Genomic DNA, 288,358 nt, shown 5'->3' on the forward strand with positions numbered 1-288,358 from the left:
AGGATGGACTGGTTGGATCTTCTTGTAGTCCAGGAGACTCTCAAGAGTCTTCTCCAACACCATAGTTCAAAAGCATCAATTCTTCCGCGCTCAGCTTTCTTCACTGTCCAACTCTTACATCCATACATGAATACTGGAAAAACCATAGCCTTGACTAGATGGACCTTTGTTGGCAAAGTAATGTCTCTGCTTTTAAATATGCTATCTAGGTTGGTCATAACTTTCCTTCCAAGGAGTAAGCGTCTTTTAATTTCATGGCTGCAATCACCATCTGCAGTGATTTTGGAGCCCCCAAAAATAAAGTCTGACACTGTTTCCCCATCTATTTGCCATGAAGTGATGGGACCAGACGCCATGATCTTAGTTTTCTGAATGTTGAGCTTTAAGCCAACTTTTTCACTCTCCTCTTTCACTTTCACCAAGAGACTCTTTAGTTCTTCTTCACTTTCTGCCATAAGGGTGGTATCATCTGCATACCTGAGGTTATTGATATTTCTCCCGTCAATCTTGATTCCAGCTTGTGCTTCATCCAGCCTAGCGTTTCTCATGGTGTACTCTGCATATAAGTTAAATAAGCAGGGTGACAATATACAGCCTTGACGTACTCCTTTTCCCATTTGGAACCAGTCTGTTGTTCCATGTCCAGTTCTAACTGTTGCTTCCTGACCTGCATACAGGTTTCTCAAGAGACAGGTCAGATGGTCTGGTATTCCCATCTCTTGAAGAATTTTCCACGGTTTATAGTGATCCACACAAGTCAAAGGCTTTGGCATAGTCAATAAAGCAGAAACAGATGTTTTTCTGGAACTCTCTTGCTTTTTCGATGATCCAGCAGATATTGGCAATTTGATCTCTGGTTTCTCTGCGTTTTCTAAAGCCAGCTTGAACATCTGGAAGTTCACGGTTCACGTATTGCTGAAGCCTGGCTTGGAGAATTTTGAGCATTACTTTACTAGCGTGTAAGATGAGTGCAATTGTGCGGTAGTTTGAGCATTCTTTGGCATTGCCTTTCTTCATCAGGGAAATGCAAGTCAAAGCCACAGTGAAGTATCACCTCACACCTCTTAGGATGGCTCTTATCAAAAAAATTTCTTTCCTTTTTAAGGATGGATAATATTCCATTGTATATATATGCTATTTGCAACCTTTAAGAGTTCATGTTAATCACTGGCTAGAATTGTTGAAAGACTGTAGATGGACTGGTTTTCAAAACGGAAAACATTAGTTTTTCCTGCACAGCAAACAATCCCCAAATCTCAATGGTTTACAACAACAAATATTCATTTTGCTCACTGCCAGGTGTGCAGGTCTGCTAGGGCAGCTCTGAGTCACATTGTGGGGTCTGGTTCAAATCAGCAATATATATATGTCTTTCATTCTTTGTGGACCAGCAATCCCTGGCACAGGTGATTTTCATGGTGAATGGTAGGAGCACCCGAGGAGTGACTGGATGTATAAGGCCTCTTGTATGTTTTACATGCCTGCATCTCCCCCATATCTTCTGCTGCCTTCCTCCAATTGGCCAGAGCTGCCACGTGGCCACACCACTGTCAATGCTGGGAAGACATAGAATCTGCCAGCTCCCATGGGGATCCTGTAATGTCACACAGAAAAAGACGTGGATATATTATTCCAGTGTAGGAGAGTGGAGAATTAGTAGCAATAATCCAAGCTATAACAGAGTTGATTATGGAAAATAAGAATTGATGCTTTTGAACTGTGGTGCTGGAGAAGACTCTTGAGAACCCCTTGGACTGCAAGGAGATCAAACCAGTCAATCCTAGAGGAAATCAACCCTGAATATTCATCGGAAGGACTGACGCTGAAGCTGAAACTCTAATACTTTGGCCACCTGATGCGAAGAGCTGACTCACTGGGAAAGATGCTGATGCTGGGAAAGATTGAGGGCAGGAGGAGAAGGGGGTGACAGAAAATGAGATGGTTGGATAGCATCACTGACTCAAAAGACATGAGTTTGAGCAAACTCCAGGAGATAGTGGTGCTGCAATCCATGGGGTTGCAGAGTCGGACACAACTTAGCAACTGAACAGTAACAACAAAACTTGATAATGATTCCCAGTAAATTTCGAATGGGATTACTTAATGGGTGGTTCTGGAGTACTTAAAAAAAGAGAATGGCACCTATAAGGATTCAGTACAACTTCATTAAGAGTAAATCAGGTCAATGTAATTTCAGATCTTTTTTCTTCTTTAGATTTGCTTTACAACCAAATCCAGGGAATGTGGCAGTTTTACTTAATTTAGATTTTAGAAACGCATTCTAAACTTTTTTCCTGCTATGTTCACCATACTGTACAATACACCCCTATGGCCTACATTCTATCCCTATGCGATACACGCTAATCCTTAGGCTGTTCAATACATCCTTATACACAATAGTTTGCACCTCCCTCTCCCCTGTCCCGATAGTCCCCTCCCGCATAACCACTAGTTTGTTCTCTGAATCTGTGAATCTGCTTCTCTTTTGTTATACTCACTAGTTTGTTGTACTTTTTAGATTCTACACATATGTGATATCATACAGTATTTGTCTTTCTCTTTCTGACTCATTTCACTTAGCATAATACCCTTGAAGTCTATCCACATTACTGCAAATGGCAAAATTTTCTTTCTTGTTTATGGTGAAGTAGTACCCTGTTGTGTACATGTACCACATTTATTTATTTATCTGTTAATGGACACTTAATTTGCTTCCATATCTTGGTTATTGTAAGTAATGTTGCTTTGAACATTGAGGTGTATGTATCTTTTCAAATTAGTGTTTTCATTTTTTTCCAGATAAATACCCAGGAGTGGGATTGTTGGATCATATGATACTTCTATTTTCAGCTTTTTGAGAAACAGCCATAGCGTTTTCCATGGGGGCTGCACTAATTTACATCGCCACCAACACTGTAGGAGCGTTTCCTTTTCTCCACATCCTCACCGATATTTGTTATTTGTGTTCTTTTTGATGATAGCATTCTGACAGGTGTGAGGTGATATCTTGTTGTGGTTTGCATTTCCCTGCTGATTAGTAATGTTGAATATCTTTTCAGGCGCTTGTTGGCCGTCTGAATTTCCTCTTTGGAAATTCCTCTTCAGCCTACTTTTTAAACGAGTAGTTTGGTTTTCTTTATGTTAAATTGTATTATCTATTTATCTATGTTGGGTATTAATCCTTTATCAGTCATATCACTTGCAAGTATCTTCTTCCATTCAGTAGGTTGTATTTTTATTTTGTCAATGGTCTACTATGCAGAAGCTTTTAAGTTTAATTTTGTCTCGCTTATTTATTTTTGCTTTTATTTCCTTTACTTTAGGAAATAGATCCAAAAAATATTTCTGCAGTTTGTGTCAAAGAGTGTTCTGCATGTTTTCTTCTAGAAGTTTTATAGTATCTGGTCTTATATTTAGGTCTTTAATCCATCTTGAGCTTATTTTTGTATGTGATGTTAGAGAACATTCTAATTTCATCCTTTTATAAGTTGCTATCTAGTTTTCCCAGCACCACTTATTGAAATACTTATCTTTTTTATCGTATATTTTTGCTTTTGTTGTTGTAGATTTATTGACCATAAGTGCATGTGTTTTTCTCTGGGCTCTGTATCCTGTTCTATTGATCTATGTGTCTGGTTTTTTATGCCAGTACCATACTCTTTTGATTACTGTAGCTTTGTAGTATAGTCTAAAGTCAGGGAATGTGACTCCTCCAGCTCTGTTCTTCTTTCTCAAGATTGTTTTGGCTGTTTTGGGTCTTTTGAGTTTCCATACAAATTTTAAAATTACTTATTGTAGTTCTGTGAAAAATGCCATTGGTATTTTGATAGGGATTGCATTAAATCTGTAGATTGCTTTGGGTAGTGTAATTTTAACAATACTGACTCTTTCAGTTGAAGAACATCTTTCCATTGGTTTGTGTTGTCTTCACTTGGCAGATATATTTTATTTGAGTTTTAGAAAAGCATTCTAAATTTTTTCCATAATATCCTTGAAGTTAATATCCTTGAAGTTATAACAGTATTGTTATATAACAATATAAACAGATGTTTACACGACTGCTGTTAAATACTTTTTGACTGATGAATCATGTGTCATTCTGAGAGGGAATCTTTTATAGCATGGCACAGAGATAAAGCTGTGTTTGGGCCTCCATTTTATATCAGTGATATGTGTGAAGATAGACATGGGAGTGAAGCAAGCACAGAATGGAATTACAGATAAAAACCAAAAGCTTAAAATTTAACAGAAATAAATGCCAACTATTCTACTTATACATTTTTTAAAACAGCAGAGAGGCAAAAATCAGCTACAGGATGAGGAACACAGGGAATAAAGAAACTTTAAAACTCTCCTGGGGATCATAAAGGAGGACTTGACTAAAGGGAAAATATAACTAATTCTTACATAGGAAGAGTCAGTGTTATAATGCTGTCAATACTCCCACAGTTGATATATATTTTAATAAATGAGTCTAACTCATTCATATTTGAATTACTGATATGTTTGGAATTCTTTCTTCTGGCTCTTTTAATTTGGGGGAGAGCATGTGGGAACTTCCAGGATACTGGCAAGCTTCTATTTATGGACCTGGGTGGTGCTGTATAAAGGGGAAACTCCTCTGTGTTACTCCTTTATGCTCATACCACTGCCAACACTTTGTTTCACTTCTGACACCAGATGTGTGAATTTTCCACACATCAAGTAGTTCTCTGATGCCAACTGGTTGTCCTACAATTTAACTTAATTCTGATACCATCAACTTGAAGATAGCTTCAGATCTTACACAGGAAGGGCTCATTCCCACAAGACATGCTCCTCCCCGCTGCCATTTTTAGATGCCAATCACAAGTCTCAGGTTATTATCTGTACTGGTTATAAATCAGGTTTCTGTGACTCCCTCTTGCATTCAGTACTTTGCTAGAAGGTTCGCAGAACTCAGGGAAATTCTTAGGTTTATTGGTTTATTATATAATGAAGGACACAGATGAGCAGCCAGATGAAGAGATACACGAGGTGAGATCTGGAAGGGTCCCAAGTGCAGGAGTTTCTGTCCCTGTGTAGTTGGGATATACCACCCTCTAAGCATTTGGATTTGTTCACCAACCCAGAAGTTCTCTGATCCTTACACTTTGGGGATTTTTATGGAGGCTTTATCATGTAGGCATAAACTCAGTCTCCGGCTCCTCTCCTCTTCCTGGATGATGGTGCAGTAGACCTAATAGTTCCAAGCTTCTAATCATGTCTTGGCCTTTCTGGTGACCAGCCCCCACTCAGGAGCCCACTAAGAGTTGCTTCATTAGAACAAAACACATCCGTATCACCCAGAAAATTCCAAGGGATTAAGTTCTGTCAGGAACTGAGGTCAAAGGCCATATGTTACTCTTAGCACTTAGGAAATTACAAGGGTTTAGTAGCTCTGTGCCAGAAACAGGGGCAAAGACCAACATAAATATCTTCTATTTTACATGATACCAGGCATTTGCTTTATAATTATGCATTATGCTTTACATTTGTTTTATGCCTTCCTAATCACAATCTCCCCCTTCCTCTCCCCACATGGAGCCTTCATCCAAACTCTTATAGTAATCAATTTCTAGCACTTAGTTTATATATCTGAATGATTTAGTTTAGTTTTACCTATTTTTGAACTTAATATGAATGGAATGAAATAGTACGTATTTTTAACATCTGCCTTTTTTTTGCTCCAAACTGTTTTTAATATTCATACATTTAAATATAATACAATGTATTTTCTGTCGTACTGTTGCTTATTTTGATGTGTCTAGCTTTTGAATCGGAGAAGGCAATGGCATCCCACTCCAGTACTCTTGCCTGAAAAATCCCATGGACGGAGGAGCCTGGTAGGCTTCAGTCCATTGGGTCGTGAAGAGTTGGACATGACTGAGCGACTTCACTTTCACTTTTCACTTAAATGTATTGGAGAAGGAAATGGCAACCCACTCCAATGTTCTTGCCTGGAGAATCCCAGGGATGGAGGAGCCCAGTAGGCTGCTGTCTCTGGGGTCGCATAGAGTCGGACACGACTGAAGTGACGCAGCAGCAGCAGCAGCAGAAGCAGCAGCTTTTGAGTATTAAGAATATTGCTACCATGAGCCTTCTTGTATATGTGTTTTGGTGCACATGTGCTCGAGTTTCTCTTGTACACGTAACTGGGAGTAAAAATGCTGAGTCACAGAGTATGAGACTCTTCACCTTTAGTAGATAGTAGCAAGCAGTTTTTCGAAGTGATTATAGTAATGTATACTACTCCTAGAAGTGTTCAAGCATTCTGTCCATCCACATCATTTCCAACTCTTGGTATTGTCAGGCTTTTAGAATTTAGCCAGTGGATTAGGTATGATTATAAAGTTGTCACATGCGTACTTAATGTACATTATTCTCAAAAAGTCTCAAATTAATAAGTGTATATATATATATTTCCCCCCACCCAGGACAGGAGAAGGATGTTAACATACTTCTTTTTCTCACTGCTCCCCTGGTGCTTCTACAGCCTTACACATATCTACCTATGTTATCTTCTAGAATTTTAGACTTAATTATTTTAAAAAATAATATTTTTATAAGTAAAACTTATTATATAGTTTACTTTTGTCTGTGTATTATTACTTCTTCCATCCCTTTACTTCTTTCTGGATTCACTTTCCTTCTTAATGGAGAGTATTCTCTGTGAGAGTCTGTGGGTGGTGAACTTTCTGAGTATATTAAAATGTCTTTATTTCATGAAAATAGTACCTAATAAGATGTCCTTTCATATCACTGGAAAAAAGATGGATTATTTACTCAACAATGGCTTAAAATTAGATCGCTACATCATTCTTTTTTTAAATTTATTTTTATTTATTTAGTTTTTGGTTGCGTCGGGTCTTCATTGCTTTACATGGAGTTTCTCTAGTTGTGGCAAATGGGGTCTCCTTTTATTGTGGTGCGTGGGCTTCTCATTGTGGTGGCTTCTCTTATTGCGGAGCACAGGCTCTAGGGTGCTTGGGCTTCAGTAGTTGCGGCACAGGGGCTCAGTCGTTGTGGCTCGCAGGTCCTAGAACGTGGGCTCGGCAGTTGTGGTACATGGACTTAGTTGCTCGGCAGCATGTGGAATCTTCCTGGACCAAGGATGGAACTGGTTTCCCCTGCATTGGCAGGTAGATTCTCATCCACTGCGCCACGAGGGAATTCCCTTACATCACTCTTTATAGTGAAAAAATGTTCAGATGTATCTAAGATTTACATGTGCCAAAAGGATAAGATCAATCTGGCTTCAACATTACCCACTGGTCAATCATTGCATTATTAAATGTGGGACATGCAGTCATTGAGTATCTCCTAATTTGATCCAATTAGATACAGAGCACTTTCTAAGAAGTATTCCTGTCCTTCACAAATTGAGCCTAAATCCAGTCAAGTTTTAGATCTACCAGAGAAATACAGGAGATGGTGCTACATATTTAGCAATACCTCAAGGACATAGTCAATCAAGACCAAGGGTGGGAAATTCTAAAGTCTACCACAAATTGCCCACGTTATTAAAAATTAACTGGCTCACACACACAACATACACACACACACACGGAGGAAACTACTGTGGATTAAAAGAGACAAGATGTAATAGCAAAATTTGAGGTATGACTTTATATGGATCCTGCATTGAACAAACCAACTGTGAAAGACATTTTTGCCACAATCAGGAAGACTTGAACATGGACTGAGGATTAGACGATATTGAGGAATTATTATAAATTTCATTGGGTTGTAACATGGTTTTGTGGTCTTTTAAAAAGTCTTTGTCTCTTAGAGACAAACACTGAAGTATTTAGAGATGAAATGATATAATGTCTGGGATCTATTTTAAAATAATTCATTAAAAATGTATGGAATCTAGAAAGATGGTACTGATAAACCTCTCTGCAGGGCAGCAATGAAGACGCAGACAGAGAGAACAGACTTGTGGACACAAAGCGGGAAGGAGTGGGTGGGACAAATTGAGAGAATAGCACTGAAACATATACATTACCATATGTAAAATTAGATGGCCAGTGGAAATTTGCTGTATGATGCAGGGAGCTCCAAGTCGGTGCTCTGTGACAACCTAGAGGGGTGGGATGGGGTAGGAAGTGGGAGGAAGGTTCAAGAGAGAGGCAACATATATATACCTATGGCTGATTCATGTTGATGTATGGCAAAACCCAACCCAATACTGTAAAGCAATTATCCTCCAATTAAAAATAAATTAATTAAAAAAAGAAAAAATTGGAGGAATGCATGAAAAAAGAATAATGGAAATTGATCATTTGGTGTAAGGAGGTGTTCAACTTTTGTGTGTGTTTGGAATTTTTCATAATGAAAAACTGAAAATAAAGACAACCTTTATAAAGCATCTGTCTCTGCTTCTAAGAAGCACTCAAACCTGTTAGCTATAATCACAATAACCGCACACATAGAATGCTAGACAATATTCTACCAATTTTTACTAAGTTTATAAAATACAATTGAAGTTGATAATATTGATGTGATTTCTGTTAACATATATTTTAACTGGGTGGAACAGACTGGATTAACAAAGAGTTCTGACTACCAACTTAATATATTTACTTAATGTCTCAAATACTGCATATAAATAAGTTCTTGGACTGTGATTAAGAGACTTAAAAAAATAAAATTCTTAAGTTAGCAGTTTAGGTTTCCTTGGCTTGGTATTTCTAGACAACAGTTTATTCCTGGTATTTCCTGCTTAAACAATTTCTGCCTTTTTCTCATTAATATTCTCATACTTTCAAAACTCAGCATAAAGTAAGTTAATAGGAATTATCTTTTCAAATTACTGTTATGAGATAAGAAGCAAAATGTCTGGTGTGATAAATGGATTTGAGATCTAATTTTTTCATTCTTTCAGGCCCATTTCACACATAATCTTTCAACATACAATTAACCTAATTAACTCCTGATTAGTCCCTAATAGATTGGGAGGGTTCATTATGTTTTGAGGACCATTCACTAAAAACAAGGCAAAAAGAAACCTGTGTTCTTCCTCCTCATGTGTAGATCCTACAACAAGATAAGGATAAAGAATCCATGTTGAGAGAACTCTATGGTCCAAGTATCCCAGAAGTAGTCTCTGGAAATTCTTTGCAGCCAAAGATGGAGAAGCTCTATACAGTCAGCAAAAACAAGACTGGGAGCTGAGTGTGGCTCAGATCATGAACTCCTTATTGCCAAATTCAGACTTAAATTGAAGAAAGTAGGGAAAACCACTAGACCATTTAGGTATGACCTAAATCAAATCCCTTACGATTATACAGTGGAAGTGAGAAATAGATTAAAGGGACTGGATCTGATAGACAGAGTGCCTGATGAAGTATGGATGGAGGTTCATAACACTGTACAGGAGACAGGGATCAAGACCATCCCCAAGAAAAAGAAATGCAAAAAGCAAAATGGCTGTCAGAGGAGACCTTACAAATAGCTGTGAAAAGAAGAGAAGGGAAAAGCAAAGGAGAAAAGGAAAGATATACCCATTCGAATGCAGAGTTCCAAAGAATAACAAGGAGAGATAAGAAAGCTTCTCACTGATCAGTGCAAAGAAATAGAGGATAACAATACAATGGGAAAGACTAGAGGTCTCTTCAAGAAAATTAGAGATACCAAGGGAACATTTCCTGCAAAGATGGGCTCAATAAAGGACAGAAATGGTATGGACCTAACAGAAGCAGAAGATACTAAGAAGAGGTGGCAAGAATATACAGAAGAAGTATACGAAAAAAGATCTTCATGACCCAGATAATCACGATGGTGTGATCACTCACCTAGAGGCAGACATCCTGGAATGTGAAGTCAAGTGGGCCTTAGGAAGAATCACTACGAACAAAGCTAGTGGAGGTGATGGAATTCCAGTTGAGCTGTTTCAAATCCTAAAAGATGATGCTTCGAAAGTGCTGCACTCAATATGTCAGCAAATTTGGAAAACGTAGCAGTGGCCACAGGACTGGAAAAGGTCAGTTTTCATTCCAATCCCAAAGAAAGGCAATGCCAAAGAATGCTCAAATTACTGCACAATTGCATTCATCTCACACGCTAGTAAGGTAGTGTTCAAAATTCTCCAAGCCAGGCTTCAGCAATACGTGAACCATGAACTTCCAGATGTTCAAGCTGGTTTTAGAAAAGGCAGAGGAACCAGAGATCAAATTGCCAACATCCGCTGGATCATCGAAAAAGCAAGAGAGTTCCAGAAAAGCATCTATTTCTGCTTTATTGACTATGCCAAAGCCTTTGACTGTGTGGATCACAATAAACTGTGGAAAATTCTTCAAGAGATGGGAATACCAGACCACCTGACCTGCCTCTTGAGAAACCTGTATGCAGGACAAGAAGCAACAGTTAGAACTGGACATGGAACAACAGATGGTTCCAAATAGGGAAAAGAGTACATCAAGGCTGTATATGGTCACCCTGCTTATTTAACTTATATGCAGAGTACATCATGAGAAATGCTGGACTGGATGAAGCACAAGCAAGAATCAAGACTGCCAGGAGAAATATCAATAACCTCAGATATGCAGATGCCACCACCCTTATGGCAGAAAGTGAAGAAGAACTAAAGAGCCTCTTGATGAAAGTGAAAGAGGAGAGTGAGAAAGTTGGCTTAAAGCTCAACATTCAGAAAACTAAGATCATGGCATCCGGTCCCATCACTTATGGAAAATAGATGGGGAAACAGTGGAAACAGTGGCAGAGTTTATTTTCTTGGGCTCCAAAATCACTGCAGATGGTGATTGCAGCCATGAAATTAAAAGATGCTTACTCCTTGCAAGGAAAGTTATGGCCAACCTAGACAGCATATTAAAAAGCAGAGACATTACTTTGCCAACAAAGGTCCATCTAGTCAAGGCTATGGTTTTTCCAGTGGTCATATATGGATGTGAGAGTTGGGCTATAAAGAATGCTGAGCACCGAAGAATTGATGCTTTTGAACTATGGTGTTGGAGATGACTCTTGAGCGTCCCTTGGACTGCAAGAAGATCCAATCAGCCCATCCTAAAGGAAATCAGTCCTGTATATTCATTGGAAGGACTGATGTTGAAACTGAAACTCCAATACTTTGGCCACCTGATGCGAAGAGCTGACTCATTGGAAAAGACTCTGATGCTGGGAAAGACTGAAAGTGGGAGGAGAAGGGGACAACAGAGGATGAGATAGTTGGATGGCATCACTGACTCAGTGGACATGAATTTGGGTGGGCTCATGGAATTGGTGATGGACAGGGAGGCCTGGTGTGCTGCAGTCCTTGGGGTCGCAGAGAGTCGGACACGATTGAGCGATTGAACTGAACTGAACTGAGCGACCTTTGAGATGTTCAGGGTAATCATTAGCTTTCAACTTTTTGAGTCCAAAGCCTTCTAGTACCCTTTGATAGTTTGAGAAGATAATATTGCAAGGAAGTGGCAAACGCTTTTCAAGATCACTGTGGCCTTCAAGGTCAGACAAAGCAGAGTGTTTGTCAGGCTTCTCACATGCTGTGTATGTGTGCTCAGTTGTGTCCGACTCTCCGTGACCCCCTGGACTGTAGTCCGTCAGGCTTCTCTGTCCATGGGATTCTCCAGGCAAGAGTACTGGAGTGCATTGCCATTTCCTTTTCCAGGGGATCTTCCCAACCCAGGGATCAAACCCCTATCTGCTGCATTGACAGAAGGATTCTTTACTACTGCGCCATCTGAGAAGTTGTCATATATATGCTAATAAACCCTGTTTTTCAATTGATGACTCAATATGGCCCTGTCTGGGTTAAGGACTAGGGGTTGAAGAGAACTGATTCAGGTCTAGAGAATTGACATTCAGGTCTTAATAAATAACAAGAATTTTTAGTTCCTGGGGACAGGGTTTGGGGAAGGAAGGGTAAAGAAAAGAGACTGAGCGGTAAGGAAAAGAAGGAGTTAGCTAATTGGCATAAGGCCTTGAATGTAGGGAGTCCATCCAGTGAAATATCTGGTGGCACAGTAGCCAAAATGACCTTTAGGAAAGGGAAATCTAATACAAAATTTCAAGCAGTTTGTGTTCTTCAGTGTAAACACATTTGGTTTCCCCGTAAACATTGATGTACAAGCAGAAACCTTTATGATCAGACTATGTTTATTTTTTGTAGGAGAAAGGTGAAGATAATCAAAGAAACAAGTTTGGTTTCCTACCGGCCTGGGTTTAGCATAGAATAATGTGACGTTCATTAACTCAAGCATGTCATCAGAAGAAAGAAATTAGAGCTAGAGGTGACCATGAAAACCCAAGCTTCTGAGAATTTGTAAAAATTTGTGGTGAGAGCTTAGACTTTTTAAAGTCGTGGCATGGGCGTTTGAGCAAACCTTCTCCAGCTCTTAACAGGCAGGGCTACCTCGACTGATAATGAACCATACAATCCTATTACAACTCATCCTAAAACAACATTGCCCAAACTTCAAGGAAGTCATGTCTAGTTTCTAATGTCGCAATGAAAGCACTATTCCTTTCATCAGTCCCCTTCAGCCTGTTCCCATTTGAAGCCACATCCAGCCTCTGAACCCTGACACGGAATTAAATCTCAGAGACAGAGTGGTGGGTGAAGTAGAAAAGAATAGTTTTATTGCTTTGCCAGGCAAAGGGGGCCAACAGCAGGCTCAGGTCCTCAAAACTATGTGTCCCCACCTAGATAGTGAGAAGTTTTATAGTATTAGTTCCCAGAGCAAGTGATCTGCTCCTGGACATTCTTCTGATTGGTTGGTGGTGAGGTAAGTCGGAGTCAGCATCTTCAAACCTTCCACTTCCAACTGGTCTGGGATTTACATGCTTGTGGGCAGCATACCATTGTTAACCTTTAACTTCTCCCATCTGGTGGGGGTTTCAGTATCTACAAAATAGCTGAAAGATATTGGTGTGTGTATCCTTTGATGGAGAACCAGGACCTGGCCCCAAACTACAGTGTTGTTTCTCTTGACTGTTCCTCCTTTGTCTCCCATTCTCTCTCTTTCCTGATTAGCAACTGTTTGAACCTGCCTGTTGGAACTCAGGGAAGGTCATGGAAGCTGAATGAAAAATCAGAGAACTGGGGGCACAGGAAGGCTTCTGTGTCCAGGAGCCCCACAAGGTACTGCTTGGTATCACTTTGAGCAATTCAATTTGCGACTTCGAGCAAATCAGTTGTATTTGATTACAATTAATAGTTGTAATCATTTCAGTCTGTCTTTGAGAGAGAGTAGTTCAATCTCCATAAGCATTTTAGTTGAACTTCTCTGACTCAATTCTGTTACGATGTATTTCTTGTGTAAGGCTGTGTTTTAAACAAATATTATCTAAGTTCAACATTTCTAACCATTACCACTGACATCAAGAGGGTTGAATGTGCCCTGGATTTGATCATCTCAGAGATGCAGAGGACTCTAGACCAGGAGTAAAAACTTCCGTGTTTGCGTCTCAGATTTGCTGCTTAACTCACAGTGTGACCTTGAGCCTTGATTTCCTTATCTGCAAAACAGGGTTGCAGACCTTCACTGCTTACCTCATAAGCAAGAAGAGATAATTTATACCAATGATATTTTTATATCATAAAAATAGATAAATTAGAAGTGATAGTTTAGAAGCGATAATTTACATCAATGATATTTTTCAGCATATAGAATTATGTAAATAAAGGTGAATAACTGAGCTGATGATATTTAGATAATAAAGACAAATGTATTTCCTTTGCTAAGGACTATTTGGCCTAGCAATGTACCTGAGAAAAGAATTACTGAACCCTGAATGTTCTTTCTTGCTCAGTGGGTGATCTGACGATAGTCTAAACAAACACAAAATTGGGAATTCCTTTAAGCCTTTCTGGTTGTTAATTTTCCTTCAACCATTCAAGCAGGCCAAGGACCCAACTAACTTCTAGTTTCTCTCCTGTGAACAAACTGCAGGGAGAACTTCAGCTGAACTTACTTTAAGGGTTACTACCCTGAGGCTCTTGATGTTTTGCTGGACTTCCTCTGTAAGCCAAGAATCAGATCTTTAGAGAGGACCAGGCTCAAGTAAATAGCCTCAGGGCTGTAGTGCTTCAACTGAGGAAGAGAAACACCTTCCCGAATAGCTTCTCTGGCTTTCCTACTGCTTCACACCCCTTCAGCTGCTCTTCTCAGCTGTCATCACTTCGGTTCAATTCTCTTCCTTGCTCCTGGGAAGGAGACTGAAGAACCTCCAGGTCTCACCCATGAATGTTTTTCAGACTTAGTAACTGGAGCAGATCTTTTTATGGTAGGGGTGAGAAAGTTACTATTGTAACACGGGAAAAATAGAAACTAATTAGGACACAGAGAATACTTGATATAGATTATCATGATGGATAATCATTGTTATCTGGTTATACATTTATCCAAACCCAGAGAATGCATTATAGCTTAAGGCAAACTAGGGCCTTTGGTTGATGAGGGCGTGTCAGTGTAGGTTCAGGAGTTGTAACAAATGCACTACTCAGGCCGGGATGTTGATTGGGGTGGAGGGTGGCAATGCATGCATAAGGCCAGAGGGCATATGGGAAATCCCTGTACTTTCAATTTTGCTATGAATCTAAAACTGTTCTAAAAATTAAAAGTTTTTACAAAAGAATGCAACAAACTATAATAATGTATACAAAGATTAAAAAGCAGAGACATTACTTTGCCAACAAAAGTACATCTAGTCAAAACTATGGTTTTTCCAGTAGTCATGTAAGGACATGAGAGTTGGGCTATAAAGAAAGCTGAGCACCGAAGAAATGATGCTTTTGAACTGTGGTGTTGGAGAAGACTCTCAAGAGTCCCTTGGACCGCAAGGAGATCCAACCAGTCCATCCTAAAGGAAATCAGTCCTGAATATTCATTGGAAGGACTGATGCTGAAACTGAAACTCCAATACTTTGGCCACCTGATGTGAAAAACTGACTCATTGGAAAAGGCCCTGATGCTGGGAAGGATTGAAGGCATGAGAAGGGGATGACAGAGGATGAGATAGTTGGATGGCATCACTGACTCGATGGACATGAGTTTGAGTAAGCTCTGGGAGTTGGTGATGGACAGGGAAGCCTGGCGTGTTGCAGTCCATGGGATCGCAAAGAGTCTGACACGACTGAGCGACTGAACTGCACTGATACAAAAATACTTTTAACGCTAGTATCAATACATCCTTTCACAATCTAAACCTTAAAGTTCTTGATACATCACACACATACACAAACAGAAGCAAAGTAATTACAGAGCAAGCTCCTTACCCACTTGTCAAGGCAATCACTGGTTCTGCGTGAATGGCTGAGTCTGGGGGCCACATGCTGGCTCTCAGCTCCACTTTGGTCTCCCAGTTTCTTATTCTTGGACCACCAATAGTTATCACCAGGCAGTTATGGCCATGCATTCCCTGAGAACTGAGCTCTACTCTTTGCTGCTTCTTAATTTTTTTCTTAGTTGTGTCATTTCCTTGGGTTTACCTTTTTCTCCTTTTCTTTCAGTCCTAAGAAGAGCAAGTATGACCGATTTATACATTTCTTTATTGTTATTGTCTAAATATCATCAGCCCAATTAGTAATCACACACTCCATCTGTTACACAAAGCAAGTTGATCAAGGAGCAATGGATTGCATTCCAGTTACCCCAAAAACGTATGGCTGGGAAAATGAACAGTTGGGACTACTTATAAGGCTTTTTAAAAATAATAACTTTTTCTTTTTATAAAATAATAAATGTTCAGGATAGAACATGGCAACATATATGAATAGTCCTAAAACCCTTTTGTTGGCGATGTCTGATGGTGCATTTGGTTGTACGAATGTTGTCTGAACCTAGAGCATCTTCCCCGTTACATGGTGCCCATGGGGGAAAAATGCACAAAAGAAACAAGGCCAGGGAGGGCCTCCTTACCACTAGGAGGTTTTCTGGATCTAAGTCTGATACTAGACTTGTGCTGGATCACATGGAATGCTCCTTTTTCTGAAAATAATTGGGCTCAAATGGCTTTGAACCAAAGCAGACTATAAACTGCTTCATCTGGGGCCTCCAGTCCTGAGCCCAAGGAGAGTGACAGCTGCCCTTATGGGAGCCAAAGGGAGAGAGGAGTCAGGACAGGGGCCACTTAGGCCCTGGGCTCGCTCTGCCCTGGTGGGCAGTATCCTTGGGTCTAGCGGTCGGTGGGGACTGCGTGGCATCCCACCCCAGCCACCAGTTGTTGTTTAGTTGCTCACATGTCTGATTCTTCTGCAACCACAGGGACTGTCACCTGCCAGGCTCCTCTGTCCATGGGATTCTCCAGGCAAGAATACTGGAATGGGTTGCCATTTCCTTCTCCAGGGGATCTTCCCAACCCAGGGATTCTGCATTGGCAGGCAGATTCTTTACTACTGAGCCACCAGGGAAGCCCCAGCCACCTATGCTGCCCCAGAAAACAAGGCCCGTAAGAGACCTGAGATCTGATGGATACAGAGCCCTCTTGACCTCTTGGGGGTGGTGACAGGAGAAAGGGGAGGGGTGGGGAGAGAAGAGAAGAGGATGTTTTCCCCCAAGACACCTTCACCTTTGACCCAACAACCCCACTCCAGGGATTGTATCTAAGGAAATGGTCAAGTACATGTGAAAGCCTTGGCTATAATAAGAATGGCCATTACAGCATTACTCATGGTATTTAAAGTAATTCAGATGTTAAGTGTTAAATAAATTATGAAAACTAAATTATGAGACTCTTAAAGGCAGACTCTACATATCAAAGTTAGGGTCCCTGATCTTATCAAAGCCATTTTCAAGTTCAGCTCATAGCTCAAGAATACTTATTTTTCTAAATTTCACAGGATTAATCCATTTCCCCCACAAGGAAAACATCAGAAAAAAGACTAGTGAAATGCCTTTCACAGATCCAAAGAGCAGTGAAAAACCCAAAAATAATACTGACATTTGGAGCTTGACAGGACTTTAGAGATCATTTGGTCCAGTACCTCTCACTGTGCGGATGATATAAAATGGAGTCCCTGTTGAGGGGACCTGACTGACTTGAGATGGAGTCAGGATCAGATTTCTTGTCTCAGGTGCCCCCCACCCTTGGGTGCCTTCTTCTGCCCCTCTGAGGCATTTACATTCTGGGAGGGGTTTGGATCAGACCTTTCCAGTTGGTGTAACCTCTGATTAAATTTGGCATTCAAATAGAGTTGCTCAATTCAGCAAATAGAAATAAGGACACCCAGTAAAATTCGAATATCAGATAAACAACAAAAGTATGCATAGGACATACTTATACTAAAAAACTTTTGTGTTTAATACTTTTGTTGTTTATCTGATATTCGAATTTTACTGGGTGTCCTTATTTCTATTTGCTGAATTGAGCAACTCTATTTGAATGCCAAATTTAATCAGAGGTTACACCAACTGGAAAGGTCTGATCCAAACCCCTCCCAGAATGTAAATGCCTCAGAGGGGCAGAAGAAGGCACCCAAGGGTGGGGGGCACCTGAGACAAGAAATCTGATCCTGACTCCATCTCAAGTCAGTCAGGTCCCCTCAACAGGGACTCCATTTTATATCATCTACACAATATACACAGAGTCAGACATGACTGAAGTGACTTAGCAGCAGCACACAGTATATACTGGGCTTCCCTTGTGGCTCAGCTGGTAAAGAACCCCTCTGCAATGTGGGAGACCTGGGTTCAATCCCTGGGTTGGGAAGATCCCCTGGAGAAGGGAAAGGTTATCCACTCCAGTATTCTGGCCTGGAGAACTCCATGGACTGTATAGACCATGGGTCCACAAAGAGTCAGACATGACTGAGCGACTTTTGCTTTCACTTTCACATATATACTAAAAATGGATTTGTTTATATGTATATATATATATATATATATATAAACATATATGTTATATGTAGGCTTCCCAGGTGACACTAGTGGTAAAGAACCCAGCTGCCAATGCAGGAAATGTAAGAGACATGGGTTCGATCCCTGGGTGGGGAAGAGCCCCTGGAGAAGGCATGGCAACCCACTCCAGTATTCTTGCCTGGAGAATCCCATGGATAGAAGAGACTGGAGGGCTACAGTCCATGGGGTTGCAAAGAATCAGACATGACTGAAACTACTTAGCATGCACACATATACATTTGGTGTATATATATATATGTATGCTAAAAATTATCTAACATTCAAATTTTACGGCTATTTATTTTTAAAAACTGGATATGTTTTTATTTGCTAAATCTGGCAACCCCACATGCAAAAAGAGATAGGAGTGAAAGGTTGTTAGCATAAGAAAGGATGAGCCATTTCAATTTCCTGGTTTTTACAGGTGAAAAAACTGGTAAACAAAGAGAAGCTGTGACTTTTTCAAGGTTCTGAAGCTGTCGGACCAAGTTCAGATCAGAAATCAGAGTGATGATTTCCAACCTGTGACTCTTTTAAGAATGAAATTCCACGAGATGGTCTCCTGTTCAGTCAGTCCCCCTCCACATGTCTCCTAGGCTACAGCCTCACAGTGAGGACTTTCCAGGTTGCCAACACAACTTGTCCAGCACAGCATGCTGGGAAGATCTTTTAGAACAGTGATTCTCAGATTCCAGCCTGCATCAGAATCCCCAGGAGGGTTTCACAGATTGCTGGCTCCCACCTCCAGAGTTTCTGATGCTGGAGGTCTGGGGTGGCCCTAGACTTTGCATTTCCAATATTTTTATAGGTGATGCTGATGCTCTGGGAACCACAGTGGAGAATCACTTCTTATTCTACAGGAGTTCCTTGGTTAAACAAGAAAAGATAAAATCCTTATGTTGGGTAACCGTGTATGTCAGTTATTTAAAATCTTATCCTGTGTGTTATGAACGACACTGTTTTTAGGGGCAAAACTGATTTAAAGTGATTTGCTGAGCTGATACCAGTACGACTGGACTAGGGCAATGAATTACATGATTATGAGACAAATTTAGCTGGCAAGGGGAAGAGGGAGTAGGGAACAATAATTAGTTTCAGGAATGAGGAACCACGTGAACAACTTGAAAATGCACTGTAGTCAAAATGTTCTGTGACTATTTCATACCTTTTGTTTTTTCCCCCCAAACTTAGCTATCCAATTAGGTGACTAATTGCAGCTGAATGAGACGTTTTGTTGAGATCATTAGGGCCCAGATGCAAAATTTTGAGGCCTTTGTTCAGTAACTTTTGTGGGAACTGAGCGCCCTATTTCCACTTGTCCAAGCTGCAGTGTCCAGTATGGTTTCTTGTTGCCCCTTCCTCCTCCTCACCCACCATGGGGACTTCTGGACTGTCCCCTGAACGATAACCTCACTGTCACACCTCTCTTGGATGCTGGAAGAAACCATCAAACTGAAGTTTCCAGATCTCCCCTTCTCATCCTTGTCCTCCTCCAGTTGGCCCACTGCAGCCCTGAGCTCCAAGGCTGAGAAGTCAAATCCATGGTTAGCATCTTCTTACCTTGTCTCTCTGCATTTAGTAAGGCATATATGCCATGATTATTTGACCTTGTGCCAAATGACATAGCTCAATTCTAAAATTACTAGAAAATGCTATTTTTAAAAATCATATTGTATTTTTGGGGGGCTGTGCTGGATCCTAGTTGCATGGGCCCTTGGGCTCTCTAGTGGTAGGCTCAGGCTTAATTGCCCCAGGGCATGTGGGATCTTAGTTTCCCAACCAGAGATTGAACCTGTGTCCTCTGCACTAGAAGCCAGATTCTTAGCTACTGGACTACCAGAGAAATCAGCCCCACCCACCCCAAATGGTATTGTGTCTTGAAACTGAGGGGTCTGCTAGATACATTGTCATGGGAAGAGTAGTCTTTCTGGGAAACTCAGGTAGCCATGGTGGAATTCCATGGATGAAGTTTCACTGGAAATTGTCCATGGCAACAAATAAAGAGCAAAGGGGGAACAAGTCACACCAGCCGGTGGCTGAGCTGGAGAATGGTATCCTCAAGGATTACTGGTCCCAAAAGTACATCCCCAGCTCACCTGAAGGCAGAGGCCCACGGTCCCTTGAAGCTGGGAGCTAAAAACAAAGGGAAATAGTTCCCTAAATTAACTGCAGCCCAACAGCTCTCCCAGGTAACAAGAATGGCACCTTACCTTTGCGGAAATGGCATTAAAAGCACATTTCAGATTTCAGCTGGACATTAAGAAAACAGAAATTAGAATGAACTCCTTTAGGGATAGACGTGTGGTAGACAATTTATTATAGGGTTCTGATTTCCTCTCTACCTCTCAAATATCATGCCTGTGACTCCCAGCAGGGAACTTGGTGGAGGTCAGGGATAAAGGCTCGTGGGATAGCCTGATAAATAAGACCACAGTGAAAAACAGCATTGGTGTGCTGGATTACAGCAGTGACATGTGAGGCAGGCGTGTCCCTCAGACTTTCTCGCTGCCATGTTGCCATGTTTCAGAGGCTTCAGGGAGCTGAGTGAATACGGTCTTGGGGAGGGGCTGGGCCAAGGCATGCTATTCAGAAGGCCACTGTCAATCATTGGTCAAGTTGATCCGCAACTCAGCAGAAAGGCTGGGCAACCAGTCACATGGTTCAGTTCAGTTCAGTTCAGTTTAGTCACTCAGTCGTGTCCGACTCTTTCCGACCCCATGAACGGCAGCATGCCAGGCCTCCCTGTCCATTACCAGCTCCTGGAGTCCACCCTGAATCCACTGATTCAGTGATGCCATCCAGCCATCTCATCCTCTGTCATCCCCTTGTCCTCCTGCCTTCAATCTTTCCTAGCATCAGGGTCTTTTCAAATGAGCCAGCTCTTTGCATCAGGTGGCCAAAGTATTGGAGTTTCAGCTTCAGCATCAGTCCTTCCAATGAACAGCCAGGACTAATCTCCTTTAGGATGGACTGGCTGGATCTCCTTGCAGTCCAAGAGACTCTCAAGAGTCTTCTCCAACACCACAGTTCAAAAGCATCAATTCTTCGGTGCTCAGCTTTCTTTATAGTCATGTGGTAATGGGATTTTATTTTTTTCTGAGTTCAGACATTGAGGAAATCAAATCGCTTACCCAAGACCCAGCAGCTCTAAGTGTCACACTCAGACCTGAACTGAGGTCTCTCTACCCGTCTCATCTGTGGTCCATGCCAGCCCATTCTCATGTAGGAAGAGTAGTTTAATGCAGAAGAAAAAGACAAAAGAAGGGAGTTAATCCTTGTGTTCACAATTAATGAAAAAGATCAGAATACAGTCCTTCCAATGGTAATTGGTCTGAGGATCCTATGGATAGAGGAGGTGAATGAGAGAGCACAAGAGGGAGGAAACAGGGTGGCCTAGAGCACAAAGACACAGGGTAGGAAGGCAACGGGAAGAAGTGATGACTGAAAATTGCAGCAAATGTGTGTGTGTGTGTGTGGACAGGCACTCTTCTAAGTGCTTTACCTATAAAGGTATTTATAGTTCAAAATCCTATGAGGTAGGTAGGTGGTCAGATATTAGATAGGTGGTCAATTTTTAATACTTTTTTCATTTTACAAATGAGGAACCCAAAGCACAGAGAAGCTAATTAGCTTGTCCAAGGTCACATTGTTTAGCCACACTGCCAGTTAGTAGTAGAGCTTGTATTTGAACCTATAGAGTTTGGGTCCACCCTCTGTGCACCTACCTCTGTGCTACTCCAGCCCCCTCAATGAGTAAGTCAGCTCTGAGAATACCATGGACATGGAAAGAATATAAACTGTCACGATGTCTAGGTGAAAATAGTCCAGGTGGGACTGGTTGTCAAAGAGGATCAGTGCAGGCTGAGCTCAGCTGATGGAGGAGCAGAGTGATGCCTCCCTTAATCAAGGCTTGGAGCCAGTGTGTCTGAGTAGGAGTGTGGATTTGGACCCTGCGCTGGCCTCTCGTGAGCTTGGTCATCTTGGACAAATCACATAGGATCTTTAGACTTGGATTCTTTAAGTGAGGGATCCAGTAAAACCCTTATGATATTAGGCAAGTAGTAATTAAACAGTATTGCCTTGTTGCTACCCCTAGGGATATTTAATGGTGTTTCACAGAAAGTGTCTTGGAATTGAGTAACGGGGATCAAATTTTGGATCCCTCTCCAATCCAGGAACTTCTTCTCCCCAAGAGAGATTTCAAACATCCATTCCATTACCACCATGTGCCGAAAATGCTGGCCCTGCAGAGAGGAAAAACCAGCAAAGAATACAGAGACCCAAATCATCCATATTAGACAATCAGAGAGGCACTGCTTTGTTTATTAAGGGAGCAGGCAGCCAGCATCTCCTGGAAGGTACTGGTGGGAACAGTCTTTATAGAAACTGTTTGATGAAGTTTAAGTGGAAGTCTACTCACATGTTCTGGTGGGAAAGTTACTACTGAGGGCTTAGCCTAAAGCATGAAATAGGCATCTCAATATATCTGTTGAGCAGACGTGGATAACAGTTGTCTCAGATTGGCCCAACAGGACATGGTCTTGGCCGCACTGATTAAGGCCTAGCTCTTGTGATAAAGAGCTACAGGATGATATCGGGACTCATGGTTCCCTTCATAGTCCTTTTGTAAGTAGCCACACCAAAATCTGTATATCAGTTCATCTATAAGTCTATGCTCTTCATAAAGTATGCTAGTCCCTTTGATGTCAAGCCTCAAGTTAAAGAAACCAGCCTGGAATGTTGAGTGTAGCTATCTGGACTTGGTGAACCCTATTACATGCACAGTTTTGTGCCTGGAGTAGATAAAACAGGCAATTGGCACCCTTAAAAAATTCTTTATTGGTAAGATTCATTTATACATATCTACGGGTACCTTAGGTATATATTCCTATACATACCTTAGGTCTATTGTTGCTATTGTTGTTGCTAAGTTGATCCAGTCATGTCCGACTCTGTGCGACCCCAAAGTCGGCAGCCCATCAGGCTCCTCTATCCCTGGGAGTCTCCAGGCAAGAATACTGGAGTGAGTTGCCATTTCCTGCTCCAGCCTTAGGTCTATAGATGATTGTTTTTGACTTGATGGAGATTACAAAGGGAAATTGGACAGACAAACAAACCATAGTTGATCACACATCTGCATAATCATTAATGGCTTGCTAGGGTGATCAAAACCTTCAAGGACTTTCTGTCAAAGAAGTGTGGGTGGAAGACTATGAGCTGATAAGAAAGGAGGGATTCAGGTTTGGAGAATGGGATACGAATCCATTGAGGACACATATCCTGAATTCCAGCCGAGAAGGAGATATTGGGTTGGCTCAAAAGTTTCATTCTGGTTTTTCTGTAACATCTTATGGAAAAACCTGAATGAAACTTTTGGGCCAACCTAATAGAATAAAATGTGCACCTAGTGTCATCCAGGTAAGAAGAGGATGTCATTGGCCGAAATAGTTAGAACATGCGGTTGAGCCATGTGGTCAGGTAGTATACTGAAAAGTATCCTCCAGCAGGATCAGGAATAATCTGTCCCTCAAACAGAGGAGGAAGATGGGTTTCCTGCCAGGGCTATGATGTGCAGGAGAATGACACACATTTCCTGGGTGAAAGGAGGATAAGTCAAAAAAGGAGCAGAGAAGAACTCACAGAAGTTTCTGCAGTAGAATGGAGCAGTCATCTTGGGGCAGATGATGTGTCCCTGGCTATGGGAAAGCATAGTGCTGAGACCAGATGATGTCACAGAAAAAGACAGCCAAGTGCACGTGTGTCGTGGGCTCCTGCTGGATGCTTCAAACGTGGGACACTGGGTTTTTATACTGGAGCACCAGCACCCAGCCAGCAAGCCAGATCATGAGAGCCAAGATGGACATACACATAGATGAGGAAGAAAAGACAAGACAATGCGGGCTCAAATCCAGTGAGTGGTGCTCAGAGGATGAGGCCAAAGGAAGCCAGCAGGACAAGAGGCAAGAGGAAGCAGTACATGCATGACTTGGCTTTTAAAGAAGGGACAGGAAAATGGGCAAAGAAAAGAATGCCATTCTGCTTGACCTTTCAGTTCTCCAAAACCAGTGGGTCTCAAACCTGAACATGCATCAGAATCACCTGGAGGACTTGTATTAACAAGGTGTATTACAACTGTGTTAAAACACAGATTCCTGGGCTCCAAACCCAGAATTTCCAAGTTAGTAGACTGGGAATGGGACCTGAGAATTTGCATTTCTAGCCTTTTCCCAGATGACAATGATGTTGCTGGTCTGAGGGCCATGCTTTGAAGACCATGGATCTGAAACAATGGTGAGGAAGAGTTTGGCGTTTTGTTTTGCAAACTTGGTACATCAGTGCCCTTCAGAAAAACCAGAATTAGGCTTGGTTAGGATCAGGAACAAGAAAAGCTTACACCAGTGTGGTCCTGGGGAGGAAGTCCCAAACTAACTCAGTTAGCAGAAAGAAGAGGACAAGACAGGTCCTCTGCTGGGTCAACCAGGGAGACCAGACAGACACAGAGGGTCTGCTTGTGCACCTGGAGTCAAGGAACATTTGAGAAAGGGTCTCTGAGACCAAAGATTTCTTCCATTGCCTTATCAATAGCTGTCTGAAATATTAGTGTTATGGTTCCATCTAAAGCAACAAGACCTCTGGGCATTACTTCTGAACTTGCAAAGAATTCAACCAGAGTAAAGTCTATAAATCTTTGTCCAGCTCCAACTCTGCCTTGCTCTGGTGAACTCTGTCCTCCTCCAGCTCACAGTCTCCCCTCAGGACCCGGCACTGTTACCATCTGAGCTCCTGACACCCGAGGGCCTTTGAGGCTGAGATTCCGTCTTCTCCTATTTATCGCACCTCCCACACCTGAGGATCACTGATTTACACATAATACATTCTTATAAATCAGTTCAGTTGAGTTGCTCAGTTGTGTCAGACTCTTTGCGACCCCATGGACTGCAGCATGCCAGGCCTCCCTGCCCATCACCAACTCCCAGAGCTTACTCAAACTCATGTCCATTGAGTCAGTGATGCCATCCAACCATCTCATCCTCTGTCATCCCCTTTTCCTCTTGCCTTCAATCTTTTCCAGCATCAGGGTCTTTTCCAATGAGTCAGTTCTTCGCATCAGGTGGCCAAAGTATTGGAGTTTCAGCTTCAGCATCAGTCCTTCCAATGAATGTTCAGGACTGATTTCCTTTAGAATGGACTTGTTGGATCTCCTTGCTGTCCGAGAGACTCTGAAGAATCTTCTCCAACACCACAGTTCAAAAGCATCAATTTTTCGGTGCTCCACTTTCTTTATAGTCCAACTCTCACATCCATACATGACTACTGGAAAAACCATAGCCTTGACTAGACACACCTTTTTGGCAAAGTTCTTATAAATAGTTAACAGTTATTCAATATGAATAGGGCTTTCCTTGTGCCTCAGACAGTAGAGAATCTGCCTGCCATGCAATAGACTTGGGTCTGATACCTGGATTGGGAAGATGCCCTGGAGAAGAGAATGGCTACCCACTCCAGTATTCTTGCCTGGATAATCCTATGGACAGAGGAGCTTGGCAGGCTACAGTCCATAGGGTCGCAGAATTAGACATGACTGAGCAACTAAGCATGAGCAATATGAATAATTAATAGTTTTCAAATCAAATACACAGGGAATGCTTTCATAAGACGATCTGATTTTAAGCTGTTATTTATTTTTATTTTTATAGTATTTTTTTGAAGCATAGTTGATTTACAGTGTTGTGTTGTTTTCAGCTATACAGCAAAGTGATTCAGTTATACATATATATATATTCTTTTTCAGGTTCTTTTCCATTATAGTTTATTACAAGATATCGAATATAGTTCCCTGTGCTATATAGTAGGTCCTTATTGTTTATCTATTTCATGTATAGTAGTGTGTATCTGTTAACCCCAAATTCCTAATTTATCCCTACCTCCCTTCACCTTTGGTAACCATAAAGTTGTTTTCTATGTCTGTAAGTCTGTTTCTGTTTTGTAAATAAGTTCTGAATTCTTTCTTTTAAGCACACATACCTGCAGCAGTTTCATGTGTAGCAAGTTGAATTTGATGTTGCCATTGGCTTCTGGGCCCACTTCGGACAGTGAGAACCTGGGGAGCCTTTGCCTCTCTCAGGTTATTTGACTCCCCATCAGTCAGCTGGAGAAACCTACGTGGCTTTTCTCATAGGATTGCCCGAGAAGAGGCTCAAGTGAGATGGATGAGAAGTGCTTTGAAGCTTTTAGGAAAGGTACCAATACAAGGGGCCTAATTAGATGTGGCTTCTCTCCATTGTTCCCTCTGGTGTAAATGCTTGGTTGTTGAACTCTGACCTAGTCACTGGATGACAAATGCAAATGCATAAGACAAAGACACTCCTACCCTGTCCTTGAGAAAGGAGATCAACTCACTTTGAAGCTCTTCAGGGAAACAGTCTGTATGCGAATTGAGAGCAGGTTGCAGATCCCTTGATACCTGATGATAAACGTAATAGACCCTTATCAAAGGGGGAGCAGAGGTTATGCAACATTGAATCGTCATCCAACAGTAGCACTTGCTGTGAGGATCCTTTTGGAACGAAGCAAATCATCATTTACTCTCAAGAGATTTAACATGCCACTCTAGCTAAACAACATCTTTATTGTGTTACAGCTGTGCAGCTGAGTTTTCAGACCGAAGTATAGGACCTTATATTCAGTTCAGTTCAGTTCAGTCACTCAGTCATGTCCGACTCTTTGCGACCCCATGGACTGCAGTACTTCAGGCTTCCCTATCCATCACCAACTCCCGGAGTTTACTCAAAGTCATGTCCATTGAGTTGGTGATGCCATCCAACCATCTTACCCTCTGTCGTCCCCTTCTCCTTTGAACTTCAATCTTTCCCAGCATCAGGGTCTTTTCCAATGAATCAGTTCTTCATATCAGGTGGCCAAAATATTGGAGTTTCAGCTTCAGCATCAGTCCTTCCAATGAATGTTCAGGACTGATTTCCTTTAGGATGGGCTGGTTGGATCTCCTTGCTTAATTTTATTCAGTTTTGCCCTTCAGAAAATATAAACAAATATGGGCTCAGTGCAAGGAAAGCTAAATTTCATGGTGACAGTTTAGGGACCAGAGCGGGCTGAAGCAAAGGCCCTGAGAAATGTCTCTGGAATTCTTTCTCCAGGTGGGGATGGTGCAGATGCTTTCACGTGGATGCTCTTAGATATTCAAAATGTCCAACAGTTTGTAGAAACCCAGATCCATCACCAACTGTGTAATCCTATTTCCCAGCCCAGAATTCCTACTAAGGTAGAAAATGAGGTTAAGGTTTCCATTCAGGTCCTATGGTCACCCCTTCCTTTATGCTCAATGCCCATAAACCATGCCTTTCATCATCTGAATTGACATAAAACTCAGCCTGTTTCCAGTCTTCCTGCACCTTGTCCCTCCTTGCACATCCTCAGAAGCTATAGCTGCGGCCGATCCATCTCCTTCATGGGTCCTTTCATTTCCCCAGGAGGCAGCCCACCTAGGCTGGGAGGCTTGAGGTGCCTGGCCCAGTTCATCACTTTTCAGATATGCTCTTCACTCATCTCTGACTGCCTGGCCTCACACATGTTTGTTCTGCCCTCTGCAGTCCAAGGCTTGTTCTCTTTGATGGAGAAAGCTGAAGTGCATGGGGAAGGATTAAGAGTCTATTTGCTCAACATCACTCCTGGCACATCATTTTTAGTTTCAGACAGCTTAGGGAAACAATTCTGCAGTATCCCTCCCTGATACTTGTTTTCTGCAGGGAAACCAGAATTATGTCAGATTCTCAGAAAACCTGTGACGTTGATGAAGGTTATCTGTAGCCTCACTCCATCTTCTGTATTAGCTCCCACTTCCCCCGCACTGGGGCAACTCCATCTGGTACCTAGCCTCTGTGGGTTTTCTGTCCTACCTGTGGGGATCCTGCCTGGCACACACTCAAGCTAAAATAACAGAAGGGTCTTTGGTAACTGAGCTAGAGGTGACGTAGAAAACAGACATTCTCTTTAGCATTATAATGTCCAGGAAATAAATTGGCAGGGGGCTGACCTTGGCAGAATGGAAGATCTGACTGCTTACCTGTAATCTCTCCCTGAGGTTAGATCATGATGCGGGTCTGTCACCTCTCCCCGCCCCTCTTCATCTCTCCCCACTGCTGAACTCTGCTTGGTAGTGTTAATGGATGAAACTGAATGATTGACAGCTGACACTGGCAACCTAGCCCAAGAGGACATGGGGCTCCAGAGTGGACTGGGGATGGATGGGGACAATGGGAGGAACAAAGGTATTAAAAATGACTCAGAGGCTGAGGGAAACAAGGTACAACAGAACCAAGGAGGATTCCAGGACCAGATGTTTCTCTGCTCCCAACAAGGGGATGGCCATTTGGGGAATCTGAGAATCTAGAGAAAAGACTGAATTGATTGAACAGTCTGGCAGGTCAGTTGGACAGAAGGGATAATCCACTCCCTAAATTCCACTGTTCGGGAAAGGCTGTGGAAATGAAATGAGGAATGAAGGACTGCTCATACATACATTCTTCTAGGATCCTGACTATGCTTGGCTGGCTCAGAATAGGGTTCCTTGCTGATGGATGCCTCATCCTCACTCCCATGGCCCCACATTGCTCCTGTGATAAGTAGCATAGAGCTAGCAGCACACCTGGGTTGCATTCTTGCCCTGGCAGGCTGTCAGCTCATTTTTACTAAGGTGCCAACTGATTAGTACGGTGCTATCTGTGAGAACTAATTGCATTTTGTAATATTAAGTTCACAAGTATGAACCCTGTGCTGTACACACTGCACTGTGGTTGGTACTGGGGCTACAGCACTGAATAAAACAGTACTTGTCTTCATGGGTCTCATATTTAGTTGGGAGTCAGATATTGAGCACTTGATCACAGGAATAATGAGAGTAAGATATACTATGGAAGAGAAGCACTGGGCACTTAGCCTTTTCAGGGGGACTTCCCCTAACCCTGAGGGGCCAGGAAGACTTCCTTCATGGAGTGACCTTTCATATGAGTTCTGAAAATGGGTAGGACTGGGTAAGTGCAGAGAGGCAAGGACGTAGAATGTCTAGAAAGAAATGAGTGTGTATATGATTACTCTGAGGTAGGGGGAAACAGGCTCAGTAGTTATGTATCTGCCTGCAATGCAGGAGACCTGGGTTCAATCCCTGGGTTGGGAAGATCCCCTGGAGAAGGGAAAGGCTACCCACTCCAGTATTCTGACCTGGAGAATTCCATGGACAGAGGTGCCTGGCAGGCTAGAGTCCATGGGGTCGCAAAAGAGTTGGACACAACTTAGTGACTATACAACTGTATAACAAAGGGGGAAACAGAAATTTCCATGAGTGGAGTGCAGTGACTCCATGGGGAGGCTGGGGAGGTGGGCAGCTGCCAGGTCACATAGGACTTTGCAGACCATTTCAACATTTGAGGATTTTATTCTAAGAGCAATGAGAAGCCAATTAAAGGCTTTAAATGGAGGGGTGAAATGATTAGATTTGCAGTTTAAAAATGCAAATGGATAGATTATGGTAAATAGACTGAAAAGGGTCAAGAGAACATGTAGTGAGGCCAGCTCAGTTCAGTTCAGTCGCTCAGTCATGTCTGACTCTTTGCGACCCCATGAACCACAGCACACCAGGCCTCCCTGTCCATCACTAACTCCCTAAGTCCACCCAAACCTATGTCCATCGAGTCGGTGATACCATTCAGCCATCTCATCCTCTGTCGTCCCATTCTCCTCCTGCCCTCAATCTTTCCCAGCATCGGGGTCTTTTCCAATGAGTCAGCTCTTCGCATGAGGTGGCCAAAGTATTGGAGTTTCAGCTTCAACATCAGTCCTTCCAGTGAACACCCAGGACTGATCTCCTTTAGGATGGACTGGTTGGATCTCCTTACAGTCCAAGGGACTCTCAAGAGTCTTCTCCAACACCACAGTTCAAAAGTATCAATTCTTCGGTGCTTGGCTTTTTTCACCATGCACTCTCACATCCATACATGACCACTGGAAAAACCATAGCCTTGACTAGACGGACTTTTGTTGGCAAAGTAATGTCTCTGCTTTTTAATATGCTATCTAGGTTGGTCATAACTTTCCTTCCAAGGAGTAAGCATCTTTTAATTTCATGTGATCTGCAGTGATTTTGGAGTCCAAAAATATAAAGTCTGACACTGTTTCCACTGTTTCCCCATCTATTTCCCATGAAGTGATGGGACCAGATGCCATGATCTTAGTTTTCTGAATGTTGAACTTTAAGCCAACTTTCTCACTCTCCTCTTTCACTTTCATCAAGAGGCTCTTTAGTTCTTCTTCACTTTCTGCCATAAGGGTGGTGGCATCTGCATATCTGAGGTTATTGGTGTTTTTCCCAGAAATCTTGACTCCAGTTTGTGTTTCTTCCAGCCCAGCATTTCTCATGATGTACTCTGCATATAAGTTAAATAAGCAGGGTGACAATATACAGCCTTGACGTACTCCTTTTCCTATTTGGAACCAGTCTGTTGTTCCATGTCCAGTTCTAACTGTTGCTTCCTGACCTGCATACAGGTTTCTCAAGAGACAGGTCAGATGGTCTGGTATTCCCATCTCTTTCAGAATTGTCCACAGTTTATTGTGATCCACACAGTCAAAGGCTTTGGCATAGTCAATAAAGCAGAAATAGATGTTTTTCTGGAACTCTCTTGCTTTTTCAATGATCCAGCAGATGTTGGCAATTTGATCTCTGGTTCCTCTGCCTTTTCTAAAACCAGCTTGAACATCTGGAAGTTCACAGTTCACGTATTGCTGAAGCCTGGCTTGGAGAATTTTGAGCATTACTTTACTAACGTGTGAAATGAGTGCAATTGTGCGATAGTTAGAGCATTCTTTGGCATTGCCTTTCTTTGGGATTGGAATGAAAACTCACCTTTTCCAGTCCTGTGGCCACTGCTGAGTTTTCCATATTTGCTGGCATATTGAGTGCAGCACTTTCATATTCCTCTTTTCTAACTATTTAATTTCTATGCCTTTTCCCAAGTTCAAGGTCAGCTTGCATCTCCTGAACAAAACTTCCCCTGAAAGTGAAAGTCACTCAGTCGTGTCTGACTCCAGGCCAGAATACTGGAGTGGGTAGCCTTTCCCTTCTGCAGGGGATCTTCCTAACCCAGGGATTGAACCCAGGTCTCCTGCATTGCCGGCAGATTCTTACCAGCTGATTCACCAGGGAAGCCCAAGAATACTGGAGTGGGTAGCCTATCCCTTCTCCAGCGGATCTTCTGGACCCAAGAACTGAACCAGGGTCTCCTGTATTGCAGGTGGATTCTTTACCAACTGAGCTATCAAGGAAGCCATCGCCTGAACAAAAGTTTCCCCTGAACTCCAGCCTCAAATCACCTCTCCCTCTTTCAAATTCTAGCACTTTTGTTGAGACCTTACTTGTCACTTGGCTCCTACTGCCTTGTGACCTTATCTTTCTGCTGTGTCAAACCGTTTAGCTTTTCTACTGACTTCCAAGTGCCTGCAGCGTGAAACCATGAGCAAAGATCACTTTATTTTCACCCGTGTGTCTAGAATTTACTATGTACATAGCAAGCGTCCAGGAAACACCTGCGGGATGAATGAGCAACTAACTACAGCTCTTTTCAAGGTATGGCAGGCATTTTACTAAACACAGAAGATCACTGTCACATGTTTTGACTCCAAGCAAGTCTTTTTTGCTTTGTTTTCTCATCGTGCTGCTTCAGAATATTCCTGATACATTCATATCCAAGCAGCATTTGGAGCCCATTTGTTCTTTTTTTTTACTAACCATCTCCCTTTCAGCGATGGCAGCTCTAGGACAGCACCGTTTTTCCTGCACTCAGCCCCTATGGTCCACAGATCAGAGTGGCCCACTTTCCTTGCTTCTCCTCTCAGATACCCAGGTTCCAGGATCCGTTCTTTGCTTGAGGAGTTTCTGAATGGCGTGGAGTAAAGAAAAGTGAAATGGGACAGGGTATCCACTTTAGACTTTGGCTTCCCCATAGAGAAGTGACAACAGTGACCAGCACTCATGTGGTTTCTTGTGGTTCACAAAGACTTTGCATATCAGTAACTTCGTGTGACCCCCATAACCACACTGTGACGTACACCCAGAAACGTTTTGCATGGGAGGAAGTGGGGAAATTTCTAGGCTGGGTAGTGGATTCCTTCCTCTGCTGTGAGGAATATCACAACAGGCCTCTGAGTGCCTTGAGAAGAATTAAATTTAAATGTAATAGGATGGCTGACAGCCTAATAATCATGTTCCTCACTTGTTCTTAAGGAAAATCAGAGAATATTCTATAATAAAATCTATCCAGGGGAAAATAAGTTTTATCACTCATGCCTTCTTGAGGTCTCAAATAACCTAACCTAAGGCATAAGCGCCTAGACTTGGAGGGGGCTGTGGTGCTGCTAGGAAGGTGGGTGGGGAACAAAGGCTGCATAGAAAATAAATGCTAATTTAGAAACATATAGCGGAAAGTATAAATTTAAGAGGTTCTCCTGTAACTTTTGATAGTTTAATGTTTTTCTTTCCTGCCTTTCTCTTTGCATATAAATAATATATTAATATTATACATAAATTTATAATCGTATTTTTACAGCCTGCTCTTTTTTTTTCTTGATTCAGTATGAATATTATTCCACACTGTTAAAAAAATTCCTTCAAAATATCACATATATTGGCTGAACAGTATTCCAGAATGAAGCATATCATAATTTATTTAACAATTTTCCAATTGTGTGATATTTATGTTGTTGCTGAGGTTTCTCTATTATAGATAAAACTGCAATTATCCTTATGCTTAAATCTTTGCCGTATCTCTAATCATTTTCTTTGAATAGATCTCTAGAAGTGAAAAATCTAGGTCAAAGCTCAACAACATTTGAAGGCTCTTGGTACATACACAGTCAAAACCTCTTGAAAGAACTGTCTACGTTTGATGTATCCATCCTTTTGTTCTTTTCCTCTTGGCCCACTGAAATCTGGCTTTTGCCCCATCAGCCTTTCTGAAATGGCTCTCATGTAGTTCACCAGTGACTTCTTGCTTGATATGCATGTTTTCCAGTCTCATCTTTCTTTTGATTTTTCTATAGCATTTTTACTGGCAGCCACTCTCTCTCCTCAAACTGTGCCTTCTGCGTCTTTTTCTTTCTGGTTTCTCTATCACATCTTTCTAGGCTCAGGAGTGATTTTTGCTATAACAGAAAACCCAACTAACAGAATCTGAGATAAATAAGCACACAAAAAAGATGAAGCGCAACTGCTGAAACCAGCTTAGTAGCTCAAAGATGCTGGGACCAACATCCCTGAGATTCTCTTGGCCTTCTTCCCATGCTTGTTGCCTCAGGATCACAATGCAACTGCTGTAGCATCAGGTATCACATCTATATTCGGGGCAGGAAGAATGTGGCAACTTTTGTCTCTTTGCAACCTTTTAATTCAGGAAGGGAGTTCTCTTTAGCAGAGTACTTGCTATGTTTCATCAGCCAGATCTGGGACACCTATTGGTCCTTAAATCAATCATGATTCGTCCTCTGGAGGTCTGGGAAAGGATTAAGCTCCTGAGATCAAGAGATCTCAACCTCCTATCTGAACAAATCAGTGTTGTTTTAGTAGGAAAAATGGGGACAGAAAGGCAGAGAATGGCTTTGCATAGTCAATAGAGAAAGTTGCTGCATTGGTGATTTAGAGTCTCTCCTCAACCCTCTGTCCATTTGACTTGCTTTCTGAGAACCTGAAACTCAGATACAGATTCTTTCCTACCCACATTGTGATGACAAGTTCAAATCCTGTCTCTCCAATCCAGAGTCCAGCTACCCTCCTGGGTTTTCTCCTAAGATTCCTTAGGCTGTAGTGTTCCCTGCAGGTGCATTCAGAACCCACCATCAGAAACTCACATCACCCTCTGACTTCTCCCAAACTTGCCCCAACATTAGTCCAAGAGCTTTACAAATGTGTTTTAATGTCTGAGCTTTAAATGAACTTTGCATGCTTGCCTTGTAGTCCTCCTCTGCCTGCGCAGAGTGGGTGGGAGTGGGGACTAAGCTCCTTTGAGAATTTTTAGGACACTGAGGAATCGTTTATCTTAGTGTCTTAGCTTGGGATCCCCAAAGCAGATTCCAAGACAAAAATTTATGTCACTACTTTATTAGGAGGGGCTTCCCAGGTTGCGCTAGTGGTAAAATATCCACCTGCCAATACAGGAGACTCGAGACTGGAGTTTGATCCCTGAGTGGGGAAGCTCCCTTGGAGAAGGAAGTGGCAACCCTCTCCAGTATTCTTGCCTGGAACATTCCATGGACAGAGGAGCCTGGCGGGCTACCATCCATGGGGCTGCATTGAGTCGGACATGACTGAGCAAATGAGCACACTTTATTAGGAAATGCAGTCCTGCCTAGGAAGCTGGAATTGGGGAAAAGAGAGCAGGGCAGAGAGGGAAGGAGAGAAAATAAACAGAATCCTCAGGACCCAGCTGCCACTCATGTTCAAGTGCAACTGATGGCCTAATCTTGTCTCTTCTGAGAGGCCACATGACCTGTTGCATCTCGAATGATCTGTTTTGGGGAGAAAGTGAAGAGAATTTATCTGCTGCTTCCCAGAACCCACTGGAGAAAATTTCACCCGAGCGCCTGAACTCCTCTGTCCATTATACACAAAGGCACCCAGTGGGTCTTGTGGCATCTCACACATCAGAGGAAACAGATGAGCCTCAGGGCAGGAGGTGAGTGAGGAGCTCTCGGGGTCCCTGAGCAAGGACAGTCCCTGATGTGGCCAGCCAAAATAGGATGAGATCACAAGGACCTGAGGTGGTGGCCAAGGAGCGTGTGATACAGTGGATGAGCACTCCCATTTTACAGATGAGAAAGCCATAACCCAGCGAGGGGAGAAGCCTTGCCCGATGTATACGGCCAGTGAGTGGGAGAAGCTGCACACCAGACTCTCAAGCCAGTGCTCTTTTACCATGCCCTGGGTCACTGAATGATTTGGGGGGGCTCCTCTTCCTCTTGACAACTCAGTTCAGTTCAGTCGCTCAGTCATGTCTGACTCTTTGCGACCCCGTGAATTGCAGCATGCCAAGCCTCTCTGTCCATCGCCAACTTCCAGGGTCTACCCAAACCCATGTCCATCGAGTCAGTGATGCCATCCAACCATCTCATCCTCTGTCGTCCCCTTCTCCTCCTGCCCCCAATCCTACCCAGCATTAGGGGCTTTTCCAATGAGTCAACTCTTCGCATGAGGTGGCCAAATTATTGGAGTTTCAGCTTCAACATCAGTCCTTCCAATGAACACCCAGGATTGATCTCCTTTAGGATGGATTGATTGGATCTCCTTGCAGTCCAAGGGACTCTCAAGAGTCTTCTCCAACACCACAGTTCAAAAGTATCAATTCTGCGGCACTCAGCTTTCTTCACCATCCAACTCTCACATCCATACATGACCACTGGAAAAACCATAGCCTTGACTAGACGGACTTTTGTTGGCAAAGTAATATCTCTGCTTTTAAATATGCTATCTAGGTTGGCCATAACCTTCCTTCCAAGGAGTAAGCATCTTTTAATTTCATGGCTGCAATCACCATCAAAGCTCTGATCCTTCTGAATTGAATTTCCCAAGTGACTCTGGCACCAGCTCCATCCATCACAGACCGTGCACACATTGTAATTGGAACTTTTTTTTTTTCGGTCAGCCCGTTGTCTTTATAGTTAAGAGAAAGCAACCCTATAAAAGCTAAGTGGAAGTCTATTATGATCAGCCACATCTGTCCATATCAGGCAGGGGTTTTGTTCATCTTAGCCAAAATTGAAGAGCAGCTGTGTTTATTTAATAAACTCCTGAGAATAATTGTAAACCGAGACTGGTGTACCAAAACTTAGAAGAGTGTTTTATAGCTTCATATGTTTTTTAATATTGCAGAGTGCCTCCTGTCCCTTTCTGTAATTGACAGGTTACAAATCAGGCATAACTATAATATAATCATAAATAGATTTTCTTCCAGAACACAAAAACAAACTGAGGAGCAGGTATTAATCATTCATAAATCCACAGTTTGCTTTTTACAACACTGTCAAGCAATTCTCCAACTCTCAGTGGACACTGACTGAATGTCCTGCCTGCAACCCAATGTCCACACTGTCTTCCTGGAGATAGCCCCAGATCCCACATGTTAAGGGCTCAGTCCCACGAAACTGTATCCCCTTCAGATGCCAATCACAAGTCTAGGTTGTTCCCTGTGCTTATGACAGAACAGCTATAGATCAGAAGTCCCCATGACTCCCTCATCAGGTTTGGTTTCTTTGCTAGAGCTAGGGTGGCTCACAGAATTTAGAGAAACATTCACTTACATTTACTAGTTTATTAAGGGCTTCCCTGGTGGCTCAGCGGTAAAGAACTCGCCTGCCAATGCAGGAGACGTGGGTTCCATCCCTGGGTCAGGAAGATCCCTTAGAGAAGGAAATGGCAACCCACTCCAGTATTCTTGCCTGGAGAGTCCCACGGACAGAGGAGCCTGACAGGCTACAGTCCATGGAGTCACAAAGAGTCGGACATGGCTGAGCAACTGAACAACAACAACAATTAGTTTATTAGAAAGGATATGGAGTAATAGCCAGATGAAGAGGTATACAGGGCAAGATGGGGAGGGCTCCCGAGCTCAGGAACTTCTGTCCCATAGAACTGGGCTGTGCCGCCCTCCTGGCATGTGCGAGTGGTCACCTACCAAGCAGCTCATCTAATCTCATCATTCAGGAGGTTTTTTTTTTTAGTTGGGAGATAATTGTTTTACAATGTTCTGTTGGGTTCTATGAGTTTTTATAGAGCTTAATTTACAGCCATTCCCTCTGTCCATACCCAGAGGCTGTGGCTGGGCCTAAAAGTTCTAGTCCTCTAATCACTTGGTCTTTCTGGTGACCATCCCCATCCTGACGTTATGCAGTGGCCTCACCTTAAGTCCCCTCATTAGCATGTACTCAGGTGTGATGAAAGGGGCTCCTCATGAAGAACAAAAGACACTCCTGTCACTCAGGAAATTCCTAGGGTTTGAGGAGCTTCTTGCCGGGATTGAAGGACAAAGATCAACCATTTCTTATTATCCCACAATAAATGAGTCATATTTTTAGTTTACAGAGAAAGATGGTCGTTTACTACCTCTTTTGAAACCCTGGGCCTCCCTGAGAACTGTTACTCTGTCGTCCCAGTCTTTTCAGGCTGCTGTAACAATCCCGGAGACTGGGTGGCTTACAGGCAGCAGAAGTGTTTACCTCACATCCTGGAGGTCGGGAAGTCCAAGATCAAAGCGCTGGCAGAGTTAGTGTCTGGTGGGAGATGCTTCCTGATGTAGAGATGGCTGTCTTCTCACCGTGTCTGCATAGGGTGGAATGAATGAAGGGGCTCTCTGGGGATTCTTTTATAAGGGCATGAATACCGCTCCTGAGAGCACCACCCTCATGACCTAATCACCTCCCAAAGCCCCCCGCCTCCCAATACCATCACTTTGGGAGATTAGGCTTCAGTTTACGAATTTGGGGTGGGGGGGTACACAAACATTCAGTCTATAGCATCTGTGAAATGATTTCTTGAGGTTGAATGCCTCCTAGGAAATGATGCTTAAGTAATTCACTCACTCTTCAAGAATTCAAGCACAATCCCAATAACTGACAGGCAACAATTAACTGACACATCAGAACTTCTGTGAAAACAAAGGCACTAGTTTACAGCATGCAAGCACACATTCCTGATACATTCACTAATCTTCGCTTTCCTTCCTGGTGAACATATATCCTGGCCATGAGATACGCTTTATGTGGACTCAGTTTGTGCTGCAAATTCTGTTTACAAAATAATGGTACTTCCTGAGAGATTTAGGTTGCTGTATTCTTGACTTAGTTAAATAGAATGTATATTCTGGTCTTTGATAGTTGACTGATTACCCTGGAGAAATAACTGGAACTCATTATGCTTTCACTGAAGACTTGTGTGTCTGTGTGTGTTATTTATATTAAAAATATTAAAAACACATTTGTGTGTAATCTACTCAGCTGCAATTTTCTCTCTCCATGAAAATTACTCACATAAGCTGGGCTGCTCATTGTATCTGTCATTACTAGTAAAATTCCTGATCCCTAGGACAGAGGCTGGCTTAGATGAGTGCTGGGATCATAGAAACTACAGTCTCTTCTTGCCTATACATTTTATAATGGTCTCCATAGAGCCAAAGACAATTTCTGGTGAAGCAAAAATGATTTCAGCACTTAAGAAAAAACTTCCTAAGTGTCCCTTGAGATTTTTTCATTCAACCTCAAAACCACTGGGGTGCATTTGCAGTTGTAGTTGTGCGTAGCTCATTCTGACATTGGGAGATTGGGATTCATGGGCTAGAGATCCAATTCCACATTTACTGAGTGCTTACAGAGGTGGTGTGTGGCTTCCCCCCACCATATTTGTCAAGTCCACATTCAGGTTCAGAAAAACTGGGGTGATGATAATACCAATCTGGAGGTGGGGAGAGGAAGAAGGGCAGGAAGAGAACAAAGAGACTGAGCTTTAAAAGTTAGACAACTCTGAGTCTTTGTCCTGTGGGTTATAACTATAAGAGTTTAAATATAGAACACTAATCTAAGCATGTAGTAAGCACTCAATAATTGATTGAGGCAAATGTTAGATCAGTTGTCTTGTAGATTCCTGGGTGCTAGGACCTTACTAGCTTGGCATAATATCTGTTAGGAATCTAGCACAATAGAGTATGCCTAATGAAGACTTAAGGGATCAAAGGTTGAAGTTCACGGGCCATTCTAGGGCTGGCAAGCTCAATCAGGCACAGGTGATGAGTTTTCTGTTCTTATGGGTGTGAGCTACTCATCAAACCATGGGTCACTTTGATAAGCATGAGTCACTGTTGATAATGAGGATAAAACTCAAGATAAGGAGCAAGATTAGGAGATAAATGCCAATATATTATAATACTAGTGGATTGTTTGAGAGGAACAGGATGTTTTAACAGGTTGCTGCTGCTGCTGCTAAGTCGCTTCAGTCGTGTCCGACTCTGTGCGACCCTATAGATGGCAGCCCACCAGGCTCCGCCGTCCCTAGGATTCTCCAGAAAAGAATACTGGAGTGGGTTGCCATTTCCTTCTCCAGTGCATGAAAGGGAAAAGTGAAAGTGAAGTCGCTCAGTCGTGTCCGACTCTTAGCGACCCCATGGACTGTTAACAGGTTAAGAGATGAATAAAAACGATTTGGAGAAGTGAAATGAGGTGAAGCAGAAGAGTCAACTCTCTGTGAGTTCAAATTTCTACATAGAGCAGAGGTGGGGGAAGGAAAGTAGTAAATCTAAAACATGTTTTGGTTATGACCCATAATTAAGAAAACCATTTAATGCTGTGAGTGTGTATGCTCACACTCACATCGTCATCCTCATACAACATATATATCTGAAATTAAAATAGCATCAAGTGATGCTCTTATCACAGTGAACTCTGAAGTTTTCTATTCTATTTCATTGTTTCAAAAATGCTGGCAAGATCTGCTGAATTGATTTCACAGCTCATAATTATTGGGGTTATGGCGTATAGTTTGAAAAGCACATGACTGGGTGAAGTAAGGACAGAGCAGGGAATGCGCAGTTAGAATTTCAGTGAGGTCTTATCGCAGGCTGAAAGAAGAGAATGCTGGGATGGTCCAAGCCAGTGAAGAAACTTCTGGGAAGTTAGCAGGCTGAGAGTTCAGCCCTGCCTGTGGGAATCAGGCCAGCATCAAGTTTTGCCCAAATCATCTGATACCTCATACCTGGACTGACTTGCCTTGAAGGCACTGCAGGATTTCCGTGAAACCACTAAGATAGGGCACATGTAGGGGATATTGGTGGCCAGTATCACTGAGTGATGCTCAGTTCAGTTCAGTCACTCAGTCGAGTCTGATTCCTTGTGACCCCATGGACTGCAGCACGCCAGGCTTCCCTGTCCATCACCAAATGCTGGAACTTGCTCAAACTCCTGTCTATTGAGTCGGTGGTGCCATCCAACCATCTCGTTCTCTGTCATCCTCTTCTCCTCCCACCTTCAATCTTTCCAGCATCAGGGTCTTTTCCAATGAGTCAGCTCTTTGCATCAGGTGGCCAAAGTATTGGAGTTTCAGCTTCAACATCAGTCCTTCCAATGAACACCCAGGACTGATTTCCTTTAGGATGGACTGGTTGGATCTCCTTGCAGTCCCAGGGACCTCAAGAGTCTTCTCCAGCACCACAGTTCAAAAGCATCAATTCTTCGGCACTCAGCTTTCTTTATAGTCCAACTTTCACATCCATACACGACTACCGGCAAAACCATAGCTTTGAAGAGATGGACCTTTGTTGGCAAAGTAATGTCTCTGCTTTTTAATATGCTATCTAGGTTGGTCATAACTTTCGTTCCAAGGAGTAAGCGTCTTTTAATTTCATGGCTGCGGTCACCATCTGCAGTGATTTTGGAGCCCCCAAAATAAAGTCTCTCACTGTTTCCCCATCTATTCACTATGAAGTGACAGGACCAGATGCCATGATCTTAGTTTTCTGAATGTTGAGCTTTAAGCCAACTTTTTCACTCTCCTCTTTCACTTTCATCAAGAGGCTCTTTAGTTCTTCTTCACTTTTTGCCATAAGGGTGGCGTCATCTGCATATCTGAGGTTATTGATATTTTTCCCAGCAATCTTGATCCCAGCTTGTGCTTCCTCCAGTCTGGCATTTCTCATGATGTACTCTGCATATAAGTTAAATAAGCAGGGTGACAATATACAGCCTTGATGAACTCCTTTCCCAATTTGGAACTAGTCTGTTGTTCCATGCCCAGTTCTAACTGTTGCTTCTTGACATGCATACAGATTTCACGGGAGGCAGGTAAGGTGGTCTGGTATTCCCATCATTTGAAGAATTTTCCACAGTTTGTTGTCTGTGGAACAAACTAAAGTCAAAGGCTTTAGTGTAGTAAATGAAGCAGAAGTAGATGTTTTTCTGGAATTCTCTTGCTTTTTCTGTGATCCAACGGATGTTGAGTGATGCTGCTGCTGCTGCTAAGTTGCTTCAGTCGTGTCTGACTCTGTGCGACCCCATCGACAGCAGCCCACCAGGCTCCACCATCCCTGGGATTCTCCAGGCAAGAGTTGAGTGATGCTGGGGACCAGAAATTGGTGGGAAGTGCTGGCCTGCTGTATTGTTACAACCTCTGCAGACCTTACAGATGAGGTAATTTACGTTGTAGAGACGCAACTCTTCCCAATTTAAAATACCAGCTTTCCATGACACTTATAATTAAGGCCAAAATTTTTGCTATGGGCCACACAGCCTTAATGATTTGTGCTCTGACCCTCTCTCTGACTGCTCTTCCTTCCACCCGCCCTACTGTGCAGCCTGTGATCATTTCAAATGCTCTTGCTGTTTCCTTGGCCTTCCCTGATACTGTTTCCTCTGCTTGAGCCAATTTGCTTGTTCCACACACAACCCAGTTTTTGCTGCCCCATGAATCCTTTCTTGACCCCACCCCCCACACATATTGGAATGAAACTAGATCTGCCAGTTAGAACTTCCATACCAGGAAATTCAATTATTTGTGTAAGCATGTATCTAATATATGTCTCCCCACTAGCCTATGAGCTCCATGAAAGCAAGAACAGCATCTGATTTAAAAAAAAAAAAAAAAAAACAGTTAAAACAATAAATTTAAATTAAATGTCTTACTAGAGATCGGCACTCAATTTCTTAAAAATATCTCAGGCTTCCCTAGTGGTTTAGTGGTTAGGAGTCATGGGTTCCATTCTTGGCCAAGAGGATTCCACATGCTGCAAGGCAGCTAAACCCATGCACCACAGCTACTGAGCCTCTGCTCTAGAGTCCATGCTCAGCAACAAGAGAAGCCACCACAATGATAAGCCTGTACAGTGCAACTAGAGAGTAGCCCCAGCTTGCTGCAACTAGAGAAAGCCTGTGAGCAGCAACAAAGACCCAGAGCAGCCAAAAATAAATAGACAAAGAAAATATCTCTTAAATCTATGCTTACATTACTTTTTTCATTATATTTATTTTTTCTTTCTTTTTTCCCCAAGACTTCTGAAATATTTATCAATTTTATTGCTCCTCTTAAATAACCAGGTTTTGGTTTTATTTATTTTTTTTCTTCTATTTCTAGCCACTGAACTACCTACTGTATTAACTCTAGTAGTTTTATATAAAAACATAGCTAGAGGCCTAAGGTTATTCATTGGACAGTTACAGCATCTACAATAAAGACTGTTTTGTATCTTTCTTTTGAAAAGTTGTATTTACTATTTCATTTTCATGTCTTATTGCTTTATTTTAGCCACTTAATCAATGTTAACAACATTGATGATAGCACACATCTCTATCTTGTTCCTGAATTTGGTGGAAATGGCTTTAGTATTTTTCTATTTTTTATACTGTTTGCTGTGCTATTTTGAGTAGTTCATGTTTATTTTTTCTTGAGAGACCTTACTGGCCCTTACTGGTTGAATGAAAACCAGAAGTGTCCTGGGAGCCATTTCAAGACAGGAGTGATTAACTATGTCGAATGCTGGATGGATCAAGTAAGACAAAGCCTGAGAATTGGTCGTTAGATTTAAAATCATGGAGGTCACTGATGCCCATGACAAGAGTAGTTTCCATACAGTAGTAACTAGAATTGGTTAAAGAAAGAACAGAAGAGAAAAATTAGAGACACCAAGCAGAGATAAGTTTTGTTTTGCCAAGATTTGTTATAGAAGAAGGAAGAGATTTGGGAGAGCTGCCAAAGGAACAGAATCAAAAGAGTTTTTGTTTTGTATTGTTATTTTCAAGATTCAAGACATTAAACCCTATGGGGAAGCCACTGCTTATGACCTCTTTATGAGGACAAACTAATGATCAAAGAGTATGCTTAGTCGTAAGTTGTGTCCAACTCTTTGCGACCCCATGGACTCTAACCCACCAGGCTCCTCTGTCCATGGAATTTTCCAGGCAAGAATACTGGAGTGGGTTACCACTTCCTTCTCCAATGATCGCAGATAGAGGGAAGGATTTATAAAGTCATGTCCTTAAGTGAGAGGATGGGTCTTGCATGTAAATGGGAGGTGACTTCAGCTAGATCAGAGACAGCTTATTTACAATAAGATGAGAGAAGGCAGAATAGGACAGATAGGGACAGACCTTGGTGAGTGGGTCATTGCAGTCTCCTATTACTTCTTTTTCTCAGTGTATTTAGAGATTTTCTGGGTGATTCTAATGAACATGTAGGTTTGGAGTCACTGGCCTATAGTTAAAACCAAGGAAACCAAAGGGCCTGTTGCTCTTCTTCTCTAACTCTATGCTTGTGTCTCATTTTTCTGCTGGTGAGAAAAGAGCATTTTCAGAGCATCCTCGGGTGATGGTGAAGAGTGAGTTGCCTCAATTTGTCAACCTTAGGTCCCACACTGTGAGAACAGCCCTAGGCCTGTCTCACTTTCCTAACTGTACAAATTGTACATATGAGAATAGGGAGGAGTTAGATAGACAGATAGATACATAGACACACAGGTAGATAGAATGAATATAGGTCAGATCTCTCCCAAAACAGAGCACCCCAAGAGGGAGTAGGACACCTGGCCCAGCACAGGTTGACTTATATGTCCCTGCTACTGGGACTCCACCTTCTAGAAGTCATAGTCCAGTCCGTTCCTTAAACATGACCAGTCCATACCACCAGGAGAGAGGCCTCAAAGTCATGAATCCTGATGCCAAATTCTCCTTGGAATAGAAAGAGTCGGGTGGGGAAAAATTGTTTAATAAATCTAAATTGCCTCCCCTCCTCCACCTAGGCCGAAGTCAAAAATGGGTGACACAAAAGATTGATTTAGCTAGCACAATTGTTGTGTCCCTTTGGGGATAACAAAAATACCATAGACTGAGTAGCTGATGCAAACATTTATTTCTCACAGTTCTGGAGGCTGGGAATTCCAAGGTCAGGGTGCTGGCAGATTTGGCATCTAGTGAGAGCCAGCTTCCTGGTTCTTAGATCATTGTCTTCAACCTGTGCCCTTTTATAAGGGCACTAATCCCATAGTTGAGGCTTCCATCCTCATGACCTAATCACCTCCCAAAGTCCCCAGATACCATCATACTGGGAATTAGGTTTCAACATATGAATTTTGAGGAGACACAAGCATTCATTCTATAGCCACAATAATTTTAAAAAAATCATATCTATCCACCCTAAGCAAGGTGGGCATGGCATTTTCCTGATTAAGGCAGCAACTCCCTACTTGTATCCTCCAGGACCACTGCAGACATTAGCACCCTGGCCTAGCCACCAAGGTACAACTTGCATATCCAGTCATAGACAGTGGGAAAAGGTTGGTATATTTTTTCTCCCAGGAAGAAAGAAGTTCAAAATAACCTGGTGGCTTTCCCAACCCCTAAGCTCTGTGTGGTTATTTTCTGCTGATTCACCCCTACTTAGGCCAGCTGTTTCTTTAGGTGTCTTCTCTTGAAGGTGAAAATAAGGAACAACCTGTTTTCTGGTAGCATCCACAGGAGGATGACAGCATGTGATATCAATGTGATGGATATCAGTGTGAGGGAGCCTAGTTCCTATTCATTCTTCTGGCATTGTGCAGTAATGGACTCCGATATTAAAATGCATATTTCACACCCTTGTCCCCCGATTTGGAGGCTGGCCATTCACTATGCATGAGCCATTCACTCATGCTCATCACATAGAGAAAATTACATTTTCCCAGTTGCCAAATGAAAGAGATAAATTATCTCACGTGGATAAGAACACTGCTTCCACAGCAGTTCCACAGACCCAAGACACTGATCTAAAGCACCCAGGAGGGAGATTGAGATTTCCTGAGGTCTTCCTGGTCAGACGAGGTGGAATATTTGCCCTTCCAGCTTTTTTGGATAAAATGAGCATCCTTGAACCCTCTTATTCTTCCTTCCTAGGAAATATGTTATAAAATGAATAAATCAACACAGAGCATTTCAGATTTATGCCTACCCACTGAATTGATAACACTTATTTGTAATGAAAATTAAAGAAGCAAAATGTTAAAATGTTCTCTTTGGGGAAGATACACTAGAATGTCTCACCACTGATGTACACATATCTGCTTCTTGTACACTCTCTCCTTATCCCAGTTTATTCTTTTAGGTTCATGAGGATCAGATCACTGCTGTCTCTAATTTAGAATCTACTCCTACACCTATTGGTGGCAGCAGTGGTAAAGAATCTGCCTGTTGATGCAGGAGACGCAGGAGACACAGGTTCGCTCCCTGGGTCAGGAAGATCCTCTGGAGAAGGAAATGACAACCCACTCCAGTATTCTTGCCTGGAAAATTCCACGGACAGAAGAGCCTTGTGGACTACAGTCCATAGGGTCCTAAACAGTTGGACACAACTAAGCGCACACACTTAAACCTATTACCTACACACATATAATTAATAGCAATTGTAACTGCACAGCAATTACAGCTACCATTTATTATCCTTCACACGGACATCACTATTCTAACCACTTAATGCATTTTTCTAATGTAATCTCAATTTAAATTTTTTGTTTTTGCCCATGTTACAATTAGCACACTTATATGATTCACGCATTAATTCTTTCAACAGTTATCCAGCGCCTATTACACACCTGGAATTGTACGAGGCCCTGGAGGCTGAGCCGGGCCTGAAGCAGAACCAGAGAACATGGCAGACCCTCCGGAGTGTCGAAGTGAGGTTCTCGCACTGATTGCTTTGGAAGTTGGGAGAAGGGAGGGCTCATGGGCAGCTAAAGCCACTAGTGACCTCATTATGCAATATTTAGGTTATCATATTTTTCTCTGCCTAGAAAAGCGGCTTCTCAATCATCCCACTGCGGTGCACGCGTTAAGCGACGCCCCTCATCAGTGTGGACCACTTTGGATTTGCCTGAAGGCACCACCTAAACACTAATTATTATAGTTTATGGGTCTAGTGGCTTCTGCTTTCCTTTTCTCTGGCTTCCTGAGTGTTGCTTCCCTTCTGTTAGTTTTATCCCCGCCGTGCAAAGGAGCACAGATTCACAGCCCGGGCGCCAGGCTCTGGTGCACGTGCGCTCGGTGCCCCCTCAACCTTCGGCGGGGTCCCCTCTCCCGCGCCACCCAGTCCGGGCTGGCCCCTTCTCCTCCCGGGCGCCCCCGCCTCCGGCCGCTGCATCGGAGCCGGGCGGACCCGGCAGAGAGGCCAGGGTTTTGGCCGAGCGCAGAAGCACTCCGCTTCCCGCCGCCTATCCCTCGCGGGCAGAGCTCAAGGGGGTCCCCTCCCCCGGGCAGGAGTGAGGAGGAGCTCCAAAGGTGATGGAGGACTCTGAGGAGCGTTCGCCCAGGCAGGAAGGGCAGGCTCCCTCGGGGACCTGGGTTCGATTCAGAGAACCCGGGTCCCCGGCCCCCCAGGTGAGGTTGCCTCCGAGAGGGCTGGGTCGGAGAAAGCCGGTCTACACTGCACTCGCTCTGCCCCAGAACAGCGCGGCGGAAAGGCCCAGGGGCTTGCGGGAGGAGGGAGCCGGGCGCGCGGGTGGAGGCAGCCGCCCCCTGCCGCCCAAGGCCGGGCTCCCCCGCGCGGCTGCCGCCGCAGCAGGTGGGGGCCCGGCGGGCCGGGGGCGGGGCCCGGCTCGGGGCGGAGCCGCGGCGGAGAGCTCCAGGCGGCGAGGACCCGGGCCGGGGCCAGAGAGGCAGCCGGAGCCGGAGCCGCGCGTCGGGCTGTCCCGGCGCCCGCGGGAGCTCGCCGCGCGCCGGGGCTGGGACCCGCCGAGCAGAGCGCGCCGGCGCCGCGGCCGCAGACAAAGGCGCCGCTCGCTCCCGGGCCGCTGCGCTCTCGGGCTCTGCCTTGGGTAAGTGGCTCCCCCCTGCGCCTGCTTTCTTCTCCCGGCTGCCTGCTCCTCTCGGAGTTCCACGGGCTCCCGAGGAGCCGGAGAGAAAGGAAGAAATGACACTTCCCCGCTCTCTCTGCAGCCCTCATTACACCTTTAAAAAAAATTCCTGAACAAAAACCCTAGCCGATTTCACACTCGCGAGTTTCCGAGCGGTGGGACGTCTCCCGTGGGATCGGCGCGGCCGCCCTCTGTAACCCCTTGCTCCGCGGACTGAGCGCGCGGGTGTAGACCCTGGATCGGCAGTTTGGACGTGAAAATGGACGGCTGGGCTCCCCCGGGGCGGAGGGGCGGGGGCTGTAGGGGAGGAGGTCGTGGGGACCGGTTGCCGCGAGGGGACCCCCATCTCCAAAGACTGCTCGGCGCGTTCTGGGGCGCCGAGGGGCGGTTCGCACTGCAAGTTCAGATTTGGGTCTCGGCTATGGGGTCTGCCCCAGTCCCCTCGCACCCTCCTTTCCAGCCTTCTCCCTGTCTTGTTCAGGGTTAATATAGCGCCCCCTACGCCCCACCCCACCGAGGCGCCCACTCTGCCCCTTCGCGGCCCCAGGGCGGGGGCTCCGGACGCCTGGGAGGAAGGAAGCCCAGCCGCGTTCCCGGCTGGGGGAACCCCAAACGCGTATCTGCGGCGGGAGGACGGGCGGCTGCCGGCTGAGAAAGAGGTTTGACATCACAGCGTGGTCCCCGGCCGGCTCCCCCAGCCTCTTCCTGGGCTGCCCTCCGTCAGAAAAGGAATCCCGGCTGCCTTTTATTTTGCTTTTGTTCTGCCAGCAACTCTCCGGGATCCGGGGAGAAGCCGGGGTGGGCCGATACCCCCGGGAGGGGGACCTTGGCGGAGGCTCCAGGTGCAAGCCCAAAGTGACAATTGGAGGCGGCAGCTGTCTCCCACCCCCGAGTGGGGAAGAGATCCCGATCACTAATCAATGCTCGGGAGCAGGCAGTGGGTCGGCCGCCCGCCTAAGAGTGGGCTGTCCGCCGCGGCCGCGCGCCGTCACGCGCCGCTCTCGCACTCTCGGAAACGCTTCCTCGAGACGCGCATCGCCATTCACGGATCTGTGTCTGGGACTTCATTAACGTCACCTCTGCCCGGGTTCGCTGAGGAGCGAGCGTCTGCTTCTATTCAATTTAATAGCCGTTTATAGGGGCCTACTGTGTGCAAGGCAGCAGCCCTACGATTATCCTAAAAGGTACTTAATGGAGCACCTACTGTGTGCAAAGCAGGTGTGTTACGAACTTTTCAGTTTAGCGGAGTTTATTGAGTACTTGCTGTATTCATGGTACCGATGCTCTGACCGTATCTTAATAGATATTGACTGAGCATATACAGCGTACAAGGTCGTTTCTGTTTGTTTCTGAAGGGCTGTTCAGTGTATCTTTGGGGGCGGGGGACACGTGGAGGCAAGAAAACCAAAATATGTCATCGAACCCTTCAATTCCTTTAGTAACCTGCCTGTAACTTTCCCGGACTGCTTGCTGTGTGGTGTAGGAAGAGCTGGTCTGGTACACTCCAGCTTGAGGCGTTTATCAGACGAGAGCAGGGCAGAATAATGAAAAGACTACTCTGGGACCTTTTTCCAACTCACTTTCCTCACTTTAAAAAGGAGGGAGGAGGCAGTTCCCTTTGTGCAAAGCAGGGTGCTAGTTATTGCAGGGAATCAAAGGTTAATAAGGCAAAGCATTGAGACTTAGAGGGGGGAAAGCCTATTGTGGGGACAGAAAGACAGACAAAAGACAATCAAACCGGGAAGCATGTGGGGTGGGGCATGAAGATAGGGCCAGCATGGACCCGCCAGCGGCTGGCTCCAAACCAGCGACCGTGTTGAGAGTGGCTTTAAAATTCTATCTTTGTGGTGGCTGGGGACATAGAGGCAGAATCAAATGGTCTGAGGGTCCTACGTACTAAGAGATGAGATGAGTCTGTTACTCTGATGCAATCCTGAGACACACTGGAATATCCAGATTGGCAAGAAAACCATGGGTCCTCAGCCCCTTGGCATATAGTTGTTGTATATAGGCTGTTATCAGGAAAATGTAGACTAGTAGGTTTGATGTAGTCTAGTAGGAGTTCTTGTGATAAACACATAAACGGACTGCTTGGGCAGCATACGTGAAAAGCTAGGAGCAAATTCTTCCTAGAATTTAATGTCAAAAACAAAATTCTATGCTCATGGCATTGTGACTTTCCTTTTATCAGACAGTGAGAAATTGCTCTGTGTCTAGTATGGTTGTCCTTTTAACTTCAGTTCAGTTCAGTTATGTTGCTCAGTCGTGTCCGACTCTGCGAACCCATGGACTGCAGCATGCCAAGCTTCCCTGCCCATCACCATCTCCCGGAGCTTTCTCAAACTCATGTCCATTGAGTCGGTGATGCCATCCAACTATCTCATCCTCTGTCATCCCCTTCTCCTCCTGCCTTCAGTCTTTCCCAGCATCAAGGTCTTTTCCAGTGAGTCAGTTCTTCGCATCAGGTGGCCTAAGTCTTTTCAACTTGGCCTCCAGCAGTTCCTGGTAACTGCTTTCCCCTAGCTTCTTGGTAGAATGATCTTTTCCTTCCCAAATCATTTCCAATCGCCCTTGAAAAAAAATTAAAAAAAAAAAAACTACAAGTGTATTAATTTTTTGTTATGAACTTGAAATCCCCCTTCAGATCTTTTCTGGAAGTAGCCCCATTATGAAAGATACCTAGGAAAATATAGTAAGTGCTAGCTGAATGACTTGGAGGCCCTGTACTTATAAGAGGAGGGAGGGGAAAAAAGGTCAAAATCAATCTATTTTCAGGGCAAGAATGAGACACAGACATAGAGCACAGACTTGTGGACATGGGAGCAGGGGAAGGAGAGGGTGGGATGAACTGAGAGAGTAGCACTGAAACATATACACTACCATATGTAAAACAGGTAGTGGGAAGTCGCTGTAGAACACTGGGAGCTTGACACGGTGCTCTGTGACAACCTAGAGGGGAGGGGTGGGGTGGGGTGGGGTGGGGTGGGGTGGGGTGGGAGGTTCATGAGGGAGAGGACATATGTATACTTATGACTGATTCGTATTGTCCTATGGCAGAAACCAATGCAACATTGTAAAGCAATTATCCTCTAATTTAAAAAAAAAGTCAAGATCAGGAATTACAGGGAAAATATAAACTGGCCTTGAAAGACAGAATGTGATTTAGATAGGCAAAGAAGATGAACAAAGACCTCCCTTCTAAATTGAGGGAAAGGATGTTAGCCTCAGTGTGATGGAAAACAAACCTTCTTTCGAGCACTCTAGAAATCTGATAGCTCTTCATCTGGAAGAGTTTCGAAGCGCTGCCCGATCTTAGCTCTGTGCCCAGTGCTTTGTGAGGTGTCAGGTGGGGGCTGCACCCAGCACAGCCTGGCATTCACTGTAATTCCCTCGGCTGGTGGCTGGTGAGAACCCTTGTCTCCAGTTCCAGCTACAGGGAGCACTGCATCCCTACCATTCTTTCAAACATTCCTAGGGTTTTTTTCACCTGAGCCGAACTTGATTGTAATCTTCTTCAGAGCCAAGAATGTGACTTGGTCTTTTCTCTGCATCCTTCCCTCCCTGGAGGCTCGGGCATAGTCTACAGGGCAGGTGACTTTTATTCCAGAACCCTGGATTGTCCATTCCTTCCCCCCTGGAGGCTCGGGCGTAGTCTGCAGGGCAGGTGACTTTTATTCCAGAACCCTGGATTGTCCATTCCTTCCCCCTTTCCCTATTTCCTCAGGGCCTGACCTTTCTCCCTCTCTACCACTTTCAGCTCCTTAGAGCCTTTCACTGTATGAAAACTCAGGGCAAAACCAACCTGTCATCAACCCCTTTCTCTTGACTAGGAGTGTAGGTCACTCTTCTCTCTTCCAGGAATCCTTGCACTTTAACCTCATTATGGAACGAAAGGCTTTATCCACCATGAGATTTCAGGCATAGACAGGTGGGTATTGGAGGTACTTGGGGAGGCGAAGTGCCTTTCCTGGTGCTTCTGAAATGCTGCTGCTACCACCTCCTCATGTAGCCAGTCTTGGCAAAGGTCCTTGCGGTCCCACAATCCACAAAAGTCTGGAGCCTTCGTAGCTTGGTGGCCAGCGTGGCGGCCGAGGTCAGAGAACAGCCCTGCGTGTGCTTCACTCGCTCTGTTCTTTGAAGGTTAATCCTTTTCCAGACAGGATTCTTTCTTCCTTCCCTACACGTGCCATTATTCTAAAGCTGGATTCTCAACCCGAACACTCTTGGTGCTGTGAGCTGGGACATTCGTTGTGGGGCCTGTCCTGTGCATTGTAGAATGTTTAGCAGCAGCCTTGGCCTCTACCCACTAGATGCCAGTAGCACCCCACGTCCCCTCCCCAAGTTGTACAATGAAAAGTGTCTCCAGTTATTATCAGATGTCCCCCGGGGAGCAGAATCACCCCCTATTGTGAACAGCTGTTCTGAGGGGTACTGGTTACTCTGTACGGTGCTATGTAACCATTCCCACTTTTCTGGAAGAGGCCTCCTTTATTGTAACTTGGTTTTCAAGATAGGTGACTTGGTAAATATAATGTGTGTATGTGCTAAGTTACTTCAGTCATGTCGGACTCTTTGTGACCCTATGGACTGTAGCCCACCAGGCTCCTCTGCCCGTGGGATTCTCCAGGCAAGAATACTGGAGTTTGTTGCCATGCCCTCCTCCATGGGATCTTCCTGATGCAGGGATCAAACCTGGGTCTCTTATACCCCCTGCATCAGCAGGCCAGTTCTTTAACCATTAGAGCCACCTGGGAGGCCCATGAGTGTGTAATGTACATTGTGGCATTTTCAATGTGAATAATTTCGTAAATCAGAATAAACATCCTTTGCAGGTCACATATCCTAATCTGGTCATCAGTCTTTTCAGACAAAGCAACAACAACCCCCTCCCCACCCCAAACAAAAACACCTCTCAGCTTCTTCCCCTAGCATGTGTTTGATTTATATAGCAGAAATGCAGGTAGTAGAACCACTGTTGGCAACTACAATTGCTCACAGGGTCATCCCAGCCCACTGCTCGGACAGTGGCTGCTGGGTGGTAGTGGAGGTGGGAAGCGGTGGGATAGGATGCTGATGTAAACTGAGGAGTCCTGTTTACGAAAGACAACAACCACGTGTGTGCTCGAGCCCTTCACTGGCCCTGGATGGGGCTCTGAGGTTTCAGTTTCATCCGCTTCAGGTGAAGCTTCCTCTGGGCATCGTTGATGGCAGTGGCTGCAGAAACAGGACCGTAGAGGCTTGCTGCTACTCGTGACTGTCAAGAGCTAAGAGAAGCTTCTCAAAGACTTGACTTCAGGAGAGCACAGGGATCAAAACAGTATGGTTGAGCACAGGGTAGCCAGTACTTCTGTTACTATCTGCCTTCAAAAGTAGAACTTCCACAGCGTTAGCAGCAACCGCATCTTTGTAGGATGGAAGAAGGGGCATGGCTAGTTCAAGTTTAGCAGCAAGATTCTTGAGTTCTGTCTAGTGGATGGAAGTAACTTAATGGACCTTGTAAGTGATATTAGTCTGGTGCCCAAGTTATTGCTTCCCAGCAAAAGTGACTGAAACTCTTTTTTGGGGGTCACTATAATCATATTTGAAAAGTTTACAGAAAGATTTGGATTCAGGCTTATACTTTGGACCACTCCAGCGTGGGGTGAGACTTTTCCTTTCATTGAAACAGGCCAGATAGGAAATACCTTTTGGGGGCAAGGTGGGAAAAAAACTCGAGTACTTAAAAACTTAATAAAACAAACAAATAAAATCCCTCTATATTTCAGGCTTTTCATTCACCTACAGTCTTTTTCCTTAATCTAAAACTGACCTATTTTCAAGGAGGAAGAGAAAGTGTTATGATTTGTATCTAAATGTGCCTGGCTATGCATGAAACTGATCTGCCAATATTGCCATTGTCTACATTTAACAAAAATAAAGACTCTATTAGAAAATTTGATGTAGGAGGGATTCTTTTAAAAATTAGTAGTTTTTCTATTTTTATTTGAAGTGATTCAAGTTTTATAAAACTTTTCAAGAGTCAAGATCAGTTTGGAGATTTGGGGTCAAATTTACACATTATCTAAGAACGTAGACCTGCAAGGGATCTTGGGGGTCAGTGACCAGCTCTGCTTGCACCACTGTGTAAATGGGGAAACTGAGGCTGAGAGAAGTCAGGTGGTTTGCCAAGGTCACACAGAGGTCAGGGCCATGGGTGGGCAAGGAGTCAAGAGTTTGTCCCATTCTCTGGGACACTCAGTACCACTGGGGAAATAACTTGAGTACTTAAAAACTTAATAAAACAAACAAATAAAACCCCTCTATATTTCAGGCTTTCCATCTTTCCAGGTAAATGTTGGTGGAGGAACAGCCAGGAAGGAAAAGTGTTTGATAACTTGTCTAATTTCCATGTCACCTAATCCTGATAGAACTAATCATTGATTCAGACTGATTACATCTGTGCCAAAGGTGTGTGTGTGTTCAGGTCGCACTGAATAAAAACTGAAACAGTTGGATTAGTGGAACGAGATTGTTTTATAAAACTTCCTGTGTACAGCACAGTGACTATAGTTAGCAATGCTGTATTATATGTTCGAAAGTCGCTAATAGAGTAGATCTTTAATGTTCTCATCACAAGAAAAAAATTGTAGCTTTGCATGGTGATGACTTATTGTGGTGAACATTCCTGGTATATATACAAATATTGGATCATTGTTTTACGTCTGAAACTAATACAATGTTACATGTCAGTTACATCTCAATAAAATTTTTGAAAAAAAAATTTAACTTTCTTTAATGTTGTTTTATATTGTCTTTACAGTAAATAGAATGAAACATTTATTTCCCTAAGGATTCATTATGGAAAGTAGCAAGGTGAATGGAAACGATCCTTCTACCGGTGATAGACTGAGCTGATCATATTGTGCTGTGTTTATTTTTAGTGTTTTTTCCTCAGCTCATTTTTAAACACTGTTGAGATGATGCTGTGTCGTGTTGTGGTAAGTTGCTTCTGTTGCGTCCAACTCTGTGAACCGTAGCCCGCCAGGCTCCTCTGTCCATGGGATTCTCCAAGCAGGAATACTGGAATGGGTTGTCATTTCCTCCTCCAGGGAATCTTCCAGACCCAGGGATCCAACCTGCATCTCTTAAGTCTCTTACATTGGCAGGCGAGGTCTTTACCACTAGTGCCACCTGGGAAGCCCATGCATGTAACTTTAATTTTTTATCTTGCTTTTTCTCAGCTAATATTGTAGGTATGAGAAATTGTATAAGCAATTTCCATGTTATTACAAACGCTTTGTAAACATATTTTTAATGACCATGTAATTCAGTACTTTGGAACCCTGTTAACTTATTATAATATTTTGTTATTAGTGGGCATTATTTTCTCCCAATTCTGATCACTGTGTCATGGCAGTGAGTAGTTTTGCACTTATACTTTTCTATAATTTGGGTTGTTTTCTTAGTAAATATTTCCAGATAGTGAAATTAGTCAGCCAGGGGAAAGCACCATGTTAATACCTTGCTTTCCGGAACTGGAAATGATTTCACCACAGCATTGACAACGTAGGGTCTTTTATTTTTTTCAACTATTTATTTAAGGTGAAAAATATGTTGGTTTCATTTGCATTTTGGTTACCAACATGGCTAAACATTTCTCTGTAAGGATTGTTCCTGTTTGTATTTTTTGTTAATTATCTATTTTTCTATTTGGGTTTAGTGCTTTAAAAAACAAAAATGATCTGCTTGTAGAAAACCCATTTTTTAAGAGGAAAACAATAAACCTCTGATTGCATGGATATTTTATGAAGGGTTCCATCTAACCCTAATGTTCCACAGTTGCAATACTTCAAGGGCTGCATTTCAGGCTGAACTCTTTTTGTCATAGTGATGGAGCTGCCTGTTCCATTCTGAAGCAAGCTCAGGTGGACAGGGAGCTCCATCCTCTTGTCCAGCCAACAGGCAGTGAGCACTTATTCAGTGCTTCCCAGGCATTAATTCTCAATCCTTACTTTGTGAAGTGGGTACTGCTTTACTATATCCATTTAGATATGAGGAGAGTGATGCACAGAGAGGTAAAATAACCATGGTCCCATATACCTTTTAAAGGGTTCTGATCACCAATTCCAGCATACATGGGGTTTTCCCTACATGTCTGATGAATTCTCTGTGACACCAGCTGGGTGTCCTGCGGTTCAACTTGATTCTAACACTCTCTACCTGAGATAGCATCAGATCTGACGGGTTATGGGCTCAGTCCCACAAGACTGCCCTCCCGTTCCAGTCTCAAGCCAGGTTGTCACCTGTGTCTCTGACAAAAGTGAAAAGTGCTAGTCACTTAGTCGTGTCCGACTGTTTGCGACACCATGGACTGTAGCCCACCAGGCTCCTCAGTCCATGGAATTCTCCAGGCAAGAATACTGGAGTGGGTTGCCATTTCCTTCTCCAGGGGAATCTTCCCAACCCAGGGATCAAACCCGGGTCTCCCATATTGCAGGCAGACCCGTTACTGTCTGAGCCACCAGGGAAGTTAAATCAGAGGGTCTCATGACTCCCTCCTCGAGTTCAATTAATTTGCTAGCATGGTCGCAGACTTAGGAAAAGCCATTTACTCTCTAGATTACTGGTCTATTATGAAGGGTATTAAAGTATGCAAATCAATACCCAGATGAAGAGATAGCCAGGGTGAGGGCCTGAACGTAGGAGGTTCTGTCCTCGTGGAGTTTGGGGCCCAACATGGTGGCATGTGGAAGCATTCTTGTTCTCCAACCTGGAAGCTCTCCAAACCTTTTGGATTTTTATGGAGGCTTCATTACAAAGGCATTATTGGTCAAATCACTGGCCACTGGCGGTTGATTCAATCTCCAGCTCCTCGCCCCAACCTGGAAATCAGGGGGTGGGACTGAAAGTTCCATCTCTTTTTCCATGGTTGTTCTCCTTAATGACCAGCCCCCATCCCTAGGTACTTTGCAAAACCGCCTCATGAATACAAACCCAGGTGTGCTGGAATGGGGTTTATTATGAATACAGAGACACCCATTTCACCTTTCTGGCTCTGAAGCAATTTCAGAATCTGAGGACAAAGGACAATATTGTAACAAAAGATATTCCCATTGCATATATGGCTCAGGAAATTCCAAGGGTTTGGGGAGCTATGAGCCAGGAACCATTGATATGAAGACCATATATATGGAAAACATATTTTGTTCATCTGAACAGGCAGATACATGTTCCTTATAAATCACAATATTGAATCTATTTATTTTTGGCTGTGCTGGGTCTTTCTTGCTGTGTGTCGACTTTTTCTAGTTGCCATGCATGGACTTCTTATTGCTTCTCTTGTTGAAGAGCACAGGCTGTGGGGCGTGCGGGCTCAATAGCTGTGGTACATGGGCTTAGTTGCCTCATGGCATATGGAATCTTCCTGGACCAGGGATCGAACCTGTGTCCCCTGCATTGGCAGGCAGATTCTAAACCACTGTACCACCAGGGAAGTCCACAACACTACAACTTTCAACCACTGTTGTCCAACCTCTGAGTCTTGCCCAAAGTGACCTGCCTCCATTAGTCTTTGAAGAAGCTAGGCTTAGGAAAATTAGCAACTTTTTCTGAACTCCACTGCCTATTACTGGGAGAACTTTGTGGTGTAAGGTAATTTTGCTACTTTAAACGTCTTCTTAACTTTAATGTCTCTTAGCCTCTCTTCTGCTTCTCCACCCTTTTTATATCTCCTAGCTACATCTGGTGGTTCTTCTGACCTATCTTCTAAGTCTCACCATGTCTCTTCAGCTGGGTCTAATCTGCAGTTAAATCCATCTGTTGCATTCTTAATTTCAGTTACTGAATTTCAGTTCTAGAATTTTTAGCTCTTTTTCAGACCTTTAATGTTACTTTATATAGTCCTGGTTCCTTGTTCTGAAATTTTTAAGCCCAACTTCTATCACCATGAACATAGTTAAGTACTGTATCGTTGTCTTACACTCTGTGTCTGGTAATTTTTCCATCTGGGATGTGTCTGTTTCTTCTGTTTGGTGTTTGTCCTAATTCTCACGTTGGTTCGTATTTATGTCATCGTGTCTCCTCGTGTGCCTTGTTATCTTTGAATGTGTGTTAGATGTGGTTTTGAAAAAAAAATATTTGTATCAATACCATATTTCATCAATTAAATACATTTTTTTCACATTTTAATCTCTGAAATTCAGATGTAATTTACAGTTGATCAGGATGTACGTTTGTAGTTGGTAGTATTTTCCCCTTTTTCATTGGCTCATACCTAAAAAAAATTAGAGCATCATATAATTAGTGGTACTGAAGGTTGATGAAATGAAATAATCTGAGGCTTTGAATGATGATAAACATGACAAGAGTTCTAGAGAGCCTTTTAAATAACCTCTGCAGGCTTTCCGGGTACCAGAAATCCCAGATCAATTTGGGCACTTGAGATTTTCTAGGCCATTCAGATGACTGGGAGTTTACTTTTTGTTTTCTCTTACTTGTAGGGCTTAGTCGTTGAGGTCCCAACCATAGGCGTGAAGTGGCTTATCAGGCTTTAACCTTGCGGATGCCCTGGGTCCCTGACCCTGTGAGGCTGTGAAGGTGATGCTCAGCTTTCCAGCTTTTTCTTCCTGCTTGACAGATTCCCCCCGACTCGGTAAGAGTGGCTTCTAAGACCTAGGGCCACATCACAGGCTCTTATTCCAGATCTGAAGCCTGAGTCCCCCTCTCTCTTGTAAGCTCTTTGATACTTTTGTGTGCTGTGTGCTCAGACGCTCAATCGTGTCCAACTCTTTGTGGCCCATAGACTGTAGCCCGCCAGGCTCCTCAGTCCGTGGTATTCTCCAGGCAAGAATACTAGGGTGGGCTGCCATGTCCTTCTTCAGGGGATCTTTCTGACCCAAGGATCAAATCCCAGTCTCTTACATCCCCTGTATTGGCAGGTGGATTCTTTACCACAGCGCCACCTGGGAAGCTTCTAGGAATAATTAAGCATTTCATCTGGGTTTCTTTGTTGTGGTCACTGGGAGGGTTGAGTCTAATTATGCAGTTTATCACTGTTGGAAGGAGGCAGTAGTGAATCTCATCTATCTTAGAGACTGACAGAAGAGCATGGAATACCAGCTGCTCTTCGCTAGCTCATGGTTAGGGTACTTCCTCCATCCACTCCTGGTATGTCATCCGGTTTGTAAGTGGAAAGTGGAGGTTGGGATGAATACATTTCCACAAACTGGATATAGCTAAACATAGATACACTTCCCTATATAAAAGAGATGAATTCCGCAGGCTTTTCTTAACAAGGTGGGTGACTTGGCAGAGAAAGTGGTTCTAGGAGTTGCTTCTGGACCCCCATCAGTCATCAGTCTCCATCCGGCTTCTTCCTTCTCATTCATACTGTCCTGCAGAGAGATGGGGAGTTAGGACCAAGGACCCCGAGGAGGGAGCAAGACGCTTTGTGTTCCAGCAACTGTTAGGAAGTAAAGCAAAACACTAGACCATATTTGAGCTAGGTGAGGTTTCTTCCCTTCAGCGTGGGCCCCAGCATTTTCATTTGGAGAGCGGAATTTCTCACCCATGGCCGAGGCTATTCCTTGGGGAAGCTGACCTGTTGTGTCCACAAGGCTCAAGGTGGCCTTTCCAGAGGACTCTTCTTAAATCTTATTTTTCAAAAGAAGCTCTGTGTTCCTTTCTGGCTTTTCAAAGGCATATGGTTACTTACGGTTTCTCAAAATCAGCTGCCAATTGTATTTTCCCCCGTCTCAATCCAACTCTCATAGATGTTTTCCCAGCAGCTTTCATGAAGCCAGAGAAATTTGCCATGAGAAAAATGTCTGTATTGAGTTTGAAAAGGTTGGGCGAAGGGGCACAGAATGGCAGGAAGCCCTCCCTCCCACCAGACCAGAGCCTCCATTGGCTTTTTTGAAGGGGGAGGGCTCTTGTGTTTATTTTGGGCTCTTATTTTTTTTTTCTCCCTGAAAACCTTACAACTGTCATCTCAGAAAATTGCTTCTGCCCAGGGGACTGCAGGTCAGGAGAGTAGTCATTAGGTGTAGTGATGAAAGGTATGTTATCAGGGATCTGTCTTTCTAGAAAGGCTTGTCTGCAGGGGGGAGGAGTAGGGTATCCCCACCACCTGTTTGGAGACCACCTCTTATCTTTTGTGTATTCCATGATGATTTATTCAGCTTATTTGGATTTTCACTTATTTTTACAATATTTCACACATAGGAAAGATTACATATAACTATTGTAACATATTGCATATAACTATGCATATTGCTAGAGATGGAAATCCTCCAATTAGCTTTTAATAACTGTCCTTAGGGACTTCCCTAGTGATCCAGTGGCTCAGACTCTGCACTCCCAATGCAGGGGGCTTGGGTTGGATCCCTGGTTAGGGAACGAGCTCCCACATGTTGCAACTAAGAGTTTGCATGCTGCAACTAAGACCCAGAGCAGCCAAACAGATAAACTGATAAATACACAAATATTTTTTAAAAGATAATTAAAAGCATAACTGTCCTTAAGCACCAAGTCTGTCATTCCACTCTTAAGTAATTCTAGATTGTAACTGATCCCTTTGGAAGAAATGATAAATGACTTAATTAATTTTGAAGAAGCAAATTTTCTATTCTCCCAGAAAACGTGCCCCCCATGATTATTTTTGGAGGCAGAACTACTAGAAAACCCCACCAACCATAAGAACTTATGAACCAAGACGTCTGAAAACTTTTCAGCCTGAAAGGAAGTGAATTAATTCCTCCAGCATGATTCATTTTAGGTACAAGACAGCTTCCTTTATTTACCAGTAACTTAGACTCTTAAGCTGATTTTTCTAAAGAGGTATGATTATTTTGACATCAAGGCCATATTCTATATTTCTAACATCAGATTTTCCATTTATTTGAAGCTGAGGTTTTTCCCAGCCATTTTGAGACTGTTTTTTCTGCTAATAAGAGATAATATGCTGTGATTTCAATAACATGTGTCAGAACCACAGGGAGTTCAGACAGAGTCAGCTGAGCAAATTTCTGTACTTGTCATAGAGAACTGGATACTGCCTTCAGAATGTGCCTGTGATAGTATGCGTGCGTGCTAAGTCGCTTCAGTCGTGTCCGACTCTTTGTGACCCTATGGACTGTAGCCTGCCAGTCTCCTCTGTCCGTGGGATTCTCCAGGCAAGAACACTGGAGTGGGTTGCCCTGCCCTTCTCCAGGGGATCTTCCTGACATAGGGATCGAACTCACATCTCTTATGTCTCCAGCATTGGCAGGTGGATTCTTTACCACTAGCGCCACCTGGGAAGCCCCGGTAGTGATAGTACCTTTTATCAAACTTTTTACCAAATAGTCAGAACTTTTTAGAAGACTCAGAACAATAAAGTGTGATAGCTCTTTCAACAGAAATAAAAGGGACAGAGAAATTCAGAAATCTGCAATGATTTTATTGGTAAGAAGAGAATAAGGAAGATGATTGCAATAACCACTTAGAAGAGGAGATGAGAAGCATGTAACAATGGAGAACCACAGTGACTGTTTTGAGCTTTCCGGAAAGAAGGAGCGAAAATGAAAAATGTCTTGACCAGTTACTCTAATAACCCACCCATCTGCTATGTAACAAAGCCAGTGAAATACGAGCCATCAAATGGACAGGGAGAACTGTAGGGTCTACAGAGTAAAGAGAGAGAGAGAATTTTCTTTTTCTACACTGTGAGAATTTGTCTAGTAAATAGTTCTGGGCATGTCATAGCTTAAAATAACTGTAAAAATTTTCCTATACTTTACCGTTTTCTTGAGCTGAGTGGAAATTAAAGACAAATAAAAGGCTTAGATCCTTAACTAATTTTGTTAGGTCTCTAGATGAAGGACAATAAGGAGTAGGAGTCCAGCAGGAAAATGCTCATAGTTTAATATTTTAGTTAAAAGCTTGATGTCTTGTTTCTAAATTTTTGTGCATGCTTTCATTCTTCAGGAGTCATTCACTGAATTTGTTAATCCTGAAAACCCCCTTTTTATGAGAAGTCTTTGAACCTGAAATGCATTTAAAGAACAAGAGGAGGTTAAAAAAATCCTTTGACTTCTCTCTCTGATTTATTCAGAAACAGATCCCCAGAACCAAAGATCGACGTATAGGTCCTTTAGCAGCTGAATTTTATTTCACCAACAAACAAAACTGTTTTGCTCTGTACTCCTGAGTTGAGGATTTAGCAACTAAACCACCACTGCCACCACAATATATTAAATAACCTTCTCATCTTCTCTTCCACCTTTCCTATTGGTAAGAAATAATAAGAGCATTATTATTTAATTATCACAACTAGAAGCTATGTCAGATTTCAGTAATCTAAAACTATATTGCCTTAAACTGAGATTATTTGAAATAAGATCTTTCCTGTCCAGTAATGGATACCTAGAAAAGGAGGTGGATAGCTATAGACGCAGGGAGCAGAATCAGGAACGTATACATACATAGTTGTGATTATGGGCTAATCATAAGCTTTGTTTCTGGAAGGACACGTGAGACAATGTGAGTAGTGGCAAAGTAAGAACTAACTGGTTACACAGGTGTTGTTTGGTTGCTCAGTCATGTCCGACTGTTTGCAACCCCATGGACTGAAGCACGCCAGGCTTCCCTGTCCTTCACTATCTCCCGGAGCTTGCTCAAACTTATGTCCATTGAGTAGGTGATGCCATCCAACCATCTCATCCTCTGTCGTCCCCTTCTCCTCCTGCCTTCAATCTTTCCCAGCATCAGAGTCTTTTCTAGTGAGTCGGCTCTTTGCATCACGTGGCCAAAGCATTGAACTTCAGCTTCAGCATCAGTCCTTCCCATGAATATTCAGGACTGACTTCCTTTAGGATGGACTGGTTGGATCTCCTTGCGGTCCAAGGGACTCTCAAGAGTCTTCTCCAACACCACACTTCAAAAGCATAAATTCTTTGGTGCTCAGCAAGGTGACAGTATACAGCCTTGACATACTTCTTTCCCAATTTAGAGTCAGCCCATTGTTCCATGTCCAGTTCTAACTGTTGCTTCTTGACCTGCATACAGGTTTCACAGGAAGCAGGTAAGATGGTCAGTATTCCCATCTCTTGAAGAATTTTCCACAGTTTGTTGTGATCCACACAGTCAAAGGCTTGAGCGTAGCCAGTGAAGCAGAAGTAGAGGTGAGGGAAGGAATTTTTAAATTTTATACTTTTCCATACTATTTAATTTTTAGCATGAACCTATATTTTTATTTAACAAGTAAATATGGGGGAAAATTAAGAAAGTAGAAAAAAGAAAAGAAGCCACTGTGTATGAGATCCTGCAGCTCTGAATTTAACCTCTGGATTCCTTTCTCAGTGGAAATTCTGGCTTTTATGAGTCATCAGACCCAAATCTATATCGACTCAGTTATGTCATCCTCCATGGTTTTGTGTAACTTATCTTATGGAGTATTTTTTCAGTCCCTCTCATGCCTGTGTTTCCTTGAGCCTCACAGTGGCACTGTCCAGTATTTTGGACTGGCATTATATGATTCCCATTCTACAGGTGAAAAGACTAAAGCTTAAGAAAGATAGGTGACTTATCAGAGGTGACATGTTCACTACCGGCGAAGCTCAGAACTAGAAGTCAAGTTCAGTGTTCCTTTAACCCTGTAGAAAGAACTTGGCCATTTATTTTGAACATTAAAAAAATAGTCCAAGCCGTCTCCTCTCTGGTTTCATGCCATGGCATCTATTTCACTCTGTCTTATATCATGGTTAGATGTGTGATTGTTTTCCTCATTAATTTTTATCACCCTAGGCTGTCTCTCTTCTTTCTCTAGCCTTTCTGTGTCTGGTCCATTTCATGCATATATTAGTTCTTAATCTTTGTTTTATGGAATTGGATACTCAAGGTACTTTCTCCTACATAATAATCCATTTTTAGGAAAACAAAATAGTAAAAGCCATTTCCACAAGACTAGTATCATTGTCCATAAGAGAATTCAAGCCACATAATGTTTGAGCTGGAAGAAAACATCTTTGTGAGTATTTATTTTCTTGTTTTAGAAATGAGGAACCTGAAGATCAAATAAGTGGCTCAAGATCACACAGGGAGTGAGAGGTGACTTGGTATCAGAGGACGGTTCTCTTTCAGCCCAGCCCAGCTCCTGCTGCAGCAGTCATTACGGACACTCACTCTTCTGGTCATCAGGCATTTAGATGAATGGTCAATGCTGGCAAAAGATAGGTCATGCTTAAAGCAGTAACCGTGAAGTGGTAACCTCAAAAAAAAAAAAAAGGGAAATGTTGAGCCGATTTTTCCATGTTTTAGTGAATGATTTTGCAGTTTACTTCCTTTTAAAGCAAACTTGGCATATACATGCCAGCATTTCCACAAAAGGATTGGGAGTAGGAATCTTTTAGATGATAGGTAATCCCACCTTGAGCATTTGCAATAGAGTCAAATCACCCTCGCTTATGGGCACATCTAGGTGCATAGCATCAAAGTTGTGAACGAGGAATTAATAGTGTTTTCTATCTTACTTGTTGGCTTTTTAAAATGCGAGCCATTCCTGGCTTGGTGAATAAGCCACCTGTTCTCCTCTTAAATGAGGAGTGACGAGTCCTTCAGTTCCTAAATTCACCGCTGGGTACCTGAGTGCTCAAAAGTGATTCCCAGTTTTCAGATGTGCTGAGAAGGGAGCTGGAAAGACTTTTTTTTTTTCTCTTTTGTCTGAAGCTATGCAGAGGAGAAACAGAAGGATAAATTCCAAATAGGGCGACAGTGTCAAAAGGACTGGAGGAGCCCTGGGCGTCAGATTCACTAACGAGACAGAATGCCATTTTATGAAATACGTTCTTTTTTGTGCCACCTCCTATTGGATTCATACAGTCCTCAAAGGCACCAGCTCCAGTAGGCATAGTTGTAAAAGACATCAGGGGAACAGACATCTTTAAAAATTCAATTCAGTTCAACAAATATTTATGGTGGGTGCTGTAGGAGAGTTACAGTAAAAATAGCAGAAGACCGGTCCAGCTTTTCTGGAGATTGGAGTCTGTGGTGTGCTCTCCAAATTTGTCTGCATGTTGGAATCATCTAGGGATCCTCAAAAATCACTGAGGTCTGTGTCCAGTCCACCACCCCCGATTGAGCTTGTGATCCAGCTGGTTTGGGATATGACCTATGGTTTGGAATAGTTGAAAAGAATTCTTAAAGTGCAGTCAAATTTGGGAATTAGTGGTCTGTGGAGTGGGTCTCAGCCTTGACTGACTATATTAGAACCACCTGGACTATATATGTATGTCTGTACATATGTGTGTGTGTGTATGTATGCATATATATATGTATGCATGTGTATATAACCATAAGCATATGCACACACGTGTATACAAATGCATGTGTGTATAAGCATGTTTATGCATGTACATGTACCCACATGCATAATATACATACAGGGCTTCCCTGGTGGCTCAGATGGTAAAGAATCTGCCTACAAAGCAGGAGACCCAGGTTTGATCCCTGGGCCGGGAAGATCCCCTGGAGACGGGAATGGCTACCCACTCCTGTATTCCTGCCTGGAGAATCCCAGGGACAGAGGAGCCTGGTGGGCTACAGCCAATGGGGTTGCAAACAGTTGAACACAACTGGGTGACTAGCACTTTGTTAGCCTTTCTACATACATGCCCAGGCTCCAGCTCTTGAGATTCTGATTTACATGGTTTGGGTTGGAGTCCAGACATCCAGATTGTTTAAAACCATGGTTCACCAAATTGCTGACGCCTGGTTCTGACTCCAGACACTCTGGTTTAATTGGCTTGGGGTCTTGTCTTGGCATCAGAATCTTTTCAACCCCCCTCCCCCTGCCATGTGATTCTAATATTCAGTCAAGGTTGCAATCTACTGGGTTAGTGAGCAAGACCTGGCTACTTTGTGAATAGTAGGTTCTCAAGACAAATGGTTCATTCTGAAATGAAAACTAGATAGAAGAATTTGTAAGAAAAATCGGTGCTGAAAAATTGTACATTCCTTGTTCTTCGGGCCTTTCTGCAGGCCTGAATATGTGATGTAGTTAGTGATTTGGGGGGAGAGTGGGGTGTCAAAAACCTCATCAATTCAGCTCACAACCATAGCCTTTGTTGTGGCTGCCAGTGAAACTTCCAGCTGAAACTGACAGCCAAGATCTTCCTAATTGCTCTATTCCATTATATCTGCTTGTGACGGGCGGGGCGATTTGCCTGCCACACTCCTGATGTGTCCCACGTTGTGTTTAAAGAAAAACGACTAGAAACTGGCTTCTGTGAGATCTCGGTGCTCCAGCCCTGGATTCAGCCTGAGGTGAACTCTGTCCCGGGCAGCCAGCCTCGGCAAGGGCCCTCCCGGCCCACCCTGCCCGGGGTGAGGGAGAGCTCCCTGGGGCTCGGAGCACAGAGTTGCCTGGTTTCCTTTGTTCCCTAGGTGATTCTTGGTTAGTCCAGGGGGTACTGGGAGGGGAAGTATTTCCGCATCTGGCCCCAGTGAACGCAGCTGCTTTCAGCAGTGGAGAGGCTCCACCATCCTGGAAAGGGGGAAACTGCCAGGCAGGGAGTTCACCGCAGCTGTTTACAGGGCAAAATCTGAACGCTCCCTCCTGTTGGTCTTTGAAGGTTCTAGGGCACTGATGCTGAAACTCGAGTGGATCAGAATCCCCTGGAGCTGTGTTAAACTACAGATCACTGGGGCAGCCCCCAGATTTTCTGGTTCGGTCGGACAGGCTTGGGGCCGAGAACTTGCATGTGTGATACAGGAGGAAGGACCCAGATGGCACCTGTGTGGTTTAGCAAAAGGACATTACTTGATTGCTGCAAATTTACTAATGGTCACAAGATCAACTGAAATGATCTCCAACTATGAGATTGATAGGTTAATTGATTTTTTAAAATTATGACTATGTGCTAGCTGCTGTGCAAGCCTTGTTGCTACAAGGAAGAGGAAGATGTGGCTCCTCACTGAGCAGCTCGTCTTGGGGGGTGGGTGATGCAGCAGTAAAGGGACAAGCACAGTACTGACTGCTTAGTGGAGGGAGTGCCTGGGCATCATTGAGACATACATGGGCAGGAGGAGTGTGGCTCAGGGTTGGCTTCCAGGAGTAGGTGATTCTGGGGTGGGATCCTGGGGGATGACTAGGGGTCTGCCAGGTGAAGAAGGTGGGGCAGTGTTCCAGGGGCAGCGTGAGCAAAGATGAGCGGGAAGATGAGCAGGCCTGGCGTAGGGAGCCCTACGTGGTTTAGGGTGATTGATGGGGAGACAGAGCTTAGTCTGGACAAGCAGGCAGGGGCCGGATCCCAGGGGTGCCTGTCTTCCACATGGAAGAGTCTGGGCTGATCCAAAAGCCAGGACGGTCATTGAGGGGTTTTAAGTAGGTGAGTAACACCATCAGCTTCCCCTGAGAGTTGGAAAACGGGCCGCAGGTAGCAAGCGCCTGCAGAAGGCACGGGAGACTATCATGGGAGTCCCCCTGGGAAGTATTGAGGCCACAGGAGACGTGACCTTTATATCACCTGTCCTTGCATCACCCTCTGCCTCTGCTCAGTATTTCAGACACTCAAAGTCATTTCCAGTGGGTATATTGGCTGACTTCTTGAGTGTCTGTTGTGTGTGCTTTTAGAGTGGAACCAGGCAATCAGTCTTGTGCTTCCTCTATAGACATGCTGTGTTTCAAGGAAAATTAAGTTAAAATGAACATCAAGGGCAACCCTGGAACAGGTGAGCCCCACGTGAAGGGCCTGTGTGGAAGGGATTGGACATTTCCAACTGTTTAGTCTGGATGAGGTCGGGGAGGGATGGTCTCTTCGTATTGTCTGTCAGGTGTGTGTCTGAGTTTTTCCTTTTTGGTTCTAACTAGGAGTCACTCTTCCCTCTCTTGCTCCTACCTTGAGAACAGATTCCAAATCCGAGTCTTAGTCCAGCCACCTGCGGGCAGCTGTCTTCCCCCACCTCCCCGCCCTTTGATTTGGGGACTTACCCAGGGCAGTCTCCTAAATTCCTAGAACCCTGGAGATGGCTTGAGTGCTGGGCATCATGGAGGAACAGGGATGTTCAAAGCAGATAAGACCCATGCATGCCCACCGCAGTAGTTAAGGAATTGTTCATGAAGGAAATCTCAAAGAGGGCTGCAGTGAGCTAGTGCTTGGGTAGAGAGCAAGTTCTCATCTGTCCCTGACCCATCTTAAAAAAAAAAAAAATCAACACTGGTGGATTCTGCTTGTGGTCCTTCATACTTCATCTGGTAATGAAAATTTGATTTGTGGTTTCCTCTCATAGGGCTCTTCAACTCAGCATAATTGATCCATCTCCAACAAGTGGCTCTTGAGGAAATCAATTCCTACAGGTCTTGTCAGGACCCAGAGAGCCTTCCAGGGATGTTGGAGGCTCCTTCTCGAGGAAATCAATTCCTACAGGTCTTGTCAGGACCCAGAGAGCCTTCCAGGGATGTTGGAGGCTCCTTCTCCTCTTTGACCCCTTCCTCCTACAGGTTGTGGGGTTTCACCATCGGCTGAGCGAAGGGCTCTCTCAGAAGCTGTGAGTGGGCTGTGGCTGGGGGAGGCAGGGACCCCTTAAGCAGACTGGTGACCCGCGTCAGTGAGCAGTCTGTGCTCCGAGGTAATGGCATCAAGATTTACAGGTCATCGATGCCAAGGTGGCTTTGCTGCTTCACACCAACACGGTAGATGTGAGACATGACTGCAGAATGAATTGCAGGCAGCCTGCCTCAGATTGCGTGAGTAAGAGCAGAAAGGACTGGCGTGACCCTGGGGTGGTGTTTGCTTTGGTCACTGGATGCTGTCCAAAGAGGCACAACCTGAATGCCTCAGTGAGGGCTGCCCCAGGCTTTTTGCTTGTGACATGTCCAACTGGGGTTCTCTTGCTAGAGGGCTGCTAAAAAGGTTTGCTGAATGTCCAAGTGGATTTTCCTTGACTTTTGGCTAGTTAAGGCAGAGCTGCTTTTATCCTGATTCCATCTGCTGTTTGTCTTTGAAGGAAACTCACCATATAGTGGGTGCCATCTTGGAAGTCTGTACTTACGCCGTTTGAAGGGGCTGTGCTTTCTCTCTCTGTTTCATGGTGTTTACTGTCGGCCCTGCTCAATGGACCTCAGTGCGTGCTAAGTCGATTCAGTCATGTCTGACTCTTTGCCACCCTATGGCCCATAGCCCTCCAGGCTCCTCTGTCCATGGGATTCTCCAGGCGAGAATACTAGAGTGGGTTGCCATGTGCTTCTCCAAGGGATTTTCCTGGCTCAAGGATTGAACCCACATCTCTTATGTCTCCTGCATTGGCAGGCAGGTTCTTTACCACTAGTGCCACCTGGGAAACCCCAGTGGACCAGCACTGGAATACAAATTGTTTAATTCTCTAATGACATTGAATGTGCTAGTCAGATGCTTAATAAATCTTCAAGTCAGGAACTTAAACATATTACTGAACTTCTTTCCTATCACCCTCTTGCTTTCCATCACACAGCAGCTGTTGTCTAACTGTATGCTTGATCTAGGTGCCTGAGTTCCTTTTGGCTCCGAGTCGCAAAGAGTCGGACACGACTGAACGACTTCACTTCACTTCACTTCACAACTTGTTATCGAAACGCGTGTGCTTTTATTCTGCTCATGGGGCCTTTTGCCTTATACTGGCCCAGTAGGAATGCTTGATGCATTTATTCCTCCTTCACTCTGTGAGTAATAAGGGTCATAGTTTGCATATTCACTCTGGGTCTTCTCAATGTGCCAAGATGCACTAGTGTTTTTACTTAAAAAGTGAGGAAACAGGATGTATTAATTATCTGTTGCTGTTCAACAAATGATTCCACAATTCGAAAGCTGAAAATGGCAAGCATTTATTATCTTATGGTTGTTATGGGTCCGGAATTTGGAAGTGGCTTGGCTGAGTGCGTCTAGTTTAGGGTCTCTGGTGAAGTTGTAGTCAAGATGTTGGCTGGGGTCACAGACATCTGAAGACTTGCCCTGGGTGGGAGAAGGAGGAGTCAAGTTCACGTGTGGCTGTTGGCTAGAGGCCTCAGTTCCTCCCTTTGAACGTACTTTAAACCACATGAAGTAGGGCTACTGGGTCTGACCAAAGGGATGAGCAGAGATGACTGAGTCCATTCTCTGCTAAGAGCTCACTTCTTCAGGTGGGTGACTTGGAGCCTGTTCTAGAGAACTCCCGTGAGCTGTTGAGGGTGAAAAGTGGTTTGGGTACCCAGTTACAGAATTTAGAGTTACTCTGACAACAAGTTATTGACGAGGAGACATATCAGTACAGTCACTGCAGGCAAGTGCTTCTGTATATTCCTGGGAATATGAAGCTCAGTTTTCATTTAAGTCTTTACTTTTGGGGTGGGATTGCCACCTGGTGGTGACACCCTTAAATTGCAGGGTTTTTTGAGACATGCACCCTGGTGGCTCAGATGGTAAAGAATCTGACTGCCCTACAGGAGACCCAGGTTCTATCTCTGGGTTGGGAAGATCCCCTGGAGAAGGGAATGGCTACCCACTGCAGTATTCTTGCCTGGAGAATTCAATGTACAGAGGAGCCTGGTGGGCTAGTCCATGGGGTCGCAAAGAGTCAAACCCAACTGAGTGACTGACACTTTCATTTTATATCTTTTAAAATATTTTCAATTTGAAAAGATAGTTATGAAATGACAGCTGGGAGAAAATTCGCATCATACCTTTCAAAGCTCATTTAACAAACTCTACCTCACTTGGTTACAACAAAAATTCTGTAGAGTAAATAGAACAGGTGTTATCATCTCTACGTTATAGAAGGGAAACAGGCAGTAGAGACTGAAACATTGCCCCAGACTCGGAGTAAGTCAGTAGAGCAAGAGTAAGGGCTGGAACTTAGACCTCCAAATCTACACCAGCAGAGCTGGTGGCAGATGCTTCTGAAGAGGGTTTATTAAGTAAAGTGGGAAGAAGGGGCACATGAAAGACATTTCAGTTCCCAAGACTGCTGCTGAATACAAGATTTCAGCTGTTTGCTTCACAGAAGGGTTTGCAGTTCTCTGTCTACATGGCTGATGATGTCTTTTATGTCAGTATTGCTCAGTGTTCTTTTTTTGTGGTAGAATGAAGAGACCTTGCTGTTTCTGTTCTACTGCAATCCTAACAAACCTACCCTGTAGGCTTCCCTGGTGGTGCAGTGGTAAAGACTCTGCTGGCTAATGCAGGAGATGCAAGAGATGAAGTTTTGATCCCTGGGTAGGGAAGATCCCCTGGAGAAGGAATGGCAACCCACTGCAGTATTCTTGCCTGGAAAATTCCATGGGCAAAGGAGCCTGGTGGGGTATAGTCCATGGGGTCGCAAAGAACTGGACACGACTGAGCACACAGCACAACAAACCCACCCCAAAACTTGATGTCTTCACACAAGAGTGACTTATTGTTATTTCTCATGATTGTGTGATTTGGGCAGCGCTTGGCTGGGTGATGATTCTGCTTCATGTGGCATCGAATGGGACGAGTACGTTTAGCTGCTCTCAGCTGCTGACTGGGTTGGGTTGGGCCAGAAGGTCCAAGAAGGCTTCCCTCACGTGCCTCACACCTTGTGATCTTCCGTTGGGATCCCTCTCCATGTCTGGCTTAGGCTTCCTCACAACATGGTTGTCTCAGGGTAGCCGGACTTCTTACGGAGAAGCTGGCTCCTGAGGGAGCGAGCAGCAGTTGACGGTTCTCTTGAGACCCAGGCTCCAGAGTCCCAGAGTGAGCATCATTTCCATCACCCTCTGCTGGTCAGAGTTAGTCACAAGGCAAAGCCAGACTCACAGGGAGGAGAAATGGACTCCACTTCTTGGTGTACAGGGTGGCATGCACCACAATGATGGGAGGAGATGCTGGTGGCCAAATTAGGCCTCTGTCTACCACAATAACATTCATGTGTCCACTTGCTAAGGAAAACTCACCATCTGTAGGCACAAAGAAAAACTGTCTGTTAAATCCACCAGGTGTGCATAAGGCATTTGTGAAAATTCAGGAATGACAAATTCAGCCCAATGTGAAGGTAAGGTGAAGGAACAGCCCTAGGACACGGGTCCTCTCTCTGTCTGGCAGACAAGGCTTTCAGAGGGGCTCCTTTCTGGGACTGCAGGTGGCTCCAGGCATCATGGCCTTGGTCTTAAAGATTACTTTATGTTTCAATGCTATTCTCTCAAATCATCCCACCCTCGCCTTCTCCCACAGAGTCCAAAAGTCTGTTCTAGCACTGAAACATGTACATTACCATATGTGAAATAGATCGCCAGTCCAGGTTTGATGCATGAGACAGAGTGCTCAGGGCTGGTGCAGTGGGATGACCATGAGGGATGGGATGGGGAGGGAGGTGGGAGGGGAGTTCACAATGGGGAACACATGTACACCCATGGCTGATTCATGTCAATGTATGGCAAAAACCACTACAATATTGTAAAGTAATTAGCCTCCAATTAAAATAAATTAATTTAAAAAAATAATAGAAAAAAAAGATTATGCGTCTAACTCAAACTCAGTTCAGATAGATATTTATGAATAGAGGAAAAAGCTTGAAAATATGGCCTTAAAAGTTGGCTTGTTAGATGGTAGGAAAATATGAACTCTTCATGTCATGATAATGGTATGTCCAAAGCCTTTTATTTGGATTTGAATTATGGTTCAAATTCAAATATGCTCAAATATGTACTTCTCCAATTGTTTATGTCTAGAAAATGATCCCTCTCTTTCAGTGTCTTTCTGTCCATCCACCCAACCACATTCTTACTTCCTGAGCAAGCTTTTTTGTTAGCTCTTAACTGCATTGAGAGAATAGGATACTGGAGTTCAAACGGGCAATTAACAGAATTCCCAGCTGGAGCTTCTATTGTTCTGTGTGGTTGTCCTCTCACCTGCAAATTTGCATTGCCAATGTATTTGTAGAGCTCTTTATTTTTATCAGAGAGCTTTCAGATGCATTATTACATTTTAATTTTCATGGCAATACCCTAAGATAACACTGAGTAAGATTGCTCCCTTGCAGAAAGAAGGAAATAGAAGTCCAATGATGTTAACACATTATTGATTGGGTGGGGGTGGAGGGGATTTTTGCAGAAACTAATGCCTGTGGCTGATGATTTGTTATGTAAGTGCATATTGAAACACTCCAGTCAATAACGTTTGGGTAACAAAAAATGTACTAATACTTCTCTGGTCAATATACTGGTACGAATTTGGTCAAGAAGCGGCCAAGCCAGACTTATGTCCCCTTTTTCAGTGTTTCCTCCTTTATTCCACATACCCAGTTTATAATCTGTCTACCCTGATGCCCAGGGCATGGTGACCAGTCATGACGAAAGAGGAATTCTTGAACTAAAACATTTGTTAGGAGCTTCACAATAGCCTTGGTCATAAAGTTAAGATGCAAACATATGCATCTTTACGTTGAATTTCAATTAGTGATGTAAAAACTTGCTTTTCGCAGCCAGTGAAAGGGCCAGCAGGAATGTGTTAGCCAGCCCTGATGATGGTTTTCTCTTTGGAGGGGGTTTGAGCTCATTCATTCCCTCACGGACCTGAGCATCACATAGGACAGGAATAAGGGCAGGGTGCTCATCAGGGGCTGAAGCGCTTCCACAGTGCCCACTCGGATCTTCACTGCCCAGGTGGTGGACAGGTGAGGGCCCATTGGCAACCCTGTGGAGCCACCAGCCAGCTCAGAGCCCCACATGCAGATTCAAGAGGAAACTTTCTCGATAGCAACGAATGGGCTTTTCTGGTGTGCTAAAATTAGAGCTGAAAGATAAACATAGGTATATCACTGGAGTGGAATAATAATGTTATGCCATATGTGAAAAGGCTAGTGTGGGTTAGTGATCCTATTGTCCTTTGAGTTGTTCAAGACTATGTTATGAGCTGTGCAGAGATGGGGGGACCATGCATTCTGGTTGACCAGCGATAGTCTCAGTATAGTTTCTTATCCTCACGTAATCATTATGTAGTTATGTTTCCTTTTACTCTCAAAGCTGTTCTGTTTGGGTGATAATTAAATAGCCCCCTGAAGCATGAAGCTCAGCACTGAGTAGGCGCCCAGGGAAGATCGGTCCCTTTCCTTGACAAACCAGTAACATGTGCAGGGAAGTGACCACACAGTGTATATTTTGTGCTTTTTATTTTATTTTTAATTATTTTTTATTGGAGTATAGTTGCTTTACAGTGTTGTGCTAGCTTCTGCTGTACAGCAAAGTGAATCAGCTGTGTATACATATATCCCTTCTTTTTTGAATTTCCTTCCAATTTAGGTCCCCACAGAGCATTGAGTATTTCCCTGTGCTATGCGGTCGGTTCTCATGTGTTATCTATTTTATGTGTGTGTGTGCACACAGTCATGTCCAGCTCTTTGCGACCCCCTGGGCTGTAGCCCACTAGACGCCCCTGTCCATGGAATTCTCCAGGCAAGGATACTGGAGTGGGTTGCCATTTCCTACTCCAGGGGATCTTCCCGACCCAGGGATGGAACCCACGTCTCTTGTGTCTCCTGCATTGGCAGGTGGATTCTTTACCGCTGGCACCACCTGGGAATAGTATCAATAGAGTATGTTTGTCAATCCCAATCTCCCAATTCATCCTACCCACCCCCCACATCCCACCCCTAGCTTTGTTTTGTGCTTTTAACGAACCTGTTCTTCTTGATGCTAGAAGTTGAAATAAGGGCTTTTTTCTTGATTGACATCTTATTCTTTAAAGTGAAAACGCTTATTGGCACAGTAATAGGCTTGACCTCTGCCAGCTTTGGATTTGGTTGAGCATATAGGAAAAGGTGTCTCTGGTTCTTCATAGAGGAATCAGTTATATCCTCATAATAATATCCTCCATTGTATCGGTAACTTAGTAAATTGTTTCTCATGCGTGACTGTATCTCACAGCAGCCCTCTTCAGTGGAACTAGAGTTATAGAGAGAATCCCACAACTTATTAATAATACCACAAAAACTGGAACCAAGGCTTTTCCCACCTTTTGATTCTACATCCTTGTCTTAATCCCACCTTTTGTGGAGGCTCCCAACAGCTATATTTGGCCATGTTGGCTTAAGATGTTTCTCTTAACACCCAGTAAAACTGAAGACCAGTGAAATGGGTGAAGTTGTAACATTCTGACCTAGGTGACAGCACAGAATGTGGTTACTCTGGAACATGCATCGTTGCTAGTTTACTCATCTCGTGTGGCCAAGGGGCACCCTCATTAAACACGCCTTCTATTTGTTTAGTGCTTTTATGGTTTGCAAGGCAGTTTTCTTGCCCTGTTTGCAGCATCTGTTTGATGCATCAGAAGCATAAAGCACAGGTGAGAGGTCTTACGGTCATCATTTTTCCCTAACAGAGGAGAAAGGAGGCTCAGAAAGATCAGGTGGATCACTCAAGGTGGCACAGCAAGTAAAAGGCAGCGCTTGGCTCCGAGCTCATGTGCTTCTGACAGTTGACCCCCTCCTGGCCCTGCATTCCTGATTTCATGGAGATTTTTGAGCATGTGGTTAAACTCTGGAGAGATGGTTTGACTTTCATATGATTTGCGTGCTCTTGGTACGTCCTCTGGTTGCATGCAGTTTGCAATAGATTGGTGAAAAGCACCTGAGATTTAAGATCAGACTTACTTAAGCTGAAATCTCAGCCTCCTTACTTACTAGCTATATAAACTTGAGCAGATATTTTATCAGTTTTTCTCAGCAAAGGGCCCTTCATTTGTGAAATAAGACTAAATAAGCTTCCTGGGTCATTGTAATGATAAGCAAGGGTAGGACTCCCAGTGTGAGCTCCATAAAAGATATGTTACTTTGTTTAACTATCTAACGATAACAATGACATCTGTATTCATTCCTCTAAAATTGATCTGTAGAATCAGACAATCTCAATCAAAACCTTAGCTGGCTCATTTGAAGAAACTGATAGGCCAATCTAAATTTATATGAAAACGCTAAGCAATAGTGAAAAAGAAGGACAAAGCTGGAGGACTCCATTTGATTCAAGATTTACTATAAAGCTATAGTATCAAAGATAGTGTAATTCTGACATAGGAAAAACATATAGATCAATGAAGCAGAACAGAGTCTAGAAATAGACTCACATATCTACAATTAATTCATTTTTTTTACAAAGAGGCAAAGTCGTCAAAAACGGCTGTTTAACAGATGGTGTTGGAAAAAATGGGTGTGTGTGCGTGTGCTTAGCTACTCAGTTGTGTCTGACTCTTTGTGACCCTTTGGACTGTAGTCCGCCAGGCTCCTCTGTCCATGAGATTTCCCAGGCAAGAATAGTGGAGTGGGTTGCCATTTCCTTCTCCAGGGGATCTTCCCCACCCAGGGATCAAACCGTGTCTCCTGTGTATCCTGCCTTGCAGCTGGATCCTTTACCCACTGAGCCATTGGGGAAGCCCAGAAAAAAATGGGTATCTGTCTCTAAATAAAATGAACCTTGACCCCCCCACTCCACTGTACACATTGAAACTAATGTTAGATCATAGACTTAATGTGAAAGCTAGACATAAAACTTCAAGAAGACAATGCAGGAGATTAAGAATTGTGATTAGTCAGAGACTGAGACACAAGAAACATTAACTATAAAAGGGAAAAAAGGATATATCGGACTTCATCAAAATTGGCTATTTTTGTTCCTGAAGAAATATTATTAATAAAATGAACAGACTATCTTATGACTGGGAAGAACTATTTACAACACGTATAAATAAGTGCGTGCATGCTTAGTCGTTCCATCATGTCTGACTCTTTGCGACCTCTGGCCATGGGCTTTTCCAGGTAAGGATACTGCAGAGAGTTGCCATTTCCTTTTCCAGGGGATATTCCTGGCCCAGGGCGTCAAACCCATGTTTCCTGCATTGCCTGCATTAGCAGGCAATCACTGCGCCACCTAGGAAGCCCATATAAATAAGACTTAGTTAAAGTGTAATAAACAACTCCTACAAGTCAATAATAAGGAGACAAATAACCCAATGAAAAACATGCGTGAAAGTCTTGAACAGAAGAAGATATGCAAAACACAGTGAAGAGCTTGCATCATTTGTCATAAGGGAAATGCAAATTAAATGAGATGCTATTCATGATTGCTAGAATAACAAAAATCAGAAAAGCTGGGAATATCAAATGTTGGGAAGAAAATGGAGCAACTAAGATGTTTGTACAATACTGCTGGATGTGTTAAATTACATAGTCAACTTGGAGAACTGTTTGTAAGTTCTTATAAAGTCAAAATACATCTATGGCCCAACTATTTCACTCTTATCAATAGATCTTTACACAGGAGAAATGAAAACATATGTCTATAAAAAGACTTATATGAGAATGTTTGTAGTAGCTTTATTCATAATAGTCCCAAACTGGAATCAACCCGAGAACTCATCAACAGGGAATGAATGAATAAATTGTGTTATGATCATGGAAAAGGGAATAATACTCAGCAATAAGAAAGAGTGAAATACTGATACACACAACAGAATCTCAAAAACAAAATTGTGAGTGGAGGGAAAAGCCAGGAAAAAAAGACTACTTCCTAAATTATTGGTGTGAAGTTCAGGAACAGGTAAAACTAATAATCTGTGATAGAAATTAGAACAGTGTTTGCCTTTATCAGGAGTGGGTGGGAATTGACTGGAAGGGGCTCAGAGGAAATTTTCTAAGGGGACAGAAACATTCTGTTTCTTGCTTGGGGTGATGGTTATATAGGTGGACATAGTCATGACAACTTGTTATATACTTAAGAGCTGTATAAATTCTATCTAAACATTTAAGAACAATAATGCTATCTGAAATTGAATATGCTAATGATTTAAAGAGTAGCAAGTGCTTTTATTTCCATGATTTAAACTTTCTACTTCTATTAATGTGGCCTGAGATTGCATATACTTTTTTCTTTTTAAGCAGCAACTTCATTATACTCTTGCCATTTATGGAATTTGTGGCTAATGAAAACTGCCAAGTCTCTCTTTCTTTTATGCATGAATCACTACCAAGCAGTGCTCCTTTCTGAAATGCCTTTTTTGTTTATCTAAGTGGATCTACAGGTAGCCCTTGAAGGAGTAAATAGAACTTAGATAAACAAAGGAGATATTTCAGAAGATGGAGTAATGCTGTAAATCATAACGATAACTTAAAATGAGGTCGTGCTGACTGCTGGGCACTCTCTGGGGCTTTACACACATTTGTCAATTTAACTCTAAGAACAACTCTGTGGGAGAAAGTGAAAGTGTTAGTCCCTCAGTCATGTCCAACTCTGTGTGACCCCAAGGACTGTAGCCCGCCAGGCACCTCTGTCCGTGGAATTATCCAGGCAAGAATACTGGAGTGGGTAGCCATTCCCTTCTCCCGACCCGAGGACTGAACCTGAGTCTCCTGCATTGCAGGTGGATTCATTACTGTCTGAGCTGCCAGGGAAGCCCCTCTCTGGGAGAAATGTTACTATTATGCCCATTTCATGGGATGAGGTGATCTGAGACACAGTGGGAATAAACAACTTCTGGTCCAAGGTCTCGTGATCAGTAAGGGATGGAGCTGGAATTCACATCCTGGTAGCTCTGATGCCCCAAACTCTGCTCTTAGCTCCTGGGCTAAGAGCACTCTGCCTGACCCCTGGTTTGAATTCCTTACATGACTCTTGTGGGAGAACCTGTCTGTGAAGGAGCAGCTGAACACAGTGAGGGAAAATGTCCCTTGCCACCTCCAGACCTTATTCCAAGCCCAGCCTTCGAAGTCTTACTCCACACACCCAAGTTCAAAGAATTCCTTAAATACCATCAATTAGCCCTGAAGGTGCATGCTGCTTTCTACATATCTAACCAAATAGACATCAATTACATAAAGTCAGATCGGGACACACTGCCGGGTAGCACTCGTGCCTGAAAGGAAGAAAGTCTTGGCAGTTATCATTAGCCACAAATTCCATAAACGGCAAGAGTGTGATGACGCTGCTTACAAAAACATTAAAGTGAAATCAAACTCAAGCCACGTTAATAGAAATAGAATGGCAAAGAGTTGGACACAACTGAGCAACTGAGCATGCACACACATCCATGGAATAATAGCCCCAAAGCACTCGTCCCAGTTTAGAGTAAATCTTAACATGTTCAATTTCAGATGTCATTACTATTACATTTTAACATTTAGGTATATTTTACACAGGTATTAAGTGTTAGTTTAATGACTGTGCTAAGTCACTTCAATTGTGTCCGACTCTTTGCGACTCTATGGACTGTAGCCTTCTAGGCACCTCTGTCCATGGGGTTTTCCAGGCAAGAATACTGGAGTGGGTTGCCATGCTCTTCTCCAGGGGATCTTCCTGACCCACGGATCATTAAGCCCAGTTTAATGACTATGTCCATCCGTATAACCATCACCACAATCAAGATGCAGGGTATTCCTGTTACCCCCAAAAGTTTCCTCATTTCCACCTCTAAGTCAATTCCCACTCATCCTCAAAAAAGCGTATTTTGATCCAGGGAGCAGAGGTCTTCTGGACCAGATTGGAATGTTTGTGTACTAATATTTACCAAGCACTTTGTATGGTCACAGACCCAGAGGAAGCATCCCTTGGAAAGGGCTGTCATAGGCTGAAAACAGCTTGTTGCAGAGGCGGATTTGATCTTACCAGCTGGGAACACTGCTGTCCACAACTCACAGCCAGTCTTGGAGGACACTCACCTGTGCTAAATCATGACTCTGTCCTGCTCATTTTCCTTCTAGACCAGTGGTCCCAGGGAGTCCTGCTAGATGAAAGCATAGGTTTCTGGGTTTTCATGCCAAAAGAAGCATTGAATTACCTAGAAAATTCCAGGTGGTGAGATACAAGTCTTATTTAGACCTTTTAATGATCTGCTTTCTTAATAGGCTATGTCGAATTGGCCTTAAACTCAGTCAGAAAGAAGACATGAGAATGTGTTGGGCCCGAAGGCACCCACAGGACACAGGGTGATGTGTTTGGGAGAGATGTGTAGGCAGGGCTCCCCAACCTCCAGGCCATAGCCCAGTGCAGGACCGGTTCAGGTCCGTGTCTGTTAGGAACTGGGCTTCACAGCAGAATGTGAGAGGCTGGCGAGTGAGTGAAGCTTCATCTGTATTTACAGCCACTCCCCATCACTTGCATTACCGCCTGAACTCCGCCTCCTGTCTGACCAGCAGTGACATTAGATTCTCATAAGGGTGCAAGCCTACTGTGAACTGTGAGTGCAAGGGATCTGATCTAGGTAGCACGCTCCTTATGAGAATCAACCCTAAATCACCCTCCGCCACCCTGATTTGTGGAAAAATTTTCTTCCACGAAACTGATCCCTGGGTGCCAAAAAGGTTGGGGCCTGCTGGCCTAGTGTGTATGCTTGATAAAGAAGGCATACGTCAGTTTTCCTTGGGAATTCATCATAGGTCAGCTCTGTGTATACACTTAGTTTCTCTGGGCTGCAAAGTCCTCAACTGAGAATTGGGATTAATGTGGTGTCTCTATCTCAAGATTATAGGTAAAGGGTAAGTGAGATATGAAGTCGTTATAGGTCTGAAAAATGGATGAAAGCAGTGTGACATTGGGGAGCCTGGTCTGTCAAAGCCATCACTATGGCTCCTTGAAGCCGCTGAGCTAATGGAAAACCAAAACAATACAATAGTTGGGCTTGGGGCTGTAAAACAACTTTTTCAGCCCCTGTGTATTTGAAAATTCACCCTTAGTCATCCATCTTTTAAGACTCCCTCCCCTCACAGCCAAAACCCTGAGAAGTGTTAGACTCTGAAACTTGATCTAAATCAAGTCAACTGACTTTAATATTAAATATCTACTGGATGCCAAGCACTGTGAAGGTTATAAAAATGAGTAAGAAATAGCCCCTGCGTTCCAGGAATTTACAACTTGGTCAGATCCCTTACACGAGGAGAAGAATCTCAAGGGAATCGTGCCCCTCTGTTTTATTCACTAACTAACACTACTGGTCTTCTTACTGGTTCATCTTGATTTGTCCGAGTCTCTGCTTTTTCACACATTAAACGATTCCTGAGTTTCCTTTCTACAATGAAGAATGGCCTAGCCAAGAAAAAAAAATCCTTTCCTGGACTTCTAAGACAGGACCAAAAAAAAAAATTACCCTTATTTTTTGAAAGAGACATAAATAAACTACGGTTGCTGTGTTCTCAATTTATGGATGGTCTTTGTGTTAAAAGTTTATGCACACCTTTATCTTCATCATTCATGCCCTGAGCTCTCTTCTTTTTTTTTTTTAACTAAATGCCCCACTTTATTTGGATTCCACCAGCTTTTCCATTAATGTCCTCTCTTGTTCCAGCAGCCAGTCTAGAGTAAGGCATCACACTTAGTTGTTATGTCTTTCCAGTCTCCCCTGGTCTGTGATAACTTTTCCATCATCTCATGTTTGTTCATGACCTTGGCAGTCTTGAGGGGACTGGTTCAGTAGCCTGTCCCCCAGTCTGGGTTTATCTGACGTTCTTCTCATGATCAGTCTAGGGTTATAGGTTTTTGGAAAGAACACTACAGAGGTGAAGTGACCTTCTTGTCACATCATTTTGAGGTGCAGGACATTCACAGAGAGCACTGATGATGTTAATCTTGATTGAGGAGGTGTTTCCCATGGTTTCTTCTGCCATAGAAAGCTACTCTTTTCCCCTTTGTATACGCTCTTCTTTGGAAGTGGGCCATTCAGTCTAGCACACTGTAAGAGTTACCTCCTGCAGCAGAGTATCTACACATATTATTTGGGTGAATTTTTTGTTTGTTTTTTAAAAAAATTTTGGAGTATAAGTTGCTTTATAATGTTGTATTAGTTTCCACTGTGCAGCAAAGTGAATCAGCTATATGTATACATATATCACTTCATGGCAAATAGATGGGGAAACAATGAAAACAGTGACAGACTTTATTTTCTTGGGCTCCAAAATCACTGCAGATAGTGATGGCAGCCATGAAATTAAAAGACGCTTGCTCCTTGGAAGAAAAGCTATGACAAACCTAGACAGCATATTAAAAAGCAGAGACATTACTTTGCCAACAAAGGTCTAGTCAAAGCTATGGTTTTTCCAGTAGTCATATATGGATGTGAGAGTTGGACCGTAAAGAAGGCTGAGCATCAAAGAATTGATGCTTTTGAACTGTGGTGTTGGAGAAGACTCTTGAGAGTCCCTTGGACAGCAAGGAGATCAAACCTGTCAATTCTAAAGGAAATCAACCCTGAATATTCATTGGAAGGATTGATGCTGAAGCTACAATACTTTGGCCACCTGATGCAAAGAGCTGACTCATTTGAAAAGACCATGATGCTGGGAAAGATTGAGGGCAAGAGAAGAAGGGGGCAACAGAGGATGAGAGAGTTGGATGGTATCATCGACTTGATGGACATGAGTTTGAGTAAACTCCGGGAGTTGGTGACAGACAGGGAGGCCTGGCGTGCTGCAGTCCATGGGGTCGCAAAGAGTTGGACACAACTGAGGTACTGAACAACAACAACAATACGTATATCCCCTCTTTTTTGGATTTCCTTCCCATTTTGGTCGCCACAGAACACTGAATAGAGTTTCCTGTGCAATATAGCAGGTTCTTATTAGTTATCTATTTTACATAGTTATCAATAATGTATATGTATCAGTCCCAGTCTCCCTATTGGGTGAAGGTTTGTTGGACAGAATTAATATTCAGCCTCTCTACCACAGTACGATCCAACCTTGTACTACATTTCATCCTTGCTCTGTGCTTTAAGAACATGAGCTAATTAATCCTAATTAGCCATTATAGCAGAGTCTCGCTAATTCTCATTTCACTGATCTGTACATAGAACAATTTTTCTAAGAACCCATCTGTCTTCACTTCTAAGCCGAGATGTATGTCAAGGAAGTCTGTGTCTATGAGTGTGTTTCTAAAGGGCTTATCTACAGAGTCTCAGCATGAATAACTCTCTGCAGATATTTTACTTGTTATTTTCTGCTTTCCTGTGAAGCATTATCCTAAGTCATTTCAAAAAATATACTCATGAAAATAGTCTTGGATTTTAATCTATTTATTATATTACAAACTCAAAATGGAGCACCTTTTTCTAAGGAGTGCAAAGCCGATTATGACATTAATTATATAATATCTTCACTCTCAACAAAACCCAGTCTCTTTATGACTTGGTTTCTAATAGAACACAGTTTGGTTTAGGATGAATCTGTCTTGGATTCTGTCCAGTAGAAGGTATTGTATTTGGTACTTAAATATATCACCTTGTATATTATAATTATTTTCTATATATATGCATCTGTGTGTTTCCTCAATCATACCCTGAATGTTTTAAAGGTGTATTCTGTGACTTATAGCTTTGTCTCCTGTAGTAACTGGCTTCTGGCCTTTGTAGTCGATGTTGTTGAGTGTCTACCCCACACCCATTTATGCCTTGCCTTCTACCCAATAGAATCCCAGTTTATTCAGGTACCCTCTCCCCATCCTCAACCAGGCATCTGAGGAGTAACTGACCAATCCTTGGCTCCAAGAGTGGATCTGATTTGTTTAAGGGCATTCATCTTTCTGGCTTGTGATCAGCTTAGGATGTACACATGACCCCAAATAGGCTGTGAGAGAGCTTGCTGGGAGCTTCTGATAAAAATTTCCTCCAACTGAAAAAAAAAAGCTACAGGGGGATGTGAGTTGGTCCCTCTGCCTATGGACATCTGTGTTTGTAACTATGAAGATCAGATCTGTGGGAGCCTCCTCCCTGCTCCAGTGGGAGCACGAAGCCGGAAGAATCTCAAGCAAAGGCTGGGGTCTGTGCCATGCTGTGGCTTTAGGTTTTGTGAAACAACAAATGTGCTTACTGTTTAAACCACTTTGAGATAAGTTTATCATTACTTGCAGCCAAAGGCATCCTGAATAATATATAATAATGTATCCTAAATACATCGTGTATTTATGGATCATGCAGAATTATCCATAGATATTTTTTCCTGATTGATTTTAATGACACAGGTCCTCTTTGGAAAAGGAGATTATGATTGAACAAGAAACATTAGTTCACTTTGGGAAAGTCATTTCATACCAGTTAGAAATTTTTAAAGAATATGTAGTTTTTGTTCCTAATCGGTTTTTTTTTTTCATAAACTTTTTCATTACATGATAGTTCAAACTTGACACTGTTCATGTTTGATGCTATGAAATAAAATAGTTGCGGTGGAGTGGACCCATCTGTTCTGTGCTAGTGTGCCTGTAGCGTGGAGCTGGCATTGTGAAGTAATCTCGATTCGTCACCTCCTCTGAAATCCCTGCAGCTCTCTCCTCCAAAAGTTGTTTGCTCTCAGTCCCTTCTGCCCTTCCACGTGGCATCCCTTCTCTCCCTTTCTTCAGGCCACCCTCTTGTGGGCAGATGTCCACAGAGCTGTTGTCCTGGAGGCAGGGTTACTTTCAGCCTCTCTGTCTTTGGAGTAGGACACACCCTTCGCTAGTGTCTACCCTTGGGCTTCCCCCATGATTTCTTGGAGATCCTGTTTGCTCTTTCATGGCATTAACTTTTATTCATCAAGGCTCTGCAAGTTGACACCTATAGGAATTCAGGTCAGTTCAGTCACTCAGTTGTGTCCGATTCTTTGCGACCCCATGGACTGCAGCACGCCAGGCTTCCCTGTCCATCACCAACACCAAGTTGGGGTTTGCTCAAACTCATGTCCATTGAGTCGGTGATGCCATCCAACCATCTCATCCTCTGTCTTCCCCTTCTCCTCCTGCCTTCAATCTTTCCCAGCCTCAGGGTCTTTTCCTGGAATTCAAGCCCAGGACTATTGTTTCTCACCTTTTTCTATAGTTACTTGGTCACCAGGCACTTCTCCACTCTACTCATCTTCCTTGGTCTTGCCTGCTGCCTCCACAGCAGTTCACTGTGAGGGGTTTACGAGGAAATTTCTCTCCATCTCCATGGACACACCAAGTTTGTTTTCCCTCCATCCTCAGGAAAAGAGCCATTTTGGTATCTTAAACCTTAGCCCAGTAAGTAAATTTCTTTTTTGTCTCCAACCAGCAAGCCGAGTATTTCCCAACTGGTATGATTCAGCTCTAGCCCCTGTGTTTTTATACCGTGTTTCTTACATTATCTTCCTTGGAATATAGTCCCTTAAGATGCTCTGTAGAAAAATGGTTCCATAGACTAAGTAACTTAAAAAATACCACAGACCTTCTCAGTGAGTTCACATAGATTATGAAAGAAAGCATTAGTCACTCAGTCGTGTCCAACTCTTTGAAACCCCATGGACTGTAGCCCACCAGGCTCCTCTGTCCATGGGATTCTCCAGGCAAGAATGCTGGAGTGGGTAGCCATTCCCTTCTCCAGGGGATCTTTCCGACCCAGGGAACAAACCCAAGTCTCCTGCATTGCAGGCAGATTCTTGACCATCTGAGCCAGCAGGGAGCCCTGGTCCCATACAGTATAGTTCCCAATGATCCTGTATAAAGACTAAAAACAACTGCTGAACTTATATGACCGTAACACCCCTCAACCTCTTCTTCCCTTGGTACATCCCCTCCCCAGTTTATTGAGCAGCCTGTGGACCCCACTGAGTATAACTTAGAATTCCCTGAACCCATTTGAACTCTGCCACCTCCAAGCCCCAGCTCTGGGGCTTCCTTACCCGGAACATGCTCCCTCCTGATCTCTGCTGTAGGATGCCCCCACCCTACCCCCAGAGGCTGGTGCATAGGAGTGTCTGTGTGATAGCTTACTCTCAAATACTTCCATATAAAAGTTGCAGCAGGAGTGTGGACACAATTTAACTCCAGTCCACCTGCCTGGGCTAAGTGCGTAATATTCAAGATACCCTAATCAGGAACCAGCATTCTAGAAATAGTTACCCGGCATCCCAAGCATACCTGGTGTCTATACTTGGGGGCTAATTAGCATAGGATATTTGAGAAATGATTCTTCATGGGGATACTGAACGGTGTTCAAGATTGGTGATCGGTTGGAAAGATTGTCGAGGTCATGCCTCCTGCATGAGGAAGGTTGAATCCTCGGGCCCAGGAGTTGGGTACCCTGAGGGTCCTGAGATCCTTGCTTCATGGAGGACCCCAGCTGCCTGTGTTTGAAACAGCCTCCTGAGAAACAAAGTGCTGGCCTCATGAGGTGTCAGAGGGCCAAGCTGGGGCCTTTCCTGAGCTGTCGGCACCATCCATGTGGCTGTGTTTTCAGTCTGGCTAAGAAATGTTAACCGGTCAGCTGAATTTCACCAAAGACTTGCTTCAGTTGTATCGTACTAGCTGTTAGAGAGGTGGTGGAGAGGGGCCCTTCAGTTCAGTTCAGTTCAGTCACTCAGTCATGTCCGACTCTTTGCGACCCCATGGACTGCAGCACGCCAGGCTTCCCTGTCCTTCACCATCTCCTGAAGCTTGCTCAAACTCACGTCCATCGAGTCGGTATGCCGTCTACTGAGTTACCAGAAGAGTCTTGCAGACAGTTTGGGCAATCAACAGAGGGGTCAGTCCCCACAGGTGACAGCAAGCTCAGACCCACCCCTCACCCCTCTGGTGCTGGTATTGGACGTGACGCTGAGCCAGGCAAGGAGTCATCAGCCGCCCCAAGCTTTGCAGTTAATGGACTGTTGTTTCCTACGTCTCCTTTGTCCCCCTTAGTAAATGCAGCTGCATCAGGGACCTCTAAGCCCGGACACCGACATCTCCTCCTCTCTGTGACCACAAAGAGGAGACCTTTGCACTAGACAGCCACCCACTAGTTCCTGCAGGTGCCCTGCCCTCCACGTCTTCCTGCTCCACCCCGCAGCATCCTGAGGGTTCTGGTAGGAGCCCGCACCAGCAGATGGCACACTGTCACGCCTCCCAGAACCCAGTCTTCCACCCCCAGGCTCTTGTGTTTAGTCTTATCTTTGCTGTGCCTCAGAGTCCATACCGGGAATATGGGTATAATAATAGGATCCCCTTCGTAGGCCTGTTGCAGGGAAACTAGCTCATACATGCACAGGTCCTGGAGCACTCACTGCCCGGCTCACGGGACACTGTGCCTGATCACTGTTCCTTCCCCTCCCTCCCTTGCTTCCTTCCTTCCCCTCGCTCTCACTTCTTCTCTCTCTCCCCTTTTCTCCCTCACCCCACTTGCCTTTCCTTCCTTTCTTTTCTTTCTTCCTTCCTCCTTTCCTTCTTTCTTTCTTTATTCTTGATTATTAAAACTTTTTCTTAACACTTGCACTTGTTACACTGGTGAGGAATGAATGAGCTGTATTCCTCCATGGAAGTTTGGATCAGACTTCTATTAAACATCTATCTATGAAACAAGATAGATGTCACCAAGACCTTGTACTAACGTTCAGTTCTTTACTCAGAAATGAGTCCTTTCGGTCGGCCCTTACTTAAGCTTATTTGCTCTTGCTTTGCGTGGAGTTCTAATAAGCTTGATTTACTTTCCAGCTTCATAGAAGATTAGAAAAGGCACATTAGAAAGAATTTGTGGCTGGCGTCCTCAAAGCAGCAAGAAGCGACTGCTGAAAGTGAAGGAAGAGGCATATACATATAAAATCAGACAAAAGAACTTCTAAATTCTGGAATCTTTGGGGGTAGAAACAAACCCAGAATAGCCCCATACCTCAGTAGTTCTTGAATAGTGTTATTGTTTTAAAAGCCCACTGGAATGGTTGATGCTTGTAATGATGACCCTGAATGATTGAGATGATTCAATGATTTTTAGCATGCTTTGTTTAAAGAGGCTGGAAAGTATGTGACAAACTTTAGAACTTCCAGCAAAGGGGTAAATGTTCGTTTTGATGCTGAGAGTGATAAATCATCATTTTATTTGTTAAGGCGATTTGTAACATACCCAGGGCCCTGATCATGCTGGATAAATGAGGCATCACTTTACATGGTTATGGCTGTTGATGTTTGTAAAATATCCCCTAATTCATAAGATACAAGCTCAGTTACTCTATTAGAGAAACAATCCCCAAATCTGACTCCTGCCAGATCTGCAGGAGTTTTATAGACACACGTGAGAACACACAGAGGGTGGAGGATAATAGATCTGAGGAAGAGACTGAAGCCTGTAAATAAAGCAGCCCTTTCCTAATTTCTATTTTTAACTTCTGCTTTCTGTCTTGCCCTAGAAGGCCTTATCCACTGTTATGTTTTGCTAAGTTGGGAACAGATATATTTTAGAGGTACCAGGGAAAGGCCTGTGGAATATTTTGCTTTGGCTGCGAAGACTTTCCTGGTCACCAAGTTTTGCCTTGGCCTTTTGGGAGCAGCTTGTCTCAAGGATAGAGGGCCCAGAGTGGGGGCTTTGCCCTACCAGTGACTCAGACCTGACCCAGTCTGGGTTAAGTACTCGGGTTAAATAGGTAAGGGATTTGAAGGTCTGTGACAGATGATATGGGAAGAGACAGAGTTTGAAATTGCTGAACACGCTCCCCATTAAGGAGGAGGATGGTAATTACTTTCTGACATTATTACCATGGCCATTACCTTGTATGGAGCTCTTACTACATGCCAGACACCATGCACAAATCAACGCTTCAGCTCAGCTGCTCTCAACCCCATAAGGTCGGCACTTTCTAGAATGAGGAGACTGAGGCTCAGGGAGGCTTAGTGACTTAGCTAAAGTCACACAGCCAAGAAGAGAAGGAACCAAAGTTGAGACCCAGATCTGTCTGCCTCTGGACAGATGGCAGGACTAGGTTTTTAACCACGAGGTGAGCACCTGGGGACACCCCCTTCCCCCAGGACCAGCCCAACCTTGGTCTTGGTGTACAGAGAGGAGCCAAGAGAGGGCTCCTGGGAGGATGCATATATATATATATATATATATGCACCAGATTTTTGAAAGTCTTGAGTGTCAGACAGAGGGGTTGGAATTTTATATATTAGGGATCCAGTCAAGTTTCCTGAGCAGGGATGTCACCTGATGGAATAGTGCTCCAGTGAGATTAGCTCAGCAGTATTTGTTCCCATTCAAATCCATGCCTGCTCCTGGAGAAAGCTTGCAGCCATTTCAGAAATGCTGCCCTGTTGGTGGCCTGGTATGAATCACTATGATAGACGTTAGTGCTGTCCTCCACGGAGAAGGCAATGGCATCCCACTCCAGTACTCTTGCCTGGAAAATCCCATGGACGGAGGAGCCTGGTAGGCTACAGTCCATGGGGTCGCTAAGAGTCGGACACGACTGAGCGACTTCACTTTCACTTTTCACTTTCATGCACTGGAGAAGGAAACGGCAACCCACTCCAGTATTCTTGCCTGGAGAATCCCAGGGACGACGGAGCCTGGTGGGCTGCCGTCTATGGGGTCGCACAGAGTCGGACACGACTGAAGCGACTTAGCAGCAGCAGCAGCAGCAGCTGTCCTCCAAGAAGTTCTAGTTCTGTTTTCTGGGACCGTAGCAGGTTTATGCTTTCCTGCTTCATAGTTAGGTGTGGCTGAGTAACTTGCCGAGACCTGTGCTGGGGTCGGTGAGCTTCCTCTGGAAGGAGCAGATAGTGAATATGTATTTTCAGCTCCTGGGTCCTGCAGTCACTGCCATGCCTGCTCAGCTCTGCTCTCATGGTGCGGAAGCAGAGGGTGTGCACAGCAGCAGGTGTTCCAGTGAAACTTGATGGACAAGAACACACAGCTGGCCCAAGGGCTGTAGTTTGCAGCCCCTGAACCAATGCAATATGAGTGAGAAAAGCTCTGACTGGGGCATGTGACGACCACAGAAGCACACGTGGAAGTGAAGCCTCTGCCAGTCTGGGACCCTAAGTGAGCACATGGCTTGAATGAGACATAAACTTGGCAGTGTGAAGCCATGGAGATTTTGGTGGTTTCTTACTGTAGCATAACCTGTGTCTGTGATGAGTGATAACGGCATCATCCCGGCGTACACAGTGTCACCATCATCCATCAACATCCCCCTCCTAGTCCTCACTGTCACAGCTAGTGTGCAAGCCCTTCCTAGGGGACTTTTCCAACTTGGTTTCAGTAATTCCTTCCCACGTGCCACCTTTCACAGAAACAAGAAAGGGAAGTTCAGAGAGGTGAAATAACTTGCCTGCCAGCTCACAAATGGTTAAGTGTGGGAACTGGGGTTTGAGCCTAGCTCTTCTAATTCTAAATTCTTAACTTCTGTGTATCCCGCCTCGGGTTCAGGTCTTTGGATTATGATTTTTTTTTCTTTTATCCCTTCACCTCTTTGATCACTGCTCTTGGCAATGTGTCCTGTTTTGCCATGACCCGCAGTGGCTCTGGCAGCAGGCAGAGAGGGAAGAAAGACCCTTGCTTCCAGAAAAGTGCTGGTCTGAGCAGTGGAGGAGGTAGATGGAAGTAACCGGAGGGATGGATCAGGTGGGCAGCTCAGACGCCCCCAGGAGGAGGACCGCTTTGAGGACTGGCAGATCTGGGCAATGGCTCTCGGTCCTGTATTTCCAGTATTTCTGTCAGCCATCTTCCAGGCATGCTGTCCTCTTTCCTTGCTCAGCCATGTTCTTGTCTTTCTTTGAAGCAATAAAAAAAAAAAATTTATATTCCGAAATGGTCTTGAGAAATTGTGTTACTCCCCTTCCTGGCCTGACAAAGCTCTGAACAAGCTATCAAGCTCTGACTGCCATCTTTGATGGTTTGGCAGATAATTTTCCAATCTGGTGGTACAAAGCAAAGGCCTAGCTCTATTTGATCAAGTAATAAGAAGCCACGTAATGAGTTCTTATAACTTCTGAAGAGCTACCACCGAAGATACTATCCGTTTTGTTATTCAATATTTCTTATTTAAAGTCTCACTTAATTAAATTTCTCTATTTAGTGTCATGGAAAATTTTCTCTCGTTAAAATGATCCCTTGTCCTAATCACCAGTGAGCATTACATAAGCGATTATGTTTCCCTTTTTACCTTGGCTGTTGGGAAGCAGGATTTATTTGGTACTCGGAGATAATACCCGTTTGGACTCAGGATCAGAGTAGATTATCTACCCACTCCCCCCTCCTCCTTCACCTCTGGGTTCAGATCTCTGTTTCTGACTTTAAGTTTTAAATTGCGTACAATGCTGTTGTAGGTTACTGAAAATCCTTCTTGGAAGTAGATGAGATTTAAGTTATGACGAAGACTTCACGCGCCCATATTGTGGCAAGTCAGAGAGTGAAACTGAGAGCCACTGATGGCCTCATCCTAGGAGGAGGTCCTCGTTGTGTATCATCTAAGACTGTGCTCAATCAGAACTTGAGATCGGGCAGGTTCACTTCCTGTTCCACAATGATAACTCCTGGGCAAAGGGCCTTTGCTGGGGTCACGCTGCCAGGAACAGCCCTCCTCCCACCTTGCAGTTTAGTTTTAGTTTCCCTCTAGTGCCCACTGTTGGCAGAAACTGACAGGGCGCCTGCTCTCAAAGGAGCCTCGTGGATCGCATTTTGCTGAGTCTCACCCCGCACCACTGAACAAAGAACTGACAGGTGGTTCAGAGCTGAGATAAGTGCTTCGAAACAGATGCGCCCTCTCTGCCGCCACTTCTTTATTTAAGTGATGAGATCAAGCACATGGTGTGCAGGGTGGCGAATGGCACTCTTGACCCTCTCCTAGGCTTCAGTCACAGCAAAAGAGGTAGCCAATCAAGTTCCCTCCTCCCCTCTCTGCTCTCAGTAGTAACTAAGCATTCTGAGGCCTCATATGTCTCCCCCGCTCCCAGTTCTTGCCTAGTGCCAAGGACAGTGCTTACAGGGGACACCCATTTTACGCTTGAGATATTTAATTATTGGATTATTAACATATACAAGTCACCAAGTATTCAATAACCACAGACTGTATCCAGCCCAGGGCCAGGGAAGCAGACCATGCATGAGGCATGGCCTGGCTGTGAATGAGCTTATAGTCTTGTTATAAAGTGAGATAAACCCAGTAAGCACAGAGCTGGTTTTTTACCTTTATGATGACAAGAATACTGGAGTGGGTTGCCATTTCCTTCCCCAGGGGATCTTCCCAACCTAGGAATTGAACCTAGGTCTTCTGCATGGCAGGTGGAGTCTTTACTGTCTCTGAGCTACCAGGGAAGCCCCAGTGAAAACTCTCAAGTTTTAGTAGGTTCTGGTGGAGTTTGAGTCCAGGGAAGGGATAGACATCCTCATTGCCTGGAGCAGGAGGTTTTCAAGAGAATCTGGTTTCTTGCCCATCTCTCGTGTACTCACCTGGAGACACAATTACTCCAAAGACATGTGTGTTGGGAGAAGCTATTGATTCTTCCGCCTCTGTCATCTGGCTTCGCTGACATTATGCTTTTCCTCAGCATCATCATCCCACAGTGAGCCCAATAGTGTGCAACTTACTACGTTAAAAAAATGAATGTTTGAGACACCAAGAGAACGTTCGGCATAGTTACCTGTTCATGGCTGCAGAAAATCTGTCTCAGAGGAATTCCCTCGGGAGCAGCCCTGGATGCATGGTCACAAAGCTCCACCAAATGAGTGAGCAGAGAGGACCTTTGGCTGGAAGGCATCTCGGAGCTTCTTATCCGGGTGTTACCTTGCGGACGTCACCCCAGAGAGAGCTGACAGCTGGGGCAGTGTTTCCTGGCCTCAAGGGAAGACTTCAGGGGCTTATTTAATGAAGCACCACTTGATCTTCAAGGTCTGCAGAGAAGGGTACAGTGGCCCAGAGGAGACAGTCGCATTCCTTCAGTGGCCCCTGTCCACGTCAGCACGACGTGGGGACGGGCACTGGATGAAACGACTGAGGAAGACTCTGATGCTGGATTCCTTTGAGATGATCACACTGTTGACACTACTTTGCCCGACTTGCTTGTGCAGGAATGGGGCTGTGTTCTTCACACAGAGCCCTCAGGCACACTCCCCTCTTTTTCATTTAGATTTTTACATATTGAAGTATGTTGCATAGGGTAAAGCTTGTGAACCTTACACGTACAGCTTGATGGATTTTTTTTCCATGTGTATACACTATGCAAGCAGATAAGACTATAGACTATTTCTAGTTCCCTAAAATTCTTCATGCCCCCACTCCCAGGCAGTTCTCTCCACTAAATATTAGCTTTGTCTGGCTTTGAATCTCATGTAAATGGAATCATGGAAAATATAACCAGTTATGTCTTTTTCTTTTGCTTAAGTACTGTACAATTCTAACTTTTTTACTATTAGGAAAAGTAGAAGCAATTCAGAGAAGTGGCGTGGCTTGAGCAAGGTTTGATACCTGCAGTCCTGTACTGTTTACCATTGCACAGCTTTTTACCCTGCAACCGTCCATCCATCTGTCCTTCTACCCATCCTTGCAAACTCATGTTGAAAGATGGCTCTGTGTCAGGGATGGTTCCAGGTGCTGGATATGTAGATATGAGTAAGATCACCCTGCCTTCAAAGATCTCCCAGTGTAATGGGAGTGAAATATTTTGGGAGGATAATTAAGGTGTAGAGGGTGTAGAAGTCTGTACAAGGAGCTGTGTCTTTATGTGGAAGCCTGGAGGAGAATGGAGAGGAGGAGGTAGACAAGGAAGAGGCCGTGACTATGACTGGAGGACTCAGGGAGGAGGAAATGACATTGGAACACAATTTCATCTTTCTTGGTTTCTTATCAACAGGGCTGCAAAATTTAAGAAGACAGGTAGGCTTGGGGTCGTCTTCTGTGTATTGCTTAAAGGACCTTGCATTCTTGGAGCTAACAGGTATTCATGACCCCAAATCTCCAAACATTACAGCATGTCTTCTCTAAGAGTGTGTGTAGCACACCTAGAACTTTCTAACTAGGCAGAGAGCAGAAAGCAGCGGCTTACTTCCTTGATTTGATTAGACACCTGGAAAGATCAATGGTAAACAACAGTGAGAGTTTTAGCAGAGTTCCTGGAGTGGAACTTTCTAGCTCGGGTAAACGTAGGGCCCTGTATGAATTTCTGGAAATTATGTACATCAGCTTGCTTCTCTAGATAGGTAGGAACTTTTTCAAGATCTCTCCCTTCTGTCAGAACAGAAGAATACACATTGTGGCAGATGTCATCAGGTGACCCTCAATGAGTATAACCCCTTTATAATATCCTGTATAACCGCCTCCTCCTGAGCATGATGGAACCTATTTCTTGGCTGCTAACCAACAGAATATGGCAAAGATGACTGGGGGGGTGTCATTCTCTTAATTAGGCTACATCATGTGGGAAAGATGATAGGATCTCAGTCTCATAATTATGTTATATAAGACTCTGCCTTAGCAGACTAGAGAGGGAGTCTCCTGTTGGCCTTGAAAAAGTGTACAGCCAGATTGTGAGAAAGTCTGTGCAGAGGGCCACGTGGCAGGCAACTGAAGGTGGCCTCAAGGACCTGAATGGCCTCCAGACAGCTGCTGATAAGAAGCTGGGGCTCTAAGGCTGAGAGCTGCAAGGAAATGAATTCTGCTAACAACATGAATGAGCTTGGATTCTTCCCCAGTCAAGCCTCCAGATGAGAATGCAGCCCATTCAATACCTTGAGACCGGAGCAGAGCAGAGGCCTGACCCACAGAAACTGTGAGATGATAAACATGTGTTACTTTAAGCTGCTAACTTTGTTACACTGTTAAGCTGTAATTTGTTACATGGCAATAGATAACTAATACACATACTTATCTGCAAGCATTGGTTGTATCAAAATAACCCCTCAGTGACACATGGCTCTGCAGAAACTCTGAGTTCTGCATGCTGTAAAGAGGATGTAGAAGTGGCCAATGAATTCCTTTAAGGATTGCTATTTATAATAACATTTTACTTTCACACTGTTGTGGGCTTTGACTTCTCTAAGAAGGGCATTATATAGGACATAAGTTTAGTTGTTCTGAGAGAGACCCAATATCAATCAGCCCCTTTTCTAACATTTGTAGGGTCTGGGCAAGAATGCAAATGGATGACATACCATATGTCTGAAGAATGAAAAGTTATAAATCACTGTTACATGTAATATATTCTATGTTGACGAATATGTATTGTAATAACAATATATGTGTAAAGCTCTTTATATCACTGAAGAATGGCAAAATATTAAAGATAATGAAATGTAATTATTTATTTGCATTCTTGTCTATTCAGCTGATGGAAAATATTTGAACAGAGTAACAAAATGTTTAATTCATATATTATTGTATATTCCATAGAATATATTATCTTGCTTCACTTCAGGAAAAGGTCACTAATTATTTTGTCTAACATAGTGGATGTTCAATTGACAGTAAGACTCTAAAGGATTAAAAAACAGATTGTGTGCCAAATTTGAATGCTCTATTTTCCTCAAAATATAAGTTTACAGTAGTCAAAAATTTAAAATCTAAGTGAAAGTTTTCAAATAGTTTTTTCCAAAGTATCCACAAATCTATTAAAACTAAAAAGTAAACATACCAGTTATAAATTATAAAAAAACTTATTTATTTAAAAACATCTGAATTTTCAGTTTCTTAAACATTTAGTTTAAGATCTTATTAAATATTCTTTTAAAAAGGAAACCACTTGTAATTGTAGCTTTTAAAGTTCGCCTAGGGGCCAATGGAAAGAATCAGGGTCATATTTCATGTATATTATTTCTAGACCCAGATTATTATTGCAAACTATCGCTCCACTTTCCATATGCAACTCTTGTTGCATACCGATCCAGTGGTACTGATGAAATCAAGAACTAGAAGATGAAGAGAAGCAAAAAAAACAACAAAAAAAACCCCAAACCCACAGATATTCTGGCCTGGGAAACAATACTTCTTCATTATGCAGAAATCTGTTGCACTGATGCTCTGTGAAGAAAGATTTGATGAGTTAATCCCCCCGTGCTGGCACTGATCAAATTCTCCATCCTCTGCGGCTGCATCTGTCCCCAATCCTGGCGGTGGCGAAGTCCCCAATCTTTCACAGCATTTGGACACAGTGGCCTTTTGTTTCACGGACTAAGGCAAGAAATGTGGAGAAATGTTTCCCTGGGGCTTGAATGAGGTTCATCATGCAAGCGGATGCTTCGGGTGCTGATCGTGCTGTGTCAGCACTGGGTCCCAAGTGACTGGAGCACACACGTGTTATTTCCTAAGTGTGTGTGTGTGTGTGTGTGTGAGAGAGAGAGAGAGACAGAGAGAGAGAGAGAGACCTATTGCTTTCAGAAGTGTGGGTACCCATGCACACATCCTTCTTGTTTTAGTCCAAGGGGGTGTTTGCTGCCCCAAATATTAGTTTTTTAATCAGTATAACACTTGCCTTCCTTCTCACATTAGTTTGCAAGCATAATAGTCTTGAACCTCTAAGACTCTGGCCACCTTATGTGAAGAGTTGACTCACTGTAAACACCTTGATGCTGGGAAAGACTGAAGGCAAAAGGAGGAAAGTGAAATCGCTTAGTCGTGTCCAACTCTTTGTGACCCCATGGACTGTAGCCTACCAGGCTCCTCAGTCCATGGAATTTTCCAGGCAAGAGTACTGGAGTGGGTTGCCATTTCCTTCTCCAGAAGGCAAAAGGAGAGGGGGTGGCAAAGGATGAGATGGTTAGATAGCATCACTGACTCGATGAACATGAATCTGGGCAAACTCCAGGAGATAGTGAAGGACAGGGGAGCCTGGCATGGGTAGTCCATGGGGTCGCGTGAGTCAGACACAACTTAGCAAGTGAACAACAACAAATAATAGTCCTCGATGGGATGGCAGCTCAACAACTTCACAGTCTCAGGACCCAGGCTCTTTCTCTCTGGCTGTTCCCTTTTCCCTGTGTTGTTGCCCTCATCAACATGGCTCAAGATGGTTCCCACCATATTTCTAATTCAGCCAGAAGGAAGAAAAAGACGAGAAGCAGCGCTTGTCCCTCTTTTTAAGAGTCTGACCCTGAAGGTGCACACACCAATTCTGCACACATCCCACTGTCCACAGACGACTGAGAAATGTGGTCTTCCATTGGGTGTTCTCATGTCCAGCTAAAAATTTGTCTTCTGTGAGAGAAGGGGAGAACACAGTTTGGGTGACAGCCAGTAAGCTCTGTCACAAGTATGTATTTTTTTATGTAAGTTTGGAAGGATGATCATTTAGAATCACAGATACAAGGTTGCCCAAGTTCAGTTGTATTTCACAAAACAACAGACTTCTAGGAAAGAGCTTTGGATGTTTTTAAGCACATTGCAGGCTGCAGGCTGCCTGAAATGTTAAGCTGAGTGGGTGGAAAACTGAACTAGGTTCAGATCCACAACCAGCCACAAACAACTCAAGTGACCTTGATCCATTTACATCTGTTGGCCCCAGTTTGCTTTTCAGTAAAAGGAGGGCTTTGTATTAGACTACTGGTTTACGAACCAGGTACCATGGAACCTTAGAGGTCCTCAGAGTCACTTCAGATGCTAGGGATTGGCTCTGAACCTTTCTTCCTTATGTATTAATTCTAATTAATTTAATTTCCTGTGTATTAATTTTTATTGGTTGTGTGATAAAGCAAAAAGGGAAGAGAGCTTCTATTGCCAAATTGAAAGCTTGAAAATGCCTGCACACTGGGGTGCCTAGTGGATATAGTAGGATATAGGGGTCGGACTCAGTGGATATGAATTTGAGCAAACTCAGGGAGATAGTGAAGAACAGGGAAGCCTGGCGTGCTGCAGTTCGTGGGGTCACAGAGAGTCAGACATGACTTGGCAGCTGAACAACCGAGGGGTCTGACTGCCTGCACTTCAACCTCAGCTTTGCCAGTTACTCTTTGTGGTGCCTTACGCTGAGGTTTTCCCCTTTCCTGAGTTGCAAGTATTGTTTCCTCATCTATAAAATATCATTACTATTATTTACCCCTTGGGACTGTCTTAAAGCTTAAATGAGGTAATACATCTGAGAGGGCTTGCTTTAGAGGATCTGGAGTAACAGATGTGTTTAATAAGTGGGAACCATTGTTATCATTGTCGCTATCACCATCCTCATCTCTAAGGCTTCAGCTTTGCGCTCTAAAGCTTTGTGTTTCTGTGAATTGACGCGCATGACGAAGGACCTTGCTATGAAATGAATGGCTACCCACGGGTTTTTCTCTTTACACCTGGAGTTTTGCAGGTTTTCTCTAAATGAGGCACACTCAAATTAGCCCATCCTGGGTAAAACAATTTAAGTAAGATGTAGAGTTCTGTAATTTCAGAGGCAATATTTAAATGATTTTTTCAACAGAGAAAATAATTTCAGTCTTATAATTCAAGGAGAAAATGAATCAAGTCCACACATGGCAGAAAATGAAATGCAGAGTTTCTAGCACTTTAAATAGTTAACCAGAAGGATAAGCAGGAAAATCCCATGATATGAGTTTTTGTCAATCTTGACTTTCTAGGGATTAAAGCTGCTTTTGAGTTTAGACACCTGCTTATTCCAGTTTGTTAAACCCTTGACAAACTCCAGTGTGTTCCACTCAGCAGTTCCACGTGAGGGGGTCACATTATAGTCTCCACATTACAGAGCCAATGAAGCAACAGCACAGAACCATGTGATCCTGGAGCTGAGACTTGGAGGTCACTGATTGCAACCATCCTTGTGGGCCAATTGTTGTATCCAGAGCCAAGTGTAAGAAGTGTAATGGGTCTTTGGATCCACCCACTCATCTTATGGTGGCTCAGATGGTAAAGAATCTGCCTGCAATGCAGGAGACCTGGGTTCGATTCCTGGGTGGGGAAGATCCCCTGGAGAAGGGAACGGCAACCCACTCCAGTATTGTTGCCTGGAGAATTCCATGGACAGAGAAGACTGGCGAACTACAGTCCATGGGGTCACAAAGAGTCGGATACAACTAAGCAACTAACACTTCAACTTCAAAAGATTTAACAGGAATGTGCGAGAGAGGATTTTAAATCTTAAGATAAGTGCCGTGTGGTGTTTAGTCACTCAGTCATGTCCACTCTTTGCAACCCCATGGACTGTAGCCCACCAGGCTCCTCTGTCCATGGGGATTCTCCAGGCAAGAATACTAAAGTGGGTTGCTATGCCCTGCTCCAGGGGACCTTCCCAACCCAGGAATCAAACCCGGGTCTCCTGCATTGCAGGCAGATTCTTTACCATCTGAGCCACCAGGGAGCCAAGGTTGGGGACGGTTAAAGCTTTACTCTGACTTATAACCATAAGGCCTTTGACTACACCCCAGCCATCTTGTTTTCTAGCTCTGTAACGATTCTTGTTTTTAGAACCTATAAATCTGAGCACTGAAGTGATGCTCAGAGTTTATGCAATGCCAGAGTCTTCTTCATATCATCTTTGACAGATTGTTACTGTTCCTTCCTGACTGTGTCCCCATGACGAGGAGCTCATGGCTTTGTGAGGAGGCAGGCACTCCTTTGGAGGAAAGAGCCAACTTACTTAAAAATTTTTCTTTTGCCCTGAAACTTGCTTTTCTGGTATATGTGTATTGTATGTGTATGTATATATCTGACAGCCTTTTTTACCTTCCAGATCAACCCTGTATAAAATTGATCCCTTTGCAGGTGGGTCTTTAAAATATATGAAGCCAACCCACTTCCATCTCCAGCCTTCATATGCTCTCAGCATCCCTCATATGTCATGATGCCCTTAACCACCTGGTCATTCCCTCCGGGCTTCCTTGGTTTTGATGAAAGTGTGTTTGTTAAAGTGAATGAACCAAGTCAGTTATCATAGCCTGTGCCAACTCCCACTCTTCTTTTTCTGTTTTTCCCTGTTTCACTTTATTTAAAAAAAAATTTTTATTTGTTTATTTGGCTGTGCTGGGTCTTAGTTACAGCATGCAGGATCTTCAGTTGTGGCATGCAAACTCTTTGTTGGGGCATTTGGAGATCTAGTTCCCTGACCAGGGGTTGAACCCCAGCTCCTTACATTGGGAGCATGGAGTCTTAGCCACTGGACTACCAGGGAAGTCCCTCCCCACTTCACTTTAGAAGCTGTATGTGATACCCCTCATAATGGCTTGATTAATGTTGGAGAAAATAAGAGGAGGAATATATATGGGCCCTTAAGTTCTATTTCTCTGCATATATTTCTGTACCAAGATGGGCTCTAAAAATAGTTTTGTCATAATGATTCAGATGTAAATCTGAGGTCTGCCAAGTCTCTCAGACCTTTCCCAGTGATCATTCCTGTATTTCAGGCTTTTATAATAAACCTGGGGGGTAAGTGCTGCATCTTTTATTTATTTACTACATTTTCCTTGGCTTTGAGAATACCTGTGCTTGTATTTTCAATTACCTCTAAAATGTATTAAGGTACTTTAAAAACCTATCTTTAGAAATGTTAGAGATCACTAGCATTTAGGCACCGTCTACAAGGCTGATGAGAAAGCATTTTCTCTGTTGATAACAGTATTGTCATCATGATGGAGTGAGCCTTTTCTTTGAAGGGATGGATCAGGGTAAACAAGACCATCCCAAACCTGGAGAGAAAATGCACTTTGCTCTAGAGAATACTGTCTGAGTGTCACTGTGTTGGACCTTTGACACTTCCAAGATTCAGGCTCCTGGCTTAAGTAACTGCCTTTCTATAGCATGTCTAAAGACATGTGGGTCAAAGTCATTACATACTATATTAAAAAAAAAAGAATAATAAGAAGGTGAATGGAAATTGAGACATGAAAAATGTATCCTTTTAATTATGCTGTCTGAAAAAGTGACAAAACTATTCATCAGAAAAAAATGAAATGATCAGCCATGAAGTGTTTTCCCATGAGTCATTATGTATTTACCCAGTCATATGAACTGCCTCATCAAAATTCAGGAGTTTACATTAAACTAGACCTAGAATCCTTGACTTACCCAGTGAGACAAGCAGATCTGAATTATCATTGGTGACTGCCCCTCTCCTGCCGTCATCTTTCCTTCCCCAAGCAGGGAGCACACCTACACCCATGGAAATCTCCTAGGCTTTATTTTTAACCTCTTGGTCCTTTTACCAAACCTGAGTACCATGAACCGAGTTGACGTTGCTTTTCCTTCTTCTCTGCAGGCCTTTCTCTCTGCAGCGTTGATGAGAGAGGAAGCACAGCCTCTGGCCAGTCTGCAGGGGCCTTGGCCTGGGCAGGGTGCTGGTCTGTGCTGCAGGGTTTCTGGCCATGGAACAGAACTGGGGGCCTGACTCTCTGAGGACATGCGGGCTGTGCAGCTTCTCTGTTTGGGTTGGCAACACAAGTCATGTGCTTCACTTTTGCTGGGGCCCTATCGCTTGCTGAATATTTATTTGTCCCCAAGATTATTTAGTTATCCTCAGGAATCCAGACTCTCTGGCCGGCTTTTCTCCTTTGGCATAGGTTCCCAGAGGGGAATGTGATTGACCCCCTTCTCCCTTCAGAAGGGGCCTCATTGCTCATTGCTTGGCAGCATTAGAGCAGAAAAGCAAAAAGGGACCCAGGAGGACACATGACTGTGTCTGCAGTTAGCAGCAGGGCTAGGATTAGAGCTTGCATCTTCTGATTCCAAATCCAGAGTTCTTTCTAGAACCTCTCAAACTTTGGGGAGCGTGTAAGTACCTGAGGAACTTATTTAATAACATAAGCACCTGCTGCTGTTGTTGTTCAGGCGCTCAGTCGTGTCCAGCTCTGCAACCCCATGGACGGCAGCCCGCCAGGCTTCCCTGTCCTCCACCATCTCCTGGAGTTTGCTAAACTCATGTTCATTGAGTCGGTGATGCCATCCAACCATCTCGTCCTCTGTCATCCCCTTCTCCTCCTGATCCAATCCATCAGGGTCTTTTCCAATAAGCACCTGAGGAACTTATTTAATAAAATGCAGAGTCTTAGTTTTCCCTCTTTAGAAATTCTGATGTGGAATCTGCCTGTTGAATGTGCATCTCTGTGATCTAAGATGTCTTGTGTGCACTAGGTCACACTGGCTTATCCACCTTTACCTTCTACTTGCATTCACCTGGGGAAGCTACTCAGTTAAATATGAAGATTGTCATACACCCTTACTCATTAAAAAATTATAGCACAAAGAACATGATAAAATCATTGAAGTAACATAGAAAGTAGAAGAAATCCACCCATAGCCAAGCTCCCTATCAGCCTATCTATCTATCTACCTACGCTGTCATCTTGGGAGAGGTTATCTATCAACCTAATAATTCTGTTACCTTATTTTCACTTCTTTTGAGCCAAGTAGGCTTTGTTATTTGCCTTCCTAAGAAATGAGGCTCTCCAAAGCTATTAAAGTAGAAAAATAGTATTAATGTTATTGAGCATCTGGTACATTACTGGGCACCGTACTCAGTGTTTTACACAAATTAACTCACTTAATCACATTGACTTCATGAAGAAAGTTCTATTATCCCCATTTTCCAGATAAGAAAACTGAGGCTTGGAAAGGCTAAGTGGCTTGTATCAAGTTTTCTGGTTAGGAACCAAAGCTGAGATTCAAACCCTCCTACTCCAAAGCCCGTGCTCTTCCTCACCACACTGCTTTCCAAACATGCAGACGAAAGACAGAGATGCCTGAACTTCAGGTCCTCATCTCTGTGAAGAAAGGAGACATTCCTAAACAGAAAACAACCAAAGGACAACAATAACAAGTGTATTTAATTTCTAAAACATGTGCTAAAGATACATGGTGCTGTAGGGAGGAAGTATAGGGAAATAATTACTGGATTGGAAGCTTTTGAATGCAAGGGAGGAAAAAGACACTTTATCTTGATGGTGGAGGCTGCTATTATAGGTTTGGGGGCAAGGGAGTAACTCCGTGAAATGAAAAGTCACAGAGAGCCCCAGTTTACTAAAAGCCATCCATTTTGGCTGACTCCCCAAGCAGATCCTTTGCCAGAGCCACTACAGATTTGGGCGTTGACTCTTTTTTTCTTTCTCCAGAGCTGTTAATCAGCACAGACAGGACCCCAAATGAGAGGGAAGAGGGATGACAAGCTGGAGGATTACATGCTTAATAATTCAGGGTGTAGGTGCTACCAGGAGCAGAGTTCTTCCCAGGAATGAAATCTCCATTGTCCCCAGCGAGCTAGTTATTAGAAAAGTTTTTTTGTGATTTCCCTGGAGTTTCTTCAATCTCTCTCTTCCCCAACTCTCCACGATGCTTTCATTTGACTTTAGCATTAGACATGCCGTCGTTTCACGTACTACTCGTCACCGCCAATGACATCAACTGGCATTTACTATCTTTTTTAAAACTTGAGGTATAGTTCACTTACAATGTTATATTAGTTTCAGGTGTACAACATAGCGGTTTGATACGTTTATAAATTACAAAATAATCACCATGATAAATCTACTTATCATGTCGCCACCATTACAGTATTATTGACTATATTCCTTATGCTGTCTGTTTAATCCCTGTGACTCATTTATTCTGTAACTGCAGGTTTGTAGCTCTTGATTCCCTTTACCTGTTTCACTCCCTCCCACCCTTTCTCTCTGGCAACCTCTGTATCTCTGAGTCTGTTTCTGTTTTGTTATGTTTGTTTGGTTTTTTTTTTTTTTTTAGAGTCCATATATAACTGAAATCATACAGTATTTGTTTTTCTCTTCTGACATATTTTACTAAGCAGACTACCCTCTAGGTCCACCCATGTTTCCACAAGTGACAAGACTTCATTCTTTTATATGGATGAATAATATTCCATCATGTGTATCTCACATCTTCTTTATCTATTTATTTCTTAATGGACATTTAACTTGCTTCCATATCTTGGATGCAGTTATAATAATGCTGCAGTTAACACAGGGGTGCATCTATCTATTCAAGTTAGTATTTCTATTTTCTTCAGAAAAATACCCAGAAGTGGAATTGTTGATTTATATGGGCTTCCCTCGTAGCTCAGTCAGTAAAAATCTGCCTGCAATGCAGGAGACCCAGTTTCAATCCCTGGGTTGGGAAGATCCCATGGAGAAGGAAATGGCCACCCACTCCTGTATTCTTGCCTGGAGAATCCCAGGGACACAGGAGCCTGGTGGACTACAGTCTATGGGGTCACAAGAGTTGGATACTGCTTAGCGACTAAACCACCACTGTGGTATGTTTAATATTTTGAGGAACCTCCCATACTGTTTTCCGCAGCAACTGCACTAATTTACATTCCTGCCAACAGTGTGCAAGGGTTCCCTTTTCTTCACATCCTCACCAACACTTGCTATTTGTTGTCTTTTTGATAATAGCCGTTGTGAAGGTGTGAGGGGATAACTCACCGTGGTTTTGGCTTGCATTTGCCTGATGGGTCAGTGATGCTGAGCACCTTCTCATGTGTGACAGTTACTCTCTGGAGCACTGCACTGTGCTAGGCATGGAAAGTAGGTTAAGGCCCTGCCGTTGGGTGTTTATGGCCTGTCTGGGGAGACAGGACCCATTCATAATACCAATTAACAGCCCTTAGAGTTCACTGTGATCTCAGTGGACTTTATTATCGAAGGAGGAAGATGAAGGCCACAAGTTAAGAGGACAGACCCAAAGCGAGCCAAGAAGAGGAGAGGCCATGAGGCCTGGCGTGGCCTGGGGTTCGTAAGGGGTTCATCTTCCGGAGAAGGCAGGCCTCTAAAGGGGGCTCTGTGGAAGGACTGGAGTTATGCAGGAGGCTTTAGTGAGGGTCCTTCCAGCAGGTCTATCTCCCTGCCCAGACCATAGCAGCTGCGACGGGTGTGGGGTTCCACCACATCTTCCCTGGGGGGAGCTGCCCCTTGCATTACATGTCAGAGGCAGTGGCTGTTGGGGCTTTCCTGGGAGGCAGGCTCTGTGACACAGATTTGTGTAAAGGGAGTTTGTTAAGAAGAAAGAAGGAAGCAGAGTTGAGCTCTGCTTAAGCTGGGCTATGAAACCATCCCAGTGACAGCCTGGTCTGACACTCCGGAGACTTGTGCAGCTGAAATCTTCTTCAGAGTTGCCCTGACTCAGAGGCCTTTATACTCACCTGTCAGTTCGTCCTCGGATGTGGGCAGCCCCAGGGAGGGAGCATGACCTCAGTTGTATTCTGGAGGAAGATAGAGGGGGCAGTTCTGAGTCGGGGCTGCAGCCCCTGGCACCGGTGCAGTAAGTCCTCCTTCCCTGAAGGGGGCTCGGAGCAGTAGGGCAGGTCCATGAGCAATGGACATGTTGACTGAGAGCAGCTGTCTCCATGGCACTGGGTCCCTGACTTGGGGCTGTCATGCAGACAGAGTAGGGTTGGAATTGCAGCATTTGTTTAAAGAATAATAATTTTCCAGACCAAGAAAGACCATTTTGTGAAGGGTTGAGTAGCAGCCACCACAAATAGCCTAGTGTATGGGTTTCGGGCTTTAAAATACCAGCCTCATTTGTTATGAGAGGGAAGGCAGTGTTCCCAAGCCAATTAGTGATGGTTGGGGAGGAATTAGTGACTTGTACAGTCAGATAAATGGTATTATTTCAGATACTGTCCCCCAGAGATATTTTTTCAGAGACAGAGAGCCCTTGGAGTAAGATAAATATTTCTGTGTACACAACTGTAAATTCAGGAGCCAGCCTAAGAAACAAAATAATTTATGGTAAGTGTCCTTTCCAGGAGTTGAAATACTTTGGGTATCATTTCTCAGCCTTTAAGAGAGCCGTAGGAGTTAGGAAGGGAACACTTATTCCATTTATTTTGTTAAGATGGGGAATCTCCATAAAGTAAGGAAAATTCCCTGAAGAACCTGGACCGCCTGACTGAGGTGGTAGGGTTGGAGCACCAAGCACCAAGTTCCTTGGCGGCAGGGGGAATAGATCACAGAAGATTTATAAACATCGTACAGCAGTGTAGTTTTCTACCAACTCATTTAGACTCTTCCCAAATCTGCACGTCCCCTAGATTTTCTAATCCATGTAAATGGTACCATAAATCCCTGGTCAGTGAAGCAAAATCATTAGGAATCTTGCTTTACTTCTCGCTGTCCTCATTCCTTATAGCTCACCTAATAGCACATATTAGTTCCACTTCTGGAATTCACCTTGCATCTCTCTCAACCCCTCCTCCTTGACCTTGACATCCATGTCACCATCATTGCCCACCTGGACCTCCTTACTGGTCTCCCTGTTTTCATGCTTACTACCCCTGAATATATTCTTTGCATTTCAGGAATCAGCCAGAGGGAACTTATAAATGTGCAAATTAGGTCATATCACTGCCCTACCCGAGCACTTCATGGCTTCCTGGTACAATGGAATGAAGTTAAAACTGCTTCTTATGACATACAAGACCCTGTGGGACCCTCCTCTTCAACCTCATCCCACACAGTTCTTGTTGCTTCAGCCCCACCAGCCTCCTTCCTGAATATACCAGCCTCCTTCCTGCCCCAGGGCGTTTGCACTTGCTGTTTTCCCTGCATTGCTTGCTCTTCCTTCAGCTGTTTACATGGATGACTCCTTCTGTTTCAGGTCTCAACCCAAACAATACCTTTTCAGAAAGGCCTTCTAGCTAAACTAACCCTCTCTCCTGAGATAGTTGTTACATCACCTGTTTTTGTTTTTTTCTTTTTTTCATTCATGGCCCTTATCACAATCTGTTTTTGTTAAAAATCACCCTTTTTAAAAAATATTATCTGTCTTCTCTCACTGCAGTGTAAGTTCCATTAGAGCAGGACCCTTTTGTTTACTGGTTTACTGCTATATCTCATTGCTGACACAATGATGGGAACATAGGAGGCACGTAATCAGTGTATAGTGAAAGAATGAATGAGCAGGAAAATATATAAGTTTTCCAGGGCCTGATGTACAAATGGAAGCAGAATACAAGAGCACCAGCCAAATGATGATTTCCTAATGATATTCCTAGAGGTTTGTACATGAAGCTATAATTTGCAAATATTTTATTAAAGAGGGATACACTATCTGTAGGAAACCAACACAGGAGTAAATCGTAGTACTCCATACGATGATGCCCAGAGCTCTTAGATGATGCAGGGTCTCCTCTTAGGATTTTTTTTTTATAGTATGTTGCTTATAAAACAGCACATACTATATGATCCTTTTTTCCTTTAAAAAATGTTACTATATCTATATACAACCTGGAGGGATGGGATGGGGGGGGAGGTGGAAGGGAGGTTCAAGAGGGAGGGGATATATGTGTACCTATGGCTGATTCATACGGATGTTTGGCAGAAACCAACACAGTACTCGAAAGCAATTATCCTTCAATTAAAAGTAAGTAAATTTTTAAAATTGAAAAAAAGTTACTATATTTATACAGCAAAGGTTAGAAGGATATTATTGAAGTGTTAGCCAGGATTATCCAGAGTGTTAAAGTTATTCTTTGCTTTGTTTTTCTTATTTTTATTATCTGATTTTTATACGGTGAATTTGTAATCTTTTTTTTTTCCCCGTTGATTTAGTTTTGGTTGCACTGGGTCTTCATTGCTGTGTGTGGGCTTTCTCTAGTTGCAGTGAGCAGGGTCTACTCTTCGGTGAGGTGCTCAGGCTTCTCCTTGTGGTAGCCTCTCTTGTTGCAGAGCACAGGCTCCAGGGCACACAGTCTTCAGTAGTTGTGGCACACAGGTTTAGTTGCTCCAAGGCATGAGGAATCTTCCTGGGTCAGGGATCGAACCTGTGTCCCCTGCACTGGCAGAGAGACTCTTATCCGCTGTACCAGCAGGGAAATTCTGTAATCTTTTTAAAAGCAGCAACTGTTTTTGTTGTTTTTCTTCTTAAACATACTAATGGTGAATCCTTTCATGGAATAAAGAATGAGGATCAGCTTTGGTTTGTTTTTTTTTTTACCTAAATCCAACTTTTGATACCTTGGTTCACTTGCTTTTTATGAATCAGCTGCGACAGGAGTTTTGCAGAGGTGGTGGTAGTGATGTCATTGGTGATAATCTTGTTTTAAGAAAAATCCCTTCCTGGAGGGCCTTGTCTGGTACACTCTCCTGATGCAGCCTCTCCGGAAGTTGTGACTGCCTCGGGGTCTCCAGAGAACCTGTTGTGTTCAGAAAATGACTCTTGAGAGCGGCCAGCGGCTTGCCGAAGGAGTACTGAGTCAGCTATAGGTTCTGTCAGAGCCCACAGCTGAGCCAGAGCCTCGTCCTTCGTGGCTCTGAATTCTGTTCTAATTCCCTCCCTAGGGATCCAGCATGAGTGGCTGAAGCTCAGGCCGCCCTACACACTCAGCCAGCTTTGTGCTTCCCTGAGTGGACTGGGGTGCAGAGGAAAGCGCGGAGCGGGTGCAGGTCAGGGGAAGCTGAGACTGGCCTTGGAAAGGGTCCACATCAGGGAGGCCTGGGGTCTTGACCTCAGGAGACCGAGCTTTCAGTGCCCAGAGTCCTGGGATGCTAAGGGAGGGCAAGGGTGCTAGGCTTGAAATGGTGAGATTTTTTTCCTTCCTCCCATCACCCTGCCCCTGATCTTGGTCTGTTTCCTCTCCTGGGCCCTGTTTCCTCTCTGAGAGCCCCTGTCTGGCCTCTTCCTTCCATAGACCCACTGAAGTCAAGAACCAACATTCTATAAATCAATGTGCATCAGGCACTTAGCAGGTGCCAGGACCGTGACACACAGCAGACGCCAAGGGGCAGAACTCTGTCTCTGTCGTGGAGCTTCCACCAGAAGGAGAGAGGGTGGACGTGCTCGTGTGGGCAGGACAGAGTGAAGATGTAGACGTGAGGAGTAAGTCCCCAGTTCAAAGGCCAGGCTGGGTCCAGGCCTGGAGAGGCCGCAAGGTTGTGCCACATTGGAGGCCTTCTCAAAAAGGAGAGAGATGAGCTACTAGGGCCCCTCCCAGGTCTCTGAAAGGGGGCCCGCAAGCGAGGAGCCCTTGGCTTAAGGTTTGTTAGTTTCCTGGTGTGGTAGAGTTCTCCAGAAAAACAGAACCAATAGGATGTGTGTGTACACACACATACACAAAGAGATTTCATATATCTTTAGAGAGAGAGAAAAATACGATTTATTTTAAGGAACTGGCTCACTTGATTGTGGAGACTGGCAAGTTCAAAATCTGCAGGGTGGGCCGATAGCCTGGATTCCCAGGAAGAGCCAATGCTGGAGCCGAACTCCAAAGGGCGTCTGCTGTCAGAATTCTCTCTCGCTTGGAAGAGGTCAGCATTTTGTTCTGTTGGATGAGACCCACCCATACTATGGAGGGCGATCTGCCTTATTCAGTGTCCTGATTTAAATGTAAATCCTACCCCAAAACACCCCCACTAAAACTTCCTGATTAGTATTTGATCTAATATCTCGCACCATGGCCCAGCCAAGTTAGCATATAAAACTACCCGTCTCACCTGGTACATCCATCTCTGAATGTGAGGTCAGCAGAGGGAAGAATCGCTGTGGACAGAGCAGGCAGAGAAGGCTCCTTGGGAGGGTGAAGGTGGACCATCCTTGGGGTTCATGGGGCCCACTGTCCTTGAATATTAAGCCACAGGAGGGGCTTGGGGTGGGGGTGGTCTGTGTCCTATGACCCTCTGCCAAACATCTCACTGGAGGCTGCAAGGATGCTGGGGTGGCTAAAGGGGTTGGTGGCCTTTGGCTCAAGGAGTCGTCAAGGCCATTTCTTGTGGCCTGCTTGACCCCATATCGTCCCACCATGGGAACCTGTTTTTCCTTTTACTTCTCCTCTTTCTCCTCCATTTTGCCTCCCTGTGTTTTCTTGCTGTCCTCTCTAGGTTAAACCTCAGACAAGACAAGGCCCATCTGGCTCACCAGCAGTCACAAGAGGCTCTAGCAAGGGAGCTTCATTCCAAATCCTCAGAATGAGCCACAGCCTCGGTCCATGGTGTCACACACACACCCAGGATTCTGTGATGTTCAGAGAAAGCCTTTGTTGTTGGTATTCCCACACCTGGTGCCCAAGTGGCTCTTTGCGGGTGTTAATTGGTGTGTGATGTCATTTATCACATAGGTGTAATTTAAGGGAGCCTCTGTATGTTCCCTGCACAGAGAAACCAGCCTCCTTGCTCTCCCCAGCCCCCCATCAATCTGCAAGACAGATGGGTGTTTTCATTCGGCCCTGTACCTACAGGAGGGTAGAGCATTCCAACTTTCCTTTGCAAATACACTTTCGCATTCCCCCCTCAAGTCTTGGCCAAGTGGCTTCTATTTCAGCTCCCTTTGTGTTTCCTCAGTTAGATCCTGCTGGACCTCCCTCTGGGGGTGGGGTGGTGGGGTTCTAGAAACAAAAAGCTGACAAAAATCATCTAGGAGGGCACAATGGATAGCAGTGAGGAAGCAGAAAACAGTCCCTTTCAGAACATTCCTTCCTGCTCCTTGCCACCTGCTTCAGTGTCGGCTTGGGATCCGGGGAAAGGAGAGGCTTCAACCACACTTCCACCTCCTTCCAGAAGTCAGGGTTGAGATCCTTCTGACCTGAAAATGATTTGAAAAGTGGAACCAAAACACCTCACCACCAGGGTGCATTCAAAGCAAATTGGTCTGGTGTTAATGGCCCCTTGGTGGCGTTTGGCACTGAAAGCATTCTGTCCCTCACAGCACCCGGATGAGGAGGACATGGCATGTGATCATCCCTGTTCTGGGAGGTCAGGGGAGGCCCCTGAGTGGCAGGACTTGAATCAGATCCTGAGCCCAGTACGGCCTGCCCAGGAATGGTGCAGAGGGCAGGGTCTCCCGTGGCCATGACTTTGGAGGGTGTTTACGGCCACCCCAGAGACGTGGCTGCACTCTTGTGGTTTCCTGGGGCCTGGAGGAAGCATCTTCGTGAGGTCAGTGAGACAGGTCTGGTGACGGCCGCGTCCCCCCGCGGTGTTAGGTTCTGAGTGGAGCCACGGGGCCGAGGAGTGGGCGAGCTGACACGGGTTCTTCTCTCCAAGCGGAGGTTTAGTTACCAGGGAATTAGCTCCCCCAGGTCGCCCCCACCCATCTGGGCCCCGTGGTGACTTGTGACTCTCACGCTGAGCTGCAGTTCCCAGTGGGTGGGGTCCAGGGTGGGGAGGGTGCTGGTTCCCATTGAAGGGCTCCCCAGATGCTGAGTTGCAGCCAGCTCAGCTAATTGGCAAGAGGAGAAGCAAAAATAGTGAAAATCTGTGAATTAATAAAACAGCCTTGAAGCAACCGCCAAAATGTGTACAAATCATGAAGTAATTAGAAGTGTGAAGAATTCTATCTGGTTGACTGTTTCCAAATCCAGCATCTGATCGCTTTAGAAGGCCAAGGGCTGGCAGGCCAGGAGAGTAAAATTCTTTCCATTGCATTCTCATCTGGCCTCCTTGGAGCCTGGGTTTCTTGAAACACTTTCCGGGTCCAGGGAGTGGCTCTGGGACCTGCTTGAGTCAAATGGGCACCTTCTGAAGGCCCTTTAGGACGTGCAAAATCTTGTCCTGATAGCATTTCATACTTTAGATAAAACTTTAAGGTTTCACAAAGTGTTTTTTGGATTGACGGTTGTATTTAATCTCACTATCACCAAATATTTTTATGTCAGTATTTTTTAGAGTAGGAAATCAAAGTCCAGAGAGTGAAATGCTATCAACCCAACTCCAACAGCTAACTAGTAGCAGAAACTGGGGCCGGATCTGGGGTCTCCTGGTAATCCGCCAACCTTTCCCTCTCCCATGCGTATTCTTCCCTTGACCTTGCTATGTCTCTCAGCCCATCTGAGCCACCAGGGAAGTCGGCTCAGACGGGCTGCTCAGCAGTGCTGGATACTTCTGTCTCATGATTCTCACAGCTGAGAGTCAAATGCAGCTCTGTTTGGCCAAGGTATTACATTTAGATAAGTGGCTCTACCCATTTGTTTGATTAATAAACTGAGGCGCAGGCACAGTCACCTATTTGTTGATTTAAATTTCATTTTATATCCAGATTAGAACAGGGAGGAGAAAAGGATCCATTTTTCTTATCTTTTTGGAAACACTTTATGGAGGCAGATTTCAGGTCTTAAGTCTTGTCACTTACCCGTGAGTAGAGATAGAAACAGTACATGGTTGGAGTTTCTTTGTTTGGGCTTGTTCTTTCTGATTTGAGGGCACTTTACAGGTGGGTGCTCACATTCAGTAACTGAAGGGCAGGCATCTCTCAGGGCTGAAATGCAGCCTGCTCAGTGTTAGAAATTCTGAGAGCAGACATCAGAGCAGAACCCTGGGAGAGTCATATAACGAGCTTGACGTGTGTTGCTAATTCCCCAAGCGGCAGCGAAAGCTCCCGGGAGGATGGAGTTTACATGGTTTACAGCCAGACTGAGTAAACAACAGTGTGATTAAGTTACACACATTAGTTGGCTCCATAACCAGAATAGAAATGTACATGTTAATCTGGGAAGGAAAGTTTTCAACAAAGCGGAGGCCGCTTGCACTGACTTGTGGGAGAGGAGATGGGGGAGTCAGGGGCAGTACCGGCTATGGAATCTGAGGCGCCTAGTGCAAAAGGAAAATGGGACCCCTTGCTTGAAAATTAAGAATTTTCAAGATGGCTACAGCAGAGCATTAAACCAAGTGCAAGGTCCTTCTGAGTGTGGGTGGGACGCTGTGAGGTCGCATAGGCTGAAAGCCCTTGAAGCCCCTGGAGAAGGGAGGTTAGAAGCTCTGGGCTAGACGAGGGGTCTGTGTACCAAGTGGCGCTGCCTGGAAGCTCAGAGTTGAAAGGCTTTCAGATTATATTTCTGGAGTCACTTGGATGCCCCAAGTCACTTTCAAGCTGCGGGGATTCAGCCGTGAGAAAGCAAGAGCTGCTGGATGTGTGGTTACAGCTGCGGGCTCTGGCGTCAGCCCCTCAGTTCCGAGAGTTTTAAGAGCCCCACTAACTTTGCACATTTCCCATCTGTAAATGGGCTGAATGATGATACCACCCATCTCTGATGTGAGGACTGTGGCCATCACGAGTTATCACGTGCAAGTGTCTGGACACCTCAAGGGCTTTAATGGATGTCAGCAAAGACGATAGGCAGGTAAACAGCCATGATGCGTGATGGGGAGCCCCGGGCGCATGCAAGAGGGAGCCCCAGGACGGGGTCGGGGAAGGCCGCCTTCTGGGCGTTCAGCCTGCCCGGATCCTGGCTTGTTCCTTTTGGATGGATACCGAGACTTGGGAGTCTGACACCACAAAGCTATTTCCTCTTCTCACTCACTCTAGACCAGCCTCTCAGCACCATTGTAAGGATCCAGGGGTGGGCCGGTGCTGACCTCACCCGGCCTGTGTCCAGGGCATCCTCTCCTGACCTGTCCTTCAAGATCCTAAAATTTGCTCTTTTCCAGTCCTACTCATGCCAGGTTCATCTGTGATCTGCTGGGTAAAGTTTGATCCCTTGTCTCGATCATCACGGCCCTCCCCGCATCTGACCACACCTGCCTCGCTCGCCACGCCCCCTCCCATCACCACATTACCCCAGAACCAGCTTCCCACCCTCGCTTCATCAGCCTCGATCATTCCCCCCACCTGAGAGCCTCCTTCACCTGTGTTTACAGTCAGATTCAACCCACAGATGGGGACCGTGTGCCTCTCCTCACAGCCCTGCTGTAACAGTACAGCTGACCCTCGTTATTCACAGAGTCCGTGTTTGCCAACGCGCCTACCCACCAACACTGATTTGTAAGCCCCCAGCTCAGGACTTCTGCGGCTTTCTCTGCTGTTCTTGGTCAGCCGAAAGGCAAAATTTTGAGTTGCTCATGTTCCCAGCTGAGATCCAACAAGGGTAACACTGGCTTCTTGTTTCAGCTCTCGGACACTAAACAAGCATCCTTTCTGTGTCTGTTTAGTGCCACCTTTGTGCATTTTTTCGGTGATTTCATTCTTTAAAATGCTCCTGAGTGTAGAGCTGAAGGGCTGTCTAGTGTTCCTAAGGGCAAGAAGACTGATGTGCCCTCAGGAGAATATACGTGTAGCACACATATGATAAACATCCTTCAGGTGTGTGTTATGGTGCTGCCAACCCAGAGTTCAGTGTTAATGAATCCACAATATGGTACATCCAGAAAAAGGAAGGGGAAATTCAGCAAAATGTATATGAAGTGGCTCCACTGTTTTGACCAAGGGAGGCTCGGAGGGACCTGACTCTATATTTGCCCTGGGAGCAGTGGTTCTGAGGTAGCTAATTCAGTGTCTGTAGAGACCAAGGCTCCTCTGTCCATGGGATTCTCCAGGCAAGAATACTGGAGTGGGTTGCCATTTCCTTCTCCAGGGGATCTTCAGGACCCAGGAATCGAACACACGTCTCTTATGTCGCCTACATTGGCAGGCGGTTTCTTTACCACTAGCGCCGCTATGGGGATTTTACACTAAATCTGCCTCTCAATCACACGTTTGTTTCCATCCTCACCCACATCCTCATCTGGGGTCCCGCCCTCAATCCCCTGAACCACCTCAGAACTGCCCAGCCAGCTGCCTGCACGCAGCCCAGCCTCGCCAATCCACTACCCACACCAGTCAGAATCATCTTTACCAAGCGCAAATGTGATTGTGTGGCCTGTTGATTGAAGCCCTTCAGGGACTTGCCACTGCGGTTGGGGACCAAACTCTAATCCCATCACAAGACCCCATGGTGGTCCTCACGTCCCCGTGGCCTGTCCACTAGACCCCAGGGTCTGACCCGCTGTCTCAGTCTCAGTTCAGTCCACGCTCTGCCACATCTTGGCTCTTCAGCCACTCTCGCTTTCTTTCCCTTCCTTGAATCTTCCACCCCTCCCTGTCTTGGGGCCTCTAACATTGAAAAGAAGGCTCTCCCCACCCGCCCCTCCCTCTTTGCCTTGTTAGTTGCTGCTGCCCCTTCAGTTCTCCGCTTAAGTGCCCTATCCCAGTAAAGCCTTCTTAGACCCGTTAAAACCTCCTTGGTCTCACAGTCCTGCGGCCTCGGGCTCACTTCTCCATGAGTGTTTTTACCTCAGTGTGTAGGTCACCTTCCATCTGAGTGTCTTTCTGCCCCGCCTGACTGCAGCCACACGAAGGCAGGGCTGTGTCTGATTTTGCTCGTTCTCTCCCCCATCCCAAACACAGGGCAGAACACCTAGAATGTGCTCAGTAAACCCTTGCGGACTGAATGCCTGGCCTCTTTGGTCCCAGAGCTCCATGCCTGGGAGTAGCTGTGGCTTCTCTTGACTCCTCTTCTGTTAGGCAGTGGCTACCTCTCCTGCCTGAGACCCCATGCTGGTTCCTAGCTGCACAGTCATATGAAAGATTCCACGTGACGCATCTGCTTTGCCCTATTTTCAGCAGCCTCCTAAAGATCTATTAATATCCACGTCCATCAATTGCTTTTCTATGGGAATCTTTTGATGTTTCTGAATCTCCTTAGAACTTCCCCAAATCTTAATTTTTCGGGCTTAAGGTATATCTTCTGTCCTGCCCTTTGGCCCACAAGGGATTTCAGGAGTTGCCCTTTTTTGTTTTAGAGCCCATGCCAGGGTGTCTTACATCATCCGTGGCTTTTACATATTAGTGTTTGTGGCCTCACAGTGATGCTTGGAGGGCTGGGTGGGGTGCATGAGAAGATCTGTATTTATAGAAGAGAAACACAGGGTCCAGGACTGCAGTCTCCCTGTTCCCATCACAGCCTCCTGGTTGCCTTTAATCCACTGCACACCCTCTCCTCACTTTAAAAACCACTAGAAACTCAAGCCTGCCTCCAGACAGTTGTTTCTTTGAACATCAATGGATAGAACATTAGCCTCGATCCTGATTACTGGTTTCTGTGACCTAAGACATTTCCCATTTCTGGAGCTCACTTTACTGATTTCATAAAATGAAAAGATTAGACCAGATTATTAAGGATCCTTCACTCATAATAATGGTAATAGTAATACTAACAGTGAAAATTGCAGTAATAGTAATATTAGCTAGTATTTATTGGGTACTTACCATGTGTCAAACACTATGTGTCAGTATTTTACACTGTCTTGGAAAAATGCTGTGTTTTTCCTTTGTTCTTTCTCACAACACTTCTGACACCAGATTGTGTGGACTTTTCTCTGACACTGACCAATTCTGTGACATCAGCTGGGTGTCCTACAATTCAGTTCTGACACCATCTACCTGGAGTTAACATCAGATTCTATAGGTGAAGGGCTTGGTTCGGCAAGACTGTCTGCACTTCAGACACCGATCCAAGTTCAGATCGTCACCTGTCTTCTGACCAGTTGGCTGTCCATCAGAAGTTCTCATGACTGTCTACTTAGATTCAGTTAATTTGCTAGGATGGCTCACAGAACCCAGGAAAACAATTTGTGGACTAGGTTTCTGGTGTATTACAAAGGATATTAAAGGATACATAAGGTGAGGCCGGAAGGGTCCTGAACACAGGAGCTTCTGTCCCTGATGGAACACCTTCCAACACCTGGATGCATTCTTATTCACCAACTTGGAAGTTTTCCAAACCTGTATTTTGAGGATTTATGGAGGCTTCACCACGTAGGGGTGATTGATTATTAACTTCTAGCCCCTATCTCCTCTCTGGAGAATGAGAGGTGGAGCTGAAAGTTCCAAGCTTCTTTGCATGGCTTGGTGTGGTTGGTGATCAGCCTCCATCCAGGAGTCCACTAAGAGTCATCTCAGTAGAACAAAAGATTCTCTTATCACTCAAGAAATTCCAAAGAATATAAGAGCTCTGTGTTAGGAAGCAAGATCAAAAACTAAATATTAGCAGGTACCAGATGCAGAGGCTAATATATATATATATATTTGCTTTTATTTCACACGTTTTAGATTCTTTAATCTCCTCTACAAGCAACCAAGTAGGGCTCTTTCTGTGGCTCAGTTTTACAGATGTTGAAACTCAGACACAGTGAAGTTAAATAACTTGCTCAACGCCGCAGAGGCAGGAAATGGCAGAGCTAGGATTCAAACCCAGGATCGCTGCCTCCAAAGCCCTCACTCTTCACCAGCTAAAGTAGAAGTCACTAAAGTAAAGTAGACCAGGCTTTGGGTCAAACTGATCTGGTTTGAGGACTGACTCTGCCAGTTATCAGCTGTCTGATTCCAACATGGGCACTTCTGTCCACCTGTTTTCCCATATGTAAAAAATGGGAATAGTACCTGTAGCAGGTGTATCAGGTCTCTCGGGCTGCTATAACAAAATACTCTAGACATTTATTTTCTCACAGTCTGGAAGCTAGAAGTCCGAGATCAAGGTGTCAGCAGCTTTGGTTTCTTCTGAGGCCTCTCCCCTCGGCTTGCAGGTGGCAGTTCTCACTGTGTCCTCACATGGTCTTACCTCTGTATTCCTACATGTCTGTGTCCTAATCTCCTCTTCTAATAAGGACACCAGTCATATTGGTGTCCATTAGGACCTACCTATATGATCTCATTTTACTTGATACAGTCACATTCTGTGATCCTGGCACTTAGGGTTTCAACATGTGAATTTAGGAGCTACACAATCCAGCCTAAAACAGCCCCAAAGAGAGTTTTGTGCAGCTTCAAGGACATTGTGTTGGATAGAGTACCTGAGTTAAGCACTCAGTTAATGCCGGACCTTCTTCTCTCTTTGCCGGTTCTGACTCCATGTCCATCTTTTTATCCCAGGGTAATGATGAGACTTGACGCTCTGTTGGCAGCATGGGAGTGAGCATTGGGTGGAATCTGTCTCTTTGGCAGCTATTTCTAGAGTGGAAAAAAAAATCTCTCCCTCATTTTAGATCACTTATGGCAGAGTTTACAGCCCTCGAATTAACACTGGAGGCCTTGAAGTCTTAGAAAAATATTATGATAAGTCACAAGCCTTCCAACTTGCATGACATACTTCATCCAAGGGTGGTAGCTGGCTTTTCATATGTGAATTTCTCCTTCTGCCTCCAGTAAGGCAGTGCCTCCCTCCTCTCGCAGCTGAATAACTGAGGCATTAACACTTCGCATAAAAAAGACAAGAGGAATCTTGGAGCTCCCCACTGCTGTACCCTGGCCCTTCCTGTGTTTGCTTCTGGCCTCCCTTTCCTGCTGGGAGCCCACCTTTCTGAAGTCACAGAAGGTAGGAGGTGAGCTGGCCAAGAGGAGGAGCCAGGAGAACAGAAACATTAATTTAGTGCTGCTGAGTTACTGAAGATGCTCTAGCGTGGTGATGTGGGCATGAAAGACATCCTCTACATGCGGAATCTAAGAAGAAATGATACAAATGGACTTATTTACAAAACAGACTTAGAGAACGAACTTATGGTTTCAGGGGAGAGGGAAGTGAGGGGGAACGATGAAGGGAAGGGATAGTTAGGGAGTTTGCGATGGACATGTACACACTGCTGTGTTTAAAGTTAATAACCAACAAGGACCTACTATATAGCACAGAGAACCCTGCTTAGTGTTTATGTGCCATCCTGGATGCGAGGGGTGTTCAAGGGAGAATGGATACATGTATATGTATGGCTGAGTCCCTTTGCTGTCCCCTGGAACTATCACAGTGATGTATAAGCTATACTCCAATATAAAATTAAAAAATTTTTTAAAATGCCTAATTGATAGTCTCTATAATTAGCATTTCTGTTAAAAGTTTAATATGGCTTTTAAAAAAGAAATGTGGGAGCCTTTAGAGACAGACCAGATTCTTCCCTGGAAGGAAGAACCAAGAAGCAGCAACAGCAGCATCATTGAAAAATAGCAACTGCTGTTGATGGACTGAGAGCCTATTACATGCCAAGCACCAAGCAAAACTCCATAGGTGTGTTATCTCTGCCCTCAGAGTAGGTTTGATGATCCCCTTTCTTCAGACAAGGCACTGAGGCTTGGGGAGGCTAAACAACTCACCCATGGTGTCTTAGCTCCTAAGCAGCAGAGCCAGTGTCCAAAGCCAGAGGAGGGAATCTGCTCAGGGGCTCCCGGGGCACAGCCTGGGAACATCACGTGGGTGACCAGATGGATGGAGCAGAAGAGCTGCCTCTGAAGTCTCAAAGGAGCACCTGGTACCCAGAGCTGAAATGAACTCACCCCTTCAGATATCCAGGGGATGGAGAAAAACACAGCAAAAATACAGCTCAACCTCTGCCTATGGGGAGTGTAAGCAAGCTGCCTTGAAGAAACAAAAGTAATTCCTTCAGGGCTGATGCCAAGCTTGATGACTGGAAAGGGAGTGAACCTGGAAAGCAGAAGTTCTTACAGTCGAGCCAAATTAGCTAAATTCCAAGACAGCAATTTGTCATCTGCCTTTTCTCAGTGTCTGTGGGAGATTGATTGATTCCAGAACCTCAGCGGATACCAAAATCCCTGGGTGCTTAAGTCCTGTAGTCTGTGCTTGGTATCTATGGAGGTAGGACCTGTGGAGATGGAAAGGTGACTGTAGTTCACACACCAAAAGGACTTTATTCCCTGGTTGCTGATTTGAGTGATCTCTGAAAGTTTTGTGTTCTATTAAGAGAGGTTGGGAAGAATGGGAAAGAACTGTAATCTCAATGTCAAATCACCTTTCCTTTACTAGTTTTTTTCTGGTTGTAAAATTATGGTTATTGCAGGAAATTAGTGTGAATAACACAGGAAATTATAAAGAGAAAAAATTTCTATAATCTACCACTTGCAGATAACAATCAAAAATTTTAAAAACCACCTTTCCAATCTCTTTTCTATATAATTTTAAAACCAAAAAGAGGATCATACTTTGTAACCTTTTATCACTTAGCTCTATATCCTGCACATTTTCTAATCTCTTAAAATATTTCTTTTGAGTGGAAGTTTTTCTCCCTAATGGGTGATGTACCATAATCTAATTAAGTCCTTTTGTTGGCTGAGAGTTTCTTCCCTTGATTAGCTCACCTGGTAGATGACCATTAGGGACCTCCCAATCACAGGACAAGGTGTCTATTTTGGGAAATCAATGCTATTTATATACAGTTTTCTCTAGTAATTATCTCTAATATCAACTAACAGAGGTCTGAACTAGTGTCAGTATCTGCTATTTTTAGCCACTTCACATTCTTTTGTTCTCCTAATAGAAACAGTTCAAATGTGTCACAAACTTTTAATTCTGAAAGATGATTCATCTTGGGAAGTGTGGGCACAACCCAATGTTCTATATACATCCACTCACATATGTGATCTTTATATATGCTCAGTCACTTCAGTTATGTCCAACTCTTTGCAACCCCATGGACTATAGCCCACCAGCCTCCTCTGTCCATGGGAGTTTTCAGGCAAGAATACTGGAGTGGGTTGCCATACCCTCCTCCAGGGGATCTTCCCAACGCAGGGATTGAATCTGCGTCTCCTGCATCTCCTGCATTGCAGGTGAATTCTTTATCCCGAGCCACTGGGTAAGCCTGATCTTTATATATACACATACATAAAAGCAAAGGGTAAGTGGCAAAGACCACCATATTAGGAATAGAAAACTTCCTATTACAATGAGATATGAGATGTTTTGAAGGAGACTGACAATCAAAGACATATTACAAAATGAACTTTTTGCCCTCTTGGGTTCCCATCAACAGCATGGCTGTTCAGAAGCCATGCTCAGCCACCTGGGGGGTCGCACCAAGGAAACTTGGGTTTATACCCTAATTTCAAATGGTTATGGTTCCTGAGACATTCCCCTTTTTGCTTACGAAAAAGGCTTAGGAATGATCTTGGCTGTAGGAACAGGAATTGTGACTGCTTCCAACCCTTCTGTTGGCCTATACACACACACACACACACACACACACACCCTACACACACCTGTGTGTTTGTAGCTGAGCAGCCAGGGGAGGAGAAGAGGGAACATCTTACAGACCTACAGATGGAGCCAGCTTCTATGAATGTATCTAGAAAAGGAGAAGATGAATGTCTGATAGCAAACAAAAATTATTTACAAATTCACAAATCAGTGTTGTTTTTTCACTTTGCTATTGCCCAAGATTATTATTTGTCAATTTCAGGAGAATCATCTGATTTGCCACCTGAAAAATTGTTGGTTGAATAAGAAGTCCCATTGGTGACACAAAATCAGGCTCCGTTCTTTGTCTTTTCACCAGTCACTGAGGACCCTGGAGGAGTCTCTTTCTACAAATAATCTCTTTCAAGTGTTCTCTCTCTGAAACATGGGACATAAGAAGTGGCCTGGCCATGTGTCAGGAGAAGTTGGTTTGAAGCTTACCCTGTCACTAAATCCCTCTGTGGGGTTTGAGCAAGTCTCCCTGTCTGTCTTCCCCCAATTGCCTCATCTGTAAAAAAAAGAAAATTCATATAGATTTTATCTTTTATGTTTGAAGGTACTTTGGTGTTGCATAGATGTCTGCATTGAACTTGTTTTAAAATATATTTTAATTTTTTTTAAGAATTATTGCAACCAATCACATTCAAATGCGTTGTGTATAGCACACTCAATGTGTTAATTTGATTTTAGCTCACCTGAAAGCTTATTCTGCCATCTCTTTTTAACTTAAAAATAATTTGAGATTGTCAGAGTGAACTATACTTATTTTTTCAAAAAGCTATGTACACATTTACTATAACTTATCTCTGTGAGTCAGGATTTTTTCAATAAGATAAATTTAACAAAATTTAGATATAAACTGAATAAGTATTACATAAGAATTAGGTTCAGTGTTCTCATTATCTTTATAATGATTAGAATTTATACTGAAAATGGAATAAATTAAATAGCATAGTTCAGAGTCTGTCTTATAGATAAGTTATTATAAGATATTAGAAGTTATTTAGAATGTTAGTGTTTCTCCATCATATGTATTTGGTTTTCTGTGAGATCTTTTTTTAAAAACATGTTCTGCAACATTACCTCTGAGAACCCCTTAGACCTGACATTCCATATAAATTACATTTTTATATGTAAAACAAAATGTATTTGTGTCCTTCCAAACATTATAGTATACACTAAAAGTAATGCTCAAAATTCTCCAAGCCAGGCTTCAGTAATACATGAACTGTGAACTTCCAGATGTTCAAGCTGGTTTTAGAAAAGGCAGAGGAACCAGAGATCAAATTGCCAACATCCGCTGGATGATTGAAAAAGCAAGAGAGTTCCAGAAAAACATCTATTTCTGCTTTATTGATTATGCCAAAGCCTTTGACTGTGTGGATCACAATAAACTGTGGAAAATTCTGAAAGAGATGGGAATACCAGACCACCTGACCTGTCTCTTGAGAAACCTGTATGCAGGTCAGGAAGCAACAGTTAGAACTGGGCATGGAACAACAGACTGGTGGAATCAAGATTGCCGGGAGAAATATCAATAACCTCAGATATGCAGATGACACCAGCCTTATGGCAGAAAGTGAAGAAGAACTAAAGAGCCTCTTGATGAAAGTGAAAGAGGAGAGTGAAAAAGTTGGCTTAAAGCTCAACATTTGAAAAACTAAGATCTGGTCCCATCACTTCATGGGAAATAGACGGGGAAACAGTGGAAACAGTGTCAGACTTTATTTTTCTGAGCTCCAAAATCACTGCAGATGGTGATTGCAGCCATGAAATTAAAAGACGCTTACTCCTTGGAAGGAAAGTTATGACCAACCTAGATAGCATATTAAAAAGCAGAGACATTACTTTGTCAACAAAGGTCCATCTAGTCAAGGCTATGGTTTTTCCAGTGGTCATGTATGGATATGAGAATTGGACTGTGCAGAAAGCTGAGTGCTGAAGAATTGATGCTTTTGAACTGTGGTGTTGGAGAAGACTCTTGAGAGTCCCTTGGACTGCAAGGAGATCCAACCAGTCCATCCTAAAGGAGGTCGGTCCTGGGTGTTCATTGGAAGAACTGATGTTGAAGCTGAAACTCCAATACTTTGGCCACCTATGCGAAGAGTTGACTCACTGGAAAAGACCCTGATGCTGGGAAGGATTGGGGGCAGGAGGAGAAGGGGATGACAGAGGATGAGATGGCTGGATGGCATCACTGACTCAATGGACATGAGTTTGGGTAAAGTCCGGGAGTTGGTGATGGACAGGGAGGCCTGGCATGCTGCAATTCATGGGGTCACAAAGAGTCGGACACAACTGAGTGACTGAACTGAATGACCTCTAATGGTTTTAGTGAAAGGCAGGGGATTAAAATAACTAATTAAATTAAGTAAATGATAACCATTATAAAAGAACTGTAAGCAGAATCCTAGTTAGTGAATTTGCTAATTATTTTCCCCACTGCTTGGCTGCTGTTTGGTTGTCAGCTGAAACACATTATTGTGTTTTTGGAAAGAGAAAATTTACTTGGAGATTGCAAAGACTAGCCTAGGCACCAGTGCTAAAGAATTCCATCCCAGGGGACTTTAAGGAATAGGTTTTGGACAACTGCTCAATTGATTATTCTAAATTAAATTACTAAGTACTGACTCCAAATTTGGTTTAGAGAAACCTTGCTGGTATATGCATTTCATCTTCCTTCCCTTATTTTATAAGTAGAGTCCAAGAAATTGCCTAAACTCAAGTAGGCAGGACTATTGGGAAGTTATTTTCAGGGGCAGCTTTGTCCTATAATATAAATTCAGTGAAGCATTAAATAAAACTCCTTTTTACAGCTGATATCCCTGGACAGAATGGATGCCCCTTATTTGATTACTGTTGATGTTTTAATGGGTTCAGTGGTGCTGGGCATGAGATCTTTCATGGCATATGTGAACAGAGAATAGCCTAGCCAGGTGCATCACTTGTTCAAAGCTCAAATACTCCTCTATGATTAGCACCCTGCAGGAGATGGTTGGTAACCAATCAGCCTCAGTCTTGAGTCTTCAAAGTGAGACCAGATCAGCTACCGTGCCATCATTTTCCTGATGGCTTCGTATTGCCTCAGGAAAGAGGTTTCTGCCCCTACCCTCCATCTTCCAAGTCTCCCCTTTGCCAGTGGTTCTCAAAGGTCTTGAGACCAGTAACATCAGCATCACCTGGGAACTTGCTGGAAAGGCAGCTTCTCCTGTCTCACCCCATCCCAGACGTTCTGAATGAGACACTCTGGGGTGGGGCCAGTCATCTGTGTTTGAAGGATCCTTCCAGGTGTTTCTGATGCTCATTCAAGTTTAAGCACCGCTGCTCTGGGTCATGGCTCACCCGGGCAGGGTGGCCATTCCGGAGTCAGGTCTAGGGACTTCTGTTGACGTCATACCAACTGACCCGAGAGGAAGCTTGGGCTTATGTATTCATTTGGCTTTGGTTCCAGACAGTCCTCTTCTTGCTGGCAGAAAATGGTATGGATGGGCTTGCCAAAGCAGCAGGAATGGTGGCTGCTTCCACACACGTAGACACACATCTACCCTAAGCACTCTGCAATTGTCTGTAGCAGTGAAAAACTAGCTCCTCTTGGCTGTATGCTGATGTGAAACATACTTTCTTATCCTTATTTGCCATCTGTGTATCTTCTTTGGTGAGATGTCCATTTAAATCTTTGGTCCATTTTTTAATCGAGTTATTTGTTTTCTTACTGTTGAGCTTTATGAGTTCTTTGAATATTTTAGATAATAGTCGTTTATCAGATAAGTCTTTTGCAAAAAACTTTCCCCAACCTTTGGCTTATCTTCTCATTCTCTTGAGGCATCAGAAGCTTAAAAACTTCCCAGGTGGTTCTAATATGCTGCTAAGCTTGAAAATCAGTGGGTTAAATGTCAAGGCACCTGATGAAGAGGAGGAGAAGGATGGGATAGGCAGTGAGGGAAAAGCCCGGTCACTGACAAGAGACCCACGCTCTCAAAAGTTGGTTCTCTAGGCAGCTCTCAAAGCCCTCTCTTCTTTTCAACATCTTGTCCCATGGAACCAAAGCAACTTTCCCTCTTCAGAACATCCTTTCTACTTTGCCCCGGTGACTGTGAGGTTGACAGGTAAGTGGATGACTTCCAAGTCTTTCTCACTTTAATCTCTGCAAGCAATGGTTTTTTTTTTTAAAGTTCAAAAGGGATTCATAATGAAAAGCTACCGTGGTCTTTCTCATCTTTGACTGCAAACTTTCAAGCATTTCTTTCTTTAGTTGTTTTGTTGTTTAGTGTCATATCTTTAAATAATGTACTTTACTTGCTCTGTTGTGGTTTTTCTGGTTTTGCTCATTTTTGTTGTTAGAAAAAAAGAACAAGACAGAAAAAGGGAGTAGTTTAGAGAATGAAAATCTGCTTGTCTGCCTATGAAATTACCTGATATTGTTAGGTGTACTATTTATTTTTTGGCGAATCCTTAATTCTTCTTCTCACTAGAAAATAAGCATTGTGATACTTGACTTTGATAGTAATTATCACTTTTTAAAGAACTTATATTTTATCCTTTAACTTCCAGTCCTTATAGTCACTATATCTTCCTTTCTCTTTCCATTAGAGTTCAGCACTAGCTTTCAACTTGGTTTGAGAATGTATTTATTTTCCTTCCCTCCTTCCCTTCCACCTTCCAAATTTTGTTTGCTACTGAATCTTTTCTTTTACATGTCAAACTTGATGATATTTACCTTTTGTTTGTGACATACTCACCTATAGATTGATTCTAAAAATTGAAGACCAGTAGATGTCAAATTCATTTGCATTATAGATTTGTGAAAATAAGGTCCCTTTTCCCAGTAACTCTCATCCTGTCCCTGATTCTCCACTGCAAGTGACAACCACATTCCCAGAACTTGGGGTTTAAGAAGAGAGCGGGAAGGGGAGGGAGACCCCTGGGGTGATACACAATGGCGTCCAGTGGTTTCATGTGCAAACCTTCGCAGAATTCGTTTCAGGAGTTACTTCCCACCAGCCCGGGGCCTCTCCGGGTGTCCGTGGGACTGGACTGTTGCCTGTTGCCCTCTTCCATTGCCCCTGCCCCGCCCGCAACGTGCCTCCTGAGCGGAGACTTCCAAATTCCCACCCTTTCAGAAATGTGGTGAAATCTCTTGTTTCTGGTTTTTATGCTCCTGTTGTCTTCACTTTTATGGGTTTATATTGAGTCAAAGGGCTTCCCTGGCGGCTCAGTGGTAAAGAATTCGCCTGCCAATGCAGGAGACACGATTTTGATCCTTGGGTTGGGAAGATCCCCTGGAGAAGGGAATGGCAACCCACTCCAGTATTCTTGCCTGGGAAATCCCATGGACAGAGGAGCCTGGAGGGCTACAGTCCATGGGGTTGCAAAAGAGTTGGACATGACTTAGTGGCTAAGCAGCAACAGTTGATTTAAAGACTCCCTTCTGAGCACTTTAATGCCATCTCAGTGGAAAGGGAGACCTCAAATGCCCACTTGGCCCACATCGAGAACAGCATCTGAGTTGCCTCCTCCTCTCTCTGCAGCTGCCTCCCGGCAGGACTGAAGTGCAAGAAGATTTGGGATTTCTGCTTTGGAAAGGAGACCTTGCTTAGATTACTGCTCATTTGGGTGGGGGGGGGGGAGAGGGAAGGGAAAAACAGAATATGATAGTGTAAAATAATGTCCACATTCGGTTGCCTGGGTAACAGCCTCCCTCTGTAAATAACGCTTGGGTGGTTGAAGGAGAAGGGGAAGCTGATGTCAGCAGATTGATGGGGTCGAGAGAAGGGAAGGGAATCACCAGATTGGAACCACTCAGTGGCTAGAATTGGCTAGATGACTGAGAACCTGTAACACCTGTCGTTGGAATCTGGAAGGCCCCAAACCTGTTCAGTCGTGTAAGCAAAATACTCAGGAGCTGTTTGAACAGGGAAAAAAGGCAGCAGTGCTTTGGGGGGGACAGTACTACATCATCTTTTACCCCTCTCCTCAAAGAGGCTCCATGACCCTCTCTTCTCCTTTTTCTTGGCACCTGAGCAAATGACCTCTGTGATGTCAGTTTACCATTCCCCTAAATAGCCAAGGTGATACCTAACCTTTCACAACCAGAACACAGGTTTTCATTCCATGGTTAGTGTTAAGGCTTCAAATATAGATCCCCTGGGAGAGGGAACCTGGTATCTTGGTTATGGAGAAGTCTAGATGGCTAGGCTCAAATCCTTCTGGAGGTGCTAACGGAGAGGGATCTGGGTGTTTGAAAAAGTGGTAGACAGGACACTGCAGAGAAAGAAAAGGAACAGAAAGTGACCTTGGAATCATCCAGATAGATGTTTCCTCACCATTTACCTGTGATTGGATGTTCCCCATCCTCCCACCCTACTCGTACCCCACCCCCCATCCTCTTCTAAACTCCCAAGTGGCTGTTCTGAGGGGATATTGATCAGAGTTGGAGTGCAGAATATGGGATGGGATGAGGACTGGCAGGGGAGAATGCTCTAGATGGAAGATGGGGCAGCAGGAGAGAGCAGTGTTCATCAAGGGGCTGGCCGGCAAAGAGTGCAGAGAGCGAAGATGGAAGGCGAAGGAGCCTTCTGCCGCACATTTCAAGCTATGGGACTAAAGATGAGGGGTGAATGCTGACCAGCCATCCAAAATGGCCCTAGAACTTGGCAGAGAACCACAGGCTCTCCAATGTGGCAGAGACTAACTAGCCTGCGGTTGGAAGAAGGATGGGCTTGTGAGAGTCTGTGTGGGATCTTGCAGCCTGGTGATTATTAGACACTATATATAGCCACTTGATACTAGCAACAGGAGCTAGTCACATTTTTGAGGGTTTCTTACCATGAGCCCGTTAATGTGATTGCTGTCCCTGGTCACAAAAGGAAAGGGAAGCAAGAGGAAAACAGTCCCTTGTCAAGGGGCACACAGCAAGTTAGTGGCAATTTTGTGGTGTCACTTTGCACAGTAGCTCCATAGGCTGATTACTGGCACAGCTGTTAGCACTCAGTGCCCTGGGGTATTTAGTTCATTCAGACAGCATCAGTTCAGCTCAGTCGCTCAGTTGTGTCAAAGCAGAGACATTACTTTGCCAACAAAGGTCTGTCTAGTCAAAGCTTTGAGTTTTCCAGTAGCCATGTATGGTTGGGAGAGTTGGACTATAAAGAAAGCTGAGCGCCAAAGAATTGATGCTTTTGAACTGTGGTGTTGGAGAAGACTCTTGAGAGTCCCTGGGATTGCAAGGAGATCTAACCAGTCCGTCCTAAAGGAAATCAATCCCGAATATTCACTGGAAGGACTGATGCTGAAGCTGAAACTCCAATACTTTGGCCACCTGATGCGAAGAGCTGACTCATTTGAAAAGACCCTGATGCTGGGAATGATTGAAGGCGGGAGGAGAAGGGGGCGACAGAGGATGAGAGGGTTGGATGACATTACCGACTCAATGGACATGAGTTTGAGTGAGCTCTGGGAGTTCAAGATGGACAGGGAGGCCTGGCGTGCTGCAGTCCATGGGGTCGAATAACCTCATGGTCAGGCCGTGGGGTCTGGAGGCGGACTGTTGGGGGTTTGAAGTCCTGCTCCGCTACTTCTCAGCTGGGTAAGCTTGGGCAAGTTCCTTCACCAGCCTGTGCCTCAGGTTCCCATTTGTAAGATGGAGTCAATACTGATACGTTCCTGGGAATATCCTTGTGAAGTTTAAATGAGATGGGGTACATTGTTATCAGTTGTGATTTAGTGTGGGGAGGTGATTAATATCTATGGTGATTATTACTGCAGCCATCTTTTATGTGATCTTTACTTTTCACACTGCCTTCAGGACTGCTGCTTTTAACTCTCACAAAAGCCCTGTGAGATATAATATGGAAGGTGTTAATATTCTGGTTAGTAGATGTGGAGACTGAGGCTCAAGGTCATGTCATCTGTGAGTGGCAGAGGTCAGACATGAACCCAGAGTTCTCTCATAAGCCAGAGGCTTGCCACTTTACTGTACCTGACAGGCACCTTCTCCAGGGGAGAGGTTGCCTCCTCCAGGGAGTCCCCAAAAATCCACATGAAGCTTTTCATTAAAAACAAATGGGACATCACAGGAGTACGTCTCCCTTGGCTGTTTTCTGAGAGTCAGGTGATGTTGTTTGGTTCTTCAGCTGTATCTTCTGCACCTGGGGGCACAGCTAGAGCTGGTCAGTCAGAGTAGGGGGCTTCTGGGATCACCTCAGCCAATCCCCCCGCCCCTCTCAGAGCGCCCAAGCATAGTCAAGGGGGACCTGAGAGCCAGGGGCGTACACCAGGACGTTTGGAGGACCTGCGATGGTCACTGTCCCTGGGACATCCAGCCCAGAGCCCTCCCATCTCCAATCCACCAGCTGGAGAGCCTCTACTCACTACTCAGGTCTCAGCTTAGATGTCACTTCTTCAGAGAATCTGCCATTTTTCATCAAAGTCTCCTTGTCCCCCCTGCCCATCGCCTCCTGTACTTTCCCGTCACACGCTCATCACAACTGTAGTCACGTGTAGGCTCTATTTGTGCGGTATCTGTGTCACACCTGCCTCTCCACCCCCAGACTGTAAGTTCCTTGGGGCCAGGGATCGTGTCTGCTTGATTTGCCCTGGGTCCTCCCCACTCCCCGGTACAAAATGATGCAATAAATATTCCATGGAAGTATTAAATATTTAAAAATACATGCAAATGCTTTGGACAGTGGAAAGTTGCATTGCAAATGTGTTTTCATCTTCATTTTACTGCTGTCTGTGGGGCAACCACACAAGGAGAGAATGGTCTGCAGCAGCTGAGGCTCCCAGATAAATCAGGCAGGACAGTTCGTAGGAAGTCCCTGCTATTTGGCATGTCTGCTTCTGAAGAAGGAAAGTAGACAAGCGAGCCGGAGGAGGGAGTCTTGGTAAACAACCCGAATTTAGCATCCTGAGTTTGTCAGTGTGATGATCTATAAGCTGGGAGAAGGAAAAAAAATGAACACCTAAGGAAATGGCTTGCAGTTGCTGTCTGGGTTTATTTTTGCTTGAGCTGGTCTGTTCCTACCGTGCCGATGCTGCCCGAAAGCAGTTACTAGGAATCGGCCAGCAAAAGCCTTCTCTGGTCCCAGCTTCTTTCAGTTCCATTGGACTCTCTGCAACACTCCCACTAAACCAACTATCTGCCTCCACACCTCCGATCAGCTCCCACTGGACCTCACTGTCCCTCACACCTTGGTGGGTGCTGTCCCAGCGTAGTCTGTAAGCCTTGGTGGGTGTAAGCCCAGCACTCACCGTTCAGCTGCTCCCTTGTTCCCCGTGAACATCCGACTGTTGTCCAGAGAGCCGACCACGCTTCCACCAGCACGTCGCCCCTCCAGGCAACGCGCCGTTAAGAATCACTTCCTCAAGTGCCCCTTCTGAACAGTTTCCACTCTCAAGTCCTTAGCCCTGTTGCCACCCATCTCTTCATCTGTTCATCAACTTTTTATTGAGCACCTATTACATATCAGAAACTGTACATGATCAGGGATATAAGGATGAATCCGCCACTGTGCTTTTGCTCTTGGGACATCCAGAAGTGGGAAGGATGACTCACAGAGAGGTACAGCCCCGTGAGATGACTGCCTTGGGTGTAGGCATTGTGCCCCACCATCCTGGAGAAGGGAGAGTTTACTCTGAGGACGGCAGGGTTGACATTTGGGTGGCACTGCTCCAAGGACCCTGAGAGGACAGGATCACTGACATACAGGCTATGTGTTCTGGGAACATGGCAAGTCAGGGACTATTGCCCAGTCTGTGTGTCGTGGTGTGCAGTTTGGGGAGTGGTTGGATGTGAGGCAGGAAAATAGATCAGATCCGATGTAGGGGCTGTGGGAGAAGCTTGAGCTTCAATCTCTGAACAGTGGGAAGCTATTGAAAATCTTTTTTAAAACAGGAGAATGAAATGATCAGATGCATTTCAGATATCACTGGAAGAAGAAAGGAAGATGGATTGGAGAGGATTCAGGAAGGTGGTGGAGAGAGCGTTCAGAGGCTATTGAGGCTTCATTCATTCATTCACTCAACCTGTTCATGGAAGAAGCCACAGGTGCTACAGTGCTCTCAGCTGCAGGGAAGCCAATGTGAATGGTTCTCGCGCCCTGCTGCTACGGTGGGGAGAAAGCTAGAGGTGGTCGAATGCAGGCCCTGGACGTGTCAGTATATCCAGGACCTAAACTGAGGCTGTGTGGCTGGAAAAAAAGGAGACAGATGGCAATATTTCCAAGAAAAAGTCTTATCTCCCCCACATCACCACCTCCCCCCTGTTCTCTCTGGTCACAGCCCTCGCCAGCTTCCCCTGGGAGGTGATCCCATTGGAGACCCCGGCAGGGAGTGGGAAGAGAAAGGCAAGTCCAGACTCAGAAAACACCCTGAGCATAGGCACAGGGGGTGGGAGGGCTCTGAGATTTTTCCAGGCCTTTGTCCCAGTCGCCTTTTCTGACAACCCAAAAGAAATCAGAGCCTCTTTGGAGCCTGTGGGCATGGGGTAGAAGCCGACAACCCATTCCTGTCTGCAGTTGTGTCGAAGAATGAGGGAACAGATTGACCCACAGGTCAAAGAGAGGATGATCAAAGTGTTTGGTTTGCTTTTTGCTTTATTTCAAATAAAACTTCACCTTTATCATATAAAACTGAACAAAGGGATGCGAGTGGACCGTGGGTCGCAGACCCTGTGCCTCATATCTGGTCGGCCAGGACTCTTGCACAGCCCCTTGGCTCCATCGTGACAAAACCCACCCTGCTGTCCTCTCCAGGCTTCCTGGGGCCCCGCCTCGTGGGCACAGGCACTACGTCCTAAGACTCTCTACCCACCCACACTTGGGATCCTAATTTGCAGTTTCAGTTGTTAAAACAGATTCTAAACCAAAAACAAGTCACATTGTTGCTCGAAAAAAGAAAATGATTTTGTCATTGGTAATATAAAGTCTTGCTCTAACAGCAAACTTATTCCCACCTAGAAGGTTCTCACTGACAGCAGGGGTTGCTCCCACCACCCTCAGTGAGTAGGGGCATCAGTCCTCTGTATCTGTGGGTTCCACATCTGCAGATTCAAACAACTGCAGGTCAAAACTGCTTGAAAAAAATTTCCAGAAATTTCCAAAAAGCAAAACTTGAATTTGCCATGCTCCAGCACCTAGTAACGTAGCAATTTTGACTGTATTAGGGCTAAGTCGCTCAGTCGTGTCTGAGTCTGTGCAACACTATGGACAATAGCCTGCCAGGCTCCTCTGTCCATGGGATTCTCCAGGCAAGAATACTGGATTGGGTTGCCATGCCCTCCTCCAAGGGATCTTCCCAACCCAGGGATCAAACCTGCGTCTCTTACATCTCCTGCTTTGGCAGGCAGGTTCTTTACCACTAGTGCCACCTGGGAAGCCCTTATTGTTTTAGGGATTGTACATAATCTCGAGATTTGAAGTATATGGGAGGATATGTGCAGGTTATTTGCAGATACTGTGCCATTTTATATAAGGCAGTTGAGCATCCTTAGATTTTGGTATCCGCAGGACTTCCTGGACCACAGACCCTGGGGGATGATGGTCATCTCTCTCTGCTTACTCCAAATGAGAGGTGACCAGTGCTGGAGAGGACAGCTCCTTCCAGCCCACCCCTTCTAGAATCTGTTCTGGAAGGCAGCTCTATGATGCACACTAGTCAACTGCCTTACCTATCCCTTTGAGCCCCAGTTTGCTCTGGCCTCAGAGCCTTGATAGGTGTTGAGGACAATATCTACCCAGTAGCCTTCCTCCCGAGATGTGGCTTGGAGACTGGATCCCCCTTTAAGCCTGGGAGTGGCTGGGCGCTTCCCCAGGCAGCTCCCCGCCCACACCCTTGCCTTTTCTCTTGTTCCCGGCACCTGAGAGCTCCAGCAGGACAAGGACACAGAACCTGGTCTGTGCTGGTGCTCAGAATTCATTAAATCCTGAGGTTGGTGTATCTGGAGCCTGTAGAGAAAGGGCAGGGTGAAGGAACGCTTCACTGGTCCCTGCTCCGCCCAGGCACTCACGCCGCCTTGGCCCAGCTACCAGCCTGATCCGGGTTTTCAACTAATGATGCCCAGCAGGGAAAAAAAAAACATCCAGTCCCTGCCCCGGACTCCCTGTACCCGGGAGAGGCGTGGAGTCTGTGACTGCGGCGCAATTATGTTTGTCTGGATTGTGTTGGTCATGCTGCTGCCCTTCTCGAGGTTCCAGCACTTTCTGCAGTGAGGACGTTTAGCGATGTATGTGTCTAAGGCTCCCGGGCAGCGAGGATGGTCTGGGTGCCAAGTGCTCGCAACTGCCCAGCGACTCAGAAAGGAGGCAGGAGTGGCGTCTGGGGATGAGGTGGGGCGGGGGTCCGTCTTTCTTCCCTTACCCTCCCTTCTCTCTCTCCTCACTTCTGCTCCCTGGTCTCCTTCTCCCCCTTGTCCACTCCTCCAGCTTGGGCCCCACCTTGCCTCTATTCAGGATTCTGAGTGCTCACTCTCTCGCTGGTACCTTAAGGCTTAAGACCACACACATCCCTGTGTTTCCTTCACGATCTTGGTTTCACATGAACAGACAGAGGGGGCTCTTGCTCCTGGCCTATGGGGGCTCAGCTCTCCCCAGTCCAAAATGGAATTGGAGCCTTCCTGACACAGCAGACACTGGCTCTGTCCCTCCAGGGCCCCTCCGGCACCGTGCTGGGCACCAGCCCTGCGCATCCTCGGTGGGGACAGGGACCAAGTCACCATCCTCTCCTTCCTCCTCCCCCAGCACGGCCTGGCTCCCAGCCCTGCTGTCGGTGAGGGGAGAGGATTCCAGTCTGGAAGGCTGACAGCTGCTGCCACACGGTCCATATGCGACGCTTTTCCCCGTTGCTGAATAATTACTTAATGATTTGAGGAGGCGGGGCTGCTCCTTCCCAGCCCGCCAGTCCTGGCCGTGTGCTGCTCTCTGGCAGCCTGGTCAGGACGCCATTCCTCTTTGATGGAGGCTGTCCTGGCCATCTGCATGGTCGTCCTGGGGCCCAAGAAACCGCTGGAGGTGCCTGTACCCCAAACCGGCAACCTGGGGCACTCTATGAAGCCTGGTTCCCGCCTTTCCGAGTAACCTGAAGAGTCATTTCCTTTTTCTGGGTCCCAGTCTCCTCATCTGGTAAAGTGAAAGTGTCAGTTGCTCTTTTGTGACCCCATGAACTATAACCCTGTAGCCCACCAGGCTCCTCTGTCCATGGGATTCCCCAGGCAAGAATACTGGAGTGGATTGCCATTTCCTCCTCCAGGAGATCTTCCTGACCCAGGGATAGAACCCAGGTCTCCCGCATTACAGACAGATTCTTTACCGGCTGAGCCACCCTCATCTGGCAAGGGTGAGGGCGATTAGTATGAGCTGGGCTGGCAGTATTCTGACACCCAGGATGCTCACCTTTCTCCAGATGAAATCAAAACCAGCTAAGAACACATGTGCCAGCTGGAAAACCCAGTATCACCATCTGGGCTCCTGTTCTTTGCCTCATTTATCTTAAGAACCCCAGGGTGGGAGAGGGGCAGTTGCGGGGGTGTTGGGGGTGGCCCCCTGCCCACCTCCCTGCTTCCTCTTGTTCTCTTGCTTCCATCGCTTTTTTCCCCTATCTTCCTTCACTCCCTTCCCAGGCAGTGGAACCGTTCTTCTCCAGGAAGTTCTCATAATCAAAAGGCTGATCACTTCCTTCCCTCCTGCTTCCATGTCCAGGAGGTTTTAATGGCCTTGACCATCAAACATAAGAGGCCTATTTGTATGTAGCCTCTCACAGGCTTGCGGGGGCTCATTGCTTCTAAGAAGCCAGTGACACTCGCTGGTATGTCTCCTGCTAGAGCGAGGAGGAAAATGAAAAAGCAAGCAGCCATCAGCACGTTTCCCTTCCAGTGGGTCACATTCCTACAGTGTGATCTCTGTAGCATGAGAGTCTGAGTCTTGGAGTCTCATAACCTTTCAGTGAAGGAGGTGTTCACAGGGAGAGGAGGAGAGGGTGATGGACATGTGGAGGCCACTGAGAGAAGGTGGCCTGACCGTGATGGGCTGGGTTGGCCCCCTTGTATTAAGAAGCAGAGACATCACTTGGCTGACAAAAAGTCCGTGTAGTCAAAGCTATGATTTTTCCAGTAGTCATGTATGGATATGAGAGTTGGACTATAAAGAAACCTGAGCACCGAAGAATTAATGATTTTGAACTGTGGGGTGAAGACTCTTGAGAGTCCCTTGGACTACAAGGAGATCCAACCAGTCAATTCTAAAGGAAATCAACCCTGAATATTCATTGCAAGGATTGATACTGAAGCTCTGATTCTTTCGCCACCAGATGCGAAGAGCTGACTCATTGGAAAAGACCCTGATGCTGGGAAAGATTGAGGGCAGGAGGAAAAGGGGATGAAAGAGGATGAGATGGTGGGATGGCATCACCGACTCAATGGACATGAGTTTGAGCAAGCTCTGGCAGATGCTGAAGGACAGGGAGGCCTGGCGTGCTGCAGTCCATGGGGTCGCAAAGAACTGGACATGACTGAGCAACTGAACTGAACTGAGTGTCTTAGCCTGTTTGGGCTCCTACAACAAAGTACCATAGACTGAGGGGCTTGTAAATACCTGAGGTTTGTTTCTTGTGATCTGGAGGTGGTGAAGTCTGGTTATTCCCATTTCACAGATTAGCAGCTCCTTGCTGGAGAGCACCCAGGCAGCGAGGGGACTCGAACCCAGGCCTCCTGGCTCCCAGCCCACAGCTTTCCTCCTCGGCTGTGACAGTGCCATATGGGCCAGAGATTGTTGCTGTCATCTGAGCTGTCAGAATACCACCTCTTCTGTCACTTGTGGACAGGGGGATGCAATCACCAGGAGGGAGAACACTCTTTCTGCTCTATGAATGATTTCTTTGCACCTTTGAGCACAACCCCTGGAAATGCTTGGCCTCCGTGGGAAGAGTAGGGGCTAGTGTGTAGGACATCCACTGGATAATGGGCCAGGTGCCTGGGTGGGAAGCGGACCAGTGGAAGGAAGTCAAGAACTCTATGAAATTTATTAAAGGGACGGTACCGCACACAGGATTCGAATCAGGAAAAAGCTTGTGAAATTCTGGCTTCTGGGTGGCATCTCTCATGAGGCGGAAAGAAATGAGTATCACAAATTTGAGTTTGTAAACAATACTCTGGACCATGGGGCTTCTCAGAATCCATTTGTTCTGCCCTGTGCTGTGCTTAGTTGCTCAGTCATGTCTGACTCTTTGCAACCCCATGGACTGTAGCCTGCCAGGTTCCTCTGTCCATGGGAATTCTCCAGGCAGGAATACTGGAGAAGGTTGCCATGCCCTCCTCCAGGGGATCTTCCCAACCCAGGGATCAAACCCAGGTGGATTTTTTACTATCTGAGCCACTGGGGAAGCCCAAGAATACTGGAGTGGGTAGCCTATCCCTCCTCCAGGGGATCTTCCTGACCCAGGAATTGAACCAGGGTCTCCTGTATTGCAGCCAGATTGTTCTGCCCGAATATTATTTATTATCAAGTAGGTTAAGAATTAGGCATTGGGGCCAGAGTGATGCACATGAAAGGGTGCTTGCCCTCTCCAAACTTCCAGTCAAACACTGAAGACCAGCGATTTAACCTCAAACTGAAAGGGAGAAAGTAGTATGAGAGGGAAGGACACAGCCTGACAGATGAGCTAGTCTGGAGAGGGAACAAAGCATCAGGGAGGGCTCCCTGGATGAAGGGGCATTTAAGCTTAGACCCAGAGAAGTAAGAATTAGCCAGAGGAAGAGAGGAAATGGCATGCCAGGAGGCCCAGAGGCAAGAGAGAAGATACCGTATTCAATGGGTGGCTGGTGAGTAGAATTGAGGAAGCTATGAGGTTGGAGGCTGAGACTGTTAGAAGGGATGCCAGTTTCCAAAGTGACTTAAAGGAGCAAGGCAAATGCTTCTCCTCCAAGGAACTGGGGAGACTAAAGAAACAAAAGTGAGCCCTCAAATGTGAGAGGGATGGTGGTGGGAACTTCATGGCAGGAGCCCTCATAGGAGATGACAGGATGCACTAGGGTTGCAAGCAAGCCTGGATCAGGAAGTGGGCTCAACCCCATCTAGTGTGTGATCTTGAGCAAGTCACTTCAGTTCTCTCAAAACAAGGGACGGGAGGGGACAGGTGCCTGCCCTGCACAAATCACTGGTGCCGTGTTTATTCACGTCGAGAATAATTATGCTTTCCCTGCCATGTGCCATGGAGCCTCAAACATTGTTGAACTTGTGTGATGGTGCCCAGCACATAGTAAGCCCTCAACAAACACCAGCAAGTCAGACTGTGTGCCTGGGGAACACAGTGGGGGCAGGAGCTCAGAGAGAGCCTGCCCATCCACGCAGATAGGCTCTGCTCTGAGACCCAGCTGTGGGCAGTCAACAGGGGCTCTCAGAATGCTGATGGAGAAGGGTTCTTGTCTTCCTGGCTCATCAGGAAAGAGGGGTGATCACTGATTATCAGCATCTGCTGTGGGTGCAAAAATGGGTTGATAGTAGTACACGTGATGCATATTTGCCATTTCTGATCTAAAGGCAAGATAACTTAATGCTGTATCCTTTAGCTACAAACCAGGGATCTTTCAGCATCCTTGCCATGCACTGACCCTGCAAAGTGGCTCCCCGTATGGGCCCCAAAATTTAGCAGGAACAATCAGATCTGAATACCAATCTCCTCCAAGGACCATGATGGCTCATGAAATCTGGGCTCAGAGAGAGTAGTCTTGGAATTCAGGAAGGCACAGTGGCCCATGGGCGCCGTGCAGTGGGTGCTGGTGTGAGTGTGGGAGAAATGAAAGAGGCAGGCTCTGCTTTGGAGAGGCTGAGACCCTGGCTGGGATCTCTGCCCTTTAGAACGCAGTCCAAACAAAGCAAACCCCAAAGGGCTCACCTTATTTAGCCACTGAAGTCATAGCTGTCCTGATTTAGATTTTGAAGGAGGCCAACATCTTCTGCGATCCCAGGTTTTCTTCCTTAGGAAAAATAAAAAAGAAGTTTTTCCTTTGCGTCTATAAATGTCAAATGGAGGAGTTGTGTCAAATCAAAAGGATTTAAATGCTGACACACACAGCTTCACACGCTTGTGATCTGAAAGTCACACTCGCAGCCTCGAGCCTGGGCAGGTGCAGCTCCTGTCCCCATGCTGTTCCCGTGGCGACCAGCACCCACTCCCCACCACGCGAGGACCCAGACTGCCCGCCCCAGCTCTGCACCGATGTGGGCTTTGGAGCTCCAATGAGGTCGCCAGAATTTCTCTCTGAGCTATTTCAGTATTGTTGGGAGGTTTGGAAAGCCTTTGTTCTCCCTGGCTGGTTATGTAATTTTCAAGAGAAAAGGCAGAGGAAAGACTGAACTGAATGCTTCCAGAGTCTGCTTTTGGGAGAGGCGGTAACCCTAGAGTCTGATGTTCCCTCCACTCCTTTTATCCTTCCAATCCCTCTGGAGCTCTCCTCCCATCCCCCCCTCAAGGAGATGAAGATAAAACAGGTTACCCTCCTATTTCTTATACTTGGCATCCCCACTGGCATGTTCTGGAGGAAGCTGTATACAGGAAGCAAGCCAGGGACAGTGGCATCACTGCCTCGCAGGGATGTGAAGGCATTTGCACATCTCAGGGAAGGATGCTCACTGGGGCCTGGCCTGGGGACTAGGGCCTGTCAGTGGCTCCCCGCTTGGGACATATATGTATTTTAGGCCAAGCAATGCTTTGGGCCTGGGGTTGGTGGCTGAACTGCTGGCTGGTGTGTGAAGGGGTATCCTAGGACCTCGGCTCGAGTGATCCTGGGGCTGAGAGAGGCTTGGGGCATAGGACCTGCAGCCTGAGTCGGCATCATGTGTGCCAACCCTAGGGAGAGCCATCTGCCCCTGCCCCACAAACAGAAAGGGCTTCCGGGCTCAGACACCTTTCTACCTGTGAACAGCCCCCAGCCTGTTCACCTCCTGGGTAGAGAGAGTGGTACTTCAAGAGTCAAAAGACCAGGAAGAGCTGTTCCCCTTGATTCCTGGGCACCCCACGGCTGCTGCCTAGTGCAAGACGCACAGAGTCTCAGTGCTAAAAACCAGCGATAACCCAGTAGTCACTGCCTCGGGATCAGCAGCCCTTTCCGTGGTAAGGAAAGGCCACGTGGTCACCTCTCTTCTGAGGTCTGTGTGGCATCCTTGCTTGAGCCCTGCCTTTATCCCCAGCTCACCGAGCTCACCGTCTGTGTGTGTGTGTGTGTATGTTAGTCGCTCAGTCGTGTCCGACTCTTTGCGACCCCATGGATTGTAGCTCGCCAGCCTCCTCTGCCCACTCTACTCTGGTGGGATTCAAAAAGCTTTCTAATCTGGTCTCAGGGGCAGTTGTCTTTCCATATGGGTTGTACTTTGTCATAACCCTAATCTTACTGCAAACAGGTAGCCTTGCCTGTGTCAACTGGCATTTATTTCTGGAATCCTTACTATGTGTCAGACACTGGACTCACCTGTGTGGTTATGTCAGTGAATAAAGAAAGGTAAGGTTCCCCAGCAACCCCAACTCCCCAGGGTCCTGTCTGGCTCTGGAATCTGATGGGATCTAAGCCAGCTCAGACCCAGGAACCCCTGCTCGGTAGACTCAAGGTCTCAGGCCAAGTCTGCCTCTTTTCCATCTTAGCCATGTCAAAAACTGAGGTCTCCAGCTCCCTCCCCTCCGTTAGTCACCTATTGCCTATAATAAACACCCCCACATTTAACAAACTTAAACAGCACTTGCTGGCACATGGTTTCTCCGGGTCAGGTATCTGGGCCCAGCTTTTAGCTGGTGCCTGTGGTGTAAGGTCTGGGTGAGACTGCAGTGGGGCCATGGCCACCAGGAAGGGCTGCAGTCCCCTCAAGCTCACCAGGGGGAAGATCAGCCTCCCAGCTCACTCATGTGACGGCCGACGGGCCTCAGATGATCCCACTATCGGATCTCACCTGGGTCTCCCTTTGGGGCCTCCTCACGACACGGCCTCTGGCTTCACCTGGGCTGGAAGCCACAGTCTTCCTGTATCCTGATCTCAGAAGTAACATCCCATTACTCCCACCATATTCCATAAAAGTGAGTCAGGGGGCATCCCTGTTGGTCCAGTGGTTAAGACTCCATGCTTCCACTACAGGGTGATACGGGTTCAATCCCTGGTTGGAGAAGAAAGATCCCACATGCCTTGTTGCTGCCAAATATATATATATATTTTTTTTAAATGAGCCTCTAAGTCCATACATGCTTAGGGGAGGGGATTCCACAGGGCCTGAAGCCAGTAGGTGGGGACCTTCCCCCTCCTCCAGGAGGCTTCTCTGACTGACCCGCCTGGTCCTAACTCCTACTCCCCCTGTAGGAGAAGCACGAAGTTGGCCCCCGAATATTCTTGCACCATTTCTGTAATTGTTCTGTGGGCCCGCTCTCCCTGTGGGAATATAAGCTCCTTGAAGTCAGGAGCCATATGTTTCACATCTCTATTTCCCACTTAGACCAACCATATACTTTCTATCAGGTATTTCAGGTTAAAAACAAGCCAGTAAAAAATATCTTAAACAAAAAGAGAACTTGACCATCTCACTTGGCAGGAAAGCTGGAGGCAAGCATTTCCAGTCTTACCTTAGCTACTCAGCGATGTCTGCAAGTCCCCATGTTCATCTGCCAACTCCAGTGTGCTGGCTTTGTCCCCAAGCTTGTCCCCACATGGTCTCAAGATAGCCACTGTGGCACCGACACCACAACTGCATCCTACAGCTGCATCTAAGGACAGGGAGTAAGGAAAGAAAACTTTTTCAATGAAGTCCCTCCAGTGATCTTTCCTATAAGGTTATTGTCCAGAACTAGATCATATGACACCTCTAAGCCACCCACTGTCAAATGGGAGTTGAATTAGCACAATTGACTTAGACTCATGGCCCTCAGTGGGCCTGGGTGTGGGAGATGTCATCACTCTCTAGGATTTTGGCAGTGAGACTGTCACAGGAACCAGGGGTGCTGTTGGCATTTAGTGGGGCAGAGCTAGGGTTGCTAAACTTTTGGTAATACTGTACCGTGTTGTTTCACTAAGTTGCTTCACTCATGTCTTTGCGAGCCCACCAGGCTCCTCTGTCCATGGGATTTCCCAGGCAAGAATACTGGAGTGGGTTGCCATGTGCTTCTCCAAGGGATTTTCCTGGCCCAGGGATTGAACCCACATCTCTTATGTCTCCTGCATTGGCAGGCAGGTTCTTTACCACTAAGTGTTACCACCTGGGAGGCCCCCAGAGCTCCATGAAACAAATAACTGTACTGTGAAACTGACAATACTGTCTGCTAGAAAGTGCTGCTGTGGACCAGTGGTTCTCTACTGGATGTGATTTTGTGCCTCCTCCACTGGTGATAGTTTTCAATGATTAGAGATATTTTGGTTCCAACAACTAGGGGGTACTACTGGTATCTAGTGGGTAGAGGCCAGGGATGCTGCTAAATATCCTACAGTGCACAGACCAGGCCTGCAGCCAAGAATGAAAGTGAAAATGTTAGTTGCTCAGTCGTTTCTGACTCTATGCGACTGTGGTCTGCCAGGCAAGAATATGGGAATGGGTTGCCATTCCCTTACTCCAGGGGATCCTCCTGACCCAGGGATTGAACCTGGCTCTCCTGCATTGCAGGCAGATTCGTTACCATCTGAGCCTTCAGGGAAGCCCCAAGAATGACTTAGTCATAATTGTGCTGATGTTGAGAAACTCTGCTGTAGACCCCCCATCCAACCATGGGTCATCCCTGATTTGGGCTCAGCTGCTCAGTGGCTGACCCAGACTTGGTCTCTGTTCCTTTAGAGGAAGTGGGAGTTGTTCCTGGGCAGGTGGCCAGTGGCAGCTATGGGACCAGCTGGGAGGATGCTCAGCTTCCCTCTAGGATGGTCAGTCCCTGCAGCCAGGGGCTCTGGCATCTGAGGTTTACAGTTAGAGAAGAGGTCAGGTACTGGTTGGAAGGCAGGGTTATGGTTGTTTGAACTTAGCAGAGGTTTTGTTTTGTGTTTGGTTTGGTTTTCTTTCACCCGATCTCATTTTAATGTGTTACTTCTCCATTTTTCTTTTTATCAAGTGGGCTAATTACCTGTGATCTCCATACTGGAGCTGAACACATGCTGAAAAGGGGGCTGCTTTGTGCTTTAAGAACCACAAGATGTGCCTCCCCCAGACTTGTCCTTCGCTAATCCTGGGAAGTCACGCTGGGTTTAGATAGTTCTTGGTGGGAATCACTTACCTGGGCTCAGCTAATATGTTGCAGGGATGAGAAGTGTGGACTTTGGCGGCAGGAAGACTCATGTTTACACCCTCAGATTCACCACTGGCTGATTTTGTGGCTGGGAAAGTTGTTTCCCTTGGGGGCTTCATGGGAGAATGATATCAATCCCAAGGGAATCTTGTGAGACCCAACTAATGTCAGTCCCTTGGCCCAGCGTGAACCCTCCCCGTGTGTAGGTACCCCATCTTCATCACGTTGTCTTCGCCACTTCCCCAGAAAGCCTTTGTGAAGATGCATGTGGGGTTTGGGACTGAGGCCCGTCAACAGCACCATAGAATCATCAAAGAGTTGGAAGCTAGTTTGTTGGAAAGCTGGGTCCTGAGGGCATGAAACCTATAGATGAGCTGAACTAAGCTTGATGGAGTCCGGAGCCCAGGGAACTTCCTAGGGAGGGCAGGCTTGGGGTCTAGGGCAGCTCTGAGGGGCAATGAGGTAGGGTAGGAAGGGCCTGGTTACTGCATACTTCAGTGCCTCCTTGGGAACAAGCTAGAAGATGTTCCTACATGATCCAGAGCAGGGGTCAGCAACTTACCCCCTAGCCAAACCCAGCCCCCCACCTATTTTTGTAAAGTGTTACTGAAATGCAGCCATGCCATTCATTTAGGTATTGTCTGTGACTGCTCTGGTGATACAAAGACAGGGTTGCGTAGTTGTAACAGAGACGGTGCTATAAAGCCTAAGATATTTATTCTTGACCCTTTATAGAAAAAAAAATTGTCTCTGCTAGGGCACTTCATCCACATAGACTACAGCAATTAGGATCACCAAACTTTGAGTCAGGCAGACTTGACTGTGATATGAAGGATAGCACCTGGAACTGTGCAGGGGATAGCCTGTTCAATTGTAAACATCAGCCCCGCTGGGGGAGGCTTTCCTCTAAGATTTTAGATGCTCAGGAGTGGGAAGAAAGCAGTGCCTGGGAAATGTCAGCACCTTGCTGGGGGCCGTAGTTCCTGCTGAAAGGTGCCAATGTGAGGTTGGGGAGGATCAGAGGAGGTGAGTCTAAATTTAGACTTTCCAAAGCCACTTTGTAAACCAGAGCCCCAGGAGTCCTCGAAAGGGGCAGTTGGCGCACACCATCTCGTCTCTGGTTTGCCTCTACATGTTAAAAACTGAATGTGTGAGAGGATAATTAATTGGCCTCAAATAAGAGATTGGTGGAAAGTTGGTGAGAAATCAGTGGAGAGAAGAAATCAGTGGAGGACCCCTGCTGGGGGTCCGGGGGTAGAGATTTCCATTTGTGTGTTTTATTACAACGTTCCCCATGGAATCATGGGAGCCTTGCTGCCCTTGGAAGAATTACATGCATTCTTCTCCCTGAGTGTTGTTCGAGCACAACTGAACCATGACCTTTCCGCCTCTCAAGGTGAATGCCAGCTCCCTAGTTCCGAATCACACCTGTGATTCAGAGCAGCTCTGAGCCGCCACCTCCAAATGGGGAACAGCTGTGATTTGCTCTAGAAGCTTCATCACACTGAGAGCTGCCATCCACCCTCTGCCCAGGAGGGCACATCCAGGTGTGGGGTCTGGGACTCCCCAGCGCCAGTGGGCCCACGCCAGAAAAGAACCACTAATCTGAGACTTCTTAGGTAACCAGTTTTTCATAATCAGTCCACCTGTGGGAAAAGGCAAAAGGTTTATGGTATAAGTTATAGGGGAATGATACGGGAAAACTTAGAAAATAGGAGGTTTGAGAAGGGATGAATAATAGTAAACTCAAATGGGAACAGAGAAATGGTTAGACGAGGGCTGCCTGGTTTGTGTTGAAATGCTGAGAGGCAGCATCTAAGTTCAGAAATATTGGTTTGTCTGAGCAGCTGAGGCTTGTGTGAAGAGCTCTGTTGCAATGAACATGTTGCATTGGGGCAGCAACGGAAGGGAGGGCAGGCTGACTGTCTTGGGCAGGTGGGCATTGCGGTTTTGTAGACATAACAAATGTACCGAAGGTAACTCCAGTCGACCATTATGTTCTAAGTGCTGCTTTGTGTCCTGGACTTGAAGCTTAAAGTCAAGTTGAGAGATGGACGTGTATTAAAAAGTTAAATAACAGCCCAGGTTAGTATATGGCAAATGTCAAATAAAGTATATACACATGTATGTACAGGAGTTCAGAAAAGATTGGAATGTCCCTGAGGACACTTCCAAGAGGAGGTGAGACTTCATCTGGATTCAGAATGATGGACAGGGTTTCAACAAGTGCCGGAAGCAGAACATTTCAGGAACTGGGAAGATGCAAGCAAAGAAGCAGGGAGTTAAAAGAGTGTATTTAGAGGCCATGAGGACAGTGGAGTAGCTGGAATAGAGCCTTCCCAAGGTGAAGAGCTACCTACCAATAGTCTGTTGAGCAGACGACTCACACACACACACACACACACACACACACACACACACACACACACACACACACACACACACACACACACACACACACACACACACACACACACACACACACACACACACACACACACACACACACACACACACACACACACACACACACACACACACACACACGACAGCCCCTCTGCCTGTGAGAGGAAAAAGTTCTAAAAATAAATAAAGCCCCTCTTAATTATCCACAGATTATCTGCACTGCAGCTGATCTGAAACAAGTCCTGCCTGCAGCTTGCTGGTGATGTCATCTCCCTGTTTAGGTGCTCATTCCCGTCTCTGTTTACAGCCCAGTGGGAACTGGAAAGGGAAGAAGCCTTCAGCACCTCCCCTCATAAAGCAAAATATTAATTGCCTCTGTTTGCTGTGCCCTTGGGAACCAGGCCAAGTATACGGGTAGAAAGTGAAAGGAGCTCCAGCTTAGTTTCTATTCCCTGACTCGGGCAGCAGAAATTGGAGGAGGGATGGAATGGGACCCCACGTGGTTCTTTTGTTCCTCCGAATTAGGTGACCAAGTGGACGTCACAGCACAGGCCACAGGTTGACTCAGTGGGTGGTCTCAGCACTGTCTCTAACTGGCTTGGAATCTTCAAAGTGAATGGTATTTATCAATTCCTCAAGTGTTTATTGACCCTGTCTGTGCTAGAAGCACTAAACTGCTGTTCTCTGAGCCTCAGTGCCCTTATCTGCAAAGTGGGAACTCGGACTAGAATTGCAGTCTCTCAGTGGAGATGTTGGCGTTATTCATTGATGGAGATGCTCCCTCAGGATGGTTAGCAAATCTGGCTCTCCCCATTAAAGGCCTGTAATGATTCCTTGTCAGAGTAGCCAAAGAAGGCAGGACCACCCTCAGTTAAGGACCACTGGACTTGTTTGCTACAGTTGCTTCCCAATCTGAAATTCTGATTATTTTGTGGCTGGGCCCAATAAAAACATGTATAGTAGAATTACTGAAGATTGATGAAACATCAGAATAGCAGGTACATCTTATTCAAGTATAAGGGAATTTTTAAGAGTTGCAGCAACGGGTAATATCTGTTGAGCAATCATTATGTTTCAGATTCTTGGCAAATTCCTTTCATTAGAAGTCTTTAGAGAGCATCTGATTATTTACTATTTCAGATCACTTGTGTCCTCTAATTTGTCCCCTTAATTTTAGAGCATTGAGTTGACAATCGTCTTGCTTCATTTACCATTTGCAAAGTTCAGATGTGTACGTAGCCCTATAGGGGACCCTACAGTATGAAGAGAATTAAGAAGCAGCTCTGGCTAGATTCACTCCTTTGCACAGGATACAGAATTTGTTCTCTGTATGTATGTGGACTTAACAAACTTATGAAACCTGTCACTCTCTAAGAAGCTATAATATTGCCTTTACTTCAGAGATCTGAATTGCTATTTTTGCCATTTTTTTTTCTCCCCACTTAAGTCCTTTGCCTGTAATTTGAGTCAGGAGTCACCAGGGGGCAATCAGGATATGATCTGACTCATTGCTTTCAAGAGCTAGGTCCCCATTATCAAAAAGAATACAGTTCATCATGCCAATCCTACTGTCATGCTAAGAAGTCTATGTCCTGCTTTGCTGTGCAGAAAGTTCCTTTTCTAGGGTGGCAGTAAAATTTCCTTATAGTTTGTATGTATGCATTCTTGTGCTATTACGTGGAAAGCAAGAGATATAAATGATTAAATCTGTGTTTAGCAAATTCTCTCAAAATATTCAAAGACATTTGCAAAAGAAGGAAGAAAAGGGGTCCAAGTAGAAAAACAAATTTATTGATCCCTTATTTTCCGTCTGCAATGAGTTTCTTTTTACTGTTACCCTTCTCAGCTAGTGCTGCTGTGTGTGTTTGGAGGGCATAATGAATGATTTTTGCAAAAGTCAGAGCTGATCACTGCCACCCACAGTTTGTGCATGTTAACCTTCGGGGAGAAGGCATTTACATTAAAGGCACACTAGCTGATGATCTTATCAAATCAATCCATCTTCTTTCTCTTCCAGGGGAGCGTTGCACACAGCAGGCTGGGTGGCTTGGGCAGTCCAAAGCCTGGAATCCCCTGAGCAAGCAATGTTTCAGCTGGCTGGACAGATCAAATAACACTTGGGCTGGTTAACAAAAGGCACCCAAGTGGGAAGGTGCTGGAAGCTGAAGTGTGGAAATTTACCCAACATTGTTTCTTTAACAGGGAAGGAGACTCGGTCTGAAAGATGCTGCATTCCTGCCAGCCTCCCTGGGTCCAGCAGAACACAATCTCCTTCACGGTGATGTGGATGAGGGGGTGACAGAGGACGCTGCCCGCATCTGAAGTCTCCGGAGGATCCAGGCCAGGCAGGTGAGACCCAGGTCTAGGACTTCAGGTGCAGCTTGATATAGGGTTCGTGAAAGGTGCTTGAATTTTTCCAGCTTTCTTCACCAATGTTCAACAGACTGGTTTGGGTTTCAGAATCTGAGAGGAGCTGGTAGAAAGGAGAGCTGGCAGAGGTACAGAGAAGTCCCTACCTCTCGAATCCACTGTTGGGATCCCTTCAGGCTGCCAGAGGCTACGATACCACTAGACTTTGGACCATTGAAAGGAACGGAACACAGCTCAGCAACAGCTCCACATTTGAGCCAGAAGGAACTTCTTATAACAAAGGATTTAAAGGAGAGAGTTTCTGCACCTTTACTTTGTGGCCCATCATGAGAGAAAACTTTCCATTCACATAGATAATGGGACTGGGTTTTCTTTCCAAGATACTGTATTTGAAAGAATCATGAGCCATTCTAAGCTTCCAGGGAGGCTCAAGGTACATAGGAGTTGGTGGACAGCCTTCCCAGGGCGAGGCTAAGGGGACAGTCTGAGCCTCCAACTTCTGCAGCTCAACGGGTATGGACAGATGCCACTCTTGTCTCCAGAGAGCTGGTGCCAGTGACATCACCAGGAGAAAAGGCATCCTTCAGCCTTGGGACTTGACAGAATGAGGAGGGCTGGGGAAGCCAGGAGCTGGGACTCGGTCTTTCCTGACTGCCCCTCTGTCCCACGGGCAGTGCCTGACCACTGAGCCAACCATGGCCGAGAAGGGCGACTGCCTCGCCAGTGTCTACGGGTATGACCTGGGCGGGCGCTTCGTTGACTTCCAGCCCCTGGGTTTTGGCGTCAATGGGCTGGTGCTGTCGGCCGTGGACAGCAGGGCCTGTCGGAAGGTGGCGGTGAAGAAGATCACCCTGAGCGACGCCCGCAGCAGGAAGCATGCACTCCGGGAGATCAAGATTATCCAGCGCCTGGACCATGACAACATCGTGAAGGTGTACGAGGTGCTGGGGCCCCAGGGCAGTGACCTGCAGGGTGAGCTGTTCAAGTTCAGTGTGGCCTACATCGTCCAGGAGTACATGGAGACTGACCTGGCACGCCTGCTGGAGCAGGGCACACTGACTGAGGAGCATGCCAAGCTGTTCATGTACCAGCTGCTCCGGGGGCTCAAATACATCCACTCCGCCAACGTGCTGCACCGGGACCTGAAGCCCGCCAACATCTTCATCAGCACGGGGGACCTCGTGCTCAAGATTGGGGATTTCGGGTTGGCGAGGATCGTCGATCAGCACTATTCACACAAGGTATGTCTGGCTGGAACAGCTGGGGCGGGGGGGGCGTCCATGGAATCCTCAAGAACACTCAGTGTTCAAGAGGGTATTCCTAGCTCCAGTGGAATCAAAGGACTGGGGTCAGTATTTGGGGGGAAGCTGGAGGGTGCGAGAAAGAGGGAAGGTCCGGTTCTTAGACTTGCCTCTGCCACGTGGCCATGACCAATGATTCATGGCTCTACCAGAGGGGGTTGGATTAGATGATCCAGCTCTAAACTCTGTGGCTTTATAATTGTGCCGCTGGGGAGCTCCCCAGTGGTCTCGTGGTTAGGATTCCGGGCTTTTACTGCCATGGCCTGGGTTCAATCCCTGGTGGGGGAACTGGGATCCAATAAGATGTGTGGCACAGCCAAAAAAGAAAGAACTTGTGCTGCTGTGAATTTGCCTCTAGCTCCCTTTTATCCCTGCCACCCCCCTAACCTCCTCCCCTCCCTACCCTCTACTGAGGACTCCCCGGGAGGCCTCCCAGGATTTGAGTCTTACTCTCTGGCTCATCTCGCCTCCTCCTTCCCTCAGAGCGGCCCCACTCTGTGTTCCAGTCTCTCTGTCTGTGGACAGAGGCACGAACGGTGAATCTGATAAACTCATTCTCGGCGTACATTATCCAGCAAAGGGCTCAGCTCTCCCAGGCCCCGTGATGCCCTGGGCCCACAGTGTGATGTTGAAGTCATGTGGTCTGGTTGGTGCTGAGACCCCCCATGGTGGTCAGTTAAACACACCAGCAGCGGCAGAGATCAGAGCTGACCCGGCCACACCGACACTCGTTCTCAAGGCCCCTGACTTCTTCTTACCTAATCCACTGGGCCCTTCAGGAGCTAAGAGTTCTCTGAAGTTCTGTTCTCCTTACCCTAGTTCCTCTGACTTTAGGGGAGCCTCGGAGCATCTCAGACAGGCACCCCTCAACAGAGTGGTGGGGTGGCTGTGACTTCCGGCCTCCTGCCAAAACTTGTGGATCATGAATTTTTACTACTGGGTTGGCCAAAAAGTTCATCCCGGTTTTCCTGTAACATCAGGCAGAAACACCTGAATGAACTTTCTGGCCAACCCAAGAGAATAAATGCATTCTGCAGGAAGTGGGTGCACCATAGCCTGTTACCAGCCACAGGGCTAGGGCGGGCAATGCGTGGGGAGGGTGTCTCTGACCTTGAATGTGTTCCGGCTTTCTCTCCGAGGCCCCCTTCCTCAGTTCTCCCTTGCCACCCTATCTGCCTCCAGCCAGAAGGTCACAGACACTGAGAAAAGGTGCTGACCTGCCTGGCACAGCTGCAGTGGGGTGGCAGGAAGAGAGGGCTGGGGGGCAGGGCCCCCTGTCCCACCCTCTCTGGCTGGAACCTGGGCTCCAGCTCAGATTTCAGGCCTTGAATCAGCCCAGCTGGCTCTCATTGCCTGGTGCCGCCTGAACCATGAGCTTGCCCTCTGTCCCCACTCCTGCAGCCAGGCCATCTGTCAAAACTGACAGCCCAGTCTGTAGGAAGGAATGTCCACAGTAAAAAAAAAAAAAAAAAATCCCATGCCCTTCTGTCTTCCTAATTCCCTGTGCTGGTTCTCTTTTTTTCAAAGGAGCAGTGATTCCAAACAATTGAACCGAAAGTTTTAACCCAAATCTGCCCTTATTTGGTAAAAGGACCATAGAATCCGTGATACTGTTATTTCTGGGATGCACAAAACCACCTTCTGGATTGGAATAAACTAGGACGTTTGGAAATAAAAGGAGCTTTTCTTCGATGCAAGTGAAGTGTTATTATGGGAATGGGTGCAGAACAGCACGTGGTGGGGGCTTTCAGGAAAATGAGGGCTTTCAGGAAAATGAGGGCAGGGGGTTGTTGGGGCAAACAGTGTCTGTGGCAGTGATTCCTAAGGAGGTGTGAGGAGGTGATGCTGTGATGGAGGTGGAGACCTGGGCTCCCTTCTGGGGATGCTGCCTGGGACACAGTCACCCTCTGGGAGCTTCCATTTCCCCATCTTTGATAAGGGTGATCGTATGTGCCCTGCCTGCCCCCCTGGCTCGTGGTTATGAATCAAAATGGAACATAACAGCAAAGCCCCTTAGAAAGTAGTAAGGACCCCCCTCACCGCGCCCCGTTCAGAGTGCTGGCTGAGTACATGGGGCCTGGGAGCTACTCTGGGAGCCACGGAGGAGCCCCAGGTTCACTGACCACCAACGGTGGCTGTGCGTCTGTCATTAAGGGTGGGAAGCCACCGTCTCTCTGGTCGGGACTTGCATTTTCCTGATGCAGAGGAATTTAGATGCTCTGATTTACTCTTCTGTGGGCTCTCTTCAATAAAATTAGCTGTGGGAGGTTTTAAAAAAGAAAAAAAATCACTGGAGCCAGTGACAGGCCCAGTAGGTGCTTACATCAGCCCTGGGTTTGGCAGGCGTCCTCCACCCCCACCTGCCTCCTCCCTCGTATGCTCTCTGCTTTTAGCTTCCTCCCTACTCTTCCCCCAAGTGATGACGAAAGCTTTATATTCGGTGCCTTTATCTGACTGCATTTAAATCAGTTTTCATTTAATTCTCATAATGCTGTGAGGCACTTTGGGCAAATGGTCCATTTTAAGATGGAGAGAACTGGCTTTCTCAAGATTACTTGGCTGACGGCACAGAAGGGACACAAGAATTTGGCCTTCTAGCATCGTGATAGTTGGTCTTCCATGTGCCATTTCCTCCGTGGAGGCTGTCTGGGTCTTTCCTTCCTTTGAATTCCCCGCCCCCCCCACCTCCCCCTGCCCCCCATAACCTGGATCTTCTTGCACCCACCATTGTCTGCTTTATGGTATTTCTGCCGCTGTCTTCTGTGCTCTCTTAGGCTAAGAGCTCCGTGGTTCTTGACAGCCGTGTCATGTTCATCTCGGGTTCCTCCAGGGAGTCTAATCCTGTGCTCGAGACATGGCCCAGGTGATTGTGTTGACTGTCCTGAACAAATGGAAGAATTGTCATGGGCCAGCACATTGCAGATGGCAAGCTAGTTGGGCTCATTGATTCCATGTGCTTAGAACATTTGACTCTCAAAAAGAGAGCATGGCATTCTTCCAGCCAATGGAAGTCAGAAGTATGCACCTGCTCTCCCCAGTGTGTTTGGAGGACGATTGCCTTCATGTGAGCGGCTCTAAACTTGACCCCTCTGAAAGCTTCAAGGATCCTATGCTTGCCCCAAAGAAGCTCATGCGCATTTGGGCTGCAGCCAGTGCCTTTGTGTGGGTTCCAGCCCAGGGTCAGGGATGGGCTTTGTGATCTGATAGCAGGGTTGTTGGGGGCAGGGGGTGGAGCTGGACATGGATGCAGCAGCTGGCGCTCATTGTCCTCATTGTAACTTTGTCCTGAGTGGACAGCAAGTCTCCTTCCCATCCACATCCCCCCTCGTCTAGCACAGGGCCTGGCCCAGGGTACATATCGATTGTGTTTGTCTCATGAAGGAAGTGGCCTTCTCTTCTCTAATGAGTACCTGACAGCTTTGGATCATCAAGTTACAGTCAGCAAACATTCTGGGCACGTGACCCCCTCCCACACCACTCCAAGGGTCTTTGATTTTGCAAGGCAGAGGGCAACTAGAGGCCCTGGTTGACCCACACTGGCGGTAGAATTTGGCAGTGGGTAGCAGTGGGGGTACTCTGAGGGCTGTCACCCATCAGGCACGGCATGGGGGATCCCTGGTTTCTCTGTTATTAACCATATGACCTCAAATCCTTTACCTTGTGTAGCTCATTCCCAGAATAAGAGATCTGTAAGGAGACCTCCCAATCACCTGGTCCATTTCTTCCATTTCACAAATGGTAATACTGAGGCCTAGAAAAGAGATCAGTTTAAGACCACACAAGGATTGGCTGAGCCAAGAGTACCATGTCCACTGTTTTTTTTTTTTTTTCTTTGAGCTCCTTCTCAACTGTCTGATCTGACAAATGGGGCCATCATTACCCTTCTGCTTATTTCATAGGATCCTTGTTAGCATCAGTGAAAGCAGGGATGTCAAGGGCTTTCCTGATGCACGAAAGGCTAAATCACTAACACAATCACTTGCCCAGTAGATGCCGTGGTAACACCAGGCAGACACACCCAGATGTCAGTTTCCCCTCCACCGACATATGGACCCAAGGACAGGGGGGCCTGGTGTGCTGCCGTCTACGGGGTGGCAAAGAGTCAGACATGACTGAACAACTAACAACCTGACATGATGGCCGATGGGCGAGTCAGGAGGCCCCACCTCCTGAGAGCAGCTGCCCAGCCTGTGTTCCTGTCTTAAGCCCTTTTCTGCCCGCCTCCTCGGCAGGCCCGCTAATTAGTTCCTTGTGTGTGTGTCAAGAGGAGGCAGCTGGAAGATCAGAGCATGTTTCCCTTTGAATTCATCCTATTAGGGAGTAGATGAGCTCAAAAGAGGAAACAAAATGTAGTTTAAGACTTCACTAAGTTCTGTGTAAATACTGAGAAATGTCAGGAGCCCCCAGGAGAGGGTGCTGAGGGCTGAACAGTGCGTTGACAGCCTGATTAGCTGTGTGAACACGTCCCTCCAGATGGGCCTGGGAGAGGGAACCACCTTTTGTTCTTGCCAGGGTCTGCCAGCAGACCTGCCTTTCCTGGGAGCGGTAAGCAGAGAAACCTGCAAAGGAAAGAAAGCAAGAGTAAGAGGCCCATAGGATATGTCTTGGTGGATCATTCGAGCAAGTCTAAGTTTTCTGCAAGGCTGGCCTGCCTTTGGGTCCTGACCCCTTTCTATTGGGTTGGCCAGAAGGTTCTTAAGATCCAGACAGTTCCATAGGATGTTATGGAAAAACCTGGGCTTTCTGGCTAACCCAGTACTTCAGAACCCTCTGTCTTCTTACCTTATAATTCATGATTGGAATGCTCTCACACTCTGCTTCTGTATCTCATGAAGATTTCCTTAGAAATCAACTAGTACCATCACCCTCAAAGCATGGCTCTGGACCAGCAGCATCAGCCTTATCTGGGCACTTGTTAGAGATGCAGGTTCTCAGTTCCCATCTCAGACCTACTGAATCAGACACTCAGCGTGGGGGCCCAGCAAGCTGCGGTTCAACACTCCTCCAGGTGATTCTCATGCGGGTGAACTTTTAAGCATCACTGATCTGAAGACGTGGAGTAGCTTGTCTGTGAGCAAGCTACTTTTATTTTGTGAGCGTTCCTTATAGGTTTTTTTTTTTTAATACTTGTTTATTTGGTTACGTCACGTCTTGGTTGGGGCACGTGCATCGTCGTTGCATCATGTGGGGCCTTTTGTTGCGCTGCACCGACTCTAGTTGTGGCGCATGAGCTCAGTAGCTGTGGTGTGAGAGCTTAGTTGCTCCAAGGCACATACAATCTTATTTCCCCAACCAGGGATCGAACCCATGTCCCCTGCATTGCAAGGTGGACTTTTAACCACTGGACCACCAAGGAAGTCCCCAGAAAGTGGACATTCCTGGTGTATCTGCTGATGCTTACAGTTGAGATTCTCAAACTTGAGCACAATCAAGAAGGCTAAGAACTCCTCCCAGGTAACATAGGTGTGTTTGAAGTAGGTACCTTAACCAAAAGGGGTACTTAAATGGTGGTGATATCAGGCACTGTGATGGGGAATTGTGAAGATGGTTTTAGGCGGGATGACTTTTAAGGCTTCGGTCACATCACTTGGAAACCACCTGGCCCACCATCCCTTGAGCTTGGTGGAAAACTGCACACAGTCCATCAGAAGGAGTGCTGGTTCTGTTTAGGTTTGACTTTAACAAGAGTTAGGTAATACTGGGGCTTCCCAGATGGCCCAGTGGTAAAGAATCTGCCTGCCAAGCAGGAGACACAAGTTTGATCCCTGGGTCGGGAAGATCCCCTGGAGAAGGAAGGGGCATGACACTCCAGTATTCTTTCCTGGGAAATCCCATGGACAGAGGAGCCTGGCTGGCTACAGTCCATAGGGTCGCGAAGAGTCAGACAGACTTGCACAAAAACAAGGTGATACAAGCAATGATTTTAGAAAACATGCTTTTTATCCTGGTGTAAACTACCTCACTAGATGTTATTTAAAGACAAGACATGCTTTCACAGCTCAGTGAGACTGTTTGATTGAGGGCTCAGCAAATTACTGCAGTTTGTTAAGACTTGTGTTTCAAGGTCCCAAAGGAGGTAAAGAGGTACATGATGGAAAATGTATCAGCCAGCTTCCAAAGGCTGTGCACAGAGCTTTGATTAGCTGTGTTTTTGCTGGTGAAATTGTGTTGATCCACCACACCTCCTCCTCCTCCAGGCCTCTCTGCCTGCCTTTGATGGCTTCTTGTCTGTCTAGGCCAAGATAACCCTCCTCTGCCTACCTAGGCAGACACACAGATTCCTTTGAACCTGAATCTAGGAGGAGGAATGTCCATTTCTGTGGCTGAAATAGGGTCTTTGTCGCTGATCAAGAGAATGTCCATTTGTTGTTCTGTGTGCCTATATTTTGCATGGCCTCCACCTTGAAGTTGCGCAGGAAGGGAGGAGAGGCTTGCCTGGCATCCCAGAATAGGACTGGGGTCCACAGTGCAGGCACTGGGAGGGGCCCAGCCACTCTTTAGGTCCAGGATTTCCTGAGAAAGTGGACTCGTTGAAGGACAACTTGCTGGGGCCCAGCTAGAAGTTCTGAAGCTGCCAAGAACGTTATTCTCAATCAGTGGAGGTAAAAAGATTTATTTAAACGGCTGTGAAATATCTCATTTTAAAAGGGAAAACTATGACCTAGGGGATTAGAACAGAGGTTGTTCTAGAGTCAAGTGTCCCTGAACCCTCAGGCTGACCTGGAAAAGATCATTTTGGTGGCTTTCAGAGCTTCCCTGGTTCCTACTGCACCCCCACCCCCAGGAGCAGAGTCTTCATTCTGTCCCTAGGCCTCCTGGGGTCCTTGTCTACCCACTGCCAGAACCCTACACTGAGGGAAGCAACCCCACTTAGCTCCAGCGATGATATTATAAATCTTTAATAACTGGCATGGCCCAGGCACCAACCAATTCGAAAGGAAGCTGGCAGAGTCCTGGAGGTGCCCTGCTTGCCAGAAGTTGATCCTTGATTGCGCGATCATAGGGACGTCTGGAAGTATCTGGGAATGAGGCCAAGGTGATGAGCGAGGAAAAGGGGCTTGGAGCAGTGGCTACTTCCCAACCAGTCTGCAGGTATTTCATTACTCTGACAGCTGGCCTAACTGTACCAGTGCACACCAGCCATCCTTTTCTGCCTTCCTCTGAATGTCAAAGTTCGTCCTTCCCAGACACCTGTGGGTCTGGTTCTCCACTGGGGGTGAATGGTTGATTAAATAGTGCAAAGAAGTCACCACCTCCCTCCTTACTGTCAACACCAGCCTACTCACTCACCTACTCAAAATTAGAGCTGCCATCTCCTACGGTGAGCTCCAAAGCTCCAGAAGAATTCAAGAAGCAGGAAGTCAGCCTTCTTGCTAGGAATGCTAGAGAGTGGCTAGTATTTTATGTAGTTCAGGCTTGCTGGGGACAAATTCTTTTATCTAGAAAGTGTCTTTATTTTACTCTCATTTAAAAAGTTTGTTTTCCCAGGACAGAAAGCTCTGAATCTATATATTTCTCTTTCAGTATTTAAAAATGTCCATGCTTTATTTCCTATCCCTAACGTTTCTCAAGAGACGGACTTCATATGGATCATTTTTCCTGTGTATGTAATGTCTTTTTCTCTCTAACTGCTTTCAAGATTCTTTCTTGATGTTTAACTTCCAGAAGCTTGATTGTGATGTGCCCAGGTATGGTTTTCTTTGTACTTATCCCATTTAGATAATTCATTGAACTTCTCAGATATGTGTATTTTCCCCCACCATATTTCGGATGTTTTCAGCAACCATTTTTTCCTGTCCCCATTTTCTCTTCTCCTTCTGGGCTCAGATTATATGTATGTTACTCAGCTTGGTATGTCGCAAAAGATTGTCCTCCAATCTTTTTCAGAATGGATAATTTCTGTGGTTCTGTCTTCAACTTCCTTGACCTTTCCTTCTGCCATCTTTAATTTGCTTTTAAGCTCATTGGATGAAGTTTGGATACCGTACTTCCCTAGAATTTCTATTTGGTTCTTTTTCATAGTTTCCACTTATATACTGAAATTTCCCCATCTTTTCATTCACTGAGATTATATTTTTCTTTATGTCCTTGAACATATAGTAACTGCTTTAAAGTCTTTACTAATTTGAACATCTGGGACATCTCAGGGTCTGTTTCCTATTGACTTTGTTTTCCTTGAATTTGGGTTACTTTTCCTGCTCCTCTGCATTTGTAGTGATTTTTGGTTGGTTGTGGATATTACAGTTGATACCCTGAAAGGAGCTTGAATTATATCGTCTTCCTTTAATGAGTGTTGAATTTTGTTCTGACGGGGAGTTAATTCACCAGTAGTAAATTACAGGATCCTTGATCCTGTTGAGGCTTGCTATCACGCTTTGACAGGGCAGGCCTAGAGTGGACCTGACTCCAGAGCGTGATCCTTACTCCTGTGGTATGACCTTGCTGTTGTCTCACTTGAATGTCTGGAATGTGAACAAGGAGTTTCCCCCTCTGGCTAGATTGAAACTCCTACGTGTCCAGGGTTTCTGCAACCTCTCCTACCTGCATTCTGCTGTAAAGTTCCAAAGTAACTACTCTTTGCTAGATCTCACCCTGCGTATGTGCAGACCGGCCTTCAGCCAGAGATCTGCGGGGGATCTCCCCCCACCTACAGACTCCTGAGCACCCACCCTATGAAGCTCCTTCCTCTCCCGTATCCTGGCCCACAGGCTCCAGCGCTTCTGCAGCTGCAGGCTCCAGCCTCTAATTCCTCAACTCAGTAGGACAACTGTGCTCTGCTTTGTTCCACCTTCCTGTGCAGTGGATGGGAAATCTACGCAGGCAGAGTGCCAGGTGAACACGAAGCTCACCTGATGTGTTTCTTTCCCTTCTCTCAAGGATCCTGTACAGCCTATTCAGTTCAGTCGCTCAGTCATGTCCGACTCTCTGCAACCCCATGGACTGCAGCACGCCAGGCTTCCCTGTCCATCACTAACTCCTGGAGTTTACTCAAACTTACGTCTATTGAGTCGGTGATGTCATCCAACCATCTCATCCTCTGTCATTCTCTTCTCCTCCTGCCTTCAACCTTTCCCAGCATCAGGGTCTTTTAAAATGAGTCAGGTCTTCGCATCAGGTGGCCAAAGTATTAGAGTTTCAGCTTCAGCATCAGTCCTTCCAATGAACACTCAGGACTGATCTCCTTTAGGATGGACTGGTTGGATCTCCTTGCAGTCCAAGGGACTCTATTGTTGAATCTCTAAAAACTGCTGTGTATATTTATTTTGTTCTATAGTTGATTTTAGCAGGAGGGCAAAACCAGCACTGGTTACTCCATCATGATCAGAAATGGCCAGCCCTGACATTTAATGATGTAAGGCTCTGTGTGGCCGAGAATCTTTTAATGCTAGCACACAAGCACCTTGGTGCAAGTGTTGATGACTTATCTCTACATCCCTGTAGCATGCTTAATGAATACTATTAAATAAATTGAATCAAATGGAGAGTCTGGGAGAAAAGTGTTGAATAACGTGTTCCTCCTTCATTTATGCCTAGGAGATGTGCTGGGAAGGGAATTCCTTCCAGATAGCATCTTCCATCCCTTCAGTCTTGGTGGGAAGGATCCCAATTGCTCCAGTACTGACTCCAGTCTCTCTGCTTAGGGACTCCAAGGTTACAAATGTCTCAGGAACGTGACACACTGTCTTATTCTATAGGCAGATATCCCTGTGTTTGTACTGAAGAAGAAGGATTAGAAAATTAGATCAAATCCTTTTTCATTTTCTCCTGAAATGTGATTTCTTTCTTCATCCTTTACCATGGTAGTCTGTTGAGAAGACAGCAGTATAGAAACAGAAGGCTCAAGGGGAGTGTCAGATTGCTATGTTTATCCTTACTTCCATGGGTAGCTTCTCAATCAGTACCACACTTGGAGCTGGGAGAGAACAACCTTTATCTGTAGCCTCATTTGCTGCCACCCCAATCATTTGTTGTAACATCACTGACTTCTCACCATTTTCTGGAAAATATTTGGTGACAGGTCTGGTCCCCTACACTGTACCCTCTGCTCCCACATACTTGTCCCTGCAAACTCCACTCAAAACCCCCACTTCTGTAAAGCTTCACCTGCTCTCCAGGGAGAGTTAATCACACCTTCCTCTTGTTGTCCATAGCAGTTATCCCCATGCTGTTGTGATTATTTATCTAATATGTTTATGATGATGCCTCTACCCCAATAGATAGTAGGGCCCTTAGGAAAGGGTATGTATCTCATTCATCAGATGAATACACTGAGGCACAGACAGTAACTTGTGCCAAGTCCCTCAGCTAGGAAACGGCAGAGTTGGGTTTCAAAGTTTCAAAGCATAATAAATAACCACCTCATGGTGCCTTCCGAGGTCATGCTTTATCCACTGAGCATCCTTGTTGGCTATTTAGATGATGGTGTTTCTAGAGGTCACATATTCTGACTGTCCTTTCACTGGCTGACCTACTTGTCACACCCTTTCCTAAAATCTTCCAGAACAGATACCTTGTGGAGTCAGTGGGAGCGTGACATCTCTGCTCCATAAATGACTCTCCGTTCATGTTGCTGGTATTTTGTTGTTGTTGTTCAGTTGCTCAGTCATGTCTGACTCTTTATGACCACATGGACTGCAACACGCCACATTTTCCTGTCCTTCACTATCTCCTGGAGTTGGCTCAAACTCATGTCCATTAAGTCAGTGATGCCATCCAACCATCTCATCCTCTGTCATCCCCTTCTCCTCCCACCTTCAATCTTTCCCAGCATCAGGGTCTTTTCCAATGAGTCAGGTGGCCAAAGTACTGGAGCTTCAGCTTCAGCATCAGTCCTTCCAGTGAATATTCAGGGTTGATTTCCTTTAGGATTGACTGGTTTGATCTCCCTGCAGACCAAGGGACGCTCAAGAGTCTTCTTCAATATCACAGTTCAAAAGCATCAGTTCTTTGGCATTCAGCCTTCTTTATGGTCCAACTCTCACACCCATGCATGACTACTGGAAAAACCATAGCTTTGACTAGACAGACCTTTATCGACAAAGTAATCTCTGCTTTTTAATACGCTATCTAGGTTTGTCATACTTTTTCTTCCAAGGAGCAAGTGTCTTTTAATTTCATGGCTGCCGTCACCATCTGCAGTGATTTTGGAGCCAAACAAATAAAGTCTGTCACTGTTTCCATTGTTTCCCCATCTATTTGCCATGAAGTGATGGGACTGGATGCCATGATCTTAGTTTTTTAAAGTTGAGTTTTAAGCCAGCTTCTTCACTATCCTCTTTCACCTTCACCAAGAGGCTCCTTATCTCCTCTTCTCTCTCTGCCATTAGGGTGGTGTCATCTGCATATCGGAGGTTGTTGATATTTCTCCCCGCAATGTTGATTCTAGCTTGTGCTTCATCCAGCCTGACATTACACATGATGTACTCTGCATATTAGCTAAATAAACAGGGTGACAATATACTGCCTTGACATACTCCTTTCCCAATTTTGAACCAGTCCATTGTTCCATGTCCGGTTCTAACTGTTGCTTCTTGACCTGCATACAGGCTTCTCAGGAGGCAGGTAAGATGGTCTGGTATCCCCATCTCTTTAAGAATTGTCCACAGTTTGTTGTGCTCCACACAGTCAAAGGCTTTAGTTCAGTCAATGAAGCAGATGTGCTGATATTTTGGGGGGCAGCCATGTCATTCTTTTGGCTCATACTGAGGTGGTAGTCAACTAACTTCAGTTAAGTTTAGTATTCCCTATTCACATTCATGTCATTGATTTTTAGCCCAAGTACAAAACTTTTCCCTTCTCCCTGATAAGTCTCATCTTCTTGGCTTCCGGCAAATATTTCAGCCTGAAAAGATCTTTTGGGTCTTTGCTCTGTCATATAATCTTAGCCCATACAGCTTCATAATTCACAAGCCTATGTTCTATGACTTCACCCATATCACTGATTTTAAAATGTGTGAAGAGATTAGGTGAAAGGCTTAGTCTCATGGCCACCAGCTACTTCCTTCCAGGGTGACCCTGACCCTAAGCAAGAATTCTTTGGGTTTAGTTGTCCAACCAGTTGTGAATTTACATAATTTTATAGTGGTCTGACCCATGTTTCTTCATCGTCCACCAAGATGTCCTAAGAGATTGAGCGAAATGCTTTACTGAGATTCAGGGACGTTCTCTATAGCATCCTCTCATTCTACCTCAATGCAATTTCAAATTCATCGCAAAGTAAAAAATCCCAATCCATGCTGCATAACCAACTGTGATTCCTAGCTACGTGGAACTCAGATCTTGGCAAACACTACCTCTTAAAGAAAAGCTGAGACATGAAAATTTAAACTTAACATAATATATGTTGGAGGTTAAGGCATGGTTAAGTACACTATGTTCATCCACTAAATAGAAAGATATACAACCATTTTCAATGGTGATTTTGAAGAGTTTAGAATAACATAGAAACTGTCTATGTAATAAGGATTAGGTTTAAAAAGGAAGATACAGAATTGGATGGATGGTATGATCGTCCCAGTTTAAAGCAAGGAGAGAAGAATGATATATAAAAAACAGACGAGAAGTAAAAACTCCAAAATGCTAACGACTGGACTAAATGTGGTGGGTTTTTTTTTTTTTTCCAGTCATTCCAAAAGTACAATGTAAACATGCACACTTTTTAAAAATACTTTTATTTATTTATTTGTGGCTGTGCTGGGTCTTCCTTGCTGCGAGGGCTTTTCTCCAGTTGCAGTGAGCAGGGTGGAGAAGGAAATGGCAACCCACTCCAGTATTCTTGCCTGGAGAATCCCAGGGACAGAGGAGCCTGGTGGGCTGCCATCTATGGGGTTGCAGAGAGTTGGACACGACTGAAGTGACGACTTAGCAGCAGCAGCAGCAGTGAGCAGGGGCTCACTGCAACAGTGAGAGTTGCGGCATGCGGGCTTCTCACTGCAATGGCTTCTCTCGTCGTGGAGCATGGGGTCTAGAGCCTGCGGGCCTCCGTAATTGTGGTGCAAGGGCTCAGCAGTGGTGGCTCCCAGGCTCTAGAGCACAAGCTTAGTGGCTGTGGCACACGAGCTTAGTCGCTCTGCAGCATGTGGGATCTTCTCAGACCAGGGATCGAACCTGTGTCTCCTACATTGGCAGACAGATTCTTTACCACCAAGTCACCAGGAAAGCCTGAACATGCATAATTTTGTCCCAGTGATCTCTTCAGGTAGGAAGCTGCGGAAGTTTGTTTGCTGGGTGGGAAGAGTAAGTTTGCAAGAACATGTTTATTGCAAAAGAGATAAACTCAGATCATTTGGCCTCTAAGAGAGCAGGGTCAAGCACTGCGGCATCCGGCCCAGGAGGCTGGACATGCTGACCCTCGGCTGCATTCTGCCTGGAGGTGCCCATGCTATCAAGTGTGTAAATCTTACCTCCCCACCCAGGATGGCAGCTGTGCCTTGGCCACTGCCTCCACGGGAACATGGGGCAGGCTCTTCTGGGTGTGCCATCCCCTGGGAAGCAGGACCACCCCCACTCAGAGGCAGGGTGGCCAGATGCTAACTGCTGCCATGGAACCCTGGGCAATTTACTTCACCTTCCTCACAAGCCTCTGACGGCTGGCTCCATCCTTTCATGATAGATTCTACTTCTCGGGGCTGTGTGAAAGTCAAGATGATGTCTGTAATGTGTGCATCAGCTGTCTCGGAAGGACTCAGTAAACAGTAGCTCTTTTTTTTTTTACTATGATTATGAATCACCATTGGAGGAAATTCTGATACATGAAATTTGACCACTAGTGATGCCAAAACAGCCTTTGTGCACCAGTGCCGAATCGATTCTCAGAGTTTTGGGTGAAGTAGAAAAGCTCTATTGCTTTGCCAGGCAAAGGGGGACATGGCAGACTCATGGTCTCCAATCTGTGGGTCCCAAGCTGGGGGTGGGGGGTGGGGGTTGGTGAGGAGTTTTATAGCAGTGGTTGGGGTGGGAGGGGGAGGTTGCTAATAAGGATCAGGGTTTGTGTGGGGTCTGGTGGCTCAGATGGTAAAGAATCTGCCTGCAACTTGGGAGACCTGGGTTCGATCCCAAGGTGGGGAAGATCCCCTGCAGAAGGGAATGGCTACCCACTCCAGTATTCTTGCCTGGAGAATTCCATGGACAGAGGATCCTGGCAGGCTACAGTCCACGGGGTTGCAAAGAGTCGGACAGGACTGAGCGACTTTCACTTTCACTGCATTTCTTTAATCTGACCTCAGGTGGTCTCCTGATAAGCGTCTCTGGTTCTTGAGGTTATCAAACTGTGACCTTCTTTCTGGAATGAAGAATGCTTCATCAAGTTAACATTTTCCATTTGTTGGAAGTTTCAGTTCTGTAGACGAGTTCAAAGATATCATGTGTATCGTTTGAGGCAGAACCGGGACCCTGTCCCAAGCCTGAACTATTGTTTCTTGGCTGCAACTCTCTTGTCTCTGCACCCCCTCCCATCCCTATTAGCAACTCTTTCAACCTGCCCTTTAGAACTCAAAGAAGGTCATGGAGGCTGAAGCCTATTTCCTACAAATAAGAAATGGGGGACACAGAATGGCTTCCACGCCCGGGAACCCCACAGGGTCCTGCTCAGTTTCACTAACAGTAAATTTTATTGAGACAGTTGCCCATGTTTTATTTTCTAAGATGATACAAATTGAAGGAGTGAAGAAGAGGAAAAGTTCAGAAAGCCTTTATTTGAATGAACTTGTCAAAATGGGTGCATTAGGAAGCAGTGCACTGGGGGAAGTATATTTAACCCAAAGAGGGACCAGGATCGGGAATCCCCTGCCTTAGTTTGGACACTTTGGCCATTTAGCCAAAGTGATTCTAGTACAGAGGTTATACACTAAGAATGATATTCAAAACACTTCATTGCTAAGGTTTGGGACCAACCAATCAAAACAGACGTTGGTTATGACCAATCAGCATGGATCATGGTTGCTATGAGTACCCAAACCCCTACCTCTGCATACCTCACCCTACAAAGCCTGGAGAGCAAGGCCCTGCCTCCCCAGAGATGCTCATTTAGACATCTGCTAGCAACTCCACATCTGGGCACGCAGAGCAGTAATTGAGAGCCAAGCCCTGGTCCCAGAGCTGCCCCATGCTCTTATTCCTGCCTCCTTCCCTTGTCCATGACACCATGTTTGCCCTCTGCTCTCCACCACACCTCTGACAGCAGGCATGGGAGAGCTGTTCCTTAGTCTCCCTGCTGGGCCATGCTGGCCCCTCCTGTGTCCCCAGATGACCTGGATGGCAGGTTTCCAAGATGTCGGGGCCTCCAGAGTATGGCTATGAAGATTTTACTCTGTGTCGTATCTGCAACGCAGTACTACTGCCATCTGCAGAAACCATGAGTTCTCCTGGAGGTGATCTCAGTTAAACAGTTGTGATCTTCAGGACTCATCTTCTTGGAGATGAATATTTCCCATTTTACATCCCTACACTGTTTATTTTGGAATTGGAGTCACAATTCCCTATGCAAGAGAGCAAGTTCAGGAGCCCAGAGTGACCATCCTGGCCTGGCTTCACAGGCTAGCACCCTGGAGGAAGGAGATTGTCTGTAGATCATGTGATGAAGGCAGAGGAGTCTGAAGCCGGAAGACTAAGCTTGTAAGTCTGGTTGGCTTGGCTTTTTATATGAGCTCTGCTCTGTGATCACCAGCTGCCCTCAATCCTGACTCCAACCAATTTGCATATGGTGGGTGGGTCAGATGCTAATGAGAGAGTGTAAACAGGTGATGGCTACTATAGCTAGGGGACCAACATTGTCATTTCGAACCTGAAAATTTTCCCGCAGTTCACAATAGTGCACCCTGGAAGTTCTTTCCCATCCTTGATAACTCTGGATCCTCCCACCAACCCTCTGAGGGAGGCAGGTCACATTACTTACTGTTCTCACTTGACAGCTGAGGACTAGGGAGCCCCAGGGGTTGAGAGGTTCATCTAAGACCCACTGCTAATAAGTAGAAGAGGTGGACCAGGCCTGCCTCTGGGGACCAGGAGCAGCTGATGCAACTGGGCTCAGCTTCAGAACTCAAGAACTCCCCTGCTGCCTCCCGTGATGAGGGAAGAGTCATAAAACGGGGGGGGCACTTGATTTTGCTTTCCCAAGAGGACACGAGGCAAACAGAGCGGTTCTGTGACCTTCCCTGCACCCCATGGTGAGCAGAGAAGGAACTGAGACAGGAACTGATGGTCCCTGTGTCCTCGGCCCGCCCTCCTCTCTGTGGGTCTCTTTCCACCCTCCCACGTCCCTCCTGCTGTCCCCCAGCACTCCCACAGGCCCTCTTCTTCTCTCTCTCCCCACTGGAAACTTACTGAGGCCCAGGCCTGCTTCTTGGGAACACAGGCTCCCACCAAGGGACCAGAGCTCGCTACCTCAGCATTCAGCCAGTTGGAACAGTGCTACCAGCGAGGGTATCCCTTTTCAGTAGAATATTGGCTTATATTTGCCTTTAAACTCTTTTACAAACAATTCTGCTGAAATAATTCGCCCATTTAAAGTGTACAATCCAACGGCTTTTTAGCATATTCAGAGTCACGCATGTAGCACCAGAATCAATTTTAAAACGTCCTCATATTCCAAAAAGATCTCACCCACCTTAGTCACCATCCCCCAAAGTCTCCATACCTCCCCACCATCCTAGGCAAGCAAGAAATCTACTTTCTTTATAGATTTGCTTATTCTGGACATTTCACATAAATAGAATCATGCAATATGTGATTCTTTGTGACTGACTTCTTTTATTTAGTGTTTTCAAGGTTCATCAATGTGGTGGAAGATTTTAGTACTTCCTTTCTTTTTACTGCTTAATTACATTCCACTGTATGTACAACATTTTGCTTATCTATTCCTTAGCTGATGGATATGTCAGTTGTTTCCACTTTGGGGTTTTTGGAATAATGCTGCTATGAACATTCATGTACAAGTTTTTGTGTTTAGAGGTTTTCATTGCTCTTGGATTATATACATAGGAGTTGAATTATTGGGTCATATGGTACCATTGGAGGAATTACCAGGATGTTTTCCAAAATGGCAGCACTATTTTACATTCTCATCAGCAATGTATGAGGGTTCAATTTCTCTAAATATTCACACACACTTGAGATTTTGTTTTTATTCTAGCCATCCTAGTGGGTGTGAAGTGGCATGTCATTGTGGTTTTGATTTCTGTTTCCCTGATGTCTAATGATGTTGAGTATCTTTTCATGTGTTTATTGGCCATTTGTATTTCTTCTTTGGGGGACTGTCTATTCATATCCTCTGCCCATCCATTTTTAGATTTTTTATAGAATCGTACAAGTTGTTTACATATTCTAGATGCAAGTCTCTTATCAGATAAAACAATTTGCAAAAAAAATTTCTTCCATTCTTTGGGCTATTCTTTTTACTGTCTTGGTGTTACCCTTTGAAGCACAACAGTTTCTTTTTTATGATATCCAGTTCATGTACTTTTTCTCTTCTTGCTCTTGCTTTTGGTGTCAAACTAAGAAACCATTGCCTAATCCAAGTTCATGAAGATTTAACCCATCATTGCTTAAAGTTTTATGGTTTTAGTTCTTATATTTGGGTCTTTGATGCATTTTGAGTTAACTTTTATATAAGGTGTGAGATTTTGTCGTAAGTTTTGAAATCAGTCTGTGAGTCTGACAACAGTGTTCTTTTTCAAGATTGTTTTGTCTATTTAGGTCATAAAAAGGATACATTCTATAATAAGGATGAATCTTGAAACTGTTAATGCTAAGTGAAAGCAGTCAGTTACAATAGGCCACATACTGTATGAGTCCATTGATATGAAATATACAAAATAAGCAAATTCATAGAGACAGAAAATAAATTTGTGGTGTTAGGGGCTAGAGGTTGGGAAAAAAAGGAGTGTGACTTCCAATAAGAATGAGGTTTTATGTTGGGATGACAAAAACATTCTGGAATTAGGTAGTAATGATGTTTATATAACCTTGCCAATGTACTGAAAACCAATGGATTCTTTTTTTTTTAATTAGTTTATTTATTTTTTTTATAGAACTGCCATATGACCCAGCAGTCCTACTGCTGGGCATATACACTGAGAAAACCAGAATTGAAAGAGACACGTGTACCCCAATGTTCATCGCAGCACTGTTTATAATAGCCAGAACATGGAAGCAGCCTAGATGCCCATCAGCAGCTGAATGGATAAGGAAGCTGTGGTACATATACACTGGATTCTTAAATAGTGAATTTTATGATACGTGAATTATATCTCAAAAAATTAAGGAACAGATTATTTGAATATCACTATATCTATTAAAGAAATTAAATTTGTAGTTAAAAACTACCCCACAAAGAAAGCCCCAGTCCCAAATAGCTTTATAGGTGAATGTTACCAAATATTTAAGGAAGTAAGTACCAATTCTATAAGCTCTTTCAAAATATTGACGAGAATGGACTACTTTCCAATTCATTCTAAGCATTACCATGAAGCAAAACCTGACAAAACCATTACAGGAAAACAACAGATTAATATCTCCCATTAACACTGATATAAAATTTCTAAACAAAACTAGCAAATTGAATTTAGCAACATATAAAAAGGAAAATGCACATCAGTCAAGTATGTTTTATCTCAGGAATGCAAGTTTGGCTTAATTTTTGAAAATCAATGTTATAACCATTTTGGAAAATGATTTGGCAGTTTCTTTAAAAGTTAAACTTACATCTACCATGATTCAGACATTGCACTTCTATATATTTACCCAAGAGAAATGAAAGCATATGTGCATACAAAGACTTGTGTATAAATTTTTATAGCAGCTTTCTTTTCACAGAGAAAAACTAGAAGCCACCCAAAATTCATGTGAACAAACTGGGTCCTACTCACAGGGTAACCAGAGGGGGCTGCTGGGATTCATAGGATACCTTCTACAAAAGGCCACTTCTCCAAGGTCAGGAAAGGTGCCACCCTACCAGATATATAAAAATAAACAATAAAATACAGCAATTTAGGTGAAATTAGGCAGCAGCAGAACATGTTCCAGATTAAGAAATAAGATTTTTTAAAGCCCAGAAAAATAACCAAGTAGAGATACACAATCTACCCAAGAAGTTCAGGGTAAGGAGTTCAGGGTAAGATATCATAAAGCTGATCAAGGAACTCAGGAGAATTGATGCACAGAGCAAGAAATTAAAAGATTTAAACAAAGAGAAAATAAAAAGAACAGACAGAGATGAAGAATATAGTAACTGAAATGAAAAATATACTAAAAGGAATCAGTAGTAAACTAAATGATATAGAGGAATGGATCAGCGAGCTGGAACACAGTAGTGGAAATCACTGATGCTGAACAGAAAAAAGAAAAGAAATGAGGACAGTTTAAGAGACCTCAGCGACAACATCAAGCACACTAATATTCATGTTATAGGGGTCCCAGAAGGAATAGAGAGAGAGAGAGAGAGAGAAGAACTGAGAACATACTTGAAGACATAATAGCTGAAAAGCTTCCCTAACCTGGGAAAGAAAACAGATACCCAAGTCCAGAAGGAACAGTCCCAAACAGAATTCACCCAAAGAGAAACACAAGACTCACTGTAAATGGCAAAAAATAGAGGATTAAAAGCAACAAGGGGAAAACAACAAATAACATACAAGGGAACTCCCATAAGGCTATCAGCTGACTTTTCAGCAGAAATTCTGTAGGCCAGAAGGGAATGGCATGATATATTTCAGCTAATGAAAGAGAAAAACCTACAACAAAGAATATTCTACCTGAGTAGAATTCTACCTGAATGAGAGCACGGCTCTCATTCAGATTTGCTGGAGAGATCAAAAGAAAAAAAGAGAGAGGACCCAAATCAATAAAACCAGAAATTTAAAAGGAGAAGTTACAATTGATAGCAACAAAATACAAAAGATCATAAGAGACTACCACAGACAACTATAGGCCAATAAAATGGACGACAACCTAGAAGAAAGAAACAAATTCTTAGAAATGTGTAATCTCCCAACACTGAATCAGGAAGAAAGAGAAAATATGAACAGACCACCAGTTACCAGTAATGAAATTGAATCAGTGATTTTGAAAAAATGAACTCCCAACAAACAAAAGTCCACGACCAAATGACTACACAGGTGAATTCTACTAAACATTTAGGAGAGTTAACATGGCTTCTTCTCAAACTATCCCAGAAAAATATCCCAAAAAAAACTATCCCCCACCAAAAAGCACCAAAGAAGTGCTTCCAAACTCATTCTACAAGGCCTGCATCATTCTGATACCAAAATCAGACAAAGGTACCATAAAAAAAGGAAAATTACAGGCCAATATCATTGATGAACAAAGATGCAAAAATTCTCAACAAAATATTGGCAAACCAAATCCAATTATACATAAAAAGGATCATACACCATGATCAAGAGGGATTTATCTCAGGGGTGTAAGGATTTTTCAATATCTACAAAATTAATGTGACACACCACATTAACAAGTGCATGCATGCTCAGTGACTCAGTCGTGTCCAACTCTTTGCAACCCCACAGACCGTAGCCTGCCAGGCTCCCCTGTCCATGAGATTCTACAGGCAAGAAAACTGGGTTGCCATTTCCTCCTCCAGGGTATTTTCCCAACCCAAGGGTCAAACCCATGTCTTCTGTGTCTCCTGCATTGGCAGGCAGATTCTTTATCACTGTGCCATCTAGGAGGCCCCACATTAACAAATTGAAGAAGAAAAAGCATATGATTACCTCAGTAAGTTTAGAAAAATGTTTGTTTTGATAAAATCAATATCCATTTAGATAAAAACTCTCCAGAAAGTAGGTATAGAGGGAACCGACCTCAACATAATAAAGGCCATGTATGACAAACCTGCAGCTAACATCTTACTAAATGGTGAAAAGCCTACAATCATAAATAAGACATGGATGCCCACTGTCACCACTTTTATTCAACATAATACTGGAAGTCCTAGCCCCCAAAATCAAACAATGAATAAATCCAAATTGGAAAGGAAGAAGTAAAACTGTCTCTGTTTGCAGATGACATGATAATATATATAGTAAGTCCTAAAGTCACTACCAGAAAACTATTAGAGCTCATCAATGAATTTGGTGAAGTTTCAGAATACAGAATCAATATACAGAAATCTGTTGCATTTCTATATCTAACAAGCTATCATAGAAATTAAGCAAACAATCCCATTTACCACTGCATCAATAAGAATAAAATACCTAGGAATATACCTACCTAAGAAAGTAAAAGACCTGAACTCAGGAAACTCTTAAGACATTGATGAAAGAAACTGAAGATAATATAGATGGAAAGATACACTGTGTTTTTGGACTAAAAGAATCAATATTGTTAAAATGACCATAGTACCCAAAGCAATCTGCAGATTCAATGCAATCCCTATCAAAATACCAACGGCATTTTCCACAGAAACAGGAAAAATAATTTTTAAATTTATATGGAAACACAAAAGCCCACAAATAGCCAAAACAATCTTGAGAAAAAAACATAGCTGAAGGTATCATGCTCCCTGCCTTTAGACTATACTACAAAGCTACAGTAATCAAAATATTATTAACACAAAATTAATATTTTGTGTAAGCACAAAAACAGACACATAGATCAGTGGAACAGACTAGAGAACCCAGAAATTGACCCACACACTTAAGGTCAATGTATAACAAAGGAGGCAAGAATATACAATAGAGAAGAGACATTCTCTTCAATAAACAGTGCTGGGGAAACTGGACAGCTACATGCAAAAGAATGAAATTAAAGCATTTTCTAATGCCATATTCAGAAACAAACTCAAAATTATTAAAAATCTGAATGTAAGACAGGAAACTATAAAACTCCTAGAAGAAAACATGGCAGAACACCCCTTGACATTAATGTGGCAATATTTTTTTTGATCTGTTTCCTAAGGCAAAGGAAACAAAAGCAAAAATAAACAAATAGGGCCTAATTAAACTTAAAAGCTATTGCACAGCCAAGTAAACCCCAGTGAAAAGACAAAATGAAAAGACAACCTACTGAATCAGAGAAAATATTTTCAAATGGTATGACCAATAAGGGATTAATATCTAAAATATATAAATGGCTCATACAACTCAACATCAGGAAAAAAATGCAACTTAAAAATGGGCAGAAGACTTGAATAGAAAAGTCTTTTCTATTTTTCCAGAGAAGACACATAGATAGCCAAAAGGCACATGAAAAGATACTCAACATCATTTATTATCAGAGAAACACCTATCAGAATGGCTGTCATCAAAAAGACCACAAATGAAAAATGTTGGCAAAGATGTGGAAAAAAGGGAATCCAGTGCACTGTTGGTGGGAATGGAAATTGGTGCAGTCACTGTGGAAAATAGTATGGAAGTGTCTCAAAAAATTAAAAATAGAACTAGCACCTGCCCAGCAGTCCCACTCCTGGATATATATCCAGGAAAAATGAAAAGACTAATTCGAAAAGATACACGCAGCTGTGTTCACGGCAGCATTTACAATTGCCAAGATATGGAAGCAATCTAAGCATCTATCCACAGATTAATAAAGAAGAATGCTATTGGAATACTACTCAGCCATACAAAAGAAAGAAATTTTGCCATTTGCAACAACATGAATGGACTTGAAGTGTATTATGCTAAGTGAAACAGGTCACAGAAAGACAAATACTGTATGACATCACTTACACATGGACTCTAAAAAATAAAACTAGTGAACGGAACAGAAGAAAACAGACCCACAGATACAGAGAAAAAGCTAGTGGTTACCAGTGGGGAGAGGGAATGAGGAAGGGGCAAGATAGAGGCAGGTGATTAAGAGGTACAAACTACTGTGTATAAAATAAACTACAAGTATGTATTGTATAACACGGGGAATATAACCAATATTTTCTAATAACTACAAATGGAGTATAACCTTTAAAAATTATGAATCACTATGTTATATACCTGTAACTTATATAATATTATATATCAACTATCAACAAAGATTTGAATGCTAACCGTGGGCTAGGTGCTAGGGATACAAAACTGAAACACAAGACTGTAGGCAAGGGCTCTGCCTTCATGGAGTTTAAGTGGGAAGCTTAGGTAGACTAGATACTTCACAACAGTCCCCGAGTTCACCCACACAATCTTTTCAACCCCAAGTGGAGTCGTCCCCTCCCTCCCGGAAGTGCAGGAGGGCTGGATACAGGGCTGCATGAAGCTGGGCTTTAGCCCCGGAAGAACCACGGTTGGGTTTTCTCCTTTCTCTCTGGGGGTTCCCCTTTAGGCCTCTGGCTCACCATCCATGCTCCAACCCTGACCAGCAGGAAGGGGGTTAGGCCAGGTGGTCCCTCCTGTCTTTTGGAGACTTTCTTCTCACCCTAACCTCCATCAAACACCCTTGGAGGAGCCTCTCTTTTTGCTTAAACTCCTTTCACTGGCTCCGTCATTGTGACTCAGACAAGCTCTGAGTCCTGTCATTCCTTTGGGTGGCCTCTGTCTTCAGGAGAGCAGGAGGTGAGGCGGGGGGATGACTCTCTGCTCTCACAAGGCAGGGCTGGATCGGTTCCTTAGAGCAGCTCCATGTCCTCAGAGCGGCCATGTAGGAGAGAGGAATGTCTGTCCTGAGGAGGACCCCCCCACCCCAGGGTCCTGGGAGGAAGCAGAATAGGGTGGAGGCTGTTGCAGGGATCAAGAAGCAGGTTCTGGGCAGGCCTGTCAGGACTGGGGACAGAGGGACAGGAGCAGCATGTGGGGTGACCCACAGGGGTCATCACGTTTGCAGACCTGGCTCCCCGGAGGTGGTCCCAGCCCACCTGTGCTCACCGGCCATTCCCCTCCCCGTCACGCCTTCCAGATTCCTTTGTGGAGGCTCCTTGCTCAGGACACATGCAGTGGGCATTCCACAGCCCATGAGGAATGCACGAGACTAAAGAAGTTGCTCATTTGGGAGCAAAACCCTGGCCTGAGATTCAGACAATCTGATTTCTAGGCTTCCTTCCACTCCCAGCTCACCAAGTGACCAGGAGCAAATAGCACTGCTCTGTGCCTTGGTTTCCCCATCCGGAAACGGGAACAGTGGTCGCATTTCTGAGGGTGCAGAGGCACGATTAGAATTGAAAGCAACGCGGGCTGCTTTCAAAGACCAGAAGAAAGACCAAGGGACTGGCGTCGAGATCCCCAGTCCCAGCCCAGCCTCCCCACGTTACCAGTGTGACCCTGAGCAAGTCACCCCGTCCCACGGGGCTCAGCCTCCTCTCTGTCAGATGACAGAGTGCCCCTGCTTCCCACACGCTGCCATGGGGAAGATCAGAGAGGAGGACACACTCAGAGACGCGTGCGTGAGGAGGCACAGCAGCCACAGAGTGCCAGCGGCGAGACTGATGATCAAGGCAGTCAAGGACTCCCCCACCCATCCCAGGGCCTTCCCCTCAGTCCATCTTAAGACAAAGACCCCAGAATTCTAGCGGCGAGACTGCATGGGATCAAACAACCTTCATCCCTGATCATCGGGTCTCTGCCCTGCTCCTCCGGGAAGGCCAGTTGTGTTCACATCACCCCCAGACTGCGTTCGGGAGAAACAGCCAGGTTTAAAGACCATCATCGTCCTGAGAGGTGCCAGATGATGGCCCTCGGCGTGTCCAGCTCCCCAGCGGGCTTTGCTGTTACAGTGATGTATGTCTGCTGCTTTCACGGCCAGTCCTGCCGCTGGAGCCAGCGTGTCTGTGCTTGACGAATTTCCTGACCAGCTCAGGGCAGGCGGCACTCAGCAAAATAGCAATTAACAGGAATGCTCAAGCAACCAGAGTGATGTGGTTCTCAGGGACACAGACGTGAGGGCTACGTAAGAGCCTAGATTTCAGCTCCTCTCGCTGCCCAGGGAGGCCCTCCCACAAGTGTCTTGCCTGCGATGATGGTAAAGTCTAGACTTGACTCTGAAGAGCAAACAGACGACCACAAAACAAATACAGGTCGCATCGCGAGTTCCCTTGTCCTTTGGACTGTCAACTTCCCATTGATTCTGAGTCTGAATACTCTGTAGACCATATGCCTTCCACATTTTCTACGCTTCTCTCTGGCGCCTAACGCCATGATGAACTAAAATGCAGAAAGACCCAGAAGCGAAGAATGTCACTCAGTCATCAAAAACTGAATTCTGTTCCCTGAGTGCTAGGCACCGAGGCCGACATCGAATGGGGACATTTCAGAGATATTTCCAGACACAGAGGTTGAAACAAAAAGCCTTTTCTGCTTAACCCTCTTCTCGCCAGAACACCAAATCATCTCCTCAAAAGCACTGAAACTTCTGCATGATATTCTTTAACACTCTGCTTCCTTCCTGAACAATGGATTTTCTTCTCAGAAGTGGCTCCTGATTTATGCAAACCAAACCACCCTACTCTGTGCTGCTGGAGAGCGAACACAAAGTGTGTCTGCTCACACTCCAAACCCAAAGTCCATTTTGCAAACGTGCTTCCCTTTAAGCTTGTACATGGTAAGCAGATTGAGGTCTTCCTCCAGCCAGCGTAGGCCCAAGTTTTCTGGGACACATCTGCTCTGTGCAACGAGACTTCCTTGACATCTTTCTCAGTTGTTTGGCGATGTGGGTGCCCACGGCCATCCCAGAAAGGGGTACTGCTTTTGTCAACTCCACTCTGGTTGACTGGAGGAGAGAGGAGCAGAATCAGGACTGGGGTCACAGATTTTGAGCAGCAAGACCAAGGAAACCAAACATGATGGATGTGAGGTCCCTGGCAAACCCACCTTAGACTCAGGGACCCTTATCCCCCAGCCTTCTCCACAAAACCTAGACTGGGAAAGCCCAGAAAGGAGGGCTACAAGGCCTGAGTCAGAGCCCCTGAAGGCTCATCTCTCCCAAGCTAACTCTTCTGCTTCACCTGCCATGCTGTTTCAGGTCATTACAGTGACCTATGCAACCGGGCAGCTGTGACCTTGCTTCTCTCCAGGGCCTCTTAATAATAGCCAGTAGAAAAGGAAAGTAATCGCTGTACTCCTGTTTTAAAGTGATACTGTTCAGGTTGGACTTTCACATTTCTAAGCCTCTCCCACTCCTAGTTTTTTAGATCCAGGTGTGAGTTGATATATAAATTATCCTCACTTCCTTCCAGAAAAGCACCTTGCTGCTAACAACGCTTGACACAGTGAGTTAACCTCACCGACATATTTCAGAGCACCCAAACGCACGAGAACAAGACATTCAGAACCAAAATTTAAAGAGCTCTGAATAGAGATTGTAAATGACAAAAGAATTTGGCACTCACTATGTAACCACTTAAAAAGCTCCTTTTATCCTAAAGAGAAGTCATCTGTAATTGAGGTGAAGAAATCAGGTGAAGGGAAAGTATAATAGAATTATTTCATTTCTGAAAAGAAAGTATATATGTGTGTGGATAGATAGAGGAAAGGAAAAAATGAGAATTACCCTAAACTGTGGTTCCCCTTAGGGAATGGGGTTGGGGAGGGGTGGTACCCTGAGAATCAAGGAATAATTCACTTTGAAAGATTATTTCTTTAGTGGCTGAGGCTTTTTAAGTGAACCTATACCAATTTGCGATTAAAGAATAAAACAAAAATCTGTCTTGCAAGACAGCAAAATGAAAGCTCCAGAAATGTATCTGCCAGGAAGGCAAAGCATCTTCAGGAAGGGCAGGGCACCTGAGAGGTAGGAAGGAGCGAGAATTTGACCCTTACTTGTAAAGAAAGAATTCATGGGCAGTTGAAATTTAACATTTTTTCTGCCTTCTGATGGAGACTTGTGCTATTGAACTTAACAAATCCTGGAGCATATTCTGTGTAAGAGCCTCCTCTATGTATGTATGGGGTTTCCTGCACACCCACAGATGGTCATTTAAATGTCCATGTGGCATTCAGTAGAGGCAGTTTTCCAAAACCAATCTTCAGGTCAGAGTGTTAAAAAAGATAAAGCCGGTGAACTTTTTTTTGCACAATAGATTTTATCACTCTCAGGTTTTACTACTGAAAGCTTTCCAGCTGAGGCTCTTGCCCATGTACCTTTGTGCAGAGAACACCTCTGATGGTCTCAGAGAGTGCGTGTGTGGAGCCAGCACTAGTTTTAGCCAACACTGCAGAGCTAGCCGCGTCTGTATCTCTTAGCGTCCTCTCTGCATCCCTTGGCTCACATTAGAGCTTCCCTCCTCACTTTGCGGTGCCCCATCGCCTTTCCCATCCTTCCTTATACCCACAGGAGCACCGCTGGGTGCTTCTTCCTTCTCTCGAAACCCTCCACGGATCTTAAAGGGAGCTGGTATCAGTCATTTACATTTTAGTATGAATGTTAACATATGGCCACAGAAGCAGGAGATCTTTATATCTTAAGTTTTACTTTTGACTGTGAAATGGAAGGTTGAATCCCAGGGAAAGGAATTTCCAGGCAACAGCCAGCAAGTGGAGGCAGTATTTTTCAAGCAACCTTCCTACTGCTCCAGAAAGCACACCACCTGACTGTTGCCTCGGTCTTGGGTCTTCCTGCCCAGAGGCTCAGTACAGGGCCTCCCCCAGTCCTGGGGGACCCCTTCTGCTCTCCGGAGGGAACCTTTCATTGTTCTCCACATTGATCATTTTTCTCCTCTCATTGTTCCCTAAATGGTGCGTGTCAGGTTTCCGGCTCAGACCACTCACCTTTTGTAGGAGAGAATCTGGACACCCAGGATCCAGCAGGGCTTGGGATTCACTGTGGAGAGCCCAGGAGAGGGAACTCTGGAGAGCACTGTGAGCTTGGGACTTCCCTGGTGGTGCAATGGTTAAGAACCTGCCTTGCAATGCAGGGGATGTGGGTTCAATCCCTGGTCGGGGAACTAAAATCCCACATGCCACGGAACCACAAAGCCCACACACCAGAACTAGAGTCTGTGTGCTGCAGCAAAAGACCCTGCATGCCACAACTAAGACCCAGCACAGCCAAATTAATTAATTTAAAAAGTTGTGTGACCCTGAGCAAGCTAGTCATCCTCTCTCAGCTCAGTTTTCTTACCTGGAAGAAGTTTTCTTACCCATCTATTTTCTTGTGTTGTATTAAGGATGGATTGTGATCAAGAATGCAAAGTGCTCAGCAAGAGGCCTGGCAGGCCAGAAACCCTCAGGAAATCTGAGTTCTTACTTGGTGGAACAGAGCAAGGCACATGGGAGGAAAGAAAACCAAAAATCCCCAAGGTGGCGACAACCTGGGGTCAGAGAACTTGGCACAAGGACACCTGTTCCCGTCAACTGCATTGATCCAGGGGCCTCCTATGGGTCGTGCAGCGAGAGAGTACGCGTGAGGGTTGGCCGGTGGCTCCCCAGCCCAGCACAAGATTGGAAATGATGGCTTGTAAATAACAAGAACTCAGGACGGCAGTCCCTCTGTTACGCAGCCTCACTCATCTGAGGCACGGGCAAGACAGAAGCTAAAAGGATCGTTAGCTGCTGAGCAGATGGTACATAGCGGGTGCAACACGTTTATCATACACTTTACCTGAGCCTGTGTACCTTCACTTTACACGTGGTTCTCACAAAATTCATCATCCGGTTGTCAAGGCCACTGTGGATGCGAGGCAACAAACTAGGGGCGAGACAGGCATGGGAAGTGCAGAGAGAAGTGACAGCCGGGAGTCTGCCAAGGAAGGAGACAGAACTAGACAGACAGACATCAGAATTAACAAGGAGTCACAGCCATCAGGCTCTGGAAGAGTGTCTGCCTCCCTTTGATTTCTGAGAGCTGCAGAGTGTGATGGCTTAGAATTCAGAATTATGACGTCTGATTTCTTGACCCCGCAGAAGGATGTTCAGTGATAGTCAGTGCATTTTAAGCAGCCAGCAGTGTGTATAACGTGAAGGACAATAGAACCTTGGGTGGGAAGATGTTCAAGTGTGCGTGGGCTGTCCACAGATTTCATTATTTCATTCCCATGATAATCCCGGGGTAAAGGCGGGACTCGTGCTATCGTCTCCCATTTGACAGATGACGAAACGAAGCCTTAGGGTGGCTAAGAGACTGGCCTCGGCTCACGTGACTAGTGCGTACTAGAGCTGGGCTTCCCCCCCAGGACTTCTGACTTGCAGTCCGGTGCTGTTTCCACCACTTGGATGTTTTCCAACTGTGTTCCTAGGAACCCAGGGTTCTGCCCAGAGGCTGATGCAGGGGCACTGCCTCCCCGCCCCCCCAAAGCAGGGCTGTGATTTCCCCTCTGATCCAATGAGGAGTGCTCAGTATTTGTCCACAGGAGTCTTTAGATGAGGAAAATAAAAAAAGATCCTGCTGCCTGGGGGAGAAAAAGAATGGAAGAAAGAAAAACTGTGAAGCCACTGAAAATGTTGCCCGAAATATTTGGGGAACATTGCTATCTAATTAAAATCAAAAGAAAGTCATGGGGCCGTATGCACACAGGGGAGACCTGCTGCTCTCCAGGAATCTCAGCCGGCCAGAAGGGCTTTTCTGGGGATGTCCAGTCCTGCTGGAGGCAGGGTCCCTGAGGGCTGCCCCAGGTGGGCTCAGTCGCTGACCTTGGATGGAAAGATCTCAGCCTGCACGCTCCATGCCTTCCTCCGTCCCCTACACGGGCACGCAGGGCTCCCCAGGCCACCAAGGATCTTTACAGTCCCTCTCATAGGCCACGCGTGTTCTTCCTCCCCACCTCAAGGTGACACCTGGCAAACTCCTCAGTGATACTCAGCTAACCCAGCACAATCACTTCACGTGGTATCCTCTCTGCCCAACAGAGCCATTCATAAATTCTTTCACAGGGGCTCACGCCTGTTGTATTTCAACAACTTAATATTGTTGAATGAATGACAGTTATCTTTCTGCATGTTGACAGTGGCCTCACGTCCCCCAGAGTACCGCTGAGTCATTTATCTGAAGGAAAGACTGTCGGACCCCACGACAGGTCCCCGGGAGCATTATCTGCAGAGAGGGGGCTTCTGTGAGACCGCACCGGTGGCTGCTAAGTCACCTGGGAAGAGCTGGCCTGGCTTGCCTAGTCACTCTGCACTCACAGCCACCTCACTGAGGGGAGGAAGGAGCGTGAGTGACTCCCAGATGTTGGTCATTCCCGGGTCACCACTGTTGCCACCGGCAGACACTTGATGAATGCGGACAGTCTGGGCTGGGTGTTTTAAGAGGGAAATCATACGACTTCTCCTTCACCTGGCCGCTCTAAGAAATCGGTCTGAATTGTAATCGCTTGATAAATAGCAGTGTTGACTATCACTGGAGCTGACGATCCCAGGGGAAAGACAGAACATAGACTAAAATCTTAGCAAAACAGACAAGGTGGCATCTAGCCAGCGTGGAGTGAGTGACACAGATGGCATCCTTTGTCGAAAACTTTCCTTTCCTCACCTCCCTTTGTGGCCCCATTTTTCCCCTCTCAATTAGAGGTCGTTTTGGAGCTGAAGGGCTTCCCTGGTGGCTCAACTGGTAAAGAATCTGCTTGCAATGTGGAAGACCTGAGTTCGATCCCTGGGTTGGGAAATGTATCAGAAGAAAATATGTATGGACGTGAGAGTTGGACCATAAAGAAAGCTGAGCGCCGAAGAATTGATGCTTTTGAACTGTGGTGTTGGAGAAGACTCTTGAGAGTCCCTTGGACTGCAAGGAGATCCAACCAGTCCATCCTAAAGGAGATCAGTCCTGGGTGTTCATTGGAAGGACTGATGCTGAAGCTGAAACTCCAATACTTTGACCACCTGATGCAAAGAGCTGACTCATTGGAAAAGACCCTGATGCTGGGAGAGATTGAAGGCAGGAGGAGAAAGGGACAACAGAGGGTGAGATGGTTGGATGGCAACACCAACTCAATGGACATGAGTTTGAGTAAACTCCAGGAGTTGGCGATGGGCAGGGAGGCCTGGCGTGCTGCAGACCATGGGGTCGCGAAGAATCAGACACGACAGAGACTGAACTGAACTGAACTTAGAGCTGAAGGGGTCAAAGAGGATGTCTTAAGGTGGGGGTAGGGTGTGAAGTGAGCCCTGTGGGTTGTTAGGATGTAAATAGGAAGGAAGGGAAAAGAGAGACTGGGGGAGGGGGACAGAGCTGGAAGAACCTGAGCGAGCAGGCTGAGGAGTGTGAAGACAATGCAAGTGAAAAAGAATGATTCAAGTCTCTCTCACCACGGAGACTGACAGAGGGGAACGCAGAGGAGCTTCTGCAGTGTTCCTGTTGAGCCCTGACAGCAACCTGGTGAGGTGGGAGCTCTGTCTTGCAGATGAGGAATCTGAGGCTCAGAGAGGTTAAGAAAGTTACTGCGAATCAACAGCAAGTACATCGCTGGCCCAAGATTTGAACCCAGGCTCACATTTTCAACACAAATACCCAGCATCGGAGAAATCTGTCTGGAGGGGCAGTGCAGGCTGCACTGGATGAGGTCAGAGCCAGGTCCTCCTGCTAAGAAAGTCCAAAGATACTTCAGTGCAAGAGTCAGGGCCCCAGCAGGGCAGAAACACCTGGAAGGATTTGAAAGGAATTTTATTTTTGCTATTAAAAACAAACAAAAAAATCGAAGTCATCATTGTGGGAAGAAAATTAGACCCTTGTTGGACACTGTATTAGTTTGCTAGGCCTGCTGCAATGAAGCACCACAGACTGAATGACTTGCACAACAGAAATCTAATGTCTCACAGTTCTGGAGGCTGGAAGCCCAAGATCAAGGAGATTTGGTTTGGTTTCTCCTAGTGCTGTGAGGGAGAATCTGTCCTCTGCCCCTCCTCTAGTTCCTGGCAGTTTGCCCACCATCTCTGGCATTCCTTGGCTTATGGGAGCATCACCCCAACGTCTGCCTTCACCTTCTCCCAGCATGCATGCGTGTCCAGATTTCCCCTTTTTAGAAAGACTGGCCGTATTGGATTAGTGAAAGTGTTAGTTTCTCAGTCATGTCTGACTCTCTGCGATCCCATGGACTGTAGCCCGCCAGGCTCTTCTGTTCATGGAATTCTCCAGGCAAGAATACTGGAGTGGGTTGCCATTCTCTTCTCCAGGGGATCTTCCCAACCCAGGGATCGAACATGGGTCTCCTGCATTGCAGGTAGATTCTTGACTGTCTGAGCCACCAGAGAAGCCCTATATTGGATTAAGACCCACCTTAAAGACCTCATCTTAACTAGTTACATCTGCAGTGACCCTACTTCCAAATAAGGTCATCTTCTGAGGTGCTGGAGATCAGGACTTCAAGATGCGAATCTTGGAAGACACAATTCAGCCTACAACAGGCTTCCTTACACTTACAGTTTGTGTGGATTTTATTTGAATTACCTACAGGAACGGAGCACCATGGTAGATCAGTCCTAAGGGGCTCTAAAGATCTCTTCCTGGCCTGGGGGACCCCCCGAGCGGAGCAGTGTGGAGAGTATAGACCACAAAGTCCTGACCTCGAGGCAGGATGAGGCTCGGATACTTGAGCCAAGAGAATAGCATGAGACAGAGCTCCCTGGCGTTGAACCCCACTGTCCAACCCCAAAGGCTGCGTGAGGACATTGTGGGCTTCCCTGGGAGAGAAGCAAAAGTCATTCTGCAGAAACTGCAGGTCCGAGAGAACGGTATGTTGGGCTATACTGTGGCTATACTGCACTCACTGTATGTTGGGCTGTACCATGTGGGCCTGCAGGCCTTGTAGTTGCCCAGCCTCAAGACCAAAGAAAGAGCCCAGAGACAGCAACAGAGACCGCAGATCTTACAAGTCAGAGGCAAAGGGTCCCGGAGCAACACAGCACCGTGTGCAGAGCAAGGCATGGTAGCCGTCTTGAGTACTCCAGGGAGAAGGAGGCTACCGATTATAGGGGGAAGTGACGTCAGTTACTGAGGGCGATTATTAAGCCTTATAATTAAGAGGACTAGATGGTCATGTGAGTGAAGCAGGGACTGGCCAAGCAGGGCATGCAAGCGAACAGGCATCTCAAGTGGCCTAACCATACACCCCAGGAAAGACTATGAGGTTCCAATCTGGGGTCTCTTTTGGGTCCAGGGACCCTCCTCCCCATTTGGCCAAGGGCCAGAGCAGCCAGTGTCAGCTGCCATGAGCTGTGTGTTGCCCATAACACAGCCTGAGAAGTCAGGGGCAGGAACAGCCCAGTGTAACTTGTTTACACGGAGTGTAACTGAGAACATGTTTAATTGGGGTAATTATCCACATAGACACAGACAGTGATGGCCACACTGGCTGGCCACAGTGGGGCTGAGGTCCTGGGAACGTGCAGGCAGTCAGCCTGGCCTGGGACCCCCGACACATGCTTGGAGGAGAGGCATGGTGAGAAGGAGAAGTTGGGGTGTGAAAGAACCAGCGAGAAACTGAAAAGTTCTGGTTCCGTATATGGAACAATGGTTCTCAAAGGCCGGCCCCCAGACCAATGGCATCGGCATCACTTGGGAACTTTTTAGACAAGCGCCTTCTCTGGCCCTGCTCCAGATTCACTGACTCTCAAACTCTGAGGGTGGAGCCAGGGCTCTGAGTTTAACAAGCCCTGCAGGTGATTCTGATACCTGCTTCAGTTTGAGAATTGCTGATGTAGAGCATCGCGAAGCTGTTCAAAACAAGACAGGTCTCAGTCACAGCTTCAGCACTTAACTAGCTGGGTCACCGTATCTTCATCTAAGCCTTACTTTGTGTGTGCTCAGACACTTTAGTCCTGTCTGACTCTTTGCAACCCTATGGGCTGTAGCCCCTGCCAGGCTCCTCTGTCCATGGGATTCTCCAGGCAAGTACACTGAAGTAGGTTGCCACGCCCTCCTCCAGGGGATCTTCCTGACCCAGGGATCAAACCCACGTCTCCTGTGTCTTCTGCATCACAGGTGGATTCTTTACCACTGAGCCACCAGGGAAGCCCAAGACTTACTTTACTTATCTATAAAACAGGAATAAAAACAACCCCCCTACAGAAGCAGCGAGTGGACCGCAGAGGTGGGAACTTCTCTGCTGTGTTCACTGCTCTGCCCCAGGACTCACAGCAGGAACATAACAGCTCAGTAGATAGTTGCTATGCTGGTGATGCAACAAGACTATGGTGAGGTATTTGTTGAAGTTCTGCATGTAAAGTATTGATACATTGTTTGACAGGCATCTAGTAAGTGCTTCGTGATCATGCAGGTTATAGACACAGATGATGGTGATGGTTAGGAGTTCCTCTTCTGCAGAATGAGAGGCTTGGTTGAAATGACCTACACCATCCCTTTTAGAGGAGTCAGAAGATCAGGTCTACAGCCTGTGAGGGTTGTAACTGTGCACCAAAATATCTAAATGGGGAGGAGAAAGGAGGTGGTAGGCTGTCATTTCATCCACAGAGGGAAACACAAGGAAACAGGACAACGTTGGTCACCTCTGGGCCTTGGGCCCAACAAGTACAGAGCGTAACTCAGCCATCTAGAGAGTTTTCAGGGGCCCCTGAGTAGCTTGGAGGTTTCCAGATGAGTCTGGGCCCTAACTCCTCAACGGGAGGCCCCCTGGTGGCAGACAGCCCACAGGTGAAGGGTTCGTGGGCCTTGCCCAGTGAGCCATTTCTCAGAGCTGCTTTGTGGGATGGGCTTGTCCAGGCCAATTAACTTAGTCACAGGAGCTCACCCATATTCCTCTGTCACTCTGAAAAGTGCTAAACCACAGCAAGACCACAACAACGAGCTCTTTAAAGGACAATAATGCTCTTTCCCTCTGGGAATCAAAATGACAGCTGATCATGGTTTTCATTCTCCTGAAGGCAGAAACCCAGTCAGGGCCTAAGTTACACTATTGGAGCTTGCCCACCACCACTCCTGTGGGTGGCACATCTCAGATCAACAGGAAATAAAATCAAATCAGGCAACAAGTTGGCAAGTTTCAGTGTCAGCCTTCCACAGAGTGGCCAGTGGCCTCCAGGGTCAGACCATCCCAATAGCCCTGCATAGTAAAGAATATAACCACAGATTATAAACTAAGAGTGTACTATGAACCCTATGCCCATAAATGTTCATTTATTAAATAAATATATTTATTAAATAGCAATATGAAGTAAGTTCTTAGAAAAATATAATTTTATCAAAATTTGACTCAAAAAGAAGTAGAACACGTCAACAATGCAATAACCACTAAAGAAACTAAATCAGTAGTTTAAAAGCTCACAACATAAACCTCAGCCTTATAGTTTATAGGCAAGTTCAACCAAATTTTTAAATAACATATAAGTTTTATCAAACTCATACAGAGAATGTAAAAAGAAGAAATATCCTGCTACACTAAAACCTTGCTACCAAAACCAGAAACAAATTAAAGGAAGGGAAAAAAAAGATCACATGATCATTTCAAAAATGCAGAAAAACACTCTAGGAAATTCAGTATGTGTGAATGAGAAAAACTCATACCAACTAGGGAGAAAAGGATTTCCTTCACTGAAAAGTGGTTTCTACCAAAAATCTTAACAATGTTTTACTTAACAATGAAATGTTAAAAACCTTTTTTAAAAACTAGGAACATGCTAAGGTTGTCACTTCTGCTCATCATTGCACTAGTCCTGGCAAGCAAAATAAGGCAAAACTTATTCACAGATGATTTGACTGTAAATAAAGTCTCAATCTACAGCCAAATTAATAGATTTAATAAAAAGACTTTAGTAGTGTTACTGAATATAAGATCAATATATAAAATTCAACTTCATTTCTATACAGTGGCTGAAAGCAGAAAACATTGTCTTAAATAATATACCATTTGTAATAGCAATCAAACAATATGTGGTAACTTGATGATTCAGTTCATACTCGGAGTTATGACAAACTTCACAGGTTAAGGGCATTCCCCCCTCAGACCTACCTACACTTCAACCACCAACTCAAGGTTTCCCAGGCTACTTGCAAAAATAACCAACTAGCTACAAATTCAAGGATTCCCATACTCCCTCGCTTGAACAATTCACAAAACTTGGGAAAGCTCCATACTTAAAATTAGGGCTTTTTAAAGCTAATCCAATAAACTACAGATATAGATCACAACCAGCCAAAAGACAAGGCCCATGGGGCAAGATCTAGGAGACTCCCAGACGTGAAGCTTCCTCTCGGCAAACCGATATGTATCACCAGCAAGGGACGCTCACTCAGCTTTCAGTGTCCAGGGCTTTAACTGTGGATGTTTCCATGGTTTGCAGCTACTTCTATAGAGTTAAGTTAGTGCCAGCATCTTGGTGTAGGAACAACTTCTGGGAATACCTCTGTGGCTCACCAAATCAACTCAGGAGGGTCACGACAAAGCAGCAGGGCCCACCCTACAGCTCATAGTACATGATGACAGCTAGGACATACGGACAGCCTGGCTGATGAGCATCATCGATTCAAAGAATAGATGTTTAGTCACCATGTAAGAAAGCTGGAAATTCCCCCAAATCTTACAGCTCATAAGCAAATAAGGTTTTTTCCCAAATCTGACAATAATCTTGAAAATTTATGTGACATTGCTGATACTAGTTTTGAAGGTAAAAGAAACTTCTAGACTATCTACCGAACTAAAGAATTGACTGTATTAAAGGAAAGACTGAGTTATCTTTTCAATTATCTTTAAAATACTGAATTGGCTTTAAATTCTGCCTGTAAAAAATTATATTACGAAACTATCATAGACAAGATCAGAGATTATGAAATCCATTCACGTGTTTGCTACCCACAGTTTTCCAAGCAGCTAATTAGTAAAAATGTTATTTTTATGAATGTTGTGATGTTTGTGCTATTTGCCAGCTTTTCAGAATTTTTAATTTGCTGCACTTTTCTGATTCAAAAATAAATGTTCACTTTCATACCCAATTTTGTGTTCATAATTTCTAAGGACCACCCCCAGCATGGATCCACCCTGCCTCCCTTCTGCTCCATTCTTCACTCAGGGCCTCCTCCCTCCCTCCCTCACCCAGTGTTGACTTATTGCTGGTTTAATGATTGTCTTTGCAGTTGAGCCAGCAAACTCACTGTCTAGAATTGGGTTGTAAGCTCGTTGAGGACAGTCTCCTAACTCAGAGCATCACACACAGGGCCAGCACCACCAGAAACACTGAAGAAATGCTGTCAAAATACCTGTCTGAAATGGGACCGGTGTTCCCTGGCGCAGGTGACCCGGGCAGCCTGTCAGCGTTGGGACACTTCTAAAGAAGGCCCATGCCAGGGACCTGCAGCTTTTGTAGGAAGAGAAGTGTTTCTGCAGAGAGAATGCGTTCCCTGATGGATAACATGAGCTGGCTGGTTGCCTGGTCGGCAAGGAGAGAAGACCCTTCTCAAGGTCAGGGTTGGGCAGGGTTACTGAGCCTGCATTCAGACCCTGCCAGAAGCAACAGCAGAGAAGGGCTGGATCCGCGGTCTCCCCTCCACCCTGCCACCTGTGCGTGCCCTGGGCAGTGGGCTGGCCTCAGTGCCTGCACTCCCCACACCTCTAATGGCTTTTGTAACAGGCAGCCCCCCTGCCTTGGCTCAGCAAGTCCAATGGCCCCGGCTCTCGGAGGCTCCAAGATATACGGGGGAGGCAGTGAGTTTCCATCCACACAGAGCATACTCAGCAGCGGCCACGGTGACCGTAGAAGACTCTGGGCAAATGGGTCAGTGTGTTTCCTCTCCTAGGTAAACGCATTAACAAAGACCTTACCTGGGACTTCCCAAAGCGCATCCTGCGAACGATTGGTCCCTAAGATGCACCTAGAAAAGAGAAGTGGTTATGTGGACAGAGAGGAGTGCCAAGGACTACATCCTTAGCCCCTGAGATGGTAAATAAACTTACTAGTTGCTGCCAACCTGTCCCAGGGTGTTTGTCCACATGCCTTACCTGCCCCTAGTAGCCTCTCTGGGGTGTGGACCCATCTGTGGAAATACTGCCTTCACTAAAAGCAGCAACTGTGGGTGAGACTTGCCAGGACAGGCGGGTAGTCAAATTCAGCAGTCGTGGGGCTTTTTCTGGCTCCTACCAACTTCTACCGGCAGCAACTTCCTTCTGACACACAGGCTTCCTTCCCCCGGTCAGGGGCCTTCCTGCATCAGGAACCCTGAATGACCACCACTTCCTCCCCCCGACTTCTCCCCTGCTCAGGACCCGGGAGAGGGATTTCTAACACCTGTAGCGCAAGGCCTGACCCCTCCCACCGTCATCTGTGAAATGAAGCCACCTGAGGGCTCTCAAATCTGCCTTCTAAGTTCCACCTGATCCTGGATGGAAACGAGCAAGACCACAGGGCACTCTCTTTTCTTAGCCGATTGAGTCCATCTTTGTTACCTTCAATAAAGGTGGTGGTTTACACCCCAGAGCCTTCAGAGAAGGAGAGTTGCCCAACGAAGTGCCTTTCATTCTTCTGGGTATACTCTCCCTGCAAGCTGAACAAAGGGGAATTTTAACCCTCCGTGAGGGGATGAGTGAGCAGAAATGAGGGCGGGAGGTTGGGGGGAGGCTGGGAGCAGGAGAGGAACTTCGGAGACTGAACTGTCCACTGGGGGACTTGGTGACCTTGGCATTGTGTCACCGACCTTCTGCCCCAGCTTCCCACCCCCTCCCATCAGGAACAGTAACTGCACCCACCTTGTGAGCATACGTGCGTGCTAAGTCGCTTCACTCATCTCCAACTCTGTGCGACCCTATGGATGGTAGCCCACCAGGCTCCTCTGTCCATGGGGATTTTCCAGGCAAGAATACTGGAGTAGGTTGCCATTTCATCCTCCAGGGGATCTTCCTGACCCAGGGATCAAACCGCATCTCTTATGTCTCCTGCATTGGCAGGCGGGTTCTTTCCACTAACGCCCCCACCTTATGAGGCTGATAATCAAGGGAAAGGACGCAGAGCTCAGGTGGTACCTAGGACATGGTCAGCTCCTGGCAAACAAGATTATCATCCGCATCACGCAGTAGTGCTTTGGGGGGTGAATATTCTCTTTCTTTTTTGACAGTGAATTAGAAGGGATTGCACTAAAGTCCTGAATCTGACCTCTAGGGTGGCCCCAAGGGCCCAGCTCCCAGCATCAAGGTCACATCAAACAGAAATCCACAGCCACACCTCACATCTGAGGGAGCCCCTAGATTTCAGAGGGCTGGACTTGAACGTGGCAGCTACCTTTGTCCCGCAATTCAAACATGGCCCACAAACTTCAAAATAATCTCCTCTTGACCGGTGATCAGTGTCTGAAATTCCACCACGGGCGTATCAGTCATTCCTTTGGCTTAGATTTTTATCCAATTCAGTCACCGCATTGAAAGTGAGCATCTACCCTGGAAAGAAAATACCCTTCAGGGCCTCCCCTTCCATGGAGTTGTGATCTGGAGATGAAGAGGTCCAGGATCACAAAGGCTTACCAGCTAAGCCAAGCAGAGGGGAGGGACCTGCAAGAATTTCCCCAGAGAGAAAATGAAAAAATAAATACCTTCCAGGGTTGTCAGGAGGTCAGCTGAGCTAATGCTGCCAAATTCCCTTGTGCCTAACAGGGACTCAGCAAACGTTCGTTCCCTCCTCCTCCTAACCTGCTGTCAGTGGTTTACACCTGGGGTTAACAAGGGCCTGAGAAGAGGGCTTGCTGGGTGAGAGGGTTTCTATTTGGGGACAGGACGGGGAGACAGAAAGGGAGGCCTTGGGGCTCAGAGATCAACTTCTCTGATGTTGTTCTCCGAAGTGGCCACTCCTCTGATTCACTCTGGTCTCTGCTCACTTGCCCCCTTGTCGCAGAGGCCTTCTTAGACCACCCACCTGGTCCATCACTGTATCTCCTCACCGTGCTTGATTTTTTTATTCCTCACACTCCCTCAGCTGTCTTTCCTACCAAATGCATGTCTACAAACACTTTGTTTTGCTCTCTGCCGGGATGGAATCTCAGCACTGCCAGTTAGGGCCTAACTTGGCCGTGGTCAAGCTATTCCCTTCTCTATGCTGTCTTCATAGGGTCATTTTGAAGATTAAACCCACTGATAATAAAGCAGCACTTGGCACAGTGCCGAGCACATCCTAAGTTCTCAATAAATGGCAGATGTTGTGGTTATTGGTTATTTTCCAGTAAAATTTTCCTTCCTGCGGATCAGCCGTCTGGAGAAGACTGCTGTGGCCACTCAAGGAATTCATCTCATCTTGAGTGGAGCCAGAAATAGAAGCCTGCGCTAATTGGGGAGCTGTGAAAATCCTGCTTACCTTTCCAAAGCCAATGAGCCAGGGATCCCTAGGATACTGATTCTCAAATATGGCTGCACTTTGGGGTCACCTGGAGAGTTTTAAAAATGACTGATGCCTGGGTGCTCTGCCAGAGACTCTGATGTCATCAGCGTGGTTGGTGGCCTAAGCATCGGGATTTGTCTTAAGTTGCCCAAGTGCTTCTAATGTGTATCAGGTTTGAGAGCTGCTGCTCCAGACTGCTGCCAGATTTCCCCTTGAAAGTCAGCTAGAGACAAGTGTCTAATTATGGCCTGCTGGTTAATGCATCTTCCTAAAAGGGGCCATTCACTCACAGTCCAGCCCACTAAAAATTAATCACTTTGGCCCCACAGGGTCCCTCACTTAGAGATTGCTACTGACTGCGGTCCAGATTTCTAGGACTCTAGCGCCCCGCAGAGGAAAGCCCGGAGGCCAGCGGCACAAGCAAATGGGGAAACTGAGGCTGAAGCTGCTGCACCAAGCCTTCTTTCCACCCAGTCCAGCCCTGGTCCTGGCGAGGACAGCGGTATTAGAACTGATGATTCAAACAAATGAAACGTTTTGTCATGTCTTGAACTGTAACAGAATTCAGAGCTGATGATTAGGATCCCAGAGGGATAATATGCAAAGCTTTTGTCAGTGACGCGAGCTCTAGTTAAGTGAGAAGACAACTACATTTTGAGAAAGTGCTTTTTAAAAAGAAGCTCAGCTCCATTGCTCCCACTTTCCTGCTGTTTAAAGTAGGGAGAAGTACATTATGCTGAGTGAAAGAAGCCAGTCACAAAAAGACAGATACTGTATGATCCCGCTTATATGAATAGTCACATTCAATAGTGCCAGAAAGAGCGCTGGTCGACGGGGGCTTTGGGGGCTGGAGTATGGAGAGCTGTTGTTTAACAAGCACTGACTCAGTTTTGCACATGGTGGTGATGCTGGGACAACAACGTAAATGTACTTAATACTACTGAAATTTGTGCTTAAAAATAGTTAAAACAGTGAATTTTGTGTATTTTACCACGATTAAAAATAAGTCATTTTTTAAAGCAATTCTGATTTTTTTTTTTAGTGTAAAAGGAAGGGACCACATGGGGGCCGCAGGCCTATAGGAACTTAACTGGGCTTTTGGTTATTTCCATGGAAACTGGGGGAGAGATGAATGTCACTGGAGAGGACCCAGAGCAGGGAGTGGGGGGGGGGCAGCCCTGAGAAAGGAGGGCATCAGATCAGCACTTAAGGGGCATCCACCTTAGAGGCTAAGGATGGCTCGGACGGTAAAGAATCTGCCTGCAATGCAAGAACCACGGGTTCAATCCCTGGGTTGGAAAGATCCCCTAGCAGAAGGTAATGGCTTACCCACTCCAATATTCTTGCCTGGAGAATTCCATGAACAGGGGAGCCTGGCGGCCTCCATGGGGTCACAAAGAGTCAGACACGACTGAGCGACTAACACTTTCACTTGAGAAGTTAACGAAAATTCAGGGCAGCTGATTTAACCACACTCGTCGCCATGTGTATTTTAGCTGCATAAACAGAATGTGCCTGCGTGCTCAGTCGCTCAGCAGTGTCCGACTCTTTGCAACCCCATGGGCTGTAGCCCACCAGGCTTCTCTGTCCGTGGAATTTTCCAGGCAAGAACGCTGGAATGGGCTGCCACTTCCGTCTCCAGGGGATCTTCCAGATCCAGAGATGGAACCCACGTCTCCTGCATTAGCAGGAGGATTCTTTACCACTGGGCCACCTGGGAAGCTGTAAACAGAACATACCAGAACATACCCGGTGACTTACCAATGATTGTGTTGTACACTGGGCTTATAAGACTGTGCGTTCCTTCCCTCAGCTTGAGAGAGTCCCTGCTGCCTATTTGCATGGAAATGAGTTTAAGAGAATGAGTTTGGAGTCAGCAAGAAGAAAGGCGATTCCACTGTGGTGTTCTTTCTTTTATAAAAGGCTTCTAACATGCCCGATATGGATATTGGCACAAATAAGAATTATACCTTCAGAGGAAGGAGGCTGTGGAGAGGGAGGCCGTGTATTTCTGCTTAAACTGGGCCTCTGAGAAGGTGGTGTTTTTCTAAATGATCTTTTGATGAGTGCTTATAACACAAAGAATTAACCCCTATTACAGGTCAGTCTGCTGCTCAGTTAGAGAAATCTGCCTGGCCTGTGAGCAAGGCATCAATCCCTTGGGCAGGGCAGGACATTAAAGATCATCCAGGGTTTTGCTGCTCCAAGTGCATCGGTATCACCATGTTGGCCTGATGAAATGGAATCTGCAAGTGTTCAGCCCAGGTCCCCAAGAATTCAAGTGCAAGTTAGAGTGAGGATCTGCAGTCTGGAGGGTGGTAATGGCTCATCTCCCCATGAGCTTGTCCATCCCTGTCTGCCTAGGAGGCCAGCCCCACCCTGGACAGCCTGGTGGCTTCAAGGGCTTTCTTTCTCCGAAAGGCAGTTCAGCCATCTATTCAGATCACAGGGACTACATCGTCCCAAACTGGGGTTGCATCCTAGCTGTGCTGCTTGCAGCCTGGGTGACCATGGATAGGTTGCTTACCCTCTCTGTGCCTCAGATTCCTCCCTGTCAAATGACTGTCATGAGAGTCCATAACTCATGGGGTTGTCACAGGGATTAAAAGAGTTAATCCCTAGGAAGCATGACAGCAGTTCGAGGATCTCAGTAAGCGTGAGCTATTATTATACTGCCTGGATTTCTGCCTCATGCGATGGCTCACGTCTGTCCTTAGAGCCTCGGAGAACAAGCTTAACTCCCCATCTGTATGACAGCCCTGTGTATGTCCAGAGGCAGCTCTCATGCCCTCTGCAATGTTCCCCAGGCTCTAAGCGCCCCGTCTTTCCCATTCCTTGTGAGACGTGCCTTTGATTTCCACAGCACATCTGCCAGGAGCTCTTCTGAGAACTTGCACCTCCACAAAATCACAGCAACCGTGCAACAGCCCTGTTGACCCCCTCAAGCTCAAAAGTTCTTACTTCTCAGTAGCCTGATTCCTCTTTCCCTTGACCCAGTTTCTTCTAGATCAGACAGGATCCATGTGTGCATTCCTACCCCCTTCCAGGGAAGCCTGGTGCCCAGGGGCCTTCCTGAACCTGTTAACCCCCGTCTACTCAGAGAGCACCCCGAGTTGCAAGCCCCTCCAGGCTTCTTGCAGCCGCCAGGGCTCCACAAACACCCTCCCTCTAGTGGAGTCTGCAGAAGCCCTACTACAGGCACAGGCATCCCCAGGGCCTTCCACAGAAAGCCCCATCCTACCCACCACCCCTCCCTCCCCAGCCCCACCCCCATGTCTGCCCTGACCCAGAAATGGCCACACCCCTCTGTTCCCATCCCTCCTTCCCCAGGGCTCCTTTTGCTACAGAGCCTGGCAGAAGCCACCGAAAGAAAGTGAGTTAGTCACTCAGTCATGTCCAACTCTTTGCCACCCCATGGACTGTAGCCCACAAGGCTCCTCTCTCCATTGGGATTTCCTAGGCAGAAATCCTGGAATGGGTAGCCATTCCCTTCTCCAGGGGATCTTCCTGACCCAGGGATCGAACCCACATCTCCTCCATTGCAGGCAGATTCTTTACCTCTGTCCTATGGCTTGCCTTGCCCCTGCAAACATCTTTTACATTCAGGGCACATGCTTCAGAAGGAAGCCCCCTGCATCCACTTCAGCCTCAGATTCTGCAGATAGACAGGTGTTAATTATAGGGAATTCCATAACACCGGCTCATTGACACATCAGAGTAAACTCTCCTCAGTATCCTCCCCCTTGAGCACTTTGCTTTAGCCTTCCTCTGACACTCTTACCCTCTGGCTGGAGAATAACATCGGGCCATTCTTTATTTATAACCCACCCACCCAGATGTGTGCGTCTACAGTTGGGCTTGTCTCTCATTTTGAGACTCAGACTTAAACTCCTCACAGACTACTCTCCATACAACCACAGGGATGAGTCCAGATGCATTAGGCTAAGCGGAGGAATTTCAACTCAAAAGGCCACACGCTCTGATTCCATTTATATGGCATTCTGTACAAGGCAAAACTAAACGGATGGAAAAGAGTGGTTTCTAAGGAACTAGGTGACCCGAAGTGGGCAGGAAGGAATTGTGTGAGATAATAGAATTGTTATACTTCTTGATTGTGACGGTGGTTACACGATTCTATACTTTGTCAAAACTCATCGAATGATACACTAAAAAGGGAATTTTACTGTTTATAAATTATACATCAATAAACCTGGCTTTAAAAAAAATTACACTTGCCAATCCTTTCTGGAACAAGGCAAAGCGTAAGGCAAAAGCCATCAACTTTTGTAAACTCCTCACCCACTGCTGAAAGTGGGAATTGGATCTCCCTGTAAAATCAGGTCTGTTAAAGAAAGGGATCAGTGGTTCCTGCAGAAGGTGCCCCATTTTGAAAGGGCTCAGACCACGAGAGGCTTTCCTTACTCATTCATCCGTCCATCCACTAGACAGTGTTCATTGGACATTTCCTAGGAGGCAGACATGGGACTAAGCAAGGCAGAAATGGCTGTGAAACAAGATACAGCCTCTGCCCATGAGAGGGGAATCGTCCAGTGGTCCCAGGGGTTGAATGGGTGAGGCAGGTGGGATGGGAACTGCAGAGAAGTGAAGTGCTCAGTCATGTCCCACTCTTTGCCACCCCAGGGACTGCAGCCCACCAGGTTCCTCTGTCCATGGGATTTTCCAGGCAAGAATACTGGAGTGAGTTGCCACTTCCTCCTCCAGGGGATCTTCCCTACCCAGAAATCAAACCCACATCTCCTGAATTGCAGGCAGAGTCTTTTACTGCTGAGCCACCAGGGAAGCCCCAGAGAAGTAAAGATAAAGTAACAAAACAGGGATGCTGGGGCTCCTGGGAGGGGGCATTCAACTTCATCCCAGGGAGCTGGGAAGCTTCTGAGAGGAAGCAGGCCTGAGTGAGTTAGCCAGGAAGGACGGCGGGTGTGAAGACACCCATCCCTGGAAGGTACACACACAAAGGCCCAAAGGACAGAGAAGGGGGCACGTTTTAAAAATTACAAGGAGCTCATTTGGGAGCATCGAGGCTGGGGAATGGGGATGCTGTAGCCTTTTCTTCCTTTCTTCTGCCAGTTTGAGGTCCCGCTCTGACAGAGGAGAGAAAACTGCCGTAATTGAGGGCTCTTGGGTTTTAAACACAATAAATCTTTGCTCAACAAGTGAAGAGATTTCAGATGAATTGATTAAAAGCTCCTGGGTACTTGAGCTTCCTAATTTTTCCTCTCTTTTAACCTGGGTCTGTGATACTTTCTACTTCAGTAACAAAGAAAAATTAGATGCCAAATTGGAAATTACAACAGCAAATAACAAAATGTTCCCTAGACTCCCTGACTGGATACCCCTGGTGCTAACTCTCTGACCCTGACCACCAAATAGGTCTGTTTTTTCACTTTAGAGAGACTGTTCCAGGTAATGCAAATAGACATTTTGCAGATTTCACTGTTGCACATGCTTTCTGAATTACACAGAGAACAATTTCCACATGGCCTGGCTCTATTTCCCTAAAGCACCTATGACGTCATTATTTCGCATAGGAAGGGCTTCCACCCCAGGCCACACACTGAGCAGTGGCTGAAATCAGCTAGAACATCTACCCTACACTCTATAGAACTCCCAGAACCCTCTGGGCCAACCAAAGCTATGTCCACTCTGCCTTTCAGGGCTGCTCCCCAAAGCCCTTCACCCACACCCATGATGAAGCTGGCTTCGTCCATTCCCAGCAGGGGCTTGGTGTCTGGCATTGTAGCAGAATTAACTTAATCATCAGCACCAAAGCAACTGGCTTGATTGCAATTTTCCAGCTATTTCTGAGATTCAGCCCACTGAATAAATGAAATTCCAGTTTGAACTTGAGTATGGCTCCTGTTTATCCATCTTCTTACTAGACGAGGGCGGAGTGTTATGTGTTGTTACATCAAGATGGGCTGGGAAAGCGTTGCTTCTTCAACAGTGGCATCCTGGATCCCATTCCACAGAACTCCAGGGCCTCATAACATTCCCCCTCCAAACTTTTTGAGTCCCTCAAACCTGCCTGAAACCCTCTAAACAGACGATCAACAGGAAAGGATGGAGACTGAAAGGGGTCCTTTCTCCCTGAGAAGGGACAGAAGAGAGGTGTGGGAGGGAGTGAAAGTCACTCAGTCGTGTCCGACTCTTTGTGATCCCATGGGCTATACAGTCCATGGACTTCTCCAGAGCAGAATACTGGAGTGGGTGGCCTCTCCCTTCTCCAGGGGATCTTCCCAACCCAGGGATCAAACCCAGGTCTGTCTCATTGCAGGCAGATTCTTTACCAGCTGAGCCACCAGGGAAGCCCTGTGGGAGGGAGGGTGTCCACAAATGACTGACCATTGGAAGCCGGGTTTTGTCTTCCAGGGTTACCTGTCAGAAGGGCTGGTAACGAAGTGGTACCGCTCACCGCGCCTGCTCCTCTCCCCTAACAACTACACCAAAGCCATCGACATGTGGGCCGCCGGCTGCATCCTGGCTGAGATGCTCACAGGCAGGATGCTCTTTGCTGGTAAGCTGCTACCCGGGCCACCCTCCTGCCCCTCTGCTGCAGCTCAGTAAAAGGACGGGAAACATGCTAATCACAAAACGTGCTATCCTTCTCTTTGAGGTTGCCTCTGACTTTTACGGCACTACTTGGAGGCACCTTGTTATCAACTATTTCAGGCAAAATACTGGAGAGGCTAAAAAAAAACAAAAAACTTCTTGAGCACTAAACTTCCAAAATCAAGAAATCGTGTCTCTTCAAACACCTTGAGACTGACCCATGAAAACATCCATCCTACATTTTCAGCTCCTTTCTCCCCTCTCCCTGCCACTGTGAGAGGTCGATATGGAGTGCTCATTTGGAGAGGGGACCCCGCCTGAGTCCACTGCAGGGAGAAGAAGCCAAGTGACTCCCTCAGAGCAGATGCTGATGCTTCGGCACTTTCTGGGCCAGCATTCACAGCATTCGCACGTGCTTAGTGCCACACAGGGCATCATCAGGGCGACACGGGAGAGCTCTGCCCTTGGCCTCCAGCTTCTGTAAGACTGGGACTCCATGGGACTCAGTGGTGGTGGGGGTCACTCTGTGCAGCTGGATGAGTCAGGAAGGAAGACTGGGTGTGTTGGATTTAACCCAGTAGAGGTGAATGGCAAGGCTACTCATGCAAAAAGGGAAGACAAAAGGAATGGAATGGCCCAGAGGCCAGAGAGGGCAGCAAAGATTCAGACCTGACCCATCCCAGTAGCATCAAAGCTCTGAAACAGCGTCAGTGATGGCCTGGATGTGAAAGAGGACTTGAGTTTCCAAGAAGCAGAAAGCCTGAAGCTTCTTATGGATGAAGATGCTATTCATTCCCAGCATTAAGCATGATGACACTCCATAAATGTTTGTTGAATGAACGAATGAGTGAGTGAATGAGTGCTTGAATGTGTGACTCCGTCCTGTCCCACAGACCTGGAGCACCCCTCCTTCTTCCTTCTGCCCGGAGGAGCACTCATGACACGTCCCAAACTTAATTTATTATTCCTGATTTTTTTTCCCTCCTCATGGGAACCCAAAAGGTAAGACTCATTTCTAGCCTTAAAATCGCTTCCTCCCCCAGCCTGGTAAAGGACATGCACAGAGATGCATAGAAAGGAATGCTTGGAAAGACGGGTCGGCTGCTCCCATCACTTTAGTGCTGGCTGACTCAGGCTATAGGAGGCTGGACCATTTCAGAGGCACAGAATGCTAAGGGAACGGATGGGGCCCCAGAGACTACCCTTTCTTTCTGCATTTGACCAAGCCCCAGAGATGGCAAGCAACTTGCCCACCGTCACACAGCAGGTTAGCAGCAGAGTGAACCCAGGTCCCCGGGCTCCTAGCCGAGCACTGCTCCCACTGTCCTAGGCTCCCAGGCGCTGGGGTTTCCACACCCACCAGCCCAGTGGGCGGCAAGCTTAACCATCTGGCCTTTGCCTCCCAGGGGCTCACGAGCTGGAGCAGATGCAGCTCATCCTGGAGACTGTCCCCGTGATCCGGGAGGAGGACAAGGACGAGCTGCTCAAGGTGATGCCTTCCTTCGTCAGCAGCACCTGGGAGGTGAAGCGGCCGCTGCGCAAGCTGCTCCCGGAAGTGAACAGCGAAGGTACCTCCGCCTGACTGCCGGCTGCCCTCTGGAGGCTGCGCTCTGCGCCCGGGCTTCACCCTGGGGCCCGGGGGCAGGCAGTCTCTTCCAAAAGGACCAGAGTCCCTAGACACAGAAGCAGGGGACCCGCTGGCAGCGGGCCTTTGCCCTCACTGCTTCCAGACCGAGTTCAGCCATCAGGCCACCCTCAAGGCAGTCACTGCTGGTCCTCCACACTCATCCCTGATTTTGCTTCCTTTCCCTTCTTTCTCACTTGCCTCCCTCCCTCTCCCCCACCTTCCTTTACTGTTTTCCGTCGGAAGGCATGGTATGGTTTCATCAGCTTCAAAGTCTGACCCAGGCTCAGCTCCCAGTTCCACCAGTGACTAGCTGTTTGGCTTTGGGCAAGCTTCTTAACTTCTCTGCATCTCAGTTTCCCTAACTGTAAAATGGGTATAATAATACATGACACATAGGGTCATTGTGATGAGTAAGTAAAATCAAGTTTGTGAAGTCCTTGGCATAGGATAGTTTCTGTTATCTGAGATGTTACAATATCACCAGTCTCATACCTGCTAGAGACTTCCTTGTTGTTGTTCAGTCGCTAAGTCATGTCTGACTCTTTGCGACCCCCTGGACTGCAGTATGTCAGGCTCCTCTGTCCTCCATTGTCTCCCAGGGTTTGCTCAGACTCATGTCCATTGAGTCAGTGAAGCTATCTAACCATCTCATCCTCCGCTTGAGAAAATCCCTATATCAGATAGGATAGAGGTTTGGCCAATTGTAAGAGAAACCCAGATTCTCAACTTAAATAACATTTATTTCTTATTGAAGAAAAAAAAAGGGAGTTTATTTCTCTCATATAAGAATCTAAAGTAGACAGTCCAGGGCCACTGAGGTAGGCTTGGTCTACAGTCATCCAGGGGTCCAAGCCCCTTCTGTCTTATATCTCTACCACCTTAGGGTGTTGCCCTTGCCCCTTGGAGGAAGGTGGGGGAGGAGGGCAGGCCCTTGTCTTTAATATCATGAGCCAGGATTTGGACACCTCACCTCCATTCATGTCCTGTTGGCCACAGCGTAAGTCACCTGGCCCCACCTCGCTGCAGTGAGGCTGTGAAATGGAAGCTTATCCCAAAGCCACTGTGTGTCCATGTCCATTACTATGAAAGAGGAGAACAGACATGTGTACAAGCTACCGTCTCTGCGACACTCCTCCCCATTGAGAAACCAAGAACTTGGACTAACAATGTCTTTGACCATGATCCCCTTTCAATCAATAAACTGTCTCAGCTTTCCCATCATTAAGGGAGAGAGGCAATTTGATTCCCCACAAATTAAGTCTCAGCCCATCCACATTTTCTTTGATTCTTGGGCCTCTGTAGAAATCCTGCCATGTGACAGGAGGTTCAGAATTCTCAGGAATTCTGGATCAGGGATGAGTCATCCCTATCTCTTCCCAAACCACCACACACATAGCAGCCCCTCTGAACATGGTGGGCCTGTCTCGGAGAAACCAGAGACATGATAGATGGTCTACCTGGGAAGACGGATACCTGTCAGAGATAAGCAGATAAAGGAACACATCCTAAGGGGCCAGCAAGAGCTCTGGGGGTTTGGGGAGGGGACGAGAGCCACATTATATCAGAAGCACCAAAAAACCAAAAACGTGTGGGAGGTTGAACTTGGAGAGGAAGAGTTGGGAAGTGAGGGCAGTGGTTATGAGTTAAGGGGAAGCCGGTGCCATAGCCGATAGACTTGAAATCTCCATGGCCTACCCACTAGCGATGTAGGCACCGATCAACTCAAGTCCAGACAGAGAGGGGCCCCTGCCCAGGACACGGGCCATCTGCCATCTTCAATCTGAGCTTCCAAGGCTCCCCCGGGCACCAGCTTCCAGCTGAAGCCTGGGGGTGGTGGTAGGGGGAAGAGAGCAGACACACCTGCAGGAGGTTTTGAAGAAGATGGCCTTGATCTGCCAAACCTCCAGGGGCAACACGTGGGAGAAAGAGCTCTGGACCCAGGAGCCCCGGGCTCGCGGGCTCTGTCCCTCCGTCCTCCTCCACGGTGACTGCCCTCACTCAGGCTTTTTACTGCCGGTCCTACAGGAGGAGGGCCTCCACCACCCCCCACAGCTGCACTCTACCCACGACACCTGATGATCAGGGTGGAGATGCCCCGCTTCCCCCCTCCAGGTGGGACCACCTCTGAGGCGCGTCCCATGCTGTCTCTTGGAGGACCTAGTGGAACGGAGCCCCAGATGTCTTCAGCAGGAACTGCTCACTGGCACATCCTTGGTGGGCTTCTCCCCCACCCCCCACCGGTGCTTCCTGGGGTCACTGCCACATAAAGTGTCTCCACCCCATTCCTTGTCTCTGCAGAAGTCCAGCCAAAGACAAAGTTCTAGCCCTGACCTCCGGTAACCAATGGTGACCTTATCTTACAAGTCACTACAATCCCTCTGTATGTCTTGTATGTGGTCACTCAGTCATGTCCGACTCTTTGCGACCCCATGGACTGTAGCCCGCCAGGCTTCTCTTGTCCATGGAATTTTCCAGGCAAGAATAGTGGAGTTGGTTGCCATTTCCTACTCCAGGGAATTTTCCTGACCTAGGGATTGAGCCCACATCTTTTGTGTCTCCTGCACTGGCAGGCAGATTCTTTACCACTAATGCCACCTGGGAAGACCGTAACCCCTCTGAGAGTGAAAGTAAAAGTCGCTCAGTCGTGCCCAACTCTTTGCAACCCATGGATTATATGGTCCATGGAATTCTCTAGGTCAGAATACTGGAGTGGGTAGCCTATCCCTTCTCCAGGGGATCTTCCCGACCCAGGGACCAAACCAGGGTCTCCTGCATTGCAGGTGGATTCTTTAACAGCTGAGCTACCAGGGTAACCCCTCTGGACCTCTGTTAATTCATTTGTGGAGTCAGAAAGCAGCATCTGCTCTGAATTTATCCCTAGACTGTGGTGAGGGTCATGAGAAAGGGAACCGGTAAGAGACCCTTTCACAAATGGAAAAGTACAGACACTCGGGGGCATCCCCAGGCTGAGGAGTCTCATTCTCAGCATAGCAAGGGCATAAATGACCAGCCCGTCCTGCTCTGCTCCCCACAGCCATCGACTTTCTGGAGAAGATCCTGACCTTTAACCCCATGGATCGGCTGACCGCCGAGATGGGGCTACAGCACCCCTACATGAGCCCATACTCTTGTCCGGAGGACGAGCCCACCTCGCAGCACCCCTTCCGCATCGAGGATGAGATTGACGACATCCTGCTGATGGCTGCCAGCCAGAGCCAGCTCTCCCACTGGGACAGGTGCGGCTCCAGGGGCCCCAGCCCTGGAGGTTGGGGCCCACGGCCTCATCCTCCCATTTCTACCTGCCTCTGATCCTCCATGACCTCTCCTTCTGTCTCCCGAGTTCTAAAGTCCATGGGGCGCTTTCCCCAGCTTGGCTTCCCGCCTTTCCCCCCTTGTCCCTAGATACTCCCTGTAGATGAACAGCCACGTCCTGCGTGTGTGGTCAGGGACCTGCCTTTGTGCCACACAGCCACTGCAGCCCCCCCTCCCCACCCCAGGTGCACCACACACCTGGGGTTCAACACAGAGTCGTGCAAGCATTTAATGCGCACCCATGGCTGGAGCTCACATCTCACATCTCACAGGCTGGGAATTTGCCCCAGAAAAGCAAACTGCAGCAATGCAAGAAAACAAGGTGTAATTCACCATCACACAACACCTTCCTGCTATTCACATCCTCTGCATCTCCTGAGAAGCCAGTAAAGGAGGCATCATTATCGTTACTGCCCACTGATACACGAGGAAGCCACAGCTCAGAGAGGTTAGAGATTAGCATTGTGTCACATGGCTAACACCTGGCCATGATGGGCAGTCCCCCTGTCTCATGTCAGACACCGCTAACACTTGCAGAACTCTTCTCTCCTAAGCTGGGCCAGGCCTCAGAATCCTTTCTCAACCCAGTGTGCCCAGAAGTCACTACCAATGAATCAGAGCTGGGGAGAAGATACAGTTTGTTTGTTTGTTTTTTAACAAACTCCACATAAGCACACAATGATCTCTCAGGGCCCTTCCTGTCCTGATGTTCTAGATCAGGCAGCTAAATGTTTAGGCATCACCACCTGCTAACTCTGGGAGGGGAGCAATGGTAGCTGCTCCGTTTAGAAACAGAACTCGAGGGCTTAGCGGCTAGGACTCCGAGGGGGCCGAAGTGGGAGCCCTGCTGCTGTGAGAAAGTGACATCTGGTTACAGAAGTGACAGATGATGGGTTTCCGGTTAAGGACGCTCCGAGGGAGGGTCAGGGCCACGTTGCTATTTTGGGACAGTCTTGTTGTTATCAAGAGTTGCCAGCAAATAGAGATTAATGAAGACCCTCTCTTCTGCTGCTCCCATGCTAGGCCTGCCCTTAACGGTGGTCCCTGCAGCCCCTCCCGCTCCACTCCACAGCATCTAGGGATACAGAGCATTGGCGTGGCAGGGTTCATCCTATGTTCCTCACGGCTATGGCCTGAGGTTGGTGCCAGGAAAACTGTAGCAGGGTTTCTTTGGGCCCTGCCCATCAACTCTGACCACTTCTAAACCTGGGGATCCTCTGCTCTGACTTTTCCCATCACAGCTGCATGACGAAGGCAGATGACAAAGGCAGTGACAAACCCCTGCCCACAGGCCCTGCTGCTCTGGGCAAGCTGTTGACTTCTGAACGCTCGTGTCCGCACCTATGGAGCAGGTGATACTACTACTTGCTCTGGAGACTGCAGACAACTTATCGGGTTGGCCGAAAAGTTTGTTAGAGCTTTCCATACCATTGTGTGGACAAGCCCAAATGAATTTTTTTGGCCAACCCAATACATTTGGCCCTTAGCATGTAGCAGCCAAAAGTGGAAGACATCCCATTGGGGTGTTATTAAATGCTATCATGGAGCTGCAGAAGAATGGAATGAATATGAACTTTTCCTTTTTGAATTATGCCCAGTCCAGCCAGTGTAGAAACTGGCAAGACAGTTCAGTGAGTTAGCAGCTGGAGCACTCATGGTTCACTGAAGCTCTGAATCCTCAGGAATGCCATCTGCACATACTCATCCTCTGTCCAGGGTCCCAGCCTAACCCTTACCAAGATACTGGTCCTGGTTTGGGGGGATTCTGAAACCTCAAACTAATAGAACTTTCTTTCTAATAGAACTAATAGAGCATCCAAAAGGGGTGCTCTTCACAAGTTCTTCCTCCTAGAAATCTCTGCCGTTTCAAGGACCCTCATGGGAGGAGGCAGTGTTCACCTCGAGGAGTGACTCCTGCCCTAATGTCATCAACGGGCAGAACTGGTACCTTCCTGTGCTTCACAAACCACAAGGCACGGACCGCAGCTGCCAGCCTGCCCGGTTACACAGCCAAACCTGCGTGCCCTCAGTTTTTCCTGTGTGAGCACTCGGCCTCCTGTTCCAAGAGGCTTCCTCTGTGCTCCCTGCCTCCCCCGTCCCCTAAATTCTGCATAGAACACCTGATACGAGAAGGGCTCAGCCCAAGCTGATGGCCTGCCCACCTGCCCTTCACTGGACAACTGCTCTCCAAGGCCCCAGGACAGTCAACAGAGGGCAGAATTCCAAGGATCCTTGGCCTCTCTTGAGGGTGCCTGTAATCTTTCAGTACACCCCACCTGCTCACAAAGTGCTGCGGAGCCTCCAACCAGAACCACTAGGGCAGGGTTCTCAGCCCTGGTTGGAACTTAGAGACACCTGGAAAGGTCTGACAGACACAAAGCTGCAGGGCCTTTCCCTAGACATACTGAATCAGCGCTGGAGGTGTGGGGCGAGCATGAACCTTATTTTTAATACACACACACACACACACACACAAGTGATTCTAATCTGAGCCCCCCCACACACACACAGGTGATTCTAATCTGAGCCAAGGCTGTGAAGCACTCATCAGAGCCCTGCTATTCAAAGTGTGGGCCGCAGACCATCAGCATCAGCCTCACCTGGGAGCCTGTTAGACACACACAGTCTCAGACCCCACCTCATCTACTGGATCAAGATCTGTGTTCTAACAAGGTCCCCAGGTGATTTGTGTGGACATCACAGTTTTAGGAGCACTGCGCAGGTGGATCCACTAGAAAATGCATTCCAAGGCGACAAGGATTTTGTTCCCCGCTGTGTCCGGTAATGCCCAGTACAACACCTGGGGCAGAGGAAGTGCTCAAGAAATATTTGAATGAATGGGCTTCCAAAGAGGCCCTAGTGGTAAAGGGCCTGCCAATTCAGGTTTGATCCCTGGGTCGGGAAGAGCCCCTGGAGGAGGGCATGGCAACCCATTCCAGTATTCTTGCCTGAAGAATCCCATGGACAGAGGAGCCTGGTGGGCTACAGTCCATAGGGTCACAAACAGTGGGACACGACTGAAGTGACTTAGCACGCACACACATTGAATGAATACGATACATATATTCCATGGAATTCTCCAGGCCAGAATACTGGAGTGGGTAGCCTTTCCCTCCTCCTGGGGATCTTCCCAACCCACGGATCAAACCCAGGTCTCCCACATTGCAGGCAGATTCTTTACAAGCTGAGCCACAAGGGAAGTCTAAGAATACTGGAGTGGGTAGCCTATCCCTTCTCCAGGAGATCTTCCCGACCCAGGAACCGAAACAGGGTCTCCTGCATCGCAGGTGGATTCTTTACCAACTGAGCTATAAGGGAAGCCCCTTGAAAGAATACAAGAGGATACAATCAGTCCCTCCACCCGCGCTCTGGGGGCTCACCGTTACTGTTCCTTTGTCCCCTCCCACCTTGGAGGTGGGGGACAGCAGGAACTGGGGGGACTGGGAAGGAATGGAAAGCCTGCCTGTGGGGGGCAGACAGGGATGGGGGGTTGGCTGCCTCCGCAAAGCCACCCCGGCTGGAGGGGCGGGGAGCGGGGGTGGGGGGTCCAATGGCCATCCCGCCTTACCCTGCAGGTACCCCGTGAGCCTGTCGTCGGACCTGGAGTGGCGGCCGGACCGGTGCCAGGACGCGAGCGAGGGGCAGCGCGACCCGCGCGCAGGGTCGGCGCCGCTGGCGGAGGACGTGCAGGTGGACCCGCGCAAGGACTCGCAGAGCAGCTCGGAGCGCTTCCTGGAGCAGTCGCACTCGTCCATGGAGCGCGCCTTCGAGGCCGACTACGGGCGCTCCTGCGACTACAAGGTGGGGTCGCCATCCTACCTGGACAAGCTGCTGTGGCGCGACAGCAAGCCGCACCACTACTCGGAGCCCAAGCTCATCTTGGACCTGTCGCACTGGAAGCAGGCGGCCGGCGCGCCCCCCGCCGCCGGGGTGGCCGCGGTGACCGCGGACCCCGGGCCACGCGACGACGAGCCGGCCAGCCTCTTCCTGGAGATCGCGCAGTGGGTCAAGAGCACGCAGGGCGGCCCCGAGCGCGGCGCCAGCCCGCCCCCCGATGGCCCCGAACGCCGCCTGTCCCCACCTGGCCGCCCGGCCCCCATCGACGGGGGCGCCAGCCCGCAGTTCGACCTGGATGTGTTCATCTCCCGCGCCCTGAAGCTCTGCACCAAGCCCGAGGACCTGCCGGACAATAAACTGGGCGACCTCAACGGCGCGTGCATCTCCGAGCACCCCAGCGACCTCGTGCAGACCGAGGCCTTCTCCAAAGAAAGGTGGTGAGGGCAGAGGGGCGCTCCAGGCCGTCTTCCCGGAAACCATCCCGGGAAAGCCGGCCCTGGCCGAAGGGGACCGCCCCCCTGGCACCTCTACCAGCCCTTCCGCCCCCTCTCTGCTGCCCTGGGGTTAGCGGAACAGGAAGGATCCGAGGAGCGAGAGGAATGTCCATTTCTTAAACTGCCTTAATAACTAGCCTTTAACGTCTGGGAGCGTGTTTGAACAGGAGCCTAGTTTGGGGGTGGGGGGGTGGGTTGATCACTTTCCCAGCAAAGAAGAGGCCCTTGTGTTTTTATCAGTGGTGGTGTGCAGGGCAGAGAGGTCTTAGCACTCAACAGGCCCCACCTGGGTGGCTGCCTGGAGAGGAACCTGGCAGAGAGGGTTGGAACTCTCTGGTCCAACCAGCCTCAGCTGACAGATGAGAAACACAGTGAGGTCCAGAGAAGCCAAGTGACTTGCTAATAAGATCGGGACCTAGTCGGTGTCAGGGCAAGCCTTGAATCCCAGTTTCCTGGCCCCCAGGCCAGTGTCTGTCCACTAAACAATGTCTTCCTCTACTGGGGTCTCTCTGGCCTTTTTCTCAGAAAACTTGGTTCAAGACATTTCTTCCCTGTCCATTACCATCTGACCCATTCTGTGTGCTTTTACTCAGAGCCATGTCCCGTAAATTCTGAAATTGGATATTGAGCCAGCTTCTTTCCCCTTGTCACAAAGTGTTTTGTTTTTTTTTCCTGTCAAATACTGAAATATTCCCATTTGCCTCATCCCAGTGTGATCTGAACTCTCGGTTTCAGATCAGACCAGTTTGGGATCTGTGGGTAAAATCACCCATCCTCCCAGGCCTGTGCACACACCTTTTCCAGAACTTCCTATGCACTTTCCTGACACACGCGCAGACATAGTGACACAGCTCTTGTTCCCCAGGGAATGCCGTACACTGGTGAGTTTGAAGACAGCAATTCCAAGAATCCCTGCAGCCTACCCCACACCCCCCAGTACATACAGCCCCGCTCCAAGCCTACCTTGGGAGCTTGTGTTCTCAGCCCAAATTGCCCCTTTGGAGGAAAGCAGTGAAGTGCCTGCAACAGAGTGGATGTTCTGGGAGAGAAGCTCTCACAGAGGACCCATTGACCTTCATTAATTCTGCCCTTGACTTTGATTATCCATTTAGCCCCAGCAAACAGCAGGCCCTGAAGAAATGCACTGGTGAGCAAGGGGCCTTGGGGACAAGGAGTCCAGAAAGGCAGGAAGGTCTGCAAAGTGGGGTGCTGACATCGAGGGCCCTCAGGGGTCAGGTACCAGCATGGGGACCCCATGACAAAAGAAAGGACTCGAGACCACCAGGTCCTCCCTAGCTTAGGCCGGGATGAATTTGGAGCATGCCAAACCAGAAGTGCACTCGTTCACAGAGCCTCAGGGGACAGTGTGTATCATGGCAGGCCCTCTGCGGAAGCATGGAGTCCGGCCCCCGGCAAACGCTCTTCCGTTTCCACCACTGGTGTTCAGCTTCCCCCAGAGATGCCCACAGGAGCCGGTCTGTAAACAGAGGATCACCCAGTGTTGATCGTAGGCTGTGTTCAACCTCACTTCAACAGCACCTTAAACCTAATCAGCTAACTAGGATCTGTACATCAAAACCTGCAACACATTAGAAACTTATGTTTAAAAACAATTAACCATACTGACCAATTTTTACCTGGGAAATATGTAAATATGAAGTGTTGGGGTTTCTTTTTTAAGAAAAGGAAATGTACACCGCTCTCATGTGCCATTTGTCCCCAGAGGGCGGCTTTACTTTTTTGGTAAAGGAACAAGCTGCTGATCTTGACAAGGAGTTCATATATAATTGTTATTACAGAGGAATTGCTATTACTCATGTTTTAAAAATATCTATTAAACATAATTAAACTTGATCGGGATGGGCCAAATAAAGTTTTATTTGGAACATAGATTCATTTGTTTGTTTACTCTCATTCATTTACACGTTATCTGAGCCTGTCTTTTAACAGCAGTTGAGTCATCAGAATGTGGCTGGATTCTCCCTGTACCTGTGAAAGCAAGGTGTTTTGAGGGGTTGCAAGTTGAAGGGGAGGTGAGGAGAGAATCTACAAAGATTGGTAAAAGGGGAAGACATTCCACAATCACCTGGGTCAGGCCCAGTGTCCACTTTGTATGTTTCAAACCATCTCTTGGAGCCGACTCCAAACCTTCTGACCGAGGTTGCTTGGTGGTCCCACAGCTTCCTCCTAGCTTGGCGCTCTATCAGTGAGGAAAGTCAGATGAAGCACTGGCTTAGCCTCCTTCTAAAGCAAACTCAGAGACAAAGAGTCAAGTGCAAGTAATTAAGGGGCAGGAGGAATGACCTCAGGAGACACTGATAGGTGATAGGCAAGTGATGGGAAGGGGAAAGAAGCCAACAAGGGTTCATGCCACCACTGTGGGCAAAGCAGCTTAATCCCGGTGGAGTGCTCCATTAGAGGGGAACATCCACCTCGCCACCCTGCCCATCCTTGGAGGATGACCACATTCGTAGGCTGTTACTTTCCCAGCACCTCTGGCCTGGCCTGCACTGTAGCAGAACGGGTTCCAGTGGCCAGAGAAAGGCCACAGGCACAGGACACAGGTGCTGGCGGGTGAAAGTTGGAGTGGCAAGCACAGAAAAACAAGGACCAAGTAGATCTCGGTAAAGCACCAACACTCACAGGTGTCAGCAGTAGGATTTAACGCGAAGAGAGTTCAGGACACCTGTTAATGTTGGCAATACACTCCGGGTTTCTCCACCCTTCCTATCCCCTCTTGCCTGCCTGCAAGGATTAACACTGGTCACAGGGCAGGAAGCTGCAGGTAAAACTCGAGTACGTAGAGGTGAAAGAAGCTGGAGGTACTAAGGTGACTGCTACCTAAGCTACCCATGGCTTTTCATTTCAATCTCGTAAACATCCCAAGCCCACCATCAGTGTCCCCACCACGAGTCCCACTAATCCAACCCTGGGATACCTGGGATCAGCAATCCCTGTCACTGTTGAGAAGTTTCAGTGTCAAATCGATGGGGTCCTTGTGGCAGACCCCAGTGGCAGGGCCTGTGGTAACAGTGCAAGAGCTGTGCATGGGGCCACTTTGACCCTTGAGATGTGAATTTTGCTTTTTACACTAAGAACTTCACGAAGATCATGAAAAACCCTTCCAGACATTCAAAGCTCAAGTTCCTTAGTTTCTGCTGATGGCTCTTTCTTGCTCTGCACATTCTTGACTAATAGGTATGTTAACACTCTATGCGTTGACACACCCAGTGGCTAATTCCCACAGGAATGACAATATGGCAGCGTTGTGAGTACAATCCTGGTCAGGAAACAGAGCCCAACCCACCAGACAACTGAACCTGCAGGTCCAGTCTCCTTGGTACAGTGCTTTGGCTGGGCAACTCAGCTATATTCTGGGTCATTCTATTTCATGAATAGTGATTGGCTTTGTGTCTACTCACAGCATTAGAGTGACTATCAGTCTCAAGGTCCTTACCGTGGGAGCAGACTGACCCTCGGAGCACCTACCACATCCCAGTCCCTTCCATCAAGCTTAGTTGACAGGCTTGTTGAAAACAGGCTGTGCTGTGGGAGAAAACAAACATGTGAATGACAAGTTTGTGTCTGAGAGCCAAACCGCATATTCAACTATTATTCCATCTTGTCTTCCAGAACTCTGAGCCAAAGCAAGATTTACATCTTCTCCACTTTAATTCATGGGCTCAGTACTAAGATAGAGTTTAAAATGATTGAGAAATTCCTTTGCAGACACAAAGACACCATGAGCTGTGCTGAGATGCATCAAAATATGGTTGTGGGCGTCCCAGGGCCATCAGAGTTCGGTCACTGCTGTCCTGGCTTGGTTCCCGGGAATCTTAAGATGGGGATTCCTGAGCAAGTGATTAATGGAGGAGATACCTGAAGATGACGGAGGGTAAGGGACACAGAGGAGGGCTGGGGATGAATACTCAGCAAGTACACGGTCCAGGCTAGAAACGAGCTTCAGCTTGACCCCATGAAGAGCTCTGCAGCACAGATTGCTCCATGGAATTGGCCCCACCTTGGAGAGGAGAGGACAGCCTTTTTGCCTCCATGTCAGCCAGTCTTCGGTTGTAGGCTGTGGGGGTTGGTGGTGAGGGGCAGGACCTATTCACCCAAAGAAGTTCTAGGAGCAGCTGTGAGCCACTCAGTGGTCAAACCCACAGCCACGGGACAGTGGGCAGACTCCCTGCTAAAGGGGGTCTGGGCATGGTACCATCCACATCACAGAGCCCTGAACTAGGCCCGGGGGGGATAAAGAGAGAGAAAGGGGGCCGGCCCAACAGATTTTATGGTTTGAGTGGATAAATGGGGCAAACATATAAACCCTCTGAGGTGCAAATAAGAGACCTTCAAAGTTCCCCACCTGCTGGGCACTCCAAGGCCCAGTTCCAGCCCTTTCATTATTAACTTTCTGCTGTTCACTTGCCTAAAAACTACGTCTCCACCACTGCCCCCTACCATGGAACTCTCAGCCAAGTGACTGTGTTGGGGGTCCCCAAGCCCACCCACAGGCTCGATAGTTCACAACAAGAAAGACACAGGATCCAGAAAAGCTGTTATATTCATGATTATGATTTATTACATGAAAGGATTACAGACCAGGAAAAGGAAAAGGTACATGAGCTAAATCCAGGAGAAGGCAGGTGCAGGATTCCAGGTGTTCACTCCCAGGGTTGGGAAGATCCCCTGGAGGAGGGCATGGCAACCCACTTCAGTATTCTTGCCTGGAGAATCTCAGGTGGGCTATGTAGTCCAAAGGGTCGCAAAGAGTCGGACATGACTGAAGCGACTTAGCACGCACGCCCGCACAACTGGAACATACAGTTGACCCTTGAGCAACAAGGGTCTGAACTGCATGGGCCACTTATATGTGAATCTTTTTTTTTCCAATAAGTGTGTGTTACTCTACTACATGATCCACAGTTGGTTAAATCTGAGGATCTGAAACAACTGATAGAGGGGGCTGACCACAAAGTTCCACATGGATTTTCCTCTGTGCGGAGGAACCTAACCTCCATGGGATACTAGGGCCCACTGGGTTAAGCCTCTACTGCATGATGACATTGTGTCTCCACAATTATATTTGTATCTCCTGCAATTCTAAAGTCGTGTGCGAGTTTGTCTAATGTGCACATTGGAACAGCAAAGCTGGAACAACACAGCTGCTTATAATAGAGATCTTATTTGGTAAAATATGTGCTAAGTCACTCAGTCATGTCCGACTCTTTGCGACACTATGGACTGTAGCCCGTCAGGCTCCTCCGCTCATGGGATTCTCCAGGCTAGAATAGTGGAGTGGGTTGCCATGCCCTCCTCCAGGGGATCTTCCCAACAGATGGATCAAACCCACGCCTCTCTTATGTCTCTTGCATTGGTAGGCAGGTTCTTTACCACTAGCGCCACCTGGGAAGCCCCTTGGTAAAATATGCCTACCCATTATTAAGCATAGGCAACATTATTTAAATATAATAAGAAAAATAGCATGCATGCTGAAGCAGGTGTTAGGCAATCTAACACCTGAGATGCCTTTTCTTATTAAATCACAGTCTGCTTATGAAAGCCCAGACTGTCACCAGATTTGCAAGCTTGCTCACTGCTCATTCTGTCAGTGTGGTTGTTACCCCCAGGGAAGTCATGCCACATGCATGATGGACTGCTCTGGGAAGCAATCATTTCCAGTGACACCAGAGCTGGATTGGACACTACGCTGAGTGCTTCAGAGCTCTGTGGCTGAAGGAGTTCTCTGGACGTGTAGCTGCCTGAGGGATGACCACACGGGCAAGAGGCAGGGCTGAGAACTAAGGATGCAACGGTATTGCTGAGCTATGGCCAGCTCCAGTCCTCGGAAGATGGTGCTGGGGAGCTCTGGAGGTGAGAAGGAAGGAAAAGCTCAGACTCTTCACCTATGGGCTCCTACCAGGTGGGAGTAGAGGGTGTGATGGTTAGTTTTATGTGCCAACCTGATTCGGCCATGGTGGCTGGGTGTTTGGTCAGACGTTATTCTGGATTTTCTTTAAGGTGTTTGGGATGAAATTAACATTTACGGCAGTGAGTGCCTGCGTGCATGCTAAGTCACTATAGTCGTGTCTAATTATTTCAGATCCCATAGACCATATCCCACCAGGCTCCTCTGTCCATGGGATTCTCCAGGCAGGAATACTGGAGTGGGTTGCCATGTCCTCCTGCAGGAAATCATCCCAGCCCAGGGATGGAACCCATGTCTGTCTTGCATCTCCTGCATTGGCGGGTGAGTTCTTTACCACTAGGGCCACCTGGGAAGCCCTTCCGTCAGGGGACTTTGAGTAAAGCAGACTGCTCTTCATAATGTGGGTGGGCCTTATTTAGTGAGTTGAAGGTCTGAACAGAGCAAAAAACTGAACTCCCTGAAACATGAAAGAAATCTGCCGGCAGACAACCTCTGGGCTTAAACTGCAATGTCAACTCTTCCCTGGGGCTCCAGTCTGGTGGCCCATCCCACAGATTTCAGGTTTGTCAGCCTCTATAATTGTGTGAACCAATTCTTTCAAGTAAATCTCTCTCTCTCCCCCCACAACACACACACACACACACACACACACACACCCCTTATTGGTCCTGTTTCTCTGGAGAGCCTTGACTAGTTAGAGCACAGGGCTTGACGTGTACCATTCATTTTAATCCTCATCACAGCTAAGGAGGCAGATGTCATCAAACCCATTTTACAAGCGTGGAAACTAAGGGACAGAGAAGTTAAATAACTTACCCAAAGTCAGTGTAACAAAAGATTTCAGCCAGGAATAACTGAGTCACACGGCCTGGGCTGGAATTCCAGCGCTATCACTTATCATTGTGTGACCTGGAGCAAGTTTATCTTTCTATGCCTCCATTTCCTCATCTGTAAAATGGGGATAATTATAATACCTGTCTCACAGAATCATTGCAAACATTAAAGATGTTAAAATATGTAAAGCACTTAGTGTTTGTACAATACAGTGTTTGTCATGTCGAAAGTGTTTTATATGTGTTTGGTGAGTAAATTAAAAGTAACAAGATTATTAAATGGCAGATCCAAAATTTGTACCTAATAAATAATACTTTCAATTTTATTTGCTCTCTGGGATTTTTATATTGCTCTACATCAAACAGGTAGAAAATCCACATCTCTGTTAAAAACAAACATCAACAGCAAAACCCCACCCTTTGAAGTATTTGCCCAGCCCTCAACCTGCCTTCTCTGAGAAGTGTACCCCCTCTCCCCCATTCACAGGAGAGGCCACTCCATTCAAGTTGGAGCTATCGTGACCTTCCACCCTCACCCTTCCCACCCCCATCCTGGTGACTGGACCAGGGTACACCCCTCACCCAAGCTGGACCAACCATGTTCTCTGTCCTGGGAATGTAGATCTAAGGTGCAGAGACATTTGTCAGAGTTTGCTGTTGCTTGAACTGAGGACAAACCAACCTCAGAACTGTGAGATAACCAAGTTCACTGTGAGTCTTTAATCACAGAAGGAGAGGAATAAAGCAGCGGTAGAGAAAAGGAGAGAGGGAGAGAGAAACTCAACTGCCCTAGTACTAGTGGGGTTTCTCCCAGTTTCAGTCGCTCACGGGGCCCTGACTATACCTCCGGGCCCTGGGCCCCATAGATTACCCCATGACCTGAGAATAACACCCCTTTATGTGCATCTCCCTTGAGTGGACTCTTAACAGCTGAGAAGAGCCTTGACTCAGCTGACTTCCTGTCCAAGCCCCGTGCTGAACCCCCACACCTGGCCTGAATGTGTGAGAGCCTTGTTCCCCCAGTATGCATTCACATTTTGGCACAGGTAGCTCATCACAGCAGCCTCCTGTGAGCAGTGCTTTGCCCAAAAGGAAAGAAACTGCATAGACTTCATGAGGTGAGAGGGTCTGGGAGGGATTTAGATAAAGCCTTCACCTGGGCCAGAATTGGGTGGACCCAACCCAGGTGGTGCTGGTGGTAAAGAACCCGCCTGCCAATGCAGGTGGCCATGAAAAATAGGGGTTTGATTCCTGGGTCGGGAAGACCCCCGGAGGAGAGCAGAGCAATGCACTCCAGGATTCTTGCCTGGAGAATCCCATGGACAGAGGAGCCTGGTGGGCTATGGTCCATAGGGCCTGTGCACAGAGTTGAACATGACTGAAGCAACTTAGCATGCACGCACAAAACGATGGGGGAGCAATGATGCCAGATGGGAGGGGAAGCTGCGGCAGGATCTCAGGGCTAATTTCATCTTCTCCAGACTTCTGCCCCAGGCTGCCCTGACCTGAGCAGGGCAGCGGCCAGTCAGTGGCAAGAGAAGCTCCCACCTGCAAGCTCCATTCTCATGATTTCAGCCACCATCCAGGTTGTTATCCACTGGCCACAAGTGGCTACTGAATCCTTAAAATATAGCTGGTTTGAATTGAGGTGTGCTGTAAGTGCCAAATACATTCAGATTTCAAAGACTTAGTACCTCCCCCTGCAAAGAATGCAAAATATCTCATTCATAAATATTTATACTGATTACATATTAAAGTCATAACATTTTTGTGTGTGCATGAATGCATGCTTAGTCGCTTCAGTTATGTCTGACTCTTCGTGACGCTATGGACTGTAGCCCACCAGTCTCCTCTGTCCATGGGATTCTCCAGGGAAAAATACTGGAGTGGGTTGCCATGCCCTCCTCCAGGGCATCTTCCCAATCCAGGGATCAAACTCGCATTGGCAGGCAGATTCTTTACCCACTGAGCCACCTGGGAAGCCCCCGTAACATTTTTGATGTTGTATTAAATAAAATACATTAAAACTAACCTCATCTGTCTCCTTTGTTAAAAAAAAAAACATGACTAGACTAATACAAAAGTTTTAAATTGCGTAAGTGCCCCACATTTTACTTCTATTGAACAGCATTCTCTGACACTCTCATTGGGAACAAACTTCAAGAGATCAAGGACACTAGGATGTTGTTACAATTAAGGTTCCATCAAAATCTGTGAGCACAAGAGTTTATCCAGCCAACAAATGTCCTCTGACCATAAGAAGGAAAAGAGCCACAGCTGTTTTTCACCAAATGGATATCATTAAATTAATTCCATTAGCACTGGATAGCTCATTCAAGGCTCTCTAGGAGTTTTAATAAAATCAGCGGTGTTAGAGCAGAAAGAGAACATCTACTGAATCTTACCCTAGAGATAAAGTTGTAGGTTCAGAGAGGCCAGCTGACCAGAGGGAGGTCATATAGCAAGATGGTGGCTCCTGGCTCATAATCTATTGCTCTTCCTTCTATAGCGTGGTGCCTTATCTTGGGGCTTGTGGCATTCACTATGGTTGGCTATCCAACAGTCACTTCCAACACCGTTTCCCTTTGTCTCTGTCCCTAGAGGCAGAAAACTTTGCTTTTCCAACCTTCCTGGAAGCAATCCATGGCCATGTGATCCAGTTCTGGTCAATGAGACATAAAAGGGTACTTCCTGAGAACCTTCTCAATGCATATGAGATGAAAACCTTTTACTTCTGCTCCCTGTTTTTTTAATTTTGGATGCAATGCTGGAGCTGCCGCAGCCATCTTAAGATCATGAGGCAACAAACCAAAGGACAAAAGGTCAAACAGACAGTGGAGGTGAAAAAGAGGAATAGAAAGAGCCCAAGTTCATAAGGATGTCATTAAACTACTGAACCAGCCCTAGAACTAACTGCCTGCTTTCAGACTTTTTGTTAAGAAAACAATAAATATCCTTATGATTAAGCCAATTGGTCTTCAGTTACAAGACTTAGAATCCTCCCAGTGGATGCTGAATGCATCCCAGTTAATAAAGACTTATTTGAAGGTCCCTAATTCCTCTACTATCTTATTCTGCTTCATTCCTGTCACTGTTGCAGTCTGGGCTACTGCACCTTGACAAACTTTTGGCTGATCCCAGCAGCATATTTCTGTTCAAGGTTATGCCTTTTATTGCAAAGAATCTGATTTATCCTAGAACAAACAAGCAAAAGTTTCAAACCACAGTGTTTGGGCTTTCTTGTAGATACAGCCATATTTTACCCTCACCCACCCCTCCCACCCTGGGAAACCTTCTTGCATTATTTATTGTGTTCTTAACCTATAGTTCTCTAGTCATCCTGTCCCTCCAGCTTATTTCCTGAGATGTTTACTGGACACTTTAGCTCTTCTCAGAAATACCTTCAGTCCCCTCTTTACAAGACCTCCTCCCTGGGTTTCATATCTGCTCCTATCTCCTTTGCATTATCACCTTTACACTTTCTGGGAGAAAACAGACATCTATCCAGAGAAGCTCCCATCTGAAAGCCCTATTCCTGTGTGATTTCCAGCCACTATCCAATTCGGTAGACACTGGCCACATGTGGCTACTGAGCCCTTAACATGTAGCTCATCCTAGCTGCCATGTGTTGTAAGGCAGAGGTCCCCAACCTCCAGGATCTAATGCTTGATGATCTGAGGTGGAGCTGATGTAATAATAATAGAAATATATGGAATGTGCTTGAATCATCCCGAAACCATCTCCCCCAGCCATCCGTGGAAAAACTGCCTTCCACAAAACCAGTCCCTTGTGCCAGAAAGGTTGGGGACTCTGCTGTAAGTGTCAAATACACACCAGATTTCCAAGACTTAGTATCTCCTTCAAAAGAATGTAAAATATCTCATTTATAAGTATTTCTATTGATTACATATTAAAATTATAACATTTTGAAATCATATTAAATAAAACATATTAAACTAACTTCACCTGTCTCTTTTTACTTTTAAACTAGCTGGCTAATGCAAAAATTTTAAACTATATACTTCTGTTGGACAGCACAGTTCTAGTTTGCTATGAGCTAATTATGGCCTCAATTCTTTTACAATAATATTTCATATCAGTGAGGTCTTCATCTTTTCAAACTAAAAAAAGTGGCCCTCCTAGCAGAACTCCAGACTCCATTCAGTCTGTATGGGGCAGGTCTCTTTCAAATCAAATCAAATCAAATCATAAAAGTGTTGGCCTCTTAAAGATTGTTTGCAAACCCACTTAAACTGCCCTAAACAAACAAACAAACAAAAATAGCATTTATCACCTGGCGCGCTGCTGTTCCTGGGGTTGCAGAGTCAGACATGACTTAGTGACAGAACAACAACAACAAAAACAGGTACAGTGATGTTTCTGGAAATCTGAAGGCCAGAAGCAGAATCAAGCCTCAGGAGGGACTAGACAAGCCCTGAAGAAGCTGAGGATCAAAGTTCTTCTCTCTTCACTTCCCTTTGCAAAAGTGTTATTATCTCATCTCTTGGCCCAACCACTGTCATTTCACTCGAAGCCCTGAATCTGAATGTCTTTCTGCTTCTTCTGAGTTTAGCAAAATCAATCACGGAAGTCACCAGAACAAAGTGGAGGATCAAGATGACCTGCTTACCAGATTACAGGTAATTTATTTTATCTCCAGTGGTGCCAGACACTGCATTTTACATTTGGATCCCGTCGCTCTGAGCTGTGATTTATTTATTAGACTTGACAATGAGACGAGTCTGCCTTGTGCATGTAGAGGAAATTCCAGTCTGAATCAGAAGGCGCCGTGCCAAGGATGGCCACTTGGCACATCCAAGTGCCAAGTAATGGGGGGGCGAACCTCCTTGCCATCAAGGAGCTTGCAAAATTAGGTCAAAAGGGGAGGAAACTCATTAAGATAGCTCTTTATTACAAAGATCTGCATATGTGGAAGACTATAGAAACAAAGTCATCCCTTAAAACCCTAATGGGACCTGGTCAGATAAAAAAGGTGGTCAAGGCTAGACCTCTCACCAGTGTGCCAGATGTTCCCCAAATGGACTGAACAAAGCCCCACAGTGAAGAATCCCCCTCACTGAGCCTGCCACACCAGCCTGTCCCAGAGCCAACATCTCCCATTCCAGTCCTTCCATTCTCCCATGCATCATGTTACCTGGAAAGGAAAAACACGTTGCATCAGCTAAACTCACCACTAGCTGGTGAAACATGTTTGCCAGCTAGATTGAGAGCAAAGCCCAAGAGAAAGGGACAGAGGTCTAAGCAGTTCGGGAGAGATGAGCAGGACAAGTCTGAACCTCTGATGGAATGAAGGGTAGCAGAATATACCACCCCAAAATTAGCCACATTGGTCCCCAAATTATATTGAACTGAAAGCAATTAAGAAGCAGTAAGTGTAAGAAAGCTCTCCCTGTCTGTCCTCTTTTTACCTAAAGGGAAGATGTAAATTTTCCCTTTATTGGAGACAGACTCTCATCAGTACAGAGAAGGCAACAGAGGATTCTACGAACAAACCTCCCTCTATTCCCTCCCATTCATTTACCTTCCTGCCACTTTCCAGCCTTGGAAGCCCAAGTGCTTCCTCTGATTGTTATTTCTCTACAGATGCATTGCTGTCTGTTGAAGATGCTATATAAACCAGAGGTCTGAGCCACCATTTTTTTCAATTAATTAATTTATTTTAATTGGAGGATAATTATTTTACAACATTGTGATGGTTTTTGCCGTGCATGAGCATGAATTGGCCCCAGGTATACATGTGTCCCCCCTCAATCCTGAACCCCCCGCCCACCTCCCTCTCCACGCCATCACCCTGGGTTGTCCCGGTGCACCGGCTTTGAGTGCCCGGCTTCATGCATCGAACTTGCAGTGGTCATCTGTTTTACCTACGGTAATGTACATGTTTCAATGCTATTCTCTCAAATCATCCCACCCTTGACTTCTCCTGCTGAGTTCAAAAGTCTGTTCTTTACATCTGTGTCTCCTTTGCTGCCCTGCATGTAGGATCATCGTTATTGTCTTTCTAAATTTCATATATTTGCATTAACATACAGTATTTGTCTTTCTCTTTCTGATTTACTTCACTTGTATAATAGGCTCCAGGTTCATCCACCTCATTAGAACTGAGTCAAATGCATTCCTTTCTATGGCTGAGTAATATTCCATTGTGTATATGTACCACAACTTCCTTATCCATTCATCTTCTGATGGACATCTAGGTTGTTTCCATGTCCCAGCTATTGTAAATAGTGCTGCAATGAACATTGGGGTGTATGTGTCTCTTTCAATTCTGGTTTCCTCGGGGTGTATGCCAGCAGTGGGATTGCTGGGTCACCTGGCAATTCTAGTCCCAGCTTTTTAAGGAATCTCTGCATGGTTCTCCACAGTTGAATCATCATTTTGAGTTTCTCTTCATTTTGGGTTTCTTGCATGTGATGTGCACTTCATGTTAATAAACTGTTTTTCTCCTGTTAATCTTTTATTAGAGTCCCAGATGAAAACCTAAGATGCTTAGAGGTGAAGTTTGGCCTCTCCTTTGAGACCTCTGTTCAAGGGAAGAAAGATGGAGACCAGGTGGAAGAATGGGCACCTGATGATGGAGGTTGAGCTGGGCTGAGAATGAAGGGGGCATTTCCACCAGCAGAGGTAAGAGCCTCTGGGGAAAGTTTTTCTGTACAAAGCCTCTGAAATCTGTCACAAAAGGGGGCTAGCCAGGTCAGACCTGGAGAGAATATGACAAGATGGGGATTTCGGAGGAGGAGCTCTCAGATCAGAAAGCCCTGGAAACGTGGGGCCCCAGAACTTGGCCTTCTTTTCTTCCACTTTGGGAGCCTTCAGTATTTCAAATGCTGCCTTCTGGGCTGGCCTGGTTACTAACCTGAAGCCCTGTAGTGGATCTCTCCTTGATAGTGAAGCCCAAGTTGACCATTTCTCCTCTTAGAGACTATACTGCCATGTTTTCCCAGGCCAAGTAGTCAGACAGCTCAGCTGGCCTGCGGTAGCAACAGCAGTGGGATGGCGTTTCTCGTCTCTTCTCTGTCTGGATCCTGCAGGACTCTCAGCCTTAGCCAGTCTCTTCTGTGCCCTGAAGAAGCCACCTCAGCCGCCCCGTGACACCTACCACATCGACCCTCTCAGCTCAGGCTCTGAGAAGCCATATTTCCTGGGAGGCCCCTGGGACTCACGTCATCGAGGCAGTAGGTGCAGGGAAGCTACGTGAAGCCCTCCTCAGGGTCCCCTTCCTGCAGAAGCCAGAGCTTCTCATGACTCCGTGAGTAGAGCCATTCTGTCTTTTCCTGCCTCTTCCTGCTGCTTCAGGCCTCTCTTTGCTCGGACAGAGGGAGGGGGAAAGCTCAGCCCCCTGAGGTAAACCGACCCCAGCAGGTCCTCCCCACCTGCCTCTGACAGGGCCAGGCCCGTCTGCACTCTGGGGCTCAGGCCAGCATCCCTGCCGTGAGAGTGAGAAACGGGTCACGTCTTTGGCTCTTCTCTTCTAGAAAAATATCTACTGGCTTCAAAGAGGGAGGAGGACATCCTGCTAGGTTGTGGCATTGGGCTCTGTGAAGTCGCCATTCAAGTTTAGGACTCTGGGGTTGGCTTGTACATGGGGTGGTCATCATCTCGCGGCCTGCCAGCTGTTCCTAGCTGTTCCCACCTGCCCTGGGTCCCCCCACACCCCTCTGCCTGGAGAGGCAAGGCAGGAGCTGGGCCTCCAAGCCCACAGCAGTTCGGAGCAAAGAACTCTCATTGTTAACACCTCCAGCCAGGTGCGAGGGAAAACCTCCTAGGAGCTCTGTAAAACTTTTATTTTCCTTTCTCTTGTCACGCCCTCTCTGGAGGGTGCTGGCCCAGATCAATTGCCTCAGTGTCTCCTCATCACTTATTCTCTCACCTGCTGCTGTCTAGCCTGAGGGAGATGTTTCTTTTGCACAAACCAGTGGGAGGACAGATCGGTCATCAACATGCATGGTCTGGAATCTCAGGAACTGACCCCTCTACGGGGAGGATTCTTGGGGAGGCCGGGCTGATAGATCAGAATCAAGTTCAGAATTCTCTGCTCTAATCGCCAGCCTGATCCTATGGTCTGTCAAACAGGGCTCAGCCTCACTTGCAGACCCCACTAGTGCCCCAGGGACCAGAGCTTCCACCATCTGACTTAGTGACAGCTTACAAGGAGGGAAAGAACCGAGGAGAGATACCATAGGAGTGACTGAGAATCCAGGCACCCTGAAGGGGTTTCCATTTGAGGGAATTTATTAGATAACCAGCCCTGGAGTAAGCCCAAGGCAGTTCTACCTCCCTGGCCCCTTCTCAGCACAGCAAATGTTCTTCCTGGAACCAAAGGCGAGAGCGATGGCAAGAGAGGAAAGAGCTGCAAGCCAGCTGTCCCCAGCATCTCCCCTCCCCAAGGACATAATTACTCCTTGGGGCCAGGCCTTGACCTTCCGTAGAAGTGTGACACTTCATTGTAACTGTCTGTTTGCATGGCTCGCAGCTCTACAAACATTTGAAGTGAAGTGAAGTCACTCAGTCGTGTCCAACTCTTTGCGACCCCATGGACTGTAGCCTACCAGGCTCCTCTATCCATGGGATTTTCCAGGCAAGAGCCGGAGTGGGGTGCCATTTCCTTCTCCAGGAGATCTTCCCGACCCAGGGTTTGAACCCGGGTCTCCTGCATTGTAGGCAGACGCTTTACCGTCTGAGCCACCAGGGAAATCCCTAAGAATACTGGAGTGGGTAACCTATCCCTTCTCCAGGGGATCTTCCCGACCCAGGGATCGAACTCAGGTCTCCCGCATTGCAGGCAGATTCTTTACCAGCTGAGCCACAAGGGAAGTCCACAAATGTTTAATGAGAAGCAAACAATTGATAGGACAGCAACATGGTGACAAACTCTCATTTGTTGGAGGTCATGATAAAGAATCCGCCTGCAATGCCTGGGTTGGGAAGATCCCCTGGAGGAGGGCGTGGCAACCCACTCCGGTATTCTTGCCTGGAGATTTCCATGGACAAGAGAAGCCAAGCCACTAACACTTTCACTTTGATTTTAATAGCTGAACTTCCAGTTCAGGGTTGCTGTGAAAAATGATAAGTATGGATTGTTGTGTGTAAACACTGTGAAGCAAAAAGTTGTTTATTATTACGATTATTATATCAGTCCCCCTCCGTAAACCACCTCAGATGAAGGCTTAACATGTTCACTTTGGGGGCTGGGGTAATGGGTAGCAGAAAATTGTGCCTTCCAAGTTAAGATTCTCTGCAGTATTCCAGAGAAGATGAATGGGGTTCCCCATGGGAAGATGGGGGGTCCCTGAAAGGATTCTCACTGCTGACCAAGGATCTGACCCTGGGTCCAGAATCTAGGCTGCTGGCTGTCACCGTCCACATCATGAGCTGCAACTGTTAGAGAGGAAAGACTTTTCCTCTCTCCTCTTAGGTTCTTATTCTGGGGTCTGTGAATTAAACTAACAAAAGACTGACCACAGAAAAATGTTTATTTGCCTACACGTGGGGGCAACAAAAGAACTAACTGGTTGGCTAAATACAGTGGACTCTTGAATAGCACAGATGTGAACTGTGAGTGTCCACTTCGTCACAGATTTTTTTCAATAGTGAATACTACAATACCACCCGGCCCAGAGTTGGTTGAATCCACAGATGCAGAGGAACCTCAGATATGGGGGGGTCCAACTAAAAATTACACACAGATTAGCCCCTGCGTTGCTCTAGGGTCAGCTGCAGCTGAAGTCAGAGGATACCTCTAGTAGGGGAAAGGAGGGTGGATGGAAAAGGCTATCATGGGCTTTGGGGAAAAGGAAAAGAGTTTTTAGGAGCACAATCAAGAGATCAAGTCTGTGACAGCATTTGTCTATACAAGTGTGAGCCTGGAGGGCTGCAGTCCATGGGGTCGCAAAGAGTCGGACAAGACTGAGCACCACCACCACCACAAGTGTGAGTAAACTTTCCATCTCCTCCAAGGCCTCAAGCCCCCCCAGGGGAGGGATTTGGTGTGGATTTTACTGGAGTTCTCCCTTCCGCGCGGTAACTCTGCCCTGTAGAAGGAATTTATAGCAGCCTTATTTCCCAGAATTTGTTGCTTCTAATCAGATGAGGAAAGCAGCCTCAGAAGATTTCTTTCTCCATCTTTTGATTCTCCATTGCCTTCAGCTCAAAATAATCTTTATGCCGAAGCGGATATATTTGGAGGGCGGTACGTTCTGATAGCCTCACGACTGACAGGCGGCAGTCGCCAGCGACCACCCCAGGATGAAGCCACGCTGAGCAGAGCTGACCCTCTGGGCATGCACCAGGGACGCCTTTCTCCCTCCTTCCAGGAGCACCCTCCACCTGCCTGTCATCCCCTCTCTCACCCGCGGCTCCCAGCTCCCTTCTCCTGGGTGTTGGGGGCGAGTGGGGAAAAAAACAAGAAATAATGACCATGATGAAAGGAATCACAGTTTCTACCTTTACTGCTGTTGTGTTCCTAACCAGCCTGGGAGGAGTGGGGTGGCTGTCAGCTATGAAGGAATATTAAGCAGTTTTAATCAGGGTTTTGAAATGCAAACTTCACACACTGAGCAGAGAGGTTAATAGTTCGAAATAGGGGGAGGAGGCGGATTATTTTTAGATCTCTCAAGAAGCTAAGAACTTGCTGAAAAATATCCACAGAACCAGTGTCAAATGTGAGGGGCAGGGTTGGAGGAGTTAAGGAGAGGGTCCAGTTAAGGGTTAGTGGAGGGTCCAGTTAAGGGTCGGGGCTGGAGGAAGGCATCCCTGTGCAGAGGAGGATGTGAGAACAGAAAAGTAGGGGATCTGGCCGAGACCGAGCCGTGCTCTGGGCAGCGTGTGTAAAATCTAGCGGCCGAGGAAGGGAAGAAGGGCTCGGGCTGTGAGATGTGGGACTAGGCTACAGAGCCCAGGCTTAAACTTGGTGGGGCCGGTAGACAGAGGGAAGAGAATGGATTCATCTCCTGTGAAGTGGGCTGCAGGGAAGCAGAAATGTCAAGAAGGCTGGGGGCACATGTATGCATGGTAGCGAGAAGACCTCAGGGCCAGGAGAGAGGAGTCCTAGGTTCCTCACCTGCCCAACTTGGGGTGTGAACCCTGTCCTGTGTCCATCGCACACGTGATGAGTCCAGAGGTGTACCCTTTTATGTAGTCCTGCACACACATGTAGTGGGAAAGATGACTGCTTCACAAGACAGAGCTATGGTGGACACACAACGGGATGGATGGCTCTGTGCAAGTCTCCATGGCAACAAGAGCCCCAGGCAGGACAGCACAGGGTTAAACACAGTGGAGGAGGCACCCCTGTGGTGCTCAGAGCTGAGCTGCAGGATGCACAAAACTCCCACCGTAAAGGCCCTCCCAGCCAGGTGCAGGAAGTTGGAAACTGATCCACCATGGCTGCTCCTAGGCTTCGAGCGGCTCCAATCTCGGGTGCAGCCCCAAGCCAGCTCTTCCCTTGTGGGCTCTGGTGCCTTCCATCTGTCACTCCTGGGAAGCTGTGCACCTTAAATTGGATCAAATGCCTGGTGATGGAATTACTAGGAAGTGCAAGGAGGACTGGGGGTACTCGCGGGGGGGAGGGAGAATCATGGGCAGCAGGCAGGGAGGGAGAAATTGCTGCAGAGAAAGCAGCCAGCAGCTGCTGAGAAGGCCTGGAGGAGAGGCAAATGAGATCTGACCGGACCGAGCAAAGACAAAGGAACGGACAGAACCAGGCTCCTGTCCAGGGTCTGCTGACCACCTGCTCCAGGCGGGAGGGGCGGTGGGCAGCTCCACAGACCTGCAACACGGACCACGCTTCCTTCTGGAGAGAGTTAGCCAGAAGGGAGTGTCCCTTCCTTCCCCACCTCCCCAAATGCTTCTACTCAGCTGAATCATGAATTTGCCAGCCTCGTAGGTAGGGTCGGTAGGACTGTAGGATGGCAAGGACTCCAAAATAAACCCAAGCACAGAAATCACCCCCCATTCCTAGGGTTCCACTATCAGAGACCCGTTCTCCTCTGGGGAGGAGGCTCCAAGATGTTTGTCATCTGTCAAAAGGCCAGTTTAGCACCCTCAGAAATCGACAGATTTCATGCCATCAGTGGCTGGTACCTCCCTGTTACGGAGTTTATCTGAAAGGAAAGGAAATATTCCGCATGGGTCTTGTCAGAAGGGCCCCAAAGAAGGAGAGAAGATGCCCCCAAGAGTGGTGAAGAGAGAGCAAGGACGGGACTTTACCCCAAGATTAAAAGAGTGGGAGAAGGAAGGAGGCAACAAGAGGCGATGGAAAGAGAGGCAGAGAAGAGGGAGCGCGTGGGGCGCCAAGGAGAGAGAAACCCTCCTGCCGGAATAATGACATCGTGTTTTCCACTTATCTCATCTGGCATCAGCCACCCAGGGGCTTGTTTTCATATGAAGGAGAATGTTACTCAGCTTGGTCTTTGCGTATTTCCGCCCCAAAGCTATTTGTTCTAATCAGCATCTCGAACAGCCCTCTTCCCACAAGCCCCCTTGATTCACAACCTGCCCTTCTGGAGGCTGAGAACAGACATCTTTCTAGACACATGCAGAACACCCACACCAAGCAGGAAACCTAGGGGACATGAGAAAGACACGGAACAGAGTCTTTCCTCCCCTTGGAAGGTGATCCCGGCAAGAGGCATCCACAGCGATCTCCTCTCACGCCCAGGATGTGGGTCTCTGCTTTTCTCTGCACGATTCGCCCAGGAATGTCCACTCTGCCTCCAAAAGCCTGACTCGCAGACCTGGCATGCGTGTGTGTGTGTTAACTCGCTCCAGTCGTGTCTGATTCTTTGCGACCCCATGGACCATAACCTGCCAGGCTCCTCTGTCCATGGGATTCTCCAGACAAGAATACTGGAGTGGGTTGCCATGTCCTCCTCTAGAGGATCTTCCCAACCCAGGGATCGAACCCTGGTCTCTTATGTTTCCTGTTTTGGCAGGCGGATTCTTTACCACTAGCGCCACCTGGGAAGCCCAGCAGACCTGGCACCTGGGGCCAACTTCCATCAGAATCAGGGAAGAAATGAAGTGAGAAGGAACCAGCTGAGTTGAGGAGAAAGAGATGCTGAGTTTAGGAAGCCTGAGTGCTCTTGCGGCCGTGGTTTGAATCTGATCCTGAGGCCTCATTTTTCCAAGGGACCCAGATAATAAAAGTGAAAGTCGCTCAGTCGTGTCCGACTCCTTGCAACCCCATGGACTATACAGTCCATGGAATTCTCCAGGCCAAAATACTGGAGTGGGTAGCCTTTCCCTTCTCCAGGGCATCTTCCCAACTCAGGGATTGAGCCCAGGTCTCCTGCATTGCAGGCGGATCCTTTACCAGCTGAGCCACGAGGGAAGCCCGGGAATACTGGAGTGGGTAGCCTATCCTTCCTGCAGCAGATCTTCCCGACCCAGGAATCGAACAGGGGTCTCCTGCATTGCAGGTGGATTCTTTACCAGCTGAGCTGTGAGGGAAGGCAGGCAATAAAAGAGGCAGACATCCAGAGGTGGGGATAACAGGTGATGAGCAAGCGTCCATCTGAAACGTCGCCTGTCCGTCAGCTGGGGTCAGGCCTCTCCTCCCTCAGTGCCTGTTTCCTGGCCTGCAAAACCAGGACAACTTTAAATCACTTCACTTATCCTCTTGATGAATGAGCATAGAGTCAGGATCTACTATAGCCCAGAGACTGGGGCCAAGAGCTGGGAAAACGAAATACTACAGTCCCTCAACTAAAAGCACCTGTGCCTCCCTATTGAGCCGTCTTCTGAGCATGCAGAGGGCCTTCACGTGTGACCCCACAGAGCCCAGGAGGGAGGAAACCTCCAGATGAAAACTCCAAGGATGGGGGGCTTCAGTGCTCTGTCCGCAGCTCCATAACTGCTCATGGCTGGACCAGGCTGTGCAACTGGGTCTCTAAGGTTGGAGGCCCACCCAGGTGGCCCAAAGGTTTGAGGGTAGCCTATAACGGGGGGGTCTTGGGAGGGAAGGTGGGTGCTGTAGGCTGGAGGTTTGAGCCCCCGCCAAAATTCATGTTGAAATTTTAACCCCGAAGGTGATGGTATTAGGAGGTGGGGCCTTTGGGAGGTGATACGTTTATGAGAGTGGAGCCATGAACGGTTTCAGTGCTCCTATAAGAGAGTTTAAGAAAGCCCCCTTGGCCCTCCAGCCATGTAAAGTTACAGTGACAAGATGGCCATCTATGAGGAAGTGGGTTCTCACCAGACATCCGACCTGCGGCACCTTGATCTTGGACTTCCATCCTGCTCATCGGAACCCGTGTCCTTGGAGAAGTGAGCTTCCATGTGTGAAATCCCACTCTCCTAAGACAACATCCCAGACAGACCGCATAGCGAGCTCTGGACGGCAGCCCCCGCCGAGCCCATGCTTCAGGGAAACACCTGATAGGTGAGCCAAGATGTCTTCTGGCCTCCAGAGTCCAGCCATGGAAGTCTCCCCAGGCGCTGCAGAGCAGAGGAGGGCCTGTCCCCTCTGTCCGTCTGTATTGCCGGCCCACCATTTCTGTGACATCTGGTGGTCATTGTGTTACACCCTGAGGTGTCAACAGAGTTGTTCTGCAGCAATGAATCAATTCCAGCAAAGCCGGGCCTGAGCTAAGGACAGCGGTCACGCTGGTCTGGTCCCAGGTGCTGAGGATGACTCTCCAGGGCATGACAGGAAAAAATGGCTTGAGTGCCAGTCACCCCAGCACCAGGAGAGGCCTGTGGGGAACTTCGAAGCTCTGGGGCCAAGGAAGTGAGCCTATGGGTGAGGAAGGACAGCTCAGAAGACCCTCGGACTCCCTGGCAGTGGCGAAATTAGCACTCCCTTGGCAGGCAAGGCTTCTGATGGTGTTCTACAGCCCACTCCTCTGGCCTGTCCACAGATCTTGGAAGCACGCTGCCCCAGTATTAAATCTTTTTTTTGCAGATGAAAGCCAGAGGAGCAACTGATACCTGCAACTGAATCTGCCTGGGGAAGAGTCCACGCATCCTGCTTGGATTACCAATCAAACCTGATGCCTATCCATTTCAGAGACCGCATCCCAGCCTTTTCACTGATTCTCTGAGCTCCCCAGAACACTTCCAGTAAATCCCCTTTGCTTTGCCAAAATTGCTTTCTGTTGTTTGCAACCAGAAAACCTCAACCAAAACAAAAGTTAAGTTGCAAATTACAAGGATATGTTCTATTTAATCCCATGTTTGAAGAACTCCCTTTTCAGAGGAACAACAGTGTAGAAAAGAATGATGATTTCCACAGGATGGAAAAATGTAACTATGATTTTTCTTTTTCTTTTTTTTAGTCTTTAGGAGTAGCTCTTTTGTACAGAAAAGAACATTCAGGAGCTACTTTGGTATTTAAAGTTAATACTCAAATCATTCAAAGGCTTGGTTTTCTTTAAGTTTTAAGTTCAATTTAGAAATAAGTTCTATTTATAAATCTTTCAAATTTTCACAAATGATTTTAAGAAGACTTTCATAATTTAATTGAATTCATTTAAATATTTTTAGCTGTACTGATAAAGCCAGCACATTCAATTTCCTTTTTAAAGTAAGTCAGTGGCTGGCAAACCAAACAAATTTTCCAAGTACCTAAGAAATTCTTACAAATCTAATAAAATTTATCAAGATGATAATTAAACTCTTCAAAATATTCGGATGCTGTTTAAAGACTAAAGCTCTCTTGGACATTTCAGCTTAAAATCTAGATGAACTGCTCAGTCCTCTGATAAGCCAGATTCTCCAGATCCTTTGCACTAGTCACCGCTGGGGCCCCAGCTTTGCACAGACAAGGCCTGACAGCATCTCCATCCACAGTCCTTTGCTTTTCACCCTTGTCTTGCTTCTCAGTTCCAAGGCCAAGCACCCCTGTGAGCCACTATGCCTGAACACATGCACAGACCCGGAAGTGTAAGGGATTTGAGGTCATGTGGGAGAATCCAGAAGGACTGGCTCCTTGCTGTGGTCTCCTCTACTGTCCCTTGAGCAGACAATTCTCCGGTGTATTCCACACGGTTCCTCAGAGGTGCTTGAAGGATGGGGCTTCAGTGACCAACGGCAATGACCAACTCAGTTGAGAGTGAGTGAGTGGAAGTCGCTCAGTCATGCCTGACTCTTTGTGACCCCAAGGACTGTAGCCCGTCAGACACCCCTATCTCCGGGATTCTCCAGGCAAAAATACTGCACTGGGTTGCCATGCCCTCCTCCAGAGGATCTGCCCTGACCCAGGGATCGAACCTGAGTCTCCTGCATTGCAGGCAGATTCTTTACCATCTGATGCACCCTGTTTTATTGTTTTACTCCTATTTCCTGGCTTTCCTTATCAAAACAAATTACCTGCCCGAATCCCATCACAGCAGCTCTGCTTCCCGGGGTGAGGTGGTGGGTGGGATGGGGGTGTGTGGGCTAAGACAAATACCAGTACATACAAATTATTACCAGATTTCACACAATAGTGATACCATGGATTTGGTTTGCCTCATAATCTCTGTTGTCAATTCTAAGTCATTTCCAGGTTAAAGGTTCCACTAACTGGGTGGATTAAAACCATTGAAATTTATTCTCTCATAGTTGTGGAGGCTGGAAGTCTGAGATCAAGGTGATTTCAGGACTGTCCTCCCTGTGAGCCTCTGGGTAGAATCCGTCCTTACCTCTCTCAGCTTCTGACAGCAGGGGGCAATCCTTAGAGTCTTTCAGCTTACAGCTTCATCGGTCAGGTCCACTCTGCCTCCATTTTTATATGGCATTCTCGCCGTGTTTCTTCACATCGTTTTCCCTCTGTGGTGTCTGAGTCCAATTTTCCCCCTAATAAGGATACCACTCACAGGATTAGGGCCCACCCTAATGACCTTATCTTAACTTGGATAAAGCTACAAAGACCCTTTTCCCAAATAAGATCACATTCCTTTTTTTTTTTTTTTGACTATGCTGGGTCTTAGTTGCAGCACTCAGAATTTTTGTTGTGACTTTGAGGGCTGTTAGTTGTGGCATTCCGGATCTTTTTCTCTGACCAAGGATCGAACCCAGGGCCCCGCTGTATTGAGCTCAAAGTCTTAACCACAGGACCACCAGGGAAATTCAAGATCACATTCTGAGATACTGGAAATTAGAACTTCAATTTATCTTTCAATTCAATTTATAACACCCACGGAGGGAACAATTAAGTAATTCCAATCAACTAGTGGGTTTCCGAGCAAACTTTGAGGTTTCCCTTCAGCTGGCCATTTTGCAAACTGTCCAGAGATTCTGGCAGGAGGTGAGAACAGAAACTGTAGGTCTCCAGGATGTGGAGAAACTGAGTCATCTTCCACAATCATTGTGCCAGTGTGAGTCTAAAAGTCCATGCCTTCTGAATGGGATTATGGAAACAGAGATCATAACCTACAAATTCTTTCATTCAGCTTCGGCTAGAAAATGGGAGAGGGAGCAGAGCCCCAAGAGTCAGCCGTTGTTAAAGAATCCTGAGAAAATGAGAGATTGTTGATACAGGTGCTCTCTAGACATAAGTCCTGGGGTAGCCTTTAAATCTTATTAGGTAGAACAGGAAATAGTAGCGAATATTTACACACCTGTGAACAAATAACATAAGCTAATTCTGTTCACATTCTGTATCTTGTCATCAGAGTTGAAATTCTGTCTAGTTTTCTAGAAAGTGCAGAGATATTTGCTGTAATATTAAGTTTTATCCTTATATTTCTAAGGATTTTGACTTGTAATCTTAAGACTAATATGTTTGTTTTTTGTAACTACATTTGCGAGGATGTTTACTGTAGAAAATGGTGTTTGTTCACTTGGAGGTATAAGCTACACTTGTCAGAGGAGGTTGATCTTTCCCAACAATCTTGGTGACAAATTAATTCACTATGACAGCACTTGTCTGGCTCAGATGAGCTCAACTCATAGAAAAGGACTGAACTATTTTTCTTATTTTAGGCACCTAGCTAAAGAGACATGTCTATATGCAATGTGCATTTATTAGTAGAGTGATTCTAATGGATTACCTTAACCACAGTCTGACAGGGTGATCCTACTGGTTAAGTTGCTTGAATTCATTACACCTTTCCTCATTCTTGAGTCTGAATGATCGTGTTCCTAAGTCACTGGCAGCCGCTTGATGGGATGTGACTTTATTTACTTTTATCTGTCATGAATTCTTGTCATAGTCTCCCTACAATCCACAAATCCATTTGAATGCAACAAAATGCCATTTGATTGAATTCTTCAGATTTCTCTGACTTTCTCTAGCTTAATAGTCATAACCTCCAAGGTCATACAAATGACAGGAGGTCAACTTCTCAAAGAACAATCATCCAATAGGCACCCACTTTCACAATTGCCATAAGGAATTTCCAGATGAAAAGTAAGTGAATAACTGAGAAGTCTGATCCTTACAATGAATAGTTAAAACCCCTTATAGGAAGTGAGGGGATCTTTGGCAAATACCGTATTCATTCGTTCGTTCAGTTGCTAAGTCCTGTCCTACTCTCTTGTGACCCTGTGACCTGTAGCCCACCAGGCTCCTCTGTCCATGGGTTTTCCCAGGCAAGAATGCTGGAGTGGGTTGCCATTTTCTCCTCCAGGAGAATTTTCCTGACCCAGGGATCAAACCCGTGTCTCCTGCATTGGCAGGTGGATTCTTCATTGCTGAGCCACCAGGGAAGCCTTTAGTATGTGTGTGTATGTATATATGTATATACACACATGTACACAACGGACTATTACTCAGCCATAAAAATAATGAACTTCTGACATTTGCAACAACATGCCTGGATCTAGAGGATATCATGCTTGGGAGAAAAGCCAGTCAGAGAAAGATAAATACCATATATTATCATTTATATGTAGACTCTGCAAAATGAAACAGATGAATGAACACAACAAAACAGACACAGACTCACAAATATTGAGAACAAACTAGCGGCTACCAGTGGGGAAGGGCAAGATAATGGCAGAGTATTAACAAGCACAAACTACATTTATAAAATAAATAAGCTCCAAGAATATATTGTACAACACAGGGAATTCAGCCAATATTTTATAATAACTTTAAATCTAGTATAATCTCTAAAAACATTGAATCACTGTGTTCTACACTTGACACCAATATTGCAAATTAACTACACTTCAATTAAAATAAAATTGAAAAAAAAAAGAATTCAAGAAAGATGACATGCAATATAAAACCCTTCCGTGGCAAAACAAAAACAAAACAAAAAATGCTCCACCCACGGAGCCTGACAAAGGCATGTGCCCCAGGTCTTGCCTCTCTATCTGTCTATGCCTTAACCTGTCCACAAGGCTCCTTGAGACACGCCATGCCCTTCCTCCAGGACCTGTGAGTATACACGCCTCTATTTCAGTTTCTCGTGTGGTCTACTGAACTGGGGGATTCACCACCAGCACCCTGGGCTCCACTTAACAACTGTTCATTTCACAATGTCATAACAACACTAAACTTAGATGAACCTTAAAAACGCTAAACAAAAGAAGACAGATACAAAAGACCATATATTGTACAACCGCATTTATAAGAAATACTCAGAAAGTAGATTAGCAGTTGCAAGGATTTGGGGCGGGGGGGGGGCACAGTGAGAAGTAGGAGTGTTTAAAGGGTACAGGGTTCTCCTTTGGGGTGATGAGAAAGTTCTGGAACTGTATAGTGGTAATGAATGAGAGACACTGAATATACTAATGCCATTGAGTAGTACACTTAAAGTTATTTAAATAGTGAGCTTTCTGTTACAAAAGTATTACCACCAAAAATAATTTAAAAAGTAAAACAAAACAAAAAACATATAGACAAGGAACTGGCATGGAGCGAGGGGAGTCAGCCAGTCCCAGGGAATGGGAGGAGGTGCTTCTGTCGGGGCAGCCCCAAGCCAAGGCGAGCCGCAGGGCAGGGCCATCTCAAAAGCCCAGACATGCACCTGTAGTCTTCATGTAACAAGGTTCAGTCCACTTTAGTCACTCAGTCATGTCCGACTCTTTGCGACGCCATGAACTGCAGCACGCCAGGCCTCCCTGTCCATCACGAACTCCTGGAGTCCACCCAAACCCATGTCCATCGAGTCAGTGATGCCATCCAGCCATCTCATCCTCTGTTGTCCCCTTCTCCTCCTGCCCTCAATCTTTCCCAGCATCAGGGTCTTTTCCAATGAGTCAGCTCTTTGCATCAGGTGGCCAAAGTATTGGAGTTTCAGCTTCAACATCAGTCCTTCCAATGAACACCCAGGACCGACCTCCTTTAGGATGGACAGGTTGGATCTTCTTGCAGTCCAAGGGACTCTCAAGAGTCTTCTCCAACACCACAGTTCAAAAGCATCAATTCTTCGGCGCTCAGCTTTCTTTATAGTCCAACTCTCCCATTCATACATGACCACTAGAAAAACCATAGCCTTGACTAGACAGACCTTTGTTGGCAAAGTAATGTCTCTGCTTTTTAATATGCTATCTAGGTTGGTCATAACTTTCCTTCCAAGGAGTAAGCGTCTTTTCATTTCATGGCTGCAGTCACGATCTGCAGTGATTTGGGAGCCCAGAAAAATAAAGTCAGCCACTGTTTCCACTGTTTCCCCATATCTGCCATGAAGTGATGGGACCAGATGCCATAATCTTAGTTTTCGAATGTTGAGCTTTAAGCCAACTTTTTCACTCTCCTCTTTCATTTTCATCAAGAGGCTCTTTAGTTCTTCACTTTCTGCCGTAAGGATGGTGTCATCTGCATATCTGAGGTTATTGATATTTCTCCCAGCAATCTTGATTCCAGCTTGTGCTTCCTCCAGCCCAGCGTTTCTCATGATGTACTCTGCATATAAGTTAAATAAGCAGGATGACAATATACAGCCTTGACGTACTCCTTTTCCTATTTGGAACCAGTCTGTTGTTCCATGTCCAGTTCTAACTGTTGCTTCCTGACCTGCATACAGGGTTCTCAAGAGGCAAGTCAGGTGGTCTGGTATTCCCACCTCTTTCAGAATTTTCCACAGTTTATTGTGATCCACACAGTCAAAGGCTTTGACATAGTCAATGAAGCAGAAATAGATGTTTTTCTGGTACTCTCTTGCTTTTTCGATGATCCAGCAGATTTTGGCAATTTGATCTCTGGTTCCTCTGCCTTTTCTAAAACCAGCTTGAACATCTGGAAGTTCACGGTTCACGTATTGCTGAAGCCTGGCTTGGAGAATTTAAGTATTACTTTACTAGCGTGTGAGCTGAGTGCAATTGTGCGGTAGTTTGAGCATTCTTTGGCATTGCCTTTCTTTGGGATTGGAACGAAAACTGACCTTTTCCAGTCCTGTGGCCACTGCTGAGTTTTCCATATTTGCTGGCATATTGAGTGCAGCACTTTCACAGCGTCATCTTTGAGGATTTGAAATAGCTCAACTGGAACTCCATCACCTCCACTAGCTTTGTTTGTAGTGATGCTTTCTAAGGCCCACTTGACTTCACATTCCAGGATGTCTGGCTCTAGGTGAGTGATCACACCATCGTGATTATCTGGGTCGTGAAGAACTTTTTTGTACAGTTCTTCTGTGTATTCTTGCCACCTCTCCTTAATATCTTCTGCTTCTGTTAGGTCCCTACCATTTCTGTCCTTTATTGAGCCCATCTTTGCATGAAATGTTCCCTTGGTATCTCTAATTTTCTTGGAAAGATCTCTAGTCTTTCCCATTCTATTGTTTTCCTCTATTTCTTTGCATTGATCGCTGAGGAAGGCTTTCTTATCTCTCCTTGCTATTCTTTGGAACTCTGCATTCAAATGGGTTTATCTTTCCTTTTCTCCTTTGCTTTTCGCTTCTCTTCTTTTCCCAGCTATTTGTAAGGCCTCCTCAGACAGCTATTTTGCTTTTTTGCATTTCTTTTTCTTGGGGATGGTCTTGATCCCTGTCTCCTGTACAATGTCACAAACCTCTATCCATAGTTCATCAGGTATTCTGTCTATCAGATCTAGTCCTTTAAATCTATTTCTCAAGGTAGGCTGAGCCTTAGGCAGTTGCCAGCCAGGCACCAAGAAAGGCTTCAGCAAATTCTTACCGAAGGGCTGGAGACAAAAGTAAAAGAAACTTTCTGCCTTTGTGGTGAAGAATGGTACCTTCCCCTCCCACCTCCACCTGCCGCAGCAGAACAAAAGCCTTTCCAGCCCCGAGAGTTCCCGGTGTGCCCTGGAAATCCTACACCATCCTTTTCCCTGGAGAATGACTCTGAGCGGAAGAAAGGCAGGGCGTTGGCGCCCTCCTGCGGTCGCTGAGCGGCTTTGCTTTTCCCCCCTCTGATTAAGGTGAGTCTCACCCGCTGGCTGAAGGGGACCGCAGTTTGCACTGGCTCCATTCCTCGAGGTGTTCGGGAAGCTGCGAAACTAGGGTCGTGAAAGCAGCACAGCCTTTATCTATATAATGAAATCTACCATGTTAACCATTTTACATGAAAGGTTCAGCTGTGCTTATCGCTCAGTCGTGTCTGACTCTTTGTGACCCTACGAACTGTAGCCCACCAGGCTCCTCTGTCCATGGGATTCTCCAGGCAAGAATCCTGGAGTGGGTTGCCATGCCCTCCTCCGGAGGATCTTTCCAACCCAGGAATCGAACCCGGATCTCCTGCAGTGCAGGTGGATTCTTAAGTTTATTCACATTGTTGAGAAATATCATCACCATCCATCATCAGGATATTTTCATTTTCCCAAACAGAAACTCCATACACATTAAACACTAACTCTCCATTTCCCTCTCCCCCAGAGCCTGGCAACCCCTAGGAATGTGACTACTCTAGGTACCTCAATTTCAAATGAAATGGTTTATTAGGTTTATATCTGGTAATATATATATAATATATAATATGATATATTGGTGTAAAAGTAATTGCGGTTTTGCATTGTTGAACATTGCCATTAAATATTGGAATTCATTCGTAAATAAATGTGGTTATGTTACACATCATTTTAATGAGTATTTCTCGCTATGTTTTTTTGCTAATGACTTATTACTGTTTATTTTATATTTATTTTAGACTACAGAAATTATATTGACAAAAAGAAAATTCGAGCTATTTTTTTATTCTAATTCAAAATGGGTCGTATAGCAGCGGGGACAACTCACAACACCAACAACCTGGCCCAGGAACTGCTAACAAATTTACAGTGTAGTAGTCGTTGAACAGGTTTTCAAAGGAGATGAGAGCTTTGAAGATGAGGAGCGCAGGCCAGCCATCAGAAGTGGACAACAACCAATTCAGAGCCATCATCGACACTGATCCTCTTACAACTACACAAGAAGTTGCCGTAGAACTCAACATAAACCATTCTACGGTCATGCAGCACTTGAAGCAAATTGGAAACGTGAAAAAGCTGGATAAGTGGGTGCCTCATGAACTGACTGGAAATCAAAAAAAATCATCGTTTGGAAGTGTCATCTTCTCTTATTCTATGCAACAACAATGAACCATTTCTTAATTAGATTGTGATGTGTGACAAAAAGTGGATTTTCTACGACAGCTGGTAATGACCAGCTCAGCTGGTGGACCAAGAAGCTCCAAAGCACTTCCCAAAGCTACACTTACACCAAAAAAAGGTCAGGGCCACTGTCTGGTGGTCTGCTGCCCGTCTGACCCACTACAGCTTTCTGAATACTGGCGAAACCATTACATCTGAGAAGTATGCTCAGCAAATTGATGAGCTCCACCGAAACCTGCAATGCCTGCAGCCGGCATTAGTCAACAGAAAAGGCCCAATTCTTCTCCATGACAAAGCCCGACAGCATGTTGCACAACCAATGCTTCAAAAGTTGAACGAACTGGGCTATGAGGTTTTGCCTCATCCATCAGATTCATGTGACCTCTCACCAACTGACTACCACTTCTTCAAGCATCTATCTAGACAACCTTTTGCAGGGAAAATGCTTCTGCAAACAGCAGGAGGCAGAAAATGCTTTCCAAGACTTCTCAAAGCATGGATTTTTACATTACAGGAATAAACACACTTATTTCTCATTGGCAAAAATGTGTTGATTGTAATGGTTCCTATTTTGATTAATAAAGACGTTTGAGTCTAGTTAAAATGATTTAAAATTCACGGTCTGAAACCACAATTACTTTTGTACCAACCTAATAGTATTTGTCCTTTGGCTTCTTACACTTTGCATAATGTCTTTATCAATATTTTTTTCTTTCTTCCTTTCTTTTTTCCTTCCCTCTTTCATTTTTCTTTATTTTCTGCCACAAAGCATGTGGGAGTCTTACTTCCCCAACCAGGTACTGAACCTACAACCCCTGCATTGAAAGCACTGAGTCTTAACCACTGGACCACCAGGGAAGTGCCGTCATCAATATTCTACCTTTGAAAGCACCAGAGGAGTTTTTTAAAAATTACTGATGTCTTGTTCTTAGCCCTAGAAAGTCTGATGTCATAGGTCTGTGGTACAACTAGGCACCTGGGTTTTTAACACCCTTCAGGTGATTCCAATGTTCAGCCAGGCTAGGCGCTGTTCCCAAACCAGGCTGCACATCAGATTCACCTGAGGTGCTCCCAGCCTCGCATGTCCCGCCTCTGACCAACTCGTTGAGAATGTTCAGGAACAGGCCATCTTAAGCAACACCCTTGTATATTTTTGATATTAATTGTTTGTCTGTTGCTTCATTTGCTATTATTTTCTCCCATTCTGAAGGCTGTCTTTTCACCTTGTTTATAGTTTCCTTTGTTGTGCAAAAGCTTTTAATTTTAATTAGGTCCCATTTGTTTATTTTTGCTTTTATTTCCAATATTCTGGGAGGTGGGTCATGGAGGATCCTGCTGTGATTTATGTCGGAGAGTGTTTTGCCTATGTTTTCCTCTAGGAGTTTTATTGTTTCTGGTCTTACGTTTAGATCTTTAATCCATTTTGAGTTTATTTTTGTGTACGGTGTTAGGAAGTGTTCTAGTTTCATTCTTTTACAAGTGGTTGACCAGTTTTCCCAGCACCACTTGTTAAAGAGATCGTCTTTTCTCCATTGTATATTCTTGCCTCCTTTGTCGAAGATAAGGTGTCCATATGTGCGTGGCTAACAAACACATGAAAAGATGCTCAACATCACTCATTATTAGAGAAATGCAAATCAAAACCACAATGAGGTATCATTTCACACCAGTCAGAATGGCTGCTATCCAAAAGTCTACAAGCAATAAATGCTGGAGGGGGTGTGGAGAAAAGGGAACCCTCTTACACTGTTGGTGGGAATGCAAACTAGTACAGCCACTATGGAGAACAGTGTGGAGATTCCTTAAAAAACTGGGAATAGAACTGCCATATGACCCAGCAATCCCACTGCTGGGCATATACACCGAGGAAACCAGAATTGAAAGAGACACGTGTACCCCAATGTTCATCGCAGCACTGTTTACAATAGCCAGGACATGGAAGCAACCTAGATGTCCATCAGCAGACGAATGGATAAGGAAGCTGTGGTACATATACACAATGGAATATTACTCAGCCATTAAAAAAATATATTTGAATCGGTTCTACTGAGATGGATGAAACTGGAACCCATTATACAGAGTGAAGTAAGCCAGAAAGAAAAACAACAATACAGTATACTAATGCATATATATGGAATTTGAAAGATGGTAACGACAACCCTATATGCGAGACAGAATAAGAGACACAGATGCATGCAACAATTTTATGGACTCTGAGGGAGAAGGTGAGGGTGGGACGTTCTGGGAGAATAGCATTGAAACATGTATATCATCATATGTGAAACAGAACACCATTCCATGTTCGATGCATGTGACAAGGGCTCAGGGCCGGGGCAATGGGATGATCCAGAAGGATGGGATGGGGAGGGAGGTGGGTGGGGGGTCCAGGAAGGGGAACACATGTAAACCCATGGCTGATTCATGTCAATGTATGAAAAAAACTATTACAATATTGTAAAGTAATTAGCCCCCAAAAATTTAAAAAAAAAAAAAAAAAAAAAAAAAAAGCAACACCCTGAGGGACTGCTCAACGCCCGGGAAGCCCTTTGACAGAGCACACCCTGGCGGTGACGCTGGGAACACATCGTGCAGACTCCAGCTGCAGCGATTGACCTGCAGAGGGCGCTGTCCCCACCGCGTGCTGGAAACAAGATAGGAAATATTGCTATTAATATTTAAGAAGAGAAAGCTGAGCTTCAAAAAAAATAGTGATAATGACCATTTCCACACTTACCTATCATAGTCTAGATTCTATAATAATCCTATTTAGGGAGGGAGGTTACAGGGCAGACATGCACTTTCTTGTCCTGTCCTCGTACGGAATGAGTGACAGGGCTGCAGGAACCTCTGACAGATTCAAGCAGCCCTGGTGAGCGAGGGCCTTACCCCTGCCTGGGCTCCAAACAGCCCTGACAGCTAAGAGAGGCACGTGGATAAATGCACGGGAACAGGGCCCTTATGAAATACAATATGAAATTATTGATTATCAATTGTAGCAGAAAAAAAAGTCAGGGCCAGGCCAAGAAGGGCAGGTTCAACTGGGGCTCCTGCCACCTGCCTCTGAGCAGGGGTCCCCCTCTAGAAGTTCTCTGCCTGGACCCGTGGTCTCAGATAGCAGGCTTTGGGGCTGCAAAGGGTATTACACCCAGAGCCGAGGGCCCCTGGTGATGCCTTTCAGAAGAGGAGGTGAGAAGGGGTCTCGCGAGGCTACAGAGAGAAATGAGGAGGGCCTCACACCTGCCTCCACTCCATCCAGCTAGCTGTTAGTGCCGCCATCACTGTCAGCTGTCACCCACTCAGAGCACCTCTCTTCCCAGGAATATTCCATGCAGCCACGGTGAAGACGCTAGCTCATAACAGGCCAGTCACGTGGGCAGAATCCTGCAGGCAGCACTTCCCAATGGGGTCCCAGGGAAAGATCGGCAGTTCTTAATATAGAAAGCCTTCTCCAAGAAGTGCCCAAGTCCTGGTTGGTCTCCAAGAGCCCTGAACTCTTAAGAATGTAGTGATGGATGGGAGAAGGGATTTACTACTAGAGCCTAAAAGTTGGCTGTCAAATCCTAAGGGCCTCAGGGGAAAAAAAAGAAAGAAGAAAAAATGCAAGCCTGGTTAAATTGGGCTATTTGCTGCAGTGAATGGAGGTGGTTTTAAAGCAACTCCACTGAGTTTTCTAGCACTCTTTGAAATACAGGTTCTTCAATAAGTAGTGTCTATTTGGGAAGGTTTTTCTCTCTGCAGTTTCCCAAACATATATCTTGTACCCACACATACACACAATGCCCCATTGAGTTCTGGAAGTTATACCATTAAAGGAATAGGCTTAAACTTGGTGAGAAATAGCAGCCTAATGACAGGAAGGGGGTGGTCAGCAGTGCTAACTGATGACGTTTGCCTTCCTTGTAGATTCTGTGCGGTTAGTTCAGCTTGTGCTTTTAAATAATCCTAGAAAGGGCAGGGCAGAGTGGGGCACTTGGAGATCTCCAGGCAACCTTCAAACCTGCGGTAACAGTGAATCAACAAGCAGAAGAGTAGGAAGCCAAAACTGAATATCAAGTGGTCACTCAAGGAGCTGACCCGGAAGTGAAAGGGCTGTGCTCAAAAGAACAAAGAAAAGCGCCTGCTGGCCCCCTTGGGGGGCGGCTTTGTTCACAATGGGGTGGGCGGTGCTAAAGGGCTTTTTTATTTCTTCTTTGTTCATGCAGCAAGCTGGATCTCAGTTCCCCAACCAGAAATCACAGGGATCAAATCCAAACCCCCAACCCCACTCCACCCCCGTGGCAGGGGAGGTCCCAGGAATTGAGTTTTGAGGCCAGAAATGATTTCCATCCCCTCACCCAGACACCCAGCAGGCAAATCCCATCCCAGCTGGAACCACCTTTCAATGAGCCCCTTGTCATGTTTTGTCCACCACCTCTTCATGCAAAACATCACAGAGCACAGGAGCACACAATAAAATGCGTTTATTCAGCCCAGGGAAGCCAGGGGAGGGTCAGAAAGAGGAGAAGGGAGGAGTGAGTGAGCGAGAAAAGAGACAAGGCGGTTGCCAGTTGGTTTTTCATTTTGAGTGGCTGTTTCATGCCCACCCATGGGGAAAAAATCATTGGTGCCTTCACTGCTTGAGAGATCATCATTCACTGCTCTTACTAAGTAAAAGTGAAAGTGTTAGTTGCCAAGTCGTGTCTAACTCTTCGCAACCCCATGGACCGTAGCCCTCCAGGCTCCTCTGTCCATGGGATTCTCCAGGCAAGAACACTGGAGTGGGTAGCCATGCTCTTCTCCAGGGCATCTTCCCAACCCAGGGATCAAACCTGAGTTTCCTGCACTGCAGGCAGATTCTTTACCATCTGAGCTACCAGGAAAGCTCTTACTAAAAAACACTGTAAGTGAAAAAAGCCTGAGGTTCAGTCCTCTTCCGTGGACTTAGGCCACTTGCCACACCACAGGCTCCAACTGTAGGAATACTTAGAAGCACGCAGGGTAAGATTTACACGCTTCCTTAGAAAAGGTATAACCCCACATTCCCCCTCTGGTACCTCCCCATGCTACAGTCTGAGAAGTGAAGTTACAGGCTGTGATTCCTCAGGCAGACTTCATTTATTGACATGTAAGTTTAAGTCATATTTAATAAAAAGCCTTGTGAAGTCCAAAATGCTAGCCCAGCCATTACTTTTTTTGGGAAAGGTAGCACGAGAAGGTTCATCCATAGTTAGGTCTAGAAATCAACACAGATCCAAGTAAGCAAACACTGCAGGTCTAAACCATTGCAATAAAGCAAATATTGTAATAAAGTAAGTCACATGATTTTTTTTTTACATATGGAAGTTATGTTTCCACTATACTGTAGTCAAAGTGTGCAATAGCATTTGTCAAAAAACAACGTACATCGCTTAATTTTAAAATACTTTATTCCTAAAAAATGCTAACCATCATTTGAGCCTTCAGTAGGTCATTATCTTTTTGCTGGTGGAATTCTTGCCTTGATATTGATGACTGCTGACTGATCAAGGTGGTGGTTCCTTGGGGCAGCTGTGGAAACTTCTTAAAATAAGACGATAGAGTTTGCCACACTAATTGCCTCTTCCTTTCATGAATTATTTCTCTGTAGCATGCAATGTTGCTTGAAAGCATTTTACCCACAGTAGAACTTCTTTAAAAGTGGAGTCAATTCTCTCAAATTTTGCCACTGCCGTGTCAACTAAGTTTAGGGAATAGTCTAAATCCTTGGCTTCCCTGATAGCTCAGTTGGTAAATATCCACCTGCAATGCAGGAGACCCTGATTCGATTCCTGGGTCGGGAAGATCCCCTGGAGGAGGGAAAGGCTACCCACTCCAGTATTCTTGGGCTTCCCTTGTGGATCAGCTGGTAAAGAATCCGCCTGCAATGCAGGAGACCTGGGCTCAATCCCTGGGTTGGGAAGATCCCCTGCAGAAGGGAATGGCTACCCACTCCGGTATGCTGGCCTGGAGAATTCCATGGACTGTATAGTCCATGGGGTTGCAAAGAGTAAGACACAACAGAGCTACTTTCACTTTACTTTACTTTTACTAAATCCTTTGCTGCCATTTCAGCAGTCTTCACAGCACCTTCACCAGGAGTCACTTCCATCTCAAGAAACCTCTTTATTTACCCATCTATAAGAAGCAACCTCTCTTCCATTAAAGTTTTATCATGAGGTTGCAGCAATTCAGTCACATCTTCAGGCTCCACTTCTAGTCCTAGCTCTCTTGCTATTTCCACCACCTCTGCAGTTACTTCCTCTACATTAATCACCTTACCTAGATTTTCTGGATAATTTGCTGTGGCTTCTACATCAGCACTTGTTGCTTCACCTTGTACTCTGACATAATGGAAATGGTTTCTTTCCTTAAACTTCATGGACCAACCTCTCCTAGCTTCAAGCTTTTCTTCTACAGCTTTCTCTCCTCTCTCAGACTTCTTAGAATTGAGAGATAAGGGCCTTGCTCTGGGTTTGGCCTTGGATTAAAGGAATGTTGGGACTGGTTTGATCTTCTATCCAGACCACTAAAACTTTCTCTATGTCAGCAGTAGGCTGTTTCACTTTCCTATGATTCGTTTGTTCACTAACTGCTTGGCACAAGAGGTCTAGCTTTTGGCCTGTCTCAGCTTTTGACATGTGTGCATGCGCGTGCATGCTAAGTCTCCTCAGTCACGTCTGACTCTTTGCGACCCTTAGACTGTAACCCACCAGGCTCCTCTTTCCATGGGGATTCTCCAGGCAAGAATACTGGAGTGGGTTGCCATGCCCTCCTGCAGGGGATCTTCCCAACCCAGGGATCGAACCCTCATCTCTTATGTCTTCTGCACTGGCAGGTGGGTTCTTTACCACTAGTGCCACTTGGGAAGCCCTGCTTTTGACATGCCTTCCTCATTAAAACAAAAGTTAGAAATGACTGGGCTTAAAATGAGAGATGGGCTCCTCTTCCTTTCCCTGGAGCACTGAGCGGCCACTGCAGGGTTATTAACTGACCCAATTTCAATGTTGTTGTGTCTCAGGGCACAGGGATGCCTGACTAGAGGGAAAGATGAGGGGACAGCTGGATGGTGGAACAGTCAGAACACACACATTTATGGATTAGGTCTGCCTTCTTACATGGGCATGTTTGTGGCCCCCAAAACAATTACAAAAGTAACACCAAAGATCACCGATCACAGTTCACCTTAACAGATACAATCATGCCAAAGTCTGAAATATTGCAAGAATGACCAAAATGTGACACAGAGACACAAAGTGAGCAGACACTGTTGGAAGAACGGCACTCAGAGGCTTGCTCGACACAGGGCTGCCACAAACCTTCCGTTTGTAAAACATGCAGTATGTGGGAAAGGCAACACAATAAAGCACAATAAACTGAGGACTGACTTAAACAGACTCACCGGGTATATTCCATTGTCAAGATAATACCCTTTCTTTGTTTACCGAGAGTTAATAAGAAACAACACTTATAAACAAAACCAGTTAACCATCTAAACAAGTACACTGTGTTTAATACAGGAAATTGGATTTGTTCCCTTAAGTCATAAAATTCTGTTTAGGGAATTGAATTTGTTTGCTATGGCTGTAAAATGAGCTCACTAGTGAATTAATTTAATCCAGCATTCTGCACATGATGTTGATTTCCGTGCTGGTCAGAAAACCTCTGGTTCCTTGAATTGTTCTTCTCAGGCTTAGAAGGGTCTAAAAAAATAAACTGCCACTCTAACAGCTCTAAATCCAAACAGATTGCAACTTTTATTTTTCCCTAACAGAGTCATAACTGTTTCGAGGGATCTAAAAGAAAAGTGCCATGATTTCTGAACACGGCTCTTCCTAGCATAGAGAAAAGGTTTGGGTGTAACTAAATTTTACAAAATAGATCCATGTTGAACTTGTAAACGGAATCCTATTTCACAGAGTAACAGGGAGACCTGTTATCTGGCAAAGCATCTTGATGTAAAACCATGTACCATAGCTAATTTTACTGTTTTTAAGATTTTTGTATATTGACTGTTACTTTTAAATAGAAACCTGTGTTAATATTGTAGTTCATTCTTGCCACCACTTTCCCTTGGATAAATAGGCTACGATAATGACTGACTACTATGTAAATAACACCTCATCTTGGAATAACAACTTACAATTTACACAGACTGCTTCATTTGATTATCAGAATATCTTGTGTGGTGGGTTTCTCTCCCATTTCACAGATGAAGGAACTGAGGCTCCGAGAGGTTATATGACTTCCCGAAGGTAACCAGCCGGTAGGTGACAAAGTCAGGGTGCAAGTCTTCAGATGCCGAGTCCTGTGTCCTTCCAGCACACACGATGTCACATAGGGAATCAAGCTTCTCTCTTTCTCCAGGGAGGTTGTATCTGCTGATGTAGTAAGTGTGAGTGAGCATGTGGAAAGCTTTAGGCTTCTGTTCACATATTCTGCTATGGCAGAGCCCTGTTTCTCTTCTAGCAAAGCTTAGGAAACAATTTTAACTCTCTGATCTACCTTTCTGAAAAACATTTCTTCTTGAAGGGAGACATTCGGGCCATTTCCTGGTTAACATTTGCAGGGAACTCATTAGCTTGAAAGGAACACGATCACGGTAGTCGCATTTGGAGACAGAAGGTGAGGCGTTAATTATTAACATGATATCACCCCAAAGATTCACACAGAATGATTAACGGTGCTGTTGGGAATGTTAGGACGGAATGAACAGAGCCCTTGAAGCCATTCCCGGAGCAAGAAAAGGCCTGGCTCCTGCTCCAAGTGTTCACAGCAAGGACCCAGCGGGAAAGAACAACTTGTTATTCTTATTCAGTTATGATTCTTCCTTATGAAAATGCATTAAGCCATTCCACCGCCTACAAGGTGACAGATTCAGGCTTTGTTGAGGCACCAGCATTTGCAATTCTATAAACTCAGCCATCTTTGTTGGGCCAAGGCTCAAAGTTAGTCTTGGGTGCCTGGTGAGGGGCAGGGTGTACAGCTGCCCCTGGGATTCCAATCATTGACTGGGGAGGATCAGGATCAGATGCACATTCCCACGCTGCAGGCCAGAATGGACCTCGCTGAACACCTGGGTGCCTCCAGGAAGAGAAGGAACAGTATCTGGAGAGTGGGTTGTGGATGAGGAGCAAAATTAACTAGTGTTTGCAGGGCACCATTTATGAGGCAAGCACTGTGTGAAGTGCTCCCTGTTATCTAATTGAATCTTTGTAGAAGAACAACTCTGAGTTGGGTTATTGTGTCCATTTTGCTGCTGCTGCGTCGCTTCAGTCATGTCCGACTCTGTGCGACCCCATAGATGGAAGCCCACCAGGCTCCGCTGTCCCTGGGATTCTCCAGGCAAGAACACTGGAGTGGGTTGCCATTTCCTTCTCCAGTGCATGAAAGTGAAAAGTGAAAGTGAAGTCGCTCAGTCGTGTCTGACTCTTCGCGACCCCATGGACTGCAGCCTACCAGGCTCTTCTGTCCGTGGGATTTTCCAGGCAAGAGGACTGGAGTGGGGTGCCAGAGATCAGCAAACTGAGGCATGGTGAACTGATTTACAGGGTCACGTGGGTGAGTGGCAGAGCCAGATTCACACTCGTGGGGCCTAATTCCAGGCCCCATCCTCCCAACTATTCTGCCCTCTCTCGGAAGAAGGGCAGTTGGAATTGACCCAGGGAATGGTAGGTGGAAGCAAGGACATGGACGGTGAAACGTTCAGGAAGTAGGAATTTAAGAAGTGCCAAGGGAAATTAGAGGTTGGTATCTATGAAGAATCGTATGTGTCAGGCTTAGACGTCTGTGCTTAACTTGGTAAATAATAGGAGCCTTTGAATATCAAACCATCTCTCCTCAGTAAATTGGGATGTATGGGATTTATCTAGGACCCAAGTTTTTTCTAAGAATATTTAACACATACATAAGTACAGAAAACACTGTACTATGGTCGGACTGGAAGAATATAAATTCTATAATATAAATACACCGATAGTCAACCATAAGCAATTTCACTTACCAACAGGTTGTGTCATCAACAAGTTAAAACAAAAAGGCCACAAAAGAACCAAGGCAAACACATATTTACTGAGAGTGAACAATGGCCATACCAGGCTTTTCAAAGCATATCACTTTATATACTTTTAGGCATTTAATTTTTACCTTAAAAGACCATTTGGGTGTGTGTTTTATGATTATAAAAGTAATACAGGCTTACTGCAGAGAACTTGGAAAATGTAGAAAAGCACAAATACGTGTCTGCCTGGTTAACAGCTCTACCTGCTGGCTCTCCTAGTCAGCTGCCATTTCTTTTAACAAAACACACTCTAGTGTTTTTCTAATGCGTGAACCATTCTCTCAATTACTCCCCAGGATTCAGTTCACACCGATGACCAGTACTAACCACACCTGTTAGGTCTTCAACTTCCTTCTGTGTCTTTTTCTCTCCCTTCTCCTCTGCCTTTAAGAAAACCCCATCTCATGAGTGACCTAAAGCAGGGGCCAAGCTTTATGCACATCCCCACCCTGACCGCTTAGCCTGGCTGTGCTTGAACTTTCCTTTCTCTCTCATTCATTCGACAGTCCTCTGTCTAGGGTTTAAAAGTAAGAAATGTCAAATCATTGCCTTAGGCTGGCATTCAGATGAACAAGCACCTCCTGGGTAAAGAAAAACTTTAAATACATAAGCATATAGTAACCTGTAGATCGGTTATAAGGAGAGAAAGGATCACCTTCATTTGTCAAAACGGGCTCCTCCCGAGGAGCAATAAGTTCAGTTGACTTTCAGACTCTTCCTCCCCGCAGCCAACACTCATTTTCTAATCATTTACTGAGCACCTTTGAGGTCATACGGGAGATAAAAGGTTTCCCCGATGGCTCAGCGGTAAAGAATCCGCCTGCAATGCAGGAGACCCAGGAGACGCGGGTTCAGTCCTTGGGTCGGGAAGATCCCCTGGAGGAGGGCATGGCAACCCACTCGAGTGTTCTTGCCTGGAGAATCCCATGGACAGAGGAGCCTGGTGGGCCACAGTCCATCGGGTCGCAAAGAGTCGGACATGACTGAGCAACTAAGCACAGCACCCCACAGGAGACACAAAAATATGCAAGGTAGGGTGTGGCCTTTGGCAGTTTCAGACCCATAGGTTAAAAAAGTTTTCAATGAGGTAAAACACGTTAAGTGGCATAAGGTGGCTGGAATGCTCTGGGCATTCAGAGAGGGGAGTTCTTCCCTGACGGAGGGGATCAGGCACCTGACCCAGGTCTTGGAGTACGGACAAGAGACACACGTGAGATGTGCGTGTGTGTACGTGTAAGTGTGCCCGGATGAGTGGAGGAGGGGATCTGAATCAGGAAGAACAGACCGAGCAAAGGCAGGGAGCCCAGGAGACCAGGCAGTGTGTAGGGAAGAGAGGAGCCAAACCGAACGGAAGCAGAGAGAGGAACAGAAGAGGCTGGAAAGGAAGCGTGCGAGCCCATGGCTGAGAGCCCGGGATGGCAGAGTTTGGACTCCACTCCCACTAGGTTGGAACTACTCAGTCATTCACCAAATGTCTCCCTATCATGAAGTGAAGTGAAGTGAAAGTCGCTCAGTCGTGTCCGACTCATCCATGGGATTCTCCAGGCCAGAATACTGGAGTGGGTAGCCTTTCCCTTCTCCAGGGGATCTTCCCAGCCCAGGGATCAAACCCAGACCTCCTGCATTGCAGGTGGATTCTTTACCAGCTGAACCACAAGGGAAGCCCGTTTCCTTATCATAGATACCACCAGATAGAGACAGAAAAACAACTCATGGGCCCTTGCTCTCACCACGGAATTCCATGATGACTTAACTTTCTAGAAGGATAGTTTAAACTCAAAGACAGCTTATCAAGAGCAGGACAAAACCAGCCAAAAGGCAACACTAGTGACAAGAATTTATTTATTTTTTGCTGAGTCACAAGCTGTCCCAAAAGTCAGTGACTAAAAAACAACACTCACCTGATTGTGTGCTAAATCGATTCAGTTGTGTCCGACTCTTTGCGACCCCAGTCTCCTTCTCTACTCCAGGACGGAGGAGGCTACCATTTATGGGGGGAATGACATCAGGTGGGCTCATCAGCTACCAGAGAATAATTAAGCCTTATAATTAAGAGGATTGTATAGTCATGTGCGTGAAGCGGGGACTGGCCAAGCAGGACATATCCAGAGAGCAAGAGAACAACCTTCTTGAGAGGGGGAACCCCTTAATAAGGGTCCTCAGTTCTCCTCCACGTGGCATCTCCATGTGGTTACCTTGGTCTTCCTTCCAAAATGGAGACTTCAGCCATTCTTCTTCCTTCCTGGTAGTCTGGCTGTTGATGCGGCAGCTGGCTCCACCCAGACTGCAAACCAGGAAGATGCTGGGGCTCTTAAAGCATGGCTAGAGCCGGCACGTGTCCCTGCCAGCACGTGCTCGTGGTTAAAGCAGGTCCCAAAGCCAGCCCCGATTTGAGGGCAGACAGTCACCCAAGGACAGGAGGCCTGATTCACTGCAGGACACCAAAGTAACGATATACCACAAATCTTAAAGTGATTCTACAGCATTTTCCACAACTTTAATCAACTGAGGGGCATTAAGTGCACAGATGTTTGTGCTTCCGGTGTGTAATCTGCCTGCTGCCCTCCACCCCCACCTGTTTGAATGCGGTCGTTTCTCACGCAGTCACTGATCACTGACTAGAACTGCAGTAGATTCTGAACCAAGCAACTTTGCAGCATAGTTTTGAATAGGCCACCATCTGAGAAGGAAGAGAGCTCAGCTCAGAAACATCTCAGCAGCTCAGTCCTGAGTCTGGGTGACTCCCTAGAGCTCCTGCTGTCACGTATCCAAGCGTCAAGACAGGAAGAAAGAAAGCCCACTCATGCCTGGCTCCAGCCACCCCTTTGGCCCCCTCCCACAGCCTGTCTGTCCCAGAACACATCTCACCCCCTTGTCCGTATTACGCGGTCCTGTCTTTGGAGAGCTAGGACAGAAAACTGAGCTCCTGGTGCTCAGACTGACATTATGATCCCTCTGTAGCATCTGTGACCTTCTTGTGTTTTCCATTTTCAAGGCTGGACATAGTTGGTCCAGGTATGACCCAAACGCCAAGATCAGCAGTAAATACCAGGATTTCCAGGAGAAGATTGAGAAGCCATCTGGCTAGAGGGAAGGTGGGAGGGACTGTGAGATTTTCCTTTTTATAAGATTTATGAGACTTTTTCCTTTTTATAAATTGATAAGATTTTTATAAGAGGGGCTATGAAATTTAACTCATTATAACACTAATGTGACCCCACTTACAACTATGATTGATCACCAAAAAGCTGACATAGTAGCTAAGAGATGATTAATAAAAATGTATACTCAGTACACATAAAAGCAAAAGTTAACTGAGTCAAACAGAAGAGCAACAGCAGCGGTTTTTTAAAATTAGTTTTATTTTTTTACATTTCTAACCATCAGTTATTCCATAACAAGGCAGTGTGCTGACTGAATGTAGGCTCCCGTAGTCAGGGTTTGAATTCCACTTCGATTAATTACTGGGTAATCTTGGGTAAGTTAATTTCCCTGTGCCTTAGTTTTCTCAGACTTCCCTGGTGGCTCAGATGGTAAAGAATCCACCTGCATTGCGGGAGACCTGGGTTCGGTCCCCAGGTTGGGAAGGTCTCCTAGAGAAGGGAATGGCTACCCGCTCCAGTATTCTGGCCTGGAGAATTCCATGGACAGAGGAGCCTGGCGGGCTCAGCCCATGGGGTCGCAAAAAGAGCGACTTTCACTTTCGTTTTCTCACCTATAAAATGAGGGTACTAATAGAACCTTTCTCACAGCTTGTTGTGAATATTAAATAATACTTGCAAAGTGCTTAGAGAGTGCCCAGTGAACTATAAACATGCTCAATACACATTATTCATTATTAGTATTCCACACATTACCATTAGCTTGAGGTTTTTCAACACATGCTTCATCGATTTTTTTTCTTTTTATTAACTCTTGTTTGGAATGATCTTGGAGACACTGTTGATGATGATGAACAACTAGAAATTGCCCTCCACGCTAACTTCTTGGTACCTTGGCCAACTTTAAATAGGTCTCACCAGAAAAAAAGGAATTAATAGCAAATGGCAAAGGATCAATAGCAGATTAAAAAAAAAAAAAAACTTCAGGTAATACTCTCCTAAGCCTTATAAATTAAAAAGAAAGGTTGGCAACAGAGATACCCTTAAGAAGAAAAATGCTGAGAAAAAAGCACTGAATCCACATATACTTTAAAAGTTTTAAAGAAAGGACATACCTTATCATCAAACTTGTGTGGAAGAAAGTGAGACATAAGCTATTTAGAATTTACTTTTGATGCAACTATACAATTCCACGGTCTTAAGTTTGCCATCAATTGCTCTCCCAACATCCCATTCTCTGTCACAATTACCAGAGGCAACAGAACATCCGAAGGGTTAAAAGAGGGGGAATATCAGCCCCCAGCCATGCGCTCACTGGACCCACCTCCCTGCCGCTCTGTGTTTACAGGATTTTATTTGCATAGAAGAACTGCAGGAGCTCAGGATGGTAGTGGCTCTGAAAGAAATTGGCAAAGGGACATGTGAGGGAAGGATCCAGTAAACCTCTTCGACTCTAGAACGAGTAGATGGTCATCAAAGGCTGAGCTTGAGGATAAACAACTTTCGGGTTCTCAGAGGAGGAGGCATCATCCCTGGCTTTCACCCAGAGATCTAAGACGGGTGGCGCCAGTGGTAAAGAACCCGCCTGCCACTGCAGGAAACATAACGCAGGTTGGTCCCTGGGTCAGGACGATCCCCTGGAGGAGGGCATGGCAACCCACTCCAGGATTCTTGCCTGGAGGATCCTGTAGCCTGGCGGGCTACAGTCCATAGGGTCACAAGGGGTCAGACACAACTTAAGCGACCTAATACACACACACACACAGATCTAAACAGGAACTGCCAATGTATTTTGTGCACAGTCCTCTGGGCATTTTGCCATTTACATTGCGTTGTGGGTCAGTTACAGTTGAAACATTCTCAGCCTGAGTTGTTTTATGGGGATAACTCCCTGGTGTGCCGACCACCTTCCGCGTTAACACCGGCATCGACTGCGCAGGGACTGGAAGAACGTCTCCTGCCCTCGCTCACTCACCAGCTGCCGGCAGAGTTTAGGGTTCCTTTGATCCTCCTCATTCTGGAAGCTGTAGTCCTTGCTTTGTCTCAGATACGGAGAACAGGCTCGAAAAGTTGTTTTGCAGGCCTGAGGGAAATAACATTACCACCTTATGGTCAAAAACACGAGAGTTTTATAATCCCAAGCAAGGAAGAGGAAAGCACCAATCTGTGGTCTGGGGGCCACTGAGAGTGTGAAAGTCACTTCCAGGAAGTTTGAAAATTTGAATCTTAAAGGATTTATGCTTATGTTTTTTATTTTTTCATACTTTAAGCTTTTTATTTTGTATTGGGGTATAACTGATGAACAACGCTGTGATAGTTTCAGGCGAACAGAGAAGGGATTCAGTCATTCGTGTACATGTATGCATTCTCCCCCAAATTCCTCCCATCCAGGTTGGCACATAACTTTGAGAGGATTTATGCTTATGCAATGACCATGTCTATAACCTGGGACTGGTGGGGAAGGCAAAGCTTGAGTTTATCACAACCCTTCCTGTCTCATCAAAAGTAGTGCTGGACTGCTATATTTAAATGGGTAACCAACGAGGACCTACTGTGTAGCACAGGGAACTCTGCTCAATGTTATATGGCAGCCTGGAGAGGAGGGGAATTTGGAGGAGAACAGATACATGTATATGTATGGCTGAGTTCCTTCGCTGTTCTCCTGAAACTATCACAACATTGTTTGTTAATCGGTGATACCCTAACACAAAATAAAAAGTTAAAAAAACAAACTGTTTTAAAAAGTCGTGCTAGATTCCTAAATTCAATCTCAATCTCTCTCCCTCCCTCATGCACTGCCTTAAAGAAGATCAGTGATTTAGTGAAACCCTTTGCTGGGCTTCCCTGATAGTTCAGTTGGTAAAGAATCCACCACCTGCAATGCGGGAGACCTGGGCTCGATCCCCGGGTTGGGAAGATCCCCTGGAGAAGGGATAGGCTACCCACTCCAGTATTCTGGCCTGGAGAATTCCATGGACTGTGTGGTCCATGGGGTCGGACACAGAGACACAACTGAGCGACTTTCACTTGCTCCTGATGGTTTTGAAACTCTCACCTGCTCTATAGCAGCCCTGAGGTCGAGCCGACCGCGTTAGAACAGATTTTCTTCAAAAATGAAACAAAAGTTTCATGGCTCAGACAGTAAAGAATCAGCCTGCTATGCAGGAAACTCGGGTTCAACCCCTGGGTCGGGAAGATCCCCTGGAGAAGAGAATGGCAATCCACTCCCAATATCCTTGCCTGGAGAATCTCATGGACAGAGAAGCCTGGTGGGCTACAGTCCATGGGGTCACAAAGAGTCACACACAACTGAGCGATTAACACACGTCTCACTTTTCATAGGCAGCTAAGAAGCCAAATATGAACCAGGTGGGAAATCTGAACCAGGTGTGGTGACAAAAGCTAGCTGGGCGTGAGCCAATCTCCTCTGAGAGGAGCCACTGCCCCAGAGAGTCAGCCAGCCCCCCCCCCGCCCCCTCTCCGTTATCCTGACTGTATCTGGCAATGACAGGGGCCTGGACCAGGCAGGCAGGGCAGGAGAAGATGGAAAATAACACCCCTGCTCAGAGAGGAATCAATCAGGCATCAGAGAGGCACTTTCTCCAGGACTCACTCGGATGCTCCTCTGAGCGTCCGTCCACGACGGAACTGGCCGCAGCTGAGGGCTCGGCATCCTGACTCAGCAGGGCTGCCTCCCCGCTCCCTCGGCAAACAGTGTCGCAGTTTCAGGCGGTTCCCCGGAGAGGCTCAGACTTACCTTCGCCACCTGGACATTCCTGTCCTGTAAGTGGGTCAGGAGGGAGTCCTGAGTCTGCTTCACCTGACGGGTGAAGAACCTCCTCCACTTCCGTCCAGCAAGGGCAGCCAGTTGCCCAAACAAGACAAAGGCCGAGTATCTCAGGCTGTCATTCTCCTGTGGGTCCCCCATGAACAGAACAATGAGCCCCGGTCAGTACCATGAACAGCTGCATCACGGGACAGCACAGCCCTGTTCCCTGCACATTCCAGGTGGGCCCTGACCTCCCGTCTCAGCACTCAGCCGGCTGGGCTGGGGGATGGAGAGGAGACCCCCTGAGTCTGTGCTGAGGCTCTCCACCAGCAGACTCGGGCATCACTGTGGCTACTCTGAGCTCCTCAGATGTTTTCTTCATTATTTAACGTTTTGGAGATTGACAATGTTTAAGGCGTTCAAAATTCAAAATAACCAAGTATTATGGGCTTCCCTGGTGGCTCAGATGGGAAAGAATCTGCCTGCAATGCAGGAGACCCAGGTGTGATCAATTCAAAATAAACCAAAAAGGTTTATAAAAAAAAAAAAAGTAAGTCTCCTTCCTACACTTCTCCACCTGCCACCAAAGTTCATTCCCCACAAACTCATATATTTTGTACACAGCCCTCCGGAAAATTAAGAAGGAAAAATAAAATATATATTATTATATATCCCTTTCCTGCATTTTTTACACAAATGGACATGGGCCATTCCACTGTTAGGCACCTTGATTTTTCATCAATCTCTCTGGGAGTTCTTTTCTGTTAGGCACCTTGATTTTTCATCAATCTCTCTGGGAGTTCTTTTCTGTATCAATCCAAAAAAAGGTTTTTTGGGGGGTGGGGAGGTCTGTGTCATAATTCATTTGACCCACTCCCTGTTAATACTCCCAGCATTTTTGCCAGGCCATCTCTCTTTACTTTGGTCTGAATTCTCCCACACGCAGCAGAAATCATTGTTTCTTTCCTAACATCCTGCCAGCTCTCCAGCTCTGGATCTGATCACCTGGTGTGTCCCTGACTCCAAGTCAGTGGCTTCAGTCCTTTCTCTGTCTCCCCAAGGAGCTGTCTGGTCCAAGCATTTCCCTGTCCAGGTGGGGAGACAGCAGGGATTTGCCCAGAGTCACAGGATGAGGGAACAGAGAACCAGAGTGTAACCCAGTCTCCTGACTTGATGGTGAAGGAATTTTTATATCAATGTTTCCTGATCCTCACCAGCTCCAGGTGAACCAGAGGGAACCAGATTGGGACGGGCCTCCTCACCTAGAACTGCGGGGCCACAGACATTCAGGAAGACTGGACACCACTGATCTCTTGTGAAACAGTTTTTCGCACGTGTGACACATACAGAAATTGCTTTAGTGTTGCACTTTCTCCACTGTTCTACCAGTATGTGTGTGTTTAATTCAATTCAGCTAGCATTCATTGAGTCCTGGCTCTATCTGAAGCACTACCCTGATGCTATGAGAGGTACAGAGATGTGTAAGGGGGTGTCTGTCCCCCCGGGAATCTGCCAATCATCTGATGGGGACACAGCACAGGCAGGCAGGGAAGAATGCTGACAGAGTCACAAACTGTCAGAAAGAGCTCCCCACGAGGATCCCCAGGTTTACCATGACGAGGGCTCTCTGATCACTTAAAACGATCAGATTTAAAAAATGATTGCATGAGAAAATGGGTTACCTCTTTACTCCTTAAAGCTAGGCCCGGGGCGAGTTCCTTGACCCCCGCAGCCTCAGTTTCCTTAGTCACAAGATGTAGCTGATAAAAAGAGTTCATACGCCCTTAACCAAGAAACGTGGGGCCAGAAACTTCTTGGAATTCCATTTTTCACCTCTCAGATACGGTGTCCTTAAGTGTTTGTTTTATGTATTACACAACACCCCCACGGGAGGGTCTGCAGCAGTACCCCCGCAAAGCAAATGTGCTTGGAAAGGAGACTGAGGAGTTTCCCCTGAGGCCCTCGAAGTCCTCGTCCTCCCCAGCTCCTCCTCCTGCGCCCCCCACACTCATGACTTTAACGCCTAACTGCTCCTCTCCTCTGGAGGAAATCCAGTTTGCTGGCACCATGGTTGCTGATGTGCACAAAGAATCCTCCCTCTTTCAAGACCCATCTTTGAGCACCGTGTAGAAAATCCCATGGACAGAGGAGCCTGGTATGCTACAGTCCATGGGGTCGCAAAGAGTCAACTTCACTCACTCAAACACACATAGGATTCCATCATCCATCCCCCCACCCCGCCCCACCCAGGAGGGTTCACTGTGATGGAGCTGTGAGTATATATACACTGATGACGTTGAAGCCCACGTGTGTTCAATGACATTCCTGAGACTTGATAAATTAGGATTGATATCCCGATCCCCGGTCCTATTTAAAAAATCCCTCCCTTCTTCCCTAAGGCTGAACACTCCTTTCAGGGACTCTCATGCTTGGAATTCTAGAACAAAGGCTTATGCTGTACCTCCACCCTCAAGATCACATGGCAAACAAGCCCTGGCGATTAAGATGCACCTCCAGAGAGACTTAGAGACACCTCCCTGGAGATACCTGCTTAATATTTCAGGGAGGTGGAGCGGAGACCTCCCTCCCCACCCCAGAGAGCCCTGGTTCACATCCCAGAGCGCAGGCCTCTCTGTCTCCCTGAGCAGGAGGGGAGGCAAACGTCCCAGCAGCTACTCATAATCTTCAAACTCCATACTTTGCGGGTTTCCCTTCCTCCCATGGGGTGCAGGCACCTGGCTCTCACGGAGTTACTCCTGAGGAATCAGGTGTGTGGGACTCATGCAAGATGCTCTGTGAGTAAATGCAAGGTCTGCTCCCTGCTCCCAGGTCTTGCCTGTGTGTGTGTGTGTGTGTGTGTGTGTAACTACGGTAAGCTAACTGATCAGCTCCCGAGCCCTCACGTTCTGTGTCCATGCACTTTTCGTTCAGCCTGCCTTGTCACCCAGCAGTTAAGAGGGCAGGCCCTGATTGTAAAGCAAGTATCCTCCAATGAAAAATCAATTTTAAAAACTAAAATAATAAAATAGATAAGCAACGAGGATATATTGTACCAAGAATTACAGCCATTATCTTGTAACAACTTTTAATGGAGTATGAACTATAAAAATACTGAATCACTATGCTGGATACCTGAAACTAGCATTGTAAATCAACTATTCCTAAATAAAAACAGAACTCAATTTAAATAAAAAAAAATTTAAAAACAGAAAAAAAAAAAAGTTCAGGCCCTGGGCAGAGGGCCTAGTTTCATATCCACTGACTTGCTCATGGTCCCTGGGCAAATTACCTAACCTTTCTAGGCCTGGATTTCCTCCTCCATAAAGTGAAGATAACAGCGCCTGCCTCACTGGGTTATCATGAAGATGAGACGATCCATGTAAACTGCCTGGCGACATGCCTGCACACAGCTGAGCTGTGTGCAGAGCTCACTAAACATGAACTACTCTGATCATCACATTTGTAAGAAACCATTGAACACACGTGGGCGTCATCATCGTTAAGTGTGCATATACTCACGGCTCTATTACGATGAACACTCCTTGAGGGGTGGTGACGGAATCCTACATGTATTTATATGTCTTCCATAACCCCCAGCACAGTACCAGTCTCTCAACAAGAAAGTTGAAAGTGAAAGCCGCTCAGTCATGTCCGACTCATTGCAATCCCATGGACTATACAGTCCATGGACTTCTCCAGGCCAGAATACTGGAGTGGGTAGCCATTCCCTTCTCCAGGGGATCTTCCCAACCCAGGGATCGAACCCAGGTCTCCCACATGGCAGGCAGATTCTTTACCAGCTGAGCCACAATTTCTTAATAAATAGCAAATAACAGAGGCCTTGTTTCCTGAGCAACGCGTCACCCGAGGCCCACTTTGACTTTAAGAACCTGGAATCTTCCCGCGTTGTCTCACTTACATCATCGAGCAGAGTCCGGGTCTGGAGGGTGATGTCTATGAAGAAGGAGCCCAGGCCTTTCCCCTGCATCTTTCCCAGGATGATGGTCAGGGTCTTCATGCTTTCATGGATGACTTCAGAACTCACTGGGTCATACAGACCGTGCACCAGCAGGTCTAGGACAATCTTCTTATACTTTCTCACCTGTTAGCAAGGTTTGGAAAGTATTAGCAGCACAGGAATCGCTCCGCATGGGTTGGAAAGCAAGTCCACTTCTAATCATCCAATCACCTGGGGCTTGGACTAAGAGGTCATGGCTTTCTTTAGCACGGGATGCAATAAGTCTCAGCAAAATAACAAATGCTTTCACCAATCTGACCCAAGAGCCCAGCTCAGCCTTGAAAGAACAGAAAGAGCAGTCTGGAGCCTGACCTGTGGGTGGGTGAGGCTGTGGCCTACTGGGGACTTTGACAGAAGAAGAGACGAAATGGTCACTGAAGTTGACAGATGCTGAAGGAAGAAGTGGGGAAAACACCTTTTCCTAAACAAACATAAATTCTTAGAAAAATTAAACTCACCGGAGGGTGATATCCAGCCATGTGTTAACCTTGCCTGCAGTTCTGTATCCCAAGGCTGATGATACTGAGGAATGATGACCCTGAGCTGACCCATGAGGGGGGGGAGCTGACCCCAGAGGCTCACAGAGTCACATGAGCCTCTGCACAGTCTCCTGCCCTTGAGGGTGGAAGGAGCCAGTGACTTTGAGAGCTTCTGACCTCTCAAATGTCACAGGGTGATGCTCGTTGTTCCCATGGTTCCCTTAGATCCCATGGCAGACAGGACGGGGAGACACTCTCCTGCTGACTGTGAAGAACTAACCTGCCATGCTGTGTGAGGGCGGCCTCTGGGAGCCGAGGACGGCCAGTCAGCAAGGAAAGAGGGACGTTAGTTCTACAACCGGAAAGCACTGAATTCTTCCAACAGTTCCCAAAGCTTGGAAGATGACCCTGAGCTTCAGAAAGGAATGCAGTCCTGCCCACACCTTGATGGCAGCCTTGTGGGCCCCTGGGCAGAGGACTTAGCTGAACTGTACCTGGACTCCTGACCCAAGGAAACGGCAATATAACGAATGCCAAGCCATGGAGATCTGTTACACAGCAGTGGACCCTCAGTCCTGGGGACTCCAGGCCATGAGGGCAGGCCGAGACCCCCTGCCCTTCCTACCTTGTCCGGGGTCTCACAGGCCATGGTTCCCAGGCCTCTCATCACCATATGACGCTTTTTAACACTGGGGTCCCGGGCTGTCTCTGCCAAGATGAAAAACACGTTCTTCAAAGGTTCCTGCTTCTGGAGCCTCAGATTCCAAGAGACCTAGGTGGTGGGTCAAAAATACATTGATTTAAGAGTGTTCAGAGTGACACCCTACTCATCACCAACCCTAATCCCTCCCTGTAAGAAAAACCTGTTTTGCTGCTGAATTTTCCTCCTTTCTCCACCTAAAGACACCTGGCTTTTGCTGGGAATATATTGTTTAATCTACATATTGGAGAAAAGAATGGAGGAAGAGAAAAAGGGGTGGAGAAAAATGATGCAGAGCTTATGTTGAGGTAGGTTTGGGGGGATTACAGAGAGGGGTGTCTGAGCAGCTGTGGATGTGACAGAACTGAGAAAATGGGGCTTTAGGAATGTTCATGCGATCTGAGAAGCCCGATCTTCATAGGACAGGGGAAGCTGTGTTCCCCAAGTCCCAAAGAAGGGTTTCCTTGACCTTTTTCCTTCCACAGCTCTTCCTTGTTTTTCTGCTCCACCTTGTAGCTAAAGCTTGAAAAACATGTCTATACTCACTTTCTCCAGCTCCTCTTCTCCATTCTTTCTTGCACCTTCTCCCATCAAGCTGATGGCACCCATACCCCTTCCCCCACTCTCTGTCCCCAGTATGACTAAATCCCAGGGTTAATTCTGTGTTCATTTCACTCAACCTCTCAAGAGCCTTTGACAATATTAGCAAAGCACATCGACAAGCATTTCAGGGCACCTGAAATATGTCCTACCCCAGAATGCAAGCATCTGAACAATGAAGATTAGGAAAAGAAATGCATAAATAATGCATATTGGGAAGCACCACGTGGCTGATGCAGAAATCTGGACTTCAAGGACTAAACTCTAACTGTAGGGCAAGAGACAGGATATTAGAGCTTTGAGCCCTGATACCAAGAAGGGCTTGGTGTCCTGGGCATCACAGAACGTGGCAATGTGTTGGAGTCAGAACCAAGACAATGCACGATCCAGGCAAGATCCAGACAAGATCCTAATTATCCTTAGTAGAGGGGGTGGGATGGGGCTGGAGACGAGACCCATAGCCCTATTTGGTGTTTGTGTGATTACCAAGGCTCATCAGTATTTCTGAATATTCATTGCAGTTCTTCTATATTATTATCATTAAGTTCGCAGCAAGCTAAATTCTTCCCAACTCATCTTCTTGTTATCCTATAAACATTTCATTCGTGTTAAGAGCTGCCATCAAACTTTTTTTCAGAAGAGGCACCTCAGTAGAAGGAATCCGCAGCACACATATCACAAGTAGCTGCTGAGACAGCCCAATTGTTCAAAATAATTTGTCTCAGACCTTGGAAAAGAAAGACATCAATGATGTGCTTTTCTTCTTGGGCTGGGTGGTGGGGCTGGAAAGGGGCTGGCCCAGCATTCTTCCCGGTGTTTGGTCCATGGAACTAAAAAAAGAACAAATCATCATATGAGCCACAGACACTCAAAGCCTTGTGCCAGGGTAAGGCTATAAAGCAGCAGCATCCTTGAGGTTTGTCCTGGGGAACCTGTCACCAAGGGGATGGACCAGTCACATCAGAAGATAAAAAGTGCAGCACCTGCATCTCAAATCATCAGGGAAATACAGATCAAAACCACGGTGAGATACCACCTCTGGGGGCGCACCCTCGGTCAAAGACTGCAGTGGGTTAGGGCTTATTCATGAAGAACCAGGTGCTGAGCCATGCTCTTTGTTCTTCTTTGTTTATATACAGTTTGCAATTTTACCACGTGTGTATATTATTTAAAATACATTGGGTTGGCCAAAAACCCAAATGAACTTTTGGCCAACCCAATACATTATAAATAAATACAGCTTGCAAAGTGATTCTGATCTGCAGCCTGGTTTGAGACCCACTGGTGTAAACCAGCGCTTCTCAGACGTGAGTTATCAGAGGAACTTGTTAAAATGCGGATTCAGACTCAGTGGGTCTGGGGTGGGGTTTCCTACCTTTCTTACAAACTCCCAGGTAACATCAAGGCTGCCAGTCCTGAGTACCATGCTTTCAGGGCAAGGATGCAAAGTTGGAAGCTACAGGAGATAAGAAAAGACTATGCGCTGGAAGTGCTGGTAGAGACACCCCACTGCATGCAAGAGAGCTTTAAAGGAAAGGCTGAAGCATACTGCACACATCAAGATTCCAGTGGGATTCCATGTGGTATGTTTCATGGGAGAAGTAATAATAACAATTAAAACAGGAAAGTGGTAAAAGATAAGGCAACAGGAAGTAGTTAAAGGCCAGCCATGAAGGACAGACTAGAGAGTTTAGTTTTAATTGTAATATTAAATTAAATTTGATTAGTTTAATTATATAATTAAATTTAATTTAGTTTTAATTTAGATATGAGTAAACCATTGATTTCTTTTTAGATGAAATCCATATAACATACAATTAACTATTTTAATAACGTTGTGCAACCACCACTTTTATCAGGTCCTAAAACGTTTTCATCAAAGAAAATCCCATACCCATTAAGAAATCACCATTCTGCCCTCCCCCCAGTCCTGGCAACCATTAATTGGATTTCTGTCTCTATGAATTTACCTAATTCTGGATATTTAATATAAATGGAATCAAACAATATTATGGCCTTTTGGGTCTGGCTTCTTTCTCTTGGCATGATGTTTCTGAGGTTTATCCACATTGTAGCATGTACTGGTACTATTCCTGTTCGTGTCTAGGTAATATTTCATGGTATGGAAAGGCCACATTTCCTTATCCATTCATCTTTTGATGGACACTGAGTTGTTTTCACCTTCTGGGTACTTCGAATAGCACTTCTATGAACAATGGTGTACAAGTGTTTGAGCGTTTGCTTTCAATTCTTTGGGTATATACCCAGGAGTAGAATTTCTGAGTCATATAGTGATTCTTTATGGGCTTCCCTCGTAGCTCAATCGGTAAAGAATCTATTAGCAATGTAGGAGACCCGGGTTTGATTCCTGGGTCGGGGAGATCCCCTGGAGAAGGAAATGGCAACCCACTCCAGTATTCTTGCCTGGAGAATCCCATGGACGGAAGAACCTGGTGTGCTACAGTCCATTTTTGGTTTTTAGTTGTAGAGTTCTTTACATATTCTGGATGTGTGTGTGTGTGTGTGCTTAGTGGCTCAATTGTGTCTGACTCTTTGTAACCCCATGGATTGTAACCTGCCAGGCACCTCTGTCCATGGGAATTCTCCAGGCAAGCATACTGGAGTGGGTTGCCATGTCCTCCTCCAGGGGATCTTCACAACCCAGGGATCCAACCCAGGTCTCCCATATTGCAGGAGGATTCTTTACCATCTGAGCCACCAGGGGAGCTCCATACTCTGGATATTAGACCCTTATCAAGGGCTTCCCAGATGGCACTAGTGGTAAAGCACCCGCCTGCCAAAGTAGGAGACCTAAGAAACGTGGGTTCGATCCCTGGGTTAGGAAGATCCTCTAGTGGAGGGCATGGCAACCCCTCCAGTATTCTTGCCTGGAGAATCCCATGGACAGAGAAGCCTGATGGGTACAGTCCATGGGGTCACAAAGTCACACATGACTGAAGCGACTGAGCATAGCACAGACCCTTATCGGACATTTGATTTACAAATACTTTTTCCCATTTGGTACAATGTCTTTTTATTTTCTTGATAATGTTTTTTATGCACAGTAGTTTTTAGTTTTAACAAAGTCTATCCATTTTTGTTGTCATTGTTGTTCAGGCTTTCTGTGTTATATCTAAGAATTCACTACCAAATCCAGTCACAAATATTTACCCCCTATGTTTTCTAAGGTTTTTATGGTTTTAACTCTTAGACTGTTCATCCATTTTGAGTCAATTTTTGTGCATAGTGTGCAGTAGGAGTTCAGATTCGTCAAAACCATTAACTCTTGTTTTGGTTTTTAAGTAGGAGAAATGACAGGCATGTAGCTACAGTGGTTCTTAACCCTTGGAATCACCTGAGGAACTTTGAAACATTTAATGCTCTGTCTACACCCCAGACCAAGTCTACCATCATCTCTGGAGGTTGGCCTTGGAATCAGTATTTTTCAAAAACTCACCAAGTAATTCCAATATGCAGTTACCGAATAGACTAGTGACCAATCATCTTGTTTTGCCCTGGTGATATTGTGATTTATAAGAAGAAACATATATTTGGTCTTGGCCCTATTCCTGGCACAGAAGTCCTAAAATTCTTGGAATTCCCTAAGTGATTAGAACCATAAAAGCATCTTCTCTTATGCTAATAAAGTGGCCCTAAGTCATTTAAAGTTGAGGGCTGGTTGTCAGGGGAACCAATCCAGTGATCAGAGGCCTAGAACTTTCAGTCTCACCTCCTCTTCTCCTGGGAGGAGAGAAGGGCTAGAGATTGAGTTCAGTAACCAGTGGTGAATGATTTGATCAACCGTGCCTAGGTAAAGAGGCCTCCACAAAACCCCAAAAGAATGGAGAGCTTCCAGATCGGTAACCACATGGAGCTTTAGGGAGGGTTGTGTACTTAGAGAGGCAGGGAAGCTCCTTGCCCTTTCTCCACATCTTGCCCTGTGCATCTCTTCCATCTGGCTGTTTCTTAGCTATATCCTTTTATAATAAACCAGTGATTCAGGAAGTAAAATGTTCCTCTGAGTTTTATGAGCTGCTCTAGAAAATTAATCGAACCCAAGGAGTGGGCTGTGGGAACCTTCAGTCTACAGCTGGCTGGTCACAAGCCTGGTGACAACCTGGACTTGGGATCGGCCTCTAAAGTATGGGGACTGAGCCCTTAGCCTGTGGGATCTGATGCTATCTCCAAGTAGTGTCTGAGTTGAACTGAACTGAACTAAATGGAATTGAATTGTGGGGTACCCAGTCAGTACCCATGGAGGAACTGGAGAATAGATTGGTGGTGTGCAAAAAAACACACTGGGGCTTGGCCCTGACGGGACACGGGACTTTCAGAGCTAAGAGCCGAAAAGTCCTGGGCAAGCCAGGACAAGTTGGCCCTGCTAATTTTGCTGGAGTTTTGAATTTATTTTTAATGCAGGTGACTGCTAGAATCCAGTCCTGTTAAACAGCCATGCTTCGGAACATTTGACTCTGTGACCTGGAGGTACACGGGGATTTGGTTTCTCCATCATCTTTGCCCCCCTACCCCAACCCAAGGTGGTTTCAGTAATGCTCTCTTAGTCAGAAGACACTCAGGAGACCCATGAAAACACCTCTTCACCCTGTAACCCCTGTCTCTATTGCTTCTTCATCCCTGGACAGCACACCTCCCCTCACCACTGCAATGAGGGACCCCCAAACCCCCCAGAACACTGCACTCCCACTAACTAGCAAGATTTTTTTTTTTTTACTGCAATATGGCATGTTTGATCCACAAGGATCAAACCCACACCTGCGCATTGGAAGAGTGGAGTCTTAACCACTGGACCACCAGGGAAGTGCCCCAGCAAGATGGTTTTTGGTGCTTGAATAAAGGCGTTCTCATACACTTCACACTGAGCCAGTGGTTCTCACACCCAAGTGCATGTCCGAATCACCTGGAGGATCTGTTAAAACACAGATTCCCAGAGCCCGTCCCCAGGGTTTCCGATTCTGTACACCTGAAACAAGACCCATCAGTCTGCATTTGTAACAAGCTCTCAAGGGATGCTGGAATGTTCCCAGTCCAGGCACCACCACACTTTGAGATCCAGGGCCTTTAAAAACAGAAACCACAGTATTACTATGTCATCCTCTTCCAGAATGAAGGGATTTAAAAATTTACACTGAGGCAAAAAAACAAAAAAATGTTTGGTTGTTCCTTTCTGGGGGATTTCTGGACACAACCTTTTGTATCAAAGGAAGCTGCCACTCCTCAGACTGAATGCTCTGGACTGGAGCTGATGGGCGCTGAGCTGTGGGTATGCAGAGCTTAGAAGAAGAAAGTTCCCTCGAGCTGATGGTCACTCCCCAAGGAGGGCACAGGCCTCAGTAATAAATAGCTGGTGTCCCTGTTCTGCGGCATAAGAAAATCATACCTGAAGCTTCTCCCCATCATGCCTGAAGGAAGGAAAGCCAACCTGCTTCCCTGGTCTTCACTCTGGCCTCTCTTGCAGGATTAGCACAGCACGGCTGAAGGCTTTAACCACCCAGGCCACTTCCCCAGGCCTCAGAAGGGAAAGGCCTCACCTCTTTCTTAAAATTTTATTTATTTATTTATTTTTGGCTACACTGGGTCTTCATTGTTGTAGGCAGGTTTTCTCCAGTTTCAGTGAGCAGAGCCTACTCTCCAGCTGTGGCTCGAGGGCCCTAGGGTGCATGGGCTTCAGTAGTTTTGATTCCTGGGCTTTAGAGCACAGTACACAAGCACAAAAGTTGTGGCACACACGCTTAGCTGCTCCATGGTATGTGGGATCCTCCCAGACCAGGGATCGAACCCGTTTCCCCTGAAATGGCAGGCAGACTCTTAGCCAATGGACCACCAGGGAAGTCCCAGCCTTGTCATTTCTTAAGAGGCACATCTAATAGAATTTAAGGCCGTGGAAGGCTCTCAAGCTGAGCAAAGTACGTGAGGTTGAGCACCCGCTTGGGGGATTCAGTTCTGTTTAGAAAAACACAGGGCCCCACAGTAGCTCACCAACTCCCACCTCCCCAGCACAAGAGAAAAACTGTGATCTCGCTTAATCTGGAAGTGTCAGGCTCATCTCCATCTTTGGGGCGGGGAAAGCAAAGCATTTCTCACCAGGTTGGCTGCCCCAGAGCGCTTGTTAGAAGTGCTGGGCCTGCTCTATAATTATGGGATCAGAGTTCCACGGAGCAGAGGGCCTGATCCCATTTACAAGATGCCTGGTGACGGTCCACACAGCTGGCGTAGAAGAACTTCCAGAATATTCAGGAGGAAATTAATCAACTCCAGAAGTGGCAAACTCCACTTACCTAAGGCTGCACATTGAAATTCTCTTTCAAAATGAAATTAAAATCAGGCCGAGCTGTACAGGCTATGATTTGAACATATCTCTTGGATACTATTCTTAAATTAAAGGTTTGCTTTAAAAAATACAACAAACATAAAAGTTACTTTGGGGATTCTGAGCCCTTCAGCTGAGTTTTGTCTCCCGAGCTTGTGGCCTCTCAAACGCCTCCCTCCACTCACCTGCCTTGCTGCCTACCTCCCTCCTCCTCTCCTCAAATTAAGCCCTTTCAACCCAAACCAATCAAACAAAAGGATCATCTCCACCTGCTGCAAGACAGGATCTCCAAGAGGAATGTTATAAACAAACTATGAAGAAACAGAGTATGTGGATTTGAAGACTTAGGTGTTCATGCATGCACACTAAGTCGCTTCAGTCGTGTCCAACTCTGTGCGGCCCCAGGGACAGCAGCCCACCAGGCTCCTCTGTCCACGGGATTCTCCAGGCAAGAATATTGGAGTGTGGGTTGCCATTTCCTTCTCCAATTTAATCGCTAAGTCACGTCTAACTCTTTGGAACCCCATGGACCATAGCCCACCAGGCCCCTCTGTCCATGGGATTTCCCAGGCAAGAATACCAGAGTGGGTTGCATTTCCTTCTCCATAGGTGTTCCTAACTCCACCCATAAGCCCAATGGCTCCCAAACAGCCGTTCTTCGCTACGAGAGCTGGGTTCTTCTGCTGCGTGACTCAGATGCCTGAGTCCGCTCAGTCCGGAGGACACCTGGACGCCTTGAGCCTAAGGCCAGGCTCTGCTTGGAGTTTTGTTCACCCCTGTGCACATCCTTCAATGAATTCTTCCCCCTCTGGGAAGTCCTTCCCTCTGTGCTGATGACCTGCCCCCAATGGGGACAGTTTCACCGTCACGGCGCCCCTGCAGCTTGTCTTCATGGCCCCGTTGTGTTCTTGCCTGGTCTTCAGACATGCATTTGGGGTGACTTAGATGAGTTTTGCCCTTTAGGCTAACTCCCAAATGCCTTTGCAAATTAAATTCCTTCTGACTCAAAATGTTAGGTTTATAATCAATAATCTTTTAACTCATTAAAACTAAAAGCTATATTATGAAGACCAAAATTCTTATCTGCTAAATGAGGGAGAGGGAAAGAAACTTTAGGTTTGCAACAATCCTTCCAACACTGAAGTTATTAATGATAACAATAATATTAGTAGCTACCACTACTGGACACTTGTGTACGCTAGACAATATATTTAGCACTTTGTAGACACTGCAGGAGAGGCTGTTTAGCTGACCTCTACTGAACCAACCCGCCAGGTTAACCATATTCTGCAGGCCCTCTACGAATGGTACCCACCAGTGCTTGCGGCTCATAGTGCTCACTTAACTTCTGCTGCGTTAGTCTTCATATGCTTACCAAGAATCAGTTTATAACAGCTGTACTTGTTACTGTAACTGTGAATTTTAACTATGATAGAAACTGATGAAATTCAGAGAAAGGGAGTTGTTTCTGTGAAAGCAAAATTGAATATTTTGGGAGGTTTCAACAATGGGAAGTGGCTAAAAAAAAAAAAAATGCTGTCCAATTAAGATTTGTGTGGGTGGACAGAAGTTTGAAAACAGTGTTAATAATCTGGAATGATTTACTGGAACTGAGATGTTTGTACAGAAAGTGATTTTACCTGAGTCTTCCCACATGTCTTTAAGTTCTCACTACATTGAAAGAAACCCATCTAGACCTCACAGATGCAGTCTTATGCATGTGGCTTATGCAAAAAAGCTCAAAAAACACCCCCTGGAGGATTCTACGTTCAAAGAAAAAGCAATGGCCCCACATTAAAGACTGGGAAATTCTACTTTTTAAGGTAAAATATTTGATGTCATATTTTATATCAACATCATGTTTTATATCAATAATTCACTCCTTCAACCATAAGCTCTCTAAAATCCATTCCCAATCTCTCAAATAAGAAGTCTTTGTTTTATTTCATTTAACCTTTACAATAATCTTGACAGATATGTTTACTTATGCCCACTTTAGAGGAGAAACTGAGGTTTAGAGTAATATAAACCACCTATGTCCATGGGTGTAGGCTCAGTCACTTCAGTTGTGTCCGACTCTGCGACCCTATGGACTGCAGCCCGCCAGGCTCCTCTGTTAATGGGATTCTCCAGGAAAGGATACTGGAGTGGATTGCTGTTTCCTCCTCCAGCGGATCTTCCCCACCCAGGGATCGAACCCGCGTCTCCTGCACCTCCTGCATGGCAGGCGGATTCTTGACCACTGAGCCACTGGGGAAGCCCATAAACAACTCAAATTAAAACAGCTACTAGCAGAGAGGAGTTTCAGATGCCAAAACTACACTTCCCATGACTGTGTTCTAAGCCTATATCCAGCACCTAGACGATGTCCTGTGTGCTGGCCAGGTAAGGACACACCGCAGAGACACTTGAGTTGAAGCATCAGTATCTTTTCACCCCACCCCCATCTAAAGCTCTTAATACAATGATCTTAATATAATAATCTATAATCTATTGGTCATAGATAGATTGACATAGTTTGTGAAAAGAAAAGAAAAACGTCTTCATCAAATTGCCTACTACAGTTTTACAAAGGGAATATCAACTCTCTGACACGGTGACCCAAGTGACATTCCAGAAAGGTCTGGGGATGCAAGCGGGGCGTGCCCTCTTGCAGCCGCAGCCCGCAGCCGGCCCTTACCTGCGGTCACGTGGCGATGCGGCAGGTGCGGCCGGAGCCCGGGTCACCGCGCAGAGCTGCTGTTCCTGGGGTAGCCGCCAGATGGGATGACTCGGCTCAATCTTCCCAGCCCTGAATTCCTAACATAGAAGAAAGGAAACGGGAAGCAGGGTCTGTTCAGGATAACGGGTCAGCGCAGAGTGCTGGAAAGTGAGACTCAGATGAGGAAAAACAAAACAAATCAAAGTTTAGATGGGATTGAAGTGGGGGAGGGGACCGACCTCTGATGACCACAACGTTGTCCTAGGTGGACACAAGCCCCCTTGTACCCTTTCCTTCCCCAGACCGGGATGAGGTGTTTTTCCACCTCTCTGTGCTGTGTTCGCCCCTTATTCGCCCCTCACTCCGAGTCCCACCCACAGTTTCTAAAGAAAGGACTGCAATTCTGAGGCTCCTTCGCCTGCGCGGAATGAGACGGCCCTGCCCAGCCGCGCTCCCGGCCGCGGTCACTAGATGGCGGCATCACTCAGTGGACCGGTTCCAGGGAGCCCCCGCGCACGGCCGCCGCTGCGGCGCTTCCCTCCCCTCCCTAATCCAGTTGGAGCGGTTTTGAATCTCAGGACGGGACACTGTGTTCCCGGCCAAGCGGCTTCATTGTGACTGATTGCTGCACTACCAGCCAGAGCGTTGACTGTTGATGCCCCTTCCTGCCCAGCAAACAGGTCCTGAAAGGACTGATTTGAACTCTCAATAATGTAAATGATTTATTGGGAAAACTAAGCCAAACAAAACAGCCTGTGTATAAATAGTACTTGCGCAATTAAAGAGCCTCTCTTCCATCATTCTTTCTTCCCTGGACCCTCCACCCAAGAGCATAAATCTATTTGTTGATAATTATTTACTGTCTGGGTGTGTGTTGGGTAACTTGGGCAACGCGTGAGAGAAAGGAAAAAGTTCTATTTTTTTAAAGTTCTAGGAGCTTATGGTTACGCTAATAGGTAATGTTTATTTAGTATTTCTGAGTGCCAAACATTGGGGTAGATAGTGTGTAGACTATCTTGTTTGATTCTTAGGTTAGTAGTCTTAATTTTGATCCTTATTTTCATAATGGGGAAATTGAGGCACAGAGCTGACCCTGCTCAAGGTCACATGGTTAATTAGTGGCAGAGTTAGAATTCAACCACAGGTGGGCTCACAGCTTAGACCCTTAGCCATGATACTGGGCAGTGGGCAAGTTTGGGAAATCTAACTGGGAGACAGGTGGACAAATATAAACTGAAGTATATCAGAGTGGAAGTTTGGAAGACAAAGCAGAGGGAGAGAAAATGGATGCCTTGAGGAAATAAGAATGAGGCTAAAACAAAACCCTCTTTGGGCATACATGGGCACCCAGGTGACCTCCGAAAATGCAGTTTCAACAGGAAAAAGAAGCTAGACTACAGAGTTAGGAACTATGTGGAGAGAGGGAATGAAGACATCTTGCTCCAAAAGGAAGGCGATAAAGAGACTAGAGGAGACAGCAAGGTCAAGAAAGGCACTCTGGTGTTGCTGTGTGATTTTAAAATAGAATACAGCTTGGACGTGTTTCAAAACAGTTGCAAAGGAGACCTAAGAGGTAGGTAGTAGAAGCAGTGAATAGTAAAATAGGAGCAGCTGAAGGGAGGGATCAAGGGGACAGGGGAGAGAGTTAGCTCTGCGGGGGAGGAAGAGAGGACCCCCCCCGACCCCTCACTCCTCAATTTTTATCTGAAACTAGGAGAAAACGACAGAGATGGAGATGCATCAATGTGAAAATGAGAAGAATGAGCAAGTTCAATTCATCCAAATCAGCCTCTATCTTCTTAGGAAGACCAGAGTTGGATTATCTGCCAAGAGTGGGAATAAGATTAGGGAGGTCATATCCTTGCACTGAACCAGTCTATGCAGTGCTTAGGATGACCAAAAGCAGATAAAATTAAACCAGGCCACAGAAGCAGCTGGAGAAATAAAATCTATGCTGCAAGTGTCAGGATTCTCTGCCAAATCTCACGGGTGACTCAGGGCTGAAATATACCTGCGGCCCCCCCCCCGCCCCACCATGGACGGAAATACAACAGATAGACTATTAATAACCCCTCAGGTCTAAAGTTTCTTTGTATTCAGGTGTTGAGACATTTGGCAGAGAATTAACGTGTTCCTAATTTGCCAAACGGGAAAACAAAAGGGCAGACAAGTTTTCCTGTTTGGCTTCAAGTCATAGAGAAAATCTGGGCACAACCAGAATTGGTACTCAGGAAGCATGCTGATCCAAATTCTGCTCTGTTAAACACTTCCCACAAAGAGCATGGACACAGCTAATGACCCCAGACAGTCCCAGACACAGTACAAACCTGGGAAGCATCCAGACCAGGACATAATGCCCAAGGAACAAAGGTTCACCTAACACGGCCTTGGGACACAGCACAGCTCTTCTGGGAATTAGAAGCCTCTTTGATAATTCGATTGCAACAGATTGATGTACTTATAACACAATATCCTTCACATACTGTAATTATTTCATTTTATTGTTTAACAGCTCTATTTTCACTCTCTCAATTAATATTTCCTTATTGTCAGAAGTTCAGGGGCTGATGCCTCTGGAAAAATCTTAGAGGGTAATAATTGAGTCTGCTGTTACTGATGAAAAAAGATAACAGGCAGAACTAAATTGGTCAGCAATTCACTGTCAACTTAGACTTGGCACGTGAGGACAAATGGCTGGCAGCGATCCACACGGTTTCCTCTTTAGGGTCAGGATGTTCAGAAGACCCTCCTTCTGTACTTGTGTGTGGTCTCATCAGGAAACTTGCCTAAAAGGGATGGTTTTGAGTTTCTTCCCTCTCATCTTCTTTCAGGAAATACCTCCAGGTCAGGCCAAACTCTCCCGTGATTTTCACTTCTAAAAAGAAATCTAATCAGCTGCCTGCTCAGCCACAAATTAGGAATGCCAGTTTCTCATTCATTCTTTCCTTGTTCTTCAGTTGCTTATGCAGCTCCTGGTTTCAACAAAGCAGAGCGCTCCCAGGTGGCACTGTGCCCTCTGGAGACCACAGAGGGCAGAGGGCAGACATGGTCTTCCCTGTCCGTAGAAGCTGGTAAGCGCCCAGGAGAGGAGGTGACAGAGAGCAGCCCCTCAGGCTATCGTTCGTAAAAGTATGCACCTCAGCACCTGGGCTTACTGGAAGGAGAAAGGCAAAGGTGCTCCAGGCTGCAGGGTCCCAGCTGGAGGACCCTGGATGAGTCAGGGAACCTTGTGCTCCCCAGACTCTTCCACAAGACCTCGCCACCCCCACCCCGCACCAGTGGAAGCCCAGAGCTGCACACCGCAAGCAGGAATCCCTTGGGAAACTCTTCTCAACCATCACCCTCCACCATTTGCCTCCCATTGGCTTCCCTTGTGGCTCGGCTGGTAAAGAATCTGTCCACAATGTGGGAGACCTGGGTTTGATCCCTGGGTTGGGAAGATCCCCTGGAGAAGGGAAAGCCTACCCACTCCAGTATACTGGTCTGGAGAATTCCATGGACTGTAGAGTCCATGAGGTCACAAAGTGTTGGACACAACTGAGCGATTTTCACTTTTCACTTTCTACTACATATCTGGTTTGTTTTAATAGAAAAGCAACAGTCCTTTTGTTTCAAATCTTTGAATACAACACCATAAGGAGAAGCACAGGGTTTATCCCTCTTCTACCCTCAGCCACAGGGAGGCAGGAGCCTACCTACGAAGTCTCTCCAGTTTTACCAACTATGAGCAAGAAGCTGCTCCCAGCCATTTCCTTGTCCAGCCCAACATCTGGCTGCCCTGCGGTCTGTTTTCCTGATTATATCACTTGACAGTCATTGTCAGTACTGAAAGCAAGAATATGTTCCAACTTTTCTGTTAAGTAGCCTGAGATGATCTCGGAAAACAGTTCGCTACTCAAACCAGAAAACCCACAAAGTCATGCAAATCGAGAGGTTCAAATCTTCACGTTCACTACCTGGACCACTGAAGTGTGCGTATCTGAAAAGCCGGCAAGTCTCTGAAAGAAAGTCAGCTTGCAGAAGCAATGTGTGCCCCTCTGTCGTCCCAGTGGCCGACGGCCCAGGCCGAGAGGGCTGGCACAGGGTTGATGGGCCCTAAAGAGTGCTGCGTGTTTGTCACAAATGCTTTAACGTGCAGAGAGTGATCCTGAACTAATCTGATGGCACTTCTCACTGGGCATTGAGCTCATCCAGGTGAGCAAAGCCCCAGGGTGTGCCTCTGGGTTTACAGAACTCATGGTCGGATTAACCCCCATGAACTCCTGCCACTGTCCAGCGAATCTTACTAAAAAGGGCAGATAGTTGCACAGAAGAAAACGACGCCCCAGAAGAAACTGAAGAAGCAAAACCTTATGGTGCAGGAATAAACTCAGCATAAAGTAAGTGCAAATAAAAGTAAAAAAAGAAGTTCAAGTTTTGTTTGTTTGGTTGGTTGGTTTTTTATGACCCCATGGACGGACTCCTTTGTCTATGCATGGGATTTCCCAGGCAAGAATACAGGAGTGGGTTGCCATTTCCTTTTTTTTAGGGGATCTTCCAGACCCAGCGGTTGAACCTGAGTCTTCTGCATTAGCAAGCTGATTCTTCTTTTTTCTTTTTTAAGAAGTTCAAGCTTAAGCATCTTTCCTATCTGAGACATTAATTACCCACACCATCACCAGTACCCCCATACCATCACCAAAACCCCTACTACTTGCAAAAATAATCATAAAAATATGTAAACATTTCCCAGCCCAATTGATTCAATTTATAGCAATCAATGAACTGTGTTGAGCGACGGTGTTAAATAGAATCAGTCGAATCCAGAAAATATTCCGTGCTGTCTTACCTGAGCTGGGTGATGAGGCCTCCTCCTCGGAACTCATCCTGGTGGAAGACGAAGTGATTACTCCCAGGAACATCGCTGCCCTTTAAACAAGCTCAGGGCTGGCCGTCAGTTGCGTTTTTGTCCTTGAAGTTGAAACATAGAGCGGATTGGCGTTTTATCACGAGTGGGAAATGCATAATAAGGCCTTTTGGGGCTATCTGTCCCTGATAGTTGCTAGAGATTCACTACAGGCCATGCTATTTTGCAAACTTTGAAAATTTTTGTGTTCGTTCCCGGTTTCAGCAAGGGCCCAGGGAGAGAGCCCCAGGGGCCTCACTGTGGCGGAGAATTGAAACAGTAGATAGTGCGCGAGTCAGATCAAGCCCGCCAACATGATCGCAGATCACACGCTCCCTGCTTTTCACATCCCCAGGCGTCCTCATGCTCTTGGTGGTTCTGCGCCCGCAGTGCTAGGGAGGGGATCACTCTCAGGCCTCTTCGACAGTAGGGGTTGAGGGGCTGGCAGAGTGAATAGGGGTCTCCCCCAAAGACGCCAAACTGGTTGATGGGACCTGGCTTCCTCTGCTGCTTTGAGCAGCCACAGTGGTTGGAGGCTTCGGCCACTCACCTCTACAGGCCGTTCCTGCCCTGAGGTCTTCCCTTCTCTTGACCTTGACCCTTCCCTACCTTGGTTTCTCCTCCCCTCCCCCACCTCCCTTGTCCCTGTTTTCAGTTTGCTGTGGGCATTGCTCCACAGGTTCCTTCCTCCTCAAAGACTTGGTTTTACGATTGTGTTTACTTTCCCTTCAATGTTGCATTTACAGTAGAATCCGGTAGAATTCCCGACTGCCAAGTGCGCAGCTGTTTGATGACAATGAGAAAGACCTCAGTCACAGTTCGACCATCAGAACAATACATCCACATTCAGAAGTGCTCTATAATATGTGTTGGATTAGAAACCCAGGCTAGGGGACTTTCCTGGCAGCCCAAGGGTTAAGACTCTGCCTGCTGGTCAGCGATACTGGTGATACTGGTCGGCGGAACATAGATCCCGCATGTCACAGGATGGAGTCAAAAATTAAAAAAAAACAAATCAGAAAGAAAGAGATCCAGGCTATGACTGGGATGGTTGACTCTGCTTTGAGAGACTGGAGAAAATTGCAGTACTAGAGCACTCTTTCTAACAGCTCACAGCAGATGTATTTCAACAATTCCATCTTTGATCCCACAATACCGACCTCCCACCAGAGCTCCATCACAACATTCCTGCACCTTTCCTGATATTGTTCGTTTAATCCCTCCAGAAAAGAACAAAGGAGGTCAATTTGATCAACAGACATCTGTTTAGGAATCAAGTCTAGTCTGTAGGCTTTAGGTTCTAGAGCAGTTGCTTCTCTTTCCTGCTGATCTCTGTTCCTTCAAGAAATGATACATTAGATGGTCCCCTGGAAGGAAGGGAAAGGGGGTAACAAGCAAATCACCCTGTTTGACCCACTAGGATTTTTTTTTTTTTTTTTTTTTTGTAGCTCCTAAGTTTGGGGAAAGTTAACAATATCGACTAAAACTCCATGTGCCCTTTTTTTTTCTTTTCGGCTGTGCTGGGTCTTCGTTGCTGCCCTCGGACTTTCTCTAGTTGTGCTGAGCAGGGGCTATTCCCTACTTTGCGTTGCATGGGCTTCTCATGGCCGTGGCTTCTCTTCTTGCGGAGCACGGGCCCTAGGGTGCGTGGGCTTCAGTAGTTGCAACTCCTAGGCTCTAGAGTGCAGGCTCAACTGTTACGGCCCACAGTCTTAGTTGCTCCCAAGCATGAGAGATTTTCCCAGACCAGGGATCAAACCTGTGCCCCCTGCACTGGCAGGCAGATTCTTTACCACTGAGCCCCCAGGGAAGCCCCCATGTGCCCTTTGACTCAGCAATTCTGTTGATCGTTGTTCACCGAGGGCATAGATGATTTTTTGTAAATTGGAAAAAAAGAATTTCTTCCTCAAAACATTTTATGTTTATCTGCCAGAAATTATCATAATAAGTATTTACAGTTGTGACATCCACCTGAAACTAACACAACATTGTAAATCAATTATAGGCCAATAAAAAATTTTTTAATAAAATAAAAAATTAAAAAAATAAAGTTATGACGTCTACAAAGTGATTGGTGTCCATACAAAGGAATCACTTTGTGCAGTGTACAACCTGTACAACTGTATACCTTAGCCCTGCCTGCGTGCATGCTCAGTGGCTTCAGTGGTGTCTGACTCTTCGTGATTCCATGGACTGTAAGCCTGTCAGGTTCCTCTGTCCATGGGGATTCTCCAGGCAAGAATAGTGGAGTGGGTTGCTATGCCCTCCTCCAGGGTATCTTCCTGATCTAGGGATCAAACCGGCATCTCTCATGTCTCCTTCATTGCCTGGCAGGTTCTTTACCACTAGTGCCACCTGGGAAGCCCACATTAACCCTGGTTGCCTTATAAATACATATGAAGTACAACATCAGGATATATGTTAAAAAGTGTTGATAGAAACTTTTTTTGTAATAACAAAAGGATTGTTGCGATGTCCATTGGCAAGGGACAGTTTAAATAAAAATTTAGGGCACATTTATATAATGGGATTCTAGGGAGCCTTATAGGAATAAAAAGTAGATCTATACATGCTGGTATAAAGAAATGTGCAAGATACATTACTAAGTAAAAATATCAAGGTTCAGAGGAGAATATATTATAATTCAATGTTGTAAAATTTTTAAAAGAAATCTGATATAGCCCTTTTTTTCTTCCAAGACACTCACGAAATCATTAACCGGAGTCTCTTTGGAGGGGAGTAACTGGGTGAAGAAGGAAGTTTTTAGTTCAAATGTATACCTTTCTGTGTAGTTTGAATTTTTCTTACCAAATATATTTATTGCTTTCAATTAAAAAAAATCAACAGGGGTAATCAGAATAGAAAGTTACAGGTCTTTTAAAATTTTTATTTATTTAAAAAATGTTTATTTATTTATTTGGCTACACTGGGTCTTAGTTGCATACATGGGATCTTCAGCTGCAGCCTGTGGGTTCTAACTCCCTGACCAGGGATGCAACCAGAGCCCCCAGCTTTGGGAGCTGGAGTCTTAGCCACTGGAGCACCAGGGAAGTCCTTACAGATCTTTTTTAATTCTTGCACTTTTGAGCATAAAAATATCTAAGAAACATTTTTTAATTGCTGTGCACATCCTCCCTTAGAATATATTAAAAGATAAACTATGGTGTTTTTTTGGTTTGTAAAAACTGTTGTTAAAAATTTTTTTAGTGAAAGAAGTTCAATTTATAAATATTTAAGGTAACTTGAGAAATATATAGTAAAAAAGAGAACAAAGCCCAATACAAAGATTTAGCTAATATTCAAACTCCTGGTCCATTTAAATTTAGCATATTCAATCTACTTAACCAATTTGCTTTCTGTGGTAAATTTTTTTGATAAAATTCAGCATACCACCCTGGCTATCTTTGTCAAGGGCATGAATGTATCACTCAGCCTCCAGTGTTTTGTGTTGCCTTTTGTAGCAGTGGGGCTGAGGAGTGGGAGTGGGTAGAAAGCTGGTGGAGGAACAGGAAGACAGAATCCTCTGCACCTCTTAGGGCATTTTCACCTCTCACTTCGTGCCTCTGAAAACAGAGACTAAACTCATGTATCTGTTAGACAACAAATACATTTAATCATAGAACAAGAGCATCATTAATCTCACTTTATTAATTCAGTTCTCGTTGGATGTAAATTCAGCGCTTCCTGAGTTGCCTGTTATTTAAAACCAAGGGACCTGGTAGAAAGCTGATAATTGTATGTCATTTCACTTTATAGTACAAAGTGGGCGTAGAAGAACCAGATGAGCTGTCTTTCTCCCTTTGATCTCTGGAGGAAAGAGAATTCTAATTGTTCCTCTCTATTCCTGAGTTTAATACTTTGTTAGAATGAAAAAAAACTGAATTCATTATTACAAATTTTGTGCTAAGAATTCACTCTCCCTAAATGAATATTTATTTAGGCTTCGGATGCTGCTGCTGCTGCTAAATTGCTTCAGTCGTGTCCGACTCTGTGTGACCCCGTAGACAGCAACCCACCAGGCTCCCCCGTCCCTGGGATTCTCCAGGCAAGAACACTGGAGTGGGTTGCCATTTCCTTCTCCAGTGTATGAAAGTGAAAAGGGAAAGTGAAGTCACTCAGTCATTTCCAACTCTTAGTGACCCCATGGTCTGCAGCCTACCAGGCTCCTCCGTCCGTGGGATTTTTTGAGGCAAGAGTAATGGAGTGGGGTGCCATTGCCTTCTCCAGGTTTCGGATACATAATTCCAATAAGAAAAAGAGAGAGAAGGAAAAGAATGATTGTTTTTGGATGAGCAGAAATGACATTTAATATCATTAAGTAACATAGCAATTCCAACTCCAACAATAAAGTGACATTTCTTTTTTTTTTTTTTAAAGAAAGAACTACTTGTATTTCTTTAAAAAGTCTCTCCAGGATGTAGGAGGAGAGCACACTGAATGCAATAACTTACAGAACATTTTTCTACTTTGGAGTTTTGTATCGTGAATCACCCATTTGTTCCAGTGTTAAGATATCAGACCTTGATTTTGGTTACAAGTTACACACATTCTACACATTGGAAAGTAAGTTTTAAATACTGAACTCCAGGGCAAGGTCTTCCCTCGACCCATTAATGTAACAAATACTCTTTCTACTTTGTTGAATTTCTGTTTGGAGACATTATCTAGAGCCCAGTATTTATTTGCTGACCACATTTGCCCTGTGTGCCCCCCCAGCCGTGTCATTAAACAAATATTTATTCATTCAATAAACATTTATTGAGAGTCTCCTCTGTGCCAGGCTCTCTGCTCAACACAAGGACATAGGCAAGATGAAGCTAAATATATAAATAAAAAGACATGATCCCCACCCTCTGAGAGGTCACAGGCTGGCAGGCTACAGGCTCTTCCATCCAATGTCCATTAAGATGTTTTCTCCTGTGCATTTCAGGCCAGGACTGAAGTAAGGCCAAATTACAGTAGGAGAAATTCTAGGAACCGCCCACTCCCAGGGGTGAACGAAGGCAGACGGCATCCCCTGGCCACCTGGCTGCCTGAGCTTCCACACGGCCTTTTCCTCCTGTCTGCTGCCCTTCTCCCAGTTCACTGACACACTCACGCTTGTCTCAGTCACTCCCCACAAGTGTTTACACTCGGTGTCTATTTCTCATGCCCAGGTTACCCTCCCAGTAACCATCCTTCATTTAACCACTTCTTCTAGGCCTTGTTCAATCCCCACCTTGAACATCCTTCCCAGGCCTAAGAGCCTGGTCAGTTTCTCCCCACACACTTGCATTCCTGAAGTGGCCTTTATCACCAGCCAACTTTTTTAAAAATAATTTTTTTTGGAGACACTGCTTTGGGAGAGACCCCTGGTATTCTCCTTACTTGTTGTTCAGTTGCTCAGTCGTGTCTGACTCTCTGTGCCTCTGTTGACTGCAGCACGCCAGGCTTGCCTGTCCTTCACCATCTCCTAGAGTTTGCTCACATTCATGTCCATTGGGTCAATGATGCTATCTAACCATCTCATCTTCTGTCACCCTCTTCTCCTTTTGCCTTCAATCGTTCCTACTTTAGAGTCTTGCTGTAAGTAATAAGTCTCTCCTTTTCCCCGAAAAAAAAATTTTTATTTTTAATTGAAGTATAAAGCCAGACATCCTGGAATGTGAAGTCAAGTGGGCCTTAGGAAACATCACTACGAACAAAGCTAGTGGAGGTGATGGAATTCCAGTTGAACTATTTCAAATCCTCAAAGATGATGCTGTGAAAGTGCTGCACTCAATATGCCAGCAAATATGGAAAACTCAGCAGTGGCCACAGGACTGGAAAAGGTCAGTTTTCATTCCAATCCCAAAGAAAGGCAATGCCAAAGAATGCTCAAACTACCACACAATTGCACTCATCTCACACCCTAGTAAAGTAACGCTTAAAATTCTCCAAGCCAGGCTTCAGCAATACGTGAACCGTGAACTTCCAGATGTTCAAGCTGGTTTTAGAAAAGGCAGAGGAACCAGAGATCAAATTGCCAACATCTGCTGGATCGTCGAAAAAGCAAGAGAGTACCAGAAAAACATCTATTTCTGCTTTATTGACTATGCTAAAATCTTTGACTGTGTGGATCACAGTAAACTGTGGAAAATTCTGAAAGAGATGGGAATACCAGACCACCTGACTTGCCTCTTGAGAAACCTGTATGCAGGTCAGGAAGCAACAGTTAGAACTGGACATGGAACAACAGACTGGTTCCAAATAGGAAAAGGAGTACGTCAAGGCTGTATATTGTCATCCTGCTTATATGCAGAGTACATCATGAGAAATGCTGGGCTAGATGAAGCACAAGCTGGAATCAAGATTGCTGGGAGAAATATCAATAACCTCAGATATGCAGATGACACCACCGTTATGGCAGAAAGTGAAGAACTAAAGAGCCTCTTGATGAAAATGAAAGAGGAGAGTGAAAAAGTTGGCTTAAAGCTCAACATTCAGAAAACTAAGATCATGGCACGTGGTCCCATCACTTCATGGCAAATAGATGGAGAAACCGTGGAAACAGTGGCAGACTTTATTTTGGGGGGCTCCAAAATCACCTCAGATCGTGACTGCAGCCATGAAATTAAAAGACTCTTGCTCCTTGGAAGAAAAGTTATGACAAACCTAGACAGCATATTAAAAAGCAGAGACATTACTTTGCCAACAAAAGTCTGTCTAGTCAAGGCTATACCTTCCCTGGTGGCTCAGATGGTAAAGCCTCTGCCTGCAGTGCAGGAGACCCGGGTTCAATCCCTGGATTGGGAAGATCTCCTGGAGAAGGAAATGGCAACCCACTCCAGTACTATTGCCTGAAAAATTCCATGGACAGAGGAGCCTGGTAGGCTACAGTCCATGGGGTCTCAAAGAGTCGGACATGACTGAGCAACTTCACTTCACTTTACAGTCAAGGCTATGGTTTTTCCAGTAGTCATGTATGGATGTGAGAGTTGGAACATAAAGAAAGCTGAGAGCAGAAGAATTGATGCTTTTGAACTGTGGTGTTGGAGAAGACTCTCGAGAGTCCCTTGGACTGCAAGGAGATCCAGCCAGTCCATCCTAAAGAAAATCAGTCCTGAATGTTCATTGGAAGGACTGATGTTGAAGCTGAAACTCCAATACTTTGGCCACTTGATGTGAAGAGCTGACTCATTTGAAAAGACCCTGATGCTGGGAAAGATTGAAGGTGGGAGGAGAAGGGGACGACAGAGAATGCGATGGTTGGATGGCATCACTGACTCAATGGACACGAGTTTGAGTAAACTCTGGGAGTTGGTGATTGACAGGGAGGCCTGGCATGCTGCAGTCCATGGGGTCGAAAACAGTCAGACATGACTGAGCAACTGAACTGATAGGGTTTTGTTTGTTCAAGGTTCTTTTTTCTTTTGTCCATGCCACAGCTTGCGATATCTGAGTTCTATACTATACATATGGGCTTCCCAGGTGGTGCTAGTGGTAAAGAACCCAAACTGCCAATGCAGGAGACAGAAGACAGGAGACAGGTTCGATCCCTGGGTTAGGAAGATCCCCTGAAGGAGGGCATGGCAACCCACTCCAGTATTCTTACAGGGAGAATCCTATGGACGGTAGCCCACCAGGCTCCTCTGTCACAAAGAGTCGGACACAACTGAAGCAACTTAGCACATAAGCATACTATGTCTATAGTATATATATAGTATATAGTAAATGTATATAGTATATATATAGTAAATGTATAGTATATATATATATATAAAGAATCTGAAAAAGAATATACCATATGTTATGGTATATTCTTTTTCAGATTCTTTTTCATTATAGGTTATTACAAGATTAACACCAGCCTATTTGTATCCAAATTATTACCTAGAAACCTGTCTCCCCAACCTGGGAATGTTGGAAAGCAACATTCCCATGGAATGCAACGTGCCCGTGGAAAGCAAGGCTTGTGTTCCAGTCTTCGCAGACCTCACTCCAAACTTTCAGGACCCGGTACAGTGCTTTACACGGGCGTGTGTCTTGGTCCATTCAGGCTGCTATAACAGATACCACAGACCAGATGGTTTAACAACACACACCTGGACTTCTCAGAGTTCTCACAGTTCACAGGAGGACGTGGAGCCCAAGGTGCCAGCAGCGGCAGTGGCTGGTGAGGGCTGGCCTCCTGGTTGGCAGACGGCTGGCTGTCTTCTTGCTATGTTTTCACACAGAAGCAAGTTCTCTCTCAGCTCTCCTTTGTAAGGGCACCAACCCCTTTCCCGAGGGCTCTGCTCTCATGACCCGGTCACCTCGCAAAGGCCACACCTCCAAATAACATCACACTGGGAACTAAATTTCTACATAAGGATTTAGGGTGGAGCCCAAATAGTCAGTCCCAGAGACCAGAGTTTTAGCAAATGATTCCTTTATGTATCTGATTCTTTACAATCTTCAGCACATTTTTAGGGTTTCTTTTTGCTTTAACAAAAGCAAACATTGATCTGAGGCATTCCCAGCACTTGAATTTAATTCTACAGAAGCAAAATAGGAATTGTAAGAAGTTGGTTTGCTAAAAAAGAAAAAATGTGTTTTTTTCCTAGCAGCTAATCGAATGCAACAACAGTTTAAGTAAACAAACATTTTGTTCAGCACTAATTTCCTCTCTGTGGCAGGCAGGGAGTAAATTGGTTAGGACAAAACAGGCTTTCTATTTATGGTGTAAGAGATGGCCACTGGGTGAAGGTCTACGGGCTACTATTGAATGGCTTCTAATAAACAATCACCCTGGTGACCCTCTTCAAATTGGGCAACAATCCCAAGATCTTCTCTTTCCCGGTGATGGCAATGTGTTGTGGAATAGAATTGGATGCAACCAATCTGATAAGCAGCGTTTTCTATGTATTGCTAAGGCACAACACTCCCTCATTGTAGGAAACACCACACACACGCAGCACAGATTGTCATCTAAGCACAGGAGTTAGAGTGCTGCTCAAGACGGCGCCCTTCATGTGCTATATTTAAAGTGGGTGACCAACACAAACCTACTAGATAGCAGAGGGAACTCTGCTCAATGTTATGTGGCAGCCTGAATGGGAGGGGAGTTTGGGGAATAATAGATAAATGCATATGTACCGCTGAGTCCCTTTGCTGTCTGCCTGAAACTGTCACATTATTAATCAGCTGTACTCCAATATAAAATAAAAAGGTTTTTAAAAAAAGATGGTGTCCTGGCGGAGTTAGTGGGCTGGGGCCCTTAGCATACTTTTTACTAATGGCATTCGCTCTATACAGTGGCATTTGATCTATCACAATTATTTCGGTATTGATCCCACCTAAGCTTTTGTGAAATCCATCCTGGAATTAACTTAATGGGCCAAAGCTTGAATCTGCCCAATCACTGGCCTCAAGGGTAGTCATTCCCTCTTCTTGCTGTTGCTGTCCACTAAGGGCCTCCCGGAGCAGACATTTGTCTTCATGCAGTGAGTATATAATGCAGTTTAATTTTGCTGATATAGTTTAGGCCAGCAAACCCAGAATACTGAATGGAAACGCCTCTTTCTTGGAAGATCTTAGCTAAAGTTCTCTGTGATCTGTTTTTCCTCCTTCCTCCCTCCACATCCAGGCATCAATCCTCTTCCACCTTAAAGACGTAAAACTCAAAAGGAGCACCACTTGCTGAATGTAGAACAGAACAGGCTGTCTCTAATCCATGACGACTTTACAACTGCCATCAAACTAGGTTTTGTCAACCAGGAGCAGTTCCAAATGTGGAAGCCCCAGGGCAGATTCAGGGTCTCTGAAACGTGGGAACATTATAGCCAGAGGGTAAATAAAGGGAGATTCACACTCCTCAGTATATGTGTTTCTGAAATCAAGGAGATTTTTAAATTAGTTAATTGGAAGTTGATTGTTTTAAAGGAAATAGGAATGAAGAATTATCGATTTTTATCTGCTTGAAAATTTTGACTTTAGGGCCTCCAAAAAGTATGGAGGGTCCTCAGAAAATTAAAACTATAACTACTAAATATATCTGTGAGACAGAAACAGACTCACAGATGAAGAGAACAGACTTGTGATTGCCAAGGGGGAAGTGGAATGGGAAGGGAAGGATTGGGAGTTTGGGATTAGTAGATGCAAACTATTATATACAGGACGGATAAACAGCGAGGTCCTACTATACAGCACAGGGAACTGTATTCAATACTGTGTGATAAACCATAATGGAAAAGAAAAAGAATATATATATATGTATATGTGTGTGTATATATATATATATATATATATATAATTGAATCACTTTGCTGTATAGCAAAAATTAACACAACATTGTAAATCAGCTATACTTGATAAGATTTTTTAAATAAATGAAATCATTTTCATAACGTCCACTTTTTCTTTTTTGTGGTTTATTTTCCCCCTGGATACGTTAACTGTACTTTTCCTATTAATACCGTTCAAACCAATTTGAACCAATATCGTTTAATCTTTCTGCACCACTGACAAAGCTCTTATTTTGTGTCTCATTCTGGGAATATAAAAATGGAGAAGAAACCATGTTTTTGGTCTACAAGCAGTTTATAATATAGAAGAGACAGATTTATAAGCCAATACCATATAACAAATTGAGTGTCATAGGTCTACCAGAGAATTAGAAGGGTGGAGGACAGAAAGGCCAGAGTCATCAGTTCCTGATGAAAGAGAGTCAGAATTGAAGAATCTGAGTCATTAACATCAGAGACCTTTTGCAGAACTAGCATTTTCTGAATTGATTGTATCTTCAAGGACTCCTCAGATGTGTCTTCCCTTAGTTAACAATGGCATTTGTCAAAGCTCTTTTTTTGTCAACTGATTCTTTTTTGTTTTTTTTGGTTGTATCGTGTCTTAGTTGAAGCACACAGGATTTTTTAGTTGAAGCTTGAGAGATCCTGTTCCCTAACCAGGGATCAAACCTGGGCCCCTGCATTGATCCAGCACTCTTAGCCACTGCATCACCGGGGTGGTCCCTGTCATAAGCTCTTTAATAAAGTCCTGTTAGATGGGGAAACTCTTTGTGTTTTCAGTGATGACAGATTCACTCGTCATTGCCTATCTTGACGATCTCTGGTTTATAGGAAGAGAGCCAAAGGGCAAATTTGAATTCCCAGGTTCCTTCAAGGTCAATGGGAAATCACTCACTGTTTTCCCTTCCGTCACTTGGCTCTCCTGACGTACAACGGTACACAGCACTAGCAAGTAAGCAGGCAGCTACTTGTGATCTCCAGCTTCAGAATTTGTTCCCTCAACTTTTAGCTAAATGTGGATGAAGTTTAAAATTCAGTGACTTCTTACATCAGCTGGTGTTTTTAACCTGCAGCTTTGTGATTCATTAACAGGTCATGAAATCAGTTCAGTGGGTCTTAATCAGCTTTTATAAAAAGATGTAGGATAGAAGAAAGTAAAATAGAAAATATCAGGATGCATTTCATCAAGTAAGATAAAAATTGGTGAAATTTTTATTCCCACTTTTGTGTGTGTGTGGTCACAACATAAAATGTATTTCTTACTGTGTCACAGGGAGAAAATTAAGCCACTGATCTAGACTCTAATCCTCATAAAGGCACGTATAACCATCTAGCAAATATTTGTTGCATCGACCTGATTTGTACGTGTATTTGTAGATTTACTCAACAAACACTAAGCCTGTATGTGTATACGACATTGACCACTGCAACCTCTCATTAAAAGTTTGAGAAAATGAAGGATGAGAGCAGGCTTTCAAAGGTTAATCAGCTTCAGTAAATGCTCTTTTTTTTTTAAGAATAAATCATTCTGTTTACCAGGACTGCTTGATAACCTTTAATCTGGCTCAGCCCCCACCTGCTGTATAAAATAGACCCTAAGGTCTCTAAACAGTGTCCCGAACAGATCCTACAAAGCAGGAAGCCCCTGAGAAAGAAAGAAAGTAAAGTTGCTCAGTCGTGTCCGACTCTTTGTGACCCCGAGGACTGTAGCCTACCGGGTTCCTCCATCCATGGAATTTTCCAGGCAAGAGTACTGGAGTGGGTTGCCATTTCCTTCTCCAGGGGATCTTCCTGACCTAGGATTGAACCTGAGTCTCCTGCATTGCAGGCAGACACTTTACCATCTGAACTACCAGGGAAGCCCCTAGGTCATAAGCAAACGGAGCTTTCAGATCCTGATCTGTCCTGTGCTGGCCCAAACTGCTCCCTAACAGCCAATCCGAGCCGCTCAGCACAAGTTTCTGGCCCCCTAGCATAGATGCTGTCACAGGTACCTGTCCCTGGTATTTTCTTTCACGCCGTGGATGCTGAGCGCTGATTTTTTCTGGCTATGATGACTGCTCACCGGCACTGGCACTGCCACCATAGGCTTCGCTCTTCCCGGGAGCCACATCCTCCCTGTCCCTTGGTGGGCAGAGCCACCACGATCCAGAACTCCCAGTGCCCATGACGGTCACAGGCCGTACCCAGCTTGCAGATCTGGGCCAAGCCTGCAGGGGCCTGCACCATCCCATCTGCCCTTCTGTGCTTCCATCTCCCTGCTGTGTGGGCTAGATCATCCTACGAATTCTTCAGTTCTCTGCCTGCGTGTCCAGGGAAGTGGGGTGGGGTTTTGGGAGGAGACTGGGGGGAGGGGAGTTGTGGCAGGGGTATCTGGTGAAGAATGCCGTCAGTAAGACTCAGCCTCTGACCTGCTTGCAGCCCAGTGGAGGACATCGGACCGTGATGGTCCACAGATAATCTGAGCAACCCGGGGAGGCGGCGGAGGAGGATCGCAGAGGCCCCCTCGCCATCCTTACAGCAAAACAGAGTGCCCTTCAGCAGGACCTGTGCCCTTCAGCAGGACCAGAGCTCTGAGGTTTCACAGCTGCTGCCACAGCCCGTGTTCCAGCGCTTCCTGGAGCAGGGGCTTATCACGTCCCCTGTTCCCGCCCCTGAAGGTCAGGCACGTTTCTCCCATCTAAGCGCCAAAGCTTCTTTTGTGGGGAGCATAGACGTGGCTCCACTGAGATAGAACACCAGAGCTTACTACCCAGACAGAATCTGTAAAAGGGTCCATTTTTGTGCCCTCTGTTTCCCCTGGTGGCTCAGTGGTAAAGAATCTGTCTGCAATGCAGGAGACCCGGGTTCGATTCCTAGATAGGGAAGATCCCCTGGAGAAGGGGATGGCTACCCACTCCAGCATTCGTGCCCAGAGAATTCCATGGACAGAGGAGCCTGGCAAGCTACCGCCCATGGGGTTGCAAAGAGTTGAACACGACTGAGCAACTAACACTTTCACTTTTCCCAAATTCAAACATCACAGCAGCCTTGTCTGTGTCTTAGAGCAACGCAGAGTCTCAGCTTTCCAACGTAGACAGCTAATGAATGGAGCAACGTAAAAATGAACATTGAAACTCCCTTAAGGGTCTCCTCCTCAGAAACTGAAGAGAAATTCTTGATCACTCCTGTGTGATCTGGAAGATCAATTGCATTCCAGAATCTTCTAGTTTAAAAAAGCAAGCAACCAGCAAGGAGGTTTTAATCTGTCATTTGTCTGGTTTTGGGCATTGCAGCAAAATGGCTAAATCTAGATTTGGGGTCATATCCCAGCTTTGCCACTTAACATCACTTAACCCTCTAAGCCTCAGTTTCTCTATCTATAAAATAGGAATAATTCCACAACCTACCACATTAGGTTGTTATGAGGATAGATTAAAAATACCTATCTTAAGTACCAAGTATAGTATCTGGCTCATAGGCAAACAGAGCAGGACCCCGTGGTCCTTGGCCCCCATGTCCTCTGCCTGCCCTTCACAGTCTGTGAAAAACTTTAGCCAATAAATAAGTTTAATCAAGGAAGTGAGAACGTGCAGAAACAAAGGAAAACAGTCAAAGGAGACCAAATAATAATAGTTTAGTCATCAAGCATAGTCAAGGACCTTTAGTTCCTTCTCAAGGGCTATAGGTAATATTCTGAGCCATATCTTGTGAGCTGTCTTATAGATGCCGAAACCAGCACCCCGTGGAGAAGTTAACTATGCAGTGACCGATTGTAGATGACATAAGCTGCCACAATTCTGAGAACTGGCCTCAAGAAATGGAAGCAAACTGACCCTGAACTGAAGATTAACTGTATGTAAAACAATCAAGATGACGCTGGTCAGACAGCTGATGACCAATTTCAAGATGACTGTCAGAGATGACTTTGCTATTTCTGCATGTAGACCTCTCCATCTGTCTATAAACGCTCTAGCCCACTAATCGTCAGTTGTGGGGAGTCAGCCTTTGGACAGGATAGCGTTCCCTGTTTGCCAGAATCCAAAATAAAGCAAACTTATCATTCTGCTAACCTTGTTCCACTATTGGCTTTTGAGCAGCGGGCAGCCAGACCACAATTTCATTACAATAGGAAACAATAAATGTTCATTATCGTTGTTACAATTATTAGCAATTATGAGAACTGGTGAAAGAGTAAGATAAGGTAATTCAGACTAAGACAAATGGTAGAGAGTTTATAGACATGTGTCCTTACTTCAAAGTAGAAATTAAATTTACTGTATTTCAGTGTATCCTACTTGTTTATTTTACACATGACGAAGCGTAAGGGACACAGCACATCATCCAGTGGAAAGAACATGGACTTCAGAGTCAGACTGTGCTCATATCCCTGTCTTTTACTTCCTGAGACGTTTGGGCAAATTATCTAACCTCTCTGAGCCTCAGCGTGCATGCGTGCGTAGTCGCTCAGTCATGTCCAGCTCTTTGCCACACCGTGGACTATGTAGCCTTCCAGGCTCCTCTTTCCATGGGATTTTTTTCAGACAAGAACACTGGAGCAGGTTGCCATTTCCTCCTCCAGGGGATCTTCCTGACCCAGGGATCGAACCCGTGTCTCCTGCCTCTCCTGCATTGCAGGCGGGTTGTTTTACTGCTGAGTCTTCAGGGAAGCCCTGAGCCTCAGTGCATTCATCTACAAGTTGGAGTCATAATAAACTTGTAGGATTGTGCTGAGGATTTAAAAAACCTCTTCTCATCTCCTTCTCTCCCAGGCTGACAGCCTCTCCCATGTGCACAAACAATTCTTACCCTATATGAGCCCTTATCACGTTGTGCCATATTATCTCCCCCACTATAGTGTAAACATCTTGATTGGAGTGAGCCTGTTTTGTTTGCCTTTCAACCTCTCGCATTTAGTGAGGTCCTTGGACATAGCTGGTGCCCAGCAAAAGCTTGCTAGCTGACTGAATGAATCACTGAAAACGGCAGGAAAATACAGTTGATAGGAAAATGAAATTCATTTACTCCCCATATTCCAGAACAAACTTAGTAGCTCTTTCATAAGCAAATTGTGTTGTATGCTGAGATTTTCTCACTGTAGTAGATGTAATCCGATTCGCGCTTCATCTAAATCTTCATGATAAGTAGTATTACCACGCACCCCACTACATTCCCATGTCCTCTGGGTTCTGTGATATCTGGCCTTGCTTCTAAACTTTCTGCTGAATGGAAATCTTTCCTTAAATTATCATTACACAAATAACACATGGTCACAAAAAGTCGTAAGTCTGGAAAAGCTAAACTAAAAATAAAACTAAAACACTCCAAATTTTACCAACAAATTATTATTGATACTTTAGGTATAAAGCTTCTAAGATTTTTTTTTACACAGCCTTATTGAAATACAATTCATTACCTTGTTGTATTAGCATTAGTTTGTATTACTAATTGTATTATTGTATTAGTTCTCCAGTGAAACAGTAAAGGATGTGTGCATGTGCGTGTGTGTGTGTGTGAGAGAGAGAAAGAGACAGAGAGACAGAAAGAGAGAGATTTGTTGAATTTTAAGGAATTGTCTCACGCAGTTGTGGAGCTCATGGACTTCCTTCTGATGGACTGGTAGTGAGGTAATGGGGTGATATTTGGAGAATGATAACCATCATCCTTTTCCTTCCAGTTGATCTGGGGTCTACATGCTTCTGATCAGTAGGTAGTCACCATCCTCCACTTGGGTGGGTGGGTGGGGCCTTCATTTCTGCAGAACAGCTCAAGGATATGTATCATATTGCTATGTATACCCCTCAAGGTGGAACTAGGAATCTATTTCATTGCTGAATGATTGTCGTTTCTTTTTGCTGCTCAACTGCTTTTCTTTGGTCTCTGTGTTCCTTCACTTTCCTAATTAGTAACAGACGGCAGACGTGGCTGTTCTTTGGAACTCAGGGAAGTACTGGGAAACTAAAACCTTTTTCCTACAAACCAGAAACAGAGGGACTCTTGTATCTGGGAAGGCTCCACAGGGTCCTGTTTGGTTTCACAACCATCACCGTAATCAAATATAGAACAGTTTTATCACCCCCCAAAGAATTCCCATACCCATAAATAATTACTCCCCATTTACCACCCCCAGCAGAGGAAGGATCTAAAGCTCTATTCATAATTAAGGAAATGGAGGCCTGGAGATTACTCCAGGGCTAGAATCTGTCCAGAATTAGTCCGGGCTAGCTGAGAAACGGAGAAGGCAATGGCACCCCACTCCAGTACTCTTGCCTGGAAAATCCCATGGGTGGAGGAGCCTGGTAGGCTACAGTCCATGGGGTCGCTAAGAGTCGGACACGACTGAGCGACTTCACTTTCACTTTTCCCTTTCATGCACTGGAGAAGGAAATGGCAACCCACTCCAGTATTCTTGCCTGGAGAATCCTAGGGACGGCAGAGCCTGGTGAGCTGCCATCTATGGGGTCGCACAGAGTCGGACACGACTGAAGCGACTTAGCAGCAGCAGCAGCTGAGAAAAACCACCGGGCTTCCTCCCCAGGGAGGAATTTGAGATACTGATAGACAGCCACTTGTTCAGTTATATTCATTTTTCTAAGTGCCAAAGTAAGACCTAATATTCCCAAGAATTTTTCCATCTGTCAGTAAATCCCATGGCTATCCCAGCTGTATGATTGTGGAGCTAGATATCTGCTTCTTGTACTCATGTTCATCAGGCTGTTACAGTCTTCTGCTTAAGCATCTTGTTTATCCCCCCTTAGAAGCAGGTACAAAGTGCCCTTCTCAGAGAGTGCAGAGCCAACCAAGCCTGAAGCACGAGCTACCCACACACCTAGGGTTTAGTTCATAACATGGATGTTAGCAAAAAAACATGATATTAATTGTTCAGAAGTGCTGCCACAATATCCCCATTTGGAAAAGGCAGCCAATTAGTTTTCTTTACATTCTTTAGAAAGGATAATGGGAAAAGCTACAATAAATTATGTCATGGGTTACACAGTTTTTTGGTTGAAAAACAAAATAAAATACAAGGAAGGGGGATTTCCCTTCTAATTATGGGCATCCCTAAGATGCTAGTTTCTTTAGACTTCTTGTCCCTTTTCCTTTCTAAAGTGACTTCAAGCCCAGCACTTAGCAGCACCCCTCAAACTTCTAGCCCCATAGGTTTCAAGCATTGTCTTCAAAGATGTGCAGTTTGAAGAGTCCTACCTAGTACACTACTGTTTTATAAAAAAAAAACAAGTAAAATCATTCTGGGGTGATGGAGTTTCTATAAAAAAAAAAAAGCATGGTAGGAGACAAGTTTATGTACTCTGTCCACAGCACAGTGGGGTGGGGTAGGTACTGGGTTGCAAAATAGCATAATAAACCCAGAATCAGCTCTGGTTTGATGGCCAAACTAGGCTAGGGCCAAATTCCTATCAGTGAGCTAGGCTCATATACATTTGCTTGGACTTTGCTTTTCAGTGTAAAGATATTTCAGTCCTAAAATCTGATCTTTGGCCCAATAAGCTTTTTTTATGGCCATGTGGCAAATAAGACCTTAGTTCCCCTAACCAGGGATTGGACCCCTCCACATTGGAAGCTCAGAGTCCCAACCACTGGACCACCAGGGAAGTCCCATCAATTTGGAATCAAAAGTCAGAGCATGGTCAAAGTTGCTCTTATACTCCTGTTTCAATTTATGCCCCTTCTAGCTTGACAAGCCAGTCCACACCCAAATTTCCAGCTCTTCATTTCCAAGAATAGAACTGGAAATGGGCACCACCCTCAATGCAGAAATATACCAGGTTTCTACAAAGGCACACAAACTCTGCCCAGTCATATACCTCTCCCTCAGATAAAACAAAGACAAAGCTTGTCTATTTTTGAGATGTAATCAAAAAGGATAATCCAGGACTTACATGCAGATTACGTTTTTGCTTCTCTATAATGTAATTACCTAGTAGTAATAAAATAAGCTACCATTAACAGCATTAATTGACTTTCATATGAACTCATTGAAATATAGAATCCTGAATGTACAGACAGATCCAGGTCAACAAGGAGAAGTACTAGGACCCAGAGTTTCTTCCCCTCAACTTAGGGAAAAGGTTTCTTTCCCAACACTCCTAGCTTTGTTGTAATGCCATTACCCATTTCTCAATCACTTAAAATTCCAAAAGAAGTAGCTTTGACCCACTTTTCTTTCTTTTGTGGCCCTAATCCCTTTAGTCATCAATTTCTAAGCATTATTTCCTTGAAAAGTCTCACATCCTCCCTTCTTCTGTCCTCAGCCAGGGCAGGTCCTCAGTAACTACATGCTGCTCATGTCTTGCCCTAAGCTCCTCCTCATCTCATCTGCTTGATACATCTGCTAGACTTTCTACTCCTGGATGGCAAGGCTGGTCTTAACGATCCCCCATTGTAACACGGAGTAGGCAGGGAGTAAATTCCAGCCAAATGAACCACCAACAAACCTTGAAGTCCACAGAGTAGGTCATATCACCCATTTGACTATAATTACTGGTGCAGAGAGTTAATGAGTAGTGTGGATATTTTGCATTTATACAGGTGAGAAAGCCCAGGAAGGGCATTTTGACAGGTCAGTATTTTGGTCTTGTAAGCTCTTACAATCCTTGTCTTGAGTGCAGAACAATAAAACACAATTATTTCATGAGTACTTATAAATGGTAGTATAGACTCAGAAGAATTGACGTCAAATATTTCTTAAAGTTGACTGCAATATGGTGATTTATAGGAATAATATATGTTTGGTCTTCATCCACAGTTCCTAGCTCACAGCTCCCCAAACCCTTGGAATTTCCTGAGCAATAAGAGCAATGGGCTATTTGGTCTCTTGTCTTCTGCTCCTGGAAATACTTCAGGGAAGTTGACATTTAGATCCCACTCAAGCATGGGACTGGTTGCCAGGAGAACTGACCATGCATTTAGAGGGTTGGAACTTTCTGTACCACCCCCATCTCCACTCCACATTTCTCATTTCTGGGGAACATGGAGGGGTCTGA

At 45.7% G+C, this 288,358-nt stretch overlaps 2 protein-coding genes and 1 long non-coding RNA gene across 10 annotated transcripts; 1 reads left to right on the forward strand and 2 right to left on the reverse strand.

The window, feature by feature from the left end:
* Positions 1–46,530: 46,530 nt before the first annotated feature.
* Positions 46,531–203,737, forward strand: MAPK4 (mitogen-activated protein kinase 4). 2 transcript variants are annotated; one of them, XM_081562116.1, is made up of 7 exons: positions 46,531–46,747; positions 144,882–146,290; positions 192,847–192,991; positions 194,433–194,594; positions 197,688–197,889; positions 201,541–202,236; positions 203,255–203,737. In XM_081562116.1, the coding sequence occupies exons 2-7, from the start codon at positions 145,745–145,747 to the stop codon at positions 203,376–203,378; spliced, it is 1,875 nt and encodes a 624-aa protein (XP_081418242.1). In that variant the 5' UTR covers positions 46,531–46,747; positions 144,882–145,744; the 3' UTR covers positions 203,379–203,737. The 2 variants fall into 2 exon arrangements, with proteins under 2 accessions (XP_081418242.1, XP_081418243.1); XM_081562117.1 differs by lacking the exon at positions 203,255–203,737 and having other exon boundaries at positions 46,536–46,747; positions 201,541–202,243.
* A 33,197-nt stretch (positions 203,738–236,934) lies between these two features.
* Positions 236,935–240,870, reverse strand: LOC145534505 (uncharacterized). The gene is made up of 2 exons (XR_014074671.1): positions 239,550–240,870; positions 236,935–238,400 (listed from the first exon to the last, which is right to left on the reverse strand). It is a non-coding gene; the product is annotated as an uncharacterized LOC145534505 (long non-coding RNA).
* Positions 240,871–246,720: 5,850 nt separating this feature from the next.
* Positions 246,721–269,128, reverse strand: MRO (maestro). Of its 7 annotated transcripts, none has more exons than XM_081562126.1 (8): positions 269,074–269,128; positions 264,225–264,343; positions 255,944–256,046; positions 254,542–254,688; positions 253,339–253,521; positions 249,408–249,563; positions 247,626–247,733; positions 246,721–247,046 (listed from the first exon to the last, which is right to left on the reverse strand). In XM_081562126.1, exons 3-8 carry the CDS (start codon positions 256,040–256,042, stop codon positions 246,993–246,995), a joined length of 747 nt encoding a protein of 248 aa, XP_081418252.1. In that variant the 5' UTR covers positions 256,043–256,046; positions 264,225–264,343; positions 269,074–269,128; the 3' UTR covers positions 246,721–246,992. The 7 variants fall into 7 exon arrangements, with proteins under 7 accessions (XP_081418252.1, XP_081418253.1, XP_081418256.1 ...); XM_081562127.1 differs by lacking the exon at positions 269,074–269,128 and adding an exon at positions 264,485–264,711; XM_081562130.1 differs by lacking the exon at positions 249,408–249,563.
* Positions 269,129–288,358: the final 19,230 nt, after the last annotated feature.

The sequence above is a fragment of the Giraffa tippelskirchi genome, chromosome 14, assembly GCF_054371585.1.
Source record: "Giraffa tippelskirchi isolate mGirTip1 chromosome 14, T2T-mGirTip1v1.2.pri, whole genome shotgun sequence".
In the NCBI taxonomy this organism is placed as follows: domain Eukaryota; kingdom Metazoa; phylum Chordata; class Mammalia; order Artiodactyla; family Giraffidae; genus Giraffa; species Giraffa tippelskirchi.

Bases quoted from the DNA above. Each gene is read 5' to 3' on its own strand.
- MRO (XM_081562122.1), bottom strand. From the start codon at position 256,042: ATGGACCAAACACCGGGAAGAATGCTGGGCCAGCCCCTTTCCAGCCCC. The intron at 249,564-253,338 runs GTAAGTGAGACA...GGGGACCCACAG, and splicing joins CCCGGACTCTGCTCGATGAT to GAGAATGACAGCCTGAGATA. The intron at 247,734-249,407 runs GTAAGTCTGAGC...TATTTCCCTCAG, and splicing joins GGAATGTCCAGGTGGCGAAG to GCCTGCAAAACAACTTTTCG.
- MAPK4 (XM_081562116.1), top strand. From the start codon at position 145,745: ATGGCCGAGAAGGGCGACTGCCTCGCCAGTGTCTACGGGTATGACCTG. The intron at 197,890-201,540 runs GTGCGGCTCCAG...CTTACCCTGCAG, and splicing joins CAGCTCTCCCACTGGGACAG to GTACCCCGTGAGCCTGTCGT. The intron at 202,237-203,254 runs GTGGTGAGGGCA...CCCCGCTCCAAG, and splicing joins GAGGCCTTCTCCAAAGAAAG to CCTACCTTGGGAGCTTGTGT.